Source organism: Phycodurus eques, chromosome 10, assembly GCF_024500275.1.
Source record: "Phycodurus eques isolate BA_2022a chromosome 10, UOR_Pequ_1.1, whole genome shotgun sequence".
Classification (NCBI taxonomy): Eukaryota; Metazoa; Chordata; class Actinopteri; order Syngnathiformes; family Syngnathidae; genus Phycodurus; species Phycodurus eques.
Genome location: NC_084534.1, coordinates 3,290,077 through 3,576,970, shown reverse-complemented (window position 1 = coordinate 3,576,970; position 286,894 = coordinate 3,290,077). Strand labels below are relative to the sequence as shown.

At 42.3% G+C, this 286,894-nt stretch overlaps 5 protein-coding genes across 14 annotated transcripts in view; 2 read left to right on the top strand and 3 right to left on the bottom strand.

Annotated features, from left to right (window-relative positions):
• Positions 1 to 5,425, bottom strand: part of snrpe (small nuclear ribonucleoprotein polypeptide E) — an 11,688-nt gene extending 6,263 nt beyond the window's left edge. Inside the window, exons 1-3 of the mRNA XM_061687638.1 lie at positions 5,257 to 5,425; positions 1,109 to 1,135; positions 961 to 1,023 (exon numbers count right to left, since the gene is read on the bottom strand). Coding sequence (XP_061543622.1) covers positions 961 to 1,023; positions 1,109 to 1,135; positions 5,257 to 5,310 — 144 coding nt within the window. The 5' untranslated portion in view covers positions 5,311 to 5,425. The remainder of the gene's footprint in view (positions 1 to 960; positions 1,024 to 1,108; positions 1,136 to 5,256) is intronic.
• A 55,537-nt stretch (positions 5,426 to 60,962) lies between these two features.
• On the top strand, positions 60,963 to 127,735 carry LOC133408984 (transcription factor SOX-13-like). Of its 5 annotated transcripts, none has more exons than XM_061688436.1 (14): positions 60,963 to 61,028; positions 93,075 to 93,295; positions 93,988 to 94,084; positions 109,495 to 109,667; positions 112,048 to 112,116; positions 112,311 to 112,347; positions 117,559 to 117,623; positions 118,112 to 118,277; positions 118,939 to 119,057; positions 121,745 to 121,850; positions 122,636 to 122,743; positions 124,527 to 124,691; positions 125,482 to 125,698; positions 126,960 to 127,735. In XM_061688436.1, the coding sequence occupies exons 2-14, from the start codon at positions 93,077 to 93,079 to the stop codon at positions 127,240 to 127,242; spliced, it is 1,824 nt and encodes a 607-aa protein (XP_061544420.1). In that variant the 5' UTR covers positions 60,963 to 61,028; positions 93,075 to 93,076; the 3' UTR covers positions 127,243 to 127,735. The 5 variants fall into 5 exon arrangements, with proteins under 5 accessions (XP_061544420.1, XP_061544419.1, XP_061544418.1 ...); XM_061688435.1 differs by having other exon boundaries at positions 112,236 to 112,347; XM_061688434.1 differs by having other exon boundaries at positions 112,233 to 112,347.
• Positions 127,736 to 138,688: 10,953 nt separating this feature from the next.
• Positions 138,689 to 167,944, bottom strand: etnk2 (ethanolamine kinase 2). 3 transcript variants are annotated; one of them, XM_061688448.1, is made up of 10 exons: positions 167,748 to 167,944; positions 167,583 to 167,665; positions 160,089 to 160,226; positions 159,864 to 159,985; positions 159,044 to 159,184; positions 155,924 to 156,066; positions 154,800 to 154,883; positions 146,449 to 146,609; positions 146,281 to 146,354; positions 138,689 to 140,742 (listed from the first exon to the last, which is right to left on the bottom strand). In XM_061688448.1, exons 2-10 carry the CDS (start codon positions 167,637 to 167,639, stop codon positions 140,670 to 140,672), a joined length of 993 nt encoding a protein of 330 aa, XP_061544432.1. In that variant the 5' UTR covers positions 167,640 to 167,665; positions 167,748 to 167,944; the 3' UTR covers positions 138,689 to 140,669. The 3 variants fall into 3 exon arrangements, 2 of the variants coding, with proteins under 2 accessions (XP_061544432.1, XP_061544431.1); XM_061688447.1 differs by having other exon boundaries at positions 167,583 to 167,944; XR_009769354.1 differs by lacking the exons at positions 138,689 to 140,742; positions 146,281 to 146,354 and adding an exon at positions 151,259 to 151,482 and having other exon boundaries at positions 146,533 to 146,609; positions 167,583 to 167,944.
• Positions 167,945 to 183,424: 15,480 nt separating this feature from the next.
• Positions 183,425 to 197,806, top strand: si:ch211-112f3.4 (EF-hand and coiled-coil domain-containing protein 1). Of its 2 annotated transcripts, XM_061687814.1 has the most exons (9): positions 183,425 to 184,134; positions 186,783 to 187,209; positions 187,292 to 187,426; positions 189,601 to 189,659; positions 190,668 to 190,812; positions 190,935 to 191,085; positions 197,149 to 197,265; positions 197,427 to 197,493; positions 197,579 to 197,806. In XM_061687814.1, the coding sequence occupies exons 1-9, from the start codon at positions 183,576 to 183,578 to the stop codon at positions 197,746 to 197,748; spliced, it is 1,830 nt and encodes a 609-aa protein (XP_061543798.1). In that variant the 5' UTR covers positions 183,425 to 183,575; the 3' UTR covers positions 197,749 to 197,806. The 2 variants fall into 2 exon arrangements, with proteins under 2 accessions (XP_061543798.1, XP_061543799.1); XM_061687815.1 differs by lacking the exons at positions 197,149 to 197,265; positions 197,427 to 197,493; positions 197,579 to 197,806 and adding an exon at positions 191,168 to 191,831.
• A 2,929-nt stretch (positions 197,807 to 200,735) lies between these two features.
• slc41a1 (solute carrier family 41 member 1) lies at positions 200,736 to 265,476 on the bottom strand. 3 transcript variants are annotated; one of them, XM_061687429.1, is made up of 13 exons: positions 265,197 to 265,476; positions 264,066 to 264,134; positions 263,170 to 263,286; positions 262,134 to 262,912; positions 235,613 to 235,720; positions 224,079 to 224,150; positions 211,623 to 211,767; positions 210,554 to 210,700; positions 206,606 to 206,753; positions 205,998 to 206,077; positions 204,926 to 205,066; positions 204,658 to 204,806; positions 200,736 to 203,576 (listed from the first exon to the last, which is right to left on the bottom strand). In XM_061687429.1, exons 4-13 carry the CDS (start codon positions 262,614 to 262,616, stop codon positions 203,391 to 203,393), a joined length of 1,659 nt encoding a protein of 552 aa, XP_061543413.1. In that variant the 5' UTR covers positions 262,617 to 262,912; positions 263,170 to 263,286; positions 264,066 to 264,134; positions 265,197 to 265,476; the 3' UTR covers positions 200,736 to 203,390. The 3 variants fall into 3 exon arrangements, with proteins under 3 accessions (XP_061543413.1, XP_061543412.1, XP_061543414.1); XM_061687428.1 differs by lacking the exon at positions 264,066 to 264,134; XM_061687430.1 differs by lacking the exons at positions 263,170 to 263,286; positions 264,066 to 264,134; positions 265,197 to 265,476 and adding an exon at positions 262,978 to 263,081.
• Between the last annotated feature and the right edge of the window lie 21,418 nt (positions 265,477 to 286,894).

Sequence of the window (286,894 nt, the reverse complement as noted above, 5' to 3'; positions counted from 1 at the left end):
TTTGTTCCAAAACTTTTGTGGCTGATCTCTGTACTTTACAAAATCCAATCTGGCCTTCCGATTGTTTTGGCTGATGAGCGGTTTGCATTTTGTGGTATGACCTCTATATTTCTTCTCTCAAAGTCTTCTTCAAACAGTGGATTATGATACCTTCACCCCTGCCCTGTGGAGGTTGGCAAACCATTTGTCTGGCAATTTAAAGAAAAATGCATCCAAACTAATCAGGACAAGCTTCATCATGTAACAAGACAATGACCCAAAACACACTACCAAAACAACAAAGGACTTCTTCAGGGGGAAAAGGTGGAAGTTCTTAGACTGGCCAAGTCAATCACCAGACCTTAACCCAACAGAGCCTGCATTTTACCTCCTGAAGAGGAGAAACCCCCAGAAAGAAACAAGAACGGAAAGAGGCTGCAGTCAAGGCCTGGAAAAGCATTTCAAATGAAGAATGCAACAGTCTCGTTAAGTCAATGGGTCACAGGCTTGATGCAATTATTGTAAGTAAGGATTATGCCACCAATATATTAAATGTTATTCACTTTAAGCTAAATTAATGTCTAATTTAATGTCTGTGCTAATGATATTAGCATGTCCAAACAGGTCCCTCTGCTGGTCACTTTATTAAAGTACACCAACATCGCAGCGGACCCCGCGATGTGACTATTACGCACACGTACATCGCGATGACGATGCTCAAACAATATATCGTGCAGTCCTAGTACCCGTGCTTTACATGACCAGTGTAAGCACTATACTGTATCAAATGTACCATAGCGAAAAATCTGAATACGGTAACACCTTTAGTATCGTTCATATGACTACGATGACTGTGATTAAATACAAATAGCATTTTAACTTTCTCTGAATTATTATTTGGGGTTCAATTCTCCTCCAGGTAAAAGAGCCACAATAGAATAAAGTGCTACAGTTGAAGTTGAAAGTTTGAGTGTGACTTACAATGATACAACCCTCTATTCTGATGTTGACCTGTTCATACAACCACACTTGGATCCTTGAGCGCTGTGAATAAATGAAAGATATTTAAAATTGTAATCACACAAAACAAACGATAAGCAGAGGAGAAAGACAAATCTTAAATACTTACATTTTGGAGGTATCTGAAGATTAGGTTCTGATTACTGTGGTCAAAGAAATTATGTACAAGTACAGTGCTAAAAATGAACACAGAAATATTACATATATTCAGAACATTTTAGTTTTAGCTGCAATCCATCTACTTCTCTGTGAAGTCCCAGTTAATGCACTGTGTAAAGTTTGAGCTATTTCACCTCACCATGTACATGATTTTGCACATATTAAATTTTGATTGATACAAATGGAATAATTGTAAGTTCCATGTTTTTTGTCACTAGGAGTGGGCTCCAATGTTGGTTTCGATAGTCGGACCTAGATGTGACTGGAGACATTCTTTCTGTGTGTGTGTTACTCGCCATCATACTCGCCATCTCGTTCTTTCGGTCACGACCCACAGCTCGTGACCATAGGTGAGGGTAGGAACGTAGATCGACCGGTAAATTGAGAGCTTCGCCTTTCGGCTTAGCTCCTTCTTTACCACAACGGATTAATACAAATTCCGCATCACTGCAGACGCTGCACCGATCCGCCTGTCGATCTCCATTCTTCCCTCACTTGTGAACAAGACCCCAAGATACTTGAACTATTCCACTTTGGGGAGGATCTCATCCCCGACCTGGAGAGGGCACGCCACCCTTTTCCGACTGAGGACCATGGTCTCAGATTTGGAGGTGCTGATTCTCATCCCAACCGCTTAACACTCGGCTGCGAACTGCTCCAGTGAGAGTTGGAGGTCACGGCTTGATGAAGCCAACAGAACCACATCATCTGCAAAAAGCAGAGATACAATACTGAGGCCACCAAACCGGATCTTCTCTACGCCTCGGCTGCGTCTTGAAATTCTGTCCATAAAAGTTATGAACAGAATCGGTGACAAAGGGCAGCCTTGGCAGAGTCCAACCCTCACCGGGAACGAGTCCGACTTACTGCCGGATATGCGGACCAAACTCTGACTCCGGTTGTACAGGGGACCGAACAGGCCGTATCAGGGGGTTTAGTACCCCATACTCCCGAAGCACCCTCCACAGGACTCCCCGAGGGACACAGTCAAACGCCTTCTCCAAGTCCACAAAACACATGTAGACTGGTTGGGGAAACTCCCATGCACCCCCGAGTACCCTGCCGAGGGTGTAGAGCTGGTCCACTGTTCCACGGCCAGGACGAAAACTACACTACTGCTCCTCCTGAATCTGAGATTCGCCTTTCTCCACGGCCTCACCGAACTCCTCCCATTCCAGAGTTTTTGCTTCAGCGACCACCAGAGCTGCATTCCACTTGGCCAGCCGGTACCAATCAGCTGCCTCGGGAGTCCCACAAGCCAAAAAGTCCCGATAGGACTACTCCTTCAGCTTGACGGCATCCCTCACCGTTGGTCCACCAACGGGTTCGGGGTCCGACTACACGACCACAACGTCAAATCATCGAAGTGCGACCTATGGTGTCCTGGTGCCAAGTGCACGTGTGGACACACTTATGCTTGAACATGATGTTCGTTATGGACAATCCGCGATGAGCACAGAAGTCCAATAACAGAACACCGCTCGGGTTCGGATCAGGGGGGCCGTTCCTCCCAATCACGCCCTTCCAGGTCTCACTGTCATTGCCCACGTGAGCATTGAAGTCCCCGAGCAGAACGATGCAGTCCCCAGCGAGAGCGCTTTCCAGCACCCCCTCCAAGGACTCCAAAAAGGGTGGGTACTCTGAACTGCTGTTTGGTGCATAGGCACAAACAACAGTCAGGACCCGTCCCCCCACCCGAAGGCGGAGGGAGGCTACCCTCTCATCCACCGGGGTGAACCCCAACGTACGGGCGCCGAGCCGGGGAGCAATAAGTATACCCACACTTGCTCGGCGCCTCTCACCGTGGGCAACACCAGAGTGGAAGAGAGTCCAACCCCTCTCGAGAGGACTGGTACCAGAGCCCAAGCTGTGTGTGGAGGCGAGTCCGAGTAGATCTAGTCGGAACTTCTCAACCACACACCAGCTCGGGCTCCTTCCCTGCCAGAGAGGTGACATTCCACCTCCCTCGAGCCAGCTTCTGTAGCCGGGGATCAGATCGCCAAGGTCCCCGCCTTCGGCCACCGCCCAGCTCACACTGCACCCGACCCCAATGGCCCGTCCCACAGGTGGTGAGCCAATGGGAAGGGACACACACGTTACCCTTTCGGGCTGTGCCCAGCCGGGCCCCATGGGTGCAGGCCCGGCCACCAGGCGCTCGCCTTCGTGCCCCACCACCAGGCCTGGCTCCAGTGGGGGGCCCCAGTGACCCGCGTCCGAGCAAGGGAAAACAGAGTCCGTTGTTTGTCGTCATCATCATAAGGGGTCTTTGAGCCGTGCTCTGGCTACCATAGCATACCATTTGAATTTAATATTTAGAAACCGTTAGGCTTGATTTAAGCGGCCTCACATCACAGTTTGCGAGTTAAAATTTAGTATTTTCCACCTTAAAAAAAACATTGAAAAGCAAAACTGTGTATCACAGTTTCACCGCGGAGACAGCTGACACAACATGCTTACATCACCGATGCGTGGGAAGTGGGATGCAGAAGATATGGTTTTTTTTTGGGCCGATCGCCGAGTTTAAAAAAACAATAACCGATCCGATCACAAGATGGAGGAGTATGTCTATTTCAATGACCAGTTCATTTACTGTATATACTTGTGCACTTAATTGCTCAAAAAAATATTTACAATAATAATGTATCTTTGTGCCTCTATTTATGCCAGTGAGGCATAGTGACAGACAGAACAAATGGTCTTCTATTAGATGGTAGGAAGTAAATACAGTAATGTATCCACTTTTTGTGACATTTTTGTTTGTTAGTGTGCCGTGAGATTTTTCAATTGTAAAATATGTTCCTTGCCTCCATAAAGGTTGGAAATCACTGCTCTTGTCAGATTGTGTTTTGTAATCAGTCAGGTCAAACCAACATTACATGGCAGAAATAATGGGTGCTAATTTACTGTAATTACTTCACCCACACCAAAACTTTAGAGCATGATTCGACAGAACGGCGGCATGTTTACATCCAACCGTTCGTGCTACTGCTAGCTTGCTAGGCGACATAACATTTTATTGCCTGCTTGTGAGCCATATCGTATTAAAAGTATGTGACCATACCTGAAGCAAGCCTTAAACGAACGTCCTCTCCTGTCCTGAGCACCGGTGACCACAAACACATGTTTTTGCCCATCTCTTTGTCTTTATAATACCGTCGGATCGCTCCACTCTTGTTGTTCTCGCCAATTATATTGTACACAATCAGATAAGCTAAGCTCATAAATGCACAGCAATGCACCTAATGTATTAATACATTTAACGTCACAAAATGTTAAAATGCTAGCTGCTTAAGTGAAGATTCAAAACGGCTATTTTTCTTTTTAAAGTATTTTATTCACAATGTAAATGTAAGAAATAATAATAAGAATCACCTTTTATTGTCATGAACATGCATGCATGCACACGAAATTTGTTCGAATAAAAATTGCTCTTTAGCCAAGCAAAGATATAGTTATTCCAAATATTCGATTGTTTGATTTGTGTTAAATAAAACCCTTGCTTCGGGTCCCTGTGAGATTAACCTGCAACCAATTGCTTCTAAAAATTATACAGTTGCTCCTCAAATGTAGAAATGTAATCATGAATTAATTGAGGCGTAAAACTGATACTCAAATAAAATCAAAATATTTAGGATATTTTTTATTTTATTTTAATCTTTAAGCAGTTTTGTACTTTCGATGCTAATGAAACGTGTCGTCACGCCGCGTTGCATCAATTTTAGTTGTCTCCAATCCGACCATCTGCATGGTGTCGTTTTCCTGTATTGCAACAGTAGCTACAAATAATAACAAACGTAGAAATATAAAATGTATCGTTTCGCATATTTTATCTTTACCATTGCACTCAATGGTCGTGTGCCACCGCACGTCCACAGAACGCGCCTCTAATTGGAACAGCCACTGATATGGACCATCAACCACATTCCAATAGTAGATGTATGTTTCAACAACATTAATACAGACTCGAAGACACCCGCCTTTATTATACATCAAAATTGAATGTCTCACATTCGCTACGTTCCGCGAAACAGTTAGCTTAACCGCTAAAGCTAAATGAAGGAGTTCCGTGTCGTTCCTCGACACGAAAAAAAAGGATACAATGGGCTGAACCATAACCTTCTGAACCTTCTGGCCTTGCCCTCGGTACGCCATCCTTCCAAAGCGCTCCCAGTCGTAGACGGACGACGAATCTTTGACTTGCTGCTTAAACAGACAACACAATCACGAACCACACGCGTTCGCGTCAATGGATGGCGGGCTTCCGCTTGCTTGCGGTGGAGCTAAAGCAATCTCGGTTTTTACAACAGTGCCACCTCTGGTAGGAGGTCATTACTACATGTAATTCAATTTCCATGCACGTATGGCAATGAGAATAAATGTCTGTATCAAAGTATCCGCTTCATATATTTTCAATATTATTAGGCTGTCGTATATTAATATGTGGTTGATTATAACTGTAATTATACCCCTCCTGGAAGCCGTCACCTTATCGTGGTGGAGGGGTTTGTGTGACACAATGATCCTAGGAGCTAAGTTGTCTGGGGCTTCACGCCCCTGGTAGGGTCACCCATGGCAAACAGGTCCTAGGTGAGGGACCAGACAAAGCACCGCTCCCAAGACCCCTATGAAGAATACATTAAATGGATCTAGGTTTCCCTTGCCCGGACGCGGGTCACCAGGGCGCCCCTCTGGAGCCGGGTTTGGAGGTGGGGGTCGAGGGCGAGCGCCTGGTGGCCGGGCCTGCACCCATGGGGCCCGGCCGGGCACAGCCCAAAAGGGTAACATGGGTCCCCCATCCCATGGGCTCACCACGTGTAGGAGGGGTCATAGTGTCATGAACGGAACAAAGGATCTGCCTTGGTTTGGCTGGTCACCGAGTTTCGTCCTCCAAGTGCGCGGTGACGCAGCCCTCTGCCGATCTCCATCCAGCTTGCGATCCAAAAGACTCTTATCGATTTTTACGGCGAGAGCGATGAGAGTGTCCAAGTTGGTCGGCAGGTCTAGCGGGACAAAATGATCCTTGACGGCGGGGGATAGTCGTTGAAAAAAGGCATCGAGTAGCGCCCGATTATTCCAATGACACTCAGCTGCTAGAATGCGAAACTCAATCACGTAATCTGACACCCTGCGCTTGCCTTGTTGTAAGGTGACAAGGGAGCGAGCTGCCTCACGATCTGGAGTGGAAAATTGAAAAATTTGCTCCATCGTCTTTACGAAAAAAGCCCATGAATGACACGCGGCGGAATTGCGGCTCCATTCAGCAGTAGCCCACACCTCCGCACGACCAGTCAGGTGGGAAATGTCGAAAGGCAGCTGCCTGCAGCTCAAAGTGGAGTTCGCACTGCGTGATGAACGGCTTAATATTCCCAGAATCTCCAGAGAACCTCTCCGGTCGAGAGAGCTGTGGGCAGACAGCAGCGGAGGTGGCAGGTGGCTGCATGGTGACTGCTTCACATGGAAATACCGTGGTGATATTGGGTGTGGTGCCAACTGGTTCCTTCTCTTGAATAATTTTCATAAGAAGTTCAAACTGCGAGGCCACCTGTCTCATCATATTGTCCTGATGCCTTGATAGTCCCTCTAGATGAAGGTGGAGGGCAGCAATCTGCTCATCCTGCTTCGAGAGGCGTTGACCCTGCGCTTGAAGGGCTTTGCGCACCGGGTCTGAGTCTGCTGGGTCCATGTTATGGCTAGTTCGTTCTGTCATGAACGGAACAGAGGATAGGACCCAAAAATGCACGACTCCAAAACAAATGGACAGTTTCCAAAAAGAGAGGTTTAATAGACGGGCATAGGGCGGTACACGGGCAGGCAATCCAAGAAAGGCAACAGTATCCAAAAACATGAGGCAAAGAGGCAAGGTCGATAATCGGAACAGGGTCAAATCTTACTGTGAGTCTGTGACGTGGAAACAAGGAATGCTGGAACGCGACGACAAAGTACAACGAACTGGCAACAAGAGGGAATGAGACACGAGGTTAAATACAATAGGTAATTAGGGTGAACGAGGCACAGGTGGTGAAGATGCTCACAGGAGCAGGTGTGTGTGAAACAGGGGGGAAGACAAAACCCGGAACACACAGACATGACACATAGGGGTCGGGTGCAGTGCGAGCTGGGAGGTGGCCGAAGGCAGGGACTTTGGCGATCTGATCTCCGGCTACAGAAGCTGGCTCTCGGGACGTGGAATGTCACTTCTCTGGCAGGGAAGGAGCCTGAGCTGGTGTGTGAGGTCGATAAGTTCCGACTAGATATAGTCGGACTCGCCTCCACACACAGCTTGGGCTCTTGTACCAGTCTTCTCAAGATGGGCTCTTCCACTCTGGAGTTGCCCATGGAGAGAGGCTCCGAGCAGGTGTGGTTATACTTATTGCCCCCCGGCTCGGCGCCCGTACATTGGGGTTCACCCCGGTGGACGAGAGGGTAGCCTTCCTCCGCCTTCGGGTGGGTGGACGGGTCCTGGCTGTTGTTTGTGCCTATGCACAAAACAGCAGTTCCGAGTACCCACCCTTTTTGGAGTCCTTGGAGGGGGTGCTGGAAAGCGCTCCCACTGGGGACTTCATCGGGGACTTCAATGCTCACGTGGGAAATGACAGTGAGACCTGGAAGGGCGTGATTGGGAGGAACGGCCCCCCCGATCAGAACCAGGGCGGTGTTCTGTTATTGGACTTCTGTGCTCATCATGGATTGTCAATAACGAACACCATGTTCAAGCATAAGGGTGTCCACACGTGCACTTGGCACCAGGACACCCTTGGTCGCAGTTCAATGATCGACTTTGTGGTCGTGTCAGCATACTTGGGGCCGCATGTCTTGGACACTCGGGTGAAGAGAGGGGCAGAGCTGTCAACTGATCACCACCTGATGATGAGTTGGCTCCGATGGTGGGGGAAGATGCCGGTCCAACCTGGCAGGCCCAAACGTATTGTGAGGGTCTGCTGGTAACGTCTGGCACAATCCCCTGTCAGAAGGAGTTTCAACTCCCACCTCCGACAGAACTTTGGTCATGTTCCGGGGGAGGCGGGGGACATCGAGTCCGAGTGGACCATGTTCCGCGCCTCCATTGCTGAGGCGGCCGACCGGAGCTGCGGCCATAAGGTGGTCGGTGCCTGTCGTGGCGGCAACCCCCGAACCCAATGCCGTCAAGCTGAAGAAGGAGTCCTATCGGGCCTTTTTGGCCTGTGGGACTCCTGAGGGAGCTGATGGGTACCGGCTGGCCAAGCGGAATGCAGCTTTGGTGGTTGCTGAAGCAAAAATGGGAGGAGTTTGGTGAGGCCATGGAGAAAGATGATGTGGTTCTGTTGGCTTCATCAAGCCGTGAACTCCAACTCTCACTGGAGCAGTTCGCAGCTTAGTGTGAAGCGGCTGGGATGAGAATCCGCACCTCCAAATTTGAGACCATGGTCCTCAGTCGGAAAGGGGTGACGTGCCCTCTCCAGGTCGGGGATGAGATCCTGCCCAAAGTGGAGTAGTTCAAGTATCTTGGGGTCTTGTTCACAAGTGAGGGAAGAATGGAGATCGGCAGGCGGATCGGTGCAGCGTCTGCAGTGATGCGGAATTTGTATTAATCCGTTGTGGTAAAGAAGGAGCTAAACCGAAAGGCGAAGCTCTGGATTTACCGGTCGATCTACGTTCCTACCCTCACCTATGGTCACGAGCTGTGGGTCGTGACCGAAAGAACGAGATCCCGGATACAAGCGGCCGAAATGGGTTTCCTCCGCAGGGTGTCCGGGCTCTCCCTTAGAGATAGGGTGAGAAGCTCAGTCATCCGGGAGGGGCTCACAGTAGAGCCAGATGAGGTGGCTGGGGTATCTGATTCGGATGCCTCCCGTACGCCTCCCGTTCGTTCTGGGCACGTCCCACCGGGAGGAGACCACGGGGACGACCCATGACACGCTGGAGAGACTACGTCCTTCGGCTGGCCTGGGAACACCTCGGGATCCCCCCGGAAGAGCTCGAGGAAGTGGCTGGGGAGAGGGAAGTCTGGGCATCGCTGCTAAAGCTACTGCCCCCGCGACCCGACCTCGGATAAGCGGTAGAAAATTGATGGATGGATGGATGATTATAACTGAATGAATATTTTAGAGCAGCAGATATCAAACATTTTACAGCAAGGACAACCTAAAAATACAAGCTATCTAAGTACCACCATAATGACACTAAAATACAGTAGTGTAGTAGGCCGTGGTGTTCATAAAAAAGTACATTACATATTATAAGCAACTGAAACATTATGCACAGGAAAATAAAAATAAAAACTACAAAATAATGATGAGATAAAAATGTATAGCAAATAAAAGTTAAATAAAATTTTACATAAATAACTTTAAAAACAAACGGTCCTTAAAGATTAAATGCAAATGTATTGTTCTAAAAAGTAAAATACAATTGAAGTGTATTGGCAGCTGATTATTTGGCGTACCACCAGAGGGAGCCTGCGTTCCCTTAGTGGTTCCAGTCCCACACTTGGAACATTTGTATTTTTTACATTCATTGTATCGGTATCGTGGTGGTATCTTTCACCTTTGAAATAAATAAAATTTTTGTAACTTGTTTTTTTTATTAAGAAAAATAGCACTCTGCAGTATTGTACGTCTGAACATACAGTAATACCGTCATACCAATTCAATATAATGTAAACAATTCAACTGTTTGTGCATCATGTACGCCTTTGGCCACCAGGAGGCAGTACAGATTCAGTGGTTCTCCATTTTTGTCACCCTGGGATCCTATTGATGCATAGTCGTGACCCACTTTCATGGAAGTTAAGAACAATAAACATTTGTTTTGTTTAAAAATAGCCTTTATATTATATTATATTTTTAAATGCCGTTACAAATGAGTTTGCTGTCTGCCCTGATGTCCGCCAGCCAAAGGCTGATCTGCACTGTATTTGTTTAAAGAGTAAACTAGTACCTCGAGTGCAAGGAAGTAATATTTCTTGTCACTTTCCTATTATGTTCTATGTGGGAATTTGGTACGGCTCTGAACTGTACCAAAAAATCAATCAGAATACGAATATAGATAGACCAGTACGGGGTGTAGTCGGGCTTTCCTTGTCCCCGACAAAGAACAGGATAAATGATATTGAGAACGGATGGATGGATGGATGGAATATATAGCATTATATTATATGATTACAACATTCTTATATCATCGCTATCCAAATTGGGTCCTGCGACTGACCAGTTGAGAATCGCTGGATTAGATAAATGGTCCCCAATCCCCGGGCCCCGGTTGGTAATAATCAAATTCCAGGGCAAAATAATTACATTTATGGTATATTAATTGCTGTTAAATGTCAAAACAATCAAATGTGACCTGTACCATATGTGAGGGTTTTATGAGTAATTTATTTCTGCGTTTTTATTTCATTCCATTTCAAGATCTACGTCTTAGAATCTCCACTTCTTTAACTTTATTTATTTAATAATCGATCTAGACTTGCTTTCGGACCATAGCTTCTTAAAATCCCAGCTACAATTATTTTCATTGCTACATCCATTAGTTAATTGTGCATTCATGCTGACATTGTTGTTTTTCATAGAAAACTGTTCTTCTCATTTATGTTAAACTTTATGGGAAAGTCCAGCCGCTCAACAGTGGTCGAAACCTACTGACAGAAAATCCCCTACTCCCAAAAGAAATGCCAAACTGTATAACTGTGAAGTTAAATAAGGTGCTTAGGCTAATTATTATTCTTACTATTATGAGGATGATGATGCATACTTAAATCTCAATATGAAGTGTGCAAATGTTTGTATAAATACGAGTTTACTTTCATTTATAAATTGAGTACAAGAAACCATTCAGCTTCTAAATGGTGATGTTGTACATCACTTGACAACAGGCACTGCTGGACATGTAGCATTATTGACTGCAAAGGTCAGGGAGAGATCTAAGAAGATGATTCGCTGTGGCAAACCCTGAATGGGGTTAAGATGAGAGGGAAAGAAGACTGCATGACGAGTGCCAGTTCAAAAGGAAGTTCTGCATACTTATGGGAAGTTTGACATCTGTGAACTCATACTGATTTCGCAATAATCGATTTATAATCTTTTTTTGTTGTCCTCTCTCTTGTTTATTTATATATATTGCTCAATGGGCAAGCAGGACAGAGAGTCTTTCATAAACCACGAACCCAGTTAGGGTAGTTAATGTTAATAAGGGGTCTGTTATTATGCCAATAAAATCCAATACAGAGCTAAATAACATTTTCCCATTTATTAATACTTTATGTATTCTGCTCAATATCATAGAGGTGTTTTTTTTTTTTTTTTCACCAAGTACCACCTCAAAAAATGCCTGAGATTCCAAGTACTACCAGAATGACAAAGACTAAAATAGAGTAATGTAGCAAGCCCAAGTTTCCACCCAAAAAATAAAAAATATATTCCTTATAGCAAGCCACTGTAACATTACGCATAGTTTAAATATTAACTTTGCTCTTAAATATAGGAAAATATATTTAAAAAACGAATAATAATGATTCACTTAAAATATATTGCTCGTATAAGTTCAACTAAAATTGTACTTGAATGAATAAAAAACAAAACAAAACACTTCTTAAAAATTAAATGCAAATGTAAATGCTTTAAAGTTAAATCCTTCTGAACTGGACTTAAAAATTTACTCTACTTGAAAAGTAAAAATTGTCCTGTGCTGGATTGAAATTTGTTTTTATAAATAGGCTCCATACATAGTTTGATTGTATTTCATGTATTAAATGTTGAGTTTGCCTTTAAATCAGCGATTATTTCACACAGAATCCACTAGAGAGAGCCTGCGTACCATTGTTGGTACTCGTACTACACCTCCAGAATCACTGTCATAGAGCATTATATTTTGCCTTCTGCATATATTACTTTGCAATGTTACTTACTTAGTAAAGTTATTCCTCATTTTTAAACCTCCATTGAAGTAAATGATTGCATGAAAATATCTTGACTTCACACATGTACCCCGCCGTACACCCTGAACTGGTCGGCATCCTGAACTGGTCGCCGGCCAATCGCAGGGCTCATGTAAAACAAACAACCTTTCACACCTACGGGCAAGTTAGAGTCTTCAATTAATGTACCACACATGTTTTTGGAAGGTGGGAGGAAACTGGAGTACCCAGAGAAAACCCACGCAGGCACGGGGAGAAGATGCAAACACCACACAGGCCAGGCTGGATTTGAACCCGGGACCTCAGAACTGTGAGGCAGATGTGCTAACTAGTTGTGCACTGTGCTGCCATAACTGGTTAGGTGAAACAAAACTTTTTGTGGTGTCAGCAGTCAACAAATTTGCACCTCTTCCAGTGTGAAAGCCAACCACAGGAGTATAGGGCAGGATTGTTCTCTTTTTCATAAATATATTTTAAATGTATCTATGGCCTAGAAGTTTTTTCATACAAGTATGAAACCTGAGGACTTCCTGAATGCATTTTCATCATGTAGTCATCATATCAGTTTTATCAAAACTTCCACAGAACTAAGAGAAGGCGAAGTGAATCACATGCTCGATTGCAACTTTCATCGACAGGCTTTTACATCCATGTACTGTTGAAAACCGGGGTCTTTGCGTGATATGGACCATTTTGGAGTCGGGATGTACCATCCCATGAAGACCGAGGTCATGGACTCACTGAAGAAAGAGGCTAGGATAACTGATATTGTTTTGACTGAAGTTTTGTCCGAATATTGTTTAATGCATGTAACAGTTGGATTTTGGTTTGAGTTCTATTTTTTTTTATTAGCAGGATTTATGTTAATGGCGCGAGTACTGCTCTTTTCCTGGTATGTAGCCAACGAAAAACACTTCTGTTGACCAATACAAAGATTGCACAACTGAATAAAGAATGTTGCTTTCATGCTCGTTCAATGGTTACAAATAACACGATGAACTGAGTCAGAGAGGCTCGCCACGAGTGTGTGGTTAACAATAGCATTGACAACAACAACTCACGCCTGTCCCCCACCCTTCTCAAACGCAACATTGTGATGGAAATTAGCTACCGAGGACAGACATGAGTCTGCAAGTGCGAAGAAAGAAAAGAAGTGAGGAGCCTCAGCGGCACAGCCCTTGCTGTCTCCTTTCAGGCCAGACAGCCCTCTGCTGCAGCTTACGGAAGCACACGTCCCTCATCGGTCAGCGTCAAGCACCAGATGCTTGGCTTTGTGCTACAAGGGGTTGGTATCGACGGCGGCTGACTCTCAATGCCACAGAACCAGCTCACATTCTCAAGGAAGACTCAGAGAAGGCTACACAGTCGCCCTGGAGTCAAAATAATGAGGAAACAGGTGTTAACATGCACAGGGTGGTGCCTTTACATCCATCATGACGGTTAATCATCATCATTACGGGCATAATTGACAATAATTTCATCAAAGAGAAATGTGGTACTAATTGCCCTACCCCAAAAAGGGATCAAATCTGAAGCTTAAAACAATTTGGACTTCATAATTATCCTTGCCATTATCTTTCCTTCTTTATTTCCCCCTCAAAACAACCTCACAATTGAATGGGATCAAGTCATAATTTCCGGGTTGATCCTTGCCAAACAAACGTTACCCACATGACCGGTCCTCTACGATCTGTCTTGTACTGTCTTGCTTAAATGATGTGTCACAAATTGAAAAGTTAACTTTCCCAAGAACACAAACACAATACAGCCTGACTTCTCAGCTTGTGGCTGTCAATAGTCAGCATGACTGCCTTTTAAAATAAAACTTTGATACATGGATTTACCGAATCACAACTTATTTGCGCTGTATGATTTGCCTGGTTCAGATGCCTCAATACCAAACAAAATTAATGTTAACATATATTATACAGCACTTCCACATGTCCTACTGCAAAATGTAATAAAATCCAATCCATTAAAAGCAGTACAGAGGTCTGAAACTGCACTGCATCATACTAAAAGTTGTCTTTTGTAAAGCACAAAACTAAAGTAATTTGTGCATCGTTTTAAAATATATAATCTATAGCTTAATGTACTTATGGTTTTTGTTTATAAGACAAGACTGGTAAAAAAAAAAAAAAAAAAAGAATGCTTAGTATCACTTTTATAATAACATGAAATCTTCCCCTTAATTTGTTGCAAGAGGAATAGAACATACATGTTCATGGAATGTTCTAAACCTAGACACTCAAAGGATATCTTGTTTTAAATTTCTTGCAATATCCACACCTGTCGTTCCTACCTTTATTTCCTTCATCTGACCCGGCCCCAGTTTGCTGAACCTCCTTTCTGCATCACTTCCTGTTCCTGTTGGTGATTGTTTTGTCAAAAGGAGAAGGCAGACGGGATGGGGAAAGGGGGGTTGGGTGGGGGCTATATTCTTTGTTCTCCTGTCTGGCTCACCTGCTTGACCTTCACCTGACAAACTCAACCCTTGCCGGCCTGCCAGACCCAGCCAGACTACCCAGTGGCTGCCTGTTTCCTGTCCTATTGACGGACAGGATATTCATTGCATAGTTAAATGGCTGGCCTATGCCAATATTGTTCCAACTTCTAAAAAAAAAAAAAAAAAAAAAAAAAAAAAAAAAAAAAAAAAAAAAAAAAGATTTAAAACGCACAAAACAAAGTACAGTGGAAGTTGTGCAGGATCAGAAAGCCAAGACAAATTTCTGTACTCTGCATATAAAAACCCTTGTGGTGGTTTATGGCAGATGTGTGAAGCTTCTTTTAAATATTGAGCTTATGTTACAGTGCTCTCTTAATGTACCATGAATGTGCGAGTGCTATGGAGACTCTCCCTTGGTGTGCTGAAACCATTTTTTTTTTTTTTTTTGTCAGTTTGTCAATAGTGACTTGTCTTTATCTCTGGAGGGTCAAGGTTTGAATCCTGCTGTGGACGAAAATAAATTTGCTTTCCGACAAATGTCATGGTGCCCTTGAGCAAGGCACTGAACCCTTACCCCATCCTCCATCTCTGTTTGGTTGCATGAAAGCATGTGTGCTATGGTTTAGTGTGTGGCTGAAAAATGCAACACAATATACAATAAAGCACAATAAAAACAGAACTGGCTTTTGGGAATAAAATGTACATTTTCAAATTATTTGCTGTTTACAGTACTGGGCAAACGTTTTGACACATTTTCCCATTCAACAACATGAATAGCCAAACTTTTAATTATATTACTGCATATTGTATAGTCTTAATGTACAAGCTACCAAATCTATATCAATAAAGCTCTGAGCATGGAATTGACTGATAATGACACACATTTTCATAATTCACGAGTTAGTAGTGTAATATTGTGATGTAAAATGATTCAGCCTTTGAATTCTTGACCTATTTGTCATTTTTGGTGTGACACACAGCTCAGCAGTTGTGGTGTTGTGTCCTGAATGTGATATCAAGCAGCTAGTAGTAAGGGCATTGCCAAGTTTTAAACAAACATATTTAGTTACTTTATTCAAAGTAGACAGTCTGACAAGCCACAGTGTAACTCATTATTGAACTAACCTATGCTGGAGGAAACGAACCAGTTATAGAAACATACATAGTTGCAGTTAATATATAAGTTTCTGTTACTTCACCAAAATGGACATACAGTATCGTACATGAAGAATGAAGCCTATCTTTCAAGAAATGCTTTCAATTATTTGCCTATTTCTATTAGTAAGTGCAAAACCAAATTGGTGCCCTGTGATTGGCTGTCAACCAGTCTAGGGTGGATTACTCCAAATCTTTCCCAAAGTCAGCAAGGATTAGCTCCAGCTTCCCTGCAACCCTAGTGAGGATAAGCAGTATAGAAAATGGATGAAAGGATTGATAAATTTATATATCAATAAATTATAGTTATGAGTATTTAACACGTCATAATTTTTCTCACTAAATACCAAAGGTGATATTGACATGAAATTTTCACCAGATGTTGGGAACAACCCAAGTAATACAAACATGGAAAGAAAGTAGAATAAATGAAACCAGAAATTAATTGTGTGTAATAATGTGAAATGACACAGGGAAAAAGTACTGAACACATGAAGAAAGGGAGGTGCAAAAAGGCATGGAAAGCCAAGATAACACCTAAAATCTATCAATCATCAAATAGCAATGCAGCCCCTTGTCACTGCAAATAAATATCAGCTGGCTCAGTCCTGATTGATGGCCTATAAAAAGGTCTCATTGCCAGGGTGTGAGTCAAGACACGTCATGATGGGTAAGATTAAAGAGCTGTCACAAGATCATCGCAAACTAATTGTTGCAAAACATAACAATGGCATTGGTTACAGGCGCATATCTACGGATCTGAATGTTCCAGTGAGCATGGTTTGGGCCATAATACGTAAGTGGAAAGCCAATCATGCCACCATAAATTTTCCTCGATCAGGTTGCTCCTCACAAGATTTCTGACAGAGGAGTGCAAAGAATAATCAGAAGAGTTGTCCAAGAGCCAAGGACAACCTGTGGAGAGCTTCAAAAAGACCTGGAATTAGCAGATACTGTTGTCACTAGGCGGCACGGTGGTTGATTGGTTAGCACAGGTTTGTTGAATAACATTTGGACAAGCCAGTTAAATACTGGGAGAATATAGCCTGGTCTGATGAGCGCAAAATTGAACTCTTTGGATCCCATAATGCACACCACGTTTTGGAGGAGAAATGGCCATCGGCGCCCTGTGCTCTTTACGGATGAGAGCAGGTTCATATTGAGCACATGTGACAGATGTGACCAAGTCTGGTGACACCGTGGAGAACATTCTGCTGCCTGCAACATACTTCAACATGACCAGTTTGGTGGTGGGTTAGTGATGGTCTGCGGAGGCATTTCTTTGGAAGGCCGCAAAGCCCTCTATGTGCTAGCCAGAGGTACCCCAACTGCCATTAGGTACCGGGAAGAGATCCACAGACCCATTGTGAGAGCATATGCTAGTGCAGTGTGTGCCGGTTTCCTTCTGATGCATGACAATGCTAGGCCTCATGTAGCTGGAGTACGTCAGTAGTTCCTGCATGACGAAGGCAGTGATGTTATGGACTGGCCTGCCCGTTCCCCAGACCTGAATCCAATCTGAGATATGATGGACAGCATGTTTGGTTCCATCCACCAACGCCAGATCGCACCATAGACTGTTCAGGTGTTGACTGATGCTCTGAACCAGGCCTGCGAGGAGATCCCTCAGGAGAACATGCGTCGTCTCGTCAGGAGCATGCCCAGACATTGTAGGGAGTGGATACAGGCATAGGGAGGCAACACACGCCACTGAGGGACATTTTGACTCATCTTGAAGGATTTACACCGAAGTTGGATCAGTCTGTGGTCTGATTTTGCACTTTGAGTATGATGCTAAATGAGGATATTGATTTATATTAATTATTTTGTTCTCAATGCATTTCACTATGTAATGAATAAACATTTGTAACTGGAATATCTCATTCATTGAGCTCTAGGATGTGTTCCCTCTATTTTTTTAAGCAGTTGTAAAATATCTCATTAGAAGTATACTGTTGGTTGATGATTAAGCCGGATGAATCAAATTATTGTATCTGATGTTTTTTTTTCTCTTGAAAACATAACAAAAGAATTATAAAATAAATAGTCAGTTTTTCTGCGATTGGCTGGTGACCTGCCCGGGGTGTACCGTCCCTCTCGCCCGATTACCTGGGATAAGCTCCAGCACAACTGCGACTGTAGTGAAGATGCATAGAAGATGGAGAAATAGTCAATTTTTCAAAATTACAGGGATTTCCAAAACAAATCTATTCATACTCTAATAATATAGCCAATTCTCGCTCAAACTCTCTCAAATGTTAATGTGTAGAAAGATTAAAGTTAAACTTAAATTTAATGTTATTTTAATGTATGGCTTTATTGCTTGGTGCACTGCATTACACATTGCATGTCATAATACATTGTTGTTAAATGCAGTACACAGAAGCTATGAGGAACACTGAAAACATTAAGCTAAACAATAGAGCAAAAAAAATGAACATAATGTTTGGGAAAATAGCTGAATAATATTTGAGGACGGTGATGTAGTCACAGAGCTGTACCTCCTGTCCTTCCTCTCCACACAGGCCTCGGCTCACTGACCCCCCTACCCTCTTGGAACAGCCTTGGCTGACATGTTGATCAGATCATCGTGTTAGAGCAAAACAAACTCACAATGAAAAATGCCTCCACATTTCCTTAGTTTCACAAACACTATTTGAAACAAAAAGCTCTTATCAGACCTGTGTATTATGGAACGTGTTAATTGGACAAAAAAAAAAATGCACGTATTGTGCATCTCGCCGCTGCTGTTAAAACAAGATAAGAACTTGCATGAGCAAATCTCAGAAAGAGGCCATTGAATGAATTGTTTAATAAAGAAAGTGTGAACAAATTTATTTTTCTATTTTTTCTTGTGCTAAATCATACCATTGCTGACGTGACAAAACCGATAACCCCAAGGTAGATGTCAGTTATCAGTCATTACTGTTTTTTTTTTTTTTTTTAAATGTTCTGTTTACCAACTTTGTCGCGCAGTATAAGTGATCTCTGTGCTTTATTGAGCCAGAATTGATTTTTTTGTGCAATAGGTGGGTCTATGCCACCGGCAGTACATGGTTTGAAAGGCGAAAGACAAAAGGAGAACAAATAGCAATAACACCAAGGACAACAGCAACATTTGCTAATACAATATGATATAGTTTTGTAGTGGCCAGACAGAAAGAAAAGAAAGAACAAAAAGCAATAACAAAAGACAATAATAGGCACAGCACAAATGACAACAACAGCAACAACACCCCCAGCTAATCGGTGGTTTTGGAGGAGGCAGACAGAACAAAAATAGAGCACAAAAAGCAGTAACAAAAGGCAACAATTGGAACGACATTAGCAGATGTCATTTTGCTGCAGAGCTGACACCTTTGTTAGTCGCATTTACAGTGAGCACCTTTATTTAGTTCGATCGGTTTGTGTAAAGTTTGGCAATGGACGTCTGATGGGTTTCTTGATCTTCTTCCAATAATAACTTATATCAAATCATATGAGGTGTGTCAGAAACGTTCCAGGACTGATGTCACAAAAGATTGAGTTCAAATCCAAAGTTTTCCCCTTTGGAGTAATCCTGGAGTAGGGCACATTTTCGCAGCCTTCTCTGCCATGCCTTTATTCACTTCTTGAAGGATTTTTCCAGGATCCTTCAAAAAGGGTTCCCTTGATGACCCCCTTGAGCTTGGGAAAGAGGGGGAAAAAAATAATCACACGGAGCCAGGTCGGGTGAGGAGGGAGGTTGCTTCAGTACAGTGATGATGTTCTCAGCCAGGAACTCTCAGATGTTCAGGTCATTGTGATCAGGTGTGTCATGGTGAAGCAGCCATGAGTTGTCCTTGTGCTGGTTGATCGTCTGGCTCAGTGGCAAGAACTCACATTGGACAATGCCCCTCACGTTGAAGAATGCAATTAACATGGCTTTGACTTTGGACCTTAACTGTCTTGCTGTGTTTGGCCTCAGCAACGTTTGACTCTCCCAATGAAGGTGCTGGCGTTTGGCCTACGGGTCGTGCTCGAAGATTCATGATTCATCACCGGTGATGACTCTGCCTATTGCTCTTCTCTGGTCTCATTGGTCTCATCGTCTTTCACTCTGTGCTTGACGACTTGACACAGAGGATATGTACTCTATATAAAAGCATGAGGGAAAAAGTTCAATGGCTGCAGAGATCTGAGGTCACTATATATAGAATAATACCATATACTCCAGGGCGATAAAAGTGAAGGGGAAAATTCATTGTTTGCTGTTTGCGTTAAATTATATATATATATATATATATATATATATATATATATATATAGTCCTGGAACCCTTCTGACAAACCGTAGATTAAATTCAAACAACAATGCATTGTAAAAAATACGAGACAATAGTTCTGAAACAAAAGATGCAGGTGCTTATGTCAGTGCATACATGACAAAAATAGTCGAATGTCGTTCTGGTATGACTCATTGACTTCTGAAATTCATGTGCAGCAGAGGGCAAACATTCTGAAAAATCAGCATCCTCTGAAATATAATTTATTCAGAACATTTAGCAAGTTTCAGTGTCAAACTAAATAACAAAACATGTTTCCAGATGAAGAATTAAGATTATCTCTGTGAGGCAGACATGCTAACCACATTGACCATTGTGCCAACTCCAGATTGATTAATTAACTGATTAAGAATTGTGTATGGATACTTTTGTCAATATAGTTTATCTAGGATAGGCTCGTGTTGCCCCAGGGCTGCACGGATAGATCGTATCAACACATGTTTTACGGGTTGCGGACAATAGCGAAAAGCACAATAAGTCTGCTTTAATAATACAGTTGACAAGCCCAAACATGGTTCTGTGCATTAGCTAAAGTCCATTCTGACATAAAATGAAGCAAGAATAACTATTTGTTTAACTGCTTAATTATCGAGAATTTTCCGGCAAGTGAAGCTTTAATGTGAGGGTGTGCCAACTGGTCAAATATTTATAGTATGTAGAGTGCTGCTTTTGGTCTTGCAACTCTCATGTTTCACTTTGTACACTCACAAATTATGATATTTACCACTTTCTGTGGCTTCAGAGCATTTCATATTTCACTCCACATATTTTTTTCACAAATCAATACTATTGGTCAATCCCCATGTGGCTCTGTTATTTTTCCAAATGGTTGACCAATCTAAAGCGTTGAAAATGGCTTACTCTCTTTGACGATGCATTGTTAATGGCTTAACAAATGTCATTTTTCTTTTTGTTTCCTGAAAAGTAATGGTTTGGAGAAGTGAGGATACCGCCTGATGCCAGCTATATACAAAATAAGCATTGAAATCATTTTGTCAATTTGTCATATAATCATGACATATAATATGTGTTTTGGAACCCTACCAGGTCACCCAACACATGACTTTACTTGTTTGTCTTTTGTACCTCAGAACTTCATATATTATTTAACTCTTGAATGAAAAGAATGTCCCAGAATTTGACCTTGTTTTTTTTTTTTTTTTTTTTTTAAATTGGACATGCTACATACAGAACATACAGGGCATATTATGATCATTTTGTTCGGAAGAAGGGACAGACCTGCACATGAACGACAGCCACAAGCAGTTGGAGATTCAGTGCCTTTCTCAAGAGCAACTAACCACAATTCAACAAATTGCCATCTGGGTATGTTTTCTGATTCTTATTTCAGTTGTCAGCTAGCATATCTGTCAATTTTGCAATTCACATTCTGGTACCAAAGCCAAGGCCGAGGAGGGTTAGACACTACTAAATTCAATAATTTAGTTTGAATTATTCCTGTTTTTTTTTTGTGCTGTATTAATTTCACGTCCTTTAATTTGTAGTTACTAATTCAGATGTTTCTTCTGTGAGCACCTTAAGTGCCTATAAAAAATCAGCTGAACCAATGTCTCCTTACCTCAATTGTTTGTGTAATAACCTTTATTCATCTACCAGAAGAAAAAACAAATGCAGACATAACTGGTTTATTGAAAATCCATTTTTTTGTGTGGAAAATCTCCTGTTTACATATATCCCCCATTGTGACCACACAATGTGAAGTTCAAGGTTGTTGCATTGTATTAATTTATTTGTTGTTGCAGCTTTTGCTTCTTATTCACGCTGAGAGCAACAGTAGACACACCAGGCGAACCTGACGCCATCATATGTTGTGAGAACTGAGTCATTAACTTCAGGTGAAGCACAATAAATGGAGAGAGACATTCCACGAGAGTGGGACAGCACCTCCGCTTATGGTTTGTGGGGTTACATGTACACTCACCAATCGCACTGATGTTGTTGTATTGTTGACGTTCTTTAAGTGCAGGGTAAAGGGTGGACTCAACTCATCTTTGACTCCTTTCTCGTCACTTGCGACACCTGCACAAACACCACGACCGTCTTATGCTTTTAATTTGGCTTTGGGGTGTTTTTAGATATTTTTTTCTTATAAAATAAATACATTAGATTTTTTTAATTTTGTAATTTGTGAAGCAAACACGGGGCAAACAAGGAGTAATCGCCCATTTCGTGTTAATCACGGCATTCGTCAATGTTAAAAAGCACGATGCATAATTCTTCCACTGCACTTCCCAATAAGCAAGGTGGCAGAGTACACGGTTTCAAGTTTCATTATACAGCAGTTAAATTGTATGACAGTAAAGAATGTCAAAATGTTACTTAAGTATAAACCTGTGCTAGTTTTATGATGGCAACATTTTGAAATGGATTAATTCAATTTCCATTATTTCTCCCCACCCTCCTATAAATAAATAAATAAATAAGGAGATCAACCAGTGTCTCTAAATGATTTGTGTTCAACCTTGGTTGAATCTACTGTATCCCATCTAAAAAAACCAAAACTATTTTCCCCGTTTCATATAGCTATAAACCTGTAAGAAATATTGCCTCTTAGTATTATGTAGTGTAGTTCTACAGGACTGTAAATTGCAACACTGGACTATAAATTGCAACCATGTTAAACAAAAGCATGTGCGCAGTTGTACAACGTAGTTCGTTCTTGCCGTTGGTCATGGATCACGGCTGCAAATAGCGAGACGATGATCTCCGTAGGATGGAGGCCTCCAATAGCCGAGCCTGAGGAGATGCATGGATGCTCTGCATGGCAGAATAAATGGGACAGCGTGGAAGATGACGAGAGCTAGCCAGAAGGCCAGCTAGCTAGCCAGAAGGCCAGCTAGCTAGCTAAGGAGGCAGCTGGTCCCAACCAGTGAGGATTTACTGCACCGTAAAGTAAGCCATTTTAAAGTAAAAAGAAAAACTTTTCAAGAGGGAGAAGCAGCAGCCAAAATGCGCCAGCATACTCTTTTGCTGAAATAAATTGGATTTTTCACTTGTTGGACAAGGACATGTCTTTTTCGGAATAGTACAAGGAGTAACGATTCGATTCTGATTTCAGATGCCATTCTTTACTGCCAACACGAATAACGAAATTGGGATTTAGAGGGTGAGTCCGAGCGCTAGTACAGAAACTATGCCGGTACCAAACGTCCTAATATCGATGCATTCGATACATTCCATTTAGTGCATTCTTCTGCCAGTTTAATACTTTCAACTCAGCTAATTAAGAAACATACTTTAACAAACAAGAAAGACAGAAATGAACAGCAGCCAAGAAAGCCAGTTGGGCAAAATGGTCCTTGGAAATAATCGTATGGGTCCCAAAGAATCGAATGGGTCAGAAAGAAAGTGGTCACATGCCCAAACAATTCTATCTGTAGTCAATCTACAGATAATGTAGTTCAGAATCTGATCTAATCAGACACATTGGTTGTTAGTGATTCATCATCGACTGTACTTTGTCTGTCACTTATCTGTGTCATTGTCTGGCGTACCGTAATTTTCAGTAAGGGCAAAACTGTCAACGTCCCTGCACACAATGGTAGTTCACAGTATCTCTTCTTTATCACTTCTTTCAGAGTTCAGTGAAACAAAAGAGCCACCTTTCATATTTCCAAAATCAAGTGCCATCAATGGATAAAAATCCGTCCTTGTCTCGTCCACCGTGACGCCTACAATGTCTTTAATTCATCTCAGAGAACCATTTGGTCTTGTTTCCTGTTTTTATCTTCTTCTGAAACTGACACCTGCTCAGACACTCTCAAGCGGACACACACATCGGCAGCAGGTCCAAATGAAGTACCTAAATATGGTGAACAAAAGGTCTGATGGGGAGTGAAAGGAGAAGCGGAACCCCAAAAAAACAAAAAAAAAACAAGTAATGAAATTATAACAATACAGAGAGAGGGGGGATCAAGAGACAAAGCATGAGAGTACGGTTGCCACAATGGGTAGGAACAATCATGCCGCGTCAATGGAAAAAAAGGAGGTGGGGGGAGAGAGGGCTATCTGGACAATGGAGCTGGTGACAGGAGCACAATGGCTTCAGTGTTTTCAATTAGACATTATCTGATAGACAGAGTGGCAGGTCTCATTGTGAGAGGGGGCTATTTCAGGGCTGCCTTTGTGTGGGGCAGTGCCAGACTTCCCCGCCCCTTCTCGATCCTCAACTCTATGAATCCCTCTCCATCGTACACTCGCCCCCGCAGAGGCCTCTGTTATCCTGAGAGTGTTTCTGCATGTATGTGTGTTTCCAAAAACAGGTCTTTTGTGTGCCTCGATATTTGCTTTCTGTTACTGAAGGGCAAAGTGTAACAAGCCTGCGTGAGCAGAGTTGCAGAGAGAAAGGGGGAGTTCAGAAGATGATGGCTGTCTATTTGCTAGCTGAACTAGCTGAGCCGATCCCAGAGATGGAGGGACTTGAGTCAAGTCGAGTCGACTCGACTTGCCAGTTTTATGACTTGTGACTTGTTTGCCAAATACTTCAGAAAGACTTAACTTTAGACTTGGTAGCCAAGATACTTGGCATGACTTTGACTTGAACTACATGACTTGACAAGTCATCTCGTTTAGAGTTGGAAATCTGCATTTTATTTGAGACAGTTTGCTTTTTTTATCGCGCCAACCTGGCAACACAGTCTGTGTTGTTGCGCGCATGCCAGTGTGACGTAACCACCTGCATGAACAATGATGGAAGGAGCTCCAAAGATAATACAATTTGGATTCAAGCCTTATGTTGTCAATGAAGTCTGCAAAAAGAGGATGGCAACCTGCATGCTTTGCAACTCACGCATTAAAGACACAAGAACGACGTCTAACTTAATCAGTCACTCCAAAACTCACAAAGACAGGTAAGCTAAGTTAACAGTTCAGCTTAGTTTTAGTACAGCTAAGTAATGTAACTTGGGGTGTATATTTGATGATAATTGTCCGAACCTTTCGTGTCGGTTGATAGGCAGACAAAAGTCTCTCTCTCTTTTTCTCTCTCTCTCTCATGCACTCTAGAACAGTAAGTAGCGTCTAAAATATAATGCCAACCACAGAATGCAGAAGTGAAGCGGCGTTGCTAGCGTTGTGGAGATAAAAAAAAAAAAAAAAAAAAAAAAAAAAACCAATAATAATAATAAGAAAAAAACAAAAGACGTTTGCGGGCATAATGAAAGAGTCGGCGCTAGAAGATGCCAGGTGGTTATAGATCTGCTGTATGGGATCCCGTTGCATTACAATCGAAAATGTTGACAAAAGTGCGTTCCACTATTAGTCAGTACGGTACATGTTGTGAGTAGCTACGTGTGAATATAATGTTCATACTACTATGTGTTTTTTGAGGTTTCAGATTTGCCCATGAGCTTGTGTTTGCCCATACTGATCAGAACACAGACCATCTAGGCACTTTCTGCACAACATTTTGGACATTGCAATCAGCTCAGTTTATTGCGGTCACCGCATCGCTATAGGGTGATGTTTTTTGAAAAAAGAAAATTTCTTGCTTTGGGGCAAAAATGCTTCCGTTGTGGGTCTGAATAAAAGGCACTGCAGCGTGCTGGCTTCTGAGAAATAATATGAACTTTTCTTATCGTAGAAGAGCATCTGACATTGACACACAAAACATTTATCTGACACACAGTGTCATTGAGTCACCTTTGTGCGGTTTGCAATGTGTCGGCGGGTGGATGTTAACTTTTTGCATGTTGGTTAAGAAATCTTTGCTCTAAATACACACATAAGCAGATTGCAATGATAATGGGTGATGGCTAAGCAGGTAAATCGTTTAAGGTTTTTGACACTGATGGTGTTTCTGTGGTTTATCTCACACAGTTGTCAGTGTACAAGGGACAATGTAAATTTAAGGTTAAATGTCAGTGGTCATATTGTTGAAGTGATACACTAATTTTGAAACATTAGTTGTCAATACTCACCAACCATTTAAAAATGTATCCATGCTACTATCATTCTCCAATGTTTTTATTCTTGTGTTTGGTCTAGTAATAATAATAAGAACATTGCAATACAGATTTTTTTTTTCTCATTTGTACTATGAGGAAGGCACTTTATTTTAATCTATCCCTCATTAGGCTCATGGGCAATGAATGCGTTAAAGCACATCTGGGAAGGAGGCATTTGGTCAGCGCAGAGGCACATTCTGCCACTCAATAAATGTGCGCACGCACAAACACAACATACCTGGCGGGCATTGATTGAGTAAATTAAACACATGGCTTAGTCTTGGAAGAGCTGAACTAGCAAGTCAGGACAATTTTCTAGTCAGGTCCATAGATATTGGGACGTTGACACAATTCTCTTCTTTATGGCTCTAAACACCATCACAATGGATTTGAAATTCAATTTAAGATGTGCTTTAACTGCAGACTTGGATCTTTAATTTGAGGTTATTCCCATCCAAATCAGGTGAACGGTGTAGGAATCACAACAGTGTGTATGTTCTGTATGCCTCCCAGTTTTTAAGGACCCAAAGTAATGAGACACATTAACAATCATAATTCAAGCCTTCACTTTTTAATACTTTATTATTAATACCTATACTTTATAAATTACAGTCTGAAGTCAGGAACGCAGACATCACCAGACACTGGATTTCATCCCTGGTGATGCTCTGCTATACTGCAACTGTCTTCAGTTCCTATTTGTTCTTGGGGCATTTTCCCTTCAATTTACTCCTTGGCAAATGAAATGTATGCTCAATTGAATTCAGGTCAGGTGTTTGACTTGGCCATTGCATAACATTCTACTTATTTGCCTTAAAAAAAGTCCTTGGTTGCTTTTGCAGTATGCTTCCGGTCATTGTCCATCTGCAATGTGAGTCCAATGAGTTCTGAAGCATTTGGCTGAATATGAGCATATAATATAGCCTGACACTTCAGAATTCATCATGCTGCTTTTGTCGGCAGTCACATCATCAAGAAAATAAAAGGCAACCATAGCAAAACATGCCCACGCTATGGCACTACCATTTAGTTTGGTCTATTTGCATATTTTTGGGGGAACCTACTGTATATTCAGTTATTCACTGAAAAACTCACCTATTTGCTGGTTTTGTGTTTAGGCCAAAGCCATGTCTAATATAAAAAATATTGCTTTGTCACCATTTTGTGGCATCTTGGTGACAAGGACCTATGTTGAACTGAGTTGAGTTGCTTCATTTATTTAGGCCATAGCCTGATCTTGTAAAAAATTGACATCAGCCTAGCAAAACTACAGTCAGTAGTCTAAGATCCCTTCACTTGGTGACTTACAGTTAAGGCTGGTGTATGCCTCACGAAGGAGAAGCAGGAGAGCCAGTGGAAAGAGAAGAGGACCCACAGCTGTGTGAGACTTCAGTCTGCCCCTGCCAACCCCACTTATAAGTACACTTGCAGCAAGTGCCAGCGGACCTGCAGCTCCCACATCCGGCCCTTCAGCCACAGCAAGCACGACAACTCAACCGTGACCTGACACAGACTCCATTGTCTCCCGAGACAGACGGAAGCCAAATGTACACTCTAGATTCTTAGCAGTAGATTTAATATTCCAGTGAAGTTGGCCAATAAACTGAGTAGCAGCAGTGACAAAGATATCTGGACCAATTCGAAGAACTTCACTTTTGTCAGCATTCAGATGGAGAACATTTTGAGTCACATTTTTTGGTTCCAGCTAGAAACTCAAGGAGGTCTGTGAGATGATTAAAGTTATTGGATTTAGCAGAGAAATAGATCTGGATATCATCAGCATAACAATGGTATGATATTTCCTGAAAGTGGTTGAACAACTGACTGAGAGGGAGCATGTATATTGAAAACAGTATTATGTATGGACCAAGGACGGAGCCCTGAGGGACACCGAAGTGGAGGGGAGCTAGGGATAAGCTGTGATTGTTGAGACGGACACTAAAAAATCCATTTGTTAAATAAGAGTTAAACCAGTTAACGCTATACCTGAAATACCCGCCCAGTTCTGCAGTCAATCAAGTAGGATGGAATGGTCAATGGTCTCAAATGCAGCAGTTAGATCAAGTCGAATAAGAATGGAGTGTTCCCTTTGTCACTATGCATGTGGATGCCATTTGTTACTCTCAAAGGTGCTGTCTCAGTACTGTGTTTGCGACAAAAACCGGATTGAAATTTGTTGAAAGTATTATGATCATCAACCGGGGTCAGTAATTGGTCAATGACTTTTTTTTCGAGGATTTTTTTTTTTTATAGAAACAGAAGTCTGGAAATTGGTTTATAATTATCTAACTCGGTTGGGTGGAGGGAGGGTTTTAAACTTGATTCTGAAACAAAAGGGGAGCCAATGCATTGATCTTAAAACCGGTGTTGTCACAATTTTGTTTTGTTGCTGCTCTGCTTTTTTTTTCTTTTTTCTTTTCTGTTGCAGTCGCCATGTAGAGTGGTGGGCAGAATCTCCTGCGTCACACCTGGTGGCGATTTGTCATCAGCAGGTTATTTAGACGCAGGAGAAACAGAAGGTAGACACCACGTTTTTGTTTCTTGCTAATCTCCATTGACTCAGCATTTTGGTACTCTCATGCTTGTTCTGCGCCCGTCTTGTTTTTCTGCCAGTTTGTGTGTCAGTATTACTGTGATTTTCTGTTACCTACTGTATTTGCTCCTTGTGTAGCTTTTCTGGTTAGTGTTTTAGTTTGTATCAGTGTCTTCCTTCTGTGGCTGTCCATCCACACCCTTTTGTTTAATTTGATTATTAAGTAATTTCACGTCGACCTTTTGTTATGTCATTTGTTGTTATTTGCATTTCCCTCATGCTTGCGTGATCTTTGTTTTTAAATAAAGTCTGTAAAATCTGCTCTATTGAGTGTGTTTGGTATCCACCATCAGCGCTTACTCACAGAATAACACGGCCAATCAATGGATTCTGCAAGCACTGAGCAGGTGTTGCAGGCTTTGTCTAGCCAGAAAGAACTCATTAGCTAGCATGACCCCTCACTCTGTGAGATCATGGCAGCTATTAATGTTCTTACTAATAACCTAAGTTCATTGGATTCACAGTCTTGATCTGGCTTGCACTCATTTCTCCTCTGCACAAATGCGTGTAGTGATGGATTTGGGTCAGACTCTTCCCACGCTCATTTCATTTTCTTGCAATGCCTTACCTTGTGAGCCAACCATTCCACATCCGGTGGGTTATTCAAGGGAACGTGGCTCATGTGGACAGTTTTTATATCAATGCTCTTTTGGTTTTTGACCAACAACCAGTTCCAGTGATCGCTCAAATGTTGCATTTATCAACTTACTGGACCTCCTGCATGCCATTGTGAAAGGAGCACACGGATCTTCTTCCTATAGAACAAAATTTGTGCCAAAAAGAATCACACAAAACTTTTTAAATCGCAAACAAAAAACAAGACTATCAAACAAAACTTCTTGAATTGCAATAAAAACAAGACATTGAGAGATATAATCTAACTCAAGCAAAAAAAATTAAGTTATTACTTGCAATGAAAATATTTTTTTGCTTGCGATGACTATATTCGCGTGTGCACTCCCAGACTTTTTGCTCACGTTCCAATCTCTGCATGTGTGCTCCCTGACTTTTTGCATTTTCGTTTTGGCACAAACCTCTCAGGTGGGTGGGCTTTATGAGGAATGCTTATTTGCTAATTCATTTTGAGTTACAGCTAATGTCCCCCCAGATGTTCTTTTCAGAATCAGAATCAGAATCATCTTTATTTGCCAAGTATGTCCAAAACACACAAGGAATTTGTCTCTGGTAGTTGGAGCCGCTCTAGTACAACAGTTTACAGAACACTTTGGGGACATAAAGACATTGACAAAAAACAATTGTCCAAAAAGATGCAGAGTCCTCTAGCACTTAGAGCAGTTCGAATGACTAATATTGCAATAGTCCGGTGCAATGACCATTGTGCAAAGGGCGCTGAGACTTCAAGGAGTGTGTGCTTTTTAAAGTGACGAGTAGTGCGATCATCTGGGACAATGTTGGTTGTGCAAATGTTACAGATACTCCTCAATCAGTGTGCAAATGGAGCAGATGCTACTCTGGCATGAGTGGCCAGTATATGCAAATAGTCCAGCATGGCGAGACAACTACAGTGAGTGCACGAGTAATACATAATTGACCCCACAGAAATGTGACAACGAACTCAAGTCAAAAAATTTCCAGCTTGTTGTAATGGAATTATAGGTTAGGTGTTTAAGAAGTTGATCACAAGAGGGAAGAAGCTGTTGGAATGTCTACTAGTTCTAGTTTGCGTTGATCGGTAGCGCCTACCTGAGGGAAGGAGCTGGAAGAGCTGGTGACCGGGGTGCAGACGGTCCGAGAGGATTTTGCACGCCCTTGTCTTAGTTCTGGCAGCGTGCAAGTCCTCAATGGTGGGTAGGGCGGTACCGACAATCCTTTCAGCAGTTTTGATTGTCCGTTGCAGTCGGAGTTTGTCCTTTTTTGTAGCAGCACCAAACCAGACTGTGATGGAAGAACACAGGACTGATTCGATGACCGCTGTGTGGAACTGTCTCAGCAGCTCCGGTGGCAGGCCGTGCTTTCTCAGAAGCCGCAGGAAGTACATCCTCTGCTGGGCCTTTTTTGAGTCGATGTTGGTCGCTCACTTCAGGTCCTGAGAGATTGTAATTCCCAGGAACTTGAAGGTCTCGACGGTTGACACAAGGCAGCTGGACAACGTGAGGGGCAGCTGTGGCGAAGGATGCCTCCTGAAGTCCACAATCATCTCTACAGTCTTGAGCGTGTTCAGCTCCAGGTTGTGTCGGCCGCACCACAGCTCCAGCCGCTCCGCTTCCTGTCGATATGCAGACTCGTCACCGTCCTTGATGAGGCCGATGACAGTGGTGTCATCTGCTTGATTGAAAGGAGTTCAGGGATGATAATGTGTTGAACGCTGAGCTGAAGTCCACGAACAGGATCCTCGCGTAGGTCCCTGCACTGTCGAGGTGTTCTAGGATGAAGTGCAGTCCCATGTTGACTGCATCATCCGCAGACCTGTTCGCTTGGTAGGCAAACTGCAGGGGGTCCAGCAGGGGACCTGTGACACTCTTGAGGTGGTCCAGCACGAGACGTTCAAAGGACTTCATGACCACAGATGTCAAAGCGACAGGCCTGTAGTCATTCAGACCAGAGATTGCAGGTTTCTTGGGGACTGGAATGATGGTGGAGCGTTTGAAGCAGGATGGAACTTCGCACATTTCCAAAGATCTGTTGATCTGTTGAAGATCTGAGTTTTGTGTTTCGTGTCACGCTGAGGAGAACCAGCGACAAGAATTCAAGATTCAATTTGCAATCACTAAGAAAGATGAGTATATATATGTTGTCAATTCTGTACGAGGACATAGTGATGCTGTAACATTATGGTAGTAACATGTTAGAAGCGACAATTTAGCAGCTAATACCCGTTAGCTGGATTGCTAACATTAGCTACCATACTGATTTGTCCTTACTGTATACTAGATGGACATTGGCCACATTTCTTTCTTACAATGACCTGAGAATTACATTACTGAATAAAATTAAACATTGATAACCGGTACAGCTTAAAGACAGAATTAGCATAAAAGGGAAGCACAAATCCTAAATAACTTGTAGGATTTTAATAACAGCTTGATTATATACAATATCTCCTTTTAAATTAGCCAGTCTTTCTCACTAGGTGTTGACAAACAATTATAGAAAAATTTAATTTGAACCCAGGTCTTCAGAACTATGAGGCAGATGTCTGTCATCAAAAGTGGCGCTGGACCGGACCATCACAAAAAATAAGAGTTGCCGACGCGACCTCACTCATTGAGCGATTGACTGTATGGATGCCCTGAAAAGCGAACCTGTGTAGGAGTTTGATGCTGTATAGACAGTATATTGTACTTTATTACATTTCTTAAACCATAACAAGATAGAATAATAGTTAAGGAAGAGGACTAAAAATAGTGGATGTGACGGGAATAAAAGCGTGAGTGTGGCTATTTTAAAGGGGTTTCGCTGACTCCATTCATTTGAACATACCCAGTGAGATGCGTGTCGTTCGTGTACATTTTGGTCACAAGTTTCGCTTTTTCATCCACAAGCACATTATACATTATCAATATAGTTAAGAATTGATGTAAAAAATTATATTTGATGCGTCATACACCAATTATTTGGCTTGGGGCGGTGCGGCAGCCATCCGGTGACTCGCGTGGGTAAAAACCTGGAAATGTATTTTCAGTGTGAGTGAAAGCTGATGTTCATTTTGATTGGCTGTAAGCTGCGACTGTGTGCGCCGTGTGCAAAAACAATGGCCAACTGATCAGCCACTCATAAAAACATTTACCAAACCATGCAAACTGTGTGACAGTTCAGTCAGGTTCGGCCCCGTCGCTCTGTGTGCGGCAGCCTTAAGATTCTGAAATGAACCTGGACTCAGATTTGACAGTCACATCACATATAGAATGTAAAATTCAACACTGACCATCCAAACTTGTTTGAAAGGTTTGATAGTAAATGTGAATGTTCAAATCCTGGCCCCACCTGTATTGAGTTTGCATCTTCTCCTCGTGCCTGCGTGGGTTTTCTCCGGTCCTCCGGTTTCCTCCCACATCCAAAAAACATGCGGGGTAGGTTAATTGAATATTCTAAATTGCCCGTAGGTGTGAATGTGAGTGCGAATGGTTGTATGTGCTCTGCGATTGGCTGGCGACCAGTTCAGGGTCTACCCCGCCTCTCGCCCGGAGATAGCTGGAATAGGCTCCAGCACACCTAGTGAGGATAAGCGGAATGGAAGATGAATGAACTCTTAATTGCCCGTAGGTGTGAATGTGAGTGTGAATGGTTGTTTGTTTGTATGTGCGCTGCGATTGGCTGGCAACCAGTTCAGGGTGTACCCCGCCTCCTGCCCGATGATAGCTGGGATAGGCTCCAGCACGCCCGCGACCCTACTGAGGATAAGTTGCTCAGAAAATGGATGGCTGGATGGAAGGCGAATGAATGGTACACAGGAAGTGGGTGACTGACACAAGGATAGAGTTATGTTACATGTGGATTAAATTGGGGTGCCTACAGTAACTGTTAATGGTATGTTACGGTATAGTATGGTATGGTACAGTATGATATGGTAGCAATCTGTCATCGAACAGCGCTTTTGGTGCCCCAATGTTAGAAGGGATGTTATCAATTATGTCAATGCTTGCCAGGTATGCTCTGCTAACAAGCCCTCTCGTCAATATACTTCTGGGGAGTTGTGACTCTTGCCAATACCTCAACGTCCTTTTTCAGACATTTCCATCGACTTTGTGACTGGATTACCGCCCTCTAAAGTGAATGCCACTTTTCTCACTGTTGTTGACAGGTTCTCTGAGATGGCACACTAAACTCCCCTCGGTAAAAGAAACTGCCAAGGTGATGATAAACAATGTGTTCAAGAATGTGGAATCAGATAGGGGGCCCCCAATTCATTTCACAATTTTGGAAGGAGTTCTGCAGTTTAATAGGTGCTACCGTCAGTCTGTCATCTGGGTTTCATCCCGAAACAAACGGAGAGGCCGAACCAGGACCTGGAGACTGGGCTTTGATGTCTCTCTTCACAGGAGCCACAATCCTGGACTCAGAAGTTGGTTTGGGTCGAGTACTCTCACAATTCTCTCCCCTCTGCATCCACTGGTCTCACCTTTTCACATCGTGCATGGTTACCAACCATCTCGGTTTCCCCCCATAGCTACCGAGTCCACGGTTCCATCTGCATTGACCTGGGTGAGACGCTGCAGGAGGACCTTGGAGCGAGGACAGTCCTACAAGACTGCAGCTGACCGTAAGAGGGTACTGGCCCTGAACTACAAGGTGGGTCAGCGGGTTTGGCTCTCCACCAAGCATCTTCCACTCCGGGTGGAGTCCCGTAAGCTCACTCCCTGGTTTGTTGGGCCCTTCCCCATCACGAAGGTCATCAACCCGGTCACCATGAAGCTTAGGCTCCCGAGTTCGATGAGGGTCCACCCCACATTTCACGTCAGCCTGCCCAGGAGTCCCCTCTGGTCCCGCCTTCCAGGCCCCCTTCCCCCCCCCCTTCACGGTCAGGCGGCTGTTGTCGTCTCGTCGGGGGGGGGGGTTGCAATATCTGGTGGACTGGGAGGGATATGGGCCTGAGGAACGTTCATGGGTGCCTTCTAGATTTGTCGTTGACTACTCTCTCATTCGGGACTTCCACATTGCGCATCCTGAGGCTCCGGGGCCGTCTGGAGCCGGCCGTTTAGGGGGGTGTACTGTCATCGGTATGTGTTATGGTTGTTGTCTTCCCCCTGCCTTGTACACACCTGCACCTGTTGGCATCTTCCCCACCTGTGCCTCGTTTACCCTAATTACCCTATGCATTCAGGGGGACAAGTGCGCATCGCGCCACTGTGCCCACCTATGGCGTACACGTCAGCGGCCACAGCAGCAAGTTATCCTGCTGAATTTTAAAGGAGGGAAAATTGTCCGGTAGCACAGCGACCAACTGGTTAACACATTTGCCTCACAGTTCTGAGGTCCCAGAAAAAAAACATACATGGTAGGTTAAACAAAGAGTATAAATTGGGGTGAATGTGAGTGTGAATGATTGTTTGTTTAAATGTACCCTGCGATTGGCTGTCAACCAGTTCAACCTCTCGCCCGAAGTCAGATGGGATAGCCTCCAGCATACTGGGGACCCTAGTGAGGATAAGCAGAGTAGAAAATGGATGCATGGAAAATTGTCCTGGCGGCATGGCTTATGGTCATTATGCCGGCTCAGATGCTGCTTCTCTGGAGCCCAGGAGACTGCAATCTCTGTTGCTGGAGACTCTCATCTCCCCGCTGAGGAGCCATGAAAGAAGGCACATATTTGATTGACAGCTGAAAGTTCCGGGGAGGTGAAAATTTGAGAGCACTTGTAGATGTTGTAATTAGTGGGATGCCGGCACTGTTTTTCTTTAACAAGCCGCCCAGTCTCATCTTGTGCTCCATAGCATAGTGTGTTGGGAGGGTTATTGTCACGGTCTATAACCATAAGATATTGGACTGTACCCAAAAGCAGCCGGAGGCGGAGGAAGTAGATAGAAATGGTTTATTGAGGGATGTCTCGGAGGCAGGATATTCGAAGAGTGAGGGTGGTTGGCCGGAGCAGGGAACATGCAGGAAGTGGGAGCTTGGGAAAGAGAAGGAGCTTGGCGACGTGGCTGGAACAGACGGCGAGGCAGGTGATATGGAAGGAGCACTGGAGGTGGAGAAGAACACAATGGGGTAAGCACAATCGCTGGGAGTCGAGTGACTTACAAGAGTAATAGTGAGAGTTGTACATCAATACTCTGGCGCCGGATTCCAGGATCTGGCAGGCTTAAATGCAGGCAGTGATGACCGCTGATAGGGAACACGTGCGCAGGTAAGTGGGTGGTGGTGACTGGGTAGAGAGGGAGAGGAAGGCAAGACACAAAGTGTCACCAAAGTTCCAAAAAAGGAACAGCAGGTGACAGACTGACAGTTACTTTAAAAATATATTCCTATACAGTTACCTGTTAAAAAATTTAGTCAGTACCATAATCCATCTATCCATTTTCTACACCACTTATCCTCACTAGGGTCGCGGATATGCTGGAGCCAATCCCAGCTAACTGCGGGCAGGAGGCGAGGTAGACCCTAAACTGGTTGCCAGCCAATCACAGAGCACATATAAACAAACAACCATTCGCACTCACATTCAAACCGACAGACAATTTAGTCTTACTCTAAACCTACTGTGCATGTTTTAGGAATGTGGCAGGAAACCTGGCGAAAACCCATGCAGGCATGGGGAGAGCATGCAAACTCCACACAGGCAAGGCCAGATTTGAACCCGGGTCCTCAGAACTGTGAGGCGGATGTGCTAACCAGTCCTTCACCGTGCTGCGCAGTACCATGATTTTAGAAGTTATTATTAATTACATTCAATTACTTTTGGACCACTCCAACCCCAAATATGACAAAAGATGTTGAATATCAAAAATATATATATTGACATATTTTGTCTTGTTCTGTAATATGCATATTTTTGGAATGCAGGAGCGGGAGCAACACAGAGGACCCGGGATTCAAATTCAAAACCTCACAACTGTGAGACAGATGTGCTAACCTCACTGTATTGCCTAGCTTCATAAGTTTCTAAAACCTATGCACATGACTCGTGAGTGTCTGTGTGTTATGTCAAGTGAAATGGAAAAAAGACTAATTAAATTTATGAAGGCAACATTTGCAGTTTGAGGTAGTTTGACCCCGTCCCCTCACTGACACATGCGCGCAAACACACACACACACACACACCTCCCACCTTATGATACAGTTATGTGCTGCTCACTCTGGAAAAGGTTGGGGCGCAAGATCAACAACTGACCTTTCCCCTCATTAAAATTGTAATCCTGCAAAATAATCCCAATTTTTAATAAATGTACCTGTAATCTAATTGTTTTTGTTTTTACTGTAATGGAATGCAGTTACCTTTTTTGTATTCTGATTGTTACATGTATTCCATTGTTACTCCTCAACCCTGCGAGCTGTAAGACGGGACATCGTGCCCAGGCTCCCAAAAAAAATCAAGCATTTCTGTTTCAATTTCTCTTTTGCTTTTATTGTATTTGAGGATGGACTTTCATATTTTCTAAGTGACTATTCTAGCAGGCTCATTTGTGTTCAGATATTTCCACAGGCTTATGACAGTGCAAGTGTTACGACATAGTGTTTTAATGTTGGTTGGTGCGTGTTATGATATGAATAAAGTACTCGATACCACACAGTTGTTGACCGCCCATTATTGGACATAACATTTAGGTGACAAAGATGGAGCTTTACTTGGCGCCACTGCCCTTGTTCCTTGCTGCTAGTCCCGAGGTCTCGCTGGTATGAGTACAGATTTAAGACTAGCGGTGCTCATAATAACCGAAGCTAGCAAGGCTAACCACTATTCTCATCCACGAACATCTTATTTTCGTATTCTCACACACACGCTGGTCCAAACTGGTTATAGTACAGCGACAGATGGGAAAATCATAGGTCTTCTGTACATTGGCCAACTGGAAGCAAAGATTCCAAAAACCTAAGATTAGCGGTTAGCTGACTTTAAGCTTGAAACGCCAATGCGGAGTACCAAAGTCGACTCAACCCCTACTATGTTAATTCCACTATAAATGATCAATTCTTCAGGAAACCTTACCTGAATAATTCTAGGTATCTTAGTTATACTGTACATATATTAAAACAAGTTAAACTAATGAAGCATGGATTTACTTTACTTATTTCATAACAATATTATTGAACCACTCCAACAGCAACAGTACTTAGCCCCGCTTAAAGCTCCACATTTTCTCCCTCTGTACCTAGATAGTGCCGCCTGGAGCACTGAAGAAATTACACTGCTCTCCTTTTGTATCTGTGACTCCGACTCTTCATAAATGTCCTGTGTTCTGTGTTGCGAGTTGATCTGAAGTCTGTTTTTATTTTTCTCTTGAATATATTTCCAGTCTTGGCATCAACACTATACTGTACTGGATAAACATGCAGACAAAAAGATTTAAGATTTGTTGATTTCCATCTCGACTCTAAATTGCCCGTAGGCATGACTGTGAGTGCGAATGGTTGTTTGTTTCTATGTGCCCTGCGATTGGCTGGCAACCAGTTCAGGGTGTACCCCGCCTCCTGCCCGATGACAGCTGGGATAGGCTCCAGCATGCCCGCGACCCTAGTGAGGAGAAGCGGCTCAGAAAATGGATGGATGGATGGATTTCCATCTCAGCCGTTTCCACTGACCTGTGAACCACACTGTTCAGAAATGAAGCTCATGGCCAGATGAAGCCAATAGAATCACATCACCAGTAAAAAGCAGCAATGCAGAAAGATATATATTTTGAAGTTAATACAATTGATGTGTACAATGTTGGTTGGATTGTAATAGGCTGTAGCAGAGTATTATGCCAGCCACAATGTATTGGTATAATTTCTTACATGATCATGACATATGGTGGCACGGTGGACGACTGATTAGCACAACTGCATCACAGTTCTAAAAACCCGCGTTCAAATCCAGCCTTGCCAGTGTGGAGTTTGCATGTTCTTCCCGTGCCTGTGTCTGTTTTCTCCAGGTACTCCGGTTTCCTCCCACAATCCAAAAACATGCATGGTAGGTTAACTGAAAACTCTATATTGCCCGTAGGTGAGAATGTTAGTGCAAATGGTTATTTGGTTATATGTGTCATGTGATTGGCTGGTGACCAGTGCAGGGTGTACACCGCCTCTCGCCCAGAGTCAGCTGGGATAGGCTCCAGCATCCCCACGACCCTAGTGAAGATAAGCGGTATGGAAAATGGATGGATGTATAATGAAATACTGTATATCTGTGTAGATTCTCAGTCATCCAGGTCATGGTAATCCGCAAATGTTTGTTCAGATGTTAGGTCAAGCAGAAAGGAAGATCTGTATCCCTTTTATGCCGGAACAGTTTTACTCTGTCACAGTGGACTTTGTAAGCTGCCACTATGGTCTCTTTGTATTCTTATTTATTGAGAATTACAGTCGTTCAGTCGAACAGAACAAAGTTTTTAAAGGGGAGTGACAGAAGAAACAGAGGGCCGAGAGTGAAAAGGTGTCTAAATATAAGAAGACAACAAAAGACAAAGCACTAGCTGTAAACAAGATGAGGAAAGTAAAGCATTATGTACCGAGTACAATGACACATTGGATTTGAGTGTTGTATGGGTCAGTAGTGCTACACCCTGTGAGGGAAGGACAGGAAAATATAGGACAGGACTGGACAGGACAGGGACAGGAGGGGAAGCATGCAGCACAGGGGTCGTGGACCTTACTGTACAACTTAAGTGTGGTGGGAGTGGCTATGTAAATAATAAGTAAGTGTAAGTGAGGGGGATACCCAAGAAATTCGCATCGTTACAAATTATTTGTCGCAATGAGTGAGTGGCCCCAGACCCAGCAAATAAGTCCCAGGGGTGTGTGTTTGCAGACACATGCAAGTGAATTGACACATTCGCGTGCACAATAACCGTCAGAAGTGTCCTGTAATTGCTGTGCCTGCACTAGGGCTGAGGACCCCACCCCACCCAAATGAGAGGCGGGGTTGGGCCCAGGAGTCCACCCTACAGCGACCCGGTGGACTGGAAACCTCCCACACAGAGGGATCCAGGGCGGTCAACCTGCCCACCAAGGTGACCCGAAAACCAGCCATCCGAAGGAGGCCGCAGGGATCCCACGCTACCTACCCCCACCCCCCCAGTCAACCCCCACCCCGCCACTCCCCCATCCCCAGGAGATCAAGACGCCCCCCACCAACCCGCTAGACCCACAATGTAGCCAGTTCCTGGCTAGCCTGAAGGCGAGACTCTGTCCCTGTTTGGTGGAAAGGAGGGCGGATAGGAGTGCCTGACAAGGGAATAATAAGGGGGTCAACCCGGAGAGGAGCCACGGGGTATGAGAGGGGAGCCCCCACGCCAAGCAGCCATCCGGCCAGAGGGGCCTGGCCCCAGGAACACCATCATGAGCCAAGTGAGAACCCACTTCCACCCCGTTACCAGGCAACTAGGGAACTGGACTGTTCTTGTTTGTTGAAGACAAAGATACATCTTCAAAAAACAAGAACAGTCCAGTTGCCTTGATTAAACCTTTGCGGATGATAATGGAATATTGATGATATAGTGACTGGCTCGTGTTCTCCTTCAAAGTGAATGGAGCTCTGAATGCCATTATGCCTCCAAAGACACCTACAAAATTTGAAGGAGCTGGTCAACTTCTCTTTTGGAAAAGCTTTTCACAACAGTCTGGACTTGAGATCAGATACTGATGCTGTGGAAGTGATGTTCACCGTAATGCAGCATGAAGATCTCTGCGTACATTTCCATTTTGAGGACCGTGATTAAACTACAGTGCCACCAGAAACTATTCACACCCCTTCACGCTTTCCACATTTTGCTATCTTACAGACTTATTCTAAAGCTGTTTTGAGTATAGTTTTCAGGAAAAAAAACAAAGCTACATAAAATATCCCTGCCCTGCGATTGGCTGGCGACCAGTTCAGGGTATACCTCACCTCCCGCCTGCAGATAGCTGGGATAGGCTCCAGCACCCCCGCGACCCTAGTGTGGATAAGCGGTAAAGGAAATGGATGGATGGATGGATAAAATGTGCACTTTCCACACTTTGCTATCTTACAGACTTATTCTAAAGCTGTTTTCAGTAGTTTTCAGTAAAAAAAAAAAATATAATAAAAAATCTACATAAAATATCCCTGCCCTGTGATTGGCTGGCGACCAGTTCAGGGTGTACCTGGCCTCCTGCCCGCAGAAAGCTGGGATAGGCTCCAGCACCCCTGCGACCCTAGTGTGGATAACCGGTAAAGGAAATGGATGGATGGATAAAATATCCCATAATGACAAAGTAAAAACATATTTTCAGACATTTGTGTAAATTTATAAAAAAAATTAAACATTCAAACATAATGGGTACATAAGTATTCACACCCATTGCTATGACACTCAAATTGAAGATCAGGTGCATCTGATTCCCACTGATCATCCTTGGGATACTTCTACAAGTTGAATGGAGTCCACCTGTGGTAAATTCAGTTGATTGAACATCATTTGGAATGGCACACACGTCTCTATAAGGTCTCATAGTTGGCAGTGCATATCAGAGCAGAAACCAAGCAATGAAGTCTAAGTAATTGTCTGCAGACCTCCGAGACCGGATTGTGTCAAGGCAAAAATCTAGGGAAGGATATAAAAAAGAATTTCAGCAGCATTGAAGGTCCCGAAAAGCACTGTGGTCTCGATTATTCGGAAATGGAAGAAGTTTGGAGCAGCACGGTGGACGACTGGTTAGAGCGTCGGCCTCACAGTTCTGAGGACCGGGGTTCAATCCCCGGCCCCGCCTGTGTGGAGTTTGCATGTTCTCCCCGTAGCTGCTTGGGTTTTCTCCAGGCACTCCGGTTTCCTCCCATATCCCAAAAACATGCATTAATTGGAGACTTTAAATTGCCCGAAGGTGTGACTGTGAGTGCGAATGGTTGTTTGTTTGTATGTGTACCCCGCCTCCTGTATGTGTACCCCGCCTCCTGCCCGATGATAGCTGGGATAGGCTCCAGCATGCCCGCGACCCGCGTGAGGAGAAGCGGCTCAGAAAATGGATGGATGGTAGGTTATTTGACAACTTTAAATTGCCCGTACGTGTGAATGTGAGTGCAAATGGTTGTTTGTTTATATGTGCCCTGCAATTGGCTGGCAACCAGTTCAGGGTGTACCCCGCCTCCTGCTCGATGATAGCTGGGATAGGCTCCAGCACGCCCGCGACCCTAGTGAGGAGAAGCGGCTCAGAACATGGATGGATGGATGGATGAAACCAAAATATAACTTTTTTACCCGAATTGCAAGAGTCATATCTGGGGAAGAAGAGACACTGCTCATCACCTGGCTAGCACCATCGCTACTATGAAGCATGGTGGTGGCAGTATTATGATGTGCGGCTGTTTTTCTGCTGCAAGAACTGGGCGACTAATCCGGGTAAGAGGGTAAGATGACAGCTGCCAAATATAAATTCTTCAAGAGAACTTGCTCCAGAGTGCTCTGGAACTCAGACTAGGGCATCGATTCACCTTCCAACATGATAATGACACAAAGCACATAGCCAAGATAACAAGGGAGTGGCTTCAGGAGCAGTCTGTGAATGTCCTTGAGTGGCCCAGCCAGGCCCGGACTTGAATCCAATCGAACATCTCTGGAAAGACCTAAAAATGGCTGTCCACCGACGCTACCTATCCAACCTGACTGACCTTGAGAGGCTCTACAGAGAAGAATGGGACAAAATGCCCCAAAACAGGTGTGCGAAGCTCATAGAGACATACGCAAGAAGACTCGAGGCTGTAATTGCTGCCAAAGGTGCTTCAACAAAATGTTATGGCAAAGGTGTGAATACTTAAGTTTAAATGTTTACATTTTCAATAAATTTGCACAACTGTCTATAAATACATTTTTAATTTGTCATTATATGATATTTTATGGATTTATTTTTTAAAGAAAACTAGACTCAAATCAGTTTTACAGTAAGTCTGTAATATGGCAAAATGTGGAAAATGTGAAGGGGTGTGAATACTTTCTGATGGCACTGTAAGTGTAGAGCTGTCAGGGAGAGAAAGACAGACATTGGTTTGGAAACAGAAGATAAAAGAAAGGGTACAGGGAAGGGGAAAGAAAAAAACGAGGTGATGAACTGGGTTTTATAATCGCCGTATGGTGGTGTTGTGCCGTCTCTATGGTGACTGGCACAAAGGCTCATGGTTGGCCATTGATGGCCAATTGTATTCTTCACAGCTCTTTTGTTAATTGTTGTCTGCCCAGCTCCCACTTCCTGCTGGGCCCCAGCACAAAGCAAGAAACAGGAGGGATTAGAAATGGCACATCAACTATCCCCAAGCACAATCAACCTCTCTCTACCTTGTTCTCGTTTCAATCTCTCCTCTTTTCTCCCTCTCTCTGTCCCCATTGAGCTGCATCCCTTTTTATTTTATCATCACCATACGCACTCCCATGACCTGACTCATTTTTTGTCTTTCTTCCTTGCTATGAGGTCTTCACTACTTTTCACTCTGCTCTGAAAGCGTGTTTTTCTTCTATTCCTACCCTTACTGCCGGCTATTCCCTCAAATGAGTGGCTGTTCAAACAGTCCATACAAAGAGAGGCATGTTTTTGAAATGCATTTTTCACCACTGATGATTTCTGCTTTTAAAGGGGACAAAGGGGACACAAATTGTTTGGTCTCTGGGGTGCCTGCCCTCCCATTAAGAAGTGAAATTAAACAAGACTGTAATCTTTTATCTATACCTCTCTCAAAAAAATTTGTCTATGAGAGATCAGTACTGAAATACGACAGATTTACATAACTAAGATACCAGAATCGCCATTGTCCAGCAACTGACGGAGTCCTGATGTCGGACTGCATGGAAGTGCTATCATGTCAAAACCAAAGGGTAAAGGGCGCTGCAGTCTTTGGACAGTTAAGCATTAGCTAACAGTATGGCAATTGTTTGCTTCGAATAACAGGCAAATACAGTACTCAAACTTTTGGCTAGCTTGTCAACGCAGGTATGAGTTTGGTGTAGAGGCTCATACTGTATATGAAGGGCAAAATAAGAAAGTTATTAGTATGAATGTTACATTTCATTGATTATTAGCCCCATTTAGCAACATTTAGTATTGATAAAAGCTATATATATATATATATATATATATATATATATATAATACTCGACATTGTAGTATAGAGGCAATGTCCGGTGAATTTATATCCTTTGTTGTTCAGCGTTCCCAAGACAAGAGCATGGCTATTGGTGACCTCAGCCAACTACGACCCCTGGTCAAGTACGTCTCTGGGAGGTATGCTATGGACTGTACAATAGTCACATGATTTGTACACACGCATTTACAGACAAACATATTTAGAAACAGAATCACAGATGAAAGCAAATTGTATCAACTACCATGATTCTTGCTAAAAATTCTACCAAAACCTCAAATTGTCATATGTAAAAAAGGTTCAGCTGTCGCAAAAGCATTTTCTTTGTTACCAACCCCATTTTTACAGTAACTTGAAAAATAGCTGAATAGAGTATTATCGTTGACTTCTGCTTTCAAAACAAGTTATCCATCAATGTGGCCCATGGCAAAAATTTGTTTTAACACCCCTGCATGTAAATGTATAAACGGCTTTTATATGTGGACATAATAAAGAATCGATGCAATATTTATAACAATAGAAAACCATCCATCCATCCATTTTCTGAGCCGCTTCTCCTCATAAGGGTCGCGGGGGTGCTGGAGCCTATCCCAGCTGTCATCGGGCGGGAGGCGGGGTACACCCTGAACTGGTTGTCAGCCAATCGCAGGGCACATAGGAACAAACAACCATTCGCACGCACAGTCATGCCTACGGGCAATTTAGAGTCTCCAATTCATGCATGTTTTTGGGATGTGGGAGGAAACCGGAGTGCCCGGAGAAAACCCACGCAGGCACGGGGAGAACATGCAAACTCCACACAGGCGGGGCCGGGGATTGAACCCGGGTCCTCAGAACTGTGAGGCTGACGCTCTAACCAGTCGTACACCGTGCCACCCAATAGAAAACCAATTTTAATAAATGTTTTGCATTCCAGGAGAGAGCTGACAGACTGAGTTTAGAGTAATCACGTCTTGTGATCAAGAAATTTCTGCGACATGACCCCAGCTCCATGACGTCCGCCACGAGACATCTGGGGAAGTTCTGCCGACTCTTTAGCCCCTGATCAACGGATTGGTGTCTGCTATAACTGCAGACACATGACAAACTTCATGGACACCATCTTGAACGAGGGAATTTTACGCAGAGCCAGACGACTGTAGAATAATGTTGTTTTGTCCGCGAATGTTTTGTTCAAAAGAATTAATCTTTTTAGTGAACGTACTGAACTGAAACAGTTTATGAAATGATTCGTTGTTTGGGGGGGGGGGTGAACTCCACAAAACGTACTGTCATGTGATTTGTGATTTGCCTGAGGGACAAGCTGAATGTACTACTGAAGTGACTGTACTACTGAACGGAATGTACTGATGAACTGAAAGTGAACTGTTAGCCACGAGTGATTCGTTCGTTGAACTTCGTTAGCGATCCGTTAGCCACGAGTGATTCATTCGTTGAACTTCTTCGTTAGCGATCCGTTAGCCACGAGTGATTCATTCGTTGAACTTCTTTGTTCGCGATCCGTTAGCCATGAGTGAGTCATTCGTTGAACTTCTTCATTCGCGATCCGCTCAGGAGCGATGTACTAGTACGTATGCAGTGATTCATGCAGAAATTAATTGCAAACAAGTACGATGAGTGATTCGTTTGCGCAAGGAACGACGTACTACGCAGTGAATGTACTCCTGAGTGATTTTAACCGTTCGTCCTGACGTCGTCACAGGGATAGCGTTCACTGGCAAGTTAAATGTTAATGTTGAGTCAGTCAAGCGCATGAAAACAAGCACACACACGGGGCGTGGATCAGATGGTGCCTCCATAATCCTAACAGACTACACAAAGTCATGGGAGGACAGGAGACAGACATGCGAGTTAGATTCGCCACTGCAAGGCAAGGGGGGAGATTTATTTGGAAAGATTAAGAAATTGAAAATAAAATGTATATATTTACATTTATATATTATCCTCTGTCTACTACAATTGGTATTGTTTAGTATTATCACAGTAATACTGATTTGCAATTAAATTATACTTTTATATCAAAACTTGTTTGTCGAGTGTTGTTTTCTTATTGTTTGCATTTCGGTGCAACAAAACTCATTTAACAACCAGACATTTACACTTACACTTTATTTGTTGATTTGACAGACATGCGTGTTCAAGGTCGATCAGCCCTACAAAGGAATACATCATATTATATTAATAGTATATAATTGTATGTATAAATACTATACACAAACAAGGAAATGGTTCACACACAGTGGGATTTTATTTTATTTTTTCAGCTGAACTCAGCTGCACCAAAGGAGAACTGCAGCGTACTGTCACTCATTCTGAATTTTCTGCGAATGACCAATGAGCACCCAGCATTTTCACGAGCATCAATTTCTCGAAGCTAACGGCGAATGTTGAGTCAGTCAAGCACATGAAAACATCCATCCATCCGTTTTCTGAGCCGCTTCTCCTCACTAGGGTTGCGGGCATGCTGGAGCCTATCCCAGCTATCATCAGGCACCCTGAATTGGTTGCCAGCCGATGGTAGGGCACATACAAACAAACAACCATTCGCACTCACATTCACACCTACGGGCAATTTAGAGTTGTCAATTAACGTACCATGCATGTTTTTGGGATGTGGGAGGAAACCGGAGTGCCCGGAGAAAACCCACACAGGCACGGGGAGAACATGCAAACTCCACACAGGCGGGGCCGGGGATTGAACCCCGGTCCTCAGAACTGTGAGTCAGACGCTCTAACCAGTCGTCCACCGTGTCGCCACATGAAAACAAGCACACATATTTAAAATAAATGTAAATTAATAATAAACGTACAGTGGGGCAAAAAAGTATTTAGTCTGCCACCAATCGTGCAAGTTCTCCCGGGCAAAATTAGAAAAAAAAAATCCAGAAAATCACATTGTAAAAGTGGAAACATGAACCACATTGAAGTTTGTCATTCCAAACTTTATGGACTCAAGTGTCACTTTGGGGAAATCTGTCTTTCTTAATAGAAATCTGTCTTTCTTAATGCCCGTATACCTTTATCTCAATTAAGCACTTTGAGAGAGATTCTTATACATTCTAGTATATATTCAGCGAATGTGAGTTTTTTTGAGTGGGAAGGGGGGGGGTTTACTTAATCCCAGTAAGATGATGACTGCTGAGATCTTTTCCACAAAATACTCTTTGCAAGTAAAGGAAAAACAGGAGAGGCCAAACCTTTGGCCTAATTCATTAATACATACCTTCCGTTTTGTACCGCTGATCCTGTCCAGGGTGTAGGCTGGAGCCTATCCCTGTCCAATTCAGACTTTGGACTCATAACCTGTCAATCACAGGGCACATATTTATTTCATCCATCCATCCATTTTCTGAGCCGCTTCTCCTCACTAGGGTCGTGGGCGTGCTGGAGCCTATCCCAGCTGTCATCGGGCAGGAGGCGGGGTACACCCTGGCGGGCCTATCCCAGCTGTCATCGGGCAGGAGGCGGGGTACACATCTGCTTTCACTGCAGATCACAATGTCATCTGCAAACATCATGGTCCACGGGGATTCCAGTCTAACCTCATCTGTCTGCCTATCCAGCACCACTGCAACCAGGAAGGGGCTCAGGGCTGATCCCTGATGCAGTCCCACCCCACCTCCACCTTAAATTCGTCTGTCACACCTGCAGCACACCTCACCACTGTTCTGCTGCCCTCGTACATGTCCTGTATTATTCTAACATAATTCTCTGCCACTCCAGACTTCCGCATGCAGTACCACAGTTCCTCTCTGGGTACTCTGTCATTGGCTTTCTCTTGATCTACAAAGACACAATGAAACTCCTTCTGACCTTCTCTGTACTTTTCCATCAACATCCTCAAGGCAAATAATGCATCTGTGGTACCCTTTCTAGGCATGAAACCATACTGTTGCTTGAAAATACTCACTTCTGTCCTGAGTCTAGCCTCCACTACTCTTTCGCATAACTTCATTGTGTGGCTCCTTCAACTTTATTCGTCCATAGTTCCCACAGCTCTGCACATCACCCTTGTTCTTAAAAATGGGCACCAGCACACTTTTCCTCCATTTCTCAGGCATCTTCTCACGCGCTAGAATTCTATTGAACAAGCTGGTCAAAAACTCCATAGCCACCTCTCCTAGATGCTTCCATTCCTCCACAGGAATGTCATCAGGACTAACTGCCTTTCCATTTTTCATCCTCTTTAATGCCTTTCTAACTTCCTCCATACTAATCATTGCCACTTCCTGGTCCACCACACTTGTCTCTTCTACTCTCCATTCTCTCTCATTTTCCTCATTCATCAACTCTTCGAAATATCCTTTCCCTCTACCAAGCACACTACTGGCACCAGTCAACATATTTCCATCTCTATCCTTAATCACCCTAACCTGCTGCACATCCTTCCCATCTCTATCCATCTGTCTGGCCATCCTGTATAGATCCTTTTCTCTCCTTCTTTAGTGTCCAATCTGGCATACATGTCATAATGTCCCTCTTGTTTGGCCTTTGCCACCTCTACCTGTGCCCTATGTCACATCTCAATGTATTCCTTTCGTCTCTCCTCGGTCCTCTCAGTGTCCCACTTCTTCTTAGCTAACCTTTTTCCTTGTATGATTTCTTGTCATCACTCGATCTGATACTCTTTTCACCTCCAAGACATTCTTAGCAAACTCTTCTTTTAGAATAACCCCGACTCCATTTGTCTTCCCATCTACACCATGGTAAAATAATTTAAACCCTGCCCCTAAACTTCTAGCCTTACTGCCTTTCCACCTGGTCCTCTGGACACACAATATATCAACCTTTCTCCTCATCATCATGTCAACCAACTCCTGAGATTTTCCTGTCATTGTCCCAACATTCAAAGTCCCCACATTCAGTTCTAGGCTCTGTGCTTTCCTCTTCTCTTTCTGTCGAACCCGCTTTCCACCTCTTCTTCTTCGACTTCGACCCACAGTAGCTGAATTTTCACCGGCGCCCTGCAGGTTGAGGGCGCTGGTGGTGGACGTTGTTAACCCGGGCAACGACCGATCCGGTATGGAACGCTTATATTTGTTTGGCAAAGTTTTGGATGCCCTTCCTGACGCAGCCCTCTGCATTTATCCGGGCTTGGATGCCTTACAGCCCGGTACCCGTCCGCGGACCGGTGGTTGGGGACCACAACCAAGGATTGTCATGGGTGTGTGTCCCGGTTGTTGTCTTCCCCCTGTCTCGTACACACCTGCTCCTGAGAGCATCTTCACCACCTGTGCCTCGTTCACCCTAATTACCCCTTGCATTTAACCTCGTGTCTCATTCTTTCTAGTCGCCAGTTCGTTGTACCTTGTCGTCATGTTCCAGCATTCCTTGTTTCCACATCACAGACTCACAGTAAGACTAGACCCTGTTCTGATTATCGACCGTGCCTTTTTGCCTCACGCTTTTGGATACTGTTACCTTTTTTGGATTGCCTGCCTGTGTACCGACCTCTGCCCGTATATTAAACCTCTCTCTTTTGAAACTGTCAATTTGTTTTGGAGTCGTGCATTTTTGGGTCCTATCCTCTGTTCCGTTCATGACAAGGATGTCATAAATCATAACGCTATACACATTATATTGTACATTTACTTTCTTACCTTACCTATTGTGTAGAGATGTGGGGGTGAACACCTATAAAACCAATACTCACTTTGTTTTCAAGCAACAAAAAGAGCTGTACATATTATTAATCCCTCAAATTATATAAAACCAATCCACTATTTATCAAATTAAATCCTCTCAAATTCTATGATCTAGTTGAATTCAAAACAGCACAGATAATTTACAAAGCCCAAGCTTTGCCATAGTACTCAGAAGCTGTTTGAAATCAGACAGTTGTAATGATTTGAGCGGTACAAGTGTCTTCAAAAAAATCCAAGACAAGAAAAAATATAAAGCAAAGCTGTCTCTCATAGATGTGTTTATTTATGGAACAATTATATAACCGAGTTGAAGATTTGTACATCACATGCTGTGTTAAAAAAGAGGTTTAAAAATAACATTAAAAAATTATATACAGTGCCATGAAAAAGTAAAAAACTTCTCAAATTGTTATATTTTTGCAGTTTATGTATAGCTATACAAAAAATGTAAATATCAGACAAATATAACCCAAGTGAACTTAAAATGCTGTTTTTAAATGGTGATTTCACTTATTAAGGCAAAAAAAAAAAAAACTATTCAAAGTTACCTTGTCCTGCGTGAAAAAGTAATGGCCCCCTAAGCCTAATAATTGTTTGGGCCCCAGGAGTCAAACCAAGAGAAATGTGAAGACCCACCACCCTGTTATTATGGTTACCAGGTCCCCAACTGGCAACCATTATCCCGATTTTGTGATCGCTTGTGGTGGGGTGCTGTGCATTAAAATTGGGAGAATGGCGGGGCTGGGGCAAAACGGTCATTGGGCAATGATGACTTGCCACCGTCACCCACACCAAGGGCAACCAGCTCCCCAAAGGATGTGCGAATGTGTGTGGCGCATTAAAAATCAGTGGGGGAAAGGCATGGCGGGCCAGAGAGCAGGCCGGAGTGTCGGAACACCTGGCAGGGCAGAGAAAGGGGGCGACCAGGAAGAGGCCCCCGAAGTAGGGCCACCTCCCTGGCACACAGGGAACAAGGGAGCAGCCCATTTTTTATTTTTAATAGCCCATTTTATGCATACTATATTGCGTAATGTGTGATCTATGGAGCTGGGTTAGCTGTAAATTACTCTTTTTTTTTTTTTGTCATTGAGAATTTATTTCTGCATATTTGCGCCCTGTATTCATCGTCAGTAGACACTGAGAGGTCTTTTCCCCATTTTGCGATTGGTAAGTGTATTGAATTAGTACTTGAGATTAATTTGTATACTTTTGAAATGAGTTTCGTTTTGTTTTGTGGGAGTAGTTACACTATTTTCTGAACAAAAATTGGTAGTTCCAAAGTATTCATGTGTATTGAGAATCTTTTTAGGATTGTTGTTCTTACTTTATATAATTGAAGGAATTTACCCACCTCTAATTGGAAATTTCTGTTGTAGTCGGTCAATTCCACTTTGTTCCCATGAGCTGAAGTAAAGGGCTATTTTGTTAACCTCAAAATTGCAATTTTGCCAGATTGAGGAGGAATAATATGGTGCTGACTGAGATTGTGTGGGTTCTACAGTTTTCCACCATTATGATAAAGTGGCTGCGAATATCGGATTCCTAAAACAATTGTGGCGTTTGGGACTTGTGCTGATAAATGTGAGGTCTGAAAGTTTGGCGCTATTGCAATCTATCTTTTCTAGTTCCAGCAAAGATTGTTGTTCAACATTTAGATGTAACCATTTAATGAGGTACTGAATTTGAGTGGCTAAGTAATAGCGATTTCAAGTTGGGTGCGTCAAGTCCCCCTTCTTTTTTTACCTTTCTGAGGGGTAGATAGACTCATTAAATTGCTCTTATCTTTAGAGTAAAATATTTAAATGGCAGAGTCCAGCTTTTGGAACCACTTTCCGAGCCCAAGCAGGGTGGCTCGGAGTGCTTGCAGGAAGCGTCAGTCGGGGATCGTCCAATGTGTCCTTGTCACCTCGGTGAGGTGGGCGCCCTGCCTGGCGCGGTCGTCGGCGAATTGGTCGGAGTGACCGAAAAGACTTGTGCACCAAGACTCCAAAAACTTCTTAACTTCTCCCAGCTCCGGCCCCTTTTATGGCCAGAGCGGATCAAACGGGGGGTTTACCCCCCTCTCTACCACTGTCGCGAACACCGAAGGGCTGGACCGTTATTTTTTCCATTATAGGATTATTTTGTGGTTTAAAACCAGTGGAATAAAATATTAATTATTGGGTTTAAGATAACGAGACCATGTTCCTCAACCTGCATTGGTCCATGCTCATCCTCTTTCATACCCATAATGAATGTTTCAAATGTTATGTGGTGTGGTGAACATCACTATTTTCATGTGAGATTTGTGGCGCGGGGTGAGACATTCCATCTGGTTCAGTTAACAACAGATTTGACGTTAGACATTAAAGTTTGCAGCAATACAGTCACTAGTGGCGTTCATGTAAAGTTCTTAAAATCACTCACTGAACTGTTAAATAAATGTTTGATAGAGGAAGAGGTACCAGAAGAATAGAGAAAAGGTGTCATCGTTAAGTTGCCGAAGAAAGGAAACCTGACTGAGTGCACAACCTGGCGAGGAGTGGCTTTCCGGTCAGTGGCTGGGAAGGTGTTTACAACTGTCCTATTGCAGAGACTCGAGGAAGCTATGGACCAAAAGCTACGTAAAGAACAGGCGGGATTCAGGCAACATAGTTCCTGTGCTGAACAAATCTTCACGCTCAGAACCAATAATGGTCTATTTTATGGACTTTAAAAAAGCCTTCAACTCCGTTCACAGACTTCGTTATGGAACATTTCCAACCAGTATGGAAAACCAGACAAATTAATCAACACTCTCAAAAACATCAAAAAGGACTCACGTTGTTGTGTGAAAACAAAGACAAGACAGACTTCTTCAACGTTGTTACTGGAGTGGCTGTATCCTGTCACCACTGCTGTTTCTACAAATAGTTGACTACGTGATGAAGAAGACACTGAGTGGAACAGAGCTGGGCATCAAATGGAAGAAGGAAGAAGACTGGCTGACATGGACTTCACAGATGACATTGCACTGGTGACCAAGAGCCAAGCAAAGCTGCAAGAGTTAACAAATAGGCTGAGTGAAGCAGCGGGCAAAGTAGGAATGAAGATAAGCTGTGAAAAAACCCAAAATAAATGACAATAGCGGGACAACAACAGGTAACAGATCGGCAGATAGATTGATAATTTAGAGGGCCACATACATACAGTATGTATGTACAAGACCCAATTCCAGTGAAGATGGGACGTTGTGTTAAACAAATAAAAACAGAATACAATGATTTGCAAATCATGTATTAATTGAATACTCTACAAAGACAAGATATTTAATGTTCAAACTCATAAACATTTTTGTTTTTAGCAAATAATCATTAACTTAGAATTTTATGGCTGAAACACGTTCCAAAAAAGCTGGGACAGGTGGCAAAAAAGACTGATAAAGTTGAGGAATGCTCAACAAACACCTGTTTGGCACATCCCACAGGTGAACAAGCTAATTGGGAACAGGTGGGTGCCATGATTAGGGATAAAAGGAGATTCCCTGAATTGCTCAGTCATTCACAAGCAAAGATGGGGCGAGGTTCACCTCTTTGTGAACAAGTGCGTGAGAAAATACTCAAAACAGTTTAAGGACAATGTTCCTCAACGTACAATTGCAAGGAATTTAGGGATTTCATCATCTACGGTCCATAATATCCTATCATATCAAGGTTCAGAGAATCTGGAGAAATCACTGCATGTAAGCGGCAAGGCCGAAAACCAACATTGAATGCCCGTGACCTTCGATCGCTCAGGCGGCACTGGATCAAAAACCGACATCAATGTGTAAAGGATATCACCACATGGGCTCAGGAACACTTCAGAAAACCAGTGTCAGTAAATACAGTTCGGCGCTACATCCGTAAGTGCAACTTGAAAGTCTACGATGCAAAGCAAAAGCCATTTATCAAAAACACCCAGAAACGGCTTCTCTGGGCCCGAGCTCATCTAAGATGGACTGATGAAAAGTGTTCTGTGGTCAGACGAGTCCACATTTCAAATTGTTTTGGGAATTTGTGGACGTCGTGTCCTCCAGGCTAAAGAGGAAAAGAACCATCCGGACTGTTATGGACGCAAAGTTCAAAAGCCAGCATCTGTGATGGTATGGGGCTGTGTTAGTGCCAATGGCATGGGTAACTTACACATCTGTGAAGGCACAATTAATGCTGAAAGTTACATACAGGTTTTGGAGAAACATATGCTGCCATCCAAGCAACGTCTTTTTCATGGACACCCCTGCTTATTTCAGCAAGACAATGCCAAACCCTTTCTGTACGTGTTCCAACAGCGTGGCTTTGTAGTAAAAGAGTACTAGACTGGCCTGCCTGCAGTCCAGACCTGTCTCCCATTGTGTGGCGCATTATGAAGCGTAAAATACGACAATGGAGACCCCGGACTGTTGAACAGCTGAAGCAGTACATCAACCAAGAATGGGAAAGAATTCCACCAACAAAGCTTCAACAATTAGTGTCCTCAGTTCCGAAGCGTTTATTGAATGTTGTTAAAAGAAAAGGTAATGTAACACAGTGGCAAACATGACCCTGTCCCAGCTTTTTTGGAACATGTTGCAGCCATAAAATTCTAAGTTAATGTTCATTTGCTAAAAACAATAAAGTTGATCAGTTTGAACAATAAATATATTGTCTTTATCGTGTATTCAATTAAATATAGGTTGAACATGATTTGCAAATCATTGTATTCTGTTTTTATTTATTTAACACAACGTCCCAACTTCATTGGAATTGGGCTTGTATTTATTTTATCCATACTCCGAAAGGCCAGACTGTAACATGCACCCCATAACACCCCCTTACACTACAGGAGCTTTATACCTTTTTTAAAAGGAGCTTTTGAGCTTCTCCAGGCTTTAGATCTCCCACTTTGTGTGATTTGATCATGCCAAGTTGGACCTCACATAGCATCCATCTACTGGTGGGCTGCACAGAGTGAGAGTGGGGTCCGCCAGTTCCCCATGCCTGGTCCAGACATGGAGAATACTTATGGGAATTGCACAACTAGTATTTGCCAAAGAAATCCTGCATTCTGGAGGCTGCTTGGCAGTCTACCTAACCAATTTTTGTCTCATCGCTTCAACATTACTACTTTGTAGCAATTTTACATGTTGCTGATGTAACGCTATTATCAGTAAAATCCTACCAAGCCATCTGAACATTATTTTGTGTTAGTCAAAGTCACTTTGATTGATGCCAGCAGATCAATGTCATCAAAAAGGCTCTGAAGGAACAAAGTATGAGTTACAGTATTTGTTTTCGGATGTGCCAGTTTTTTTCATCGTATTATACCATCCATCTGTCCATTCTCAATACCGCTTATCCTGTTCAGTGTCGCGGGGGGTTGAAGCGTTTCCCAGCTGACTTCGGGCGAAAGTACAACACCCTGAACTGGTTGCCAGTCAGCGCAAGGCACATATACAGTAGACACGGACAACCACTCGCACTCACATTCACACCGTCAGTGAGAGGGAATTGAACCCACGCTGCATGCTCCGAAATTGGGCAAATATACCACTACACCATCAGTGACTAGCGTATTATACCATTTTTCCCTTTTTTATATTCATTGTCAGCGAAGCCGCCAGATCTGGTGTTGGTAATTTCGTGAACCACCGCACCCCAGCAATCTAAAAGATGGACGTCTGCGCTGCTGTGGGAGTGATCACTCTAATCCTGTCCAATCAAAGCGGTTCCTCTAATTCCCTTTAAATGTATTTTTGACATGGGGGAAGAAGTCAGAGTCTGGGAGGTCGAAGCACGCAAAGTACGTTTATACGGAACTATAAGCAGACCTCCACGGGCAGATGATGTAACATTGGCTTGGGAGGAGATCACAGATCTGCGCCGTCAAGATTCAGAGGGTTTGATGCTCGCTAATCACATATTTATTCATGGATTATGTCTGACATCCACCACACATGGCTGCGGATCACACAATGTGTTTGCCTATGCCCCAATCAAATTCATCAAAGTCACGTTAGACCAGCGGTCTATCGACTGTGCCGGATTTAGACGTGGTCTCAGCAGGTGTCGGTTTAGACCAACTTTCTGCCACCAAATTGTCGTTCCGCCGGTCAAAGGACACAGCCTCGTTGCGCCAAGCTTGGTGTATGAAGACTGTTCTGCCAAATTCACAAACACGTGCAGCGAGACTTGCGCTTGTACAAAAATCAGGACACACCAGTTTTTTGTGCTCCGCTGCAGATACGCCGTATACAAAAATAGAGCCAAACAGAAAACCTCTTGTACAGACAAACAACCATTCATACAGTATACGAGTTCAATCACTTGGTCGATTTTTTGTTTTGTGATGTGAGCCAAACTTTGATTTATGAGCAAGCTTTGAGGGATTCATACTTGAGGAGGCTGGCAGAAATATTAAGCGAGCACCATGTGAGAGCATATTTTTAAAATGTATTTTACCATGTATTATAATTATTTATTATGTTGTAACTTAGCGATTGCTACACGGCAACCTTCACTACTTGATGTAATGTAAAACGCTAATAAAACTCTCGGTATAGCAGGTACTGGCTATAGTTAACTAGACACTTGCATATTTGTACTTGTAGTCACTACTCACTTGTCATTGACGCACAGCGCTGAATTAATTGATAATCATATACACACACACACTATCTTCCACTGACTTCATCGCAAGTTTCGCTCCTCCAGCCACTGTGACGTTACTACCCATGCACAGATTACATGAACCGAGCCGCTTAAATAACACTAATACACAAATGAATACAAAAAATAATAATTCAGGCACCTAAATTTGATAGATTATCTCGTTATAGGGCACGAATGAAAATTTCAACACAAGAGTGTTGTAGGAGCATATAACATGATAATTTTACTTCTGCAACATTTTATTTATTAATTTTTTATTTTCATGTAGAAAATCCTGTTAAAAAAACTGACCATATATGGTTCCTTGAGCGTTAGTGGGGAATAACAAAAACAAAGAAACATTCCCATCATCATCATTCCAACATAATCATAACATTGTCCCATTGTTTTCAGCAGGCTGAACCCTGGTATCCAAAAGTCCACCAATGTTCTCCTGACGGGCACTCATCAATCACCATAAAAACGAGCATGGTCACAAAAGGTTGTTATTATACTATCATTGGTTATAAAAGTGGTGTTGGTTTTTTTGGGGTTTTTTTTAGTGACAATTTTGCTTGGCTATATGCTGGATGGGTTCTGGGTTTGAGTACCTCTTGAAGTAGTCCACAGCAGGGTTTATGCTCTTCCTCTTGGCAGAGGGACCCCTGACACTTGTGCTGGCAATGTACAGGTTGTGGTCTGGTGGGACAACGTCTGGGTCCGCCACATCATCAACTTCCTCCTCGTCATCTTTGCTGATGGCAGGGTGGGCTGGCACAACCACAGTCCTCCACCTCTGATAAACAATTAGATTAGATTAGGTTAAACCTCATCGTACTTTATTGGACTCTTTCACTGGGTGTGGGGTCACGCACTTACTGCGACAAATAACTAATGAACATGCAAATCGCTTGTGTATCCCCTCACTTATACTCTTGTCCTGTAGGCTTTTATAATTCACATTATTAATGCGACCACACTTCAGTTGTACAGTCGGGTTCACGACCCTTGTCCTGCATGCTGCTTCTCCTGTCCTTGACCTGTTCTATCTTGTCCTGTCCTTTCCTCACAAGGTGTACCACTACAGCCACATGCAACACTAGTATTTAATGTTTCATTGTTGTAGATAATGTAATGATTTACTTCTCTCATCCTGTTTACAATGAGTGCTTTGTCATTTGTTTCTCTCTCCTTTCTAGAAACTGTTCTGTTTGACTGATCAAGTCTGATTTTCAATAAAGCTCAATTATAATACCACAGCGGAATCTTGAAAACTCCACTGTGACACAGTAAAACTGTTCCGGCATGAAAGGGTTACAGCTTTTGCATTCTGCTTAGCCTAACAGCCGAACAGGACAAAAAATAAAATAAAAGAAAAACTTTAACTTGTAAACAATTCTAAATAAATAACCAGGCTATGAACTGGCTGCGATGAAGATAACCAAAACGTAAAGCCCACGCAATAAAACCTAAAAAAAAAAAGTAAAAATAAAATTTGTTTTATTCATTTATTTGTACAAAAACCGTCTAAGTAATGAATCGGGGGTATGTCTACAAATGGACATTTCTCGTCTCTCTTGCATGAGGGCGTCTGCATTTTTCTTTGTGCAATTTCACAACTTTTAACTACGCCAATGCAAACAACAAATCATCACTTAGCGTAACTATTCTTTATAAAATATGTTGATTGTCAACTTTCCGTTGTTTATTCAACAGGTCAAAAAGTCATACACTCAAATACAAAATGAGAATTTTCACGAGGAACTGCTGTCACGTCACAAGTCACATTCAGACGCTCACATGCACACTAACCATACCAACGAATTCAACCCGACAAATTTTGTAAATCAAGGCACCTTTGTACTTGCATTCACACCGACGCACAATTTGGAGTCTTCAATTATGATCCCATCCATTTTCTATACCACTTGCCCTCATCAGGGTTGTGGCTGAGCTGGAGTCTATACTAGCTGACTTTGGGTGAGAGGCAGCACACACCCACATGCCAGTCAACCACAGGGCACACATCGTCAAATAACCATTCACACTCCTATTAACTCCCATGGACAACAGATTCAAACGCAGAACCACTTGAACGTAAGGCAGACATGCTAACTACTTTACCACCAACCTGCCCATTTAAGAGTGACAGTAAAATACTTTGAGTAATAAAACAATACTGTGAGTATTAAAAATATCACTGTGTAATTATGTAAGGGCCTCGTGATTGGCGGTTGTGATGTCATCAAACATTAAGGAGGAAAGGTAAAAGGAACAGTTAAGATGAAAGTGCAAAAGGACATTTCAGTTTGAACGTCGGCTCAGATTAGGCAGTCTGGGCATGGAGTGCTTGGGGTGAATTGTAGCCGATAGCAACTCTTGTATCAATGCGCACTCTTGTTACCGCTTGAGGAAATAAAGCGACTGAAATGCATCAGCGACCATGTCATTCTTGACCATAAACACGGGCATTACAATACAATAGTATATATCAAATACAGTTCCCCATAATGATGAATTGTAGCAGTTATAAGTCACATGAGCTGAAATAAATATTTTTTTTCAAGGTATTATTTATGTTATTTTAATAATAACATAGTGCTGTTGCTGTCCAAGACATTGATATTGCAGTGATAGTAAGAGGCATGATTATCCAAAGATTGTATAATTAAAGGTCCCATCCCATCCATCCATTTTCTGTACAGCTTATGCTCACTAGGGTCGCGTGCCCAGCTCTCTTCGGGCAAGATGCGGCGGAAACCGCGAACTGGTCGCCAGCCAATCGCAGGGCACATATAAACAAACAATCATCTGCACTCACATTCACACCTATGGGCAATTTAGAGTTTTCAATTAACCTACCATGCATGTTTTTGAGCTGTGGGAGGAAACCGGAGTACCCGAAGAAAACCCACGCAGGCACGGGGAGAACATACAGACACACACAGGTGTGGACAGGTGGGATTTGATCCCCGGTCCTCAGAACTGTGAGGCAGATGTGCTAACCAGTCGTCCACTGTGCCACCACAATTTAAGGTCCCATGCCATTAAAATGTAATTTTTTCTACTGTTTTTATGCATAACAGAGGTCAAAAGCATATGCATTGAAATTGATGATTTAGTGACATAGTTTAATTAATAGTTCAGTCAATATTCAAGCACCAGGGTGGCTGTGGATCAGTAGGTAGAGCGGGTTGTCCAGTGACCGAAGGGTAACTGGTTCAAATCCCGGCTCTGACTGTCCGCATGACGAAGTGTCCTTGGGCAAGACACTGAACCCTATTTTGCTCCCAGTGGGCCTGGCAGCGCCCTGCATGGCCGCAGCCGCCCATTGGTATGGGTGAATGTGAGGCTTTGTAAAGCACTTTGGGCACTGTAATAGTGTAGATAAGTGCTATATACAGAAAGTGCAGTCCATTTACCTGCACACTTTGTGGTGAGTACCCACCCACTCAAATCAGCTGAACGGAAACATGGCATTTCCAGGTTTTAAGCAAGCAAGTCTCAACCGCTGCCAAGCCATACAAATATGTTCAATAAAGTATAGATATGTTGTGTTTTACAACAATACTCCACTATATTTTTCATTTAGAATGAGGTCATTGTCGCCAAAATGTACACGAGCGAGGAATGTACCATAACGGATATGTTGAAGTGAATGGGAGCAGAGGACAAGCCTAACATCAAGATATCTCCATCACTTTATATTTTCCCCCACGTCCCCTTTCAGCTCACGTTCTCTATTAGTGGGGCAACATTCCAACGCTTGGTGAATTTTGCTTCCCAATGATAGTCACATCGAAGGATCCAAACGCGACATCACCATGAACACTTGGCCGCCACAAGACGCCATGACATCGCCAAGGACAAGTCAGAGCAAAGCTGTTTTCCCTATATAAATTACAAATCACAGCGATCCAATCAGAGCACAGCCTTTTTTGCATATCAAATATTAATGAGAAATCCAATTACTAGGCGTAGAAGATCCTCAAATACCAGGTGTAAAAGACACACTAGAATAGCTTGAAAAGGGAATCCTGGGCATTTAAGACTCAAATCTTCTTACAAACACGATGAAATGACAGCAAAGATTATGAAAAATATTTTTTAAACAATTGATGGCATGGGAGCTTTAAGTATTCATTCATACTCCAATAGTATCCATCCATTGAGGTTGAACGCAAGTGAATTAGCTTTGATGTAGCTTAGCTTTCTTATATTTTCCAAGTAACATTCTCAACACTGGGTTTATGTACAGGGCGGGGCAGAAAGGACAGATGTTTTTGAAAAACTTACGAAATAAGAAATGGCAGCTGCAAACAAATTTTATTGACATCAATGTGTTCGTAGTGAAATAGCATTTGACACAATCAAGTGTAGAAAACAACATTAATCATGTGGTGTCCATTTCATTGATGCGTTTCTGAAGGCGTTGATGGAAGTTGGCTTCCACTCTCTCCAACATGGGCGACTTTCACGCAAATGGCTTCCTTCAACCGGTCCATTGCACAGGGACTATGCACATACACACGTGCCTACATGGACAAATCGGGGGACCGAGGGGGCCGAGGAGTATCAACAAACCTGGAAATGAGGTGTTCGCCGAAAAGTGGACGGAGAATGGCCATCGATGCTCTGGCTGTGTGGGCTGTCGCCCCATCCCACTGAAATCACACACGTCGGATAGTGTTTTCCACACTTGATTGTGCCAATTGCTATTTCAATACGAACACATTGATGTCAGTAACATTTGTTTGCAGCTTCCATTTTTTCTTTTGTTAATTTGTCCAAAAAATCCGTCTTTTCTGCGCCAGCCTGTACGTACGTACCGTAAGGTAGCTGGCATCTGTTCCACACAAGCATGCACACGCACGCACACAAATGCAAATATTTGTTCTTAAATTTGTCCAATTTGTTTCTGAAATGTGCTCCTGCGCTATGTTCGTTCACAACCTGTGCTTCACCTGGGGGGCTTGGCCCCCTCTGTCTATAAAATCTAGTGATGCCTCTGGAGGGCACCGTTAATTGTACAACAGTAAATGGAAATGGTGGAGTGCTGCCATATTGAATTGAATGGATTGAAAGGAAATGACGATAGGCATCAAATCATCAGTAGTTAAGGACAGATGGTTCAAGTCCTGTGTGTAAATGTGACCAGAAGCCATTGACGTGTTTTAGCCTCACCTCGGTCTTTCTCTCCTCCCGCCACTCGGGTCGTCCCCACAGCCTCAACCTGGAGTCACAGTCTCGCCCTTTAAGTGGGAGGTGAGCTGTGGGCCGCCGCTTGGCTGCGATTGAGAGGAGGACGGCGCCGTATTTTCCGCCAACATTCACGGTGTGACACTGTGAGCTCAACAAGCGGCGACTGGCAGAAGAACTGGAGCACAGCGAACAGGGACTGAACAACTCGCCGCGTCTCAGAACCGATGCGGTTTTGCTAGCTTGGCACCGACCGAATAGAGAGGAAGAGGAGGTCGACGGAAGTTGTTTTTTTTTTTTTTTTTTTTTTTTTTTTTTTTTTTGCGTTTCTTGAGGAGTTAAGAAACGCACCGGCACTGCCTGGTGAGTGTCACTTTGATCACTACTCCACGCTTTAATTCAGCGACTTTAAACACCAATTGAAACTCATTATTTAGTGTTTAGGTGTTTGGTTTTTAGATGGGTTTCGTGACGTTTTAACACGGTCGAGCAAATGTTGTTCACGAATAAGGTAGTGCTTAAACGTGCGTGCAACATGTAACTTTCTTGTCGCGTCTTTATTTCGGCTTCTGCTCCTGGCTTTCTGCCAAAAATACGAGGCTGCCAATTCACCCCCGAAGTAGTGTTTTGGATGATGACGATGATGATGATGATGATGATGTTGTTGTTTTAGTTGACAGACGCAAATGAGTGACTTCAGTCCGCTAAAATAAAGTTCTATTTTAAAAGGCTTTTCTATTTTGATTCCTTTAGTTGTTTGTCGAATTTCGGGGTAACTGATAGGTAGTCTTATGATCAGTTCAATGCGTTGTTATAGCTCTTGAAACTTTCTTCGGCTGCATATAGTCCTTGTATGTCAGGAGTACCAGGCTCAGGGGCGTAGCACCAAATTCTGGACCTTCGTACACAAGTCCACCACTCCCGCGAGCTCCCCCCATACACAGACTGTAGTCTATCCTCATTTTTTAAATTTTTTTTATTTGTTTTATTTTTGTTGTTATTATCAGCATCAAAAATGCATTTGAGTGTGAATGGTTGGTTGTCTATATGTGCCCTCCGATTGGCTGGCAAACAGTCCAGGGTGTACCCTGCCTCTCGCCCAAAGTCGGCTGTCATAGTTTCCAGCACACCCGGGACCCTAGTGAGGATCAGCGGTACAGAGAATGCATGGAGAAATTCTTTCTATCTCTATCTGAATTTGTCCATGTGAGATTATCTCAGTGATACACATATTATTACTCCAAGATGAACTCATGCAGCTATTTGTTGAAGCATTTATTTATTTTGTTACTTATCTCATAACTTTAGTCATTTGAACAATCGAACAACAATGCTTCGCACCACTTAAAGCTCCACATTTTCTCCATCTGTAACTGGATCGTGTATACTTGTAGCACCAAGGGAACTACACTGTGCTTTGCTCTTCTGTCTACGATTCTGCCTCATCATAAATGCTTTGGATTCTGTGTTGTGGTTTAACCTTCGGTGTTTCATTTGGTTCGTTGTGTTGCCACAACTCTTTACCGTTTTTCCACAAACGTCACAAAACGCGTCTGAAATACCTCCACACATTACTCAGTTTATGGTCTGTCATTGTGTCTATGTCTGAGACTGAGTGACCGACTTTATTAAGCAGCGTAGCATGCCTTATGCATTTACCCCAAAATGTAGTTCCCACCAACCGCGTATCATTTAGAGCAGGTGCGTCCAAAGTGAGGGCCATTTACTGCCCACTGCACATTTTTCATTGGCTTGCCGCGCATTCAAATAATAAACCAAAAACACGGCCCGCATCAACAGGTTATGAGAAAAAGTTAAAATGTTGAAAGATAGCACACTTTTCAGTTTTAATTATTGATAAAATGAAATGAAAATTCATCGCATTATTTAAAATAAAAAAGAAAATAAATGTTAATATCTAACCCTAACCTAAACCATTTTTTTCAAAGTTGAATTATAAATATTTGTTTTTTTGTTAAAATAACTGAAACAAAAATTTAATGGTGTGTTACATCACACTATTTATTTTTATTTTTTGTAAAAAGAAATGTTGTCACATTTTCTAATTTGAAAATTATAAAAAGAAAGTTACACTATTTTTCAATGTACTAAAAAGTTACAAGATACTGGCTTTTCTTTAAATAAATGAAAATAAAAAATTGAAAAGTTCATTAATTCCCAATGAGACATTCAACAAAAGAGGTCCACATAATTCCAATTCCACATTCATAACATTCAGCTCATTCAGAACTTAAAAACAAATTCCCACGTTCCCCACATTCCGACACTACCATTCCATTTTTCAACCAAATTTCACATTCTTCCCGCATTAAAATGCCAACATCGTGTGTGGTGTTCCGCAGAGAGTAAGAGTACGCCCTGCAATCAAGAGGGCTGCTGGCTCGTATCTCCGCCCGAGCTGTAGGTGTAGAATGGCAGCCAAGCTTCTGTCAGACTGCCCCAGCGGAGCTGTGGCTACACAAGTAGCTAAACACCACCAGGCTGTGAATGAGGAATGCGTAAAATTGTAAAGCACCTTTGACTGCCCAGAAAAGTGCTATTTTAGTGTAATGTATTACCATTTTCCCACATTAAGACTTATTCTACATTATTTCCTCCTCCTTTAACATTTCTTGACTGATCCAAATTCCACAATTTTCACCCACATTTCCCCATGTTAAAATACCCACAATTTCCCACATTCTGGTGTATTCTACCTTATTCCCTCGTTCTGCAATATTTCTCGACCAATTCAAACCATTCCATCCATCCATTTTCTGAGCCGGTCATCCTCACAAAGGTTGTGGGAGTGCTGGAGCCTAACCCAGCTATCATCGGGCAGGAGGCGGGGTACACCCTGTACTGGTTGCCAGCCAATCGCAGGGCACATACAAACAAACAACCATTCACACTCACATTCACACCTACGGGCAATTTAGAGTCTTCAATTAACCTACCATGCATGTTTTTGGGATGTGGGAGGAAACCGGAGAACCCGAAGAAAACCCACGCAGGCACAGGAGAACATGCAAACTCCACACAGGCGGGGCCAGGGATTGAACCCCGGTCCTCAGAACTGTGAGGCAGATGCTCTAACCAGTTGTCCACCATGCCGCTCAAACCATTCAAACGACCAAATATTTTCCAAAAGCCTGAAATTAAATATTTGTGCATTGTTAAGTCCAGCTTCCTTATTTCTTGACCGAGTCAAACTGTTCCAATTTCAATGTGTTCAGCTCATTCACTTTATCCCATGAACTATTTATAATTGCTAAAATTCTATAGATTTTCAACATAAAGAGCCTGATATTAAAAAATGTTTACGTAATTACTTCCAGTTTGCTGATTTCTCAACCGATTCAAACTGTTCAAACTTCAACGTGCTCAGCGCATTCAAGTCATCCAATGAACTATTCCGATCCCCACAATGAACAGAAAGTGCTCCCAAAATGAACAGGAAGTACCCCAAATGGACAGAAAGTGACCTGGAAGTACCCCAAATTGAACAGGAAGTGACCTGGAAGTGCGCCAAAATGAACAGGAAGTGCCCCAGAAGTGCCCCAAAATGAACATTAAGTGACCCAAAAGGAATAGGAAGTGCCCCAAAGTAAACAGGAAGTGCCCCAAAATGACCCAATTTAAACCAGAAGTAAATTGTTCAGCACATACCCATTCCATATTTGGGGCAGAATTTCAAAAGTGACCTGTAAGTACCCCAAATTGAACAGGAAGTGACCTGGAAGTGCGCCAAAATGAACAGGAAGTGCCCCAGAAGTGCCCCAAAATGAACATTAAGTGACCCAAAAGAAATAGGAAGTGCCCCAAAGTAAACAGGAAGTGCCCCAAAATGAACCCAATTTAAACCAGAAGTAAATTGTTCAGCACATACCCATTCCATATTTGGGGCAGAATTTCAAAATAGATCCAGAAATTGAAATTCTGTTGGATTTCCCTCTCGTTTACACATTTCTTGAACGTTTCAAACTGTTCCAACTTCAACCTGTTCAGCTTTTATTCCACGTCATTCCATATCATTCTTACTCATTCGGTATCTTTTAATATCATTCTTGTTAGTGACATATAGACCATTAAGACCCCATACATCCCTTAACAAAGAACATAGGGATGTACAGTAAAATCAGTCCAATTCATTGCAGTTACTTATTGTCTTCATTATCAGTGAGGAATAGTTTTACTCAACAATGTGCTGTTGAACGTAACCACTGTGAAACAATTATTAAATAATGTATTATTGATTTAATTCACCGCTTCCTCTTTTTATTCACTCTCTCACAGTGTAGTTGTAGTACTGTATTCCCACAGTTAACGGACTCTGTCGAAGAGCAAAGCAGAGTGCCACAAGAATTGACAGCAAACAGAAGCTAATATTGGGTGCTCCTCACCACACACACACACACACACCACTTTACATTTCACCACTTCTCCCAGGTGCAATGAACCACTTTGTACTTTTCCAATGTGGCTTTTGGTAGTCTCAGATGGTGTTAATTTGATTAAAGCAACCTTATTTTATCTTAATCATTTTAATGTCTGTTTTTAAAAATGACGTTTGAATAAAATAAAATAATCTAAAAACTACAAAAGCCCAGAAACCCCCTCATCCTTGAGGCCCTGGTACGCCATTCAAATCCCCCCACGAAGCCCTGCGCAGACTGATAAGGTAATGGGGTGGATTTCAGGAGCACATACATTGATTTTTTTTTATTTGTGTGTGTGTGTGTTGTAGCTGACTTTATACGAAGCTCGGGAGTTCCTGACCTTTCATTTTGTCAATTTCATTTTGACAGTTTTTTGTTCTTTACTACCGTCTAAGTAAGTTAGTAAGTTTACAACTGAAGTAGATAACTAAAGCGCTCTACATATTAATTCATGCTTCAATTGTCTTTCCATCTATTCATTTTCCGTACCGCTTATCCTCACTAGGGTTGCGGGCGTGCTGGAACCTATCCCAGCTGACTCTGGGCGAGAGGCAGGGTACACCCTGAACTGGTCGTCAGCCATAATAATGATAATTCAGATTGTTTTTTTTAATTGCAGATTAATTTATTGCTTGTTTTTTGAAAAATAATCACATAAATTGTGAGGAGTAAAATCGCAATTACTGGTAGTTTATTTTCCCAAATCATTCAGCACTTTGTGACCACTTTTTATTTTTCTTTCTTTCTTTCTTTCTTTCTCTCTTTCTTTCTTTCTTTCTTTCTCTCTCTCTTTCTTTCTTTCTTTCTTTCACTGAAAGCAAATGCTGTGTAAAATGTCGGACAGGCTGTCTATCAGCGCCCCACATGCACGCACACGCTAAATGCGCACATGCCCCCAAACTCACACAAGATAACCTAAGGAGTGGTAGGTATTTCACCCTTGACCTCTGCCCTCATAACCTCCCTCCTACCCCATTCTTTGTTGTGAAGTTTTGTCTTTCCAGGTGAACGGGTTCATGCGGGTTGAAAGGTAACCGACTAATTGCCCCCCCGCCTCCGTGCCACCCAGACAAGCCCATTGTTTGCATGAGTGAAAATATGGTTAACTTAGTTGAAATCTTCTGTTTATATTTTTATCACATATTATCAGCGTAATAGAATAACTGCTTGAGTCATTTTTAAACATGTTTGGAAAGCAAGAACAAACAAAGAAATTCAACAAGTCCAGTTGTTTCAATTAAACCTTTGTGGATTACCATGACCTTGATGAATGATAATCGACACAAAGAAAAAAACACACATTTTAGTAAGCAAATTGATGTTTTCTTAAATTGATCTTGTGACAGTAAGTTATTAATGAATGAGGCAATTATGCTATTTGGCTAACAATAACCATGCCCTTCGTTAAATCATTTACAACTGTGTTGAGAATCCTCAAATTATAGCATGAATATAAAAAAAATGTCACATAAGGTCACACAGATGTGACACACTCATTAATGCTCTTAATTTTTGTATGATAATATCATTTTATTATTACTTAATCTTTCGTTGTGTCATATAGGAAGTTATTTGCGTTCATTTCCAAAACTTGTGTGGATATCAACATGCTAGTTTGGCATTTTGTGTGCGTGTGTGTGTGTGTGTGGGGGGGGGGGGGGGGGGGGGGGGTAGTGCAGTGCAGTGCAGTGTAGTGTACGTACCATTTGTGATGCACTGAACACCTCCATGTGGGCAGTAGAGCAGACAAAGCTTTTTTTCCCCCTCATCTCTTGTCCTGACCTCCTATATCCTTTGGACATTGTTCTCTGAATGCTATTGAACCAGGAGTCCACAGAGAACACCACAATGGAGTATAATTGTGTGTGTGTGTGCGTGCGTGTGTGTGTGTGTGTCTCCTTTAGTCCTTTTGCACAGTGTGAGGCCAAGCCAATCAAACAGAACAATGCCTTGTTCTCAGAAGCCTTGTGATCTCTTTAAATAAAACCCTCTGACTGCATTGGCTCTTTGAAAGCATCACAAGAAATGTTAAGGTTACAAACTCATGTGGTTGACTGAGTGATCAGTGCAGTGACATTTGACAACTTTATCCACGTCACATCTCTGACTAATGTCCTAGTACCACGGAGTCGGAGCGTGAATCATTCATTTGGTACCTCACATTTAAAACGATATTTCAGAATATTTATTTGTGACAACCTCTTTTTAAATCTCCGCCAAGCGAGAAGTTTCTTTTTACCCACAAAGAAGCAAAAGAAGAAGAAGATGGAGGGTTAAAATAGGGTTAAAATGTTGGTGCATCAATATAGAGTATATGTGGATAGATTATTTTTTTCCTTTTTTTCTCAATGCAGCAATATGTGTTTTAAAAGTTAATAAAATACATGTCAAATAATAATAATTCATTAATAATTAGTGGTGAACAATCAATATATGAATATACATAAACTAACAATTACAAATATCACATATTTTCGACAATAGCACGGTTTTGATGCAGCATTTCATATTGTATGCTTTGATGTTTAAGTTTTATGTTTCAGTTTTATTTAGCTTGTGATAGGTCTCTTTCCCTGCACTTGAGCCATTCTAATTTGTGCTGGATGTTGTGGTTCCTCGTGTCAAGATGCACTCATTCCCTTTCGGAGAAGCGACACTGTTGAATGTCAAGGAACAAGCTGTTTGTTTCTTTTTGAAGAAACACTCCTCTTCAATGTGTCTTTTGATTCCTGTTGCTTCGTTTTAACATTTTATTCTTCACAAGAGTTTTTTTGTTTTGTTTTGTTTGTTGCTGGGGTGAAGGAAGAGAAACAAGACAGTAGGAAAGTCACAAGAAGTGCTCACACAAACAAACATTTACACTTTGTACATGTTTGTCGAACTTATATAATATGATCAACTATTAGTGTTGCTCCAAGTACCGATACCAATACCATACCGAGGTATTGGGATGTCAAAAATGGCACGGTGCCAGTTTGTTTTAGTACTGGTAGTTTAAAAAAAAAAAACTTGCGCAACAGTGCTCAATTCATAGGGTGTCTTAAAGGCCAGTACCCAAAAAGCTGACAGTCAGCCAATGACGAACTGTCTTTTGACAAGTTGTGTGTGTGTGTGACTGTGTGGGAGCCGGGAAAATGAAATGACTTCAAACTGCCAACAAGCTCCTGCCTCCTGCAAACATGTTAGCACGCGTGACATACTGTCACCTCAGAGTCTACAGCTCAGGAGGCTATGCGAGCAAAGCCAGTGTTATATGCAGTGGATTCTCCTGTGCTGCTAGGGAAACTCTGCATTCGATGCACACGAGTCAGTGTTACCAACAGGAGATCGATAGCATCAATAGCATGAGACGACTTACCACGGGTGTGCGCCGCACGGAAGCCCAGCTTGAAGCGCTCCAGCACGGATACAAGGAAAACCACTTATTATCCAAGTGGAGCAATAAGGTCCACTTTTTGATAGACTTTACACCAATCTGATCAGCTTGATGGGTATCGGCTGATAATTAGCATTTTATGTTGATATGCTTTAACGTCATAATTCGCCGATGAATGAACAAGTCATTTAAATAGACACAATGCTCCATCTGTTGATCGGATCGGTGATCAGTTATCGGTTTTGTAAACTCGCTGATCGTGAAAAGCCTACTTTTTTAGTGTCGTGGCTCCGTACGCAATAAAAAACAGCATTGCACTAAGTGGGTGCAATGTATTGTTTGCAATGGGAGAAATCAAATGCAGGTAAAATACAATAATACTGCACAGTAAAAGCTTCAATAAAAATTTTGGAATCTTGAAATACACAGTATTAAGTATGAGTATGTATAATATAGAACTCATACATGCAAATCAGTCACCTTTCGGCGAAATTCACCGTTTTGAAGTCAAAATAGGCCATTTATGTTAATCGTATAGATCCGATGAGTTTTTCCTGGGGGTTGCTGTTGCCATCGCTGTCATCATAGGCTGTTTGCCTAGTGATACCAGGTATTATAATGGACAAGAAATTGAAGAAACAAGGGTAGTGTAGTATTTTATTTCCATGGCTGTATATATCATACATATACTGTATCTTGATGTACAATTTTATATCAATACAAACACACACATATTCATCATATGATTAATGCAGGCATTGGTCTAATTATTTAAAAAATGACATGTTAAGAATGGGCTAGTTCCATTATTACATAATTTTTGATCATAGTGTTTTTAATTAATAAAAATAAATATAAAAGTATTTGAAGTTCTTTTGTCAGTTGTCATTCCACTGCTTTTACTGATGTTTTACATTTTTGCCGTGGTATCATTTCAGCACTGGTATCGAGGTACTTTATGCAGGTATAGTATCGAAGTCAGAATTTCGGTATCGTGACACCACCACAATTAGCTACAGTATGTTCAAAAACTAGTAACAGCAGTACAAAGCAAACATTAACAAACTAGTAATCAACAATACACATAAACACAGCACTGTCAGCAACACAAGGCATACTCAAGATTCTTTTTTACAAAGGACATTTAACAGTCTTCTTTTATGTTTGCTAGGTTTCTATGCCTCACTGCTCACGAGGTTGAATATCTTTCTCCTGCTCTCCCTCATGTTTGTTTCAATAGACAAGGCACTGTTCAAGCATTTCATTAGTAGTGTGTGTGAGTGTGTGTGTGTGTTTGCGTTCGCCCGTGTGAGCAAGGATAAATATTTTCACAGCAAAATCTTCAAAAATCCTTTCTGTCTCATTACATTTAGATACAATACCTTGCTGCATTTACCTGAGACTCAATACCTGGGAGTAAAATCTTTTAAATTTGAAAAATAACAATAATAAACTGTTCTTTATAGAGAAACAATATTTTTTTTATTTTAATGAAGTACTTTAAAGGGGCTCTAAGCAGGTATCAGTTTTGTTTCTAAATATATTAAATGTGAGGATAAGCGGTAAAGAAAATGAAGGGATGTTTGAAGTGCTGAAAACATATGCAAAGACATAACAATATAGTGCTCAATTGTTGAGATATACTGTACTTTAAGCATCTTTGTCAGCATTTAAATTTTCCTGATTTTGTGGGCAGGGGTAACATACAGCCCCGTGACATCAAGGGGCTGGGGCATATACTTCCTAGCGCGAGTTCCCTCCCCCACAATATAAGTACAAAGTTCGTTTGGCTGCTCAGTTGTGTGTTAGCTGTGGTTAGCGTCCATAGCAAGCCCCATTTACCACCCCAGCTTGCAGTTAGCAAGCTAACAATGGCTACACCCTGAACATGCGTTTTTGCTGGATGCCTCAATTTTTAGAACAGCTCGGTGACTTTTTTTTTTTAAGCTCCCAAAAAACGAGGAAATAAAAAAGCGATGGATTTTTTTTAGAAATGTATTTATTTATAGATTTTTTATTTTTTTTATTTATTTTTAAAGACGATGGCGAGCTGAACATCAACACCACCACCAACTCTACAGTGCCCATTTTACGACGGATAGTTTTGTAAACTGGGGCGACATGATGCCGACTGGTTAGCACGTCTGCCTCACAGTTTCGAAGGTCCCGGGTTCAAATTTGGCCTCGCCTGTGTGGAGTTTGCATGTTCTCGCCGTGCTTACGTGAGTTTTCTCTGGGTTTCATCCCACATCCTAAAAACATGCACGGTAGGTTATTGAAGACTCAAAATTGCCCGTAGGTGTGAATGTAAGTGCGAATGGTTGTTTGTTTATAAGTGCCCTGCGGTTGGCTGGCGACCAGTTCAGGGTATACCCCGCCTCTCGCTTGCAGATAGCTGGGATAGGCTCCAGTACGCCCGCAACCCTAGTGAGGAGAAGCAGTACGGAAGATGAATGAATGAATGAGTTTTGTAAACTTTCACCAGAGACAACATGGCTTTGTGGGTAACTTGATACTAGTAAATGGGGCAGTGCCGACTGTCTAACTACCTGGGCTTCCTTCCGTCGTCATCAGGTGCCATGTTCGGCTGTGACATTATGTCACCAATAACGAGGGTAAGTCGACTTGTGTGCTTATTTTTATGATTATAGTCCACAATAAGCATTCAATTTTGAAGTCGAGCCTCCTAATGCGAGTTTACATCGTATAAGCTATGAACCCCTCAGTATGTTTGATTCCTTTTGGCGCATCCATTCGACACGCCCACGGCGTCTGAGAGCTGAGAGGTGGCCCTTATTATTCAAGTTTTAAAACCTGATTTGATATACTTAACGATTTGTTTTATTCATTCAAATTTGGCAGGCTTGTTAACGGTACTCTTCTCTGGGGGGGGCCTGCTTAGTGCCAGTGCTGACCGTCACTGGTCAGCTTCTTCAGAAACGCAGCCAAAGACAGGCCAAACTTATGATAAATGCTGTCATATATTCAAATTTAGCTGGCATAGGTTTTCCGTCACGATGTGGTTGACCAAATTAAATACGAGTTCATGAGACTGGCAAGAGGCGCCACGAGAAGGAGCTGCATACACGCCTCTGCCTATGTGAAATCGCTCCCTTTCAGCACAAAATCATTGTTAGCGGAGGCTGACATACTGCTGCTTTGCTCTTAGACATATTGTGGCTTGACCGTATACATGTATTTACTTGTCTTTTGCAATGTTGTGACATTATGCTTTTGTCGTTCCGTCAGCATTGTTATTTAATAATCCATGATTAAATTGTACTAAAATTCGATTAAGTCTTCCAAACCTAGACCTATGCTACCATCATAGGGTCAATAAAGCTCCAAATAGAGCAACAAACAATATTTATCAAAAGCTGTAAATCTGTTTAGAAGTGTAAAGAATGGAAGCATTTTTTCATACTGCCCTGATTTTTTCATCTCACCGTTTGAATGTGTTTTACTCCATTGAAAAAGCAGCAACTAATTTTGGTCTTTGCATGATTGGATTGAATGTTCATGTGAGCGTGAAGGTGTGCATCCTCAAAATACAAGCTTCTACAGGACTAAGGTGTGTTTCATTAAACCAGCGTTGAAAGGAAAACTTTTGTTGGGAAGTATTTTGTGGTTGCTGTTGTTTGTATATGAAGCTTAACTGCGTTCTCTTTTTACACTGTTCCCATAATGCTCATCACTTTCATTATTTATATGATAGACATGTTTTTGCAGATGTACACTATGTGCTTTAAACACACAGTGGCCACTGCATTAGGTACACCTGCATCCTTTACAAGGATAACAATGCTCAGTTTTGATGCAGCTCGTATTGAGCATTATGGTGTTGAGAAAAACATGTATTTTTTTTATATATTAAGTGTACCTCGTTAATTGTTTGTTAATCATATATTCTTTTAAATGCCACTCAATTAAATAATAATCACATGCTTGAGAAGTGTTTCAAAATAGCTGCAGCAGAATGTAGGTTTGGTAAGTAATCTAATTTGTGGTATCGTCCAATGGTCTATGATGCTGGTTCCCTCTCGTTGGTGCACTGGTTTGCCCACTTTACAGCTCACAGTAGTTCCTCTGGAAGCAGATATGGATTTCTCTCCATGTCTGATGTATAGTATGTATTTTCATTGTCAATCTAATTTAATTGAAGCACATTGTCAAGCTGTCTCTCCTAAAAACAAAGACCTTTCCAATGAACTGCCATGAACAGTCACTCCTCCACGTTAAAGTCAACTTCTTAATCATATTAGATGCATTATTGAAACTTACTTCAGGTGTGTGCGTGCGTGCGTGCCTCTGTGTGTGCGTGTGTGTGTGTCTATGCGCGTGTGTAAGAGTACCATGTCTGTGGGCAGGGCGTGTGTGCAAAGCAGGGAGTGTGTGATTAAGGTGGTCAGCAAGCAACTTCAGACATGATCTCTGTCTTATTAGAGCTGGTTAAGACCTGTGGCACAAAGTTGTTTGTGGCATACGTAGTTATATAAACCCACACACAAAGACTAATGGTCTCCTGTAGCTTCTCACTGTGGAGATTAACAGGCCCCCAGTAGAATCACCTGTTGTGCTCAAAGGCGTTTCCATAGTAACACCTCAGAGCACTGGCCCCTTGCTCTATAAGACCCTCAACAAACACAAACCCCCTCCACTCTTATTTGGAGCGCCATAAAACACACACATGCACACACATACACATGCGCGCATGCATACACATGCACACAGGCGCACATACACACACACACACACACACACACACACACTTTGTGCATACATGTTTGCTCTTCAGAAGAACCAGTGAATGTACTGAGGATATAAAGTGTGCCGGGCTAAAGGGGGGAGCACATTGTGAGAGTCAGGCCCCCTTTGTCTGTGCTACCCTCAAGGAGCCGAGCGTGGAAAGGGTGGGGGGTGAGAGCGCTTTGTGTAGTAAGTAAAAAAAAAAAAAGTGGCCTTCATACGCATCCTTTCTTCCCTTTCTCTTGTTCTGTCTCTTTATTGGGTGTGTTTTGTCTTCTCCCCACTTCCTCTTCCAACCCATCTCCTATAAATGCCACTGTAGCTTCTCGCTAGCTATCACAATAGACAATCTGTTTCATAGAAGGGGAGTGACAGAGGAATTAGTCTCAGGCATGGAGAGAAAGATGGCTGCATTTTTAACCTGTACTTCTAAAATGAAGGCTGGGTAGCCATGCCCATGTCCTGATGAGGAGCCTCAAGCTATCAGCCTATTTATACATGTCGTCTTTTGAGGGAAAGATGCCTCTTGGCTCTCTTTTTTTGTTTCTATACAGCATCTTATGGAAATGTATTGACATCAATCTGGCATTCTAATGTTGAAATTCTCCAAGCATTTAAACCCAGTTATCAACTGTGTGTCATGTTTAACCATGTCATCCATCCATCGATTTCCGTACTGCTTATCCTCACTAGGGTTGCGGCGGTGCTGGAGCCTATCCCAGCTGACTCTGGGCGAAAGGCGGGGTACACCCTGAACTAGCCGAGAGCCAATCACAGGGCACATAGAGACAAGCAACCATTTGCACTCACATTCACACCTACGGGGAATTTAGACTCTTCAATCAACCTACCATGCATGTTTTTGGGATGTGGGAGAAAACCGGAATACCCGGAGAGAACTCACACAGTCACGGGGAGAACATTTGAACCCAGGTCCTCAGAACTGTGAGGTAGATGTGCTAACCAGTCGGCCACCGTGCCGCCCGTAACTGTGTCATATAGAATAACATGATTTCATATTGAATAAATTAAAATAAATAAATATAATATTTTTTTTTCTCCAAATATACAACTCTTATTAGACCATTTTATTACAAGAAACATATAACTGAGACTATCTGAGTCCTAGGGTGCACATGTATGGAAACAACAGTCCCAGCCCTGGAACAAGGAGTCACTGCAATTTATCATCACAGAGTTTAGATACAGCAATCCTCCAGTATAGGACTATTGTTGCTTTGCTGTCCCGCTATATTCCAGATTATTTGTACAATTTAATAATTTAACTTAATTTAATATAAATGGTGGTACGGTGGACAACTGCTGAGCACATCTGCCTCACAGTTCTGAGGACCAGGGTTCAAATCCGGCCTCGCCTGTGTGGAGTTTGCATGTTCTCCCTGTGCTTGCTTTGCTTTTCTCCGGGTACTCCGGTTTCCTCCCACATCCCAAAAACGTGCATGGTAGGTTAATTGAAGACTCTAAATTCTCTGTAGGTCTGAATGTGAGTGTGAATGGTTGTTTGTTTATATGTGCCCTGCAATTGGCTGGCGACCAGTTCAGGGTGTAATTTCTGCTGCCTGTATAATTTCTTCTGACTCCATCCATCCATCCATTTTCTACCGCTTATCCGAGGTCGGGTCACGGGGGCAGTAACTTTAGCAGGGACGCCCAGACTTCCCTCGCCCCAGCCACTTCATCCAGCTCTTCCAGGGGGATCCCGAGGCGTTCCCAGGCCAGCTGGAGGACGTAGTCTCTCCAGCGCGTCCTGGGTCGTCCCCGGGGTCTCCTCCCGGTGGGACGTGCCCGGAACACCTCACCAGGGAGGTGTCTGGGAAGCATCCAAATCAGATTCCCCAGCCACCTCATCTGGCTCCTCTCGATGTGGAGGAGCAGCGACTCTACTCTGAGATCCTCCCGGATGACCGAGCTTCTCACCCTGTCTCTAAGGGAGAGCCCGGACACCCTGCGGAGGAAACTCATTTCGGCCGCTTGTATCCGGGATCTTGTTCTTTCGGTCACGACCCACAGCTTGTGACCATAGGTGAGGGTAGGAATGTAGATCAACCAGTAAATTGAGAGCTTCGCCTTTCGGCTTAGCTACTTCTTTACCACAACGGACCGATACAAAGTCTGCATCACTGCAGACGCTGCACCGATCTGCCTGTCGATCTCCCGTTCCATTCTTCAATCACTCGTGAACAAGACCCCAAGATACTTGAACTCCTCCACTTGGGGCAGGATCTCATCCCCGACCTGGAGAGGGCACGCCACCCTTTTCCAACTGAGGACCATGGTCTCAGATTTGGAGGTGCTGACTCCCATCCCAGCCGCTTCACACTCTGCTGCGAACTGCTCCAGTGAGAGTTGGAGGTCACGGCTTGATGAAGCCAACAGAACCACATCATCTGCAAAAAGCAGAGATGCAATACTGTGACAAAGGGTAGCCTTGGCGGAGTCCAACCCTCACCGGAAACGAGTCCGACTTACTGCCGGATATGCGGACCAAACTCTGACTCCGGTCGTACAGGGATCGAACAGCCCGTATCAGGGGGTTCGGTACCCCATACTCCCGAAGCACCCTACACAGGACTCCCCAAGGGGCACGGTCGAACGCCTTCTCCAAGTCCACAAAACACATGTAGACTGGTTGGGCGAACTCCCATGCACCCTCGAGGACCCTGCCGAGGGTGTAGAGCTCGTCCACTGTTCCACGGCCAGGACGAAAACCACACTGCTCCTCTTGAATCTGAAATTCGACTTCCCGACGGAACGTCCTCTCCAGCACTCCTGAATAGACCTTACCAGGGAGGCTGAGGAGTGTGATCCCCCTGTAGTTGGAACACACCCTCCGGTCCCCCTTCTTAAAAAGGGGGACCACCACCCCAGTCTGCCAATCCAGAGGCACTGTCCCCGATGTCCACGCGATGTTGCAGAGGTGTGTCAGCCAGGACAGCCCCATAACATCCAGAGCCTTTAGGAACTCCGGGCGAATCTCATCCACCCCCGGGGCCTTGCCCCCGAGGAGCTTTTTGTAACCACCTCGGTGACCTCAAACCCAGAGATAGGAGAGCCCGCCTCAGAGAACCCAGACTGTGCTCCCTCATGGGAAGGCGTGTCGGTGGAATTGAGGAGGTCTTCGAAGTATTATCCCCACCGACTCACAACGTCCCAAGTCGAGATCAGCAGCGCCCCATCCCCACTATACACAGTGTTGGTGGTGCACTGCTTTCCTCTCTTCAGACGGCGGGTGGTGGACCATAATTTCCTCAAAGCCATCTAGACGTTTTTCTCCATGGCCTCACCGAACTCCTCCCATACCAGAGTTTTTGCTTCAGCGACCACCAAAGCTGCATTCCGCTTGGCCAGCCGGTACCCATCAGCTGCCTCTGGAGTCCCACTGGCCAAAAAAGCCAGATAGGACTCCTTCTTCAGTTTGACGGCATCCCTCAACGTTGGTGTCCACCAACGGGTTTGGGGATTGACGCCACGACAGGCACCGACCACTTACGGCCACTGCTGCGGTCGGCCGCCTCAGCCATGGAGGCGCGGAACATGGTCCACTCGGACTCGATGTCCCCCGCCTCCCCCGGAACATGAGCAAAGTTCTGTTGGAGGTGGGAGTTGAAACTCCTTCTGACAGGGGTCTTCTGACTCTTGGCTTTTAAAAAAGAGATTTTGGCAATCAATAACATTTCCCCCCTGTTCAATAAAGGATTAATAAAATGTAAAATAAGGCCCACCCTCAAGCTTCTGGACTGTGATGTGAGACCATTACCTGTCAATCCAATGGCAGTCAATGATGGTGAAAACGAGTTTGCTGAAGTCAACTATTGCCTGAATATTGATAAAGTGTGCTGCTGTTAAGGTTTATAAACCGTTAACTTTCCCTTGCGTGTGTGTGTGTGTGTGTGTGTGTGTGTGTGTGTGAGTGTGGGTGTGAATGTGTGCGTGCATATGTGTGTTACATACACAACTCCGAGCGCTGACGTTTTAACTATGTCGCTGCAGTCGAGTGAGCGTTTTATCTCATTAGCTTGTCGGCTAGCGAATGTAATCAGCAGTTAACTATCCCTTAAGTGTCCCAGTTGTGTCCATCTACGGAGCAAATGCCATTCCGCCAGCGGCTCGCTGCGTCGTGAGCGGCGCGCCGGGTGTTACCACAACAATGAAAATTCCAGTGCAGAAAAAACCATGTCCATTGTAGTATGAAACGATAACTTGCCCTACTCTGCCGTTGATTGGCTATATGATTCGCTGTGTGTTGGAAGCGCTTCACCAACACACACACGCACACACATGCATACATAATAAGTAAGGCGGGTTTCTTAAACCATGCGACGCAGAATGAATATGCTTCATGCGTCCCTGGTGATTTTTGTGCATCTCAGACACGGGACGCACATCAAACGAGATCCCTGCACAACCATCAATGTATGTTAGATTGTTAGCAGTAAGGGAGATTGTCTCCTGACACTATGGATTGTCTTCAAAACAGTTAATGTGATTTACAAGTATGTGTTTTAAAGTTCTGGCAGTGAATGGAGACAACATGTTTTCATTGTATGTTTAATTGCACAGTTTCTATCGTGGATGTAATACTGAGAATGTCATAACGTTTACATATGAAGGCATTCTCAAAAGTAGTCATATCAGAGTATGATGGATTATATAATCCACGCACATGATAGACAGACAGACAGTTCCATTATCACCACTAAATACTACAGTGATGAACATGACTGCTGCATCTCACTGTGCATATGGTCTTGTAATGTTGATTGTACAGTAAGGGCCTTATCCTTCTATATGTGAAAGAGGGAAAAGGCATGCAGTCGCGCATTTTAGATTCTAGCACTTAAGTCTATCATTTTTCGCACCGTCATCCAGATATACCCTCTCGGTCGAGCAATACTAAAATGTGGGCCTTCCATGGAAAATCTTGCCTTGTGTGCATTCTCCCATTGCCTTAAGGACTTTTCCTCTTGCGCGCTTCAGAGTCTGTAGTCCAACGCCCTGGGAAGGTGAAACACTTTATATTGCAGTTGAAGTTTCTGTGACATAGAAATCTATGCGGTTTCAATACACTGTATACCATACATATTAATAATAGTGTCAACAAAACCTCCAGAAAGCTGTCAAATGTATTTAAACTGCAACTGTCACAAAGTTTCTTTTCTTTCTTATTTTTCTTTCCTTTTACCGCAATCTGATGCAGTATGCAAATCAGTGCTTACGACATAATCTATTGTTGAGCAGGGGTCGTGAACCACCTTGTGTGTCCGCAAAGACAGACTTAACAAAACCCATTTTATTACCATTCATTACAGCATTTTAGCTGTGATATTAATTGGTGAGGAATATTTGTTTTCACCATTTGTGATGCTCACCTACAGAGAGTCATTCTGCTGAAAGACATGCCTTTGGAGTGTTTTATTTGGAACTGGCTTGTTGAAGAGAATGAGCACAGGGCACCCACTAATTATAACAGTTAATTATAACTAAATTCTTCTCAATGGTGTAATGGTGAGTTCTGTACAGCATTGAGTCATTTGTTTTTATTTGTTTCTATGCCTGTCCATCAAAATATGACCACCGTATTTTCACGACCATAGGGCGCACCGTATTAAAAGGCGTGGTCTCAGTTACGGGGCCTATTTCTGTATTTAACATACATAAGACGCACCGTATTATTGGGCGCAGGCATGGTAAAACATACGCTAGCTTAAAACATACAGTAGCATGCATGCTAAAACAATGGTTTTAAAAAGGCAGTGGGAGCAAAACTCAGTTAAGTTGTACTTTATTGAAGTATTTAACAATGTACTCACGTTATTTTTTGATCAATCCTCATCCACAAATCCATCAAATTCCTCATCTTCTGTATCCAAAATGAACAGCTGGGCAAGTTCTCCATCAAACACGCCAGATTCGAGTCAGTCTCGTTGCCGTGCGAAAGCTCGAACAACAGTGCAAGTAGACACGTTAGCCCCAGTATCCACAATCCATTCACAAATTGTGGCGTAACTCGCCCAGCGGTGCCTCCTAGCCTTACTAAAGCTGTGTTCGTCATCTGCCATCCATGGCTCCCACGCCACTTACTTCACTTTGAACGCCCTGTTTACACGGATGTCCAGCGGTTTGTCAAGCCTCCCGGAATGATGGCAAGCCCCGAGTTATTGCACTCAGTTGAATGGTAACTGTAGAGACGCTTCTCCCGGCTATTCTTTGCTCATTAATCCATTGCTCGAGTTGGTTTTCTAACTCCGGCCACCTTACCTTGTTTCCGCGTTTTGTTTTTCTTTTTTTTCCCGCAGAAACTCAGGTTTGTCTTCTTGACTTGGCGAAGCTCGTTTTCCTGCTTCCTCCACTTGCGAACCATGGATTTGTTGATCTTGAATTTTCTCGCAGCTGCTCGATTCCCATATTCCTCCGCGTAACTGATAGCTTGCAGTTTAAACTGTGCTTCGTAAGCGTGTCTCTTCGTAGGTGCCATTTTCGGGGGTCCTTAGCCAAACCGATGTTGTTTTGCACAAAGCACACGCTCCCAGTCAGTCAAGCGGTGTAAAAAAAACCCCCCAAAAAACACCCCGGCGCTATATACCTACTGGGGGCGTGGCTTTAGCGTCCTACTTCACGCAGCCTTCCCCTGTCCTCAACCACATCCGCTTTTCCTTTGTGTAAGCAGCGTGTCGGCAGGATATGCTTAAAAAAAAAAAAAGTCAAGCGGAGCGCTCATCACGCATCACGCGCCTTATGTGTGTACTCGGTACACACATAAGGCGCGCCGCATTTATAAGCCGCCCCGTCCATTTTGGAGAAAATTTAAGACTTTTAAGCGCGCCTTATGGTCGTGAAAATACGGTAAATGAAACTGATCTGTGACTTAAAAACTATCATGGTAGGCACACCCCTCTTATTTATTTATTTATTTATTTTTAATAAATTGTTGGACTTCCAAGGATGCATTCCACAACAAGCACCGTATTTTGATGAATTTAATTTATTAGATTAGATACAGAATAAAAAAAATACATGTCCTTTTTCTAAGTGTAAGTGCACACAAAAGCGATCTGCATGTCCCGACTGGCTGACTACAAATCTGCTTCATAAAATCTTTTCAAATTGAAAGTGTGCTTTATCTTTTGTTTCACACATTTAAATGATATTCGCAAGTCTCAGGAAAGATCCATGTTTCTGTGATTTCAAGCCAGCCTCAGCTGTCACTGACTCGCACCTCTTTGGTGTTTCCGCATACATTCCCAGTTTTCAAATAGTGGGCATGTCAGAAGTCTGGACGGGAGATTACACGTAGATGAAAAGTAGGCAAGCCCAGGTGTGCTAAAAAGGACTTACCCGTGATAAGTGTAAGTATAAGTATGTATTTAAGAAAAAAGATAAGAAGAATAAGATAAGATATAAGGATACGTGTCAATTAGTGTTTAATGCCATTCAATACTTTATTTTATGAACAATTATCCATTAGTCTTTGACCACCTTAAACTATGAACATGCACCCTAATTAGGACATTTTCACATAGGCACACACATATGCCCGTTGGCACTTCAGTATTTTAGTGCGTTATCAAGAGCGACCACTGTAGTTGTCTTGGTAGGTAGCCTTGATGGCCCACACTTTTTGCAAATAAAAATGCCATGTTAACTGAAGTTCAAATTTAACTTCAGCTGAAATTCCTGAGCTCAAGAGGCACAACGTGCCCGTTCACACTGACATCTCTCTTTGCATTTTTGTGTGATCTGGTTCTCTCTGTGGTGTGCAACACAAAAGTGGTGTTTTCTCTGTGGTGTGCAACACAAAAGTGGTGTTTTAAGTTGAATTTCCCTTTGGATTATAAACAAGTAAAATAATTCAAATTGAAATGAAGGTAAATTAAATGGTCTTTGGAGTTAAAACGCTCCCTTGGTTATGTCCTTCCCACTTTTCAAATCTGGAGGTACTCTGTGTGAAATGCCCTTAACTAAATGGTCAATGTCATATTTTTGCGAGACCTCTTAAATTAAGACAAAAAGTCCACAACGCAGTCACACCTTGATCATTATTTCAAATGGGTACAGGCCCTGAACCCAATGAGGAAAGTTCTTAGCACTGCTCTTTGTGTGATCCACTGAGCAGAGAGCACACCTGATAGAGTTTTAGTGTTTTCTCCACACACACACACATGAGCAAAATTGGTGAAAGAACATTTGGATTGTGAGTGTCTATCCTTGATGAGTTGATTCTTTGGACTATGCACAATGTTTCAGTACCCTTGACATCAAAAGGCCAGGAGAACAGAGGAAGAGAGGGAATGGAAGGGAGAAGAGAGTGGGGCTTTTGTGTCTCCAGCCCGGATAGACCATTCTCTAAAGAGGCCCAGGCAGTAACGCAAGAAGACTTTGTTGAAACTGTGTGTGTGTGTGTGTGCGTTTGGGTGTGTGCGTGTGTGTGCGTAGGGGTGTGTGCGTGTGTGTTTGTGCGTACGCGTGTGTGCATGTGTGTGTTTTGGACCATTATCCAAGGACTTTAGAAAAATCACAATTTAAAACAGATTTTTATAATTGTCATAATGACTGAAAAATGTTCTGTTTCTATTATCAAGTGTAACTGTCTTGAGTTAGGTCTACCTGAAACATCATCAGCCTAACAATACAAAATAAGACTATGTTCCTTCTATCCACTAATACCCACAAGTTTGAATTTTTCTTCTTTAAAAGTCTTTTAAATCTATAAAATTATTTCATTTTTCTAAGATAAATGAATTATATTCCGTTATCGGAGCTGAATTCTTACATCTCTCAATAGTCCTAAATAGAAGATGAGATGTGTGAGTTCAGATTAGCCGCTGGGGAATTTGAAAAGAAATGTCAAGGTGATATGTGGTTCCTTTCAGTGAAGTTTTTATTTTTTTAATTTTTTTTTATTTTATTTTTTTTATTTTTTTTCTCCCCCCTTCTTTTCTTTTCTAGCTCTTGACTGGAATTGGCATAAGACAGGCTGTTGTGGTCAGACAGGCACTAAAAAACAGTTTTTAATGTTTTGAAACATTTGTTATAACACAGGTTTGAATTTGTCTAACATGACAGTGCTGGGTCCCTGCCATGAAACTCCTAGCTGCAAAAATGTGTAAATGCTGCTGTGTAAAAAGTATCCAGAGTTCACCATGACACCAACAGATACTGAAAATATGAAGTCGGTGCCCCATTTACTGGTATAAATGTTTTCCAGACTACTGGAAGACTTTCGACATTCTATAACATTTTGGAGTGTGACTGTGGAAGTTTTTGTCCATTCTGTAATCTGCTGTAATTTTGTGTGTGTTTGTTTACTACCAAGTAAACTGCTTTAGAGTAAAAATACAGCATCAACCGTTGATTCTGGCACTTGGATCTCTCTCGCTTTCCATTGCGCTTTTCTGCCTCAGCCCCTTAAAGGAGACAATATAATTCCAACAAGTTACATTGCTGGGTGGGGAAAAAAAAAAAAACACTCACATAAAGATGTGAAAGTTAAACAAAGGAAGGACAACTGAAGAGCGTTCCATGATACCCAGGGCGTAAACTGTTAGGTTTGACGTGTTACAACTTGTACCTTGTAAAAGTGTTTCTTGTAACACAAGAAAGGATGGTTTCAATGTTCAAAGAAATTGACTCATTTCTATCTACGGTATGTTCATTCCATCCCCAGTTCATCTGTAGCATAAACGCACAACAAGCTTCATAAATCTAGTGCTGGGCAATATATCGACAAGCTCGATTCCTTTTATAGTTTATTAATGCTCGATATGGAAAAAGGATCATCGATTTTATTTTCTATACTTCTCGCCACTCTGCGAGACTTCCACCAACATGTAGAAGAAGTTGCTAGCGACTAGCAAGCCATAAAGAAGAAACATTTAGAAACAACCGTAGTCTGAAAAATGTTTTAAAAAGATGTTACGCCGTTATAGATGAATATTTCTTCTTTTATTCGCTTTATTTACAGATCAACACATTGTATTTGGTCCACAAAACATCATGTTTCTTCTTCGTGTCTTCGTCTTCTTCTTGATTTCTGGCAGACTGGGCATGTTTAAGTGGATTGCTGCCACCTAATGGTTAAGTGATGAACACCTACAACAGAGCCAAACCCAAAGAAATATATTTAAATAACAAATATCCATCCATCCATTTTCTGAGCCGCTTCTCCTCACGAGGTTCGCGGGAGTGCTGGAGCCTATCCCAGCTATCTTCGGGCAGGAGGCGGGGTACACCCTGAACTGGTTGCCAGCCAATCGCAAGGCACATACAAACAAACAACCATTCGCACTCACATTCACACCTACGGGCAATTTAGAGTTGCCAATTCACCTAACACGCATGTTTTTGGGATGTGGGAGGTAACCGAAGGGCCCGGAGAAAACCCACGCGGGCACAGGGAGAACATGCAAACTCCACACAGGCGGGGCCGGGGATTGAACCCCGGACCTCAGAACTGTGAGGCAGACGCTCTAACCAAATATTGAAGCCATAATATATTAACAGTTACAACTAATGACGATGTTGCGCAATTGAACAGTATGCAGAATTATTTATTATCCTATTACATAATGTACTGCAATAACTGTCCCACGGTAATATTCTTGACATAATATTTTTTTCCCGGTGTTGGGCCTTGGGTTTCTCATTGTATTTATATATATATATATATATATACATATATATATATATATATAATATATATATATACATATATACATATTGTTTTCAGATTTTTTTTTTTCTTGGCATACTATGAAAACAATGTAAAAATAAGTGTTAATTAACCAGTCACAAGGGCAAAAGGTGTTGATATAGGATATGCTCTATCATATACTATGGTATTTTCAAAAGGTAGCCATGACCCAAATAAGCTCTCTTTATTGACACTAGACACATATTCTCCTCAGACACAAACGTTGACATCTAATCAGTGCTTGCCTCTCTTAGAGCGAGGTTCCTCTGCAATATGCTATATGTGGGACGTCACGTGACCAAACCTGGAAAACGAAATAGATGACTTCCTGTCATGAACGGAACAGAGGATAGGACCCAAAAATGCACGACTCCAAAACAAATGGACAGTTTCCAAAAAGAGAGGTTTAATATACGGGCATAGGTCGGGACACAGGCAGGCAATCCAAGAAAGGCAACAGTATCCAAAAACATGAGGCAAAGAGGCGAGGTCGATAATCGGAACAGGGTCAAGTCTTACTGTGAGTCTGTGACGTGGAAACAAGGAATGCTGGAACGCGACGACAAGGTACAACGAACTGGCGACGAGACGGAATGAGACACGAGGTTAAATACAAGGGGTAATTAGGGTGAACGAGGCACAGGTGGTGAAGATGCTCACAGGAGCAGGTGTGTGTGAAACAGGGGGAAGACAAAAACCGGAACACACACCCATGACAGTACACCCCCCCCCCCTTAACGGCCGGCCCCAGACGGCCCCGGGGCCCCTGGATGTGCAACGTGGAAGTCCCGAATGAGCGAGTCATCCATGATAAACGCAGATGGCACCCATGAACGTTCCTCAGGCCCGTAGCCCTCCCAGTCCACACCAGATATTGAAACCCCCCCCCCCCTCCGACGAGACGACAACAGCCGCTTCACAGAGAAGACAGGGCCCCCATCCACAAACCGGGGGGGAGGAGGGGGCCTGGAAGGCGGGACCAGAGGGGACTCCTGGGCTGGCTTGAGTAGGCTGACGTGTAAAGCAGGGTGGACCTGCATCGACCTTGGGAGCCTAAGCTTCATGGTGACAGGGTTGATGATCTTTGTGATGGGGAAGGGCCCAATGAACCTGGGAGCGAGCTTCTTGGACTCCACCCGGAGTGGAATATGTTTGGTCGAGAGCCAAACTCGCTGACCCACTTTGTAGTTCGGGGCCGGTGTCCTCAGACGGTCAGCAGCGGCTTTGTAGGACCGTCCCTGGCGCAGCAGCATCTGGCGGGCTCGCTCCCAGGTCCTCCTGCAGCGTCTCACCAAGGTCAATGGCGCTGGAACTGTGGACTCTGGGGCTATGGCAGGAAACAGAGATGGTTGGTAACCATGCACAATGTGAAAAGGCGATAGACCAGTGGATGCAGAGGGGAGGGAATTGTGGGAGAATTCGACCCAAACCAGTTTCTGAGACCAGGATCGCGGCTCCTGTGAAGCGAGACATTGGAGCCCAGTCTCCAGGTCCTGGTTCAGCCTCTCAGTTTGGCCGTTGGTTTCAGGGTGAAACCCAGATGACAGACTGACGGTAGCACCTATGAGATTGCAAAACTCCTTCCAAAATTGCGAAATTAATTGGGGACACATTCTTGGAGAAAACATGGAATTTGAATATGTGATTGATCATTAACTCTGCAGTATCTTTAGCAGAGGGGAATTTTGGGAGTGCAATGAAGTGAGCCATTTTAGAGAACCTGTCAACAACGGTGAGAATTGTGGTATTTCCTTTCGAGGCCGGTAATCCTGTCACAAAGTCTACGGAAATGTCTGATCAGGGACGTTGTGGTATTGGCAGGGGTCGCAACTCCCCAGAAGGACGTTGACGAGAGGGCTTGTTAGCAGCACATACCTGGCAAGCATTGACGTAATCGATAACACCCCTCCTAACATTAGGCCACCAAAAGCGCTGTTCGACCACTGATTGCGTTTTGGCAATGCCTGGGTGACATACAGTACGGTTCGTGTGAGCCCAGTGGATGACTCCTCCCCTTAAGGTCGGAACCACATAAAGCCTGTTTTCAAGGCAATCTTCAGGGCTAATAGTGTTTTTCAGAGCTTCTTTAACCGCAGTTTCAACGTCCCAAACAAAAGCGGAAATGAAACATGACTTGGGCAAAATAGTCTTAGGGTCGGACAAAGAATTCCCTTCGCAAATAATACGTGACAAAGCATCTGTCTTATCATTTTTAGAACCAGGTCGGTAGGATAACATGAAATTTAATCCAGTAAAGAACAGAGCCCATCTAGCTTGCCTCGCATTTAGTCTTTTAGCAGATTTAATATACTCCTCGCATTTAGTCTTTTAGCAGATTTAATATACTCAAGGTTCTTGTGATCTGTCCATACTAAAAACGGAGTCTGTGCCCCCTCTATAGCCAGTGCCTCCACTCCATCAAAGCCACCTTGACTGCCAGCAATTCACGGTCACCAATGTCATAATTTCTCTCAGATGGGGTCAGTTTTTTGGATAGAAAAGCACAAGGATGTAATTTACCATCCTTGAGAGATTTCTGGGAGAGCACTGCTCCTATTCCGGCATCAGACGCATCGACTTCTACCACAAACTGCTGTTTGAGATCTGGCAAAGTAAGGATGGGAGCGGAGGTAAAGCTCGATTTAAGTTTCTGAAAAGCTGCCTGACAAAGCAGGATCCATACAAAAGGTCTGCGTGGCGAGGTAAGATCATGCAAAGGAGAGGCTATTGAACTGAAAATTCTGATAAATTGTCTGTAGAAGTTCACGAACCCTAAGAACCTTTGTACATCTTTGCGTGACGTGGGAGTAGGCCAATTAATAACTGCATCGACTTTGCAAGGGTCCATTTTGACTTCACCTTGAACCAGGACGAAACCCAGAAAAGAAACGGACGCCTTGTGGAACTCACATTTCTCAGCCTTGACAAATAGTTGATTCTGCAGTAACCGCTGCAATACAGAGCGGACATGAATAATGTGAGTCTCCTCATCCGGGGAGAATATCAAAATGTCATCCAAATAAACAAAAACATACACATTCAACATGTCACGCAGAACATCATTGACAAGGTTTTGGAAAACAGCTGGAGCGTTAGTAAGTCCAACAGGCATTACCAAATACTCATAATGTCCCGTTGGTGTGTTGAATGCTGTTTTCCATTCATCCCCCTCCCTTATCCTGACTAGATGATATGCATTTCTTAAGTCTAGTTTGGTGAAAATCTTGTCTCCCTCCAGGAACTCAAAGGCGGTTGAGATGAGAGGAAGAGGGTACCTGTTTTTTACAGTTATCTCGTTGAGACCCCGGTAATCGATACAGGGTCGCAGGGTCTTGTCCTTTTTGTCCACAAAGAAAAATCCTGCTCCCGCAGGGGATGAAGATGGGCGAATGATCCCGGCTGCTAGTGATTCTTCCACGTACTCCTTCATGGCCTTGTGTTCCAGCCCTGAAAGAGAGAACAACCTCCCTCGTGGGGGTGTGGTTCCAGGCAGCAAGTCAACAGCACAGTCATAGGTTCTGTGGGGTGGAAGGGATTTGGCCTTGGACTTGGAAAAAACGTCTTTGATGTCATGGTAACAGGTGGGCACTTGAGACAAGTCAGGTTAAGAGTCAATAAACACAGGTGTCTGAATTTCTTGATCCGGAGAGCATAGTGTCACTTTAGGAAGAACCCGGGTAGGGTCTTCCTTAATGAAATTTAGACTCACCTCTCCCATGCCCTTGCTACCGGCACTGGCAACTTTGACGTGACAGTTGCTCACGGAATGACCAAACTGACCGCAGTAGAAGCACCTCCCTTCCCTCAGCCAGCGTTGACGTTCCTCAGGGGAGAGACGGAACCTGCCCAGTTGCATGGGTTCATCCGTGGGGACACCCATGACACTTCCTGTGTATGCTACAGGAACAAGAATGACTACGGTTTGATTACATGATTGTTTGAAGCCAAACTTTTGTTTTCTTTATGGCTGGTGTCATGAAACAAAAGTTAAATGCATGTATATAATTTATTTATGCAAAATCATATAAGTAAACACTAACAGCCTAAACATTGAATATTGTCATCTTTGGTGGCTTTGTGGTGACAGCTTGTGTTAAAAACAGACATTGTATACCTTTAACGTCCCGACGGTTGCTTTGTCACGGCCCCCTTCGCCATTCACCCGAACTACGAGGAAGCGCTTCGACCCGTTTCGCTGAATGTGCAAGTCGGTTGCGCATATACCAGATTGGTGGAGTTGCATAGTAGGAAAGGGAACACTGTAAATCCATGACACACAAATACATGACAGTCTTAATTTCACAGTTCTAACAGGCCTTTAGTTAAAAAAAAACAAAAAAAAAACAAACAAACAAACAAAAAGAAAACATTGCAGGCTTCCTCATGCTGTCATCTGCAATGAAAGCAAACCTGTTCAGGCAGTTCATTGTCAATGGACTTGAGTGTAATTTACTTTTAGATACTCTATTCTGTCTTTCTTTATTGTAGGACAATGCTTCCAGTAGTCTTTAGAAGTAGTGTTTATGTTCTTGTGTGTGTTTTATTTTTAAAAAAAATATTTTTTTTTTGGGCTCCACAGCTCTTTCTTGTGACCTTTCTGCCTGTGGTGATGCTCTGTGAAACCTGAAAAACACTGTAGGTGGTCAACAAATCAGGTTGAATAAAATGTAAGGAATAAGATGACAAGGCTATTCATATATTACCACACACACTGTCTTACATTGTTACAGTTGGAGGCCTTGTTTAAAACACATTCACCTTGACACAGTCCTCGCTGTCAACAACTCAATAGGTCACTGAAATTCTGTGCATACCATTGCATTGGGTGACACACAGGCGCAGTCACTCAGGGAGCGTGTGAACACCACCTGTGATCGCTGTACTCTTCGGCCATTGTGAAACTTGGGTGGGAGACCCAGGAATAACTTCCAGCGTGGGACAAAACACACTGTGTATTATCACTTCCAAGTACTTCCCCACACCTCTCACAATCAATATCTCACCTCAAGCGCTAAAGGCTGATGTGAATGTCTTGGCTCAACAGTATTTTGGTTTCTCACCACTTTATTGTCTTTTTTTTTTTTTACTTCCTAGCGATCCGTAATAGGAAACACACCAGACTGGAAAATAGCAACATAAATTTTTAATGGAGACCAAGACCAATTATCAGACACACTGAATAACTGAGTGGTATCATGCTTTCAATGACAGTTGACAGGCAAGTGTATCAATCATGTTAAAGTGCTGTAGTTTGTTCAACCTGCAGCTGGAGCTTTGTCGCCTTTTGTTGCTTGAATGTTTTTATGGTTCAGTTTCAGAACACACAGAATGGAATGTAAAGGTTTGGAACAATTGTATGAAGCAACTTTTTGAAGAAATGCAGTAAGACATAATCTTAATTTGGTCCATGAGAGGACCTCAGTTAGCCACCCTCTGAGTGATCCATAAGCCAAGAGGGGTGTGGGGGGGTCTGTCAAAGCATGTGCTGGAAGGTCAAAATGTCACATTTATAGCTTTGTCGTCTTCTGTTGGTTCAAACGATTTAATGATACCTAACAGAATGAAATTGAAACAATAAAACGTGGTAATGGGTTATAATTGCAGTGATTCCAGTTCATCCAGCTATTTCTGCAAATATTCCAGCAAACCTTTATTTTTTTCATTTTTTATATATACGTGGCTGTGTGCTTTAAAAGAAATAATTTAATAGACTAGATAGAATAAGCCTTTATGAAATTGAAGTTCTGTTTTTACAACAGCAACGTTAATGTAGCAGCACACAAAAGCATACATATATACATGTTTATACAATACATACAAATAATCACAAACCTGGCTAATAACTCATTGTAAATATTCCTTGAAAGGCACTTTTGGGCAGAACACATACAGGGTTTGCTGGGGGGCTAGTACTTTGCATGGGAATGTGGGTGGTGGACAAGATTGCAGTACAATTGAGTATTGTTCCCTGTTGTGCTCTTCTGTCCTGCCTATCCTCCAGTTTTACGGCTTTACACACACCAATCGTATGGGGTTGGGCTGGCGAGGGCCTAAGTTTCCGCAAGGCTCAGTTGGTCTTCATGCTGTGGACCCTTGCCTCTCTCAAGCACACTCCACCTTATCTCCCACATGCTCTAAGGTGTCAACTGGTTTGGTTCAAGGGAAATGTATGGTGGGGAAGGTTGCAGGTCAGCAGTGTATTGAAGCCTTCCCTCCTCAGTCCCAATAAATTTAATGCACTGAGGACTGCATTTGCACAGTGCTAGGACAGTGATTGCCAGTCAGGGATCTGATAATCATAGTAATACTGTATGTGGAACACACACATGCAATTGGTTGCATATGCAGCGGTGTAAAGCGTAACAATGTTGATCATTTGAGTTTAATCTAATTCCACTTGAAACATGAATGTGTTGCCATAATAGTTCTGCTGCGAACATGATTGATGTGTGGCACGTCAATGATTTGATGTCATCTTTCATTGATGTCTCCATGAAATGACGACCTCAAGTAAATAAGAGGGCTGGAGAAATGGAGAAAAGCATAATAATTGCGGTGTCCCACTATCCCGAACTTTGGGCCAACAGTAAAATGATGTCCCGTGACATCTCTGCGGGAGGCTTTCAAGCTCCCTTTCAAAGGTCCCTGCTTAGCCTGAAATACACCTCAAAGCGCGCTTCCTGGAACTAAAAGCTCATGAATGAATTTAAACTCTAAAATGCTCTCGCCTTTTTTTCCCTCTTTTTTTTCCTTTTTTTTTTCCTTCTCGCTGCTGCGTCACTTCCTCCTCCTTTAAACAAGTAAAGTTAGGGCTTTCTTTTTCAACAATGACAAATACATATTGCCGAGTTGCATCCACTCAGCAGGGAAAGCCTCCCGACTTCCTTCTAGGCTCGTATGTCACCATTTCCAAATATGGGATGGCCGCACCCCCGTTGCAGTCTTCGTCCTTTCACACTGAACAAGTGCAGTGTGAAAAGGCTAAGCGACATGCCTATGTGGTGGCTACGTTGGTGGGGGCAACGTTCCTATCAAAGGCAAGGCATTAAAAATAAATCATAACTTGCTCATATTGCATGCAATCTTCATGCGTTTGTCAACATCAAAATGTGCCATTACTACAGAACATTTGGGAGGGCGGGGGGGTTATTCCCAGTTCCCTTGTTGTTATTGTATGTGGTGTGTGCAAGCTTATGCAGCACAATTTGCAGATATCCTTGTTACGGTATTTTGGGTTTCTAGCCATCCACAAACATGCGGCAACAATTTGGCGCCGCTAGTGTTGGTCTTTCTGTTAGTTATATTGAAACACGTTTATTTTTTTATTTTATGGTGGCCATGTGCTCCCATATTACTGTACAGTACAAAATTATTGGTTTCTCCTTTTTCATGGCCTAAAACGCCCAGTACAGTTTTCGTAAATATAAAAAAGCTTGAAAATATTTTAAAAGTTTAAGATTTTATCCAAACTTACCACGCTGGGGTGCTTGTTGTCGTAGTGACCAGTGGCAAGTTGAGGCGGGTCGCTTTCATGAGACACAAGGAATTGGTGTGCTTCTTATTTCTAAAATCGATTAAGATTAGATGCCATAGACGAACGGCTTGACAAAAATACTGTTACTGTACCAAAAATAGCATGTTCCAGACTCCAGAGACATGTCGTATTCTTCTTAAACACAGTCGCCATGCACGCTCTTTCTACACAGAGCTCTATGCTACAATAGATAAAACTTTTCCCATCCTGGCTGCCACGTCAGTGTATTGTTGAATGTCGGCACATTCAACATGGCGACCACATCGGCACTGGCTACTCTGTTGGCTAGACCGAGTAATACTGTATATCTGTGACCCGAAAATACATATGTCCCATTCTCTGCCTGTATTACGCCATGGCGCCAGTAAACAACAACAATGCAGGCAATTCTGGAACCAACAGACTGTCAACAGCAGTTTAAGTGACAACTGGAAACTATTTTTGGACACATTGTTCGGTCCCGACGGTCCGTTACATCCAATATCCGTTATATTGGCGTCCGTTATATCGAAGTTCCACTGTACAAGTACTTCGTTGTTTCCCAACTGTGCTTTCAAGAAAAAATGGCAACCTTAATTTAAAGTTTCCATCAATACAAGGTCAAATGACACAACTCAGAGTAATTTACAGCTGATATACTATTTATGCTGGTTTAATTGTGTTTTTCATAGGGAATAGTTAGTATATTTATACCAGATTGAAATACATACTTACCTACACGCATGCAAGCATCTACACACACACACACACACACGCTCATTCACACGCTCATTCACAGACATACACGTTCACGCACAGACTCACACACAGGTGTGTAACCTTGGACTGTGGCAGACAGGTGGCTTTGTTCAAAATCACAGTGGTGGTTCAGTGAAGGAGGAGCTCTAATCATCATTATGCTTTAGACAGAATGGTGGAGTTTCACATTCTTTTTTTTTTAGCTCTGTTCCCGAGTTGGTCGGCACATTCCACTGGCATTGTTATCCAGCCTGTTTCCGAGGGCCGGCGGCTTTTGTCAGTCTCTCCCCCATTGTCCTTGCTTCCTTTGTTCCCCAGCTCCAACAATGGCTTTTTTCTGCCTCTTTATATATATGTGCACTTTTTGACACTGTGTGTTCTGTTTGTTTTGTTCTGCTGTCTGGTCTCTTTTTCTTTCTCCCGGTTGCAGAACTGGGAAATATAAATATATAGACACAAACACACACTTTCTCAGTCACTGTGGTTTCTCACTCAATCGCTGGCTGCAACCCCCCACACTGAGGTGTGTTCTTTTCTGTTTTGTTTCTTATTACTCACACATTCAAACAATAGGCTTTCAGGTTTTTGTAACAAAACCGTCAATTAACCCTCAACCTTGACTTCATCAGTGAGGTCAAATTGTGGTGTACATACACACACATGCTTCAGGTAGCTTGTCTGTCAGTAGGTCTGACACTGATATAGAAATTAACTCAATCACCTTCGTCAGCTCGTAAAACCCTCCTATGTGTAAACTGTATTTGTCATGATGTTATCAAGTGACTTTGAAGACATCAAGCATCTAAGCATAAATGAATCATAAACAAGTTCACGCCCGGTGACAGATAATTGTGTTGTCTCAAAGGAATGGTTGAGCCTAGCTCTCCAGCGATGCACCTCCTCTCCAATGTGGAAGGCAGCCTGACATGTGTTGGTGTCAAAGTAGAACAGGAGGATATCAGTAAAGGGACTGGACTCATCACCAACACCGAACCTACTCTGAAGATGTCCCCCTCTCGTGACTGGGTTGGGAATCAGCCACTGATGGCTCGTCAACTGACACCACCACTCTCCTGTTCACCTTTAGTAAGTATGACTATTTGGTATTGCAGAGCACTCCAAACAAAAACTAGACTGTATTTGGTGTTTTGTATCAGCCATATAGCTGACATATGTAAACATTATGTAACAACATTTGTAGGCATAGCGTATAGGTGTATCTGAGTGTATCAAAGTGTTAAATTAATGGCGCGTGTTTATAAAAGTTAATTTTGGGGTTTGTTCGTGTGCTTTCTTTATTTCTAGTGTCTCTTTATGTAGCAGTGTTGTAAATTTAACAACTGAATCATTTACATTCATTCATTTTGATTTGATAATACTTGAAACACTAAAACAAAATGTTCACTGATGAGCAGACATGTGGACAGAATTGATTGTTTACCTAATAACGTCACATGTACAAAAAAAACAACCACTTGTTGCTAGGCAGAATTTGTGGAACACAATCATTTGTACTACATACCATACAAATGGTACATGTCAGTCACACCCACTAGTGCTCGCCTGTTCAAAAGACACATTTGGAGCTATTTATACTTTACCGCTGGACAAAGCACCACCAGGAACAGGAAATCTGACTAACACGCTCGTGAAATTATTTAAAAACAGCTCCATCTGGATTTTGAGACTTGAACTTTATTTATACACAATTATTTAGCTATATTGCAATGGGTCTGTATTAAAAATGTTTTGTTTAAGATGTGTATGTTTCTTGTCAGGAGGATTCTCCAGGTAAAGAGTTGCCACACATACAAGCCCAAGTAACACTCAAGGAGACAAAGCTCCGGGATCCACCAAAAGGACAGTCCAAGGAAGGTCGGTTTGAACTCTTCAAAGGGTTTTTAATTCTCTTTATACAAAGTTAGTTCCGACCAAGCAATTTGGGTAGACAAGAGTCATTCCATGAGTGATGCTATACGGTACATCAGCACATTGGACTTTTAACTTTACGTCACTCCGCCTCATGCGTGTTCTTAAACAGTTCATTTGGCCTACATCGAAACACAGTCAATAGATATCTAACATTGCTGTGGGTTGCTAAAAGCTTAGCGTCACAAAGATGTTAGATGTAATGATAGTTCAAGCAATAACATTTAATTTAAAGTCTGTATTGATCGTCAGATGAGGACAAAGGCAAGGAGAGAAGGCCGGAGATGTCACTGAACCCTCCAGTGTGCTCATGTGATTTAATGACACCTTACAAACAGAAGTGGATAATCGGCCAACATGCTAACACGGCTAATGAGTGCCCAGTTGTCATGTTGTCTTTATTCTGTATTTCTGCAGTACTTTCTGTAACTTTTGCTGTTGTGGAGCCCCCACTGAAAGAAGTCATCGTGTTACGCGACTTGATGTGAAGTGGGCTAATTATGCCAAGCCCTCTTAACATTTAACAGCTAGACTGGATATCTGTTGTAGATATCTGAAATTCAGTTTTGCCTTGTCAAAAAGAATGTTTCAGATATCTGTAACTCCATTCTTCCTATCCACAAGTGGCATTTCAAATATCTGCAACGGCATTTCGCCTCGGACAAGTGACGTCAGTTTTGGCATACGTGTGTATGGGGTTTATCTTTCCTGATATTTACAATTCGGCTGCAGACATCTGGTATGTGAATTACGGACATCTGCAACGGAATCGTAGGTATCTGTAACTCCAGTTTAAGGTATTGGAGATAGTTATAAATAAGCTTGAAATAGATCTATAAATATGTAGACTTCCAAACCATCTACAATAGAGCAATCAGAAATGCAAGGCAAACACATTTTCCCAAAGTAATAAAAAATAACCCAGAATTTCTTTTCTCTACCATTTACAATTTGACCATCCCCGCTTTTAACGTTCCCAGCAGGGTATCTGATGCAAACTGTGAGGAATTTGCAACCCACCTCAGCAACAAAATAAAAACAGTAAGGGCAGCATTTATTTCACCACAATCTAACAGTGTTAATGCAGCTTTTGTTTTTTATTGCCAGTTTTGTCCTGGTTGATGCGGGAACGCTGGAGAAGGTTGTGTCCAAGTTAAAGCCAATAACCTGCCTTTTAGATCAAATCCCGACACCATTTTTTAAATCGGTTTTCGACTTTCTGGCAAAGGACGTCCCAGACATTTTATATTGTTCTCTTCAGACAGAGGTCTTTCCAAATGGCAATTGTCAGGCCCCTTCTGAAGAAAAACAATTTAGACCCTGCAGAGCTGACGAATTACAGACCAGTGACCAAACTGCCTTTTTTTAAAGTAAAATTTTAGAGAAAATAGTTTTTAACCAGTTAAATGATTTTTTGAATACCAACGGACTGCACAAAACTTTTCAGTCACCGTTGTGAACAAATCACTGAACCAAGATAGCATTTATCAAAGTTTTTAATGATATTAGAATCAAAACGGACATTAGAAAACTCTCTGTCCTTGTCTTACTGGATCTGAGTGCAGCCTTTGATACAGTAGACCACAGTATTGTTTTAAACAGGTCGCACAATACGATCAGCCTCTGCGGTCTCACTTTTTTATGTCACCATGGGCAAAGTCTCCTTGTCAGGAGGTCACAGGTTGGATTTCGGTGTTCCCCAAGGTTACATTTTAGGTCCAACCCTTTCAATGTACTATATATATGTTGGCACTTGGAGGACTCATCAGGAGACACGGAATTAGTTTTCATTGCTCTGCTGATGACGCTTAGCTTTACATTTCCGTTTCTCCTGATGACCACAGCCTGATTCATACTCTTTTTAACTGTATTTTAGAAATTAAGTCATGACTGGCTGAAAACTCAGAGAGATAAACTAACGTTAAAATTACAAAAACTTTCTTTTACTCCATCACAGGCGGCACGGTGGCCGACTGGCTAGAGCGTCAGCCTCACAGTTCTGAGGACCGGGGTTCAATCCCCGGCGCCGCCTGTGTGGAGTTTGCATGTTCTCCCCATGCCTGCACTCCGGTTTCCTCCCACATCCCAAAAACATGCATGAATTGGAGACTCTAAATTGACCGTAGGTGTGGATGTGAGTGCGACTGGTTGTTTGTTTGTATGTGCCCTGCGATTGGCTGGCAACCAGTTCAGGGTGTACCCCGCCTCCTGCCCGATGATAGCTGGGGTAGGCTCCAGCACACCCGCGACCCTAGTGAGGTGAAGCGGCTCAGAAAATGGATGGATAGATGGATACCCCATCACACAAATTTAAAAATCTGGGCATTATCTTTGACACTGACCAAACCTTTATTCCACCTGTCAATAAAAAAGTGAAAACTGGATTTTATCACTTAAAAACCATTTCCAGAGTCCACCCATTTCTGCTCTCTGAGCTGGTCTCCCTAAAAAAAAACATTCATAACTTGCAACTACTGTAGAATTCAGCAGCCCGTCTGCTGACGTGGACTAGATAGAGAGAGCACATTACTCCGGTTTTAGAGGCCCTGCATGGGCTCTCTGTGTCTTTCAGGGTCGAGTCTAAGGTTCTTTTATTAATTTATAAAACGCTTCATGGTCTTAGCCCCTCTTATCTAGAAGATCTCCTTTGATCGTATCAACCCTCGAGGACCCCCAGGTCCTCCGGTACTGGCCTTTTAGTAGTACCCAGAATCAGTTCTAAGACCCATGGCGAGGCGATGTTCCAAGTCTACGGCCCTCGTCGGTGGAACAGCCTACCGGAGGAGGTCAGAGCCGCAGAGAGCGTTGATATTTTTAAGAGGAGGCTCAAGACCCACCTTTTTAGTCCGGCTTTTGACTGATTATGAGTCACTTGTTTTATATCTAATATTTATCTGTAATTTTATACCACATTTTATGTACTTTTCGGTTACCAAAGTTGTATTGGTCACTTCTTATCTGCCAGTACATTTTATTTATTTTACACTATTTTATTATTGTTATGGTATGCTATTAATTTTTTCATTTATGTATTTTTGTATTTATTTATTTTAGCATTTCTATGTCGTATGCTGTAGTCTGAGTTATTTTATTTTATTTTAGTTTGTTCTTTTATTTATTTTAATTTTCCAGTGTTTCCTCACTGGGAGGGGCGTCAGCCCGCAGCTTCTGTTGCTGACGACCCACCATGATGGCGCTTCTTCATAGGGATGTCCCAATCCAACATTTTCACTTCTGATCAGATACCGATATTGCAGCCTTGAGTTTTGGCTGATACCGATATCGGTCCGATCCGATTTCAGCAATAATCATACATAATTTACTTTTTTTTGTAGTATGGAATGTTAGAAAAGGCTTGATCAAGTGATATGACTCAAACAGAGAACAATAATCAGCAGCAGTAGGTATGAGGAAAAACTGACCAATTTATTATTAACCAATGGGTTACATTAATGGCTGTGCAAGTCTTGACCTTTGAGAGGCAGTGTGGTGCACGTAATGAGATACACACTTGGAGTAAAAAAGAAAGTAGAAGTCACGATCGACTATTGTTATTATAACTAATTTTTCACAGAGTTTGAAGAATATATGCCAGATAATATTGTTATATTGCCTGTTTGTATGTGTTTTATACAGTGTTTGTGAACCATTATTCATTATTTTGTGAGATATAAGTGCCGCCAGTTTGATGCAAATTTCCGTTAGGTCGTCTGTGGTCTTTTTCATTCATTGTGTGTTAGCTTTGAGTCAGCAATTTTTGTAAACAAAATAGAAGAAAGAAACTAAGTCTGTGATGTATTTGAACATTCAATAGATATAATTATTTTGTTATTTGTTTTAGTTTTACAGTGAACTTCAACTGAAGTGTCCATAACTTTAAGAAAGCAACATTCACTCTTACTCCTTGCTCCTATGTTAGCACCTGAGCAACCTGTTGTTGTGATCACATGGGCTCTGCATGCCAACTTGGCGCTGCTGGATAGAAGTGCTGGAGTGCAGCATGAAATGGACTAGATCCAGTACAATCCAATCCGATCCTTGTTTTTGCTGACATCGGACCGATTTCCGATCTCAAAGATCGGTTCGGGACACCCCTACTTCTACACTCCACTCTGTGCTCATCCATCTCTCAATAGCTATGTTATGTATTTAATCATCTTTTTTATTGTAACTACTTTTACTCATATTGGGTGTTGCAGAGACTGCGGGTGGGTGGGAGGCTTGTGTTTGTGTCTTTTATCATTTCTTGTGAAGGACTTTGTGTTGCTTTTCAAGTATGAAAGGTGCTATAGAAATAAAGGTGTGTTTGTTTCATTGATTGATTGATATCTACAATTCATAATCTGATAATTGTACATCATAATTCGAGATATTTTAAATTCACCTCAATGCAAGGTATCTACATGTCCCTTTTCAAATGTCTTAAATATGGTCTTTGTTACAAAGGATTGTTTTTATGAAGTCTCTATAGTACTTCAATCCAGGCATAATAATTGATGTCTTACAAAATAGAGACTTTTTTATATTAGGTGTTTGATATTTTTATATGTTTATTGAAAATACAACCCCCTATTTTTGCTGTAGACTGAAAACAATCAGACATAAGATCAACATATTTATTTCCAGGTTTGTGGCTCTCATACATATATATTTTGTATATTATATATTATATATTTTATTTATATATTTTAGGTGAGGGTGAGTATTGACGAAAGTAAGTACAGTAATACTTAATATTGACTTAGAACCAGTTGGTCTTACCTAACATTTGCATTTGTGTGTTGACATGGTAATAGAGTTTTTGCTGGGTGGCTTCAGATGTAGTATCATTTTGCTGATTTGTGCTGATATTTAACATGATGGATTGTATTTTTTCTAGAGTTTTTGCTGGGTGGCTTCAGATGTAGTATCATTTTGCTGATTTGTGCTGATATTTAACATGATGGATTGTATTTTTTCACCAAACTAACAAGCAAATTCATTGCATTTATCTGCTGTTAGGAATTCTGGAGCTATCTGATTCAGGGAGGGGGGGGGTGGATTCTGAGCTTGTCAACCACAGCAAACAGAGTGCGAGTATTGTTGAGTTCTTACTGATGATTTCAGAAAAGTGTTGCTCTCTAGCCCTGACTAACTCTTGGTTAAAATTACAAAGACTTTGTCTGTAGAGGTCGTAGTGAATTTGGAGTTTAGTTTTTCTCCACTTACGTTCTGCTTTCCTACACTTTGTCCACGGTGTTCTAGGTCACCTCAAGATTGTCTTAGTTTTAATAGGAGCGACAGCATTCATGACATTTGAGATATTCCAGGTGAAATTATCCAAAACGTCATCAACTGTCTCAGCATTCAGTTTGTGGCACAGCTCTGGTCTCCATAAACTTAGTGGCGGTACTCTTATTTACAATATGCAATATGTACCTTTTCTTAATAGACATTGAGGTTGTCTGAACTTTTGGAAGAATCTGTAATTAAAAAAATACACAAAAGCAGTCAGAAATAGCCATATCCTTTATGTCAGTTGATAAAATTCAACATCCTTAAAGATGACCAGGTCTAAGATGTGACCTTGAGTGTGGGTTGGACTTGTGACTATGTTGAGAGAGGTCACATGTGTCTAGTATAGCAGAGAGTGTTTTTAGATTTTTGTTTCTATGTTATTGTCAACATGAATGTTAAAGTCTCCTGTTATGACAAAATAGTTACATATAGTACTAGTACATACTAAAATAGTTACATATAGTAGTAGTAGTAGTAGTAGTACATACTGACAGCAGTTCTGAAAAATCCTCCAAAAATTTTCCATTGTATCTTGGAGGTCTATAAATTATTAAAACAATAACCTTTGGGTCACCTTTAACTAAAAAACAGATCTAACTAACGAATTAAAAGTACCCAGTATAATTTCTTTACACTGAAATAATGAATCAAAAAGAACAGCAATACCACCGCCTTTTTTCCCTATTTGACACTTGTTCATAAAATAAAAATTTGCTGGTGTTGCCTCATTTAAAATGGTATTACAGCTCCTTTCTGTTAACAGTGCGAAGCATGTATGCCGTTACCCTCAATTTCCAGTTAATTCCCATAACTTCCCATAATTCCCGTGGAAAGTTTCCATTTGAGAATATTTCCCAAATTCACAAATTTAAATTCCCATGGAAAGGTACTTAAAATTTTAACTACTTTTTAACTGCAATTAGGATAAAAATAAAATTAATGTATAATTTAATTTACCAAGAATAAATTAAGCAACAAAGATTTTCCAAACTGTGTTTATCAAATACATTTTTTTAATGACTTTATTTGTGGCATGGTGGGCGACTGGTTAGCACGTCTGCTTCACAGTTCTGGGGTTCAAATCTCAGCCCCGCCTATGTGGAGTTTGCATGTTCTCCCCGTGCCTGGGTGGGTTTTCTCCGGGCACTTGGGTTTCCTCCCACATCCCATGCGTGGTAGGTTGATTGAGGACTCTAAATTGCCCATAGGTGTGAATGTAAGTGCGAATGGCTGTTTGTTTCCATGTGCCCTGCGATTGGCTGGCGACCGGTTCAGGGTGTACTCCACCTCCCACCCGAAGATAGCTGGGATAGGCTCCAGCGGCCCTAGTGAGGATAAGCAGTAAAGAAAATGGATGGATGGACTTTATTTGTGTGTTTGAAGCGTGCCGTATTTTGTCACAATATAAAACATGGATGTTGTTTTGTTATTGCTTGTTATGTTGTTGGTCCATTCATTAAATAAGGATTAATATTAGTTGGGCTCAGACTCACCCTCTAAATTCCTATTAGTTATTCATGTTGACAGTAACGAATGACTTCCGAATTAGAATTGAACAGAATAATACTATTCTGAAATAAAGAATAGTCATAGTCCAACAAACAAAAAATCACATTGTTATTATTTGAAAGCTATCTATTGAACCGTAAGAAGTGTACAGGGGCGCGTTTGGCTGCTGTTTTTTCCTCTGGAAAAGTTTTTCTTTTTCGTTTAAAACTGCTTACTTTAACCAGGATCCCTCGCCATACCTTGGCCCAAAGTAGAACCTGGGTTGGTTTTGCACCTGTCGGTGCCGTAAATCCTTACTAGCGGTGAACAGGTGCAACCATTTTAACTATCTGGCTAGCTTTCTGGCTAATTCTCGTCATCTGCCACACTGTGTTGGATCAACTTTCTCCCATTCATTCTGCTGTTGTCACCTGTGATGGCTCCTTTCCAGCTACTATTGACGCTGCCATGAATATCCGTGCATCTCCTCGGGTTTGGCTATCGGACACCTAATTCCGCAGAGATCATTGTCGTGGTCGAGAGCTATAGACTTCATTGTTGTCCCCACTGTGGCCACGGATGTTAATTTTGCACACGCACAGTAAGTCAGAATGCCGCCTATAAACATAGACTAAAAATCGTGAACTATTTTGTACTTTTTTGGATAAATGGGGCATAACATAACAGAATAAATTAAGTAGTATGATATTCTAGAATTCGTTCTTATTTCAGTCTGAAAATTCTCATTGGCTGATCACTTTTCCACCCCGCTCGAATCACAATTCGAGTCACCACCGATTTGTTTATAGCCCTAAATATTAGTCTTCAGCTGATTGAAACTGTTTCTACCAAGTCTCAATCAGTCTTTTACAAGTCTACACTAATCTACACTGTCATGACACTTTCGCTACTTGGCTCACTGTTATTCCCCACCAATATTGATCTTTTGACATACTTCTCACTAGGGATGTACTGATGCCACCTTTTTTTAGACCGAGTACGAGTACAAGTACTTACATTTAAGTACTCACCGATGCCGAGTACTGATACTTGATAATGCCATAACATATTGCAATTGTGATGAAAATTTTCATTTTAACCAAGTATTGTTCAAAAGCACAAAACTTGAACTTTTATTGAACAAGACATACGTTTCACTAAACTATAACACTTTTTAAAGTAACAACTTGTCATGACTGACATTTTAACATCGAACAGCATGTTTTTCCCAGTCGTGCCAGGCATTTCAGTTACAATATGTGGCATCTTAGTCTGGATACAAGGGGGCACTCCTGTATGTAAAAGGAGTGCATAGATGAGAGTGGATATACAGCATAGATGGGGGACTCAAGTCAAATGATTTGACTGAAGTTGACTTGAGTTGCCAGTTTTATGGTTTGCGACTTGCTTCCCAAATACATAAAGGTCAGATGACAAAGATGTTATGGGGTCAGTTAAAATTCATATTTGCATTGTTTATATGTTATGTAATACACGGACGTCACTTCCAGCAAGTTTTCAACCATAGTTTAGCTAAAAATAAGGTTTTTATGACGCATATTGAGCCCTGCCCAAACATAACCCGAAGCTCAAGACACCGGGGTGTGGTTACTCTATCCACCACAAGGGCTACCAGAAGTGACGTTGCATTTGACAAACACAGCACGCTACACTCTATACGCAATGGCGAGCAATGTGTTGGAATATGAGGAGGATTTCTACGTACAGGAGCACCCAACTGAACTTGGGATCGTCAAACCGTGCATGTTTGAGCCGATCAAGAGGTCGGAACAGTGACGACGACGAGCAGCCAAGTACCAGGTGTACAACAAAAAGAGAGTGGCCACTGGCTCGATCTGAAGGTATGTCAAAAGCATGTCTTTTTATACAGTCATGGCTTGAAATAGGGGTGCCAATATTGTTTTAGGACGACGTACGTCTTATATATTCATATATGTTTCAGAGACACGGCACACACATAGTACGCAGTAGTCCTATATATTGTGTGCCCCTTGCTCGAGTTGCATTATAACACGCCCCACAGAAAGTCTTTGCCGTGTCTGTTGGCTTGTCATATCGGCAAAAGTACAGACGACAGTACTGAAAAGTACTGCGTGGGTCTTTTTTTTCCCTACTTCCCAGCCCATAGTAACCATAATAGAGTCGTAGATATATACAAGGAAATCCTCACCGCTTGTCTGCACCGCTTCACTGCGGCACCGTGGCGGCTGCTAGATTAAGTTCTCTTGCTGGCGGTTGAGGTCCCGATGGTCGTAGGAAAAATACTAGTTGGCACCGCAGCTGGGTTCAGCCTCTGCCTCTGTATCCAATGCTTTCTGCTAAGTCTTTCTCAAAACACGCCGGTTCGAAGTGATCAGCACTGTTTGGTATGCTTGCTAGGCACGCATAGCTGACCACATTTCTTCCCCTGTCGAGTGACCTTCCCTATACACTGGTCACGTATTCCTTTTTCACTTGGAAACCAAAAAAAACTCTTGCCACTGCCTGAACCATTTGTACCACCAAATGCCACACAATAAACCATCGTGGCATCATTAAATCATACAACAACAAATATACAGGGACGGGAACAACAGCATGGAACAATAGCGCACAATGGCGAATGAACAGGCTGTTTGGCTCGTGTGACATCACAGTGCCGGATGGCGCCAAAGACCGGAAGGCGCTGGATGCAAAAAGCAGAAGGCGCATTCTGCATCACATTTATCAATTTAACTGCTGTATATCTGCTATATAATCACTTCGTTATGCCAGATGTGGTTTGTAAAGGGGTTCTAGAGTTATCAAGAAAAAAGTTTGAATCTTTGTCCTCTGACCTTTAAGACGTGACTTAACTTTAGACTTCAACTACATGACTTGACAAGGCATCTCGTTGAGAGTTGCAAATCTGAATTTTAATTAAGACAGTTTGCCTTTTTTTGAAAGAAAGAGAGACAAAAACATTTGGGGGTCATTCGCGCCAACATGGCAACACAGTGTGCATTGTTGCACACTTTCCAGTATGAAGTAGCCACTTGCATGGACAACAATGGAAGGAGCTCCAAAGATTAAAAAAAAAATGTAAAATCAAGGATTATGTTGTCGAAGAAGTCTGCAAAAAGAGGATGGCAACCTGCATGGTTTGCAACTCGCACATTAAAGACACAGCAACGTCCAGCTTCAGCCATCACTAAAAAACTCACAAAGACAAGTAAGCTGATTTAACAGTTTAGCTACCTGATTAAACATTACGTTTCATAAACTGGTTTGGGATGATTAAAAATAAAAATTACGTGATTGTGAACATGTTAGTACGGCTAAGTAACATAACTAGGAGTGGGACGGTTTATGATAATTGTCAGAAGCTTTCCTTTCGGTTCATAGGAATGCAAAACTTGTTTATTTCTCTCGCTCTCATTTACTAATGAAGCAAAGCGTTGTGCACTCGAGAGCAGAAAGTAGCGCCTCAAATAAAATATCAACCGCTGAATGCAGAAAAAGTGAAGCGGCGTTGCTCGTGGTCAGTTGTGGAAAAAAATGGTCTGCTGACTCAGATCACTTTGCATTACGATCACGGCAATAACAAGGTTGTTGATGAAAATGTGTTCCACATGAGTAAGTACAGTACAAATGGTGAATAGCTACGTTTGAATATAATTTTAATATTAAACGTGTTTATTGAAGTGTCACCATTAAGTCATCTTTTGTGTCGGCTCTGTGATAAAGCGGTCTGCACTCTGTTTTTAAAATTGAGAGCGCAGCATATGAAACATTACCTGTAATCGAATGACAATTGTCTCATCAGTGCTTCTAAATAAATAAAGCCCGACAATGATTTCATCAAAGTAGAGGACACAGGAGGAATGCAGATTTTGTTCACATTACTTTTTTTTTGGAAGGATGGCAACATTTTAATGTCACTGTATGTCTTTCATCCTCCATTAGCCCATTAGCTACAGATCTACAACCCCAATTCCGATGAAGTTGAGACGTTGTGTTAAACAAAAATAAAAACAGAATACAATTATTTGCAAATCATGTTCAACCTATATTTTATCGAATACGCTACAAAGACAAGATATTTAATGTTCAAACTGATAAAACTTTATTGTTTTTAGCAAAAAATTATTAACCTAGAATTTTATGGCTGCAACACGTTCCAAAAAAGCTGGGACAGGTGGCAAAAAAGACTGAGAAAGTTGAGGAATGCTCATTCAAACACCTATTTGGAACAACCCACAGGTGAACAGGCTAATTGGGAACAGCTGGGTGCCATGATTGGGTATGAAAGGAGCTTCCCTGAATTGCTCAGTCATTCACAAGCAAAGATGGGGCGAGGTTCACCTCTTTGTGAACAAGTGCCTGAGAAAATAGTTATATATAATAAACAAAAAAAATAATAAAATAGTTCCTCAACGTACAATTGCAAGGAATTTAGGGATTTCGTCATCTACGCACCATAATATCATCAAAAGTTTCAGAGAATCTGGAGAAATCACTGCATGTAAGCGGCAAGGCCGAACACCAACATTGAATGCCCGTGACCTTTGATCCCTCAGGCGGCACTGCATCAAAAACCAACAACAATGTGTAAAGGATATCACCACATGGGCTCAGGAACACTTCAGAAAACCAATGTCAGTAAATACAGTTCTGCGCTACAGCTGTAAGTGCAACTTGAAACTCTACTATGCAAAGCAAAAGCCATTTATCAACAACAGCCAGAATCGCCGCCGGCTTCTCTGGGCCCGAGCTCATCTAAGATGGACTGATGAAAAGTGGAAAAGTGTTCTGTGGTCCGACGAGTCCACATTTCAAATTGGTTTTGGAAATTGTGGACGTCGTGTCCTCCGGGCCTAAGAGGAAAAGAACCATCCGGACTGTTATGGATGCAAATTTAAAAAGCCAGCATCTGTGCATGGTATGAGGCTATGTTAGTGCCAATGGCATGGGTAACTTACACATCTGTGAAGGCACCATTAATGCTGAAAGGTACATACAGGTTTTGGAGAAACATATGCTGTCATCCAAGCAATGTCTTTTTCATGTACGCCCCTGCTTATTTCAGTAAGACAATGCCAAACCACATTCTGCACGTGTTACAACAGCGTGGCTTCGTAGTAAAAGAGTGTGGGTACTAGACTGGCCTGCCTGCAGCCCAGACCTGTCTCCCATTGAAAATGTGTGGCGCATTAAGAAGCGTAAAATACGACAACGGAGACCCCGGACTGTTGAACAGCTGAAGCAAGAATCCAGCAAGAATGGGAAACAATTCCACCTACAAAGCTTCAACAATTAGTGTCATCAGTTCCCAAACATTTATTGAATGTTGTTAAAAGAAAAGGTGCTGTAACACAGTGGTAAACATGACCCTGTCCCAGCTTTTTTGGAACATGTTGCAGCCATAAAATTCTAAGTTCATGATTATTTGCTAAAAACAATAGTTTATCAGTTTGAACATTAAATATCTTGTCTTTGTAGTGTATTCAATTAAATATAGGTTGAACATGATTTGCAAATCATTGTATTCTGATTTTATTTATGTTTAACACAACATCCCAACTTCATTGGAATTGGGGTTGTAGATGTGTACCTAATGGGCTAATGGAGAATGAAAGACAAACATAACATATGGGTACTTTACAGACATACAATACCGGCGCCTCCCTACTTCTCACAAACAACCTCTGATCTGCTATACAAAAATGTTTTCTTCACCACTTTCATTATATTTTGAAGACTAAGCGGCTACAAGTGTAGTTTGCTGTCGGATGCATTCCACTTGACTGGCTACATTTCCTTGTACCAAACAGTGCAACCCATTGTGTTCTATATTTGTTGAGCTCAAATGTTGACAACACCATGAGGGGTGAGACATTTGTACGTTATTATCAACTCTTTCCTTCTCTTTTACCAAACAATGCCTTTCTTTTATTCTGATGACATAATCAGTGTGGCACATTTTGCCATTATATCTGTTGCTTGTTTTGTTTCCTAATCTATACAGTACCAGAATATAATAATTATACGGTTTTATGTTTTTTTGTTGTTGTCATTGACTCAGATTTTGTGTTTCGCTAACTTCAGCATTCAACCACTATGTTAATATATATATATATATATATATATATATATATATATATATATATATATATATTTTACCATTAACTCATTGACTGCCAGCCATTTCCTGAGCAGGGAACCCCTAGACTGCCAGGCCTTTTCGGGAGATTTCACTCATTTTTCAAGCCCCACAGAATATTGTGTACTATGACTATGTAAACACCAAAACCACCAAAAGAAAGATCACATTCTCTTTTTTCATCAGTAAAAAGAAAAAAGTTTGTCTCCTGCTTATACCGTTCTTTAGTAATCAGCAGTCAAATATAGGCTACTTTCAGCCAGATCTGTTTCTGAAGGGAAAAAACTGAGAAAACAGCCTTTTTTTTAAAGCAGACAGATCAAGCAGAACAATGACTTTGACACGAATATTTTTTTCTTTAGTGAAAATCTCAAACATCTGAACATAAAACGACACTGAGAAAGTACTTTAACAGAAACATTATTTATTTACAAGTACAGACCCTCGTCCAAAAATTGGAATATCATGAAAAAGTTTATTTATTTCCATAATTACATTCAAAAAGTGAAACAGTCATAGATTATAGATTCAGGGCCCACAATTTAAACAATTTCAAGTATTTATTTGCTTATTTTTACTTAATTTGGGCTTCCATCTTATAAAACCCACGAAATCAGGAATTCAAAAAATTCGAATACTGTGAAGAAATCAGCCCTACTTATGCTCGAAGCACAACCTGTGCAGTTTAGTAATAAAACTATTACTATAAAAATACATTGTTGAAATTGCTGTTGTGGGACCAGGAGGGAAAAAAAAGCTTTCAATTGCCTTTTTTGTTTGCCTGCATACTGTAATGGGATTCGAACGTCTGCTGGATGCATAACCTGTAAATTGAATAAATAAATAAATAAAACGAGTACGAGAGAATAATTTTTATTGATGACGTGTCTTGAAAGGGTAAAGAAAAAACATTACTTTGTCGCAATCCTTAAAGACGTTTGACTCGGGTGTTGAATTACTGGAAGATGGACCAGCTGGAAATGGAAAATTCAAATCAGTAATGGCAAGAGATGTTGCATTATAATGTGAACTGGTAGGACTATATTGTGTTCATTTAACAAGGATTGAAGGAGCGTGTTTGCTGCTAAATGTAGCTAACGCGAGCTGCAAACGAGTTACCCTCATCTCAATTATCATCCTGCGAAAGCTCAGGATGAAGCTCGGCTTCTTCCAGGCAATCCAGAGGGAGTTCACTCATCACGATTCCAGATCCCATTTACTGAAATCCTGGTCGGCAGAGGATCAGCTGGCAAGCGGCCAAGAGCATCTCGCCATATGGCCTGGGATTTTGGGCGATAGCTTTGCAACAAAGCGATTGGCTCAGAGCGTCATCCTTTATTCCCTTCCATGATCTAAGGCGTCATTCCTGTCGGTCGCGGGAATATTTGTTTTGTCTTGACGTAATAAATTTCGAGTACCGAAAGCTTATTTTTAGAATTTTTTTCATTTTGTCTACTCTCTTTTCCGCCATTATCCTTGCCTCTTCGCATTGTCTCCTCCTCCCCTTCTCCTCCTTCTTCTTTGTCTTCTTCAATCTGAGGGAGAGACATTCACCTCCAGGCATTGTTGCCCTCTACATCTTACAATTCCTCATTGCAGTTAACCGGAGGGTTGACAAGCACACAAACTGCACAGGACCGTCCCACACCCATCCCCATTAAAAAAACACCATTGAAGTCTTTAGATGGCATTGGCTGGGAATAGCTCAATTCTGAATGATGTCTTTGGATGGCATTGGCAGGGAATGAGTTAATAGTATATATTGGCAATTCTTCAGAATTTCTGCAATCTACTCAGGCATACCAAATGTGTTTTTGAAACACCAAATCTGAGTCAATGCCAAAATCTTTGGCACGCACACAACTCGATGGTAACATTAGAACGCTAATGCTAAAATAATTTACAAGTACTGTATGTCGGGTTTATCAAATAATTTTAACATTTTTTGACAGATTATATTCTCAGTGTATTGTATTTGTATTTCTGGTTAACTCCAGTTAGACCACATATGGAGTATTTCACACACACAATTCTTGTATTTACTTCCAATGGGCAGTTAAGTGGTGCACTTGCTAGCAATGTTTGTCTGATTTTTAGAGATAAAGTTTTGGATCTGAGTTTGAATCTCAGCTCAAGGCCCTTATGTGTGGGGTGGGGCATGTTCACCCTGTGCTTATGTGGGTTCTTTTATCCGACTTTCTGCAAAAGTCCAAAACATGTACTGCATATTAGGGTAATGGGAAGATCTATTTCTATGTCAGTCCTGTGCTTGACTAATGATTATTTCTAGATGTACCCTGCCTCTCACCAATTCAGCTGCAATCAACAGTAGTTTCTCTATGACCCTAAACAAAACCAAGCAGTGCAGAAAAATGAAAATATGTTGTGGATGGATTTGCTTGCAGTGTATAATTTACTTCATTTTTTTTTCTCTTAAATCAATGACCAGGAAACCCAGAATCTCTCGCGGAGAAGGAGCTCCAGTTGTTGATGATGATCAACCAACTGAGTGGACTAAGGGAGCAGCTCCTGGGTGCCCACTCTGAGCAGAGGAACATGGCTGCCTTGCTTCTGGAAAAACAGCAACAGCAAATGGAGCTAGCCCGGCAGCAGCAAGAACAGGTAGCATACCACTCAGACCTATGGATCGTCACTGGTGTCGGCTCTGTGGCTGAGCGCAGACGTGAGAATGAAGACAACACTTGTCAGTCACATGTTCCAATACTTTTTGCTGTCATGAAAAAAGGTTGGGGTCAAACAAAAGGTACTATTATCTTAAAGGTCAGAGGACAAAGATGTTAAGAATTTTCTTGATAACTATAGAACCCCTTTACAAACCACATCTGCCATTTCGAAAGTGATTATATAGCAGATATACAGCAGTTAAATCGATAAATATGATTCAGAATGCGCCTTCTGCTTTTTGCATCTAGCACCTTCCGAAGGTCTTTGGCTCTATCCGGCGCTGTGACGTCACACGAGCCAAACACTCTGTTCATTTGGCGTTGTGTGCTGTTGTTCCATGCTGTTGTTCCATGCTGTTGTTCTTGTATATTTGTTGTCGTATGATTTAGCGATGTCACAATGGTTTATTGTGTGGAATTTGGTTGCACAAATGGTTCAGGCAGTAGCAACAGTTTTTGTGGCATTTCAAGTAAAAAGGAATACGTGAGCAATGGATAGGGTAAGTCAATCGACAGGTGATCAGCTATGGGTGCCTAGCAAGCATTCCAAACTCTGTGCTGATCTCTTCGAACTGGCGTGTTTTGAGAAAGAAAGCATTGGATACAGAGGTAGAGGCTGAAACCAGGTGCGGTGCCAACAATTTTTCCTAAGGCCATCGGAACCTCAACCGCCAGCAAGAGAACTAAATCTCGGGGAGGATTTCCTTGTATATACCTACGACTCTATTATGGTTACTATGCACTGGGGAGTAGGAAAAAAACTATTCAGTACTGTCGTCTGTACTTTTGCCTACAGACGTCGAAATCCTCCTCCTCCTCATATTCCAACACGTTGCTCACCATTGCGTATAGAGTGTAGGGTGCTGTGTTTTTCAATTGCAACGTCACTTCTGGTAGCCCTTGTGGTGGATAGAGTAACCACACCTTGTATATACACCTACGACTCTATTATGGTTACTATGCAATGGGCAAAAAAAAAAGACCCACGCAGTACTATTCAGTACTGTCGTCTGTACTTTTGCCTATATGACAAGCCAATGATGAGGGTTGGACTCCGCTAAGGCTGCCCTTTGTCACCGATTCTGTTCATAACTTTTATGGACAGAATTTCAAGGCGTAGAGGGGGTCCGATTTGGTGGCCTCAGTATTGCATCTCTGGTTTTTGCAGATGATGTGGTTCTGTTGGCTTCATCAAACCGTGATCTCCAACTCTCACTGGAGGAGTTCGCAGCCGAGTGTGAAGTGGCTGGGATGAGAATCAATACCTCCAAGAAGAGGGAAGTCTGGGCGTCCCTGCTAAAGCTACTGCCCCCGCGACCCGACCTCGGATAAGCGGTAGAAAATGGATGGATGGATGGACAAGAAATAGACACAGCAAAGACTTTGTGCGGTGTGTTATAACGCTGGGGCATACAATATATAGAAATACTGCATACTATGTAAAAGCTTGCGCCGTGTCACTGAAACATATATGAATATACAATACATGTAGTCGTGCTAAAGAATATTGGCACCCTGCCATTATTTCAATCCATGACTGTATAAAAAGAAATGCTTTTGACATACTGTCACATCGACCAAGTGGCCACTCTCTTTTTCTGTTGTACAAGCTGCTACTTGGCTGCTTGTCGTCGTCACCGTCAGGTTCCAACCTCCTGATCGGCTCAAACATGTACCGTTTGACGATGCCAAGTTCAGTTGGATGGTCCTGTACGTCGAAATCCTCCTCCTCGTCATATTCAAACACGTTGCGCTAATTGCGTATAGTGTGTAGCGCACTGTGTTTGTCAATTGCAACGTCACTTCCGTTAACCCTTGCGGTGGATAGAGTAACCACACCCGGTGTCTTGAGCTTCGGGTATGTTCGGAGAGTGCTCAATACGCGTAATAAATACCTAATTTTTAGCTAAACTATAGTTGAAAACTTGCTGGACCTTACGTGCATGTAATACATAACATAAACAATGCAAATAAGAATTTTAACTGACCCCATAACATCTTTGTCAACTGACCTGTAAGTTGGGCATCAGATTCATATTTAAATACCTGGAAATTAAAGCGGAATCATTAATCCCTTGTTTGAGAGTAATCTTTTGATGCCAAACCCAAATGTTTTCAGTATTCAGCCAAAAGAAAAAGAAAAAAAGTTTTAATTGTCCCAATACTTTTGGATGTGAGTGTATGTATGGCAGCGTAAGTGCTTGCCACAGTTTGAGCACCTGATTAAGATTCTGATCCTACTCACACTGTGCACACTAGTCACTGTGTGAAACATACAATGCGATATGTGTGTATGTAACAATCACGTCTTGTCTAAGATTGCTAAACAACAACAGCAGCTGATCCAGCAGCAGCACAAGATCAACCTTCTTCAGCAGCAGATTCAGGTCAGCTAGAACACACAGACACACACACGCACACAAACATACACAGATGCACAATGTTTCTACATAAAAAAATCAAGGCCTGTCATGTAAGTTAGACTTGTCCTACCTCGTCCCAGCAGGTAAACATGCCCTACGTGATGATCCCTGCTTTCCACCCCAACGCCCAGTCTCTTTCAGTCCCCTCTGACCCACAGATAAACTTGCCATTGCAGCCAATCCCATACAAGCCAGGTGAGTCAGCCATCTAAGTGAGGGGTGTCAATGCTGTGTTCATGTTACAATGCTGAAATATAACAGACTAAGTGGTGATATGTACTTAAATGTCTATCAGTTTGTTCAATTAATTAATCAAGGTAATACACATCACAGAAGATTTGCTGAAATGAGCAGTTTATTATTTTTAATCCCCTACAAGTCTATGGATGCCTGAGCGAATTGCAAAAGTTCGAAGAGGAAAGTCAGTATTTGCAATATCGACCTTTCTTATAAAAGTCTTCCGACTCATAAAATACTTATTGTCTTTGACTGGATAATAATCGAAACGAACACAAATTCTTTTAAAATTCTGAAATGGTTCAATGACTGGTTTTACTGTGGACAAAAGTAACTGGAGAAAATATGCATTTAAATAATTTCGATAAAATGTATTAATGCCCAAAATAAAGCAAAGTTAAAATATCCATCCATCTTCCATACCGCTTCTCCTCACAATTGGCAGAGGAATGCTGGACCCTGTCCCAGCTGACTTTGGATGAGAGGCAGGGTATACCCTGGACTGGTCACCAGCCATTCGCAGGACACATATAGAAAAACAACCAATCTCACGCACACGTAAGGACAATTTAGAGTCATCAATAAACCTACCATGCGTGTTTTCGGCAAGTGGGAAGAAACGGGAGTATCTGGAGAAAGCCCAGGGAAGCATGGGAAGAACATGCATACTCCACATGGGAAGGCCAAAGCCCAGATTCAAACCTCCACCCTCAGAAATGTGAGGCAGATGTGCTATCCATTCTTTCACCATGCTGCATAGTTAAAAGAGTTAATTAAAATAAGATGTAAACCTTTTTGGTATTTTATGATGTGGCATTTGCATTAGGTGAGTTTAGTGTCTTTGATTACTGCGGTGACCCAGTTTAATTGAGGAGCCTGTTCACGTTTCCTTTTGTAATGTAATGTAACACAATCACTCATGCCCAAGCTGGCAAGAGTGATTTGTGTTACATTTCAGATTTGAAAACAAGCTTTGCTCAACTTTATAAGACCTAATAAAATAACACTGTCAAGTTCTATGTGTTAGTAATGAAAGTACATTTGTCAGCTTGGCTTCCCCCCCCTTATTTATTAGTTGTTAGCAAATGCACTTTTACTGCTGTTGATTTGTTTTCATTGCACTTCAACTGTGGTGGAGTCTGGGAGTAAAATATGCTCTGCTTTGTGCTTGTGTGACACGGGAAAAAAAAAATCTTGGCCCTTTCTTACAACTCTCCTTCGTGGAAGGATTATTGCTGTCAGTCCAGAGCTGTCAATTGTCAATGTCCATGGAACATCTTCAAGTATTTTTACAGCAGATAAGATCGAAACTGAGGTTTAATGTTTGAAAGGCATATTTGTGTACTTCACCTCAAGGTCTTTTTCATGGAAAAAAATAAAGGCATCTTTTTAACTCTATATAGATAAGATATTTGTCTCTCACATTTCTGTTTGTACAGTTAGGAGGTAACACAAATTTGTTTAGCTGCACTTGAGAATGACCTTTTCGTCTCAGTCTTTTCATACCTAAAGAAAGAAACGGTCACACTGAAAAACAAATTGTAGAATAGCTATGCGCTGACTTTCTTTATTTCAAAAATATGTGTGAATTGGCTACAACACATTGAAAAGACTATAAAGTATGTGTTTTGTGTAGAACAGTTCAGAGTAGTAGCCTTTTAAATGTGTCTCCGTTTTTCTCGGTCGCTTTGGTACATTTCTCAGATCAGATTGAAATTCTCAAAACTACTTGTTCAATCTTCACATCAATGTGGTGTCATTTGTGCACATCATAAAAGCAATGATAAAAGCAATGTCTCATTTCTTTGAACAAGTTGCAAATGCTTTGTGACATCCATGCAAATGACAATTCTCTGCTGTTTCCTTCATGATCAATTGCTTATGTCATGTTGATCAACATTTTTTATTGTGTACTCTGAATAGTCCACCCCCCACAACAATTAGGCATTACTTCATCATATACAGTGGGTATGAAAAGTATTCAGACCCCTTTAATTTTTTTCACTCTTTGTTATATTGCAGCCATTTGCAAAAATCATTGAAGTTCATTTGTTTCCTCATTATTGTACACATAGCACCCCATATTGACAGCAAAAAACAGAATTGTTGAAATTTTGGCAGATTTATTAAAAAAGAAAAACTGAAATATCACACAGCCATAAGTATTCAGACCCTTTGCTCAGTATTTAGTAGAAGCACCCTTTTGTGCTAATACAGCGATGAGTCTTCTTGGGAATGATGCAACAAGTTTTCCTCCGCCGATTCCTCCTTGTAGAGCCTCTCCAGTTCTGTCAGGTTGGATAGTGAATGTTGGTGGACAGCCACTTTCTGGTCTCTCCGGAGATGCTCAATTAGCTTTAAGTCAGGGCTCTGGCTGGGCCATTCAAGAACAGTCACAGAGTTGTTCTCAACCCACTCCTTCGTTATTTTAGCTGTGTGATTAGGGTCATTGTCTTGTTAGAAGGTGAACCTTTTGGCCCAGTCTGAGGTCCTGAGCACTCTGAAGAAGGTTTTCGTCCAGGATATCCCTGTAATTGGCCACATTCATAGTTCCTTCGATTGCAACCAGTCGTCCTGTCCCTGCGGCTGAAAAACACCCCCACAGCATGATGCTGCCACCACCACGCTTCACTCTTGGGACTGTATTGGACAGGTGATGAGCAGTGCCTGGTTTTCTCCACACATACCGCTTACAACTAAGGCCAAAAAGTTCTATCTTGGTCTCATCAGACCAGAGAATCTTATTTCTCACCACCTTGGAGTCCTTCAGGTGTTTTGAAGCAAACTCCCTGCAGGCTTTCATGTGTCTTGCACTGAGGAGAGGCTTCCGTCGGGCCACTCTGCCATAAAGCCCCAATTGGTGGAGGGCTCCAGTGATGGTTGATTTTCTAGAACTTTCTCCCATCTCCCCACTACATCTCTGGAGTTCAGCCACAATGATCTTTGGGTTCTTCTTTACCTCTCACCGAGGCTCTTCTCCCCCAATTGCTCAGTTTGGCCGGACGGCCAGCTGTAGGTAGGGTTCTGGTCATCCCAAACGTCTCCCATTAAAGGATTATGGAAGCCACTGTGCTCTTAGGAACCTTAAGTGCACCAGAATTTATTTTGTAACCTTTGCCAGATCTGTGCCTTGCCACAATTCTGTCAATGAGCTCTTCAGGCAGTTGCTTTGACCTCATGATTCTCATTTGCTCTGACATGCACTGTGAGCAGTAAGGTCCTATATAGACAGGTGTGTAGTTTACCGAATCAAGTCCAATCAGTATAATCAAACACAGCTGGACTCCATTCAAGGATGATCAGAAGAAATGGAAAGAACCCGAGTAAATACAGTAAATCTTGACATCCAAACGCTGCATCAAGGTGGGCGTTTGTTCTTTTTTAAACGTATCTTTATTTAACAACATTTCAACGATACACTTGGGTTGATAACATTGCTGTGGCGTCAGACAGCGCTCCCAATAATAAAAAGAGAGCCCCCCAAAAGTCTACTCTTACCTATGAACCCTTTTCGAGGATTGTAGAAAGGATTGGCAACAGAAAAATGCACATTCACTTACAGTAACTTTTCATTGAATTAATTTTTTAGTTTTTTGTGTGAAATTAATGTTTTGTTCTTTTAACAATTATTTTGTTTGCAACTGATGCATGGTTCATTTTGTGCATGACCAGGCTGAATCTGCACAGACTATAAAATATACCTGTTTTGAATTTGAAAAACCCTATTTTATTTTTCTAATTAGGAAGGGTTCTGTGAACTCCAGATGAAACTTGCGGGGTTCTGTACCTCCATCAAGGTTAATAACCACTGATTTAGACGAACAAAAACAAAAGTTTTCATGTATTGTAGTATTTGTCTGGCACTGTCTGCCCAAACGTGGATATTTCAGCTCACTTATAACTTGACAAAATACCATGCAGTAAATCGCAAATGTTTTGACTGTGCATACACACACGCCATCGTCAAAGTTTATCTGCTTCCTAGTGATATGAGGACTGGCTAAGTGTGGCTCAAGGTTTAGCAACATAAACACACGTGTGGCTAGGAGATTATTTTCTGTTTAGCCATATAGACGAAGAGGTTTCATGACCCAGTACCAACCCTGTTTATGCAACTCAATGATAATCATTATTTGAAAGTAACACAATTAGCAAGTTATAGGGTTGGGAATCACAGTGACTGACACAAACCTTTGCATATGTTGCCAACAATAACAATATTATAAATATACTGTGATTGTGCAAAAAATATATATATTTGGGTAGTAATTTATAGCGATACATAATGTCTGTCAATAAAGAACAAGTTTTTAGCATATTTAACGAAGGAAGTGAAACTATGTAATTTAACAATACATTTGTCTCTTATATTTCCATATTAGTCTGATGAAAGGCTTAAATGTTTTTTTTTTCCCCAAGACCAACAGCTGTCATAAAGACACGCCATGAACAGCTGATAAGATTTAGTACCAGAAATCGAAATATCTTTTCACATTTATCACTGTACATTTATTAAATGTTATAATGTTTAAAGATGTTAAAACAGACTTGCATTTCACAAAACTGGGTAACCCCCCCCCCCCCCTCCCACCCCCCACACACACACACACTTTGAAAAATAAATAATACAAAGTTGAAGCAGATCACAATCCCTGTTAGTCAGTCTATATTGGTGAATTTACACATCAACACATGACTTTTACCTATGTACATCAATCAATCATCATCAATCATCAGTTCAAAAGATGACATACATTATTCAACAAGCAATTATCATTTGATGCTATTTACATCACATCCCTTAAGTTAATGTCCCCACTTTTATTATCTTGCCCAATATTTTCTGGGAAAAGAACCAGAAACCAAAACAGTGCAAAGGTAATCGATGGTTTAGAAAATGAATTGATGAATGGATAACAATGGTGTATATAATAATACGTCTATGTACAAAAACATGGACACAATATACAAACATATCTAAAGATCACTTTCTTTTGACAAATAATGTCTGCAGTTATCCAGCACACTTAACTATTTTGCTAAATAAGCAAATTACATGGTTTGGATGCAATGGGTAAAAAAGTTCTGTTTACTATTCTGTTGACTGAATGTAAATGTTTCTTTTTTGCTATTTTTTTTTTCATTTATAAATCTAAATATCTTTTCCAGCTCTGGATTATCCCATGCAGCTACTGTCCACGCCTGTCAAGAGGAGCGGTGGTTCCATCCGACAGGTATTGTCTCCCAATTGCTGCTCTTTCTGTTCCTTTTAATGAATCTTGTCATTATTTAAGCACACCCATTTAAATTGTTTTGTAAATACTTAACCTTTATACACTCATAAATGTAACAAATGTTCAAACTGCAAAGATCATTGAGGGAGCTATGAATAATAGTGTTTGTGTACAGTTAAACATCAGTGTTATTATACTGTACATCCAGACCAAGTGATCCTCCTATTCAGGATACAACAAGAATAGAAATTCTCAAACAGAACACACCCTGTTTTCAAAGGCCTGTGTCTTTTGTGCGGGTTGTGTATATGCGTGTGTGGGGATGGGAGTTTCTCCAGATAGAGACCAATTACCAAAGCTCAATTAAACAAAAGGGTAGAGAAATAACCCAAGAGAGAGAGGAGAAAAAAAAGAGATGCTTTGAAGGGTGCGACAGATACGCTGTGACACGCCTGATTGACACACAGCCGCTCTCACTCTGGCTTTAGGAAGCAGGTCAGCCTTTGAATCTGACGTCCAAACCTAAAGGACTGGAGCTGGGTAAAGCCCACAGTCCAAAATGCATGGAGCTGGGATCGCTGGGGGTGCAGGGCACCTACATACACAGAGATATGCCAAAGGACGCATCAAACAGCCCACCACGATCTGCCCTCAGTGAGTTATGACTTGCATCACTCACTTTGCTGTGACACAAAGCCAACCATCAAACACTCAGTCAGGCCTCCTTTTAAAATACACTCAACTTAGGGCATCATTTGGCATTTTAATCATTAGTGAAATTAATTGGTATATATAGTAAACTAAATGTGTGTAGTGCTCTTGTCAGTTTGACTAATACGTTGGAGATGGTGTCATTTTTCTAGCTGTGATATTCATAACCATGTTTATTCATCAAACGTGTACAGCTCCTTAATAGAGTACTACCTATTACTAAGTACCTTTACTGGGCACGATGACCTTAAAAACTTTGAATCATAAAAGGTGAGAAACAACACCGTGACTTGTTTCGTCTTATGAATCGAATAACAAACACTTGGTTCTATTGGTGGACTTGTTTTCTCGCAAACTGTAAAAACATTGTAACGGCAATTTGAGACAAAGCAACAACGCTGAGAGGCAATAATTTAGTCATGCACTAGTATTTATGTGAGAGAAACGATGTTACAATGCAGGAAGAAATTCTGAAATGTTATATTCAATTAACTTATATTCACAGAATATTAAAAAAAAAAAAAAATTTAGAACAGCTAAGTATATTGAAGCTTTTTTTTCTCCAAACTAAACATCCTCTCTCTATCGCTGTTTTGTGCCAAAGCTTTACTCAGAGACAGTGATGTAGTCACCCAGGCCATCCATGATGCCCAGCAGCTACTGAGGAGTCACAATGCCGGAGGCCGAGAGAGAGAAACCGACAGAGAAACCAGCAGAAAATTGGTCAGCAAACCTCCAAATGAAAGACTCTATTACTCTTTCTCTCTTAGTCTTGACGGCTTCTGGACCTGTCCAGTTTTCGCTGGGGTTTCAGGCTTCAAATTATCTATAGGTGTGAATGTGAGTGTCCATGGTTTTATGTCAATACTGTATGTGCTGTGCGATTGACTGGCGACCAGTCCAGGGTGCTCCTCTCGCCCAAAGTCAGTTGGGATAAGCTCCCCGCTTACACTGTGGCTAAATCTCATTTCTTTATTTGCAATCTCCTCTGTCCTCAATCCCTCACTCCTCCCATGTTGGCATGAAACAAAATGGCACGCTAGTTGTTGCATACTTTTATTGCGTAGTAACCATGAGCCAGTGTAATTAAGTAATTTCAGTATTTATTATTGCTCAAACTAAAATTGGGGTAAAAACAAAATCTAATTTAACAACTTTTTTATGTCTTGCTTTTACATGGTTAAATGTCTCCTAAGCCATGGTTAAATGTCTCCTAAGCCACGCTTAAAGTTCTATTTTCAAAAAGTTGTTGATGATTTAAAAATATAGGCATTCATAGTAAAGGCAATCCTTATTAACAGAGCAAATTGTGGTGGCCCATTGAAAAACACTTTATAATGGTAAAGACAAAAGAGCATAACGGTAAAGACATAAACAGCTTTATAAAAATCGTGTGAGTGACATCATTTACGTGTTGCCATTCAAACGGATACAAGTACAGAAACGATCCTAACTACTCATTAAACCCATTACACTGGTGTGTTTATACAATTGTAATAACTGTAAAGTCATGCAAAACTTCTGACACTTTCACAAATTCATACATATTCATCCATATCTCAGAAGTAATACCAATTATTTTGCTGTCTGCCATTGTGTGAATGCCAAATGGCTGCCTTATCCTGGGACTTCAGCTCATTGATCCCTCTGGTGTATTGCAACAACATAATGAGGCTCACCCCAGTGGCATTAATGGTAAAGACAGCTTGAGTGACAAAGAAGGAGCGTTTGTAAAAGAACCAAAAAAAAAAGAAACTCTCAAGACACTATGATGCGTTTGTGTTTGTTTTCATGGAAAAGGCATATTAAGCAAAAGGAGAAAATTGCTATATATCCAAAAATGTAATTAGCATCCTCAGAGCATGTTGCAAATGATACAACTTCATTTGGGGCACCTAACGGTAAAGACATTTTGCATTAAAGGTTTGAAAAATATTATTTTAAAATATTGTTTTCATCAAAAGAGAATTATGACCTTTTGATGGATAACAACTGCCAATAATTCAAATACTCGTATCAGTCAAATTAATTGATTTTCAAGAGGAAATTCATGTCTTTACCGTTATTGATCAAATTAAATGGAAATGACCCATAAGCAGTATCGAAAATGGACGGACGGATACTCAAGGACTGACAAAAACAAAAGACAAACTCATTTTAAGTCTGGCTCTGTTAATGATCCAGCTGGGACACACCCATTTGGATACGTCATTATCAAGAGACATCAGGGAAGCATTTTTTCTCGATTATAATTTTTTTTGTGAAACCTTTTCGAAGTTCGATCCTTGCTTTTTGATGTGCACTTAAGACAATTAAGATGCTTCTCACGTGGGCGGCTTGAGAAGAACTTCCAGGTCACGGTTGAAACATCGAAGAGCAGTGTGCTAGAAACGTTGCCATTAAAGGGGTACTAAATCCTTTTATTTATTTATTTTTTATGTTATTTTTTTGCAACAATACTTATGTCCTAGCGCTAGTCAAAACACGGTGTTCCAGTTAATATTGCGTTTGTGGAATTAGAATTAAAAAGAATAATTCATCAATCTTGATTCCTCTCAAGGGGCCGCCATGTTGGGCAATATCACCCTCTGCTGTCGACTGAAATTAACATCACAGCAACTCTTGCGCGTTGCTTCCATAGTCTTAATGTCACTCTTGGTTTTTAAAGTTTAGTTTGAGTGTTTATTTTATTTATTTTCTTAACAAACTCATTCAGTCTCTAATCATTCCCTTTTGCATGCACCAAACCACTGTTCCAAGCCTACATGCCACGTGTGTTTTGTGCAAAATTCTATTCTTTGGTGTTCATTTCTTGAGGTGGCATTGGTCTCAGTCTGGCACTAAAGCCACAGCTGTTGCGGCCACACAATACTACAAAGGCCTCAATGTGGCATTGACGTAGCCACCTGTCTACCTCTTTGTGTACTTTAACATTGTAGTGTTTTCGTCTCCTCCCCCTCTTCCTCTAAATGATCCTGCTCAACCACGCCTCTATACGGCTGCAAGCACTTTCCTCTTTTTGGTATCCCCTGCTATCGGAATAAAATATTATTAACAAGTTCTTCAATGATAGATAGCATATCATGAGCAGCTTTTCCAATTCAGACTGTTGCATTCCTGACTGCTTTGTCTCCTTCACCTCTTCTCCCTCAGACAATAAACGCAATTTCTTTGTCCTCTCTTGTGGAGTCATTTTCTTTCTTCGCATTTACAGCTCTCATTTTAAACTTTTAAACAGCAGCTGATGTAGCTCGTGTGCCAGGTCTGTACTTTCTGTACTCCAAAATAGCGCGCCGTGTAACACCTTGAGCACGCCCTTGGAGAACATCTAACCTATTGCTTGTAATTAAAATTCTAGTCATAACTTCTTCAGAGTACAAAGCACGTGTGACTTGTTTTTTTTTCTTTAGGACTGCAAATATCTTCCTTGTGGTGAGAGAATTGTGCACTCCGAGCAAGGTGACGACCGACACACATTGCTGTCCACTGATGACCACCTCAGCAGTGACTCTGAGAGTAAGTGGACCCAAACCAGCACGACTCAAACGCTAGTAGAAGGCATCTTTTAGTGTGGAAGATCAAGAATGGTCATATACTGATCATATACTGTAGGATTGATTTCAGTTGCTAATAGTTTAGTTCAGTTCTCAAACGAAAGATAACTAAAGATACCCATTCACCAAAATAACACTGCCAAGACATGGCTAGCTGTGATAGGCTCCAGCATGCCCGCTATATATACACACACACAACAGCTGAAATAAGTATTTAACGCTTCACCATTTTTCTCACAAAATATATTTCCAAAGGTGCAATTGACATGAAATTTTCACCAGATGTTGGGAACACCCCAAGTAATCCACACATCCAAAGAAAGTAGAATAAATAAGATCAGAAATTAAGTTGTGTGTCATAATGTGAAATGACATAGGGAAAAAGTATTGAACACATGAAGACAGGGAGGCGCAAAAAGGCATGGAAAGCCAAGACAACACCTAAAATCTATCAGTAATCAAACAGCAATAAAACCCCTTGTCAGTGCAAGTGAATATCAGCTGGTTCGGTCCTAATTGATGGCCTACAAAAAGGTCTCATTACCAATTTGCGAGTCAAGACACATCTCATGATGGGTAAGAGCAGAGTGCTGTCACAAGACCATCGCAAACTAATTGTTGCAAAACATAACGATGGCATTGGTTACAGGCGCATATCTAAGTTTCTGAATGTTCCAGTGCGCACGGTTGGGGCCATAATACACAAGTGGAAAGCCAATCATACAACCATAAATTTGCCTCGATCAGGTGTTCCTCGCAAGATTTCGGACAGAGGAGTGCAAAGAATAATCAGAAGAGTTGTCCAAGAGCCAAAGATCACTTGTGGAGAGCTTCAAAAAGACCTGGAATTAGCAGGTACTGTTGTCACAAGGAAAACAGTGAGTAATGCACTCCGCCGCCATGGCCTATATACACGCTCACCCATGCAAGACCCCATTGCTGGGGGAAAAAAAGCATGCCAGACCTCGTTTAAACTTTGCTGAACAACATTTGGAGAAGCCAGTTAAAAACTGGGAGAATATATTCTGGTCGGATGAGAGCAAAACTGAACTGTTTGGATGCCATAATGCACAGAAATGGTACTTGGACATCACCCTAAAAACACCATACCAACAGTGAAGTTCGGAGGTGGGAACATGTTGGTGTGGGCTGCTTTTCAGAAAATGGTACTTGTAAACTTCGCATTATTGAAGGAAGGGTGAATGGGCAAACGTACCGAGACATTCTTGACAAAAATGATGAAAATAAAACGAGGGTGGACATTTCAGCAGGATAATGATCCAAAACATACTGCCAAGGAAACTCAATTGGTTTGAAAAAAATAAAGCTGCTAGAATGGCCCAGCCAATCACCTGACTTGAATCCAATCGAAATCTATGGAAAGAACTGAAACTCAAGGTCCATAAAAGAAGCCCACGGAACCTTCAAGATTTGAAGACTGCTTGTGTGGAAAAATGGGTCAAAATCACACCAGAGCAATGCATGTGACTAGTTTCTCCGTACAGGAGGCATCTTGAAGCTCTCATTGCAAACAAAGGCTTTTATACAAAGTATTAAATGAATTCCAGTTGGCGTGTTCAATACTTTTTCCCTGTCATTTCACATTACTACACATAACTTAATTTCTGAGTTTATTTGTTGTACTTTCTTCATATGTATGGATTACCGTAATTTCTTGTGTAAAATACGCACCCCCAAAGTTAACTTAAAAATTCTGAAAAACCCTTCTACCTATGTGTAAAGCATTTTTACAAAGCATGATTTTACTTCAACCCATATGATCAAAACATGAAGCATTAACTGTATTTTGTTAGTTTTTTCAAATAATTATTCTGAGGATAAGCACTTTATTTGAACACATAATACTTTATTTTTATTTAATTGCTCTTATTTTGAAATTCACAGCCCTGTATGTTTGATTACCGAGGCAAAATTTCTAAAATGGGTACAATTCTTTAAAGAAAACATGGCGGGCCAGGCGAAACACGTTTAATTGTATTTTAATGGGATTCAAATTAAATTGTCAAGCATTTCAGAAAAGTATTATCATTCAACAAAACATAACCATAAAGAAATTGATGATGGTTGTTGTTCAGTCATCAGAAAAAAAAAATCAGATCAAAAAATCAAAAATCAAAATCAGATCAAAAAATCAGATCAAAAAAATCACAAATTCAGCCAGGGTATGAAAACGTATGAGCACAACTGTACATATATGCAGTCATATGTATGTCATATTGGAATGAAAGTGTAGGCTACACCTTTTCATAACCTAGGTGGCTTTGGCATCGTAGAATGAAAGTGTACACCTTTCTCATAACCTCGGTGACGGTGGCATTTTGGAATTAAAGTGTACAGCTTTTTCATAACCTCTAGATGGTGGCATACATTTATAAAATGTGAAAGTTTTTTTTTTCACTTTCCCCTATACCTATGTATAATGCCCACTATTGACTTTTTATAATTTTTTTGGGGGGGAAGAATGCACATTATACACGAGACATTACAGTACTTGGGTTGTTTCCAACATCTGGTGAAGTTTTCATGTCAATAGCACCTTTGGAAATATACAGTATTTCATGAGAAAAATGTTGATATGTTAAAAACGTACTTCTTTTTACTTCTCTGTGCCCTGTAGGTACCCTGCAGGTCCCAGGCAGCTACTCTGAGGCCCGCCCCCCTCCGTCTTCAGGCCACATCAAGAGACCTATGAATGCCTTCATGGTTTGGGCCAAGGATGAGCGCAGGAGAATCCTGCAGGCCTTTCCTGATATGCACAACTCCTCCATCAGCAAAATCCTGGGTGAGCCAAGCAGGGGGTAGGAGTGGGTTGCACTGTGTGCCTCTATTCTGAGACACATCCTTGCTAATACATGCGGCGGTATCAACAGCCACTTGCTCCTTATACCGCATGCACGTACGCACGCACCCACGATACCACACACACTTATTTAAAGCAAAATTTAGCACAAAATATTTTTATTTTTTTTATGGGAATTGGAAACATTCCTTTCTATTGCTAAATGTAATCAAATCTTTATTACAAATATTCATTAAAAATTGAACATTGACTGACTCACTACAAACCATAGAATAAATAAACGGCGGTCACAAAAGCTACCTTTTTTTTAAAAATTCTACCTCACTGAGAAATCATGTATGGTAAGTTTGGATACATGCCCCACGAAAGGTTATGAATTAATGTGAGGTGCCCCAGGGCTCAATTTTAAGACCGTGTATTATTTAATTTGTATGCTCCCTCTTGCAGTGTCATCAGGAGGCATGGAGTGAAGCAGTTGTACATCTCTGTGTCACCTGATAACACCAGTCCAGTGGATGATTTTTACAGGAATATTTACATTCAACTGAAGTCCGGATTCCTGTAAAAGTTCATGTCTAATCTCGCTATTGTGTTCCAAGTCAAAACATATTTCAAAACATATTTACAGATTTATAGTTGTTCATATTGCATGCGCTTAAAAGTAAAACTGAATTTCATTAGATCTGTCAATTTTAGATGGAACTGTAGATTCAATCTGATCCTCACCATCACTCACTCTCTTTCCCCATTATTGATGTCTGTTTGCTATTAGGCTCCAGGTGGAAGTCCATGTCCAACCAGGAGAAACAGCCTTACTATGAAGAGCAGGCCAGACTGAGCAGGCAGCACCTGGAACGCTACCCAGACTACAAGTACAAACCCCGGCCCAAACGCACCTGTATCGTGGAGGGACGGAGGCTGAGGGTGGGCGAATACAAAGCCATGATGAAGAGCCGCCGACAGGAACAGAGGACACCATACACCAGGAGGTCTAAATACCACACACGCTTAATGAATTCAGTTGTGGTATTCATTATCAAATAGTAGTATCAATTTGTCACTATGGCTGTTTGGTTCTGACGACTTTAGTCACACCATTTCCTTAAAGTATCCAGTTACAGTTGCACAGTAGGCTCTTGAGCTCTGTTCTTGAAGTCATGTGAAAGTACACTCATTTTCAATTCTTGAGGTTTTTGGCACTGGGAGATAACATGCATGGTAGGTTAATTGAAGACTCTAAATTTTAATTTTAAGTTTAATTATTTTATATAGAAAAAAGGAAGCTCGTGTCCAACTATTTGTATTTATTGATTTAAACAAAACCATAGTAATATAGAGCCAAGTAATGTTTAAAATTGATATAACACATGGTGATCCATCGTGAAATAGAATCATTGGCATCTATGCAAGCATTGCATAGATTTTATGGCATAGAAAAAGCATAACATGTTTGTGGATTTGTTTATCCTTTCGACACACACTAAAGCAGGGTGCACATTGATTTTTAACATTTTAACAGATTTTTTTTTTTTTTTATGTGAGAGACTATACATGACGGGGGAAATAAGTTGCTTGAATGTGCTTACTGCCTTTTTATAGTATGTGTTAAACTGTTTAAATCAACACAACACACCACACACATAACAATAGCTCCACCAACAATTGCGAGTTTCCTCTCCCAAGCGTTTGAACTGTAATTTGTGGTGTGGATTTGGGCGGGTGCTAACACAATGCCAAGGAGGAAAGGCATTTGCAATGACCTTAGGAGAAACATTCACTGCCGCTCATCAATGAGGGAATTAGTTACAGTGCAGTTTCTAAATTTGCAATCTGTCACGCCACAAGACAAATTGTTGGCCCATGCAAAATGCTGTTTGGTTTGTCAAGATATAATGTCCTTCTCTCTAAAAAGAACATTGGCCCACGTCAGAATGCGTACTTTGTTTTCTCTGTAACCTTTGTTTTGTTTGTGCAAAAAATTCCTGATCCCAATACATTTGTTCAAAATGCACGAATGAGGGACAATTTAAATGCCCGCCAAAATCTGTTTGGATGCCACCACTGCCCAACTCTTTGTTGGCCTAAACACTATCAGAAGCTACATTTGCAATTTATATTCCAATATTTGTTCCTCGAAATTGTATAAATTCATTCCCAACAGTTCTCTTGGCAGTTCTTACATTTTATTTTATTATTTATGTATTTGTTTTTTTGCTTTTTAACCAAGAAATCATTTTCTTGTCTATTTAGTCCAACAGAACCACAGTCCATCCACTACTCTCACAATGACGCCTTGTACCCGGTTGGTGGCGGCAGCGGCGGCTCTGTCTCCATGGGATCCATGTCCTTTCACTCCTCCGTTCTGGAGCACTACCTGCCGCAGCCTCCGCCGATGTCGGGCCCGGCCACGCCTGCCCCTCTGCCCCGGGTGAGGCAGACGGACACAGAGCTAGAGCAGGCACCGTATAGCGAAGGAGAGGAAAGTGACAGAGGGGAGAGAAGTGAGGGGGAACTTGTGCTCCTCACAGATTGAAAAGAATACATCAGAATTACCTGGAAATGAAAGAAGGGATTTGGTTGTCACTGAATTTTAGGAAGCCCCATTCGCTTGTAAATTATCCCCAGTGACACACACCCAATGCACATAAAGGCGAGCTCTTATCTCACTCATTGCATGTTAAAAGTCAATAAGGACGTCCATTTAGAACCGGGCAATTTCAAGTTATAATACAGTATATCAGGTTACAGTCTTTTCTTGCTCCAATGTTGTTGGTCAAGAAGGCTATGGATTCTACATAGAAAGGATTAGCAATTCATCTTCTATTTGGGACATATTTGGCTTATTCATACGCCTGCACTGCCTCCTGCAGATGAAGTTAGATTGTCACAACATAGACAAACCTTTATATTTGCTCATGGTCCTTTAAAATGACCTTATTTTGAAGGTTTGATCTGTTGCATCATGCATGGTGGGCCAAACCTCTGGCCTTTTTATATACATATACACTACATATACATATACACATATACACACATATATATATATATATATATATATACACACACACACACACATATATGTATATATGTATGTATATATACGTGTATATATATGTATGTATATATGTATGTATATATATGTATATATATATAATATACATATATATATATTATATACATATATACATATATATAATATACACATATATATATATCTACATAGATATATATATATGTATATATCTATATATATATGTATATATAGATATATATATATGTATATATCTATATATATATATATATATATATATATATATATATGTATGTATACATATATGTATATATGTGTATATATATATATATATATATACATATATGTATATATGTGTGTGTATATATACTAATGTGTGTGTGTATATATATATATATATATATATACATATATATATATATGTATATATATGACTGTTTTGTTTGCACCTTTGCTGTGTATCCAGGTGCCTGTTTTCTTTGTTCAGATACTTTTTTTTTTTTTACTGCACAAAATCTGCATATATAATGTATGTATATACAGAATATACATTTTTTTAATGACCTCCTACAGTGCACTTATGGTATTGTGGTGATCAGCAATTTTTGAGTCTGTGCTGGAAAAGAGTTTACAATTGAAAGTTATGTTCAGTGATTGCTAACTCAGTCTTACTTGTGTGTGGTTCCTTTTTGATAGAATTACATATTGGCCTTTTTTATCACCTTTTATTGCATTCTTCCATTGACATCAATCAAAACAACAACAATCAAGTTATGGTTATGAAATGAGTCAGTGGTTAGGACGTCTGGCCCACAGCTCTGAGGTGATGGGTTTGAATCTTAGCTCGGACTACTTCTGTGGAGTGTGCATGGTCTCCATGTCCTCCAGCTTCCTCTTGCATTCTAAAAACATTCATGTTAGGTTAATTGAAAACTCTAAATTGTCCATGGGTGTGATTGTGAGACTGAATGGTTCTTTGTCAATGTGTGCCCTGTGATTGGCTGGCGACCAGTCCAGGGTGTACCCTGCCTCCCGCCCCAAAGTCAACTGGGATAGGCTCCAGCTCACTGGTGACCCAAATGACTACAAGCTGTATAGAAAATGGATGGTTGGTTATGGAATGTTTTTGGATCGTGTGTGTGAATGAACGTATCAGTGTGTATGTTTGGGGATCATTCATGCCATACTCAGTCCTCACCTTGCAGAGCGAAATGTGGAGTTATACTGTCACCGATTTATGCTTGAAACCAAATCTGGACTTTGTATATTCATGCAATTTATATGTATGCTGTATTCTTTGCTGTAAGAGTTTTTCAACTGAAAAAGTGAATTTCTAGTTGTCCGTAAGAAGTTTAGGTGAATGTGATAGAAAACATCCAGAAAACAAACATTTTTAAATGCAGTGCAAATCAAGGTCGTGCTGGATATGATTTTGAATATTCCAGTCACTCTTAATACCTAACATCAGAACACTGGGTTTAATTCCCCTTCGGCTAATTCCAAGGTTAACCAGTCAAAAAGGGGAAACCTCAGGGTTGATGCTGCAATGAAAAGAAATGGGCACCAGAGGAAAATCCACAATATTGTTTTACTGGAGACATCCTGCTGTGGCACTGGTCTTTACTCCTACTGATGTAAATATAGAAAGATACTTTATTTTGTTTTATAAGAGCTTGTGTAATTTAAAAGTGTACATTCTGTTTTGTTGGGTTTATTTTCGTGAAAAATAAAAAATACATTTTGCTCTAAGTGTGTGTGTGTGTGTGTGTGTGTGTGTGTGTGCGTGTGTGTACACACTGTATATAGGACGACTGCGGGGGGTGTCCAACTCATTTTAGTTCCGGGGCCACATTAACCCCAATTTGATCTCAAGTTGGCTCGACCAGTATATTCGTAGCTTTATAAGCTACAAATAACGACTATTCCAAATTTTCCCCATTGTTGTGGTGCAAATAATTACAAGTACAATCAGAAAATATTCACATTTATTATCTTGTTCCAAACTTTGTTGCAAATCAGAAGAGCAATGTGAAATTTGAAATTAAAATGAGTGCAGTTTCAACTGTCTTATGAATCATTTTTTTCATTTACACATGTGCAGCATGGCGATGAATGTGGATCTACAAATACAGTATGTATTTTTTATTAAAACAACTTAATATCTAGAAATTATTTTAAATTTACAGAAATTACATCCATAATGGAAAACTTGACAACCGGAAAAGACACTAAACAAACTAAAGTGGTAGCTATTCAGGAAGACTGCAGTTATCTGCCTGCCTTGTAAATTAATGTCAAAAAGTATTTACACAAGTTGCGTAAGTGCATTAAAAAAAAAAAAAAAAAAAAAAAAAGGGTTTGAGTGACATTTTGCAATAATCAAGTCTTCAAATATTTCTCCTCTTGGTATTAATTTTACAGAAATGTATTCACAGCGCAAAGGTAGCACAGAATTGTATACAAAGTAGGGTTTACTTTGCTCCTGAAACATTTAGCCTTGACGAGTGCATCACTATCAGGTGTCAAATCCTGAGTAGCAGCCAGTTTCAGAATATCATCTTACGTGCTTGTCAGCGCGATCCCTAGTGGGCAAAATGATCAGCAATAGTTTTACTGAAAAATTGCAGTTAAATGTGTTCTCTATCCCCATAGGCTGGATCGGACCTCCTGATGGGCCGGTTCTAGCCCGCGGCCCGTACATTTGACCGCCCTGACCTACAGTACTGCATGTGGCACCAAGCACATTGGCCTCACAGTTGGGCGTTCGAATGGCTGGTGACCAGTCCAGGGTGGTACCTCTATAGCTGCGATATGCTCCAGCACACAGCGAGAGAGCAGTGAACCACTAAATTTCCTATCCACCATCTTCTACCCTAGTTAAAATAAGCATCATAGATGGATCGATGGATAGATGTACTGCGCGTGTGCAGTGGCTTTATTTGCGCAACAGTATTGGGTTTTACGCCAACGACGTAAACCGAAATTTTGCAACGTAGTCTCCCTACGCTAGAGACGTGAAGAATTAATGCCAGTAAATATTTGCATTAAAAACACCTCTAGATCCGTACAGTGGTGGGAAATCACGAATTACATACTTCGTTACAATACATAAGTATATTTTTCAGGTATCTGTACCTTTTGAGTATTTATTTTTCTGACGACTTTTCACTTTTAATCTCCACATTTGAAAACAGATATTTTTACTTTGTACTCCTTAAGAAGTCCTCGAAGAGTAAAGTCTATAGAAATCTCGTCTTGTGCCGTGAATCGTACGTAGACATTTCTGCAACATTTGGTATGGCAAGCGAAAGAATGGGGCATTATAACATCATGGTATGGCATGGTAGAGTTAGAACTTGCATTTGCAGATGAAGCGAAAAACTCTGTTAACTGACAATGGTTTTCAGAAGGTCACTGATGGTGTTGTGGTAAACTCGCCTGACTTTGGTGAATGTGAGTGCGAATGGTTGTCCGTGTCTATACGTGCCCTGTGACTGACTGGCGACCAGTTCAGGGTGGAGTCCGCCTTTCGGCCGAAGTCAGCTGGGATAGGCTCCAGCGTCCCGCGACCCTAACCAGGATAAGCGGTGTTGAAAATGGATGGATGGTTTTCAGAAGTGTTCCTGAGCCCATGTGGCAATATCCTTTCCACAATGATGCCGGTTTTTAACGCAGGGGTCGAAGGGCACGGGCATTCAGTGTTGCTTTTCGGCCTTGCCGCTTACGTGCAGAGATTTCTTCAGATTCTATAAATCTTTTGATGATATTATGGACCCTAGATGATGAAATCCCGAACGCCCCCCCCCCCCCCCCAAAAAAAAAAACAACAACATTAATTTACTTGGAACATTAAATATCTTGTCTTTGTAGTGTATTCAATTGAATATAGGCTGAAAAGCATTTGTAAATCATTGTATTCTGTTTTAATTTCAATTTTACACAACGTCCCAATAAACATTTGAACTGTTTTTTTTTTTTTTAAATCACCGAATACAAAAATCATTAATCAAAATGACTTAAATATAGATGTTGGTGCTCTTCCTTCAGAAAACCCACATCACATCTAGCCTAGATATAACATAACACTAAAACTGAAACACTCCACTGAAATGCAGTCTCCTAGGTAATCTAGGCCAGTGAACCAGGTTGTCATGGCACCCAAGTGTGCCATGAGAAATCATGAGGTAAAGCATCCAATTTCAGTTGTCCAGAAAATATATCTACAGTGAATTGAAAAAGTATGCATACCCTTGAAACATTTGTCATTTTGTGACCTTACAAAAACAAACTTTAATGTATTTTTTTTGTTGAGATTTTATGTAAAAAAAAAAAAAAAATGTTGAAAACAACAACACAAAGCAGCACATAATTGTGAAGTGGAATGAAAATTATATAAAAATGAAAGAAATCTTAAAAGTAGGGCTGCACAATATATCATTTGAGTATCATCATCGCAATGTACCTCTGCGCAATAGTATCATCGCAGGGTCCTGTGCAATGGTGGTGTATGGATATGTAGTTAATCAACTGTAATATTAATAAGTGACCAGCAGACGCACTGGGTTGCACATGCTAATAAGATTAGCACCAATGTTAAAGTAAATTATAAGCAATCAAACAACACAGAGCAGCCCAGAGTGTTTTTACTGTTATTTTTCTGCATGATAACTATTAATGAGGACAAATGCATGTCGCAACAGATTGAGGGGGGAGAGCCACGGCATTATTGAAGAGACAAACTTCAGGTGTACACAACAACGTATTTTGCTTAAACTAGTGCACTCAAAACTAGAAATACTAATGTATATGTTAAAACTAAGTCTGTCAAAATTAACGTGTTAACGCATATGGTTAATTACAAAAAAAAAAACATCACATTAATCATGTATTGACACTGATTAACCACACAATTTATTTTGACCGCACACTCCTTTACCTTAGCCACGGATGGTCTGAAAGGGGGCGCAGGTTGCTATGAGGTCAGTGCTTACGCCAGTGCAAAGAGGAGTGAGAAGATGCCAACAGGTGTGCTCGGCGGCAAATTTCACTTCAAAAGTCACCCCAATGGCACTTAAGCTAAAACAAAGGTAATTTGCATATATTGCAGCACAAAATTGTATTTTCATCAAAGCAGATCAAGTTTGAAATTACATCTCAAAGCAAGACACGTTTGAGGCAGCTGCTACCAAAAACGCTACCAACATCGGCAACAAGCACAGGACGACAAACAATGCTGGAAGATTGTACCCGTGGCAATGTTGTCAGCAAAAAATACCCAGGATAAATTAAGCAACACTTTTGCAAAATGGATAGCCACATCATGTCGGCCAATTAACATCGTTGCAGACCCAGAGCTACACAATATTATGTATATTGCCACAAGTGACCTGTCATACAAACTACCTTCGAGAGGGACAGAAACAACAAGGATAAAAGAACACTGCACAAATTAACTGCTCATCTAATCGATGACAAATGTTTGTGTGTTTAATACATTACCTATTGGTGTTCATCAGCACTTAATTTGCAATATCATTGCATTGTTCAAAATGTCCACTTAGTTTTCACTCGGCTGTTACCAATCCATCCATTTTATTTTCCGCTTCTCCTTTTCAGGGTCAATGAGAGCAGGAGCCTATCAGTCAGCCAGTCAGTCAGTCACAGGGCAGGAGGTTACCATGGTTTGAGCAAATAAATTGCACGTATTCAAATAAAACATGATCTCGTATGACATTTTGACCCCATAAAATTTATTTGTGTCAAAATATTGGGGTCTTTTTTAAAGTTACTTCAAATTCTGCAAGCAAGTAATTAGCGTAATTTCTCGTGTATAATGCAATTTTTTTCCTCGCAGAAAAATTGTCAAAATTCGATAGTGCGCATTATATATAGGTATAGGGGAAAATGAAAAAGCTTTTACATATTATAAATGTATGCCGCCATCTAGAGGTTTTGAAAAAGCTGTACACTTTCATTCCAACGTCACCGCCACCTAGAGGTTATGAAAAAGGTGTAGCCTACATTTTCATTCCAATATGACAGAGGTGCGTATGACTGCATATACTGTATGTACAGTTGTGCTCATAAGTTAACATACCCTGGCAGAATTTGAGAAATATATATATATATATAAAAAAAAATGTTAAATATGACTGAACAACAACCATCATTCATTCGTTTATAATTATGTTTTGTTTAATGATAATGCTTTTCTGAAATGCCTGAAAGTTTAATTTGAATCCCATTAAAATAAAATTAAATGTGTTTCACCTAGTCCTTCATGTTTTCTTTAAAGAATTGTACCCATCTTGGAAATTCTGCCTGGGTAATCTAACATATGAGCACAACTGTCAAAATTTAAAAGTGTGACTCATCTGATTGACAGGCCTGGTTAAAACAGGTGTAAAATAAATTGATTAAAACAAATGAATAGTGTATAGTGAATGTGCTGATGACTACCGTAAACTGTAACTATGCATGAAAATTATTTTAACTTCATGCCTGACTGGACTATTGCTCAATATTACACTGCATTTAAATACAGGTAGACTTCATCGAAATAACTAATTTTGTGCTCGACTCTGCATAATTTGCTGTGCTAGTTTTCACGTTACATGTATGTTATCCTGTATTTTTTTTTTTTTTTGCATTGTCATTTTTTTTCCCCCAATATCGTGCAGCCCTACTTAAAAGTGTGGTGTGCATTTGTACTCAGCCCCCTGTACTCTGATACACCTAAATACAATGCAATGCAATCAATTGCCTTCAGCAGTCACCTAATTCGTAAAGCAGGAGTGCCCAACCAGTCAATTGAGGTCTACTGGCGGACCGTGGACTGATGCCAAGTCGACCGCAAGGCTATCATCACAGTCAGTAGCAGTTAAAATAAGACAAATATAAGCCTTCAACAAGACAAAAAAAGGTTAGGGTTAAAGATCCAAACATTGAAAAATCTTGTAGTTAATACCAATATGCGTTTTTAATGTGAATAAATGCACACAATATTTACTAAAAATGAATCATGAATACATTAGTGGCACATACTGTATCACAGTTCCTGGCCAGGGTATTCTATGGGAAGTCACATAAACAAATGAAAAGCAGATCTGATTAATTCGGTAACATACAGTATCATGATTCAAGGTGAACACAAGAAGGGTTAAAGGTCAAAATATTCACCGAGGCCTGGATGGCGAGTCGCTGTCACCGAATTAATCCAAAATGTCTCTCTTTGTTTGAGCCCTTTAATTTTGTCTCCATACCAGGCATCTAGGCAAATAGCTGTCAATACCCAACACTCGTAAGGTTGAATCCACCCCATGTTTTCCATATTAATAATGTTTTGCCATAGTATAATTCATGTTTCCCGTTCTAATAGCATACAGATTGTGTTGCAATTGATGAAACTGTTGACATTACTATAAAGGACATCTACAAATGTGTTGTTCTTAACCATACTCTCACAATAATTGTAGTTTCCACAAGGAAAATTGCTTTTAGGTTGGTGAAGCCATGTTTTAGATTTAGGAGCAGGGAGCTACTGTAGCTCTTTCTGGTCTTTAGTCTTTAATCATAGGGGCCCTCCAAAAGCTCATAACAGGCGGTTCACGAAATATTTCCTTTTTGTCGGAACTGTTGCTGCATGTTCATAGACTAATTTAGAAAATCCTGATCTGAGTCACAGATGCGTCTCTTTACCCACAGGTGGTGAGCCCATGGGTTCCCACCCACATTGCCTGTACCCGCCTGTGCCCCATGTGTTCAGGCCTGGCTAAAAAGTGAAACTGTGGCAAAAGTCATGATTGTACCTCAAATACACTGTATTGCCAAAAGTATTTGCTCACCTGCTTTGACTCAGAAATGAATTTAAGTGGCATCCCATTCTGAAGCCATAGAGTTTAATATGAGATCTGTCCACCCGCTGCAATTATAGCATTTTAAACTCTTCTGGAAAGGCTTTCCACAAGATTTAGGAGTGTGTTTATGGGAATTCATGATCATTTTTCCAGAAGTGCATGTGTGAGGTTACACACTGATGTTGGACGAGAAGACCTGGCTCTCAGTCTCTGATCTAATTCATCCAAAAGTGTTCTATACGGTTGAGGTCAGAATTGTGCAAGCCAGTCAAGTTCATCCACATCAAACTCTCTCATCCGTGTCTTTCTGAACCTTGATTTGTGCACTGATGCACAGTCATGTTGGAACATCTCCAAACTGTTACCACAAGGGATTTTGGACAGTCAAACTCTTTGGGGATCAACCCCCACCCCACCTTTCTATTCCAACATGCATGTCTGTGCTCAAACCAAGGTCTGTAAAGACATGGATGCGAGAATTTGATATGGATGAGCTTGACTGGCCTGCAACAGAGTCCTCCCCTCAACCCGATAGAACACCTTTGGGTTGATTTCGAGTGGACAGTGAGCCAGGGCTTCTCCTCCAACAACAATGTGTGACCTCACACATATGCTCCTGGAAGAATGGGCAAAAATTACCATAAACTCACTCCTAAACCTTATTGAAAGCCTTCCCACAAGAGTTGAAGCTGTTATAGCTGCCAAGGGTAGACCGGCATCATATTAAACATACAGTGGGTACAGAAAGATTTCAGACCCCCTTAAAGTTTTTAGTCTTTGTTATAGTGCAGCCATTTGTTAAAATCAAATTAAGTTCATTTTTTTCCTCATTAATGTACACACAGCACCCCATACTGACAAAAAAAAAAAAAACGTAATTGTTGAAACTTTTGCAGATTTATTAAAAAGGAAAAACTGAAATATCACACCGCCATAAGTATTCAGACCCTTTGTTGTGACACTCATACAGCTGGGTTTGATTATACTGATTTGACTTGATTAGGAAAACCACCCGGCTGTCTATATAAGACCTTGCAGCTCACGTCAGAGCAAATGAGAATCACAAGGTCAAAGGAACTGCCTGAAGAGCTCAGAGACAGAATTGTGGCAAGGCACATATCTGGCCAAGGTCACAAAACAAATTCTGGTGCACTTAAGGTTCCTACGATCAGAGTGGCCTTCGTAATCCTTAAATGGAAGACATTTGGGACCACCAGAACCCTTCCTAGAGCTGGCCATCCGGCCAAACTGAGCAATCGGGGGAGAACAGCCTTGGTGAGAGAGGTAGAGAAGAACCCAAAGATCACTGTGGCTGACTTCCAGAGATGCAGTCAGGAGATGGGCGAAAGTTTTAGAAAGTCAACCATCACTGCAGCCCTCCACCAGTCAGGGCTTTATGGCAGAGTGGCCCGATGGAAGCCTCTCCTCAGTGCGAGACACCAGCATGGAGTTTACTAAAAAAACACCTGAAGGACTCAAAGATGGTGAGAAATAAGATTCTCTGGTCTGATGAGACCAATATATAAATTGTTGGCCTTAATTCTAAGTGGCATGTGTGGAGAAAACCACACACTGCTCATCACCCGTCCAATACAGTCCCAACAGTTAATCATGGTGGTGGCAGCATCATTCTGTGGGGGTGTTTTTCAGCTGCAGGGACAGGACGACTGGTTGCAATCGAAGGAAAGGTGAATGCGGCCAAGTACAGGGCTATTCTGGGCAAAAACCACCTCAAGAGTACTCAGAACCTCAGACTGGGCCAAAGGTTCACCTTCAAAAAAGACAATGACCCTAAGGACACAGCTAAAATACCAAGAGTGGCTTCAGAACAACTCCGTGACTGTTTTTGAATGGCCCAGCCAGAGCCCTGACTTTAACCCAATTGAGCATCTCTGCTCAAATTGGGTTTTTGCTTCAACTAAATACTGAGGAAAGGTTCTGAATACTTCTGGCTGTGTGATATTTCAGTTTTTCTTTTTTCATAAATCTTCAAAAATTTCAACAACTCCGGTTTTTTTTCTGTCAACATGGGGTCCTTTGTGTACATTAATGTGGAAAAAAATGAACTCAAATGATTTTAGCAAATGGCTGCAATATAAGGAAAAAAAAAAGAGTGAAACATTTAAGGGGGTCTGAATACTTTCCGTACCCACTGTATGTGAGTCAAGCAGAGGTGGGTAGGAACGTGCTACATTTACTCCGTTACATTTACTCAAGTAATGTTTTGGATAAATTCTACTTGTCAGAGTAGTTTTAATGAAGCCTGCTTTTTAGTTTTACTCATGTATTTATCTCAAGAAGACATGGTACTTTTACTCCATTACATTAATCCGCATGCTGTTCACTACTTTCACTCATCAATAATTGTGTGCGCGATCTATTTTTAGACGTTCCTTTTCGACTTCCGCATCGGGTACTGATCGAAGCGATCACGCTTGATAAAATGTCACCAGATAGGTTTTCTGCTTCCTTCCTTCGCGAGACTGGGGAAACATTCAGGTAGCAGAGGGACAGGAACAAACAACAAGTGTACTGTGAGGGTGGTGAAAGTGGTAATCAAACAATAAATAAACATGTATTTTTATTGTATTCATTTTAATAACAGGCTAGTTAATACAAGTTAAATACATCTTATACATCAAGTCCCACAAAGGTGTAAAGAATCAATGTACAGAAACATTTTACAGACTATTTACACCCTTCATCTTTGTGCATCTTTCAGCAGTCAATGAGTATATTTATCATGTACATAACTGCACGCATCACTGGCTTTATCGCTCATCTATGACAAGGCAAAGCATTTACAAATTTTAAATATACAAAGGAAAAATAATCCTTTATAAGATAAATAATAATAATGAATCACTACCATGAATGAAGATCTTCAATCATATCAAGACCAATCATGTCCAAATCTCCAATGAAACGCAAGCAATGCAAGCAAACCGAGCGTTTCAGTCAGATTTTAACAAAGTCAAAGATAATTTTGGAGTCACTCAATAAATGAGACAAATCAAATGCAAAGTTACAGTATTTAACTTGTCTTGCTGAATTTGTCACCTGACCCAGCACTCAGAAAAGAGCTCAATTGATTTTGCTTTTTTTTTTTTTTTTATGTCAGGCTGTTCCACACAAATGCATTCTGCTAATTTAGATAAGCTGATCCACTTGGTTTGTGGGGTGTTGCGCAAACAAATAGTTGTATAGAACAGCTTGACATTTAAAAACAAAAAGCTTCCGTTAATATTTTTTTGGGTGTGTCGGAAGCAAAGCCATATCGAAACCCAAAAATAAAGACTAAACATCCATATCAGTGCAAAAACCTCAACCGCAATTGGGCAAATTTCCATTATATCAGCAGACACCCAATTAAGCACATACACTGACAATGCAGTAGTTCATTTATATTTTAATTAAAAAAAAAAAAAAAAAAAAAGATACCAACAAACATTACCAGATCCAGGTTTAAAATAATGGTTCACACAAAGTCCCTATACTGCATTCAACAATTAAACTGTAGGTCCCTCGCTTGCCGCGTATGTAGGTGAGTGTGTGTGGTCCCATTACAGATATGGTAGTGCAACAGTAATGTCTTGAAAAAGTCTGCAGAATTGGCAGTGATATTGTGCCTTTAACTGCTGCTTCTGTTAAAATAAAGCTGAAACTGCTCCCATTGAAGCATTAAAGATGATTTTTCAGATTAACAAACCATGCGTTTCTCACATTGAAAGCCTGATTAAGGGCAGCAATTATTTATTTTTAGTTGAAATAATTTGCAGCTCCTTTAAGAGTATGCCACAATGTTCTTAACGTCCCCTTCTTCACAGGAAACCAATGCAAGCAGATAAGAGCCCACAACCTCCTGCAAATTTAACAAATGAGGTCCACTCAGAGTGTTTACATTTATAAAATGAACAGAGAAAGTTACTTGGTACTTGTGGAGCCTGGATTTCAACCAGAGTATTTAGCAAGCTCTCACATTAGGTCGTCGTCAGCAAATTTACCAAGCAGATTGACCCTATGGGTTAAATCACTATTCTAAATGCACCAATCAAGACAGTCACAGAAATGTCTTTTCCAATCTCGTTTCTCCACTTGTATTATTTTCCAGACCACAATTTTTACAAAATTATTACATAAATCAGACCGTCTGATAAAATTGGTCTGCAACAATGTAGGAATATTTTGTGGAAAGCATTTTTAGAGGTTGTTTAAATGGAAAGGCTCTGAAAGCAAAGTGAGGAGAAGGACGCATTCTGAGCTCAGTGTTCGAGGTGGTGATTTTCCATGAGGTCTGGTCAGTTCAGCTGGAAAGTTCAACAAAGCGGCACATTGCAACAATAAAAGTCAAGATGGGGGAAAAATGCAGTTTAAGGTCACATCCCATCTAACTTCATACGGGAGCGTCACTGCACCGTCGATGTGGTTGCTTCACCTGAGATCTTGAACGAGTCTTCCAATAAATGAACAAATAGGCATACACTGCTTTTCCCGATGGTTGCTACAAGGCGTTGAAAAGGTTTTCCATTTTGCAGATCTCCAAACATCGCAGGTCGTTATCAGAGAAAACCTACAATGTTGGGCACACAGACTTGTGTCTACTACAGCTCTTATTAATGGCTGCTGAGGCACTAATTCAGAGCACTGAGCAGTGAAAGGCGCTACAGTGCAGACATGACAAATATTACTTTTGTGTCATTTTCAATGGCGAGAAGAGCCTTGTTGAGCAGAGGAGGAACCTGGCGATGGAACACAGGCGTTCCACAGAGCAGCCTCTCTTGTGACTTCCACTACCAGGAAGTGACAAACTCTGTGTAGCCAGTGAGCTCTCTCAAACTCGCAAGACTATTTGAGGGCTCATCTGCCTGGAAGCAGGACACCCAGTGTTGTAAGACAAACAAGACACAGTCATAAACAAGCAAGCGCTCACGCAAACATCAGTTCTGTGACAAATATTGAGCTTGGGAGGAATGAAGAAAGTGTTTAGGGTTTGCTGCAGAGCAAAGTACCCTCAAGAACAAGCAGCGGTCCAAAATTGAGAACTCCCATGGCTGGACGTCTGTCCGTCTCCTGTCATTCTGGAATCTTCAAGGCCATCACTGTGGGCTTGATCTTGAAGTATTGGTTGAAACGCAACACAGCGTACCTGTGAGACACAAACACCACACGGGCACAGAGAAACAAAGTAAAGCTCCAAGTTCCAATAAAAAGGTTCGCAACCGTTCTTATTGCTGGACTGAGTCATTTGCTTTTCTCATAGACACGTATACCAGTTACAAAAAAATCATTTTGCATGGTGAGGAATGACGAGATAACATACATGAATGATATTGAAAAACAACAATTAGATGAGCACGCTTCTGTTAATGAAAGAAAAACCCGCAATGAAAAGAACATTTAGCAAACAGTTAAATTCCTGACAAAGGTTTCCTGAAAATTAACCTCTGATTTTGAATTGTGGTTCAGAGTCATGGCAAAAAAACAAACTAATAAAACAGGCCTGGACGAAAATGATGGCATCTTCAAAATTGATGTTGTCTTCAACCTCATAATCGGTCAGTTTGAATATATTAAGAGTGACAAGTCGTCACTGTGGCTTTTGGTGATATGGTGTGTACTACACTGAACATGGACCACAGATAGCAAAGGAGAGCGTCGTCTCAGGAGATTAAAAAGACAATAATAGACACAAGCATGCTAAAGGTGGAGGCGATAAGTTTCTCTCCAAGCAGCTTCAAGTTCCCGTGACTACAGTTGCACATATTCAGAAGTTGAAGGTCCACAGGATCGGAAGCCAACCTCCCTGGACACGGGCGCAAGAGGAAAATGGATGACAAATTGAAGAGGGTGATATTACGAATGGTATTCAAAGAGCCCAGAACAACCTCCAAGGAAATTAAAAGGTGAACGCCAAGATCAACCTATATTACTGTCCTATCACATCATCTGTTCTTGTTGTTTGAGCCAAGGTTGACTTCACGCGAGATGACCAATTAGGACACCGCGGTAGAAAGTAGGGGTGGTGTAACGATTCATTCATTAAAGCGATGTATCGAGTTATACTCTGTCCTCAGCTACTTAGCCTTCTGAACAAAAATATATTCAATTCAATAGTTTTAAAAGGTAATCCATCGATACGAGGAATAATGCATTGGATTTAAACACGTCAGACTTTACATGAATGTGTGTGGGTTTTAGCACTTTTAATGATAAAGATGTTAAACATTACTGATGTTTTCCTGTCTGTGACGTCGCAGGGGATCACAGGCCGAGCAAAGACCGTTGTCGTTTTTTTTTTTTTTTCTGGCGCTATTGAGTGGGCTGGTCTGAGAAACAAACCACATTTCCCATTAACCCCTCAAAAGTGTGCAGTGGATCATGGGAGATGTGCATGCGCAGTGCAGGAAATGCCACTTTGAGCAGAGCGCTAAATTCAACTAGTGGCTTGAAGCAACTAAGTTAATGTACAATCACCAGGAACCAAGAAGCAAGTGAGGCAACCATCAATTTGTGAGACATTTCAAGCAGGTTTTCCCTCACGGCAGCACAAGAGCTAAAATGTTGGTGAACATAATTGAGCCAAGGTATAAAATTCAATCATGGAAATCTTTCAGCAAAACGCTAACACGACAGATAGTAGTTGCACATCACAATCTACTCAGAGCTACGTAACCACTACTGGGTAGTAATAAATAGATTGGAACATTTGAGTTTTGTGTTTAATTACAGCAAGCGTGTTTATTCTCAACATTTGGATTATTTCTGTGTTGACAAACAGCACCAGAAGTAGCAGGTAAACCTACTGTTAATCCAACCTGAAGAGACGTTCGTTGCAACTTTAGTCAAATAAAGTGTGAATGCATTTGCCATTAATGGTTGTTTGTTGTATGTCTGTAATTAATTTGACCTGATACCTTTACAAGAAAGAAGAAAGAATTTAGGAAATGTCACCTGCACTGTCCAGTATGGAGGTATGCATTTCCCAGTCACACTGGTTGAATTTCTGGCTAAAATTTTGGATCGTATCATTCTAGATCAGGGGCGTCAAACTCAAATTCACGGTGGGCCAAAAATAAAAACTGGGACGTCGCGGGCCAAACTCAATATTTAATGAAAAATCACTGCGATGTGCATGTTTCCCTTCTGTGCAGAAATGTAGCGTTAAAAGTTTATCATATGACAACAAACTTCAATTTTGCGTATACACAATCTGGAATAAACACACTTTAATATTATTAACACATGAGAAATCTAATTTGCGATAAAAGACAGTGGTATTTGTTTGTTGTTTTGCATTTAAATAGATAACATGAATTCTTCAGTCTCTCTACCTTCTATTTTATCCATCTCCAACTACCTTTCTTTTTGATGTAAATCTTTTTTCAAAGGCCAACAACAAAACAACCCTAAAAAATAAAAATGTCCTTCAATAAAAAGCCAAAGTTCAAACTCTTTACAGTCCCTGCCTAGGAGTTGATAAAGGGCATTTAAAAAAAAAATAAAACAATTCAATCATGTTATATTCTTTGTTACAGCCACGTTGCTCCGCACACGACAAACAGGTCTGTCTTTTACTTTAGTGAACAGATAATCTGGCTCCCACCTGTCTTGGAAGTTAACGGTTTTCAATCTTTCGTTTGGCCATTTTTGGGAAGGGGAAGTGTAAATTTGCCCGAGGAGACTGGTAGCATAGTTGCTAACGACAGCAACAGAAAGGGAAGGGGCGCTCGCCGGTCTGGACTGATGGGCCAACACACTAGCAAAGCATTCTGGGATTTGCAATATTAGTGGGACGTGCTATATACTGGCGGGCCAGCTCTAATACACATTTGATATGGTTCTTGCGGGCAAAATATAATTACATCGTGGGCCAAATTTGGCCCCCGGGCCTGAGTTTGACGTGTATGTTCTAGAAGAACAATGATCGTCCTTGAATCGAGTCAGCAACCATGAATCGTGATACGAATTTAATTGTTAAAACAAATGGTTCCACCCCTTGTAGATTGCAAATCATGAAAAAAAGCAAGACTGGTACTTCCCACAATCGACAAGCCACAAAGCTTCTGAGAGATTGTCATTTAGCCTCAGAGAGAAAACTGGAGCTTTTTGGCAATCCACGTCAACGAAGTACACAGACGCAAAAATGAAGCATACGAAGAAAAGAACACTGTTGCTACTGTGAAATATGGGGAGGCTCGGTTATGATCTGGCTGCATCTGGAACAGGGTGTCTTGAACCTGTGTAGCATAAAATTAAATCTCCATTCTGTCAAGGCATTCCGGAGAGAAATCTGCTCCCTTGTGTCAGAAACCATGCTTTCAGTCTTGCAACAAGATAACGGTCCAAAACACACACACCTAAAGACACCCAAGAATGACTAAGAGCAAAACATTGAACTAATCTGAAGGGGCCTTCTATGAGTCCTGATAGAAAATCCTTTCGAACATCTGTGGAAGAATCTGAAACATGCAACCTGGAGAAGGCACACCTCAAACCTGAGACAACTGGAACAGTTTGCTCTTGAGGAGTGGGTCAAAATTCCCATGGATAGGTGCAAAAGTATGAACAACAGTTGCAGGAATCATTTAATTGCAGTGATCTCTTCAAAGGGTTGTCTAACAAAATATTAAGAGGACCAACATTTTTTCCCAGCCCTGTTTCATTATTATCTTTTTTTTTTTTTTTTTAAGGTTTCTGCTAAACCACAATTCAAAACCAATATCTGATTTTCACAGGGTGATTGAAGTAAGGCGGCACGGCACACAACTGGTTAGCACATCTGCTTAGCACATCTGCCTCACAGTTCTGAGGACAGAGGGTTCAAATCCGGCCTCGCCTGTGTTGAGTTTGCATGTTCTCAACGTCCTTGCGTGGGTTTTCTCCAGGGTACTCCCGTTTCGTCCCACATTCCAAAAGAATGCACGGTAGGTTGGTTGAAGAGTCTAAATTGTCCGTAGTTGTGAATGGCTGTTTGTCTGTATGTGCCCTGCGATTGGCTGGCGACCAGTTGAAGGTGTACCCCGCCTCTCGCCCAGAGTCAGCTGGGATAGGCTCCAGCACGTCCGCGACCAGTAGTGAGGATAAACGGTACAGAAAATGGATGGATGGATCACTTCAGAAATTTCTTTTGTATTACTACTTTTGTCAGTTTGGATATTTCAGTGACCATTGTGGTTTTTCATTAACAGACAGGAGTCAACAATTTTATCCCCGTATGTATGTGTGTATATAAAGTGGTACCTTGACTTATAAGTGCCACAACTTACGAGATATGAGCTGTCGCTCGGTCAATTTTTTGCTTTGTGTTATGATCGAAAATAATTACTTAGACGTGAACTTGTTTTTACACTGTACACTACCATAGAATAGGGATACCTCGATACTTATTTTTTCAGACAGAGTACGAGTAGGCCTATATGTACTTACATTTCAGTGCTCCACAATACCAGGCACCCATGCTCTGACTAGTGGGAAAGACAACAGAACCAAGTAATGATCGAAAAAGGAGGAGCTTCCCTGACCATATGGAGCATCCAAATGGCATCTCGACAAAAGTGGCATGGTCAGGCAAAACAAAGATCTGAACTATTAGACCAAAGCAAGAATATGTTTGGATCAGTCTAGGTAAGGCTTTCAAACCAAAGCATACAATACCAACTGTCAAGCAAGGTGGTGGTAGCATCATTCTCTGATGCTGTTTAAATGCCAGATGGAATAATGGAGGTCAACCTCCAAATTCACCTGAAATCAATGGCTCAACTTGGACAACATTGGGTGTTCCTACAGGACAGTGATCCCAAAACACACATCACAAATGAATTAAATAGGCTAATATGAAGCTTCTGGAATGGGCTTCTAATATATTTGAGCCTGATTGTATGATTTTGTCCCTGTGTGAAATACAGAAAATCCTAAATGAACTCAAACTTGAGCACCTAATTGTTGTTTTGCACCATGGAAATAGAACAGTTCAAATAAAATCATTAAAAACCCAGAATAAATAGGACTTCCGTGGGAACATACAGATTACTGGTTCTTGTCGTGAAATAAGAGCATGTCACCATGAACGCTGTCTGGATACAGTCAGTCCCGCAAAAGTAAACACAGTTGAAGTAACACAGAGATAATGACGTGTGAACATCCCATGACTTTGTGCTAACTTGGCTAAGGCTAGCCTGGGTAAACTGACTAATCACTTTTCATCAGTGTGCAGGGTTGCAAGTAACTAAGGTTATTATGCCTCCGAGTGTGCATGTTTTGAAGTATGACATTTTAGATGACCGCATTGAGCTATAGACAGCTTTGTTTTTGTCTCTTGGCTGACTACCAACTTGTTATAGGATTGTAATCATTAAAACAGATAATGTCACTACGTTTTTCTACCAAGATGCAATACTGTCCTTCGTCATTGGGATAACAGCAACTCATAACACAGTATAGTTAGAAGGACTAAGACTATAATACACTATTTCAGTTAAGATTTAAATCTCAAATTAACGCATTCACTGCCATTGACGGCTTTAGAAGTCAAATATCCATGTTAACTGCGAAGGCTGGCAGTAAATGAGTTAAGCTCTACATTGTGTGCATGACATAAAGGGGGACTCTACCAAGCAGGTTAGGCAGGTTGGGTTCCTTTTGGTTCTGTATATTTTCTGACACACACAAGTACACTGTCACTTACCCAAGAAAGTTAAAGTCAATGGAGGAGTATTTAGCCTGAATGAGGGCCCAGAAACCCCAAAAGAAGTGAGAAGCCTTCAAAGAGACAAAACAGATTTCAGTTCAGTGACATCACAGTCTTTTAATGGATGGAACAGATTTGTGTTTAAGCAAAAGTAGGCTTCCTTACCAGAGCAAACTTATTGACCTGCACATAGAGTGTCTCTAGTTCTTTAGCGCTGACCTCTTCTGTTTTCTTGCTGAAAAGTTTATAAGCTTGCAGGTAGAATCTGAGCCAGTCCATCTGCATCTCCCGACTTGGGTACAGCCCATAGTCCAGCTCTGCCATGCCTAGTTACAAAATTAGATCAGAGTCTGTCATGCATATATCGTACCATCGGAATCATTATCACAATTGAGAATTGCAATCCTTCCTTTATTCAGGGTATCTGCAGGTATAAGGACCCCACATTTTAGGATTCAAATCCAAGAGAGTATTTTTTTCCTCCAATAAATAAAACCGTAAATTGCAAAATACATTTTAGATTTAATTAGTTTGTCTTTGTGCGATATTACAACTGGTTTGATGACCTCAACCATTTAAGGGTGATAAATGGCACTGTACCTCTTCTATAACAAACCTTCTATTGACTTGCTATATTGAGTTAGCAGGTTTGATGCATTTGGACAACAATGTGGCATTTTTAAGACCTGAATAGTAGACTTAAGAATTAAGTGTAACTTTGAAATAATTAACGCTTTCATTGTGGAAAATCTAATTTAAGGATCTGGGGACATTGGAGTCTCTATACGCCTTTTTAGTTAAATGAACTTCAGGGTGGGAAAATGTGAAGCAAATAACATTTAATTGATAAACGCTAATAATAAGGCTCAATAATGCACAATTTTTGTATTGTCACTACAATTGTACATGGGAAATTTACCTCTGTAAATATACAAAGTACAGTGGAACCTTATTTCTGAGTCTCCGTTTGTGAGCCCAAGCAATTTTTGCCATTAAAATTCATGGAAATAGGACGTGCCCGAGTGCGGATGAGCAGTATGCACTGCAGCTGTGGTGGCAGCCGCATCATGTGCCCAGCCCTGCCAGTAAGACCTCAACATAACTGCGACAGGAGCGGAGTGAATGATGGTCACGTTGTGCGTTCATGAACAAGGGCATTCATGAACCAAGGTTCCACTGTACCACTTAAACTTCTAAGACATTTTAGCAGCTGTAACAGGGCTCTGGACTGCCGTTTGCACCGATAACACTGGTGCCACCAATTCCACATGATTTGGTCGCACCCTTTTTTGAGGAGTTACAGCAGCATGACCACCAGGGCATACCATAGTTTAGATTACAAAAAAAATTAAAAATTATTTCCATTTACATCCTTTTATTCAACAATAGGACATTTAAAATTGGCAATACAGAAAAGTGCATAAAATGGTTGCTGCGTGAACATCCCATAGCTCTTAAAGTAAAGAATTATTTCCAAAAAATCAAAAACTAAATGTTGAGGTCAAATAGCTTTACAATGGGGCAAAAAAGTAGTCAGCCACCAATTGTGCAAGTTCTCCCACTTAAAAAGATGAAAGAGGCCTGTAATTTTCATCATAGGTATACCTCACCTATGACACAAAATGAGGGGGAAAAAACGATCCAGAAAATCACATTGTTTGATATTTAAATAATTTATTAACAAATTATGGTGGAAAATAAGTATTTGGTCAATAACAAAAGTTCATGTCAATACTTTGTTATACCCTTTTTTTGCAAAGACAGGGGTCAAACGTTTTCTCTAAGTCTTCACACACTGTTGCTGGTATTTTGGCCCATTCCTCCATGGAGATCTCCTCGAGAGCAGTGATGTTTTGGGGCTTTCGCTGGTCAACACAGTCTTTCAAATCCCTCCAAAGATTTTCAATGGGGTTGAAATTTGGAGACTGGCTAGGCCACTCCAGGACCTTGAAATGCTTTTTACAAAACCACTCCTTCGTTGCCCGGGCGGCGTGTTTGGGATCATTGTCATGGTGAAAGACCCAGTCACGTTTCATCTTCAATTTCCTAGCTGATGGAAGGAGGTTTTCACTCAACATCTCACGAAACGTGGCCCCATTCATTCTTTCCTTTACACGCATCAGTCGTCTGGGCCCCTTCGCAGAAAAACAAACCAAAGCATATTGTTTCCACCCCCATACTTCACAGTAGGTATGGTGTTCTGATGCAACTCAGAATTCTTTCTCCTCCAAACACGACTAGTTGAGTTTTTACCAAAAAGTTCTATTTTGGTTTTATCTGACCATATGACATTCTCCCAATCCTCTTCTGGATCATCCAAATGCTCTCTAGCAAACTACAGACGGGCCTGGATATGTACTGGCTTAAGCAGGGGGACATGTCTGGCACTGCAGGATTTGAGTCCCTGGCGGTGTTACTGATGGTAGCCTTTGTTACTTTGGTGTTACTGATGGTAGCCTTTGTTACTTTGGTCCCAGCTCTCACCTGGTCCCCGCCGTGTAGTTCTGGGATTTTTGTTCACCGTTCTTGTGATCATTTTGAGCCCACGGGGTGAAATCTTGAGTGGAGCCCCAGATCGAGAGTGATTATCAGTGGTCTTGTACGTCTTCCATTTTCTAATAATTGCTCCCACAGTTGATTTCTTCACACCAAGCTGCTTACCTATTGCAGATTCAGTCTTCCCAGCCCTGGTGCAGGTCTACAATTTTGTTTCTGGTGTCCTTTGACAGCTCTTTGGTCTTGGCCATAGTAGAGTTTGGAGTGTGACTGTTTGAGGTTGTGGAGAGGTGTCTTTTATACTGATAACGAGTTCAAACAGGTTCCATTAATACAGGTAACGAGTGGAGGACAGAGGAGCCGCTTAAAGAAGAAGTTACAGGTCTTTGGGAGCCAGAAATCTTGCTTGTTTGTAGGTCACCAAATACTTATTTTCCACCATAATTTGCTAATAAATTCTTTAAAAAATTAGACAATGAGGGGAGGAAATCCAGAAAATCTCACTTTGTCTCTCATAGGTGAGGTATACCATCCATCCATCCATTTCCTGAGCCTCTTCTCCTCACTAGGGTTTTTTTGGATGTGGGAGGAAACCGGCGTGCCCGGAGAAAACCCACGCAGGCACGGGGAGAACATGCAAACTCCACACAGGCGGGGTCGGGGATTGAACCCCGCTCCTCAGAACTGTGAGGCCGACGCTCTAACCAGTCGACCAACGTGCCGCCGGTGAGGTATACCTATGATGAAAATTACAGGCCTCTCTCACCTTTTTAAGTGGGATTACTTGCACAATTGGTGGCTGACTAAATATTTTTTTGCCCCACTATATATTACCTGTCTGTACGTGTTGCTATGGCGATTGTGTGTGAATATTTGTTACTTGAAGGTAAATCCCTCCCGTGACCAAATGCTACTATTAGCTAGCCCGTCAATAGGGGTTTCTATTGACTGGTAGCATTAAGATGGTGATGTGTGTCTTGCATTTAAATATAAAATGACTGTGACTATGACCAGGCCAACTGGGGTGTCAGTAAACAGTTTAAAGCACACTCAGGGAGGACAGAATAACATTCTACCGGGTGCAAAGTACGAGCTGCTGGATGAGGGTAGCAGTGTGAGCTCTGTTTCGGCTATGCGTGCCCGTTTATCCAGACAGGCGGTGCTTTTCGTGGTTTCTCCTTGCATCATCACAACATCCTTTCTTGGCCGGGATGTTTGGGCAATAAAAGAATTTCAGATAGACACTAAAAATTCAATTTTGGGCCATTTTCCGCGACTTAGAAATTTGTACTTTGGCTAGTGTCTATACGAGTTGGTTGCCCGACACAGCGGCGTCGTGGCCCCGGGTCACCGTTAATGTCGGACACTGGTGATGTATATTCAAAATAACTTTGAATATTGTCACTTGTCAGACTTAAAGTTCCCATATTTTACCAAAGCAACTTTTTTTCTAGTATTTGGGAGCTATATGGGCTCAATGGTGCCTCAGTAAACATTAAGTATTAATTAAATTCCTCCACGCATTTCGGAGTTCCAGACGTTTTTCTGCCAAGAGGCCTGAAATCAGGTCATTCGAATTCTTCTTCACAGAGGGAACCAATCAAGCTCATAGTGAGGCATTCAAACCCTCTTCCCCTGGGAAAACCACTCAAATTTAAGCATTACCACACCACCCATGTGATCTTCATATACACATTTTAAAATGATTGCATGTCTTTATTGCATGTGCCATAAATGAAATTGTACCACCACTAGGGCTGCACGATTATGGCCAAAATAACAACCATAATTATTTTGATTATGGGTGGCACGGTGTACAAATGGTTAGCACATCTGCCTCTCAGTTCTGAGGACCCAGTTTCAAATCCGGCCTCGCCTGTGCGGAGATTGCATGTTCTCCCCGTGCCTGCGTGGGTTTTCTCTGGGTACTCCAGTTTCCTCCCACATTCCACAAACATACATGGTAGGTTAATTGACAACTCTAATTTGCCCATAAGTGTGAATGTGACTGTGAATGATTGTCTGTCTATAATGTGCCCTGAGATTGACTGGCGACCAGTTCAGGGTGTAGCCTGCCTCTCGCCCGGAGTCAGCTGAGATAGATTGTGATGACGTAAGGAGAAACTTTGACCATCACCGCGTGACTGGATAACCGGGCAAGCATTAGTGATGGGCACGGCAGTTCTTTTGAGTTTACTGACTCATTCGAATCAGTTCTTTAAAAAGATTTGTTCAAAAGAGTCATTCACCGACTCGTTCAGTTCTTTTTCTCAAAATCATTCAAGCGCTTCCTCATTCAGTTAAGGACCCATCTCTGAGGTTCACGGTCACTCAACACGTTCACCGAAGGACTAGGTGTTGTTGTTGTCATGTAAGCTAGGAAAGGCGGGGAGATTTATAAAAAAAAAAAAAAAAAAAAGTAAAAAAACAACAACAAAAATACAAAAATTAAAAAACCTTCAGCTAAATTATCACCTACCTATCTCTCTCTCAGCAACCTCTCGAACACCTGGCTTCGGTTATGACTCGTGAATGTGTGTGCAGGGAGCTCAGCTACCGACCATCCTTCTGCGTCCCCTTACATCCAACTAGGCTTTCGCCGGCCGGCAAGACTTTGCAGCATTCCACCGCGGTGAACAGCGTCGCTGACACCTGCATCTGCCACCTGGGCTTCCTGCTCACTCACCTTACTGGTATTGTCATCTGATCAGTGCAAAGAGTCTTTGAGTGTCTTGAGAAGCGCTATGTACGTCTAATGTATTATTAGTATTATTAAATAAAAAGCTTTAATAATCGCACTAGAGACACAGAGGGAATGATATGCATGTGTACGTATATACTTTTCTTATTAAATTACATTTATTTTAAATGTGTACTTGTTTTCATGTGGTTGACTGACTCAACATCAGCCGTTAGCTTGAAGAAACGGCTGCTAGTGGAAGCTATCCCCACGAGGACGTCAGGACTTGCGGTTAAAATCACTCATGAGTCCGTTCACTGCATAGAACGCCGTTCCTTGCGCAAACGAATCACTTATCGTACTTGTACATTGCTCCTTAGCCGATCACAAACGAATAAGTTCCACGAACGAATCACTCGTCTATCGGATCGCGACCTATAAGTACAACGAACGAATCACTCGTCTAACGGATCGCGACTGATAAGTTCAACGAACGAATCACTCTTCAGTTCTCCAGTACATTCAGTTCACTTAAGTCCCCCCCACGGCGCTGCCTGACGCTGGCTGCTCATTGGTCATTTGCCGAAGTGAGTGACAATGGTGCCGAATCGTAAATAACATGGCAGTACGTTTAATGAAGTCCTGACCACGCCTGCACACCGGCTACTCATTGGTTATTAGCCGAAGATTCAGAACTGAGTGACAGGACGCTTCAGCAATTCCGTTTCTGCACCCAGCCGACTCGTTCGCCTCACGGTGCCGGGCGGCGGCCAAGCTCAAAGAATGAATCATTTCATAAAATGATTCAGTTCAGTTTGTTTACTAAAAAGATTCGTTCTTCTGAACAAAACACTCGCGAACGAAACCAGCATGCGTTCAGGTTAGCCTCAAGACGATAGCCGAAGCTAACGCTGCTAGCCACATACAGCAGCTCGTACTTTGCAGCCTGTAGAATGCTAAATCTGCCCTCCCTGAGCGTGCTTTAAGATGTTGACTGACTCCCTCCCCTCCCCCAGTTGGGGTTTACTGTAAGACTAAGCACACAACAAAAAATGATTACCCTCATTTTATATTTAAATACAAGACACACCTCGTTTTAGAAATCGCCAGATAAATCCTAACAGTCAATGAAAAACTGGAAATGGACGGGCGAGCTAATATTAGCATGTGGTGATGAGAGGGATTACCTTCAAACAACGAATATTCACAAACGCGTTAGTAACACATACAAACAGGTAATATAACACTCATGGGCATATATTCTTAATTTTAAAAACAAGTAAATTCACGTTATATCTTTCTTCTTCTGCACTTTAGTTTACAGAAAATGAGTAGCTCCGTGCATGCATTGCACTGCACAGTCCCTAAGAGGCTAAGGTGCACCCAGCAGGAAAAGCCGATACAGTCGTATAAAAAGACTTCCTGACTTTGACATGAACTCAGACAAAACGTTCCCTATTTTAGGTCAATTAGCATTACCAAAATTATTTGTATTTGGTAAATGCCAGAATAAGGAGAGGTTTTTGTAGACAACTATAATAGACAATACAGTCATGGCTAAAAGCATTGGCACATTTTTATGTATTTATTTTTCTGGTTTTTTTTCCCAATTTCAATTATTTTAATGTATTCTTGTTTTACATGTTACTAATCTATTTTCTGTTATGTTTTATTTTAAGTTGAGTTTTGGTCGTGGAATGAATACAATTTTTTTTTTTAAATAAATGAATTTATGTAAGCGGCACGTTGAGCGATTGGTTAGCACATCCGCCTCACAGTTCTGAGGACCAGGGTTCAAATTCGAGTTCAAACTCTGTGGAGTTTGCATGTTCTCCCTGTGTCTGCGTGGATTTTCTCCGGGTACCCCGGTTCCCTCCCACATCTCAAAAACATGGAAGGTAGGTTAATTGAGGACTCTAAATTGCCCGTAGGTGTGAATGTGAGTGCGAATGGTTGTTTGTTTATATGTGCCCTGCGATTGGCTGGCGACCAGTTCAGGGTGTACCCCCCACCTCTCGCCCGAAGATAGCTGGGATAGGCTCCAGCATGCCGCGACACTAGTGAGGATAAAGGGTACGGAAAATGAATGAATGAATGAATTTTTGTTTATTCATCATGATTTCAATATCAATCAAAATGATAATGATTATTGTTTTTCCCAAATTCACACAGCCCTAGTGTAGCGTCCCCTTCATACTGCGCAGGTGCGCAATAACTACGAAGCAAACCCAAACAAACATGTCAGATCACATAGACAATAGTCGTCACCATAAATACATTTTAAAATTTACAGCTAATCCATATGATCGGTATCGGCAGTGATGGGCGATCTCACGCACTGATTTGAATCGGCAGTATAAAACACTGATCGGAGCACCGGTAAATATACATAGTGTGCACAACATCAAGACAAAGCATTGTTGGAATGTCAGTGCCAAGAAAATATTTTAATAATTTTTATATTGATTATTTATTCTTTTAAGCATTATTATTAATTTGTGCAATTGCAATGCCTTGATTTTAGTAAGGTCAGTACAGAGTCAATGCCATGAATGCAATTGAACTAATAATTTCTTAAAGTGGCTGCAATAATACAGTATAAATAAATCCATGAAATAATCACTCACATTTAACACATTATATTGTTAATATACAGGGCCAGTACAAGTTCTGACAGGGCCACCACAACTTGGCTCACGGGCCACCACTCAAAAAGGCTTAACGTGGGACTCTGGTGAATAAATATGCTATCACAAAGTGCAATCATAAATTGCAACTTCATGGAAGCAAAAACAGTTAATGCATAAAACGCAATAACATTAGGCTGTAAGCACCAACTTTTCATTTGAAAATCCCCGTCACTATAGTGAATTGTCAATGACGGGTACGTCTCAGTTGTTCTGCTTGACCATTGGTCAGTCGTGCACGGACACAAACTGCCAAGAACTCGACAGTTGTGATTTCCCTCTCTATTTACTCCCGGTGTTTTTTTTAATTGCGATTAGGCAAGCCTAAAAGTTGAAGTCAAGGCAAATTAAAAAAAAAAATCACCTTTAAAGATTAATAAATTGGACATCAATGTCATTTTAGTCTTTTATTTGAGGTTGGCCCCAGAGTGTGGTGCCAGCCCTTAATGAAGCCTTGAGCATACGTTCGCCCCCTGGTGGCTGGCTGGCTTGGTTGCAGGCACTGTATTATAAAAATGCCCAGGGGAAAAAATAAGAATAAAAAAATAAATGATCAGGCTCATTTAATTGCGATCAAAATCGCGATCACGATTAAAATAGACAGATGTCAGATAAGGTCTGTCCATTGAATCTGGATAGAAATTGTCACAAACCTGCAAATTCGTTGAAGTGGTTGCCAATGTCGAAAGCCTGGTAGTTGTAACTGGAGTATTCATAGTCTATGAAGCGAACATGAGCTGAAAGACAACACAAGGAGGCGGTCAGTGCATTTTGATTGTACCTGCAAACTCATTGGAGTTCAGGGGCATAACAGCCTAATGTGATGTCAAGGGGGTTCAGACCAGTATTCATGGCATCATTAATGTACAGCAAATAACATGTTGGTTTGTTTTTCCCTTTGCTTTAATGCAAAGCAATACAGTATAAGGAAAACCTTTATATTTAATACACTATCCTTTTACAAAACATTAAGAACAATGGATTCAGTATGGTGCAAATAGACAGAGCAGAAGGAAAACTGAGCCTTTTCACAGAGGGCAACTCCAGAGAGGAAGAGCCCTCTCTAGAGGATTGGTTCCAAAGCCCAAGCTGTGTGTTGAGGCAAGCCCAAATATCTAGCCAAAACCTCTCGACCTAAACCTTGCCAACCAGAACAAGAACTCCTTAGAAAGTATTGTGCGAGTGGCGTCTAAGTAACTGGGGTGTAATTCAGGTCTCTGGATGAGATTTTCAACATCCAGGTGCTTAAAAGAGCAAAGTCTATCTTTATGGCTACTTCTCATCCTCTCAATCCGGAATACAAATTGCTTCCTTCTTGTGTCTTTATCAGAGTTTGAACATTAAATATATTGTCTTTGTGGTGTATTCAATTAAATATAGCTTGAACATGATTTGCAAATAATTGTATTCTGTTTTTATGTTTAATACAATGTCCCAACTTCATTGGAATTGGGGTTGTATTTGCATTTGAACTATTAGCTTTTACCATTATTTTAGGTTGCATATCAATTTTATGTCTTACTTTGCACTTGGAACTATTTATTGTCACTAATTATGCACTTTATTGCTGTACTTTTGCTGCCCACATCTTGTATGTTTTATCATGTGTGTCTTAAGTTGTCCAAATGTGTCTGCTGCAAATCAAATTGTCCTTCAAGGGAGATTTAATAGAGTGACTTGACCCGCTGTAATATATTATGCAAATCTTGAATATCCCAGAAATGTTTAAGTAGTAGTTGTCAAAAAACACATATACACAGTAATGAAACGTATATACCCTCTTTGTTGTTGTGTATTATGTTCTTGCAGAGCAGGTCATTATGGCAGAGAACCACAGGCGAACCCAGCGTGGAAAGATGCTCCTTCATCCATACCATCTCCTGCTCCAGCACCTCCTTGCTCGGCACTTCCTTCTGGATTCTAAATTGAAGACAAGGAGCAAAATGTGAAGAACGAGTTGGAGTCGGTCAGTTTTTTATGTTGAGCTACTATTCAAATCGTGTGGCAAATATTATCAGGTGTACTGTATACAGTATCTGTCATCACAGCAAACTACCAAAGACAAATTAACAGATTCACTTTAAGAGTAGAGGGGGTCCTCAGTTTACACCGGAGTGGTGTTTCTATGACGACATAACCTAAACCTGTATGTAAATGGTATTGTGCCATAGTCTATCCCTACGCTATGCTAACTCTGTAGTAAAGTCATAACAGTAAACATTTGTATGACAAACACTTTTGTAGGCCATAACAACCAAATGAAAAACAGTAAGTGTGGCAGTAATTGAGTACAGCTTTTTGTGCAGTGTGACAACATACAGTATTATGTCGCTGTGCAAGCGAGTTCATTGCGCATGACAAGGTTCCTACACATTCATTTCAAGTTGCACATGAATAGTTTAAGTACTGTACCGTCTTCATCTCTCAAACCACTAGTGCAGTGGTGTCAAACATACGGCCCGTGGGTCAGAACCGGCCCGTCCGGGGATGGAGAACACATTCCCTGCCATTTTTCAATAAAAGTAACTTTTGTTGCTAATTTTGTCCACTGGGGGGTGCACTGACAACACTTAAATGACTTTGATGCACTCATGAAGGCCAAACAATGCCAAGTTTCAGGAGCACACGAATATAAAATGGTGTGGAATGTTCACATTACAATTCTGTGAAAATAAATACCATGCGCTGCCACAACTTAAATCTGGAGGAATACAGATTTACAAAGGATGCATAACCGAATTGTGCACACTTACTGATTCATATTAATGTTGAAATAATTTTTGTTTAAAAATTTCAGACTGAGCGGCACTTTGAGCAACTGGTTAGCACATCTGGCTCACAGTTCTGAGGACCCGGGTTCAAATCCGGCCTTGCTAGTGTGGAGTTTGCATGTTCTCCCCGTGCCTGCGTGGGTTTTCTCCGGGTACTACAGTTTCCTCCCACATCCTAAAAAGCATGTGTGGTACATTAATTGAAGACTCTATATTAGCCTTAGGTGTGAATGTGAGTGGGAATGGTTGTTTATATGTGCCCTGCCATTTCACGTTGATTTAGGGTTAGGGTTACAGTCGTTGGCGAGTTAATTTAAATCTTACGGAGATTTATGCCTCTTCTATCGCTTCATTTTTTCCTCAATTCCTCAGCAGCATCCCAGTCATCAAAGGGGTTTAACCATCAAAAAAAGGAAATGATTAAATCACTCATTGTTTAAAATTTGCTAATATTTGTCCAAAGAGTACTTCACGTCAAGTTGCTGTGTTTGCTCGTATAATCTAACGGCTAAGGGGGCTGCGCTTTAATTTGGAACAATGTAATGATTTTTTTCGACAGGAATTACTTGAGATGCTCGAAGGGTGTACATTTTCAGCTGATACTGTAACACTGAGGAACAATTTTTTTGTTGAGTTAGGTCTGACAACTGTTTTTAACTCGTTTTTGGGTGCGGAATCCAAAACTGATCTCAGTTTTTCTCTATCACGTCAATTTTTGAACAAAGTGGAACAAAGGAAATATCTACTTATATAAATAAAACACTAAGACGGAATAGTTACAAGCTTTGAAAACTTAAAAATCAGCATAAAACAAAATTTTATGCTGTTTTTTTTTCTCAATTGTGACTGCACAAAGAAGTTGCCACGTAGCTGTAGATGAGTCCAATCTTTATCAGCTACCAAGTCATACTACAGCTAATCAGAGGAATTTTGCTTATCTAGAGGGTAAGCTGTGGAGAAAAAAATATGACTTCAATTTTGGAATCAGCATGCCAATTTTAGTTAGCATAAATTTTTTTTTAAAAACTAACGGAATTTTTTCCCAAATTGTTTCCCAGTGGAATGGAATTTTCTGAGCCAATCAGAATCAAGTTGTCTCCAAGTCCATCGTATAATAAGGTTTGCTCTCACACAAACATAGCTGTTTAATAAAATAAATATAAAAAACACAGATAAATCTCTCTCTCTCTATCTATATATATATATATATATCTATATATATATATATATATATATATATATATATATATATATATATATATATATATATATATATATATATATTTTTTTTTTTTATATTCCTAATGTTTTGTTCTACCAAAAAGAGCTGTTGTAACAGTCTTGGAAACATGAATAGTTTTCCATACAATGGTTTTCATTTTCCATACTTTTCCAGACCTACAAATTTATTAAATCAAACTCCATATTTTTCCATACTTTCGTAGGAACCCTGGCATCATTTGCTACCCAGAACAACGTATGTTGGGACTTGGGAACATTGCAAAGGGAGGACTAGTGGCTAGTGTGCAAAGGGTTTAGAAATTCAGCCCAAGAAATTTGTGTGTTGAGGAGAGACTTGTAAAGGGATAAATGTAATGGGATTATGGGAAGTAATCATACAGTCAGCCTTGGCGCTTCCTGCCATGCACGTTGTTTCTTCTCATCTGTGGTGAGCTCCAAGAGGGACTGAACACTCAAGTGTTTAACATATGCCTTGATTAGTAAGCACAAGGTATGCCTGTAAGGGCTATATTTTCCTTTTCATCTGCACTGTGTGCATCTATCCGGGAAACAAGCTGTGCCTCGTTACTACGGAAAACAATAAAGTTGACTTGAACACCGAGCTAAGCAAACAACTGCACTTCTGTCCTATGCAGTCGCGTTTGATTGTTAGTTACATAAGCATCATGCTGGATATAATGTAAGGCCCATTAACATGACAATAAAGACATCAGACCTGCAGTCACAGCAGTAAAGATTACGACATTTCAACATCCACCACTGACTCTGGACCATTAAACAAATTGACTGAATTAAATTGGAGTGTAGTGGTGAAGATTGTGAAACAATCTTCAAGCAAAAACCTTGATGAATCCCAGAACAGCAGTTGAGAAACAACATCTCACCTGATGTTGGAAGCTTGTTCTGTGAACTCTGTGGCCACAAGGGAGAAGTATTTTTGCATCTTAATCCAGAGGTTGGGTTTCGGGATGCATCCGTTATGCGCGTGGATGGCATGGATACGAGCCATCTCTCCGGCTATCAGTCTGTGGGAACACACGCACACGCAAATATCAGTATTTCTATTAAGCGTGAGGTCATTCTTTATCCTTTGTGTATTTTCCCCTAAGAAAGTCACTGATTAACTATTTACATTTTTGTGAAAAAAATATTAAACTCCTTTAATATCTTGCAGCGGTCTCAAAGTTATGCACAGTACAGCAGTTCTACACCATATTCTGTCAAAACCATACCCATCTTACATTTTATATATTGCTCTTTATTGTAATGTAATTACTCAAAATTGTCTTACTGTGGGACCCATATTTCACCATTGTCGTGGCCCAAATGTATTTTTCAAAAAGTCTTCAAACCAAAAGTCATCTTTTTAAACCACAAGCGACATATCACAAATATTGATCTATCCGTGCGCGTCTGAAAAATCCACATTTTAAATACCAATGGTCATATTTACAGCATCTTGCCTTCTAACATCAACACAAACTATCGACGCATTCTTTTTCTAATTAACTTTGACTTAACAGGCCCCACTCCTGACGCCTCAGTTGAGAATCACTTATATTCCTGGCTTGTTCAGCATTCGGTGCAACTGTCTTTGTTTTACATATGTGTTTTCATTGGATTTCTCAGAAGTAAATCTTGCCTGTGAGTTGTCAGAGACTGTAAATATTGTAGGTTTTCTAGGTGGTGTTTGCAGTTCCCAACCTGAGTAAAGAAGGATCCCTGACGTCTTGTGTCCCAAGAGCATCCCCTTGCATGTATTCGTAACAGATGCCATTTTGAAAAGTGCAGTAAAGACGAGGAGCACAACCATTGGCATGCAGCACCTGGAAGAGAAAAATAAATAGTATTTACTTCAGTAAGTGGAACAATACTGACGGAAACAGCTTACCAGTTTGACACCTTTATAGCATTAAACATTTAATGTACCTGAAAGCTTTTAAGCTCATTGTCTCTATCCACAATTAGCTCCGTCTTGTTCCCATAAACCCGTACCAAGACCACATCTTCTGGACTATCCTCCACATAACAACCCACCAGTTTGTTGGTTGTCCCATCGGTGAAGAACTGAAGGAAGAACGAAAGAAAATACAATCTTTTTGTAGATTGAAACTTGAGCAACAGACAAGAAGGTTTTGAAAGGCCAAGTGGCAAATGACAGGCATGCAAAATTCAAAAAACTTAAAACAACGCTGGAAGATTTGAAATAATTTCTGTTGAACAATTCCAAGAACAAAATTGTTATTTTGTATCTAAAATTGCATTATTCTGCATCTAGAACATGCAGAATTTGTAAAGTTAATAGGTTTTTAGCATATCAATGCTCAAGCCCTATTAAAACACTGGTACAAAAGTTTCAAGAAGACTAGTGGACAGTTTCAATGACTATTTAATATTCTTTTTGGAGGTCATCACACAATCAAAATTGAAGTGCTCTAAAAAAATTAAACAAGTGGGAACCCGTGGGCAAGTAACTCCAACTGAAGTCAACACAACAACAATGACATGTCCTGTACATGCCATCTCAGGCGCTCACTCACACATACAGTTTCTGGCATTCCACGCATGGCCAACCACAAAGGTGGGCGTGTAGCCATCCTTGTTATGACTATCAACACACTGGCAAAAACACCGTTGTCTACATCATGACTGATCCCCTCCACCTGCCACACAATACACTGCTAAAACCGGCGACCAATACATCAATAGACAGCAACTTTGGACCCAGACAGACGTAAACATTCAGCCAAGGTTCATGTCGGGGTGAGGAGGGTGTTTGAGCTCTCCTGATTGCAGTAACATCATGTATCTAGGGGTTGCTAAACATGCGCATTTATCTGTTTATTAAATCATTTAAAAAAAACTGACCTGGAGGGAAATGCATTTCATTAGAGTTCAATTTCCTGGAATTTGAGGATCCTTAAATACATCAACATTGAAACTTTTAAAGTAGAACACAATCCGATTAGCAAACTTTTAAAACAAAATTTCAGTTCGAGAATAATTAAACAGGGGGACCTGAGTTTATGATAGTCTCCAACTACAATATTTCATGGCTACAAATGGTGTGTTATGAACTACCTTTGTCCCTTACCAATTGCAAGCCAACTACAGGAGTTTTTTCATGAAATGATTTTCCATTCATGGCCTAGAAGTGTTGTTCATATTAATATGGTGATTATGACTTAAGTACTGCATTAGCACAGGTTAATAGGGACTACGGTGTGTTCCGACGTGCTTACAAAATCGGGTTTTGTCAGTGACGACTGATGAAGAAACAGAACTCCATCGTAGACCAAGCATGTCCCCCCCTGTATTTGTAATTATTGTTCCAGAGTCAAAACTGTCACCATTATGAAACTGTTAAAAAATAAATAAATACATTATGGGGCGAGATGTGGTACATCCTAGACCAGTCAATTTCAGGTATGTTAAAAAAATAAAAAAACATTCTACCTTTTGATCACATGTGACAAGATTATGGTTATTCTTTTTCAGGTCACAAACAAATGAAATTGAATTTACCAGGACAGCAAATAAGAAATTATGCACATCCCTAACCAAGTCCATTCAGTGTTTCCATATTTTTGCAAAAATAAAGTCCAACTTTGGCCGAGCTCGAGTATCTGCTGTGACCTGACTAAGAAACACATTGCCAGTCATCAAGCAAAGCAACTACAACAAGCTCTGCCAGACAAAGGCCTCCAGTGGACAAAAACCTTGTCTGGGTGGTGGCCATTCAGGACAGCTCCGCATGTCTGACCTGACAAAAGTTAGGGATGGTTTTGGAATTGATAAATCGTTTAAAGATTCAGCTTGGTTGTATGGAAGTGACTGTTGAATAATCACGTCTTGAAGTAACTAAGACAAAGTGTAGTGTACGACGACAACCAAAAGAGCTGTGAGTTTATATACTGGAGCAGAAACAGCAGCTGCTGTAACTGTCACACAATAATAAATAGGCTTTACACGATCAGGATTTTTTTGGGCCGATCACCGATCAGTGAGTTGGGAAAAAAACAAAACGATAACCGATCACAAGATGGAGCAACGAGTCTATTTAAATGACTTGTTCATTTACTGTATATGCTTGTGTCCTAAATTGCTCAAAAAGTTATATTTACAATAAATGTATCTTTGTTCATCTATTTATGCCAGTGAGGCATAGTGACAGACAGAACAAAGGAATTGTCTTCTTTTAGATAGCAGGAAGTATATACAGTAATTAATGTATCCACTTTTTGTGACATTTATGTTTGTTGGTGTGCTGTGAGGTGTTTCAATTGTAAAATATGTTCTTTTGCTCCATAAAGGTTAGAAATCACTGCGCCAGTCAGATCGTCTATTCTAATCAATCAGGTCAAACCAACAGCACAGCATGACAGAAATAATGGGTGCCAACTTACTGTAATTAAATTACACACACCAAACCTTTAGAGCATGATTCGACAGAACGCCTGAATGTTCGATTATAACAGTTAGTGCTAGCACTAGCTTGCTAGGCGACATAACATTTTGTTACCTGCTTGCAAGCCATATCGTATTAAAAGCACGAGAACATACCTCAAGTAATCCTTGAATAAAAGTCCTCTCCCGAGCGCGGGTGACCACCAACACGTTTTTCCCCATTTTGGTCTAATAAACACATGGCGTGGTCCATTATTGTTGTCGTCACCATGGTAACAAGGGTGTCCGGTCGCGTTTGAGTTGACAAGATAAAGCCCAATGATCGTAAAAAACGGGATGCGGAGGTATCGGAATACAAGATTTTATTGCAGTAGTCTGACATAGGACGGGCATGGTGAAGGAGTGGTTGGCACATCTGCCTCACAGTTCTGAGGACCGGGGTTCAAATCCCGGCCCCGCCTGTGTGGAGTTTGCATGCTCTCCCGTGTCTGCATAGTTTTTCTCCGGGGACTCTGGTTTCCTCACACATCCCAAAAACATGCATGGTAGGTTGATTGAAGACTAAAAATGTCCCTTAGGTGTGAATGTGTGCGCGAATGGTTGTTTGTTTATATGTGCCCTGCAATTGGCTGGCGCCACTTCGGGGTGTAACCCGCCTCTCGCCCGAAGATAGCTGGGGTAGGCTCCAGCACGCCCGCGACTCTTGTGAGGATGAATCGGTGCAGAAAAGTCTGACATAGTGCAATCGTGAAACACCAAATTTGTCTTGTGGTCTGATCCGGGCATTACGTGTTGTCTGTCCCACACCGCCGACATGTTATCTTTTTTTTTTTTTTATAAATAACTTTATCGGTGGTCAGATATTTACAGTACAATGTCAAAAGACACACGACAAGGCTAAAAATAAACTAGCTTTGGGATTAAAATATACTGTACACAATGGCGACGTGGAGTAAATGTCTTTTGCGGAGCCGATCAGGCAAATTTTGACATTAAAGCTGATCAGCATAAAATGCTAATGATCAGCCGATGCAGATCAGATCGGTGTAGTCTAATAATAAAGGTTTATATAAAACTGTTCTAGATGTCAGAAGACCTTTTAACCGGAGATATTTTTAATATTTTATCAGAAACTAGGTTTTACTCACCAAAACTCACTATCCTTGTGTTAGTTGGGTGACCAGGGTGTGTGGACTAACACACTGCAGTGTGCACTTTTGGCTTGTTTTTATTTGATTGAGTTTTTTTTTTTTTTGGTTTCATACTCCACAGCAACAGATTTAAACAGTCAAGATGTGATTAAACTGTAGACGTCAAGCCTTAAATTACGGTTTACAAAAGCATGGCATTTAACATTTAGAAATGACAGCCCCCTTAATGCACTCAGTTCAAACTATTACCATAACTTTTAACACTTAATGCGCAGCACCATATTCTGAGTTTCCCCTGGACATACTTTGTTAGGGCTTCAATACAGACAAATTCTATTGCTGCCTGTTTGCAGGTTTTGCTGCCTTCACGTTCTTCAGTGAAAACCGTGCTCTATTGGGTTGAGATCAAGATCACGTCACTGACTTGGCGATTGAAAAATAGTCGTATTCTTTGCCCTCACACAGGTTGCAGATTGCCGTCTGCCCACAGGATCCAAGAACTTTGGTAACCATTAATTTTTTAAAGTCCAGTGTGTCTCATTCACTCAGTAGTTGGCAGTTTGTGGTTTTATTTTATTGATTATTTTGCCTTTCAAATAAAGTATTTTTATATCCTGCATTTGTTTTATGTTATTTGTTCGATAGTTGACCTATCTACTGATATACTGTACAGCACTTTGGTAAACTCTGTTTTTAAATTTGCTTTATAAATGAATTGGATTGCATTGGAATTACCTCCCTGAGCTCCATCAGCGGTGAAGTGTTTTTAAAATGGGGTTGCAAAGATGCGGAGGATTTCAGCTAAATTTCCAGAAAGCTCCATGTACTACCCCAATTCCAATGAAGTTGGGACGTTGTGTTAAACATATATTTAAACAGAATACAATGCATTGCAAATCATGTTCAACCTATATTAAATTCAATACACTACAAAGACAAGATATTTAATGTTAAAACTGATCAACTTTATTGTTTTTAGCAAATAATAATTAACTTAGAATTTTATGGCTGCAACACAAAAAACCTGGGACAGGTGGCAAAAAAGACTGAGAAAGTTGAGGAATTCTCATCAAACACCTGTTTGGAACATCCCACAGGTGAACAGGCTAATTGGGAACAGGTGGGTGCCATGGTTGGGTATAAAAGGAGCTTCCCTGAATTGCTCAGTCATTCACAAGCAAAGATTGGGCGAGATTCACCTCTTTGTGAGCAACTGCGTGAGAAAATAGTCGAATAGTATAAGGACAATGTTCCTCAACGTACAATTGCAAGGAATGTAGGGATTTCATCATCTACGGTCCATATCATCATCAAACGGTTCAGAGAATCTGGAGAAATCATTGCATGTAAGCGGCAAGGCCCAAAACCAACATTGAATGCCTGTGACCTTCGATCTCTAAGGCGGCACTGCATCAAAAACCGACATCAATGTGTAAAGGATATCACCACATGGGCTCAGGAACACTTCAGAAAACCAATGTCAGTAAGAATAGTTTGGCGCTACATCCGTAAGTGCAACTTGAAACTCTACTATGCAAAGCAAAAGCCATTTATCAACAACACCCAGAAACGCCGCCGGCTTCTCTGGGCCCGAACTCATCGAAGATAGACTGATGCAAAGTGGAAAAGTGTTCTGTGGTCCCACCGGTCCACATTTCAAATTGTTTTTGGAAATTGTGGACGTCGTGTCCTCCGGGCCAAAGAGGAAAAGAACCATCCGGACTGTTATGGACGCAAATTTCAAAAGCCAGCATCTGTGATGGTATGAGGCTGTGTTAGTGCCAATGGCATGGGTAACTTACACATCTGTGAAGACACCATTAAAGCTGAAGGGTACATACAGGTTTTGGAGAAACATATGCTGCCATCCAAGCAACTGCTTATTTCAGCAAGACAATGCCAAACCACATTCTGCACGTTACAACAGCGTGGCTTCGTAGTAAAAGAGTGCAGGCACTGGACTGGCCTGCTTGCAGTCCAGACCAGTCTCCCATTGAAAATGTGCGGCGCATTATGAAGCGTAAAATACGACAACGGTGACCCCGGACTGTTGAACAGCTGAAGCTGTACATCGTGCAAGAATGGGAAAGAATTCCACCTACAAAGCTTCAACAATTAGTGTCCCGAGTTCCCAAACGTTTACTGAATGTTGTTAAAAGAAAAGGTGATGTAACACAGTGGTTATCATTGTATTCTGTTTTTATTTATTTTTTATTTATGTTTAACACAACGTCCCAACTTCATTGGAATTGGAGTTTTAAATTTCCATGGGATGTTAAAATGGGGGACTTTTAGAAATAATAAGTATGAATGGGAACATTTTCTTTTTTCCAAAAAACATCCACGCAAAATAATCCTTGGCAATCCGATCCCCGGGTACAGAAACTGGCTCTAGGGACGTGGAATGTCACCTCTCTGGCAGCGAAGGAGTGTGATATTCCAACTGGATATAGTCGGGCTCGCCTCCACACATGGCTTGGGCTCTGGTACCAGTCCTCTTGAGAGGGCTTGGACTCTCTTCCACTCTAGAGTTGCCAACGGTGGGAGGCACAGAGCAGTTGTGGGTATACTTATTGCCCCCCGGCTTGGCGCCTGTACATAGTGGTTCACCCCGGTGGACGAAAGGGTAGCCTCCCTCCGCCTTCGGGTGGGGGGACGGGTCCTGACTGTTGTTTGTGCCTATGCACCAAACAGCAGTTCAGAGTACGCACCCTTTTTGGAGTCCTTGGAGGGGGTGCTGGAGAGCGCTCCCGCTGGGGAGTCCATCGTTCTGCTGGGCGACTTCAATGCTCACGTGGGCAATGACAGTGAGACATGGAAGGGCGTGATTGGGAGAAATGGACCCGCCGGGTAAGAACCCGAGCTGTGTTCTGTTATTGGACTTCTGTGCTCGCCACGGTTTGTCCATAACTCAGAAGGGTGTCCATATGTGTACTTGGCACCGGGACACCCCAGGCCGCAGCTCTATGATCTACTTTGTGGTCGTGTCGTCGGACTTCTGGCCGCATGTCTTGGACACTCAGGTAGGGAGAGGGGCGGAGCTGTCAACCGATCACTACCTGGTGGTGAGTTGGCTCCGATGGTGGGGGAAGATGCCGGTCCGACCTGGCAGGCACAAACGTATTGTGAGGTTCTGCTGGGAACGTCTGACAGAATCCCCTGTCAGAAGGAGTTTCAACTCCCACCTCCGACAGAACTTTTCTCATGGATGGATGGCTTTTATTTTCAAGTTGACCCTCTCCCAGCATGGCACGGTGAGACTAGACTTTACGCAGATCTGATCGGTATCGGCCAATAATTAACATTTTATGCTGATCAGCTTTCATGTCATGATTTGCCGATCCGATCGATGATGTCAGTGATCGGCTCCGCACAAGTCATGCATATATATCAAGCATGAACGGGAAAGAATTCTGTCCTCAGTTCCCAAACGTTTATTGAATGTTGTTAAAAGAAAATGTGATGCAACACAGTGATAAACATGACCCTGTCCCAGCTTTTTTGGAACGTTTTGCAGCCATAAAATTCTAAATTCATGATTATTTTCTAAAAAAAATAAAGTTTATCAGTTTGAACATTAAATATCTTGTCTTTGTAGTGTATTCAATTAAATATAGGTTGAACATGATTTGCAAATCATTGTATTCTGTTTTGATTTATGTTTAACACAACGTCCCAACTTTGAATGGGAATGGTATAAGACAAGGAAAAGTATTGATGGTGTAGTTAAAAAGATGAATTTGCTGGTTTCCTGGACCTCCCTCCTGCTGACTGTCTGGTCTTGCCTTGTGATGCTGCATCGCATTACACAGGACTCCCAATGTTCGTTTAGCCTAGCATACAGCTAGCTTCGCAGCTGACATACCTTCGTCTTGAGATAGTTCACGTCCCACTCCGGTCTCAGCTCTTTCATGATCTTCATTGCTCCTTCCGTCACGTTGTGCTCGTCTACAAAAATGGCAATCTTTCGTATGAGCGGCGAGCCGACAGGCACATGGATCTGCGTTTCCATGATCCCACCGTCTTTTACCCGTTAATATCCGTGGCTCTTCTACGATATTTGTAGTAACTGTGTAGCATACAAGAGTCGGCTCGATAGCAAGGAAACTCGTTTCAAGATATCTTTTCAGAATGTGGCGGTGGCTCAGAAACAACGTGTAATGGACGCGGAACTGAAGTGTCTGCAATGCCAGGAAAGATACTCGCCGCCGGCAGGTCGCACTTCCTACAGGCTGCCGGCGAGCCAACTGTTACCGCTTCCTCCGACTTGGCTCCGCCCATCCGGGATCATCCGATTGTGCCACCATTTGAGACCACGCAGCCGAGCACGCCCATGATTTCCGAGTTTGGACGAAGGGGCCCGACGTCTGGCGAATTGGTTTCATTTCATTTTCAAAGCTACCGTGTTGTCCTCCACTTTTCCGCTTTGTATCAAGGTCTCAACACAAATCACCGTCATGGATTAATTGTGATCCTAAAGTAAACACTGATTGAAAGATTGTCATTTTACCACAGATTGCTCTTGTTTTGATTCCGACTATTGAGATATATCTCAATATCCATCCATCCATCCATCCATCCATTTTCTGAGCCGCTTCTCCTCACTAGGGTCGCGGGTGTGCTGGAGCCTATCCCAGCTCTAATGTCACTGATGGTGTAGTGGTACACTCGCCTGACTTTGGTGCAGGCAGCGTGGGTTCAGTTCCCACTCAGTGACGGTGTGAATGTGAGTGCGAATGGTTGTCTGTGTCTGTATGTGCCCTGCGACTGACTGGCGACCAGTTCAGGGTGTAGTCTGCCTTTCGCCCGAAGTCAGCTGGGATAGGCTCCAGCGTCCCGCGACCCTAACCACGATAAGCGGTGTTGAAAATGGATGGATGGATAATCTAATCTAAATATGTGTCATGCACGACCTATAGTAGCCTCCTGAACCCAACTATAGTAGCACCAAAGTGCCCACTAGCAGCCTACTTTTACCTCACTTGTGAATTTTAACAGGAAGTTGTCCTCCTAGTATGCCGAAGTTGTCAATGTTATGCAAGTGTCGTCGTTATTGTCTTAAATAAACATTCCGACTTTCAATAGAGATGACGATTTGCCGCATGGCTTGCGTCTGCAGAACAAAGAAATAGGCAAGAGTTTTACAACACTTCTCAGACATTAGCATTAGTATTTTCAGGTTTAACAAAAGGCATCTGATTTTATCCCCCTGTAAATTCAAAATTCTTCTAAAAAAAAAAATACAAATATAATTTTGTGTTTAAATTTGTGGTTTGTCATACATGCACTTGGCACCAGGACATGCTTTGATCGACTTTTTGGTTATGTCATCCATCTTGCGGCTCCATGTCTTGGACACTCAGGTGAAGAGGGGGGGGGGGGGGGGGGGAAGTGGTCAACAGATCACCACCTGGTGGTGTGTTTGCTCCGATGTTGGGGGAAGATGCAGGTTCGACCTGGCAGACCCAAAGATACTGTGAGGGTCTACTGGGAACGTCTGGCAAAGTCCCTTGTCAGAAGGAGCTTCAACTCCCACCTCCAGCAGAACTTTGAGCACATCCCCGGGGAGGCGGGGGAGATTGTGTCAGAGTGGACGCTGTCTGCAGTAAATTAGGATTTGTTTCCAGTGAGGGGTGGACTCCACTAAGGCTGCCCTTTGTTATCGATTCTGTTCATTACCTTTATGGACAGAATTTCTCGGTGCAGCCAAGGCATTGAGTGGGTCCGTATTAGTGACCTCAGTATTGCGTCCCTGCTTTGCAGATGATGTGCTCCATCAAGCTGAGATCTTGAATTCTCACTGGAGCGGTTCCCTGCCGAGTGTGAAACGGCTAGGATGAAAATCAGCACCTCCAAATCCGAGGCCATGGTCCTCAGTTGGAAAAGGGAGGATCTCCACATTGAGAGGAGCCAGATGAGGTGGCTAGGGCATCTGATTAGGATACCTCCCGGACGCCTTCCTGGTGAGTTGTCCCACTGGGAGGAGACCCCGGTGACGACCCAGGACACGCTGGAGAGACTACGTCTTTCGGCTGGCCTGGGAACGCCTCATGATCCCCCCGGAAGAGCTGAATGAAGTGGTTGGTGAGAGGGAAGTCTGGGCTTCCCTGCTTAAAGCTACTGCCTCCGCGACCCGACCTCGGATAAGCGGAAGAAAATGGATGGATCTGCTCTTTTGTCACTCTGAATTCACTCCACTGCCATCTCTTTTTTTGGGGGGATGCGCAGAGACGCTGCCGCCCAAAATGAAAAATGCTCAAAGACAGGTGTCCACCTCATGCACCACACTAGCCCAGTAGGGTAAAACCCACTGACCAGCGCAAAACTCTTAAGGCATCGAGGTAGTTTTACTTTGCATTGCTAAGCGAGCTGTCATCCATTACATACACTAGTTCGTGGACTTTAAGTTGCGTATCAAGGATGTCAAATAAATGCTCAAACAGCTTCATAGGAGAGCGCATATATGAACTGCTAATGCTATTTTGTCTGAACTGGAATAAAATGTCACATTTTTAAAAAGCAAATGATGTTGAGTAATTGAATGCATTATCAAAAATAATTTGTTGCTGACGTGTAAGACCGATAATTACTGTGTTGTTTTTTTTTCAATGTTAATAATCATATCACAATTGCTACACTAACAAAAAATTGTCATGACTCCTCACCCCAAAGTGCTAAGTCGACAACTGCAGTTGACGATTGGTTAGCACATTCACCTCATGTTTCTGAGGTTTGGGGTTCGAATCGGGCTCTGGCCTTCCTGTGTGGAGTTTGCATGTTCTCCCTGTGCTTGTGTGAGTTTTCTCTACCTACTTCTTTTTCTTCCAACGTTCCAAAAACATGCACATTCGGTTCACTGAAGACTCTAAATTGTCCTTAGATTTGAATGCGAGAGTGATTGGTTGTTTGGCTGGCTTAATTTCTCCTCTCTGAAACTCATCCGAAAAGGTTAAGTTGCTGGTCAGTTTGCACCGGATACAACTGCGGGGGCGGGTGGGGATCAAGGGAGGGAAGTGACATGGGCTCCCACATTGTACCTCCAACTGTCAACCAGATGATGGCAGTAAAGTAATATCATAAGTGTTTTATTACTTTCAGGCCAAAATTCATTCCTGTGATTCCCCCAAATTACTGGTAACAGAATAAAAAATTCAAAAATAGTTAAACTAATTAGAGTTAGTAATTGGCTGACTGTGAAATGGATATTTGCATTGTTTTGTTATGCACACTCATATTGGTATTGACTTAAAAGAAGCGGATGCTTTAGTGCTACTACATACTGTAAGAAGTAAAATTCCTAGAATATTGCCAATAAGACTTTTAGTGCTGACACACACAGAGACCATGAACTCAAATGTTTATTGGTTATACAGTAATAAAATCATGACCAATCATTATCATTTCAAAAACAAATTGAAAGTGAGGATTTGTATGAAAACTATCAATTCACAATTGAGTGCAACAATAGCCGTGTTGTAACTTTCTGCGTCATTGCAGTCACAGTGAGCATTTATGGTAGTACTGCAGTATTTCAGTTTCAATGGGCCTCCTCTCCTGTATGTGATAGCTCGGGGCTCAAGTCTTTGTGCTGGAGTTGTTGATTTTGTGATTGTGTGTGAAGAAAGACACATTGTAACTCATGTTACTCAGCAGGTTGTCAAGGAGTCAGCTGAAGCTTTTGGGGGCCCAGTGCCCCCCATATTCCTGTTTTCACTGGTTTGCACAGCTTTATTTATGCAAGTAGGGTGCCAGGTGCTGCTTTGTCCAAGCAGTCAAACTCAGTCTAGAATAAGGATCAACATGTTTACACAAAATGTATTCACTGTACTTAATAATATTTATATTTAACATGCATATTATGTTTTTATTTGTTAGAGGTTTTATTTTATAAAACCATTGTATTCCTTCTAACTGGTTGCTAAACAGGACAATATCACCCCCCCCCCCACACACAGATTTTAACATATTTAATTAATTAGAAAAATTCAACAAATGCCTGTTAATATCAATTTACAACTTCAGTTATTGAGACATCTCTAAGGAGTCTTGGTGTAATCTGACCTTCAGATAACCTTATTCCAGTCCAGGGGTCACTGTAGGTTATGAACTTTAGCTTAGGTCGTAATCACAATGTCAGGTTAACTGTACATTGAAATAGACAAATTAATCATCAACCCTCAACCATCAAATATTCTTGATAAAATAGCACAATTAAAGAAAGCGAATAGTGGAATGTGTTGATTACAAAGATATTTAAAAAAAACAACAACAACAAAAAAACATTGAATTAGCCACACATTAAAAGGACACCTTCAAAATGAACCTTCTACCAATACAATCTCTCTCCTCTGAATGTATCCAACCATCGAAGTCTGCTCTCTCTAACTTTTTTCTCCAAAACATCGAACCTTGGCTGTCCCTCTGATGAGCTCATTTCTAATTTTATCCAACCTGGTCACTCCGAGAGCGAACCTCAACATCTTCATTTCCGCCTCCTCCAGCTCTGCTTCTTGTTGTCTCTTCAGTGCCACTGTCTCTAATCCGTACATCATGGCTGGCCACCACTGTTTTATAAACTTTGCCCTTCATCCTAGCAGAGACTCTTCTGTCACAAAACACACCTGACACCTTCCTCCACCCGTTCCAACCTGCTTGGACCCGTTTCTTCATTTCCTGACCACACTTACCATTGCTCTGGACTGTTGACCCCAAGTATATAAAGTCCTCCAACCTCGCTATCTCTTATTCCTCTCGCCTCACTCTTCACACTCATCCCTCTCATTCATGCACATACTGTATGTTCTGTCTTACTTTGGTTGATCTTCATTCCTCTCCTTTCTAGTGCATGCCTCCACCTTTTTAAATGATCTTCCACCTGCTCCCTGCTTTCACTGCAGATCACACTTTTCCTCCATTCCTCAGGCATCTTCTCACACGCTAGAATTCTATCGAACCGTACGTCCACAGGAATGCCATCAGGACCAACTGCCTTTCCATTTTTCATCCTCTTTAAAGCCTTTGTAACTTCCCCCTTACTAATCACTGTCTTACGGTTTGCGGTGCAGGAGAGGACCCAAGAGCAGATACGGAATGGCAGGTCAGAATTCAGACAGTTTATTTAGTTCATTGAGTGGTTGGAGGGTTAGGAGACTGGGACTCTGGCAGGGGGCAATGTCTTGCGGTGCGAGCTCTGGGTCAGGAGTGCAGGCAAAGAAGCAGTCGTGGAGATTCCGGACAGGAGTACATTCATGGAGATTCTGGACAGGAGTTCAGGCAACGAAGGTTCCGGACAGGAAACAAAAGACTGATTAGGATACTGCATACAGTAGTAGTGATCCGAGCGAGAAGCGACTGACAGCGTGACTGCTAAAGTCGATCTGGCAACAAGGTGGAGTTCGGAACTGGCTTAAGTACACTGCTGAAGATGATGCGGCGCAGCTGGTCCAACTCGTCTCCTCCCACCTGCACAGACACACACCAAACACAAGGCGTAGTTCAGGGTGTCGAGGTAGCAGCCCTGACACACTGCTACCTGCTAGTCCACCACACTCTTCTCGAAAAGAAGCACAACACTTCTTCTTTCTCAGCTTCCACCACATGGTTCTGTGGACTGTCAGTCTTCTTAATCTCTCTCCCCACCACCGGAATCACTTTACACACAACCAACCTCTGCTGTCTAGCTACACCACCTTACAGTCAGTAACCTCCTTCAGATTACATACCTCTGCTCTTGTAGGTCACCCTATGTTCCTGCTTCATCAGGAAGAAAGTGTTCACTACATCCATTTCCATTCTTTTTGCAAAGTCTTCCACCATGTCTCCCTCCAAGTTCCTTTCCTGGATCCTGAATTTGGCCATCACTTCTTCATCACCCTTGTTTCCTTCACCAACATGTCCATTACAATCTGCACCAATCACGACTCTCTCTCAGTCTGGGATGCTCTCAACTACTTCGTCTAGCTCCTTCCAGAATTTTTCTTTCACCTCGAGGTCACATCCTACCTGTGGGACATAGCCACTAATCACATTACACATAACACCCACAATTTCAAGTTTCAGCCTCATCACTCGATCTGACACTCTTTTCACTTCCAAGACATTCTTAGCTCACTCTTCCTTTAAAATAATCCCTACTCCATTTTGCTTCCCATCTGCACCATAGTAAGATCATTTTAACCGTGCCCCTAAACCTCGACCCGTACTGCCTTTCCACCTGCTCTCCTGGACACACGATATATCAACCTGTCTGCTAATCATCATGTCAACCAACTCCCAAGCTTTTCATGTCATAGTCCCAACGTTCAAAGTCCCCACAATAAGTTCATGGCTATTTCATTTCTTCCCATCTCTCCTTTGTCTTCGACCCACAGTAACTGAATTTCCACCGGTGCCCTGTAGGTTAACGGTGCCAGTGGCAGCGTTGTTCACCCAGACCACGACCGATCCAGTATGGAATTCTTTGGATGAACGCTCATATTTGGTTGGCAAAGTTTTAAGCCAGATGCCCTCTCTGATGCAACCCCCTGCATTTATCTGGGCTTGGGACTGGCCTACAGTTTGCACTGGCTTGTGCCCCCATTGCGCTGCATTGCACTGCAATGGCAATGTAAACATACAAATCTGAGCTGTCACTCTGTGTGAAATGTAAGACTAACATTACTATCCATGAAGACAAAAGAACTGTAAACACATTCATTCATTCATGCATCTTCCATATCCCTTTATCCTCACACGGGTCGCGGGCGTGCTGCAGCCTATCCCAGCAATCTTCGGGCGAGAGGTGCGGTACACCCTGAACTGGTCACCAGCCGATCGCAGGGCACATACAAACAAACAACCATTCGCACACACATTCACACCTATGGGCAATTTAGAGTCGCCAATCAACCTACCCTGCATATCTTTGGGATGTGTGAGGAAACCGGAGTGCCCGGAGAAAACCCACGCAGGCACGAGGAGAACATGCAAACTCCACACAGGCTGGGCCGGGGATTGAACCCCGGTCCTCAGAACTGTGAGGCAGACGCTCTAACTAGTCGGCCACCGTGCCACCTGTATATCATACATTTACACAAATATTATATAATATAATTACAGTATGTGAACATGAATGAAGCCTAAATATCAAATATTGTGATAAACATCTTGCGATAAAAGACATTTGACATGATCAAATATTTTGCAGGTAAAGTCCGCAAGTCCACGACTTCACGTCACTAGGCCTCCCTGTCGTGAAATGACGTACGTTAGGAAAAGGGGAGTCGAATTCATTTGAAACAGTGCTGACCTTTCCTATGTTTGAAAGGGGCCACCTTTTCATGTTCCCTAGACCTCATAACGTATTCTAGCAAAGGGTAAGGAAAGGTGGCATAAAGGTTAGGATATTAAAGAATCCGAAGATTCCTATTCCTATTCGAACAACCTTTCCTACAAGTACTTCCGGGTCACTTTGCTCTGACAGTTCCAAAGCAAAAAAACTGAATCTGTAGAGGCCCTAAGTGTTGATCTTAAACTTTATCTATCTGATTATATAGTTGAAATATCTGAAACAATGACCAGGTTTTTATATTGATTACGATTATTATTATTAAATGAAATCATGTGTACTGCACTGATTCAGATTTGCTTTGGAAAAAAAATAAAACAATGTGGAGCCTCTCGACCTGGAAAACACAATGTGCCAAGAGAAACGTGGAAGGAATAACAAATTGACAACCCAAACTGGAACAGCCAAACAATTATATTTGCAACTAATGCCAGCACTGTAATTGTAGGGCATTTAAATATTGTATAATCATATAAACATGGAAGGACATAGGGAGATGTATTAATATTCAGTCACACCCAGGCTCTGTTGTTTCAATGTCAATGTGGCAGCTCAGTATTGCGGCGCTACATGTAGCCACATGCCTCATCTGCTCTCCATAAACTTCATCCCGTCTCTTCGCTGACTCTAAGGAACGTAATTGCGAGTCCTATGAGTATTACTTATTGTGTAAGAGGGGAAGTAAGTTTGTGTTGCTTCTATCTCTTTTGTATTTCAGGAATGAGGAAATTAACATTGTCTTTACTACAAAAGAGCGCCTGGTCGCCCCCCCCCGCCCCCCCCCCCCCCACCCTCCCACACACAAGACCATAAATCCCATTTCCGTTAAAGGAATAAACTCTGAGCCTACTCCCAGTCTAATCTAATTCCTCATGTCAAAGCTCATGTTGACACACTCCTCATCCATCACTGATTGCACGATTAGTGTTTGGGAAGAGGGACTTTAACACGTGAAGAGTGATTATTTTCACACACACCTTTGTGAAATTTTACACACACTATTAGGATGTTGTTGTGTTTCCAAGTAGACAGATGTCCTGTGAGTGCCTGAACAATGCACAAAGTTTATGATCAACTATATAAATAAATCATTGAAGGTTATTCAAGGAAATGTGACCATCTGGACCAAAGACTTTAGTGTTTGTCTGCTTTAATTTCCTTACGGTTTAGTCGTTTGCTACCATTGTCCATGAGTGTCAATTTTTAAATGTCTTCATTAATTACGATTTGTAATCAAATAATGTTTATTGGCTTTTTAAGGCTGTTTTTTTTCTCTATCAAATATCATGAATGTCCCCTCCCTTTTCCTTTCTGTTGCCTCTTTTCCTTGACAACAGTATAATTTATGGTCTTCCGTCTTATGCTTTTAATGTCAGATATTATTTTACTTTATATTCTTTAGGAAGACACATCTTCCAAAACAGATGTCAAATTTACCATAGTGATGATAGTTGGGAGATGTGATAGCTTTTGAATTTCCTACACCAAATGATAATTAGTACCCATACCCAAACTGGTCACCACCAGTCCATTAATTTAGCACAGGAGTCACCAACACTTCTGAGATTAATAATGTATGCATTTAACAGCATACGAAACATTATATATTACTCTTAATTATTATGGACTCCTCAAAATCATTATCAGTGACTTTCATATAAGACTTCATATAAGAAAAGATGCAGAGTTGAGTATTTAATTATGGTTACTGGTATTTGTATTTCTCTCTCTATTGTACTCTTCTGTCCAAATATTTTGTACATGACAAAGACACTGCTGATTGTGTTATTTGATGAGCAACTAATGTCCGATTTTTTTATCCAAATGATCACAAAGTGTATACATATCCCTCCAAAAGTATTGGAAAAGCCAACTCCTTTATACAGTATTTGCAAACATTTGGTTTTGATAATGAATATGAAAACAACATTTCAGTTTTTATCTCTAGGTGTTTATGTTTGGATCTGATACCATTTGTTTGATTACACCCATTTTTCTTGTGAGCTGAAGTAGTGCAACATGCAATTGACAGGTATGTTTTTTTCTTTGCCCGTATATGCCCTCTAAATAACAATAAATCGTGCTGAATCTCTACTTCAGATTTAGATTTAGGTATTGCCTCTGAAGACACCTTTAACTAGTATTATTTATACTGAAGGTGTAACCAACATGAAAACCAGAGAAGTGTCCCCGGGTGAATAACAATCAATTGTGATCTCCGCTTTTATCGTTAAAATCAAACTAATTTGTCTCGTAAAGAGCACCACGTCACTTTTTAGATGTATAAAATTTAGGAGAAAGCGATGACAACCCTTTTATCAGTCTCTTAAGCTGAAGGTTGCTACATTTTATGAAATACGGGTTCTAGATGACAGAGGCTTACTTAAACTCAAAACGCACACATAACACAACTAGGAGTGGAAATATATAGAATATTTAATAAAATCTACGAGGGATCTACAGGGAACCACAAATAGCCTAACTACAGGAAGAAAAATAACATTAATACTGGTGAAATAAGAGAAAAATAGGCGTGTAAAAAGGGAAATGAGACATCGTGTGCTGCTGGGCTAAAGAGTCAGAGTGAGAGAGAGCAAAGTTGAGACTGAGTGAAACTTGTAATTTCCTCAAAATTAATAAAGCACCAATCTTGTACATCCTGACGATAACTGCAGCGTCCACAAACGAACGTAGATCAGCTGGTCGGTGGGATGGTCTCGGGAAACACGGAGACAGGTTTGCTTGAAGAAGAAAAAGATGCAAAAAAATAAAAACAAAAGAGGCGGGAGAAGAAAAACATTTGTTCGTCACGCCTCGTTGGGAGAATATATATATAATATCTGTCTCACCGCCTGTTTCTGGGATCCGTGAGCAAGTTCAGAGAACTCACGTTTGGCTGGGAGCGTATCTGGTAGATCAGCAGCAACTGTTCTGGAGGCTTAGCAGCGACGATCCATCCCCAAGGCCCGTGGTTACCGAGCGGAGGGGGGAGGGGTGGCCGAAGGCTGCCCCGTAGCTGGGGAGCTGATAACAAGAGCCAGGAAGCAAGACAAGCGCAAAGACCCAAGAGAGAGACAGAGGAGGGAGCCTCCGGTTAAATGCCCAGGGGGCGTGTTCAAAGAGGACCGAGGTCCAAACAAGACCACACGCATCAGCTTGAATCTAGTCTACAATTTTGACCCATAATATGGGTTTCAAATCATATATTAATACAAAATACTCCCAACTTTGTACTCTTTACTCATAGGTCAAGCATATAGAATGACTGTTTAAACTTTAGTCTTGGCAAATCAACTGCTTATGATTCAATCACATTTCATGCTGCTTGGGGTTTCAAATCAGGACAAACAGTTCTCAAAGTCTTGCAGCTGCACCGGTAAAGTGACACACTGACACAGACATCAAGGCATGCATTTGGAATATTTCTGCAGAGTTTGTGAAATATCAAAACGGACATTTTATTCTCAGTTAAACACAACTGAAATGAAGTTTAGGGGTTGCAGTACTCTCAAACGCCAGTGGGTGGCGCCTGGCGTGCACGTTTGAATATTAAGCAAATAGTTCGTTGCTGTATTTGCATTCCATCGTCGATCTGTCCCTTTTGGCTTCAGTTCAAACGAAGAAAAGGACTCTTTGATGACTGTAAACCAAGATTTCAAGGGGACCTGTTAATTAATTTAGGGTCTAGTAGGCGTCTTCTAGTGGTTGTCTCGAACAGCAGGGCCGCTTGGAAGAAAGCAATTTATCAAGCTGTGGGGGAGTCACTGTGACACCTCAGGTTGCGGGGAGCATGTCCACGACACAAGCTTTCACTCAAGCGGAAAATACACTTTCCAGTTTTACTTAACGGCCACCGTGCCTCCCATAGCCATATGATTGGTGTATATAAAATATTGTTCTACATCAATACTTCACTATATTCATAATGTATAATGTACTTGTGGATAAAAAAAAAAGTGAAGTTTGTGACCAAAATGTACGCAAACACCACAAACCTCGCTGGGTACGTTCAAATGAATGGAGTCAGTAAGATTCCTTCATAAAAGCCACACTCACGCTTTTATTCTCACCTGCGTCCACTCTCTTCAGCAACCCGCCTTTTCCTTAACTATGAATCTATCTTTATATGGTTTCAGAAATGTGATAATGTACAATTACTGTATAAATAGCATCAAATGAATATATAGGCTCGCTATTTGGGGCGTCCATGTATCTAATATCTCAATGTGCGGGAGTGCATCGGCAACTCTTATTTTAATGCAAAGGTCTGGTCCAATTGAGTTCGACTGCATCGCGCAGTGTGCGGCAGGCCATAGACACACCAGGGTGCATTGGTCCACGAAATTACCAACACCGGGGCTCACCCACCTCCATGCAAAGTTATGCTACCCGCTGCACTGGATTTACACCAGTCAAGAAAATAGAGCCCTTGATGTCAAACCCAAATGTTTTCAGTTGACAGAGAAATACAATTGACAAAAAAATGCACTCTCAACAGGAATATGAAATTGACACTGATGCCCTCTTTAGGACTCGGCGGAATTTCCACAAGGCTGTTTTTAAACACAAACGGATGGAAAAAGGTCGGAAAATGGAAGTGCATTGAGCATCCTGTTCAGCCTGTATATGCTAGCCTTGGGTCAAATTCTTCAGAACTTTAATTTTGACTATCATAGCTATGCAGATGACACACAGTTATATTTAGCAGTGTCTCGAGATGGCTGTCGTTCAATTGAGGTGTTGTGTCACTGTCTAAAACAGATAAATAACTGGATGTGCCAAAATTTTCTTCAATTAAAACAACAAAACTGAGATAATTGTTTTTGGCAATAAATAAAAGAGGATTGCTGTTAGTAAATACCTGGAGTCACTCTCTTTAAAAACTAAAGACCAAGTCTGAAACCTTGGTGTTCTGATAGATTCCGACCTGACTTTCAAAACTCATATCAAATCAATTACTAAAACTACCTTCTACCATCTGAAGAACATATCCAGAGTGAAGGCTTGCATGTGTCAAGCAGACCAGGAGAAGCTCATCCATGCTTTTTTTCTCAAGTAGACTTTTGACTATTGTAATGGTCTTCTGACTGGACTCCCTAAAAAGAGCATTAAACAGCTGCAGCTCATTCAGAATGCTGCAGCTCGGGTTCTGACCAGAACAAAGAGGTCAGAGCATATTACTCCAATTCTAAAGTATTTACACTGGCTTCCAGTCAGCTTTAGAATAGATTTTAAAATTCTGCTACTGGTCTATAAATCACTAAATGGTTTGTTGTGTGATGACTGATGCTTAACATAATGAGCTTGGAAGCATTATACTAAAAAAAAATAAAAAATAAAAATAAAAACAAACAAATACTACAACTAAAATGCTGACTTTGTTAAAGTAATTCTTTAATTAATTTCATCCAAAAAATATGCCAACAATATATCAGATATACAATGGGTTTAAAAAGTACTCAAAACAGAAGTATATTCACTGTATATTTTTGTGTCAGAACGCGAAGTTACTGTGAGATAACGCAAAGTTTTTCTTTTTCTTCCAAAAGTCAACAGACCCCTGTTCAAATGTCAGGGGATATAAAGAAAATGCGACCAAGAAAAATCATTTCAAAGCTTTTGCCACCATTAATGTCACCAATAACATGTACAGTTTATTTTATTTTATTTCCCACCGTCTTTAATCGAGGCAATGCTGACCTGACTGCAAAGAGCAGAGTAAAACATCCATCCATCCATCCATCCATTTTCTGAGCCGCTTCTCCTCACTAGGGTCGCGGGCGTGCTCGAGCCTATTCCAGCTAACATCGGGCAGGAGGCGGGGTACACCCTGAACCGGTTGCCAGTCAATCGCAGGGCACATACAAACAAACAACCATTCACACTCACATTCACACCTATGGGCAATTTAGAGTCGTCAATTAACCTAGCATGCATGGTTTTGGGATGTGGGAGGAAACCGGAGTGCCCGGAGAAAACCCACGCAGGCACGGGGAGAACAAGCAAACTCCACACAGGCGGGGCCGGGGATTGAACCCGGGTCCTCAGACCTGTGAGGCTGACGCTCTCACCAGTCGTCGACCGTGCCGCCACCTGTATTAATTGACTGTATTAATTGACTCTGGTTCTAACGCAAACTTACTTAACTCCCTCCTCGTTAAACGTATGCGCCTTAGAACCTTTCAAATAAAACCTCAGAACTGTGAGGCAGACGCTCTAACCAGTCGTCGACCTCGCCGCCCAGAGTAAAACAAGGCTAAATAAAAGCAAATACAAATAAAGACATATAGTGCAACAGACTGTACAATGTAATGTACACAGACTGTACACAAAACAAGATACAACAGACACCAAGCACAAAATAATAGTAAATTAAAAAAATTGAGAGGTGAAGTAAAATTAAAAAGTAAATAAGGTAATGTGATTCCACAAGTGTGCCCATCCACTTATATCTTATATCTGGAGATGTGGCATATCTTATGTTTGTATATCTGGATATGTGGCTGTGTTCTTCAATTCCTGTTAAATTTGAGTCAGCACAGATCTTCCACCATTTAATTGGCTGATCTATTCTCATAGATCTGTAGTGGGATAACTAGATTCCTGCAGGCTTAATAACGAATAAAACAGTATTTCTTCAAGGATACCTCATGGGAGACATTATTTTACTGTGTGTAAATTTATTCAAATGTCCCTCAGATATGCCCAAGCCACACATCAGTGATGATGTGGACACGAATAAATGTATAACTATCTGACTGTAGTTTGTAGTTTCCTAGAGTTCCTATATTTCGCGACTTTTCCAACTCCTCAAGCGACTATTTTTCCAAAAAGCGACGAGTGACATTTTTCAGGTTTCTTTGGAGCCATACTGAGGGCTAATTTAGAGCAACATTATCTGTGTGACGCAGTGCGAGACAGATGCCAATTGAACATGCATGCCAAGACCTTTCATGAAAAAAAGGCAACTTTTCTTTGGAATTGTTGTTTGTAAACTGAATTGTTTGTGAACTGAAGTTCCACGGTATAAACAACTGCTGTTTTAAAGCATTTTACTCAGAGAGGTCAGGAGAACAACGGCAGGACCGAGGGGACCGATGCTGAGCTTCTCACCGAACTGTTAATTCCCCCATAACACAAACACACAAACGCATTCGCTCTGTATTTCAACAAATTGCATTTTTCCTGACAAATGGAATGTGCTCCAGAAACTGGAATGCATGCGATCCAACTCGCATGGTGCGGTCTAGTCATGCCCAGGTGAGTGTATCCAAGAAAATGTTTGTTTTGGCTGTCAAACGAATGACAAGTGCTGATGTCAGGGTGGGGAGAGGTATTTCCACTAAGGGTTCAGACATATTTTCTTTGAAGGGGAGGTTACCTGGTGATTGCGACAGAGGTTTCTCTTCCACTCCTACCAGGCAAAGAACTGGCAGTAAGGGATTTCTTTTGGAGGTGTGTGTGTTTCTGCCAAATATAAGGGCATGAATAAAATTGAGATAGAATTCACAGTTTTCCAGCGACGTGCAGTACTTCGTCAAGAGGAAGTATGTGACGTGCTGGGTAAGACCTAAAGTCCCCCCTAAAAAGAAAATAAATGTCATCTCAATTTGACACAACAGAGAAGACGCTGTCAAATTTCAATGACTTCATGTTTGTCAAATGAGGCTTCAAAATGGTGAGAAATCAAGCCGTTGTCTCTGCTCTCGAACACTGTGGGTGTTTCTGCTGAATGTGCTGAAACCACGCCCCACTCAGCTGTCAACTGTCAATCAAATACCACTGCTATGACCTGAAAAATGGATGAACGATATGAACATAATTTTTGGTATCAGCATATGTTCATTAGGTTTTCCTCTGATTTTGCAATAGTTGGCATATGTTGTATATATTTGTATAGTTGGCTAGTAGTGCTACTAATGAAGCACTAGATGTTAATTTGTAGACTTTTATAAACTGGTAACACACAGTTATCATTGAGAGTTCGACAGTCCTAGGATGAAATAATATTCCAATAACCCCCGTGCAACATTATGGAAGAGTATCACATTCACTTGGATTCAAAAATACAAAAATAAATAAAAAAATCCTGTTTTTCTGAGTAATTATTTTTGAGGGCTTTGTTTTTCTCAGTATTCTTTTCCCCCGTTTTTCGGTTTTTCTGTCAAGACCCCCCACCCCCCTGTTTTATGACTATTACTCAGTTAACAGGAAAAACATTACTCAGAAAAACAGGAGTTTTTGTTTTTTCCCAAGTGAATGCAATACGTTTCCGTACAACATGGCCCACAGGCAACCTTTTTTTTTTTTTTTTTTCAATGGCGGCTGCACAGGCAGACTTCTGCAGTCAGAGTATTTGCATGAAAGGGTGGAGTCAAAGCTTGAATGGGATCGACTTTGTTTTCTCTGGTTGGGAAGGCTCAGATTGCGATTTGATGCACCGGGAAAGTGCAACGATTGATTTGGGAATCTTTTGCATGACGAATTTCTTTGCTGAGATTGCGGAGAAGAAGAACACGTCACTGCGCGACTATGGAGCGCACTGCATTATCTTTGAAGCACGTCCAGCCTTGGCCAAGAGCAGCGCGGAGGAGCGAGTGGCTCCGGAGCGCCTTGGCCCACCACCACAGCCCCGATCCCGGCGCGGACAACGAAATCGTCGTCCTGGCCACCGGGATAGACCAGTACTTGCAAGAGGTCTTCCACCATCTCGCTTATCCCAGCCGGGACGATAAAGTGTCGGCGGAGGACTTCCGCACCCTGTGCGCCGTGCTGGGTGTCACCGGAGCAGCTCACAAAGGGAAGAAGACGAGGAAAGGGAGTGACGACGAACCGGACGAAGAGTTCGCAGACGTATGCTCCGGGCTGCCTCGTCAGATGACTTTTCAGGACTTTCACTCGCGTCTGTGCGGCTACTTTCGTGTGCGTTGCGCGCAAAGCGTGTGGCGACTGCCCGTTACCGAGGAGACGGAGATGGTGGAGAGGCACATCAGGCTGCGCTGGCCTCGCGTCAGAAGGAGGAAATATGTTAGTTTGGAGCAATCGTCGAGAAATCACAACAGATCCACGGCTGCGGAGGACGCTTCTTCTGGTAGGCTTGTGGCATGTTGTTGCCATTTGGAAAGACAGCGCGCGTCACATTGAACTTTCTGCCAAGTACAGATTACTGTCTTATTATTATTATTTTTTATTAAACTGTCCATGATATAGTATACCCGGGGAACACAAAACAGTCTCCATCTTTTATAAACTTACATAGTGCTCATGCTGAGAAGAAAAAAAAATGGAGAAAAAAAACCCATCTGGACTAAACTAAACGAGAACTAAATTCCGACTGGTACAGATGTTGGTTTTCAAAAGTAGAAGGCGGTCAAAAAATTAAATACTCACATAAAGTACATACAGTATAACTGACAAATCTATTTAACTACAGAAACAAAGTATTTTTGTTTGTTTGTTTGTTTGTTATTTCCCATCACTGCTTATTACTTATTACTGGCAGACAAAACAAGAGCAATGACAAAAGGCCAAGTTAAAGTTCCAAACTACTGTCATTTGTACACCTGGCTATATTGGTGTAATGAGGGGGTATCCAACTCATTTTCATCACCGTGTACTTCACATAGGTTTCTCTCAGAAGGCTATGACTTTGAAAACCATTATACAGGAAATGTATGTCATTGTTTACAGGTAACAAAAACTGCCCCTGCATTTGATTCTTATACTTAAGTAGACAATTGTTCAATGACTTATTATCAAGAAGGATTTATTATTATATATAAATGTTGTTTTTTTTTAACAGAAAATGCTTGTAATATCTGTTAAAGGTGAAGATTCATTGCAAATCTGGTCCTGGTTATTTGGGCCAAAAGGAAAAGAACAAAATCCATTTGGCAAGGAACATTAATTAGACACACTTTATTTGATTTAGCGGGCCACATAAAAGGATGTGACGGGCAGCGTGGTGGAAATTGTGTTCAGCACATAAGTCTCAAAGCTTTGATTGACTGGAGACCACTCCAGGGTGTCGCCTACCCTATCTTTTGTCCAAAGTCAGTTGAGATCTTGAGGCTCCAGCTCACATGAGTACAAGATCTATAGAAATAAAAATAAATGGATGGATTGTATTACTACATGTGTATTTTGTAGTTGTGTAGAACTGCACTGCATCGTCCCGAGAACAAATCTTACATTATGGCCTTCTCATTAATAATACATTGTAGCAAAAGTATTAGATGAGACAGACAGGCAGACAGAAAGATGTATAACATGGATTTTTAAAAAAAGAAAAGATTTTAGTTTACTCCGCGACCCTAACCAGGATAAGCGGTGTTGAAAAGGGATGGATGGATGGATTTTTTACACCTCCACAAGTGATTTGAAATAAAACAATGAAGGTGTGATTGAAGTGTAGACTTTAAGGCGTTTCTTAAAATCAGGAAACCCTTAGACTGGCAGGCATTTTCATTTTCGAGCAATTTCACTCATTTTTCAAGCCCCACAGAATATTGACAATGTAAACACCAAAACCACCAAAAAATCAGACTCTCTTCTTTCATCAGGAAAAAAACTTTTGTCTCTAGCTTACACCGTTCTTTAGTAATCAGCAGGCTACTTTCAGCCAAATCTGTTTCGGGAGGAAAGAAACTGAGAAAACAGCCTTTCAATTACCTTTTTTTTTTTTTGTCTGCACTGCGTACTGGAATGGGAGTCAAAGGTCTGCTGCATGCATAACCTGTAAATCTTTATTGATGATTTGCAAGGGTAAAAAACAAGAACATTACTTCGCCGCAATCGTAAAGGACGTTCGACTTGCGGTTGTTGAATTCCTGCAAGATGGACGAAATGGAAAATTCACATCAGTACTGGCAACAGATGTTACATTGTAATGTGAACTAGTGGGACTTAATTATGTTTCTATGTAACAAGGATTGAAGGAGCGGGTTTGCTTGCTAAATATAGCTAATGCGAAGTGCAAACGAGTTCCCTTCGCCTCCATATCATCCGGAGGAAGCTCCAAATGAAGCTCGGCTGCTTCCAGGCGATCCAGATGCAGTTCACTCATCTGACGATTCCGGATCGCATTTACTCAAATCCTGGTCGGCAGACGATCAGCTGCCAAGCGGCCGAGGATGTCGCCATTTGGCCCGGCATTTTGCTCGATAGCTGTGCTACAAAGCGATCGCTCGGCGCGCATGATCTAAGGCGTCATTCCTGTCGGTCGCAGGAATATTTTTCTTGTCTTGGCGCAATAAATTTCTACTACCGAAAGTTTTTTTGTTAGATTTTTTTCATTTTGTCTTTTCTCTTTTCTGCCATTATGTTTGCCTTCTCTCATTGTCTCTTGGACCCCGCCAGTCCGCCCCCTCCTTCTTCCTCCTCTTCCTCTGAGGGAGTGACTTTACCTCAAGGCATTGTTGCCCTCTACAGGGTGCCAATCCTCATTGCAGTGATCTAGAGGCTCGACGATCACACATAAACTGCACAAGACCCTCGCCCACCCATCCCCGTTAAAAAACACCATTGACGTCTTTAGACGGCATTGGCAGGGAATAGATGGATTCTGAATGACGTCTTTGGACGGAATTGGCAGGGAATTAGTTAATTGATGGAGCAGTATATTTATGGTTATATTTGAACATGCCAACAAAACCAGAATATGAACATCATTTGTGGTACCAGCATATGTTTATGAAGTTTTCCGCCTCTCTTCAATCCTTTCATTCTTTCCATTCCCAGAAGAGTTAGGAGCTCTGAGGGAGCTGGTGGAGGACCTCCGATCAGCGCTGCAGGGTAGCGACGCTCGCTGTTTGGCCCTTGAAGTGGCTCTGAGACAAGAGAGGAGCTGCACGCAGTCAGCTCCCATCAGTGTTTCATCGCCCACAACTTCCATTTCCCTCATACAAGGCAAACTGGTGCCCACACGCCGGATTAAAGGGCTAAATATTGCTGGTGGAAGTGGTGGGAGAAGATTGGGGAGAAGATGGGACATGAGGGACCCCCTTTTAAGAGAGTTGCAGTTGATCCGTTCCTCGCGTGATGGACAGCTGGAGGAGGCCATCAAGTTCAATGAACGTCTGGAGGAGGAGTTGCGATGGGCATACCAGGAAGTGTGCAAGCTTCAGGGGGTGGAATCTGCCCTCAGGAGGGAGAACATCGTAATCAGGTTGGATTTTGGTTCCATCACAAATCATCAACTGATATAATACTGTATTATTAAGCGTGATCATGTTGATGAACTCCATCAGGAGACGAGCAGAGGAGGCCAGAGAGGCTTTGAGCTTGGGCCTCGAGAGGGTGCGACTGATTCAGGAACAAGCCGAATCTGTGCCACACCTTCAATCCAGGATCACCCAGCTGGAGAGTGAACTGCAGCAGTACAGGTATGTTTGTGTGAGTGAGCGTATGTGTTTGTTTATGCATCAAGTTACAAATCATTTGTATCTGTTAGACCAGTGTTGGTAAATTTGTTGACCGCCGCAGCCTGGCGGATCCGAGAGTGGCCGGGCTGCGCCTCTGTGGGTGTGTTCACAGCCCACTTCATTTGCCGCCAATCAAAGCATCTCCTTTCATTCCCTTTAAATGTGGCGCAATGGCAGTCTCAGTGGAGACATCTCTCTGCGGAGGAGGACGATGGGTAATCGTAGCGATCCGTGCGTGAGTGGAGCATTGTCGCTGCTATTGGCCGGTGTGGCAACACACGATGTGAGCGGGTACCCTTATTAAATACAGTGTCCTGCTGATAACCTCTGGCGACTTAAATATGTTTGAGGATCTCACTATCTGTCTGCCTTTGCCCCAATCAAACTCACCAAAATCAAGTTAGACCTTACCTTTGACCTTGTGCCAGTACTTAGGTGTGGTCTGAGCAGGTGTAAGTTTAGATTGACTTCCTGCCACACCGCTGGGCGCATCTCCAAGGACACACCCTTACTACGCCAGAACGCCCAGTTTTGGGGCAGCCCGGTCTGCCAAATTGGCAAACACGTGCAGCGAGCCTTGGGCTTGCACAAAAATCAGAATCCGCCGGCATTTGTGCCACACCGCACATGCACATGCATGTCTACAAAAATAGAGCCCCAAAGTTGGTTAGACTCAATCTTGATGAAAAAGTTTAACGTATATGAAATTTGCCGACCTGCCGCCCACAGTTGAAAAAGATATTTGAACAGGCATTCTCTCTTGAAAGCTGCACTGAGAGTTGCATTGAAAGTTGTAAAATTCATGTTCAATATCATAAATCAACCTTGTGTCAGACTGTATAGATCAGTGGTGTCAAACATACGGTCTGGGGGCCAGAAACGGCCCGTCAGGGGGTCCAATCCGGCCCGCGGGGATGAAGAACACATTCACTCGTTTTTTCAATAAAAATTACTTTTAGTGCTAGTTTTGTCCACTGGAGGGTGCACTGACAACACTTAAATGACATTGATGTACCTGTGAAGGCCAAACGATGGATCACACTCATATAAAATGGTGTGCCATGTTCACATGACAATTCTGTGAAAATAAATACCTCCTGTAGAAATGTTTTAAGACATTGAATATTACAACATTTCAGTCAAAAGCTTCACTTCAAAAGAGGTTGGTTTGTTGGAATCTTTTTTTTTTTTCTTCTTTTCCTCTCCACACACTGCCACAACTTTAAATTCATTTACAAAGGATGCATAACTGAATGATGCACGCTCACTGATTCATAAGACTGCTGAAATAATTTTTGGTTAAAAAAATTCAGACTGCTCATTATTTGCAGCAAAATTTGCAACAAGAAAATAATGAATAAATGTAAATATTTTCTGAAAGTACTTGTAATCATTTGTACAAAAACAATGGGGAAAATTCTTAATAGTTGTTATTAGTGGATTTTTAAGCCAAAAATATTGTGGTCCGGCCCGCTTGAGATCTTTTTGGGGTGAAAGTGGCCCATGAACTAAAATGAGTTCGACAGCCCTAGTATAGATGTTTTCAGCGCCCAAGGCCAAACCTCAAGATCAGGGCATTAATTAAACTAATAAATAAATTGACCTAACACATTTTTGGACAAACCACGGGCAACCATGCTCAAATGCATACTGTTGTTTATGTTATTCTTTGATGGGTTGCTACGTGTACTTATGATACTGATAAGCAACATATGGTCAGATTGACACCACCCAGAACAATAGAGAAGAGGAGTGAAAACATGTGATAAAAAGAAAAAAGGGGAATATTAAAGGCAGGCCAAAAAGTGGGGAGACATGTGCAGCCAGTGCCTCCCTGGTTCCGCCGCCTGTTTATAATGGTCTTCATAAAGTTTGTTCAAAGATAGTTATTTCCATTAACTTTTTCTTTCTTTTTTTTCTCTTCTCAGAAAACAAAATTGGCTGAACTTAAAAGAAGTAGTATCAAAGCCAAATCACAATAAATAACAACAAATAATCGTACCTAATCTGACATAAAAACAAAAACCTATATACTTTACCTGCAATGATAGCTATGTCATCATGCACATATTGTATATCCAGTGTGAAGGAGCATGAATACTGTTTATGATTTGAGGTATGTTCTCCTGCATCAGATCTGGCTGTGTATGTCTTCCTGAACCTTCCTCTACAAGTGGAGCATACTGTAAGACAGGTAAGGAACTGTCCATCCATCCATCCATTTTCTGAGCCGCTTATCCTCCTCACTAGGGTCATGGGCGTGCTGGAGCCTATCCCAGCTGTCATCGGGCAGGAGGCGGGGTACACCCTGAACTGGTTGCCAGCCAATCGCAGGGCACATACAAACAAACAACCATTCGCACTCACAGTCACACCTACGGGCAATTTAGAGTCTCCAATCAATGCATGTTTTTGGGATGTGGGAGGAAACCGGAGTGCCCGGAAAAAACCCGCGCAGTCACGGGGAGAACATGCAAACTCCACACAGGCGGGGCCGGGGATTGAACCCTGGTCCTCAGAACTGTGAGGCTGACGCTCTAACCAGTTTGCCACCGTGCCGCTGGTAAGGACCTAATGAATGATAAATAAGAATCAAATATCCCTCTTGCCCAAAGTCAGCTGGGATAGACTTCGGCTCACCCATGATCAATTAAAAATAGATGGAATCAATTATTTGTGCTCTCTAGTTTGAATTGACTGTATAGTGTTACCCCGCTATTCACGGGTTGGAGGCGCGAGCACAGCCGCGAACAGCCAAGTAATTGACGCCCTCCAATGTTTAGGATTACCTACAGATGCCACAGAATGGCCACAAAGCACTACGTGACGCACCTCAACTCACTTCAGCATAGTTCCTTGGCACCAAGATGCAACAAGATGGTGCCAAAGTAATACTTTAGTAATAGACAAGGCTTTGGCCTCAGCACAGAAACAGTGAATATATGAGTTTTTCGGCAATAGGTTCCCCCACCCAAAAAAATCAGCAAAAGGGTTAATCGACGAGAAGGAGACGTTACTTTGCTTTCAATGGTTTCGTGCAATGCATATTTGCTCCTTTGCAGCCTGCTGTTATTGCTTGTGATTTTTAAAAGGATTCACCTGCAATTAAAAAGTTATTGTTTCAACCCACATCTTTGTATATGTTGCTTTTAAAGTGTGACTGCCATCAACTCGTAAACGTAACGAATTTGTTTGTCTGCAGATGCTGATTGTCTGCAGAGAGCAGTGGAGGGAAGAGCCGCCTCTGACGAAGAGGAGGAAGGTGGCAGGGGCATGAGTGATGAAGAGCAATGCTGCCTTTTCAAGGTGAAGAAGCACATCAGTCAATCGCACGACTGGGCCAAAGGGTTAGCTCATTTTGAACATTCAATAAAATGCACAAAATCTATCGTTGCTATTTTTTCTAAGATGACATGCAGAAAACACCCCACTCCACTCTACTCCACTCCTCTTCTGCCTGGTCTTAAAGGTGTCAGAGTCACGTGATCCCTCAGTTCCTCTCGAAGGACGACCTGCACGACTGCCACCTCAGCAGCGATTCAAAGGGCAACAGGGGATGCTGCAGCTGGAAGCGACAAAAGCAAGAGCTCTCAGCAAGCAGAGAAGGTTGTGAGGAGAAGGTGGGTGAAGTTGACAAGGAAAAACACGATTTCAGTATTTTGCTCAGTATGAAAGTGGCAATTCCACAACCTGTCATTATAGATATCCTTCAATGAAGAAGAAGAAGAAGAAGAAGAAAACCTTTCGTTAGTTTTCCAAATGAGAACAGATAGAATAAATATTCATCTTTCAGTGGCAGGGCATCACACACAAATCAATCATGAGTCCAAATTTGAGCTTGCCTGAAGGCACTGCAGCATAGATCAACACAAGTTTTAATATGTTTTGCCTGGTTGCTCTGGTCTGCATGTCACATGTCCCTGTTTGTTCCCAGGAGTATGAGGTTAACGACCCAAACAAGAAAAAAAAGAGCCCCTGTCGGGTTTATTCATACACAATAATTTTCAACATTTTTTAAATTGAATAACTACTGTTGAGTTAATAAAATTATTCAATACATGAGGTGTATAAAAGAAAAATCTGCCCTTGCAAAAGTAATAATAATTGAGTTTTGCTTCATGAAGAGAGGTCTACTATCTTCGTTATTTTTTAGTGATGACAGGTACAAAATAATGTTCGATTAGGACTCATCGATACCAATACTATCTTTGTAAAGGCTGATATGTTACATAGTGAAGGGAGTGCTACATTATTTACAAGTGAATAAAAGTGTCAGCCCTCTGGTGACTCATTTTTGTCTTTGCCGAAGCCTGTTATTAGACATGTCAGTGCAAGTTTGTTTAAAACTGTCCTCTTATAAAGTTCTGCTTCCAATTCAGCACACATTGTCTTTTTTTCAATTGCAAAATGATTTGCTCCATAATTTTTTTTTAATTAGTCTTGCAATGAAAGGAAAAGGAAATACATAACACCACCGAATGCTGAACCTTCCGGTTTCTGTGAAAATGTCTTAGGAAGTATGAGCTTTGTTCTTTTATTGACTCTTTTCACAGCAATCATTTGGACATAGTAAAAGAGTAAATAATGGTACTGATTCAGTAAGAAGGATTATGCAAGAAACCCAAAAAAAAAAAAAAAAAAAAAAATCCATAAAGCTGTGAGCAGACCCTGGGCATTTTGCACAAATGTTGGTGAACCTTCATGTAAGATTAAACAACCATACACTTATTATTGTTTTGTACACTGTAACATAGTCTACAGGAACAATTATGGCGTGTCTATAATGATAATAAGTATAATATTGAAATAAAATTCACTGAATTAATTAATTATTTATTATTAATATTAATGTTCCAAACACATACAGCTCTCTGTTTTGTATTTAAGATTGAAGGGCATCACCTATAATTATTCGAGATTTTATAGATGATTCATTGATTTTATGCTTCATATCAAGCAATAATGATCATACCCCATGTTTAACTCATTCCCTGCCAATGCCGTCTGAAGACGTCAATGGCGTTTTTAAATGGGGATGGGTGGGGGAGGGCCTTGTGCAGTTTATGTGTGACCGTCAAGCCTCTGCATAACTGCAATGAGTAATGGCAACCTGGAGAGGTCAACAATGCCTTGAGGTGCACGTCCCTTCCTCAGATTGAAGAAGATGAACGAGGTTGCGGGTCGGCGGGGTGCAACAGACAATGAGAAGAGACAAATATAATGGCGGAAAAGAGAGAAGACAAAATGGAAAAAAAAAAAAAACATTTCGGTGCTAGAAATTTATTAGGCCAAGGCAAAAAAAATATTCCTGTGACCGACAGGAAAGACGCCTTAGATCATGCGGGGGAGTAAAGGATGACGCACCGAGCCGATCACGTTGTTGCAAAGCGATTGCGCAAAATGCCGGCCCATACATATGACGAGATGCTCTTGGCCGCTTGCCGGCTGATCGTCTGCAGACCCGGATTTGAATAAATGGGATCCGAAATCATCAGATGAGTGAACTCCCTTTTGGATAGCCAGCCGAGCTTCATCCCGAGCTTCCTCCGATGAAGATCAACAAAGTCAGACGAAGGTAACTCGTTTGCAGCTCGCGTTAGCTACATTTAGCGAGCAAAGACGCTACTTCAATCCTTGTTACATAAAAACATAATTTAGCCCCACTAGTTCACATTACAATTTAACATCTGTTGCCAGTACTGATGTGAATTTTCCATTTTTTCCAACACCCGCAAGTCGAACGTCTTTTACGCTTGCGATGAAGAAAAGTAATGTTTTTTTTACCCTTCCAAAACAACTCATCAATAAAAAGTATTCTCTAATAATCGTATGTATTTTTTAAAACTTACAGGTGAGGCATCCAGCAGACGTTCGACTCCCATTCCAGTACGCAGTGGAGACAAAAAAGGTATTTGAAAGCTTTTTTTTCTCCACGTCCCACGACAGCAATTTCAACAATGTATTTTTATAGTAATAGTTATATTTCTAAACTGCACAGGTTGTGCTTCGAGCAGAAGTAATGACTGGTTTCAAGGAGAATGACAACCACACAAGTTCCCCGTCATTGCCAACAGAAGAATAAAATCCATATGTGGATAAAATTTTGCTAGATTTTATGTGCAAGGTAATAAAAACCTGGACTATTGAGCAAACGGTAGAGGAGGAGAATTTGGAGGAAAAAAGTGCAAGTGTGGGAGGCCCATTTGTTCATGCATTTTTGCCTAATGTAAATTATGTACAGAGTTAAACTTGTAAATAAATATTTTTTATGTAAAAAGTACTTTCTCAGATTTTTACAAAAGAAAAAAAATATTGGTGTCAAAGTCATTGTTCTGCTTGATCTGCCTGCTTTCACAAAAAGGCTGTTTTCTGTTTTTTTTTTTTCTTCCAAAAACAGATTTGGCTGAAAGTAGCCTATATTTGACTACTGATTACTCAAGAACGGCATAAGCTCGAGACAAGCATTTTTTCTGATGAAAGAAGAGAGTCTGACCTTTCATTTGGTGGTTTTGATGTGTACATCGTCATAGTACATAATATTCTGTGGGGCTTGAAAAATCAGTGAAATTGCTCGAATATGCCTGGCAGTCTAGGGGTTCCCTGCTCAGGAAATGGCTGGCAGTGAATTAGTTAATTTTGATAAGGATGGTTTGAAAAAAAACAAACAAAATGAACTAAAACTAAACTATTTCAACACCGCTTATCCTGGTTAGGGTCGCGGGACGCCGGAGCCTATCCCAGCTGACTTCAGGCAAAAGGCGGACTACACCCTGAACTGGTCGCCAGTCAGTCGCAGGGCACATACAGACACAGACAACCATTCGCACTCACATTCACACCGTCATTGAGTGGGAACTGAACCCACGCTGCCTGCACCAAAGTCAGGCGAGTGTACCACGACACCATCAGTGACTGAACTCATCTCTTTTATCCTAATTATACTGAATGCCAGTTTAGGTTTCATTGTACTTTTTTACTGTTTTTTTTAATTTATGTATAATATTTTGAAATATAATAATCAATATAAACACTCATGACTCTAACATATATTTATATAAAATACATCATCATTGCCATGTCTCTGAACGAACTTTAAATGGTATTCAATAATGATCCTGTGAACAGAGAAAACCAGTAAAAAACTTTACAGCAGATATTTTGCGGGTGCTTCACATGGATGTAATATGATTCTGTCAATATCTCTTCCTGAAAAATGGATTTCATTGTGGGACATTATCAACTATTCTTAATAGATCCATGAGCTAATTCTTTTGGGTTGTTGTATCTATTTTAACCTATATTATTATATCTAATTGAATCAAACTTTAGACTGTTATTCAAGTTACCATGGACAAGGAAAATATAGGCATTTTACGGGTGCTTCATACAGACGCATGTTTATTTGTTTTTGACTTCATTAGTAAGATTGTTCAAATGTCCAAATAGATCACAGTCATGTCTTATTTATTGAATAAATATGTTATTTTCCCAACTTTTAATGTCCAATGACTAACGATTCGCTTCAAACACAAAGTTTGAAGTGAATCGTTAGCCGCGAACGCCATCTCGAGAGTTAACCACACTATTAAAATGTTAGCACACCCTGAGGTGTGTTAACTTTAACGTCAAGTTAACAGCCGGTTAAAGTTAACCAAGTTTTGGACAACATGATAACGGTGCCGCTAAAGTTAACGGTCGGTTAACTCTACTTAACCAGTGGTTGAAAAATAACCAAGTTTTAAACAACCGGGCCCAGATGGACAAACTCAAATTTGACACGGTGCAATTTTTTTTCCCACTTCTTAACAGTTCAACCAGTCGGGGCTTTACTAAATCAGCTCTATGAATTGTAGTTTTACATGGTTGTTATAACAAACAAAAAAATCTAATGGTGCCTAAGACTTTTAAGCAGGACAACTGTATATGCATGAAAAACATTTATAAGCCATAAATATAAAACAGTCCAATGAAAAACAATAACTATGGCCGGTTTCTGAGCCTAAGTGCCGCGCGATGCCATATTGTTATGCTGCAGCTCAAACTATTTCATTGCATGATGTTTGTAACCTAAAAACTGAGTATGGAGGGACCGTTATAATCCGAGAATCCCCTGTCATGTAGTTTATTTGTATTCAAGTCAAACTTTCATCAGCTGATCACATGATCATCATTGGAGCAAATGTAGCCATTAAAGATGGTAATTTCACTAAATTTCATTAGTTGACTAAATCCTCATAAAAAAATCCGCACAGCTCTGCGGCTTTCTCTCTGTGTGGATTTTCCTGTCCGCTTAAGTCTGCCATTTATGCACCTTCTTGCTGGAAACACACTCTGGGTGGTGAAAACTTAAAATGTGGGCGCGCCTTGTCAAATCTATTCGTGTGGGCATTTGCACGTCAACTTACGCACATTTCATTTTACACGCTCCTGAGGCTGTAGTAAATCCAGCGCCATGTGAAGGTGAACAGCCCTCTGGTAACTCAGGGCACATTTCTTGAAATTTGGATAAAATTACAACATACGTCACCACACATTGTAAGAAACTCTACAAAAGTAAGTAGAGAGACTGAACAAAATCCATTTTATTGAGCTGATCAGAGAGGTGCTGTGATTGGCTAATACAGCGTTTTAGTTGTAATTTTTATTTGTGAAGAACATCGGCGAGAGCAAACATTTTTAACCAAGAATTTCAAACATGGTGCCGGCGGCCGGTATTAAGTCTTTAGCGGTTTTTGAAGCGCAGGGCTCCCACTACACCTACCATAGTCATCATAATGGTGCAATGGTGAATTAACGATTCAGTCATTTGCTTTTATTTGTGTCTATGCTCGTCGTCAAAATATATCAACATGATGAAGTGACTCGTTCGGTCCGTGGTGCAAGAAAGCTGATCTATAGAATAGCAAGAGCAACCCTTTTTTTTGATGGACCTCCAAACATGCACTCAGTCATAAGCACAGTATTCAGATTATATTACTTTTATTGGATTTATTTCATACAGAATAATAATAATAATAATAACAATAATAATAAAACATGGTAACCTTCAAAGTGTTAGTGTTTTGAGCGGTGCACACGTCTGACTGAGGGATGACACATTTGCTTCGTGAGTTATTTTCAAATTTAAAATGTGCTAATTTTTTCTAATAGATTTCAATGACATTCACAAGGTGCAGGAAAACACCATGCTCAATGATTTAGGGCCAGCCTCAGAATTCAATGAATCGCACCTCTTTGTAGTTGGTGCACTCATTTCCAGTTTACGTGCGGTGGGTGTGTCAGATGTCTGGATGTGAGCATATACGTAGATGAAAAGTGTGCGAGCCCAGGCTTGGGGAAAAAAGACGGGACAATATAGTCTAATGTGCTCTTTGATTGACTGGTGACCAAGCCAGGATGTAGTTCGCCTTTCACTCTGAAGTCAGCTGGGATAGACTCCAGCTCCCAATGATCCACAAATGGATAAGAGATATAGAACATGGATGGATGGATTATTTGTTTATATGTAATGTAAATGACATTAAGTACAATATTCACATTAAATTACTTTTATTGGATTTATTTCATACAGTGTGTACCAATGTGTTTCCGAATTATACCGAAACACAAATACTGACAAAATGCCTTGACCTCACTCCAACTGTTTTTTCCCCCCTTTATTTCATAATTATTCCTCCTGTCAGAGGCCAGCGCAAGAGGAGGACAAGGCAAGTGAAGAAAAGAAAGAGAGGGAGAGGCTGTCTTTGATGGAGGGAAAGTTCAGAGATGCCCTCATGCTACTTCTGCACCTACGCAATAAGGTAACCCTTCCCCAAATCATTGGTGTCATGTCATGTTTATTCGTGCCTAACGTTAAAAAAAAACAAAAAAAAAACGTTTTTTATGACCAGTCGCTTTTTAAAAATATTTATTATTAATTGTTACAAAACTTAATCAAATGAACCTTTACTTGTCTCTGTAGAAGTTGTCCCGCAGGGAGCTGGGGAGCATCATGATGGACACGCTAGATATGTGCAGTAAAGGAGACGGTACACCAGCTCTGAATTTCTCAAATACTCAAATACGTTTTTGCTCAACTTTTTTGTTCTTTTTTTTCTTTTTTTCTCCGTGCAGGTCCATCCCAGGCACTGCAGGTGGCTGATGCCCTCTACGTGCAATTATCCTCCACTGTGCACATTAGAGAAGGAGGCGAGGCCAAAGGAGGTGAGAGGGAAGGCAAACGCCTGCTTCCACCATCAAGGCATCAAACAAGCAGCACCAGCTCTCTGGTCATCTCCTGTTAACTAAGCTAAAAAAAAATAATAATCTTTGAATTCTAATAATGTAACTTGTGTAGAACATAAATGTCATCAAATCTATACATTGCTCTATTTCCTTTTATTATTTAATTCAACAGAAATTATTTCACAGGGAGCAGACAAGCACCTTTGATTTGGGATGCTTTTTTCCTTCAGGAAACACATATTACTTTCGTAAGACGATTAACTTCCTAACCACTTTAACCCTAAATTAAAAATCCTTTTGCTACTTTGATTTGAGATACATCCCCAATCAGTTACATGCCTACAAGGCAAATGTGTGTGTCCATTTTTCTAGCAGTATGTAATGCGTAACAGTACAGAAGAGGGTGACAGAATGGGGTTTTCAAACACTGCTGTATTTGTGGTACTGAATTAAATTATTTGTATCCTTGTACGTCCACAACATAAAATCACTGTGACTTATACATTTTTAATTGTATACAAAAGATGGAGAGTGGCCAAATCATACTGAATGCAACAGTAGGATGTATGGACATAACACAAAATGTGACGAATCATTTGAATTCCTACTAGCTACTTACTGCCATTGGTTATTGTGTCTGCATTCATTTCTCCAGATATGGGTCAAATTGTGTGTCAAACAATGACGCCATGCGTACAAACAATGACGCCATGCGTACATCCAAACCACCAACGAGACTTTTCACAAGGAGAATATTGAAACATTTAGAAAGGTTGAGCTGCGGCCCAGAAAACACAAATAAAAATCTGTGGGGTGAGCTGAAGAGGCCTGCGCACAAGAGATTCCCTTGCAGATGTTGCCAAGTCAAGGTGTGTCATGCCGCAGTCCTACCCAAAGTGTTAGCATTAGAGTATGTGCGCTGCTTGTTGTACATTTCCTGTTTCTTCTTCAGAAAAGCTGTTCAGGGTATAGGCCAAATTTCCACTGTGTACTGCATATACTGTACATTGCATGACAAGACAAGGTAACCAGCTGATGAGATTGACCCTGCAACAGGAAAGTGGCATAGTTTATTATCAGTTTTGCCACAGTTACCTTGAAAAAGTAACTTAGTTACTTTACTAATTACTTGAGCTTAAAAGTAACTTAGTTACTTCACTGATTGCTTGATTTCAAAAGTAACTGTTCTGCAGCTGCCAAGTGGCAGGAATATCACTTATCCACAGGACAATAAAAGCAACAGCGTAGCTGAACCCATTACTTGGTAATGTACAGTGCACAAGTTACAGAATGATGTCATCAACATGTAGCTATAACTTAAATATTAGTGTAGTTGAAGCCACATTAAATCAGCAACTTAGTGCAGTCTTGACCTGCAAACACAGTACAGTAAGTACCTAAACGTAAACAAGCACACCATTCTCAGTACACTGCCGATTGTGGTCCATGAAGCCAACTGTGTGTGCGCGTGCGTTTGTGCGTGCATGTACGTAAACGTGAAAGTGAGTCACACACACACACACCATTGCTCCCACCGCAGTAATTTTGATGCTTAGAGCGAGAAAACCTTTTCTTACTACGTGACTCCAGACGAAGTTGAGAGTTCTCACTTTTCATTATAAATATTATTAAAGCTAAATATCGTAAGTCCTTCAGTGAGTCGGTCCTTACCCTCCGTGACCGATTTATGACCGTGCACTTCGGTATGAATAATTGACCCACAATGCATTGCGCGTTTAACGTGCCAGTAAAACTGTATTCTTAATGTGTAAATACAAAACGAACAACAATCAAATACACTTTTTACTAAGGAAAATAACAAATTAGTGTGGCGACAGTGAAACCATGCATTTCTTCACTTTTATGGCACTGCACCGTCACTGTGCCTTGTGTAAGAAACAATCACTTCCCAATCGCTTGCTTCCATTTGTTGAAAAGAAGAATGAGCGTGGTTATGTGTTTCGGCACAGCTGTTCTAATTTGCTTTCAAATCACCTGCTACAAATTATCATGTGGTGAGAGACATTGGTGAGGACTGACAAAGAAGGACCCTTTGTAAAAGAACCTCCCTCATTAGCATCTTCAGCAAACATGTTGCAAATGATTAAACTGTATTTCGGACACCAGTGGTAAACAGCAATTATTACCTTTTGATGGATGACAACTTCCAATAATTCATATACTCCTATCAGTAAAATTTATTTTCAAAGGAAATTCAATGGGCTGTGACTTTACCGTTATTGATCAAATGATATGTAAATTAACTATACATATTAGAAAACACAAGATAGTACCACAGTTGACTGGTATCAAACAATAGTCCTTTATTCCCAGCAAATCAGGAAAGAACCCACAATCTTCAGCCCTGGTGAGACTATACATACTTTTTAAAATTATCATTATTATTTTGTTATTATTTTGCTTACTTAGCAGCAAATGTGATAGGAAATGGAGGTCACGGTTTAATGTGAATACTGATAGCCTGAGAGCCCATCTGGTTCCTTTTGAGTTCAAGGGGGCTGAAGCACTGAGGTTAAAAAGGCAGTACCCAAATAAAAAGGGGTTTTGGTTGGGTATTTTAGATTGCATAACAATCTAGAATTACATGTAACACTACACAGTTTCTTGTGTTTGACAGTTTTGTTTATGCTTATCTTTGTCCCAGGCAGTTGTACCCAAACTGCAGAGGTGTTTGCACATACTGTACATGTGAACTCAAGTGTGGAACCAAATCTCCCAGTCCTCCACCACAGCTACATCATACTAAGTTACAGTATTACATTACATTGCATAGCACAATCAAGGTATTGTAAATGATTTGTGAATCAGGGCTAATTTAAGGTGTTACCAAGCTGTTGATTGGTTACTCTGAGTTGAGCTTGGCTCTCATAGAGATTAAGGCCATGTCATTATTAGGCACTATGCAACAATTCACCACTATTGTGGCAAGCAGCAAACAAACAAAAAATTACTACTGGCCATTTGCAAAAAAAAAAGAAGAAGGAAACACCTTTGACACTGGGTGACAAAGTAACAGAGCCACAATGAATGGACACAATAAACAACCTTATATATAGAATAAATATTGTATGTACAAATTGCTTTGTGTGTTTCTAAAAATAAATAAACCATTATCTGCGCTCTTATAGAAGTATTCACAACTTTCCATTAATTTAGAGCAGAAGGCTGGCACCTGGTCAGTAAGGAGGTCGAGGAAAAAGAGAAATGAGTTAACAGATATATGGATATGACTTTTAACAAAGAAAAAAGCAATAAAAACCTTAAAAATAACAATAATACGACTCCCAAGGTGGTTTTGAACAAAGATAAACAAAACAAAAAAAGAAGACAACAAATAATCTCTCTAGCGCTCTCTAGTGTCAGTTTAGCAAATTACAGTAGTTTGCGTCGTGGCCCAGCTTTGAGAAGTTGCTTCTTTACAGGTTTCTTTTCGTGACAGAAATCACCAAGTGTTGAAACGATTAGGTAAAGGAAGGGGGGGGGGGGGGGGGAAATCTGAATTTTAACATAACTAAAACGTTCTCCAGAAAACCAGTCAAAACCCAAATAAAAGATTGACAGATGATATCTCTCTATACATACTAGGTATATTTTCACATTCATAGGATGTGCGCTGCACATTTATTCTTCTGGCCCCTTTGCGATAACACAGAAGTCCGACAAGTGGCAAATAATTCAAAAATCTCATGCAAGGTTTCTCGAAGACACCGCATATTTGGACTTATTTCAATTGGTCAAAATAGCTCTTTACTTTCTCATAAAGAAATTGCATTTCATCCTTCATTTGCCTTATACTCACTGTTACAAAAACAGTGAGATGAAAAGTAGGGGCAGTTATTGGGCATGTGTTTGTCGGGAAGATTTTGGTTCAGTTTGATTATTATTATTTTATTTTTTTTACTCCAAATGTTCCAGTTATGGGTCAGGATTTACATGAAGTCATGAGATGGATGGAATCCTTGAGTATCCCACTTCATGGCAAAGGGGAGTTAGTATGCAGTTGTGTGTCATAAACGAAGTTACACAGGAATTTGTGGTGATATTGTACGCAACCAATTAAATATTTAATGACACCACCATTTAACTTTAAGTGATTCACCAAATCCAAGCTCCTAAACATCTTTGCCTACACACTGTGTGTGGCAATACAACAGTTGTTGCACCACTTTATTCTTCACACATAAGCACTGCAGTTATTTTTTGGAGCTTGAGAAAATCTCAATGAGACTTTGTTTTCTTGTCATTTTGCGTAACCAGAGGACAAAGAAAAATATTAACAGTTAGACGAATTACAAAATAACTGACTTCATTGAAATGCTTTGCAACCATCCTGTGCTATTCTTGAAAAAAACCTCCTGACTTCATGTACTACAACATTTTTAAAGAATGCTCTGTGACAAAAAAAAAAAAGCAGGATATAAAACTTCAATTAAATATTATAGTTGAAATCAACATAAATTTTTTGTGTGGTTCTGTGTGAACTTCCTGGAACCAGTGATTTCAAATCAGCTCAATGAGGACTGAGGGTGAGTCTTTGGTGCTGTTTAATCTAATGGTTCCAGGTCCCAGTAATACAGAAGGCAGCTCTTACAAATGACACTTCTTACAGTCTGCGGGGACCCAAAATACAAAGTGCACACTAATGTTAAGTGAGCTAAACTCTGCAGGTTTCTTAAGCCTCTTGTTTATGGCTCAAGGTTGGACTTGCATAACATAACAAAACTAAAGTCTGCTTTAGTACAGAATTGGCAGATTGTTTTGCAAGCGGTACAGGACCCTAATGGCTGCCGGTATCTTTGTACAATACTTTGTCATTTCAGTGCGTTGTCCTTACATCACAGACTAATCGGAATCAAGCTCTATATTCATAATTTGTTTTGCGCATTTAGTCAGAAACAGGAAGTTTTGCAACGTCAGGACAAGGAGGGTTGAGGGACATGCTGTTTTGAGGACAGCCAATGAACAGGCTCAAACATTGTTACTGAGTGTGATCCTATGGACTGACCTTCCATTTCTTATAAACCAGAATTAAACCACGATTTCTTGTGTTGTGGAAGGAGCTTTCAATTGCTACATTTCTGGTTCCATCTCATGCTGAAAGCGCACCAGTCTGCTGTCATTAGATGAAGGTAAAACAGAGCTACAGCTTGCTCTATGTAGCCATATGCACTCTTCTAAAGCACTCTGATACATTTGCATTTCAATATCATAGAATTTCTAGACAAAGCACTTGGTGATTAAGTAACATACTATAGGCTTGTTAGGGTTTATTTTTTGCTTATTTTCTTGGATTTGTTGCAAGTTGATCACGTAAAAACTGATTTCTTGGCCAGTTTCCCCATTTAAAATAATGAGAAATAGCCTTTCAAAATAGAATTGATATAAATTTACATCAAATGGATTATTTACTGATAATAATAATCATTTACAATCGTACAATAATAACAGAGACAGGGGACTCTGTTATCAACAAAGACAATCTGTGGGGCTGAATAAGATACAAATAGTTTCCAATATTTCCACATTAAAACAGACTATAGTGCACCCAGTTATCATTGTAAACTAGAGCACTATATCTTCAATCAGAACCCTACAAGGGATTAGCCCTTTCATAGGAAACATCCAGTTATACAAAATCAGTGTCCATGTGTGCAAGAGAACTATTTGCTGACGCATGCAATCAGTTTCCCAAATTGGAGTCTCTGTCACCAATGAAAAAGCGCACATGGAAACAGAGGGCAAGGAAGCCGGTTCCCAGCAGGTCACCAAGAGCAGTCAGGTAGGGAATAGAGAAGTTGTCGGGGTCCATCCCTCTGCCCCACATCCAGTGGACCATCCAGTCCGCTAGGTAGAGCAGGATGATCACCTGGAAGACAACCAATGATATTCATTATGGAAAGGTAACTAAAACCTAGTTTCCTATACATATTATGGTTTCTCATCAGTTCTGTACTGTATGCACGGTTTCCATTTTCATTGTCAAAAATTAGAAAACCAATCTCATGTTTCAACACACTTTTGTTGGTTTTATCAACGTTTGCACTACACTGTATTTGTAGTGTAGTGCAAATATACTATGCCAGTGGTTCTCAAAAAATACTAAACTTTCCAAGTACCACCATCATGACCAAGATTAAAATAAAGTAGCATAGTAGTAAGCCTAATTCTCAAGGCATTGAATGGATTGCAACTGGACTGTTGTCTTAGAAGACGTTTCGTCTCTCATCCAAGCAGGCTTCATCGGTTCATGCAACAAGGCTTTGTTCGGACTCATCACTAGCCTGAGTTGGTGTGGAGAAACTCAAGGATTTACGCTCTGGGTTGCTTGAGTTTGAAAATTACTGCACTATACACTTTGCAAGCACAGAGAGAAAAATATAAATGGCAAAGAGGGTTTCAAATCAGCATTCTGAATCATGGATTTGGGTTAAAACTACCACTTAAACTCAATTCGAATTAGCTCCATGAATGCTCATGAGTGACACTGCCAACACACAGCAGGGGACAGCTTCTTGATAATAGATTAACTTTTACATTCTGGGACTTACCATTTAATCAGTGTGTGCGAATTAAACTGAATTGGCTTGTTCAGATAGACAAGAAACAATTTTACTGTCCAATTAAAGTACACTGCACATTGTCTGCTTCTCAGGGTTAAAAGACAAAGTTAGAAGAAAAATACCTTACTACTATGACATGGTTGAAATACACCCATGCCAATGGACAGCTGAAATGACAAGGTGGAACTGTGGCCTATTCATGTGCCGTCCAGAATAATGCGGCATGGCGTGGCCGAGATGAAAAAGAATGAAAAGAAAACCCACAGCACATTATAACGCCCCGCATACAGTATTTACGGATTGTGGTGTGCCCAACTGGATCCTCTCTGAAATAATCAATACTTTTTGTTGAGCTGGAAAACACACACTTGTGTTCCACATGTTCACCTGCAGCAGTGCAGCTCCCAGGTAGAAGGTGATGAAGACAGGGGTTAGTGTGGTGTGTCCCCCCCTCAATGAGTTGATGGTGTAGAGGAAGACAAGGTGACCCGGGGCCACCAGGAGGAAGAGCACACGCGCAGAACGGGAGTTCACAGCTACAAAGCGAGGAGTGTGCAGGGGTTAGCTTAAACTCACCATTGAAAACTAGAACCATATGACTTTATTGTACTTTAAACTATCATTGATATTTTTCTAATTAAATAACAGAACTTACTGGAGGTGAAGAAAGTGGAGCAGGGTGTGGGACACTTCCTGTTCCTCGGCATGGGGTTCGGATCCCCCATCGGTATCCCATTCATGTGCAGGTAGGTGGAGATTCGACTAGCCTGAACTGCAACCAGGTTACCACCCACACCTGAAAAACAGACACACAAATGAGGTTGTAAACATTTGGAGTCCTGTTCATTTTGTACTTGAAATAACCAAATTGACATTTTTTCTCAACTCTCCCAACAAGAAAGTAAACGTTCAAATTATTATTTATTTTTGTTACACACAAACACTAAATCCAAACACATCTGAAAATAGATTTGATCTGAAAGAGTGCTTGTGAGCGAACCAATTTGTATTTTGCGACATGTGTCATCACAAATCGGCTAATTTACAGAATAACTGCCCGCTCGAGTTTCCCCACCAATGATTTGGCAGCTAAGCCCCTAGATCCAACATTGTCAAGTGATGGCTGGAGTCCGATTGCCACATTTACCAGAAAGCACTAACATTTCAAAGTAATAAGGTCAGTAGAGCTAACAGTGTCACCAGAGTTTGCTTGCAATAACCAGGACATACTTGAATATTCAGAATGTATGGAGAGTATTTGAACTTGGCGATGTCATGCGCGACATTATTTGACAAGTGGAATTTGGAGTTTTACTGATGAAGTGCTGACTGACACCATGGCGCTCGCTTTATGGTGAAACTAGTCAGTGGTGGCTTTGAGCAAGAACCATTCATTTGCAGTCTGGACATGGAGGGGTAAATCTCCTGCAGTGAAGGGACTCCCAGAGTCTCTCGAAGCAACCAATAACACCACAAAAAGCCGCTAGACTGTTTACACTTTCTTGAAAAATAGTCGCTAGAGAGGTCGGAAAAGTTGCTAAATATACAAACAGTCACAAAGTAGGCAACACTGAGTGGCTGTTCACTTAATCGCATACCCTCGCTCCGCCCCAAGTCGTCATGGTAATGTACCGTAGCCGTACTCTGCTTCTGCATGGTACAGAATCCCTCTGTCCCTCGGAGATCTTTTATGAAGACATAATATGCAACAAGTGAAGACTGCTCACCATTGATGACTGGAGTGAAGACCGCCATGCCAGCAAAGTTTGGGTTGGTAACGGTCTTGTCAAGAATAAGACCACCGACACTGAAACAAGAAATACGTATAAGGACCATAGGTTTTGTATTTAGAATGAACATATTAACAGTGAAATCACATCAGCTATACTATAAACAAAATAAAAACTATAATAAACTACATATAGTAATCCCCGTGATATTGCGGCTCACACATTTTGTATTATTTTGTATTACAGTTTTTCGATTTTGTAAATATTGTTTGTACAATATTTTGTTATCCATTGTTCTTGCTCTCTCTCAATATATTATGTGTTTAAATGTGTTGGTTTGTATTGTTTTAAAAGTGTGTTTAAAGACCTTAAAACATGTAAATCCCATAAATGCTGTAAAAAAAAAAAAAAACAAGCCTAGGGTGTTTTTAAACAGGGCATTTTTATATTACAAATTTCATTTATTGCAGGGGTGGTTTGGAATGTAACCTCAGCGATTGAGGGTGGATTACTGTAAGAATATGTATTATGATTATTTGACATGTATTTACCGCATTGGCATAAAGTAAGACAATTACAGGCGGAAAGAACCTTAAGTTACATACCTGCTGATGGCCATTGCGATGATGACCGGCTCCCATCCAGAGTACAGGACTTCTCGAGTAGATGGGATCTTCCTGGCTATCAGCACCCATATTGGACATAATGCCACAAACACCGCACATACCAGAGGATTGGCATAGTTGTTGTCATCTGCACAGGAGGATCACATATGTGATTTACATCCAGGCACTTTTTAAATTACACTTCAAAGAATGTGCAACTATCGAATGTTACTTACAAAATGTGCAGTTAAAAGTTTTTAGATGGACATGTTCACCCTCTCCACTAGTTGCCATTGTAATTGGAAAGATTGTGTTAGAGTTTAGAGGTGTACATAAACCCGTCTCCTAGAGGCACATCAGGAAACAAGTGCTGCAATTCTTTGAAACCAGGATGTGTCTTTGAGCAAAAAATATGTTTGACTTATGTGTCACATTTAAAGTCAGAACATCTGTAAATAGATATGAGGCTATACCTCAGTCAGGTCACAGTGGTTTAGATTGTTCTAAAAGGTGTGCTGTGTTTGTCCATCTGTCCCTCAGCCTAGTTGATGGAACAGTGTATTGTGTGGTGAGGCTGGGTGTGGTGACTATACCAACAATGAAGGCAAATAGTTGAGGAATAATTTGCCCTGTTATTTCACGCATCATTCAACATTTCAGACACCTTTACTAAGCTACACAATTCAGCGCAACACTGTATTGTTTGGAAAGAAAAAATGTGACCGGGCTTGCCCTTCCCTTCAGCATGTGTGACATCATTCCAGTGCTACAATGGCGGGCCATTTACTGTAATTCAATAAAAACGAGTAACATGAGAGTCAACAGAGGGCAACGATTGAAGACATTGCAGTCTGTCATGTTCTCTTGACAGGTGACTTTTATTACGAGAGGGCAGGCTTTAAAAAAGTGCTTTGTGTTTTGAAAGTTTGACGTGACAGTTACCTGTCAGCTAATCAAGTGAGAAAATCTTGTATGAAATACATCATTCGGAACCCACAAGCTAGCAAAAATAAGTTAAAAACAAATTACTTTGGAGAGCTTCTTCGTAAAGCGGTAAATGCCCAATTATGAGACAGAAGAAAAAGAGCCCGCAACTTCCAAGGACAGCAAAGCTGCATTTAAAGGACAATATTAGTAGTCCAAAGTCCTACAGTACAGGTTTCTCACTGCAGGTGATTCTGACGCACCAAACCTAGATAATACGTAGGGACAGCCTGGCAAATCAGGCAATGTCATTGTCTCGATTGCCGGCTACAAGTCAGCCCATAGATCGCTCAGAAGCACAAAAATTGCATTGCTGAATAGACGATAAGTCACAATCATTTTTGTTGGGATTTCAAAAATTTTTACACGAGGGGTGCTCCCATCAGGGCTTTCATCCATGAGTGAGATCTGCTGATCACTGCCGATACCGTGCATATGGATTAGCTGTACATTTGTCAATGTAATTGTGGTGAGTGGGATTGGGGTGGAGTGTGAGCTGGGCGGTGGCCGAAGGCAGGGACCTTGGCTTGGGCTCTAGTACCAGTCCTCTTGAGAAGGGTTGGACTTGGGAACAGTGGCTCTGGACTGGCAGACTGGGGTGGTGGCCCCTCTTTTTTTTTAAGGAGGGGGACCGGAGGGGATGTGTTCCAGCTACAGGGGGATCACACTCCTCAGCCTCCATGGTAAGGTCTATTCAGGGATGCTGGAGAGGAGGGTCCATCGAGAAGTCGAATCTCAGATTCAGGAGGAGCAGTGTGGTTTTCGTCCTGGCCGTGGAACAGTGGACCAGGTCTACACCCTCTGCAGGCTCCTCGAGGGTGCATGGGAGTTCGCCCAACCATTCTACATGTGTTTTGTGGACTTGGAGAAGGCGTTCAACCGTGTCCCTCGGGGAGTCCTGTGTGGGGTGCTTCAGGAGTATGGGGTACTGAACCCCCTGATACGGGCTGTTCGGTCCCAGTACGACCAGTGTCAGGGTTTGGCCCACATTGCTGGCAGTAAGTCGGACTCATTTCCGGCGAGGGTTGGACTCCGCCAAGGCTTCTCTTTGTCACCGATTCTGTTCATTACTTTTATGGACACAATTTCTAGCCACAGCCGAGGTGTGGGTGGGGTCTGGTATGAAAATCAGCACCTCCAAATCTGAGACCATGGTCCTCAGTCGGAAAAGGGTGGCGTGCCCTCTTCAGGTCGGTGATGAGCTCTTGCCCCAAGTGGAGGATTTTGGAGTCTTGTTCACAAGTGAGGGAACGGGAGATCGACAGGCGCATCGGTTCAGTGTCTGCAAGCTGAAGCTTTTAATATACCGGTCGATCTACGTTCCTACCCTCACCTATGGTCACGAGCTGTGAGTCGTGACTGAAATAACAAGATCCCAGATACAAGCAGCCGAAATGATTTTCCTTTGCAGGGTGTCCGGGCTCTCCCTTAGAGATAGAGTGAGAAGCTCGGTCATCCGGGAGAGGCTCAGGGTAGAGCCGCTGCTCCTCCACATTGAGAGGAGCCAGATAAGGTGGCTGGGGCATCTGATTACGATGCCTCCCGGACGCCTCCCTGGTGAGTCCCACTGGGAGGAGACCCTGGGGATGACTCAGGACACGAGGGAGAGACTATGTCTCCCGGCTGGCCTCGGAACGCCTCGGGAACCCCCTGGAAGAGCTGGATGAAGTGGCTGGGGAGAGGGAAGTCTGGGCGTCCCTGTTAAAGCGACTGCTCCCGCGACACGACCTCGGATAAACGGAAGAAAATGGATGGCTGGATGGATGTACGATTATTTTGATCGATATTGAAATCATGATTAATTAACCTGATTATTCATTTATTTTACAACTTTGTAGTTATTTAACTATGATAACTAAACTTTAAGTAATACTTAAAAGAATAATCATGGCTGTATAGTCTATCAAAAAAAAGTGTATTTTTATGCAGTCAATGACGATCTACTGTCCCTGCTATGCGCGACTTGACCTCTTAGGGGCAGTGTGGTGCAGTGCACGCATGGAGCTATTCGTTTACTATAAGCTAAAAAAAGAGTAGAAGAAAGTTGCATTATTCAACTCGTTTTTCACTGATTAAGAAGAATATTTGGATTATTGTTATATTAACTGTCTGTATGTGTTACTACGGCGCTTGTGTGTAAATATTCAATATTTGAAGGTAAATCCCTCCCGTGAGAAAATGCTAATATTAGCTAGACCCTCAATAGGGTTTTCCATTACCTGTTAGCATAAGCTGACGATTTCTAAAATAATGTCTTGTATTGTGATATAAAATGAAGGTACCGTAATTTCTCGTGTATAATGCGCACCCATGTATGTAATACACACCCCCAATGCTGACCTCCAAATTCTGGAAAACGCTTCTACCTATGTATAATGCATTTTTACAATGCATGATTTTGCTTCTACCCATATGATCAAAACAAAGTATTATCGTTTTTCTTTTCCCCCAAAGAATTATGCTGAAGTTAAGCACTTTATTTGAACACATATTACTTTTTTCATTTACTTGCTCTTATTTTGAAATTCTCAGCCCTACTTTTATTTAATAAATTAGAAAACACACATGCTCATATGTTTGATTAGCCAGGCAGAATTTGTAAGATGGGTACAATTCTTTAAAGAAAACATGAAGGACCAGACCACATTTAATTTTATTTTAATGGGATTAATTAAACGCATTTCAGAAAACCATTATCATTAAACAAAACATAACCATAAATAAATGAATGATGGTTGTTGTTCAGCTATCAGTCTTTTTTAAAAAAAAAACAATATTTCACAAATTCTGCCAGGGTATGTAAACTTATGAGCACAACTGTACATATATATGCAGTCATACATACCCCTGTCATATTGGAATGACAGTGAAAAAATGACTCGACTGCCAGACCATGGACTCTAAATTCCATGATATAGGTCTTAATCTTGTTACTCAAGTATCTTAAAGATGTGGTTTTGTTACCGAGTTCCTTGTACAGCCCTGTTGAGATGCCGGCCAGTAGAGACAGGGTGATAAGGTCTCCTAGGCTAGCAGCAATAGGTGTGGCCACATTATCTGGGTTGATGCCAACTTTCCTAGACGCAATAATCACACCAATCATGATCAGTCCTGTGGGCCAAAGGAGGCAGACATTTACGGTCAGTTTCACTTGTGATTTATCATCAAAACTTTCCTCCAAAAGTATTTGAACAGCAAGCCAAATGCCTTTATATTTGCTGTAGAATGAAAACATTTGGGTTTGACATCAAAAGATGAATATGAAACAAGTGATTAACTTTTCAGTTTTCATTTACATGTATTCACAGTGGCAAATGATAACTGACTTTGAAGATTACAGCTGTATTTGCAACAGAATTTGTTTTTGATGATCAAATGTTTTGAAAGAGACATAATTAAAAGAGATTATTTGAGTAAATAATTGATATTGATATTATATTATTTTCCAGGCTTTTGCAGCACCTTCTTTAAGTTGTTGTTTGTTTTTGGGGAGAGACACTCTTTTCAGTATCCTCTTAAGAAGAAGAAACAATGAAAGTCTAAGTCCAGATATTGATACCTCCGATACGTTTGACTGGCAAAATCAACATCTGAAACTGAGTATGGACCTTCATCGCTATTTATTGTTTGATTAATCAATGTAATAGGACACACCTGGGCAACAAAACAAACCTGTCAGTCACATAGTCCAATATGTTTGCTCAAATGAAAAATGAGTGGGTTTAAACATGAGGCGATATCTTCTAAGTTGTGTATCCACTCCAGATATAAAGAACTGGGGAAAAAAATGATATGTAGACCTCTTGTCTCATATTTATCTTATGAACAGAAATCCAAATGTTTTCAGTCTACTACGAAAATAAAGGAAACTGCCTCACAGTTCCAATGCTTTTGGAGGGGACTGTATATTTAATGTTCATGAGGGCTCATTAACCCAAATGTTATTTGTAATGCTGAAAGAGTTCAATAAAACCTGATGAGTCAGTGTTTATACTGAATATCCGTGATATCGTGTGAGGTGGTAATTGTGTACCTAGTAGCAGAGAAGCAATAAAGGCAGTGGCTACACTGGAGGCACAAAGCAGCACTGCATGGCCCAGTCTGAAGTGCCCCTCTGGAATCCAACCGAAGATAACAGCAGCAATGGAGGCCAGGAACCCTACAACTGTGGCTTGGACCTGAACACATGCATGGAAACATCAAAATGTTTAACATACTGTAGCTACAGATAATTGTTTTGAGACTGTTGGACTCCATGGGCTCTATTTTCGTAGTCAGTGTATCTGTGGTGGCAACACAAATGCTGGCGGATTCTGATTCTTGTCCAAGAGCAATGCTCACTGCGTGTGTCTGCCAATTTGGCAGACCATCTGGTCCAAGATGGGCATTCCGGCGCAGCTAAGGTGTGCCCTTGGAGATTCGCCCGATGGAGTGACAAGTCCGTCTGAACTTACACCTGCTCAGCACATATCTAAATCTTGCCATAAGCTAGACCACGGGTCTAACATGCTGTTGGTCAGGGCACAAGTAGACAGACACTACTGCATTGTATTTGCTCACTTGCCTTGATTTGCATATGAATTTAAGTGAAATCCAATTCCCAATCCATAGGGTTCAATATGACATTGGTCCACCCTCTGCATTTATAGCAGCTTCAACACTTCTGGACATGCTGTCCATAAGGTTTAGGAGTATGTTTATGGTAACTTTTGACCAATTAAGGGGCCTACAAGAGTGGTTGCCTCAGTGACAAGCGCTCTAGTATTGTCCCTTATTCTGACTTTTTTTTTTTTACCTACACCAGGGAAGACTTCGGGAGCCTACTCCAAACGCTACCGTCGATTCACCTCGCAAATCTATGCTCTCGACCCAACAAAATAGACAGGCTTCATCTCATAAAGAAAAGGAAAGACTTTGCACGTTCTGCCGCCCTCTGCTTTACGGAGACTTGACTTTGTGAACGCATCCCCAACGGCGCCGTGCTGCTGTCCGGTTTCCAAGTACACTGAGCGGACCGCGACACGTAGCTATCGGGGAAAACGAAAGGTGACGGAATATGCTTTTACATGAACAAGAAAGCGTGCACTGACATCATGGAGCTCAGCACACACTGCAGCCCGGACTTGGGAGTCACTGTTTTTTAACTGTAAGTCATTCTACTCACTGCGTGAGTTTGCCTTATTCATACTCTTTGGTGTTTACACCCCCCTAGACTAACACGAACACCGTATTGCAAACGCTGACCAACCAAATAAACGAACTTGAAAAAAGGCACCCAGATTCACAGCTCATTATTCTTGGGGACTTTACCAAAGCAAAACTCTGTCATGAACGGAACAGAGGATAGGACCCAAAAATGCACGACTCCAAAACAAATGGACAGTTTAAAAAAAGAGAGGTTTAATATACGGGCATAGGTCGGTACACAGGCAGGCAATCCAAAAAAGGCAACAGTATCCAAAAACATGAGGCAAAAGGCGAGGTCGATAATCGGAACAGGGTCTAATCTTACTGTGAGTCTGTGACGTGGAAACAAGGAATGCTGGAACGCGACGACAAGGTACAACGAACTGGCGACGAGAGAGAATGTGACACGAGGTTAAATGAAAAGCTGCCTGACAAAGCGGGATCCATACAAAAGGTCTGCGTGGCGAGGTAAGATCATACAAAGGAGAGGCTATAGAACTGAAATTTCTGATGAATTTTCTGGAGAAGTTTGCGAACCCTAAGAACCTTTGTACATCTTTGCGTGACATGGGGGTAGGCCAATTAATAACGGCATCGACTTTGCAAGGGTCCATTTTGACTTCACCTTGAGCCAGGACGAAACCCAGAAAAGAAACGGACGCCTTGTGGAACTCACATTTCTCAGCCTTGACATATGGTTGATTCTGCAGTAACCGCTGCAATACAGAGCGGACATGAATAATGTGAGTCTCCTCATCCGGGGAGAATATCAAAATGTCGTCCAAATAGACAAAAACATAAACATTCATCATGTCACGCAGGACATCATTGACAAGGTTTTGGAAAACAGCTGGAGCGTTAGTAAGTCCAAAAGGCGTTACCAAATAATCATAATGTCCCGTTGGTGTCTTGAATGCTGTTTTCCATTCATCCCCCTCCCTAATCCTGACTCGATGATACGCATTTCTTAAGTCCAGTTTGGTGAAAATCTTGGCTCTCTCCAGGAACTCAAAGGCAGTGGAGATGAGAGGAAGAGGGTGCCTGTTTTTTACAGTTATCTCGTTGAAACCCCGGTAAATCGATACAGGGTCGGAGGGTCTTGTCCTTTTTGTCCACAAAGAAAAATCCTGCTCCCGCAGGGGATGAAGATGCGCGAATGATCCCGGCTGCCAGTGATTCTTCCACGTACTCCTTCATGGTCCACGTACTCCTTCATGGCCTTGTGTTCCGGCCCTGAAAGAGACACCCCCCTCCCTCGTGGGGGTGTGGTTCCAGGCAGCAAGTCAACAGCACAGTCATAAGGTCTGTGGGGTGGAAGGGATTTGGCCTTGGACTTGGACTTTAATATCCTGGTAACAGGTGGGCACTTGAGATAAATCAGGATCCCCAGATGGGGTCTGTGGATTGTCATTAGAAACATAGCCCTGAACATCACATGGCGACTTGAAACAGTTCCGGGCGCAATTGCTGCCCCATGACATAACCTGCCCAGAGGACCTGTCAACGTGGGGGTTATGTAATTTCAACCATGGGTTCCCCAAAATAAGGTCATGATTCATGTCGTCAAAAACATGAAAACTAATGCGTTCAGAGTGGGAATCAGGAAATGTCAATGTGAGTGTTTGGGTGCGGTGAATTATCTTGCCCATAAAACTGCCGTCTGCAGCATTGGTGTTGCGGTGGCGTTTTATTTGAAAGGTTCTAAGGCGCATACGTCTAACGAGGAGGGAGTTAAGTAAGTTTGCGTCAGAACCAGAGTCAATTAAAACAGGTGTATGAATTTCTTGATCAGGAGAGCATAGTGTCACTTTAGGAAGAACCCGTGTAGGGTCTGCCTTAATGAAATTCAGACTCACCTCTCCCGTGCCCTTGCTACCGGCACCGGCAACTTTGACGTGACAGTTGCTCACGGAATGACCCAACTGCCCGCAGTAGAAGCACCGCCCTTTCCTCAGCCGGCATTGACGTTCCTCAGGGGAGAGACGGAACCTGCCCAGTTGCATGGGTTCATCCGTGGGGACGCTAGCCAGTGGGTTGAGACCGGAAACGGGATCTGCCTTGGTTTGGCTGGTCACCGAGGCTCGTCCTCCAAGTGCGCAGGTGACACAGCCCTCCGCCGATCTCCATCCAGCTCGCGATCCAAAAGCCTCTTGTCGATTTTTACGGTGAGAGCGATGAGAGTGTCCAAGTCAGTCGGCAGGTCTAAGCGGGACTAAATTATCCTTGACGGCGGGGGATAGTCCTTGAAAAAAGGTATAGAGTAGCGCCCGATTATTCCACTGACTCTCAGCTGCTAGAATGCGAAACTCAATCGCGTAATCTGACACCCTGCGCTTGCCTTGTTGTAAGGTGACAAGGGAGCGAGCTGCCTCAAGATCTGGTGTGGAAAATTGACAAATTTGCTCCATAGTCTTTACGAAAAAAGCCCATGAATGACACGCGGCGGAATTGGGACTCCATTCAGCAGTAGCCCACGCCTCCGCACGACCAGTCAGGTGGGAAATGACGAAAGCGATTTTTGCCCGCTCGGTGGGGAAGGCAGCTGCCTGCAGCTCAAAATGGAGTTCACACTGCGTGATTAACGGCTTAATGTTCCCAGAATCTCCAGAGAACCTCTCCGGTCGAGAGAGCTGTGGGCAGACAGCAGCGGAGGTGGCTGCATGGTGACTGCTTCACATGGAAATGTTGGTACCATGGCGGTATCGGGTGTTGTGCCAACTAGTTCCTTCTTTTGAATCATTTTCATAAGAAGTTCAAACTGCGAGGCCACCTGTCTCATCATATTGTCCTGATGCCTTGACAGTCCCTCTAGATGAAGGTGGAGGGCAGCAAGCTGCTCATCCTGTTTCGAGCGGCGTTGACCCTGCGCTTGAAGGGCTTTGCGCACCGGGTCTGAGTCTGCTGGGTCCATGTTATGGCCAGTTCGTTCTGTCATGAACGGAACAGAGAATAGGACCCAAAAATGCACAACTCCAAAACAAATGGACAGTTTCCAAAAAGAGAGGTTTAATATACGGGCGATAGGTCGGTACACAGGCAGGCAATCCAAAAAAGGCAACAGTATCCAAAAGGCAAAAGGTGAGGTCGATAATCGGAACAGGGTCTAATCTTACTGTGAGTCTGTGACGTGGAAACAAGGAATGCTGGAACGCGACGACAAGGTACAACGAACTGGCGACGAGAGAGAATGTGACACGAGGTTAAATACAAGGGGTAATTAGGGTGAACGAGGCACAGGTGGTGAAGATGCTCTCAGGAGCAGGTGTGTGTGAAACAGGGGGAAGACAAAAACCGGAACACACACCCATGACAAACTCAACCACAATCTCAGTAAATACAAGCGGCACATTGGCTGTAAAACCAGGGAAAACAACATTCTAGACCACCGCTATACCACGCTAAAGGACTCGTACCGTGCTATTCCCCGTGCAGTTTTGGGCTCGTCTGATCACTGTTTAATTCACTTAATACCAAGATACAGGCACAAACGTAAATGGGGAAAGCCTGTGGCGAAAACAGTGAAGAAGTGGACTAATGAAGCTAAGATGGAACTTCCAAGACTGTGTAGACTCTACAGATTGGATTGTCTTTGAAGCTTCAACTAGCAGTCTGGATGAATATACAGTGGGTACGGAAAGTATTAAAACCCCTTAAATTTTTCACTCTTTGTTATATTGCAGCTATTTGCTAAAGTCATTTAAGTTAAATTTTTCCTCATTAATGTACACACAGCACCCTATATTGACAGAAAAAAACGGAATTGTTGAACTTTTTGCAGATTTATTAAAAAAGAAAAAAAATGAAATATCACACAGCCATAAGTATTCAGACCCTCTGCTCAGTATTTAGTAAAAGCACCCTTTTGAGCTAATGAGTCTTTTTGGGAATGACCTGGATTTGGGGATCCTCTGCCATTCCTCCTTCCAGATCCTCTCCAGTTCTGTCAGGTTGGATGGTGAACATTGGTGGACAGCCATTTTCAGGTCTCTCCAGAGATGCTCAATTGGGTTTAAGTCAGGGCTCTGGCAGGACCATTCAAGAGCAGTCACTAAGTTCTTCTGAAGACATTCCTTTGTTATATTAGCTGTGTGCTTAGGGTTATTGTCTTGTTGGAAGGTGAACCTGCGACCCAGTCTGAGATCCTGAGCACTCTGGAGAAGGTTTTCGTCCAGGATATTCCTGTGCTTGGCCATATTCATCTTTCTTCGATTGCACCCATGTTGTCCTGTCCCTGCAGCTGAAAAACACACACACAGCATGATGCTGCCACCACCATGCTTCACTGTTGGGACTGTATTGGACAGGTGATAAGCAGTAACTGGTTTTCTCCACACATACCGCTTAGAATTAAGGCCAAAAAGTTCTATCTTGGTCTCATTAGACCAGAAAATCTTATTTCTTACCATCTTGGAGTCCTTCAGGTTTTTTTTTTTTTTTTTTTTTTTAGTAAACTCCATGCGGGCTTTCATGTGTCTTGCACTGAGGAGAGGTGTCTATCGGGCCACTGCCATAAAGCCCCAACTGGTGGAGGGCTGCAGTGATGGTTGACTTTCGAGAACTTTCTCCCATCTCCCGACTTCATCTCTGGGGCTCAGCCACAGTGATGTTTGGGTTCTTCTTTACCTCTCTCACCAAGGCTCTTCTCACCCGATTGCTCAGTTTGGCCGGATGGCCTGCTCTAGGAAGGGTCCTGGTCAACCCAAACGTCTTCCATATAAGTATTATGGAGGCCACTGTGCTCTTAGGAACCTTTAGTGCAGCAGACTTTTTTTTTTTGTAACCTTGGCCAGATCTGTGCCTTGCCACAATTCTGTCTCTGAGCTCTTCAGGCAGTTTGTTTGCCCTCATGATTCTCATTTGCTCTGAGATGCAGTGTGAGCTGTAAGGTCTTATATAGACAGGGGTGTGGCTTTCCTAATCAAGTCCAATCAGTATAATCAAACACAGCTGGACCCCAATGAAGGAGTAGAACCATCTCAAGGATGATCAGAAGAAATGGACAGTACCGAGTTAAATATATGAGTGTCACAGCAAAGGGTCTGAATACTTATGGTTGTGTGATATTTTAGTTTTTCTTTTTCAATAAATCTGCAAACATTTCAGCAATTCAATTTTGTTCTGTCAATATGGGGTGCTGTGTGTACATTTATAAGGAAAAAAACAAACTTAAATGATTTTAGCAAATGGCTGCAATATAAGAAACAGCGAAAAATTTAAGGGGGTCTGAATATTTTCCGTATCCACTGTATGGACACGGTTACATCCTACATCAGCTTCTGTGAACACGTGTGTGTACCAACTAAGACATTTTGCACGTTCAATAACAATAAGCCGTGGCTCAATGCCAAACTTTGCCAATTCTGCCATGCTACAGAGGACGCCTATTGGAGTGGGGACTGAGCCCTGTACAATCAGGCCAGAAATCAGCTGACAAAATAAATCAGCATTGCAAAAAGAACCTATGCAGAAAAGCTGAGAAACTGATAGGCTGCGAAAGACTCTAAGTCAGTCTTGCGTGGATTACAATCGCGAACCAGCAACTGTACAAGCGATCACCCCCCCCAAGCAGAGAACAACAAAGGATTCGCTGATGACTTGAGTACCTTCTACTGCAGATTTGAAAAGGACACTGTCACAACCCTCACCCATCCAGTTGCACCACCGACGACCACCATCACAACTCGGAGGCGCAGGGACATACATGAGGATCCTGTTCATTGACTTCAGCTCTGCGTTCAACACCATCATCCCCAAACGACTGTCCTCCAAGCTTCTTCAGCTCAGTGTCTCGCCTGCCATCTGCCTGTGGATTTACAGCTTTCTGATGGGCAGGACACAGCAAGCGAGGCTGGGGGACACCACCTCATCTACATGCACAAACAGCACCGGCGCCCTCCAAGGATGTGTCCTCTCTCCGCCACTCTTCTCTCTCTACACGAACGACTACACCTCAACGCACCCGACATTCAAACACCTGAAGTTTGCAGACGACACCACAGTCATCGGCCTCATCAAAGACTGGTGACGAGTCTGCATATGGACAGGAGGTGTACCGGCTGGAGCTTCGGTGTGGCCAACACAACCTGGAGCTGAACATGTTCAAGATGGTAGAGATGATTGTGGACTTCAGGAATCATCCTTTGCCACCGCTGCCACTCATATTATCCAACTGCCCTGTGTCAACTGTCGAGACCTTCAAGTTTCTGGGAATGACAGTCTCTCAGGACCTGAAGAGGGAGACAAACATCAACTATATAGCATGTAATTCCTGTGCCTTCTGAGGAAGCATGGCCTGCCACAGGAGCTGTTGAAGCAGTTCTACACAGCAGTCATTGAATTGGTTATGTGTTCATCCATCAGCGTCTGGTTTGGTGTTGCCACAAAGAAGGACAAAATCAGACTGCAACAGACAGTCAAGGCTGCCCAAAAAAATTATCAGACCCCAACTACCCACTCTTGAGGACTTGCACACTGCCAGGACTCAGACAAAGGCATGCAAAATCCTCTTGGACCCTCCACATCATGGTCACCACCTATTCCAGCTCCTTCCCTCAGGTAGGCACTATCAAACAATGCAAACTAAAACCAGCAGGCATTCCAACAGCTTCTTGCCTTTTGCCATCAACTTCAGTTGACTTACAATTTCTTTGTAACATGCTGCCAATTGTAACATGCTGCCAACATGCTCTGTTGGGACTTATGTGTTTGAGAACTCTCTGCACCATTTGCACAATCGTGACTATACCATATACTAGTAATCACTTTATATTGCTCTAAATTGCTTGAGGACTGCATCATTTGCACAATGCTATTATATCAGCATCACACTTGTGGTACACTTTCATTGCGTAATGACTCTCCATACTCTCCATTTTTCATGTCGCACATGTATATTGTCATAGTGGTTGTTTGTTGTCATACTAGAGTGGCTCCAACTACTAGAGACACATTCCTTGTGTGTCTTGTTATATACTTGGCCAATAAAGCTGATTCTGATTAACACCGGACGCGTTTTGGACGTTTCACGAGCAGTGATTACATATAAAGTCAATGCAGTTAGCGTGAATAGCCGTGCCGGTCAATGCATATAACGCGTTTGACGCGGCGCGAGTGGGCATGGAATGCAAAAATTCACCTCCTTTGCCCGTTCGCTCGAGTTGGGAGATTTGAACTTCAAGCGACTTTCGCATCGTGACAGCCAATCAGTGTCGACAATGGACTATGTCACACAGTATCCTGTACACTGTTGTTGAGTAGAGAAAATGGAGGAAAAGGTCATTGTTGCAGTCTGTGGGCACACTCAGCTGTATGACACGACATGTTATCAGTACGACACTCTATCAGTTATCAGTACCTGGACTGAACAAGAAAGAAGCAGGATTGGAAAGTTGTGAGCAAGGAAGTTGGCATACCTGCTAAGTGTATTAATTTACTTGTTTACAGCTGTCGAACTGTGAACCAAGATAGCATTGGCCTAAGTTTTAGCACAACCACTGGTCACCTAATTACATGTGTAAGGTGACCTTAAGTGACAGGAAAGGTGCCGAAAATAAAATGCATTAATGATAAAATTAACAAATATAAACTTTATAAACTGCTTTGTGCCCTGCGATTGGCTGGCGACCCGTTCAGGGTGTATCCCGCCTCACGCCCGAAGATAGCTGCGATAGGCTTCAGCACGCCCACGACCCGCGTGAGGATAAGCGGAAAAGAAATTGGATGGATAAACTGCTTTGTATCACAAAATGTTGTTTCCATTTCATACAAGAAAGAGAAAATGTAAATGGAGTGGAGGAACTGAGGAGCATCTTCTTAATCTCCTTGAGGAGCATACAAGCATTGCTCCACTCCAGCCCCCACTCCTCTGCAAGAATACAGTATGCTGTTCATGACAAGCATGATTCCTTCTTTGAAATGATTGCCACTAGAGCGGAAGTAATATATCCATCCATCCATTTTCTACATCGCTTATCATCACTAGGGTCGCGGGTGTCCGGCGTCTATCCCAGCTGACCCTGGGCGAGAGGCGGAGTACGCCCTGAACTGGTCGCTAGCCAATCGCAGGGTACATATAAACAAACAACCATTCGCACTCACATTCACGCCTAAGGGCAATTTAGAGTCCTCAATTAACCTACCATCCATGCTTTTGGGATGTGGGAGGAAACCGGAGTACCCGGAGAAAACCCACGCAGGCACAGGGAGAACATGCAAACTCCACACAGGCGAGGCCAGATGTGAACCCAGGTCCCCAGAACTGTGAGGCAGACGTGCTAACGAGTCGGCCACTGTTTTACATTTTTCAGACAAAAATACAGTTATTATCTACATAAAACTACCTTATGTGCATTACCTTATGTCATGATGTCACGTCTGTGTAGGGTTTATTTCAGTGTTTTTCTAGCGTGTACAAAGTATTTTTTTTGTTTGATTACCTGCTAAATGCAGTCCATACATTTTACAGTGTTGTTATTCCAAAAGTGATGCTTTATTGCCCTACGATATAATACAATCAATAAAATTCAATACATCTTGGATAAAATAAAAAAGCAGACACAATATTCATTATGATATGCATATGAATTGTTGATGTACTGTAAATTGTAGAACTGGGATCCGGAGTTGGCAGGGGCTTCCCATCCAGTGCTCCACAGCAGAGAGGAAAGTCCCACCGCTTCTCAAACATCTCAGCAATTTTCCTCCACTCCTCTGGCGTGAGCACAGTTATGAACTCATCCACGAGTGAGTTCCAAATCGGTGTTGCCACATCAGGGATAATCATGGAGACCGTAGAGACCCCAACACGGCAAAAGCATCTGCAACATCCATCCATCCATTTTCTGAGCCGCTTCTCCTCACTAGGGTCGCGGGCGTGCTGGAGCCTATCCCAGCTATCATCGGGCAGGAGGCGGGGTACACCCTGAACTGGTTGCCAGCCAATCGCAGGGCACATACAAACTAACAACCATTCGCACTCACATTCACACCAATGGGCAATTTAGAGTTCTCAATTGACCTACCATGCATGTTTTTGGGATGTGGGAGGAAACCGGAGTGCCCGGAGGAAACCCAAACAGGCACGGGGAGAACATGCAAACTCCACACAGGCGGGGCCGGGGATTGAACCCCGCTCCTCAGAACTGTGAGGCTGACGCTCTAACCAGTTGTCCACCGTGCCGCCACCATCTGCAACATATAAAACGTTAAATTTACCAGCACTATATTGAAGATGCTGTACTAGTCTACATACATAACATGTAATAATAATAATAATAATAATAATAATAATATACAGTCATGGCTAAAAACTGGCAGGGACCATGACTGTATTGTGTATGATATATATTTACCTAAAAAAATAACATCATATCCTCATTATTCTGGCATTTAGCAAATAGAAATAATTTCGTTAATCCCAATTGAGCTAAAACAGGAACAGGTGATTCTAATTTCATGTCAGACAGTCAGGATTCAGGGAAAAAAATCAAATGGCTGTCTTTGTTATAGAGTCAAAATGATGTGGAAATAACTACATCATGAACATATATCGAATACAGTACATCAAACAAATACATAAAACGCGTTGCTGGTGGTTGTACTATTTTATTGATATGGATATATAGCTGATTTCCAAAATAATAAACAGCATACATTCCAGTAACCTTATATAATGTTAAAGTTGTGCACAGTACATACTGTAGATGTGTACGACTGTTAATAGAGCAGACAATCTGATTGATCCGAACTCCATTCATGCCATTCCTTTCATCAATCCATTCCTTTTTACAATTAGACAGCATGAGGTAGTTATTTCAACATCATTTTGATACTTTTATTAAGTGCTGTAGTAAACCTGTCAATTGTCACTTAGTAGATAAAGTGAATATTAATTCCTTGTGACGCACCAATTAATAATGACACAAAACAGCCACTCACCGGAGACAAATGGACAGGTAGCTGTAGTTTAGAAGTTTGTAAGCAAATCCTGGGACCGAGTGGTACCGTCGTTAAACTGGGGACAGGTCAGCTTCATGTATCACTGGAAGCGGCAGTCATCCAGAAGCAGGTCCTGAAGAAGGCGGTGAAATTCACCAAGGTGCGTGCACCTCTGGATGGTGTTGTGGAGACATGAACGACGGCGTTTGGCATTCCGACGACATTTGGAGTTCCACAACAAGTACAGAGCCACAATACAGGTGAAATTGCTGCTCCATTGCTGCTCCATTGTTGCTCACGTATGGCAGGAGGAAATGTTGTCTTTGTCTCCTGGAGGAGAAGTCACTCCTCTTCAGCGTTTGTGACGGAAATGAAGCAAATGAGCATTCAATGACTCCTGTGATCAAACTCAAGCGGTGGACGCGAGGCGAAGTGAACTTTCACGTCCGGTGTGAACGTAGCATAAGACTGCAAATTAGCACATATTCATATTTTTAAAGGCAACAAAGAGCAGTAGAGAGGAATATATACTTTTCAGCAACATAGTAGGTCTATATACAGTAAAGAACATTTATTATAATGGGCTACTGTTTTGGGCTTGCTTGGTTTTGTGTTGTAGAAGAGGTTAATTATTGATAGCTAGAAACATGCAATTAACTCCAGCTGACATTAATGCCTGGTCTGACAGTCTACTATTATAATTCATGAAGTTGGCTAACAACCATTTTTGGCCACAAGTATTTCCTTTATATCTTGTAATACTGTAATTGTTTATTGGTTCTGATTGCCTCTTGCCAGGTGGATGGTAACTTTGTGCTGGGGTTTTCAACAAAACACACTCAAGATTCTACTAGAATATTGAACTTGAGCGAAACACATTAGTTCCGCCTTTTCCGTTGGTGCAATATCACAATTTTAATATTTACAGTACGAACTGCAGCGCCGGGAGAAGTGGACGCAGCCTAGCGACATGTTCTACACATGGTAATTATGCGTAAAGTCGTAATGTTGAAAGTTTTTATGCGTCAATCGTAATGTTAGAAGTTTTTTTGTGTTTTCCCATCATAATAATTGTCTGTGTGTTTTACTCACCTGTTGGTTTTCATTTTTGTTGTGCTGTTGTACTGTAAGTGTAGGTTGTGGTCTGTGTAGTGGCTCCTTGCTCGTTTTTACTGTACGGCAAGTGCATACAGTAGTTAGTGTGGATGAGCTGCCAATGCTGCTGTCTTACTAGAGTACTTTTTAGTAACCGTATGAAGGGGGGACACAGAGGGGTCCAGTCACAGTGTTAGGGGGGCATTGACCCCTACTGCCCCCAAACCATCACTGCTTAATTGAAGTGTGCACCTATTGATGTTTTCTATACCTGGATGAGAGCCAAGTTCCCCATGATCATGTTCCACATGTCCTTGGTTGTGTCCATCAGACCAATATTAGCCTGAAAGACAAAGCACAACACAGCAAATTAGTTATCACTTGCATGTGAATGTGTTTGTGCATGGTGTTGCTTCTTGGCCCCATCAGAACAACAAGTGATCAGTTTTCTAAACAAAGATGCTCTGATCTCTGATCCCTACCCAGGCCGACTCCACTTATCTCATCTCCGCTCTTTCACCAAACACACACACACGCGCACACACACACGCACGCACACGCACACACAGACACACACACACACACACACACACACGCATACACGTACACGCGCAGACGTTCTCAAGCATCAAAGGGTTGTGGTCAGTGGTAACAGTAGTCCTCTGTGTAAAGCCTAACTGCCAGAGGCAGTCAGGATTTTTCATTGCAGGCCCATCTGCTGGATTTGGTGAGCCCGGTGGGTCACCCAGTTTTTACAAGTTTACCCCAATCTTGCACTTCCATCTGTCTCTCTGACATCACTGCTCTGACCTTTAAACTGTTGTGTAATCCATCAGAAAACAAAGGATTGGTTCTTTCCTGCTTTATACACTTGATAAATGAATTAAAAATACAAAGCAAGGAAACTAACTCTGTGGCACAACCTAGTTGATGGTTTGTGCTGTTTGAGATCTGATTCCATAACAGTCAGCTTTTTAAAAAAAGGCAGACTGCGCTTATTATGCAAATTGATCTCTCTAACGTTTATGCAAAAGATATGAGCGGATACAAACAATCACACTAAATCGTAGCTGTTTAAAAATATTAAAATGTATTTAAACATTTTTTTTTCTATATTACTAATGGAACCAGGTAGTCTTCCAGAGGTCATAAAACCTTGCATCAAAAGATCACATTTTTAATATCACCACAATCAAATAGAAATCTTAATTAACACCATGTTTAAAGTAGTCCCCCTTTTGTCTTGCATTTACACCTCACAATCAATTAACAAGTTACCTGTCTTTATCGTAATGATTCATTCAACGGAACAAAACGCAAAACTAAACAGGGATAAAACATACTTGTCAGACTGGATTATTGCTGGGCTGTTCAGTAATGCATTACTAAATGGAATTTGAATGGAGACATCCTGTTAGATTGTCATATGTGGAGGGGGCAGCTATTCCAAAGCTTGAAGGCACAACAGAGGAGACCCCGGCCTGTTGAACAGTTGGAACTGTACATCAAGCAAGAATGGGAAATAATTCCACCTACAAAGCTTCAACAATTAGTGTCCTCAGTTCCCAAACGTTTATTGAATGTTGTTAAAAGAAAAGATGATGTATCACAGTGGTAAACATGACCCTTTCCCAGCTTTTTTGGAACGTTTTGCAGCCATAAAATTCTAAGTTAATGATTATTTGCAAAAAACAATAAAGTTTATCAGTTTGAAAATTAAATATCTTGTCTCTGTTGTGTGTTCAATTAAATATAGGGTGAACATGATTTCCAAATCATTGTATTCTGTTTTTATTTATGTTTAACACAACGTCCCAACTTCATTGGAATTGTGGTTGTAGTTTTGGTTAATCCGGTTCCATCACACTGCAACAACTTGCCCGTTTGTTAATTGCAGGCTTTATTCAGTGTACTGTAGATTCAAAGGTTGTTTTTTTTTGTTGTTTCAAAATTTAATCCATGTTTTGTGAGCCCGAAAACAATAATTTCTCAAACCAGGTGGATTGCTCTTAAAAGAATGTCCTCCTGTTTCCATGTGTGCAACACATGTCCATCTTTCGTGAAACAACGACACGGTTGTCCCAGTATCACATGACAATGCACGAACATCGCCAACAATAAAACAATAATTGTGGATCAGCGTGTTGGATGTTCTTTACCTTGGCTTTAAGCTTGGCTTTCGTTCCAAAGTGGAAATTCTACCTCGTTGTCAGTCCACATAATGTCTCCTTTATTGCCCGCTTTGCATTGGCCACCATTGTTGGGAGTATGTTTGCATTGCACAGGCTTTTTGGTGACTTCCTATGGAAGGGTTACAGTGCCACTTCAAGGCTGGCATATATAATATGTCAGTGTGGGCACAGACATTTGTTGAAACGATTCCATGTTCACAGGAAACATTTTAAAAACGAATAAGAAAAAGATTGGCTCATTTTCTGTGTTGATGGAACTGTTGATAGGTGTGAATGTGAATTACTGAATGTTTTGTTTTGTTTTTTGTCTATATGTGCCATACCACATGAGCCACACTTTGATATGCAATCTGACAGACAAAAGTAGCTGAGCATTTGAGAAACTGGATTAGATATTGTTCATTCATCTAGATCATCATTTGTCACTGGGCAAACGGACATAGAGAGACACATATTTATAGCATACGGCTATTTTAGAGTTTGACCAACCTGTAAAAACTTGCATGTTTTTGGTCTGTGGGAGAACGAGAGAGAACCCATGCAGGCATATCGAGAACATGTAAACTCCAGTCTGAAAGGCCCCAGCGGGCAGGTTTGAACCCAAAACTTTCCTGCTGTGAGGTGACAGTACTAACCATCGCACCACTATGGCAACAGACAGGAGTAGAAAAGAAGAAAATGTGTGTTAGCTTTTTTTAATAGGAGCAGCTTGAAAGGAACAGTCCTCGTGTTATGTCAAAGAAGAAAATGCATCCCAATGCTGCTGTTAAATTAAAGTGAATACATGCTACTAAAACTGCAACTGGACTTTAACAAACTCAGCATGCATTTCCAGGATTTGAGAGAAAGAAATCTGAAGGTTAAAATATCTAAAATTATTTTTCAGACAATTGACAAATACTATACCTACTAAACACTAAATACCTACTTGATAGAACTCTGAAAGGCCTCAGTGACATCCCAATGTCTCCCTGTGTGTCAAACTGTATGTGAGTTTAACTTGTAGAAAAAGTATCTGAGCATGCAAGGCTATCAGGGCCATGTAAACACGGATGTGGATAGAAGCCTCCTGTTGTAACGTCATACGGCTGTTCAAAGAGAGCAAACCTCCATGCATGTTGATAAGAAAGTTTATGTGGGGTTGAAAACAAATAGTCATACAGTATATCGACATCGAGAGCATCATAGACTTCCAAAGAACTTTAAATACGAAGAGACAGACAGAACATTTTATTTTGTACCGTTATATTGTTTTCCGATTCATGGATTCACATCAGATTGACTATTCTATTTAATAAAGCTTAATGAATAATCTTTTTGAGTTTTTTCCATCACAAAATGCAAATTGAGTCACAGATGCTCTCCAAAATCCACATCACTGTAGATCATACAGGACAGGTCGAGATAGAATGAAGATATATAAAAATATACAGTATATACTGTATTGTTTCATTGAAACAATTAGAAAGGAATTTAATGCAATATTAGTCTCTATATCAGATCAGATGAAGATCAGTAAAGAGGAAGGAAAAGGAAACATGCAAAAGAAATGAAAACTCAGCCGGCTGACACCCACTAAGGGCTATATTATGTTTTAACATGATAAGCGCATCGAGGAAACTTTAATCTCCTAATTAGCAGCGACATGGAAAGTAACATGTTCCAGCTAGAGCCAACCAATAAAGAGCTGACAGTAATCACTCAAGACATGCTCTGGCCCAGTTTGTGAGGACTGATGGTAGATCATTTTATGCTTACACCTTTGGGCAATGATAACAGGTTTCGGGCAAAACCAAGAGCAAAGTAATATTCGGATTTAGATTTCATGCACCTGATGTCATGTAGTTTTTGTTATTTTTCTGTCTTCTTGGTTTTTGTTTTGCATAAGGAAGCTGATTATGGTTTGAACTTCAAGCCTGACCGTAAACAACAGCTGTAAATATGCATTATATTATATTTATCCTACTTGCACACGTTCACATTTATTTTCCTGGGCAAATGTTTGATTAATAGCTTTACCATAGCAGCTAGAAACATTGGCTTACTTACCGATCACACTACAAGGATAAAAGCCAACATGTTGACACTGTTATATTCACATTTTCATAGGAGACTTGAAATCTAGTTTTGTTAGAATGGATTACTTGTGAAGTAGGAGTCATTTGAGCCAGGTCAGTTGGGCCCAGTGCTAATCAGCGTTGTCACTTGTTTCCCACACACGAGTGGAAAGAATGTGAGGATTGGTCTGCTTAGCTGCATTTCTTGCCTAATTCTCTTATGTCTCTAAGTATGTGGAGTGTGGAGTACAATACTGGAAGGTCAGCATTTAAAATGGACAATCATTTTCTGTGCTCCCGGTTCTAAGACTTGTCTTGGTCACGAGATTACTGTTGCTATAAACTATAGTTGAATATACACAAATACTGTACCAGAAATGGTATCTTCTCTTTATTGGACAAAGGAAGGTGGCTTCACATTGGCACCCTTTAGTCCATTTTAATGGAACTTGATTAATTTTCTTTTCTTTTTCTTTTCACCCCACTGTTGTGGTTCAATAGGACATGTATGAACGTATCAAGCAAACTCATGGTATGGACTAAATCATGATGCCATTTTTCTTCTATGCAGGTAAAACATCCAACCATTTTCTGTACCGTTTATCTTCACTAGGGTCGCTGGCGTACTGGAGCCTAACCCAGCTATCTTCGGGCGAGAGGTGGGATACACGCTGAACTGGTCACCAGCCAATTGCAGGGCACATAGAAACAAACAAACACTCACACTCACATTCACACCGACGGGCAATTTAAGGTCTTCAATCAACCTACCACGCAATGTTTTTGGGATGTGGGAAGAAACTGGAGTACCCGGAGAAAACCCACGCAGACATGGGGAGACCATGCAAACTCCACACAGGCGAGGCCGGGATTTGAAGCCCGGTCCTCAGAACTGTGAGGCAGATGTGCTAACCAGTCGTCCACCGTGCCGCTGCAGGTAAACCAAACTTGGTTAAATTGTGACTGAAGTGGCACAACAGCGCTGTCTCTGGCACAGAGGAGCATGTGCAGGTTGTTGCAGAAAACACACAGAGGTATGAGGAATGTGCACTGTGGCATAGGGCTGGCCCATATTGGAAAAAAATGACATTGCGATTTTTTGTTAATCTGCGTTATATATTGCGATATGAAACAATACAGGATCTGTGCTGGGAAAGTTTGTTTTCTACGTGAACAAGTTAAAAGTTCAATTCACCATTCCAAAAATGAACTAGTTCAATTCACCATTCCAAAAATGAACGAGTTCAGTTCCATCCATCCATCCATTTTCTACCGCTTATCCGAGGTTGGGTCGCGGGGGCAGTAGCTTCAGCAGGGAAGCCCAGACTTCCCTCTCCACAGCCACTTCCTCCAACTATTTCGAGGGGATACGGAGGCGTTCCCAGGCAAGCCGAGAGACGTAGTCTCTCCACCGTGAACCGGGGCGTCCCCGGGGTCTCCTCCCGGTGGGACGTGCTCGGAACACTTCACCAGGGAGGCGTCCGGGAGGCATCCTAAACAGATGCCCGAGACACCTCATCAATGCGGAAGAGCAGCGGTTCTACTCTGAGCCCCTCCCGGATGACCGAGCTTCTCACCCTATCTCTAAGGGAAAGCCCGGACACCCTGCGGAGGAAACTAATTTCGGCCACTTGTATCCGGGATCTTGTTATTTCGGTCACGACCCCCAGCTCGTGACCGTAGGTGAGTGTAGGAACGGAGATTGACCAGTAAATCGAGAGCTTCGCCTTTCGGCTTAGCTCCTTCTTCACCACAACGGATCGATACAAAGTCCACGTCACTGTAGACGCTGGACCGATCGGCCTGTTGCTCTAGCGTTCCATTCCTCCCTCACTTGTGAACAAGACCCCAAGATATTTGAACTCCTCCACTTGGGGAAGGATCTCATCCCCGACCCAGAGAGGGCACTCCACCCTTTTCCGACTAAGGACCATGGTCTCAGATTTAGAGGTGCTGATTCTCATCCCAGCCGCTTCACATTCGGCTGCAAACCGCTCCAGTGAGAGTTGGAGATCACGGCTTGAAGAAGCCAACAGAACCACATCATGTGCAAAAACCAAAGATGCTATACTGAGGCCACCAAACGCCCTCTACACCTCGGCTGCACCTAGAAATTCTGTCCATAAGTTATCAACCGAATTGGTGACAAAGGGCAGCCTTGGTGGAGTCCAACCCTCACTGGAAACGAGTCTGACTTACTGCCAGCAATGCAGACCAAACTGGCACCGGTCGTACAGGGACCGAACAGCCTGTATCAGGGGGTTCAGTACCCCATACTCCCGAAGCACCCCCCACAGGACTCTACGAGGGGCACGGTCGAACGCCTTCTCCGAGTCCACAAAACACATGTAGACTGGTTGTAGACTCCCATGCACCCTCGAGGACCCTGCCGAGGGTGAAGAACTGTTCCACTGCTCCTCGGCCAGGATTAAAACCACACTGCTCCTCCTGAATCTGAGATTCGACTTCCCGACGGACCCTCCTCTCTAGCACCCCTGAATAGACCTTACCAGGGAGGCTGAGGAGTGTGATCCCCCTGTAGGTGGAACACACCCTCCGGTCCCCCTTCTTAAAAAGGGGGACCACCACCCCAGTCTGCCAATCCAGAGGCACTGTCCCCGATGTCCACGCGATGTTGCAGAGGCGTGTCAACCAGGACAGCCCTACAACATCCAGAGCCTTTAGGAACTTCGGGCGAATCTCATCCACCCTTGCCACCGAGGAGTTTTTTAACCACCTCGGTGACCTCAACCCCAGAGATAGGAGAGCCCGCTTCAGAGACCCCGGACTCTGCTTCCTTATGGGAAGGCGTGTCGGTGGAATTGAGGAGGTCTTCGAAGTATTCTCCCCACCGACTCACAACGTCCAGAGTTGAGGTCAGCAGCACCCCATCCCCACTATAAACAGGGTTGATGGTGCACTGCTTCCCCCTCCTGAGACGCCGGCACAAATAACAGTCAGGACCCGTCCCCCCACCCGTAGGCGTAGGGAGGCTACCTTCTCGTCGACCGGGGTGAACCCCAATGTACAGGTGCCGAGCCGGGGGCAATAAGTATACCCACACCTGCTCGACGCCTCTCACCCTGGGCAATTCCAGAGTGGAAAAGAGTCCAACCCCTCTCAAGAGGACTGGTACCAGAGCCCAAGCCATGTGTGGAGGTGAGGCCGACTATATCTAGTCTGAACTTCTCAACCTCACACACCAGCTCGGGCTCCTTCCCTGCCAGAGAGGTGACATTCCACGTCCCTAGAGCCAGTTTCTGTAGCCGGGGATCGGATCGCCAAGGAACCCGCCTTCGGCCACCGCCCAGCTCACACTGCACCCAACCCCTATGGCCCCTCCCACAGGTGGTGAGCTCATGGGAAGGGGGACCCACGTTACCCTTTTGGGCTGTGCCTGGCCAGGCCCCATGGGTGCAGGCCACCAGGCGCTCGCCTTCGAGCCCCACCTCCAGCCTGGCTCCAGAGGGGGGCCCCGGTGACATCGCAACGATGTGGGAACATTTTGGATTCAAGCCAGATGAACGCGGGCGCCCCGCTAACACCAACGACCTGGTATGTCGAATTTGTATGAAGTCACAACAAAGACAACACAACTTAAAACCTCAAAGACAAAATCCATTTTAAACACAACCATCCCACCCAATTTCTTCAGCTGGGAACATAAAAACACGATGGTACATTTCCCATTTCCCGTCAGCTTGCAATTTTCTTTTTTTTGCCCAAACAATGCAAATACAAACGTGACAACATACAGTATGGTCACATTGTCAGAGATGGAACCATTGAACATATTGACAAAGCAGATTTTTAAAAAAGGCTTCAGACTTTTGAATAGTACAAATCTTGAATCAAAACATGTTGCTTTGATCTACTTGTGCTGTTATTAATGTTGCTATTTGTGCACTTTTTCTTAACCAACTGGAAACTTGATTGGCAGCATATTTCCTGATAGGGGATTAATGACTGTTTATACCTACGTGCCAAATGCTTAATATTTGTTCAGTGCAATTTTTGTGAACAGAGGCGGAGTGTGTTCAATTTGTTTTTAATTATCCAAAATGTTTAATTTATTGTACTATCTTACAATGCTAATGTTTAATATATTATTTGGATTAATTGTTCTTAAAAAGGATGTACTTGAATTATTTGGCTCTATGCTCCCAACCTTCTTTGCACCGCGGACTGGTTAGGAGTCGGCATTTTTCTCACGGACCGGCTGTGGTGGCGTGCATGTATAAACACACACACGCTCGCTTCTGCTTCCTCCTTCGCCGTTCGTGGTGCGTCCACTGTAGGTGCGATGCAGGAGTGGGGGTCGGAGTTATTGTAGGCAGCCAGACAAGACTGCAGTTCCGTAGCTCCTCAATGAGTAGACTTTTAACTCCGTAATGTAGTATTGCCTGTGTCGAGCAGCAACCTACGACTGTATCTGTATCAGAGCGGACATGGTCCGTGAGAGTTAACTGTTGCGATAAACCCGTATTTTAAGTAGGACTCCTGATATAGTGTTGTTTCGTTCGCAAACGTTTCGTTCAAAAGAAAAATCTTTTCAGGAAACGTCCATCCATCCATCCATCCATCCATTTTCTGAGCCGCTTCTCCTCACTAGGGTCGTGGGCGTGCTGGAGCCTATCCCAGCTGTCATCGGGCAGGAGGCGGGGTACACCCTGACCTGGTTGCCAGCCAATCGCAGGGCACATATAAACAAACAACCATTCGCACTCACATTCACACCTATGGGCAATTTAGAATTTTCAATTAACCTACCATGCATGTTTTTGGAATGTGGGAGGAAACCGGAGTACCCAGAGAAAACCCATGCAGGCACGGGGAGAAATTGCAAACTCCACACAGGCGGGGCCGGGGATTGAACCCGGTCCTCAGAACTGTGAGGCTGACGCTCTAACCAGTTGTCCACCGTGCCGCCTTTTCAGTAAACGTAATGAACTTAATTAGTTTATGAAATGATTATGTTCTTTGAGCTCTGCCACCGTTAGCCAGCCCGCTCGGACCGGAAACAGAAGCGTTCGAGTCTTGACGTGTCAAATGAGACGACAGCAATGGCAGGTCCCACTCCTCTTTCCACCATTGTCGTGGGTTGTTTTTCAGGGGCAAAGTCTCACAATCTCTGTACCTCTTAGCTTCATCACTGGCCTGGTCAATCATAGATCTAGCTGCTGTGCTCCTCACTTCAAAGTCTTCTTCAAACAGCTGGTCCAGAGCTGCTATTTTCTTCTTTTTGCAAGGAGGGTTATGAGCTGGAAAATGCAATAGGGACATATAATGAAGCCTCACATAGTTCCACTACAAATTTGAGAACAATAAATCTGATCAAAAGTGATCTGCAGGATTCTGTTGCACAATTTATTTAGGTATGTCATCTCAATAAATTATAAATATATTGTAATTTATAAATTACAATAAATATATTGTAATTTATTGAGATGTATTGTACACACACACACACACACACACACACACAAACCTGTTGATATATCATGGGTCTGGGGTGATATCAGTGGTGATGTCTTGGTCTTCATTGTGCAGGGTGAGTCTGACATGGATGTGTCTGCACTGAACCCTTCTCAGCTGGATGACCTGCTGCCTAGAAATAAAGAATATATCATCCTACAGTCAGTGTATGGCTAAATGTAGTGTCCTGTAACAGTAACAGTAAGTCAGAGCAAATCTTGTAACAGCAACAAAGCACAGCAGACTGACATAATAGAATCAGAATGTATTCCAATGTACTTTGAGTAAATGACAGTTTGTTGAGTGTTGACTTGAAGTACTTACATTTTCATTCAAGGATGTTGCGTCTGCTGAGATGCTTGTGAATATCCTCTCAGCATCATTGTCACTCAGAAAGGGCAGAGCCTTAAACCGGGGGTCCAGAGCTGCTGCAGTGTAAAAGAGATCATCGAGGCCTGTGTAGCATTTCTCCAAGTCATTCGTGAATGCCTGCTTCATCGCTCTGATTACCACTGTCTTTATCTGATGCTTCAAAGTTATTTGCTTTGACTGGGGAAATCATTGAAAGTGTGGGCTGCTTGTCTTCAGACATGGTCATGGTCACAAGTTTGACCGTTGCCATCAGCTTGACAATGTCTTCACAATTGCAAAAATCTTTGTCCTTTAGAGTGTTGACATCTCCTCCATTTCTGAGATCCCTGGACAGGAGTGCAGCAGAAATAGCAGGTTGTTGCTCCAAAAAGTGTTCAAGCATGTCATAGGAGCTGTTCCAATGGGTTGTCACATCTTGTGGGAAAGCAAGGCCAGCAGTTTTTGTTTCTCCTGTAGAATTTCTGCTGCCTTAAAACTGTGGTGAAAAAAAACAACCACTCTCCTCACTTTTCCCAGCAACCTTGCTACCGTGTTCACTCTGAAGGCTTTCTGTGTGGCAAAATGAATGGTGTGTGCAAAGCACATGAGGTGAGGGCTCATCTCTGCTTCCTCCCCAGCTAACACCATATTACTGGCATTGTCCAAACCAGGGCTAGATTCTTATCAACAAGGTTCCAGTCAATGCATGCCTGTTTCAGCAAAGTACCTATATTCTTCCCAGTGTGCGACCCTTTAAACACCCTTGTCTGTAAAACATGACACTTTAGCTGCCAATTTGAAATAATATGGTGGGCTTTCATGGTCACATATGACTCTGTTGCACATGACGTCCAAGCATCAGTTGTTACTCTATGTTGTTAAGGAGCATGCGCGATGGTCGTTAGGTGTGCTCTCGCGTTGTTTTTAAGAGAAAAACACTAACCTCAAGCAACCGGTTCCTAGTCTCGCGACAACCGATCCACAGCTCGACATTCGATTGATCTAATGCTTCCCAGCGGAGAAAATAAATTACACCAGAGCAATGCATGTGACTAGTTTCTCCAGAAAGGAGGCATTGTGAAGCTGTCATTGCAAACAAAGGCTTTTGTACAATGTATTAAAAACATACCAGTTGGCGTGTTCAATACTTTTCCCCTGTGTCATTTCACATTATTACACACAACTTAATTTCTGATCTTATTTTTCTACTTTCTTTGTATATATGGATTACTAATTACTTGTTCCCAACATTTGGTAAAAATTTCATGTCAATAAGCACCTTTGGAAATATATTTAATGAGAAAAATAGTGACGTCCTAAATACTTATTTCAATCGCTGTGTGTGTGTTGGTGTGTGTGTGTGTGTGTGTAAATATATTTATATCAGATAAAAATAAATTTTAGCTGTCACATATACATGTAGGGTGAGTACACATTTGAGATGAAAAAAACTAAACAAAAACAATGTGAATTGGTCGAACAAGTTGGGGTGAAACATTCAGTCAAGTGGGTTTCGAGGAATGTTGCTATCAGTTGGTCTAAAACTGCAGGTACCTTTGTCAATATGACCTGTGACCCCATGAACAATTTGTCCTAATGATTGTCACAGTTTGATGATTGCCAAGAAATGGAATTGGGCAACTCTTGACAAAAAAAACGCTAAATAGCCACAGAATCAAAGTTGGGGAATTCAATAGCAAAATAAATCCAAAGAGGCAAACATTACTTACCGCTGTGGAAAGTCTAGACGCCAGCGTCATCTCCAGGTTCCCTTTGAGCCCCAGTAGTGCGGGAACAAGGATGAACACCTCTGAGACCTCCGTAAACACAGTCCAGTGCTGAAACGATCACAATGTACATATACTATCAACATAGCATAGTTAACCGCAGATTAAACAACCCAGGCGCATTTATGCTGATAAATTCGTCTTTAAATTTCCCGTTTTTTGTCACAACTTTGTACTTTGACATTAAGTCACTTGTGAGGTCCTTAAAGTCTTTCTTTAAACTTAATCAGTGGCAGAGCCAGGGATTTTTCAGTGGGTTGGCCAGAAATTTTGCGGGGTGGCCACAAAATCAAATGTTAGCTAATAGGAGCTCATGTCTACATTTGCAGATACACGCTTGCATAATGACGCAATTTAGACCTGGTACACACAAAAAGATTTTTTCCACTCATAAATGATTTTTTATCTGCTACATACCCCACACATAAAGATAGAAAATCGGGGGTTCAACAGTTTTGGTTGCCGTGTGTGGTGTGCTCCGAGAATCTCAACACTGCTGACGACACGCATAAAGATTCTATTGCACCGCCGATCTCGAAATCTCGCGTGATTACATGTAATCTCAGAAAACCAAAGAAGAAACACTTCTGGATACGCGCCAATGTCTCCCAAGTGTTCCTGAAGGTTGCCAGGGCCAAGAGCCTTGTAAAATGGCGACGTTCTCAAAAAATGCTTTGGAAAATACTTCTTCCTGTGTGGGGAACACACTTTTACACATAAAACGACATCGGGTAAGGCATTTTTGATTTCATTTAGGGTACCTTCCGTGTTCGTCAGTCTTGGGTGCTTCTTTGATTGGCTCCACTCTTTTTCACGTCACCAATCTCTGCGTCATGACTCAGGAGAAGTCTGACTTCCCCACACACATGAAAAGTTTTGGTCGTAAATATTGAACACGTTCATTATTTAAGACTGTCGGCCCGACCTGTTTCAGACACTAAAATGGGGATGAAACATCAGACCTAAGGACAATCATCCATCCATCCATCCATCCATCCATTTTCTACCGCTTAGATCGGGTCGCGGGGGCAGTAGCTTTAGCAGGGACGCCCAGACTTCCCTCTTCCCAGCCACTTCCTCCATCTCTTCCGGGGGGATCCCGAGGCGTTCCCAGGGCAGCCGAAGGATGTAGTCTCTCCAGCGTGTCCTGGGTCGTCACCGGGGTCTCCTCCCGGTGGGACGTGCCCGGAACACCTCACCAGGGAGGCGTTCGGGAGGCATACGAATCAGATGCTCCAGCCACCTCATCTGGCTCCTCTCGATGTGGAGGAGCAGCGGCTCTACTCTGAGATCCTCCCGGATGACCGAGCTTCTCACCCTATCTCTAAGGGAGGAAACTGCAGAGGGAACTCAATTTCGGCCGCTTGTATCCGGGATCTTGTTCTTTCGGTCACGACCCACAGCTCGTGACCATAGGTGAGGGTAGGAACGTAGATCGACCAGTAAATCGAGAGCTTCGCCTTTTCGGCTTAGCTCCTTCTTTACCACAACAGATCGATACAAAGTCCGCATCACTGCAGACGCTGCACCGATCCGCCTGTCGATCTCACGTTCCATTCTTCCCTCACTCGTGAAAAAGACCCCAAGATACTTGAACTCCTCCACTTGGGGCAGGATCTCATCCCCGACCTGGAGAGGGCACGCCACCCTTTTCCGACAGAGGATCATGGTCTCAGATTTGTAGGTGCTGATTCTCATCCCAGCCGCTTCACACTCGGCTGCGAACTGCTCCAGTGAGAGTTGGAAGTCACGGCTTGACGAAGCCAACAGTACCACATCATCTGCAAAAAGCAGAGATGCAATACTGAGGCCACCAAACCGGACCCCCTCTACGCCTGTGCCTAGAAATTCTGTCCATAAAAGTTATGAACAGAATTGGTAACAAAGGGAAGCCTTGGTGGAGTCCAACCTTCACCAGAAATGAGTCCGACTTACTGCGGGATATGCGGACCAAACTCTGACTCCGGTCGTACAAGGACCGAACAGCCCGTATCAGGGGGTTCGGTACCCCATCCTCCCGAATCACCCCCCACAGGACCCCTCGAGGGACACGGTCGAACGCCTTCTCCAAGTCCACAAAACACATGTAGACTGGTTGGGCGAAGTCCCATGCACACTCGAGGATCCTGCCAAGGGTGTAGAGCTGGTCCACTGTTCCACGGCCAGGACGAAAACCACACTGCTCCTCCTGAATCTGAGATTCAACTTCCCGACGGACCCTCCTCTCCAGCACCCCTGAATAGACCATACCAGGGAGTCTGAGGAGTGCGATCCCCCTGTAGTTGGAACACACCCTCCGGTCCCCCTTCTTAAAAAGGGGGACCACCACCCCAGTCTGACAATCCAGAGGCACTGTCCCCGATGTCCACGCAATGTTGCATAGGCGTGTCAACCAGGACAGCCCTACAACATCCAGAGCCTTGAGGAACTCCGGGCGAATCTCATCCACCCCCAGGGCCCTGCCATCAAGGAGCTTTTTAACCACCTCAGTGACCTCAACCCCAGAGATAGGAGAGCCCGCCTCAGAGAACCCAGACTCTGCTTCCTCATGGGAAGGTGTGTCGGTGGAATTGAGGAGGTATTCGAAGTATTCTCCCCACCGGCTCTCAACGTCCCGAGTCGAGGTCAGCAGCGCTCTCTCCCCACTATACACAGTGTTGATGGTGCACTGCTTCCCCCTCCTGAGACGCCGGATGGTGGACCAGAATTTCCTCGAAGCCGTCCGGAAGTCTTTCTCCATGGCCTCAACGAACTCCTCCCATGCCCGAGTTTTTGCTTCAGCGACCACCAAAGCTGCATTCCGCTTGGCCATCAGCTGCCTCAGGAGTCCCACAGGCCAAAAAGGCCCAATAGGACTCCTTCTTCAGCTTGACGGCATCCCTCACCGTTGGTCCTCAGGACAATCTTAGAGGATAATCTTAAAAGACATAAGATTGTCTGGCGTTTGATGTGTTTGGTCGGGAAGGGCCACAAACAGGCCAATTGTCTGTTTGCGCGTACCGGGTTTACCCGTGACTAGTCCATATTGTTATTTTGAAAACTAAAATCTCGCTGCGTGAGTAGAGAGGTTGCGTGCGCATGAACGGTGAAGTGTGGTGGTGTCTCCACACTGCATCCGTACCCATCTCGATTGGTTGATGTCGGGTGAAAAAAACGTTTGCGTGTTCACACGATGGTAGCATGTTTAATCTATACTCACTGATCAAGCACAACGGTAGACTATAGTCATGGCTATCATAGTGGAGGAGCAGAGAAACTTGAAAACCCTGGAACCTGCATCATATAAGTCGCATCATAGGCTGCCCAACAACTGCTTTTCATTGCAACACCAGCACCTTGCTGCACAATCCAACAGGGCAGCGGGGTTAAGCTATTGGGGTGTTTATTGCTTAAAAACATGAGGCCATACTCTGTTGTGCAAAACACGTTATGAAATCCTGTCATGCACACTCTTCAGTGAGACGATCAAGCCAAGTCTTTATGAGTAGGAAAAGAAGAATATTGGGTATCGTCTGTTGTGCTCTCCACAGATGGGTGGACTTCCAGGGCAACGAAAAGCTATTACTACGACTGCTCCAGACATCAGAATCAGCTGCATTGGTCAAGTATGTTACATACAAGACACACAAGGAATTTGTGCCCCCTCTGTGAGAGTCACACAGGCATAGGTAGCCTCCTGACAGAAGCAGTGACTTAGTTGAAGATAGAGAGACCCAATACTAATATCCCAGTCACCACAGATAATGCAAAAAATATAAACTGAGGTATGCTTTGCTTTCTTAAACTTCTTCTTTTTCAATGATGTGGCTTGGCTAGTGTTTAATTCACTATCCATTTTTAAATCAGAAAATTTATTTATTGTCCATATCTTCTTTATCTGATGCAGGTTAATTAAATCTACGAGTATTTATTCTTAAAAAAATACTTTTAAAACACCATTTTCACATCATTCCATGTGCAAAAGTCAGGGGAATGTGATGTCACACCATCCCTCCTTCGGGCGAAAGGGAGTAAGTAACATCACAGGTAATATAGCTACTAGCTAGTGCGATCCTTTACATTTGAGCAAGCCTACTTTGTTAAAAATGGATCGGTAGGAACTGAAACCGTGTCAGGCTGTCAGCATCAAAGGTAAGTGTGCACCTTCATTTTCACCTCTTAAACTGCCTCAGAAAAATAGTCCCCCAGCTTTCGCGAGCCTACTGAGCACTTGGGTACCTAGCTGTTAGCCGCTAATGCTGGCGAGCTAGCGCTGTTGTTCTACCATTAATCAATGACAGCGTAATACATTTAGCGCATTAAATTAGCCATGAACACGATTTCGGGATGGTGTTGTGCTGATGTTGGTGGCAACAGTATATGATGGTAAATACAAACTGCAGTCAGGGCAGCTTTCAGTCAAAGAGTTGAGGTCGGCCAGTGGGGCTAATATGCCCGTAGCATTGTTCCTGCCCGAAGCCTTAATGAGGTGGGGAGGCCGACTTCAAAATAAAAGCTAAAATAAATAAATAAATTCTCGGGCATTGAATCGATCGCAACTGGATTGTTCTGTTTTTCTAACCCTATATGACATGTTTGGATGAATGCGAGATGAGACTGAGAGCCTGGCCTTCTCGTCCAACATCAGTGTGTAAGAAAAATGGTCATAAATTCCAATAAACACACTCCTAAACCTTGTGGAAATCCTTTCCAGAAGAGTTTAAGATGCAGAGGGTGGATTGATGTCATATGAAACTTTATGGATTAAGGGATTCAGAATGGGATGTCACTTAAATTTATATCAGTCAATGCAGATGAGTGAATACTTTTGGCTCCACACACACACACACACACACACACACACATACACGTATATATGTACATATATACGTATATATATATAGATGTGCACCCATATATATATATATATATATATATATATATATATATATATATTTTATATATATATATATATATATATATATATTTACATATATAGATGTGGACACACACACACACACGTATATATATACATATATATATACACACACACACATATATATATATATATATATATGTATATATATATATATATATATATATATATATATATATATATATATATATACATATACATATATATGTATATATGTATACATACACTATTTATATGTATATATATTTAAACATACATACAAATACAGACCCTTTGAATTTGAATATCATGGAAAGGTTTATTAATTTCCATAACTCCATTCAAAAAGTTAAACTTTCATTGGTTATAGATTCAGGGCCCACAATTTAAACAATTTCAAGTATTCATCCATCCATCCATTTTCTGAGCCGCTGAGTTGCAGCAAAATGTCTTCGCCTGCATGCTATTTTTGTATTTCCTCTATCCAGCATGCTGCTAAAAAGATTCAAGTTTCCCAATTGTGGGATTAATAAATGTTACCTTGGCTTCCATCCATCCATCCATTTTCTGAGCCGCTTCTCCTCACTAGGGTCGCGGGCGCCTATCCCAGCTGTCATCGGGCAGGAGGCGGGTTACACCCTGAACTGGTTGCCAGCCAATCGCAGGGCACATAGAAACAAACAACCATTTGCACTCACAGTCATGCCTACGGGCAATTTAGAGTCTCCAATTAATGCATGTTTTTGGGATGTGGGAGGAAACCGGAGTGCCCGGAGAAAACCCACGCAGGCACGGGGAGAACATGCAAACTCCACACAGGCGGGGCCGGGGATTGAAGCTGGGTCCTCAGAACTGTGAGGCTGACGCTCTAACCAGTTTGCCACCGTGCCGCAATTTCAAGTTTGTTTATTTGTACATAATTTGTACATTATTTGTTTATTTGTACATAATTTGGGCTAAACCCACAAAATCAGGAATTCAAAAAATTAGAAAACTGTAAATAAATCAGACCAAATTTTGCAGGGCATAAATGTTTCCACCTGAGTGTCACACACTAATCATCTACTAATCTCAAAGCACCTGCATAGGTTTCCCCAGGTGTCATTAAATTGCTTCAATTTGGTTAATTTTCCTCCGTTGGGTTCAATATGGGGAAGACTGCAGACCTGACAACAGGCCAGAAGACCATCATTGATACCCTCCATAGGATGAGTAAGTTCGTAGCTAAGGAGGCTGGCTGTTCACAGAATGCTGTGTCCAACCATATCAATGTGTCCAACCATAGCAATGGAAAGTCTAGTCGAAGGACAAAATGTGGCAGAAGAAGATGCACCAGCAAAAGAGATGACAATGGGCTTCAGCGGATTATCAAACAGAGAAGATTCAAGAATCTAGCAGATATCCAGGAAGAGTGGAATGAGGCGGGAGTCACAACTTCAAAAACCACCACATTCCGACGCATCCGGGAGAGAGGCTACAACTGTCGGGTTCCACGGGTCAAACCACTTGTGAGCCTGAGCCAACGTAGGAAGCGTCTCAACTGGGCCAAGCAGAAGAAGGACTGGACTCTTGGCCAGTGGTCCATGGTCCTCTTTTCCAATGAAAGTAAAGTGTCCCTTTCATTCAGGAATCAAGGTCCAAGGGTTGGAGGAAGACGGGTGAAGAACAGAACCCAAGCTGTTTGAGGTCCAGTGTGAAATATGCACAGTCAGTCAGGATTTGGGGTGCAATGTCCAGTGCAGGTGTTGGTAAACTCTGCTCTCTTAAATCCCAGGTCACCACAGCAGTCTACCAGAATGTTGAGAGGACTTCATGATTCCTTCTGCTGAGGATCTGTACGGAGATGCAGACTTCATCTTCCAGCAGGACCTGGCCCCTGCCCATAGCGCCAGAAGCAAATCCTGGTGTGATGCCCATGCCATCACAGTGCTTGACTGGCCAGCCAACTCGCCTGGATCTAAACCCCATTGAGAATCTACAGGGTATCATCAAGAGGTAAATGAGGGGCACCAGACCCAAAAAAAATGAGAACTGACAGCAAGCATCAAGGAAATTTGGGCTTCTATAACTCCCAGGATATGCGACAGGCCGTTTGCCTCAATGCCACGGCACATCGAGGCAGTGATTAAAGCAAAGAGATTCCCAACCAAGTATTGAAGATTAACGTATCGTTTTGAAAGTACCATATTTGGATTGATTTAATGTGACCCGAATTTCTTTCTTTTTTTCTACAAAAACAGAGAAGTAAATGGTGATTTCTTCATAGTATTCTAATTTTTTGAATTCCTGATTTTGTGGGGTTTATGAGCTGGAAGCCCAAATTATGTAAAAATGACCAAATAAATACTTGAAATTGTTTAAATTGTAGGCCCTGAATCTATAATCTATGAAAGTTTAACTTTTTGAATGGAATTATGAAAATAAATGAACTTTTCCATGATATTAAACTTTTTTGGAAAGGGTCTGTACATACATCCACACATGCACACATGCACACTGGATCTTTAAAGGAGGCTTTACTTCAAAATTATGTGTGTACGTGTGTGTGTGTGTGTGTGTGTGCATGTTGTTTTATCAATCTGACCTTGACACAAAGGAGAAAAAGGAGCAATGCAAACTATGTGATGCACTAATTTAATTGTCTTCATTCATCAGGGAATTTTGAACATACGTTTTGTTGTTTTGTTATCTGTAAATAGTTTGACAGTTAACGTTGTTAATTTTAGTCAAAAATATTTGTGGCCCTTTAAAATTATCCTCACACCAAGCAACTGCTCCGCAATTCAAAAGACATCACCAACCACCCACAAAGAAATAAGCTATATGTCATGTTATTTTTAAAATATGTGGCTGGCTGGTATAAACTGAACAGTGGGCTGGATGGGGCCCAAAGCCCAGACTTTGGTCATGTCTGTCTGGCTTATACTCTTTGACTGCCAGATACATAGCTACTCAACAACTCACTTCAGTCATTAAATAGCTATTTTTGCAGTTACCTCTTGAGCAAATGAACAAAATTAATTGGGAATGTGAGCATATTAAATCTTTGTCTCAATAGGTTAGCACATTAGGAGGAGCAAATGGCAAGTTGGTGGTGTACAGTAACCAGGAACAATGTAGCCAGCTATTGCTAACATTGAGGCCATTGATCCATCTCCAATAAAAGTGCTTATCTTTGGAGCTAGTTCCATAGGCTCCTTGCATTTACAGTCCAGTCTACTCAGGGCTAAAGCAATGCGCCTAGAATTCTATGTCAGGGAACACTAAAAACAAAACGGATAGAGGAATGGAAGGCAAGGAAATGGACATTAAAGATGTCAGCTATGTTGATCCTACTGTCCCTGCAGATGTAGAGGACAGAAAAGAAGTGATATCAAAGCTCTGTGTTTCTGTTTGTGTATTCTTTAGGTGTGGCGTTTAAACACAAGTAGTTACAGTACTTGTGACTTTGCCTTTGCTGTCGTTAGGTCAAGCAGAGCTGCTTACAGCCAAGTCCCTTGACTTGGCTCACTGCCATCTGCCAAAGCAGCAGCCTTGAGAGCACCTCTGTGAGCACTCCTCTCCTCTTTCACAGCCACATGCTTTTAGAGCTTACTCTGTCTCACTCTACTTCTGTCTCACAAGCTAGCTCTTAGCCCCCCCTGTGGTGATATATGTTGTTGTCTCCACTGAAAACTGGCTTTTAGCCAAAGAAGCCCTCGCTCTTCATGGCCTCCTCTGTTCTAGGAACTTGACAGGATAACCCCTGTACCACTATGTGAAGACCTATAGGAGTTCTGGTATGCAATCTCTTCCAGGGTCAAGTAGCCCTCTTAAGTAACATGGCCGTATTTAATTTGTGATCACTTACTTGCTGTAGCAATTGAGCAGCTGAACCTCAAGGCATGCAATGTTGACGCAAATCGGCAGCGTCATAGAGCCCTCAGTAAGTCGTGTCTGTTTCAGTTTGCAACAGTTATGGATAATACAGTTTGGGTACAACCCCACTGAGGATTTATTAAGTTCATTACACAGTGCTTACACAAATGCAAAAAAAAACATGCTCACATGCTCTTTGCAAGATGAAATGTCAATCTTCTTACTAGCTTCATTACAGAGGTTGGGTTTTCTGTTAGTTTATTAATAATATTCATATATGAATAACATTATTTTGGTTGTAGTTTGAGATGGTGGACAACTGCACTGGAAAATATATAGAGAAGTGTTTAAAATGTGATCTCACTCATATACAGTAGTGACATAAATAAAGCCCCTTTTCCACTACACTGACTGTACCTATTCGTTTGTCACAGTTGTACAACCCCAATTCCAATGAAGTTGGGACGTTGTGTTAAACATAAATAAAAACAGAATACAATAACTTGCAAATCATGTTCAACTTATATTTAATTGAATACACTACAAAGAAACAATATTTAATGTTCAAACTGATAAACTTTATTGTTTTTAGCAAATAATCATTAACTTAGAATTTTATGGCTGCAACACGTTCCAAAAAAGCTGGGACAGGTGGCAAGAAAGACTGAGAAAGTTGAGGAATGCTCATCAACACCTATGTCGAACATCCCATGGGTGAAGAGGCTAATTGGGAACAGGTTGGTGCCATGATTGGGTATAAAAGAAGCTTCCCTGAATTGCTCAGTCATTCACAAGCAAAGATGGGGCGAGGTTCACCTCTTTGTGAACAAGTGCGTGAGAAAATAGTAGAACAGTTTAAGGACAATGTTCCTCAACGTACAATTGCAAGAAATTTAGGGATTTCATCATCTACGGTCCATAATATCATCAAAAGGTTCAGAGAATCTGGAAAAATCACTGCATGTAAGCGACAAGACCCAAAACCAACAATGAATGCCTGTGACCTTCGATCCCTCAGGCGGCACTGCATCAAAAACCGACATCAATGTGTAAAGGATATGGGCACCACATGGGCTCAGGGACACTTCAGAAAACCAATGTCAGTAAATATAGTTCGGCGCTACATCCGTTAAGTGAAACTTGAAAAAAGCAAAAGACATTTGTCAACAACACCCAAAAACGCCACCAGCTTCTCTGAGCCCGAGCTCCTCTAAGATGGACTGATAAAAAGTGGAAAAGTGTTCTATGGTCCGACGAGTCCACATTTCAAATTGTTTTTGGAAATTGTGGACGTCGTGTCCGCCGCGCCAAAGAGGAAAAGAACCATCCGGACTGTCATTGACGCAAAGTTCAAAAGCCAGCATCTGTGATGGTATGCGGATGTGTTAGTACCAATGGCATGGGTAACTTACACATCTGTGAAGTCAACATTAATGCTAATAGGTACATACAGGTTTTGGAGAAACATATGCTGCTATCCAAGCAACGTCTTTTTCATGGACGCCCCTGCTGATTTCAGCAAGACAATGCCAAACCACATTCTGCACGTGTTACAACAGCGTGGCTTCGTAGTAAAAGAGTGCGGGTACTAGACTGGCCTGCCTGCAGTCCAGACTTGTCTCCCATTGAAAATGTGTGGCACATTATGAAGCATAAAATACGACAACGCAGACCTCGGACTGTTGAACAGCTTAAGATGTACATGCAGCAGGAATGGGAAAGAATTCCACCTACAAAGCTTCAACAATTAGTGTCCTCAGTTCCCAAATGTTTAATGAATGTTGTTAAAAGAAAAGGTGATGTAACACAGTGGTAAAGATGACCCTGTCCCAGCTTGTTTGGAACGTGTTGCAGCCATAAAATTCTAAGTTAATGCTTATTTGCTAAAAACAATAAAGTTTATCAGTTTGAACTTTAAATATATTGTCTCTGTTGTGTATTCAATTAAATATAGGTTGAACATGATTTGCAAATCATTGTATTCTGTTTTTATTTGTTTAACACAACGTCCCAACTTCATTGGAATTGGGGTTGTACTGAGCCTCATTCAATCTTCATGAACCGATTTGTTCCTTTCCCAGTTCAGTCCGTCACTCACTGAATTATCGACAAATAACCAGCCAGCATGGTAGCGGGGAGGGACTGAACGTGAATTGTTATTTGTTCACTGTGAAATGACAACATGTATCACTCAGTGAATGACCACATCTACTGATTCTGCCCCGAGTGCCTCATTTGCTGCGAAAAGAACATGTCTCACCTCAGAGCTGTTTTGCCCTGATTGATTCTGTTTCCGGCGGCACGGTGGACGACTGGTTAGAGCGTCAGCCTCACAGTTCTGAGGACCCTGGTTCAATCCCCGGCCCCGCCTGTGTGGAGTTTGCATGTTCTCCCTCTGCCTGCGTGGGGTTTCTCCGGGCACTCTGGTTTCCTCCCACATCCCAAAAACATGCATTAATTGGAGACTCTAAATTGCCCGTAGGTGTGAATGTGAGTGCGGATGGTTGTTTCTTTGTATGTGCCCTACGATTGGCTGGCAACCAGTTCAGGGTGTACCCCGCCTCCTGCCCAATGATAGCTGGGATAGGCTCCAGCACGCCCGCGACCCTCGTGAGGAGAAGCGGCTCAGAAAATGGATGGATGGATGATTCTGTTTCCTCCTCACTTTAATACGCTTTCATTGGCATCCGTTTCCCCAAGCTAACGGCTAATGTTGAGTCAAGCCCCATGAAACTAAACACACACATATACACCCTGTTGCCATTGGGGAATGTGTCCCAATTATCTTCATGGACTTCATAGGAAGTAATAAAAGGAGAGGAGATGGGGGTAAGGGTAAATGGGAGTGTGTAAAGCTGGCCACAAGTTAGATTTTTAAAATTTTAAATACAATATTTAACATATTTATAAATCTATACTGCATTCATTATTATTATATTATTATTATTATTATTCATCTAAATAGTCATACATCCAACTACTGGCAAACTGCTCTGGTGCCACTGTGTGAAGATGCATTAAATGCAAAGGCAGAGAGAAGCACTAACAAGCAACAACAAAGGAGGGAAATTAATGTTCTTAACATAGACATGCAATTCAATTGTTGACAACTGTGTTATAACAAATGAAAAGCAACTTCTCTTGACTGCAATCACTGCACGAGATGCACAGAAAATAATTTATTAAGAGTAATGTAATAAAACACATTGATTGACAAGTGTGCTGTGTTGGTAGAAAGACGTAATCACGATTCAAAGAAGAACAAAAAGAAAAATGTGCAAACTGGATTGGAAGCACAGACTCTAAGTAGGAGCATGTCAAGTACTTAAAGTACTTTTGCCAAACCAACTGTTTCTAGTATTTGGGATGTAATATTGTCTCTATGAGCGGCACGGTGGACGACTGGTTAGTGCGTCTGCCTCACAGTTCAGAGGACCGGGGTTCAATCCCCGGTCCCGCCTGTGTGGAGTTTGCATATTCTCCCTGTGCCTGCGTGGATTTTCTCCGGGCACTCTGGTTTCCTCCCACATCCCAAAAACATGCATCAATTTTCTGAGCCGCTTCTCCTCACTAGGGTGCTGGAGCCTATCCCAGCAATCATCGGGCAGGAGGCGGGGTACACCCTGAACTGGTTGCCAGCCAATCGCAGGGAACATACAAACAAACAACCATTCGCACTCACATTCACACCCAGTCTCCAATTCATGCATGTTTTTGGGATGTAGGCGTAAACCGGAGTGCCCGGAGAAAACCCACACAAGCACAGGGAGAACATGCAAACTCCACACAGGCGGGGCCGGGGATTGAACCCCAATCCTCAGAACTGTGAGGCAGATGCTCTAAACAGTCCCCCACTGTGCCGCTCATAGAGACAATATTACATCCCAAATACTAGAAACAGTTGGCTTGGCAAAAGTACTTTCAGTACTGTAAGTACTTGACATGCTCCTACTTAGAGAGTCTGTGCTTCCAATCCAGTTTGCACATTTTTCTTTTTGTTCTTCTTTGAATCATGATTACGTCTTTCTACCAACATAGCACGGATGGAACCAATCAGCGGAAAGGGGGCGGTGTTAGCTAAATATGGACAAAGCGGATACAAAACGGTCAAACAGAAGTAGCTGTCAGAGAGGCCTTTTCTGGACACTCAAATGACAAAACCAAGGTGTTTTTTTAAATGAAATTGAAACTTTTATACTAAATTCATATAAGAGAGTCACCCTATGGAGGTCTAAATAGCCAAAATACAGGAACTTTAACTCACTAAGATAATAGCTCTTCTCACGGTAGGGTTCAATACATAAGTCAACGAGTCAACTTTTACTACTCTCAATCTTAGGTCGACTAATCGCTAATCACATTTTTAGCATCTTGTCTTTCAATCGGCCAATTTACAGTGGACTTTTCACTTGCCCATCTGGTGCCGTCACCTGTCTATAAAGACGCTGTGGAGCAGTAAAATGTCCGGCCAATTACGCGACACAGCCTTCATACATCCATGTGGGTCTGAGAATATGAAAATAAGCCGGTTGGGAATTAGCATAGCGGTTAGCTTCGCCAGCTTTGCCTATTCCGATCGATAGACCTAAAATATTTATACCAGCGGGACCACACGACTGCCGACGAGGAACAGGGGCAGTGGCGCAAAGTGAAGCTCCATCTTAAAAATGTTATGTCCAATGCCCAGAAAAAATATGTGTGCTAATGAGAATCCTCAACAGAAGTTGTGATACAATTCCTTCTTCTTCTTTCTACATTATTTATTCACTCAATGTTTTACCACGCAGCACGCCCGCGACCCTAGTGAGGATAAGCGTTGTAGAAAATGGATGAATGGATGAAATATTTATATTATAAGCCAAGGTAAGGTGGCACGGTGGACGACTGGTTAGAGCGTCAGCCTCACAGTTCTGAGGACCCGGGTTCAATCCCCGGCCCCGCCTGTGTGGAGTTTGCATGTTCTCCCCGTGCCTGCGTGGGTTTTCTCCGGGCACTCCGGTTTCCTCCCACATCCCAAAAACATGCATTAATTGGAGACTCTAAATTGCCCGTAGGCATGACTGTGAGTGCAAATGGTTGTTTGTTTCTATGTGCCCTGCGATTGGCTGGCAACCAGTTCAGGGTGTAACCCGCCTCCTGCCCGATGACAGCTGGGATAGGCTCCAGCACGCCCGCGACCCTAGTGAGGAGAAGCGGCTCAGAAAATGGATGGATGGATGGAAGCCAAGGTAACATTTATTAATCCCACAATTGGGAAACTTGAATCTTTTTAGCAGCATGCTGGATAGAGGAAATACAAAAATAGCATGCAGGCGAAGACATTTTGCTGCAACTCAGCACTCATTACAATATTGATGTAATAAATACATTAAAATAACACATTTTGAAATCATAATTCATTTTTATCTGATTACATAATATACTGCAACAGGGTCAGATTTATCCAGTATCGTGCATCGCCAAATGCAACGTAAAATGACGTCTTTGGCGATGCATTCTTCAATTTCCATTGCTACAATATGTGATGGATCTTTTTAAAGTTTACAGTAAGTAAAACCCTTCTCTGAGCGGTCATCAGTTCTTAAAACAAAGACTGATTTCTCCTAACTCAACAAAAAGAGCAATGATTGATAACAGAAATTAAAACTACATGCCAGGAAGAGGTAAACAGAAAGGCAATCGCTGATTGATAGATAGAGCTGTCAAATGTTAGGGAACGTCCATATTTTGTTATGGAAACCACGAAACGCTGATTAATTCCAGCCGTAACACTGGGTAAAAATTTCTTAAATTAATTTGATCAAATAAACTCTGTATTTTAGAATCAAACAAACGGCTTGTCGACATTGAACAGTCGCCCAACCTCCCTGCTTTCTGAGTACGACTGCCGGTGAATACTTGCACGATATTTTATTACGCCCCGCGGCTACCGAGCCTTGGAGGCGAAAGCTTTCTTTACGTCCAGTGTCAAGAAATTGTAAGTCACTTATCATCGCCTCCATTGCACCATGTTGGTATCACGAAGAGAGGACCACGGGGAAGAACATTAACTAGCGTGGTAGTCAACTGCCCTTTTCTCCAACGTCCACCCTCATGTCCCCCCGGACAATTAGAAACCACAGACTCATGAACAATATGCAGGGTTGCTACAATAGAATTTCTGCTTTTCCACGAGTCAAACATTCTCACAATGCATCGCATTACTTGTTCAAAAGGATCAAAAACATGCCTCTATATAGAGAGTAAATTGTTTTGCAATTTAGGAGAGAAATCATAAAATTAGACAGTGATTTAGTAGTTAGTGGAACTTTTATTCAAATTATTGCCCAAAACAGCATTTTGAAAAATTGCTACACAAATCTCAGCAATTGCGATTGTAACAAATATCGGCGACTCCCCAAAAAGGATAGCACTCCAAACCTCCCTTCAAAGGACACATAGAACTCCAAACCAGCCATCAGTAATACCGTCACGCCTCATCGTCCTTTCTCAAAACGAAGAGAAGTACCGTATTTTCACGACCATAAGGCGCACCATATTAAAAGGCGCAGTATCAGTTACGAGGCCTATTTCTGTATTTAACACATACATAAAGCGCACCATATTATTGGGCGCAGGCATGGTAAAACATACGCTAGCTTAAAACATAGGGTAGCATGTATGCACGCTAAAACATACGCTAGCATGCATGCTAGCGTATGTTTTTAAAAAGGCACCGGGAGCAAAACTGAGTTCGGTTTTACTTTTTTGAAGTACTTAACAATGTATCACATTATTTTTTGATCAATCCTCATCCACAAATCCATCAAAGTCCTCATCTTCTGTATCCGAAATGAACAGCTGGGCAAGTTCTCCATCAAAAATGCCTGGTGCCCTCTCGTCATTGTCGGAGTCAGTCTCATTGCCGGGGGGCTGTTCAGCAATGATGTTGGCTTTCGCGAAAGCTCGGACAACAGTCAAAGCAGATACCTTAGCCCAGGCATCCACAATCCATTTATATATGGTGGCGTAACTCGCCCGGCGTTGCCTCCTAGTCTTACTAAAGCTGTGTTTGCCATCTGTCATCCATCGTTCCCACTCTGTTCGCAACTTGACTTTGAACGCCCTCTTTACACCAATGTCCAGCGGTTGGAGTTCCTTCGTCAAGCCTCCCGGAATGATGGCAAGCTCAGAGTTCATTTGCTGCACTTGTTTTTTCACAGCGTCTGTGAGATGGGCACGCATGGAGTCACAGATCAACAGGGACGGTGACGCGTGGAAAATCTTTACATGCACCTCACTCATCCACTGTCTCATTTTCTCCTCGTCCATCCAGCCATGCTGTCCTCAGTCACGTCCACCTTTCCTCTATATAAGCAGCGTGTCGGCAGGAAATGCTCCCAGTCAGTCAAGCGGAGCGCTCATCAAAGTCACACAACAACATTTACAGATTTTGGAACTCGCTGTACACATAAGGTGTAACATGCTGGCATTCTGTCGATTCATGCTCTAAAGCTTCAGCAAACACTGGTTTGTGCATGTGAAGAAATGTTTACAACGGCGAGCAAGGAAGGCGATGCGCCGATTGCAATACGCAATCCTACTGGTCAACGTCAAGGCGGAAGGTTGTTGTTCATATGTCACACTACACGGAAGATTTCCCCAAAAATCTAAAATGCTAGACTTCATTTCTGCGTAGTAGGGATTATTGTTGGCCCAATTCGTTGGTTGTGGATTATGTCACACTACAAGAAGTTTTGTCGGGCCTGATCTGGGAAATCACACGCGATAGCAAATCGGGGTAGTAACAAAGCTAAAATCCTGTATTCCGATCCACGCATAAGGAAAACAACTATACAACGCTGTCTGGCCCTGTGTGAAAATATAATTCTCCCCCTTGTTAAATCATGAAATAACTGTGGCTAATCATATTTTTGGAACGTTAAATTCATATTCACTGACCACACCCAAGCCTGATTACCTCCAGACCTGTTCAATCAAGAAATCACTTAAACAGAACCTATCTGACAAAATAAAGTAATCAAAGATAACGAAGTGGCTGGCCTACAAAAATTACCCTAAGAGCACAGCGACAACTCATCCAGGAGGTCACAAAGGAACCCAGGACAACATCTAAGAACAACCCCAATTCCAATGAAGTTGGGATGTTGTGTTAAACATAAATAAAAACAGAATACAATGATTTGCAAATCATGTTCAACCTATATTTAATTGAATACACGACAAAGACAAGATATTTAATGTTCAAACTGATAAACTTTATTGTTTTTAGCAGATAATCATTAACTTAGAATTTTATGTCTGCAACACGTTCCAAAAAAGCTGGGACAGGTGGCAAAAAAGTTGAGGAATGCTCATCAAACAATTGTTTGGAACATCCCACAGGTGAACAGGCTAATTGGGAACAGGTGGGTGGCATGATTGCATATAAAAGGAGCTTCCCTGAATTGCTCAGTCATTCACAAGAAATGATGGGGCGAGGGTCACCTATTTGTGAACAAGTGCGTGAGAAAATAGTCGAACAGTTTAAGGACAATGTTCCTCAACGTACAATTGCAAGGAATTTAGGGATTTCATCATCTACGGTCCGTAATATCATCAAAAGGTTCAGAGAATCTGCATGTAAGCGGCAAGGCTGAAAACCAACATTGAAACCAACATTGAATGCACGTGACCTTCAATCCCTCAGGCGGCACTGCATCAAAAACCGACATCAATGTGCAAAGGATATCACCACATGTGCTCAGGAACACTTCAGAAAACCAATGTCAGTAAATACAATTCAGCGCTACATCCGTAAGTGCAACTTCAAACTCTATGCAAAGCAAAAGCCATTTATCAACAACACCCAGAAACGCCGCCGGCTTCTCTGGGCCCGAGCTCATCTAAGATGGACTGATGCAAAGTGGAAAAGAGTTCTGTGGTCCGACGAGTCCACATTTCAAATTGTTTTTGGAAATTGTGGACGTGTGTCCTCCGGGCCAAAGAGGAAAAGAACCATCCGGACTGTTATGGATGCAAAGTTCAAAAGCCAGCATCTGTGATGGTATGAGTCTGTGTTAGTGCCAATGGCATGGATAACGTACACCTCCGTGGAGGCACAATTAATGCTGAAAGGTGCATACAGGTTTTGGAGAAACATATTCTGCCATCCAAGTAACATCTTTTTCACGGACGCCCCTGCTTATTTCAGCAAGACAATGCCAAACCACATTCTGCACGTGTTACAACAGCGTGGCTTCGTAGTAAAAGAGTGGGGGTACTAGACTGGCCTGCCTGCAGTCCAGACCTGTCTCCCATTGAAAATGTGTGGTGCATTATGAAGAGTGAAATACGACAACAGAGACCACGGACTGTTGAACAGCTGAAGCTGTACATCAAGCAAAATGGGAACGAATTCCACCTACAAAGCTTCAACAATTAGTGTCCTCAGTTTATTGAACGTTGTTAACAGAAAAGGTGATGTACCACAGTGGTAAACATTACCCTGTCACAGCTTTTTTGGAACGTGTTGCAGCCATAAAATTTTAAGTTAATGATTATTTGCTAAAAACACTAAAGTTTATCAGTTTGAACATTAAATATCTTGTCTTTGTAGTGTAGTCAATTAAATATAGGTCGAACATGATTTGCAAATCATTGTATTCTGTTTTTATTTATGTTTAACACAACGTTCCAACTTCATTGGAATTGGGGTTGTAACTGCAGGCCTCCCTTGCTTCAGTTAAGGTTAGGATTAGTCACTGACATTGTTCATGACTCATCAATGAGGAAGAAACTGGGCAAAAATTGCATCCGTGGAAGAGCTCCAAGGCGAAAACCACTGTTGACCAAAAAGAACACAAAGGCTTGTCTTACGCTTGCAAAAAAGAACAAAAATAAAAACAGAATAATTATTTCTATATTCCATGGACTGATGAGACGAAAGTTAAAGTTATTGGAAGGTGTGTGTCCCGTTACATCTGGCCGAAATGTAACACAGTATTTCAGAAAAAGGAACATTATGCCAACAGTCAAACATAATGGTGGTAGTGATGGTCTGGGGCTGCTTATCCTTTTCAGGACCTGGACGACTTGCTGTGATTGATGTCGGCCATCAGTCCGTGACCTCAATCTGAACAGCATTTGGGTTCTGCAGCAGGACAATGATCCAGAACACACCAGCAAGTCAACTTCTGAATGATTCCTTGTGTGTTTTTTGGACATACTTGGCAAATAAAGATTCTGATTCTGATTTAAAAAAAAATATATTATATTTTGGAGTGGCGCAGTCAAAGACCGTACTTGAAGCCGATTGAAATGGTGCAGCATGACTTTAAAAAGGCTGTTCATCCTCAAAAACCATACAGTGTTCCTAAATTAAAACAATTCTGCAAGGAAGAGTGGGCCAAAATGTCTCCAAAGAGATGTGAAAGACTGATTGCCAGTTATAAAAAAACGCTTGATTTCAGTTTTTGCTGCTGAGGGTGGCCCAACCAGTTAATAGGTTTAGGGGGCTATTACTTTTTAGGGACAGGTAGCTTGGAATAGTTTTTTTCCTTAATAATTAAAATTTCGATTTTAAAACTGCATTGTATGTTTACTTGGATTATCTTTGTGTGATAATTCCATTTGTTTGACGATCTTAAACTTAAAGTGGAGAACTATTCAAAAAAATTATAATTTGAGGAGGAGAATACTTTTTCATGGCACTGTATTTTCTCCCTGTGCATCCACGTTTTCTCCAGTTACTCCAGCTTCCTCACAGATTCCAAAAACATGGTATGTTAATTAAGACTAACTGTTAATAGGTGTGAATGTAAGTGTTATTTCGCTACACCAGGCTGCTGCTGTCTATTTGTGGCCCCTGGACTGTTAAGGCCTTTTCATAGCACAGCGTGCTGTCGATCAATCCATTCATATTGTACTGTACTTTGCTGGAGCAACACATCAGCGCAGCACCGTGCAGCTGAGTCTGGCTGCGCACGAGGGGGGCAGTGCACCAGATAAGCGCTGCGAAAACCAAGTGCAGTGTCTAAGCGCCATTGTGGGTCAGCATGTGTAAACCAGGACTTGTCTCCATGCTAGCAATACAGAGACACTCCGTTACTGTCTCTCACAGTTCACTACTGCATAGAGCTGTGCCATATAATGATGTACATACATACTGTGTGTTGTAGTGTGATATAAAAACATCTACCGTACGACGTAAGCCTCTATCATATATTTGGTTATTTTGATGTGTGGGGTATTGGGGTGTCTCTTTTACGACACTAATGTGCCCAAGACGGTAACACAACAATTGTTACCTTTCTACAACGTGTGTGCCTCATTATCCGCGCAAGTTTTTTTAGGCGTGAGGTGATACCGTGTTCATGCCGTCTTTGTCTGGTCGTTGTGTCATTGTCTACAACTTGGTCTTGTCATTGCTGCTTTCCTGTGTCAGTCAATCAGCTCATTTGCCATTGTGTTCTGCTCACCGGTTTGTCAATTATTCTGTATGCATTTTGTTCCCTCTGTTGTGTTCATTCACTCTCTGAGGGGCAAGCAGGTTATGTGAAGAGTCGGAAGAAATTAATCCTGAGATGAGGGAAAATCTGCATTATCTGTTTCAAAGAGCACGGTAAGAGAAATTCCAACTGAGTCACTGTGGCAACAGGCCTAACCTGCTCGCTAGCAGGTTTTGTATGCTAAATCCTGACTTTCTACTCGTCTCCTCCCACCTGAACCAAACATAGCTTGTCTGTTTATCCTTGATATTTAGGCACAAAACATCTAAAATGATAAACTGGCATTCACAGATTAATTTCTTATCGAACAATATTGCTTTTCATCAAACTTAGTGCTGTAGCTTCATAACATTCTCCGGCTATATATCTCTAATCTCACACACCCGGGACTTGTGTTGACTGAGCAAATTTTGTGCACAGCAGAATTTATTATTATTTTTTGCTAATGGGAGTTTTGAGGCGGAAAGGTGGACGACTGGTTAGAGCATCTGCCTCACAGTTCTGATTCCCCGGCCCCCGCCTGTGTGGAGTTTGTATGTTCTCCCCGTGGTTTCTCTGGTTTCCCCACATCCCAAAAACATGCATGGTAGGTTAATTGACAACTCTAATTTGTCCGTAGGCGTGAATGTGAGTGCGAATGGTTGTTTGTTGGAAGGTGCCCTGCGATTGGCTGGCAACCAGTTCAGGCTGTACCCCGCCTCCTGCTCGATGATAGCTGGGTAGGCTCCAGCACGCCTGCGACCCTAGCGAGGAGAAGCGGCTCAGAAAATGGATGGATGGATGGATGGGAGTTTTGAGTTGATGCAAATCATACTGCGTAAACACAACGGTGTGTCCACTGATGAGAAAAGTCAACGTCACAGTTAAAACACTTGTTAGCTTTAATGTTGTAAGAAAAATAGTTCCATAGGATTCCAAGTGCCTCATGTAGAACTCTTTTATCGAAACTCATATTTTATGTTGTATTAAATTATGATAGACAAGCTGCTGCTCAAACTAGTCTAATTCACGGGTGGGCAAATAACAGGACCCTGGTCCGTTATTTAATTTGGCGCGACAAGCATTTATATTATCAAGAGTCACAAATATTTGCGAATGGGTTATTTACATGTATTTTTTTCCATTTCAGTTATTTTGTACTCATTCTATCATTAAATTAATGGTGGATTAGTCAAATATTAACATAATAAAATACATACACACTTAGAGAATGAGCGGCTCGGTGGACGACTGGTTAGCACGTCTGCTTCACAGTTCTGAGGACCCAGATTCAAATCTGGCATCGCCTGTTTGTTCTCCCCGTGCCTGAGTGGGTTTTCTCTGGGTACTCCAGTTTCCGCCCACATCCCAAAAACCTGCATGGTAGCTTAATTGAAGACTATAAATTGCCCGTAAGTGTGAATGTGAGTGCGAATGGTTGGTTGTCTATATGTGCCCTGCGATTGGCTAGCGACCAGTTCAGGGTGTACCCCGCCTCTCGCCCAGAGTCAGCTGGGACAGGCTCCAGCACGCCCATGACCCTAGTGAGGATAAGCGGTACGGAAGATGAATGAATTAATTAATTTACAGAATGAATGACTAAATTGCTGAATTACTGTACTGTAATAAAATTAGTAAAATACACTATTTTACATTTTTATTTACTTTCTGTTCATTTATCTTAATAAACAAATGGTTAATTGATGAATTGCAAATAAAATAAACAAGACTATGAAACATCCATCCATCCATTTTCTGAGCCGCTTTTCCTCGCTAGGGTCGCGGGCATGCTGGAGCCTATCCCAGCTGTCATCGGGCAGGAGGCGGGGTACACCCCGAACTGGTTGCCAGCCAATCGCAGAGCACATACAAACAAACAACCATTCGCACTCACAGTCACACCTACGGGCAATTTAGAGTCTCCAATTTATGCATGTTTTTGGGATGTGGGAGGAAACCGGAGTGCCCGGAGAAAACCCACGCAGACACGGGGAGAACATGCAAACGCCACACAGTCGGGGCCGGGGATTGAACCCGGGTCCTCAGAACTGTGAGGCTGACGCTCTGACCAGTCGTCCACCGTGCCGCAAGTATGAAACAAATTATCATTTTATTATTAGAGTAAACAATTTTTTTATACACTTTTTTTTTTTTTTTTCCTCATCTACAAATGACCTGCCTGTCCATTTAAAACATCAGGTTGCGCACAAAAGGTTTGCTCACCCCTAGTCTAATTAGATGTCGTTTTGGCTGACACATATCCCATCACTGCTTCTGCAGAAAACGTCCTTCTGTTAATAATACTAATAATATTTATTATTATTATATTCATCATCATCATCATCTTAATCATAATAATGGCTGGGTAGCTGAGTAGAAATCCAATGTTATTTTTTGTATATATACATTCATAAACTGTAGACTGATACATGTTGTGCAACAAATCAATGAAACAAAATGTGTAAATAAAACTGAAATAACGGTGTGAATATTAAATGTGTATTTAGTTTATTATTAAATGTCAGGAGGAGGAGGAGTTCAAGTATCTTGGGGTCTTGTTCACGAGTGAGGGAAGAATGGAACGGGAGATCAACAGGCGGATTGGTGCAGCGTCTGCAGTGATGCGGGCTTTGTAATGATCCGTTGTGGTAAAGAAGGAGCTAAGCCGAAAGGCGAAGCTCTCGATTTACCGGTCGATCTACGTTCCTACCCTCACCTATGGTCACGAGCTCTGGGTTGTGACCGAAAGAACAAGATCCCGGATACAAGCGGCTGAAATGAGTTTCCTCCGCAGGGTGTCCGGGCTCTCCCTTAGAGATAGGGTGAGAAGCTCGGTTATCCGGGAGGATCTCAGAGTAGAGCCGTTGCTCCTTCACATCGAGAGGAGCCAGATGAGGTGGCTGGGGCATCTGATTCGGATACCTCTCAGACGCCTCCCCGGTGAGGTGTTCCGGGCACGTCCCACCAGGAGGAGACCGCGGGGACGACCCAGGACACGCTGGAGAGACTACGTCTCTCGGCTGGCCTGGGAACACCTCGGGATCCCCCCGGAAGAGATGGATGAAGTGGCTGGGGAAAGAGAAGTCTGGGCGTCCCTGCTAAAGCTACTGCCCCCGCGACCCGACCTCGGATAAGCGGTAGAAAATGGATCGATGGATAACAAACTAATATTATATCCATCCATTTTCTGAGCCGAGTCTCCTCACTCGGGTCGCGGGCGTGCGGCAGGCAGTTTGTAAGTGAGGTTCAATCATTCATTCATTCATTCATTCATCTTCCGTACCGCTTATCCTCACGAGGGTCACGGTGGTGCTGGAGCCCATCCCAGCTATCTTCAGGCAAAAGGGCACATATAAACAAACAACCATTCGCAGTCACAGTCATACCTATGGGCAATTTAGAGTCTTCAATCAACCTACCACGCATGTTTTTGGAATGTGGGAGGAAACCGGAGTACCCGGAGAAAACCCAGGCAGGGACGGGGAGAACATGCAAACTCCACACAGGCAAGGCCTGGATTTGAATCCCGGTCCTCAGAACTGTGAGGCAGATGTGCTAACAAGTCGTATACCGTGCCGCCAGGTTCAATCATGACTGAGCAAAATATGCCTTGCCTGTCTGAATGATAGTTGTATAATTAGTTGAAGTGCTTCCAAGAGCACTTTTCAGACACCGGATTGCGAACACATGGAAATCTGATTTTGTTCAAAATATATTCCTATTTGCTGTGTATGGTTAAATGTTAGGCCAGTGCTTCAAATTGTAATGTGTTGAAAATCTGCATTCAGTCATGCATCAATTACTTCTCTTTCCTTTGCAGACTTTACGGGCGTCGTAAAGTCGAAAAGTCGTAGGTCGAGCATTGTAACTCGAGGACGTCCTGTACTGTATACGCCTGCAATAGGGCCTTTGATTCCAAGGTAGAATAACTAAATAACTTCATGTTTCTATTGGTTTCCATGGTGAATCAACATATCCATTGATAATGTCTGTTTGTTGTGGTCATGCATGAGATTCGTTCAAGGTGTGAGTCGTCAGACTTGACTGAAATAATTCAGACAAGCTGTTCTGGACCCGCCAGCACGGTGAACGACTGGTTAGAGCGTCCGCCACACAGTTCTGAGGACCGGGGTTCAATCCCCAGCCCCGCCTATGTGGAGTTTTCATGTTCTCCCCGTGCCTGTGTGGCTTTTCTCTGGTTACTCCAGTTTCCTCCCACATCCCAAAAACATGCATGAATTGGAGACTCTAAATTGCCCGTAGGTGAGAATGTGAGTGCGAATGGTTGTTTGTTTATGTGTGCCCTGCGATTGGCTGGCAACCACTCCCACAACCCTAATGAGGAGAAGCGGCTCAGAAAATGGATGGATGGATGTTCTGGACCCAAATAATTACAGTTTCCAAGTTCGGAGTAAGTCAACTCAGAAGTCAGGTTTAGATTAAGAGCATGTGAGCATGTAGAACTTGCTTGCTGCAATACCCCCGCGGTCATTGTCGTCTGTTGTTGTCATACATTGTGAGTCAGTTCCCCATGTTATTCGTCCTCCTAGTGTCTGGGTTATTTGGATTTTGAATCATAATATTTGATACTGGCTCCCCACCACAGTACCATTCCCAATTCCTGAGATGATTTGCACTGCACGACCTTTAAAACCCATATATAACCCTTTTATAACCTCCCCCTTCAGTTTCTGGCCATGGGAGTGAGAGACTGACGGTTTTAGGCCATTTGACTGCCAAGTCACTGACCATAGCTATGCAGACATCTCCAGACCAGTCTGGTCAGTCTTTTCTGGGCCAGCCTCGAGTGGGAATGACGCCAAAAACTCTGCATGTGTGTGTGTGTGCGTGTATGTGTGTGTGTGTGTATACAGTAGAAAATCAAAGTGACTAACATTAAAAGGTCACACTTCTAAGAGGCCTTTTAGAGGCTGCAGACTGGCACAGTCAGAATGTACTAGAATCAGTAAGAGCAGACAGAGCAAGTTAGAAATGCCCTCCTACAAGGACGTGTGGGATTAGCTGAGTTAGCATTTCACAGTGTCAGAGAGAGGAAATTACACAGCAAGATAACCCCAAGACACTCACTACAACAGGCTGTCAAGGTTATCATTGCCTCAAAACAAGTACTTCTGTGATGGCAGACAGAGGGGAAACAACCAGGCCTTAAGCAATGGTGCATCAAGCAAGTGTTTTGGAAAACAGACACCACAGCAGCATGGGGCCTAACATGGGACAGCGTGAAAAATGTTTGACCTCATACCTCAGAATTCCAGATTTGTCGGGATACCTCTGTAGTTTAGGCTTTCACGTTGCCACTTTGTTGTATTTTTCTTTTCTTTTACGATATATATATATATATATATATACTATAACGCTAGTATTCTAGGTGTTCAGAGAACATGCAGTAACATATGGTATCTTAAAGCTTGACCTTTCACCACATCACTTCTCTTACACTGACTAGTGGATTTGATGCCATGTTTGATTTTAGACTACAACCTAAATACTTCATTAACACAATGAAGATGTAATATACTAGTAGAACAACCAAATCTACAGTGATTTAACCAAAAAAAGTAAAACAATGGTGACATGTATGAAATAGAATCTTGCATGTGTGTTTGTACTACCAGTGCATCTAATTTAGTTTTTTATGTGAAAGTATTATTTTTTCCAAATTGAAGGTTGGTAGTACTTTTAAATGGACAGGCATTCTCAGAAGCATGTAGTTAACACAACGACATATCCCAAAAGGTACATGATTTTTACCACCAGTTTGTTGAAATGCTTGAGCGACAGGCCTATCCCATTGTGAGTTTCAGCATGCGTGGTCTGTCTGCAGAACCAGTTCAGTTTAGAGATTTAAATCTAAACTATGGTTACTTTAACTAAGAGGTATTGGAGAGTAAACTACACCGACAAAACATCTGTGACAGTAACAAATATATACAAAATAAATGAAGAACTTTTTATCACTTGCTTTTTGCTGCACTATTCTCCGGGACCCTTTACCAGGTCTATAGATAAATATTAGGGGGAAAAAATTACTATCACAGGGCTAGCCTACCCCAAATAAAAATAATAATTTCATATAAAAAATGGCATAATAGATACAGGTGTGTGGTGTATAAATAAGCCTTTCTCAACATTACCATAATTTGCTTTGGTATGAACAGAGATTGGGTTGTGAGTGTTACGTCTTCCTAATATGCTTATAATGCGTTGTTGTGTTGTAGCTCACCTGAACAATGTCGAGCACCATTCCTGCTGCCGCTGTCCCAAACCCAGCCAGCAGGAACGGGAAAACCACCTGCAGACCAATTGAGAAGGAGGTTTCTTTGAGGGGTGCCGGTGGTTCAGGGCTCTGGTCATTACTGGTGTCATCGCTCTCATTCTGGCTTGCATTCTCCAAGAGCGCATCCTCCTCACGCTGGCCTTTGGCATTAGCCCGACAGTCCATCACTGCAACAATCTCCAACCTTTCTTCATTCTCCGGGGTTTCATTGGCCATTTCTGTGAAAGATGTGACCTCTTTGAGCTCAAACTCACTTCCAGTATCTGGGCTCCCTTCCTCAGGCCCCTGAGTGAGGATCACCGGGTGGACAGTGGAGTTGGAGTTAAGGAAGGCCGGCGAAAGGGGCCCTCCATCTTTCTTCACCTCAATGGCCCCGGAGGACATGTTGATGTCGGGCAATTTCTCTTGTTCTTTCGACCAAAGTACCATACGGAAGCCTTTGAAAGACAATGGGCTTGAAAAGAAAATATAGACGAACTGTTATAAAGGAGTCACTGGATCACCTGACCTGGTTTTGATCCTGATCAGTCTAAGTCATTTATCCCATTAAAAATGTGGACAGGGGGTGACGACTATTACTGAAGAGCCAAATGGAAATTGCTCTATGGGGAAAAAAATTGCAACAAGGCACATGCATCCGTTTGTCTGCAAATCCCGTGTTCCTGTCGGTGTTTTGGGAGCAGGACCAGTATGTTCTCCATTCAATGCAAGGAGCTCTGTGTGGGCTGGCAAGAAAAAGAAGAGGGTATAGTTCATATTTCTAGTTCAATGACTTTTCGCGGGCACTCACCACAGAAACCCCCATTCGTATGTTCTCCAGAGTTTTTTTTGTTGTTGTTGTATTCTTCTGAACAGCATTGGTTTTAAGTTAAATGGGAACAGTCAGATGTCTGAAGTAGCTATATTGCAGTGCAGGCGAGTCCTGCTCGCAATCCACTGATCACAGTAGACTAGTTGGCATAACGGGCTGGCGATGGCTCACCTTACACCACGTGGCTGCTGGAAAGGTCTTTGCACTGAAGATATTTAAAGGTCTGCAGCACAAGGATTGAATTACCAGCCACAGAAAGGGTCTTCTCCAAACAGAGTGGACCATAAACTGGGAGAAGAACATATCAAATGATCATGTATGTATTCTCAATCAAGTTAAAAAGCTAACAGTCAAAGGCTGTGATAAATAGTAAGAATGATTTTCTTTTACGCATATATACACTATTTAAAAGTAGTGCCTCAGAGCCTGAATCTTAATATGCACATATGCAGAGGAACTACAATTTCTACATCTACAGTACACCATAGTGTTGGCATCCTACTTATACTAACATGAAAACAAATATACATACTGTGTATAACTATTAGAAAGACCGCTCAGTAAAATGGTCTATGTGAATTCTCGTAGTGAAAATAAGCAGTTCAGAAAATGGATGGATGGATGAATAATAAGTAACAAGAAACCTCATCTTTAAGCACAACGAGAATATGGCACTATTAAATGAGGTGCTACAATACATTAATTCTCCCTCTGAAAACACACAAATCTAATTTAAGATCAATGTTCCATTCATTGGAGTGTATAAAGCCCAGAGAACAAGTATGTGGCACTACTTTTGTGAAAATGTTCTTTCTATTACTATCGTTTATACGATAGTCTGCTAAATGCCAAATAAATAACCAACCCTCACAAACAAAATCACAAATCTCCCCCTATTAATCATTAGGACTATTAATGTTAGTGCTAATGTAGGAAATTAAATGTTTTAATCCAGTGGTGGTGGGTAATAAAGTACAAATAATGTTACTACACCTACAGTAAGTACATTTTTCAGATATCTGGACTGGAATGTTTCTTTTTCTGATGATATTACTTTTTCTCCTTACATTTGAAAGCAGATTAGCTGTACTTCTTACTCCTTACTTGTTACTTTTTTCAACTTCCGCGATGACGCACTGTGAAAAATAAAAAAAGGCATTGAGATGTAAAGACAGCCGCGGTTGAGATCTTGAGAAAATGACATCTTTGGGTCTTATAAAGCAGAATATACAAAGACAGCAGTGACATGAAGGAATGTGAAGCAGGGAGGCAACAGATTCAGAGAAGCATGGTATGCCCCATCCATGGCTTTATTTAAGACAATTGTTGGAGGTTGTCAACTCCAATAAAGATTCTTGGCCTAAAAACCAGCAGCTTTTGGCATTCAGACTCATCTGTAAAACACATACAGGTAAGAAGTATTTTTGTTGTTATCGTAAGCTAATTTAGCATTGTTGTTGTTGTTGTTACGAAATTCACAACAATAGCGAAGCTATGGGAACATGTTGTTTTGATAGCATAATGCTAGTTGTTTTAGTTTTGTAAGTACATGTCAGTATGTACCTTTTACATTGACTTAAGTACAGCAGTTGAATGAGAATTCTCCTTTTACCAGTATTTTTTTTTTAAAATACATGTAGCCTATTTGTACTCATACTTAAGCACTTTTGTCACCTGTAGTAACGCTAACAGGTGCCCGATACACCATACATCACTGTATTGCGCCGGGTGCACAAATATTTGAAATCGCTTGTCGTCTTCTTGTCGCCGACTGGACGCACGCGTGTTGCGACACAGTCTAAGATAGCGTTTATCCCTGCTGAAACAATCTTGTTTAGTAGTCAGGACCAACACCAGGCGAACCCAACATGGCAAAGGCGTAAATTAGTGCTCCCTCGTCAGGACTGAATAGACGAGCCCCCCAGTTCTATTCTTCGGCTCGTTTCGTCAAGGCCAGGAGGCTTTCTGTTCCAACCCCGGGTTGGGAGAGAAAGTCACTGCCACCGCATAAGCATGCCTATTTAACTAGTTAACGCGAGTACAAACATGGCACTGCCGTTGGAATACATCGCAAAAGGAAAGGCTGGGCTGAACAGTCACCAAGACATGATGAGACATTCCGCCACGGTTAAACATAAAAGGAAAAGCTCACATTGTCCAGCAGTCTGTTTTATAGGAGACGTCAGTGCCATGGTTACCTTTTAGTGGCCGTGCTCCGGCGAACGACCCGGGCAGAGGCTCCGCTGGAGTCCGGCGAGCTGGCTGCATGTATCCTCCACCCCGCTGGTTACGCGCTCGGCTGAGCCGCGGATGCCGGTGTTCACGCCTTAAGTATGGTGGTACCGACGGCGTACGGTTAATAGTTAAACTGTCTCAACTCCACTCTCCCCCGACCCCGTCCATTGGCCCAAGCCACCGGGCTGCTCGGATGTGCATCGAGAATACAGCCGTCCGATGCAGGGGGCCAGGAAGCCACAAGGCGAGCCCTCCCTCCGCACTTTGAGCCGACGGGACGGGCCGAGCAACCCTCCACGCGACTCCACCACCACCACTGTAGCCCCCCGTGTCCACTGCTCACATGCAGGCTGCTATGACCGGTCTCCCCCGGCACGCCGTTTGGCCATTTATTGCACACCATTGAAAGCCATACGCTCTCTGTCCTCATGCGCTTCTTGTATAAATTGTACTTTCTTGTATAAATCACCGTATCGTTGTCCTGTGACTGTTGTAAAAGTGTTTCCTAAATATTATTGAAAATACCAAGTAGCTTTTGAGCACCCCCCCCCCCCCAAAAAAAATAATTAAAAAATCCTCCTGTCCCTTCCTCTTGACCAAATTAGATATCAAATTCAACAGACAAAATAAATTTTAAACCAGCTCTTTTTGTATGGTTTTGTTAATACGGCTTCCTTCTAATTGTTGAAACATTTTGTTTTATCAGTGAAATATTTTTTAAATAGCTGTAATGATGTTCTTAGCAGAAATGACATCATCAAGCTAATTGCTAGGTAGACCGATCTTTTCTTTTTCAGATTTTGTAAATGTTTTTAGTAGTGAAGTGTATCGCACAAACTTTGATAAGAGTTCGAGACGTCCAAAGTTTTTTTTTTCTCAAATCCAAACACATACAACAATGCAGCTAGTGAATTTTATGGAAAATTTAATGATCGAACATTGGGGATTGACAGGGAAGAACACAGAAAAACACAACAACAACAAACAAATACCACTGATGTCTTTTATCGCAAATTTGATTTCTCGTGTTTATAATATTAGGAGGCGGCACGGTGGCCGACTGGTTAGAGCGTCGAACCTCACAGTTCTGAGGACGGGGGTTCAATCTGGGCACTCCGGCACTCCGGTTTCCTCCCACATCCCAAAAACATGTATGGTAGGTTAATTGACAACTCTAAATTGCCCGTATGTCATGGTCTGTGTTTTGGTTTGGGTTGTGTTTAGTTTTGTTCCATGTTTTCCTGTGTTCCATGCTTGTCGTGTGCTCATTAAGTTGTTGTGTCCACCTGTTCTCGTCTACTTTGTGTCGACCAATCAGCTCTCTCCAGCCACTCATGTCTTGTCCAGGTGTTCCTAGTTGTCTCGTCTATCTGTTTGTATTTAGTTCCCTGGTTTCTTTCAGTTCTTGTCGGTTCATTGTCGTTGTCACATGTCTTTGCCATGTCATAGTCGTCAGTTGTCTTTATCATTGTGGTATGTTATTGTCAGGTGTCATTCTCCCTTTCTATTCCACGTCTTACTCACAGGTCATAGTTTGTTTCCAGTTTTAGATATTCGAGTGTTTCTTTGTTACTTTGATTTGATTGGTATCTGTTGTGGGACTTTGTTTAGTTTTCCCTTTTTGAAGATTAATATTATTTTGAGACTCCCGCACTCCTGCCTTGCCTCCCTGCTTCCCTGCAATTGGGTCCACCATGTTCTTGCCTTGCATTACTCGCCTTCGCCCTAACCACGTACGTGACACCGTAAGTGTGAATGTGAGTGCGAATGGTTGTTTGTTTGTATGTGCCCTGCGATTGGCTGGCAACCAGTTCAGGGTGTATCCTGCCTCCTGCCCGATGATATCTGGGATAGGCTGCCTGCCGCACGCCCGCGACCCGAGTGAGGAGACTCGGCTCAGAAAATGGATGGATATAATATTAGTTTGTTATCCATCTATCCATTTTCTACCGCTTATCCGAGGTCGGGTCGCGGGGGCAGTAGCTTTAGCAGGGACGTCCAGACTTCCCTCTCCCCAGCCACTTCCTCCAGCTCTTCCGGGGGGATCCCGAGGCGTTCCCAGGCCAGCCGAGAAACATAGTCTCTCCAGCGTGTCCTGGGTCGTCCCAGGGGGCTCCTCCCGATGGAACGTGGCCGGAACACCTCACCAGTGACATCCGAATCAAATGCCCCAGCCACCTCATCTGGCTCCTCTCGATGTGGAGGAGCAGCGGCTCTACTCTGAGATCCTTCCGGATGACCAAGCTTCTCACCCTATCTCTAAGGGAGAGCCCGAACACCGTCCGGTGGAAACTCATTTCACCCGCTTGTATCCGGGATCTTGTTCTTTCGGTCACGACCCACAGCTCGTGACCATAGGTGAGGGTAGGAACGGAGATCGACCGGTAAATCGAGAGCTTCGCCTTTCGGCTTAGCTCCTTCTTTACCACAACGGACCGATAAAAAGTCTGCATCACTGCAGACGCTGCACCGATCCGGCTGTCGATCTCCCGTTCCATTCTTCCCTCACTCGTGAACAAGACCCCAAGGCACTTGAACTCCTCCACTTGGGACAGGATCTCATCCCCGGCCCGGAGAGGGCACGCCACCCTTTTCCGACTGAGGACCATGGGCTCAGATTTGTTTCTCATCCCAGCCACTTCACACTCGGCTGCAAACAGCTTGAGTGAGAATTGGTGATCACGGCTTGATGAAGGGAACAGAACCACATCATCTGCAAAAAGCAGAGATGTCATGAACGGAACTGAGGATAGGACCCAAAAATGCACGACTCCAAAACAAATGGACAGTTTCAAAAAGGGAGGTTTAATATACAGGCAGAGGTCAGTACACAGGCAGGCAATCCAAAAAAGGCAACAGTATCCAGGCAAAAAGGCGAGGTCGATAATCGGAACAGGGTCTAGTCTTACTGTGAATCTGTGACGTGGAAACATGGAATGCTAGAATGCGACGACAAGGTACAAAGAACTGGCGACGAGAAAGAATGAGACACGAGGTTAAATGTAAGGGGTAATTAGGGTGAACGAGGCACAGGTGTTGAAGATGCTCACAGGAGCAGGTGTGTGTGAAACGGGGAAGACAAAAACCGGAACACACACCCATGACAGTACCCCCCCCCCCCTTAACAGCCAGCGCCAGACGGCTCCAGAGCGCCTGGATGCGCAACGTGGAAGTCCCGAATGAGCGAGTCGTCCACAATAAACACAGAGGGCACCCATGAACGTTCCTCATGCGGTAGCACTCCCAGTCCACCAGATATTGAAACCCCCTCTGACGAGATGACAACAGCCGCCTCACAGTGAAGACAGGGCCCCCATCCACAATGTGAAAATGCGATAGACCAGTGGATGCAGAGGGGAGGGAATTGTGAGAGAACTCGATCCAAACCAGTTTCTGAGACCAGGATTGTCCTGTGAGGCGAGACATTGGAGCCCAGTCTCCAGGTCCTGGTTCAGCCTCTCGGTTTGTCCGTTGGTTTCAGGATGAAACCCAGATGACAGATTGATGGTAGCACCTATTAGACTGCAAAACTCCTTCCAAAATCGTGAAATGAATTGGGGGCCCCTATCAGATACCACATTCTTGGGAAAACCATGAAACTTGAATACCTGGTATCTCATCAACTTGGCAGTGTCTTTAGCTGAGGGGAGTTTCGGAAGTGCAATGAAGTGTGCCATCTTAGAGAACCTGTCAACAACTGTGAGAATGGTGGTATTACTTTTAGAGGCCGGTAATCTTGTCACAAAGCCTACGGAAATGTCTGACCAAGGACGTTGTGGTATTGGCAGGGGTCGCAACTCCCCAGAAGGACTTTGACGAGAGGGCTTGTTAGCAGCGCATACCTGGCAAGCATTGACGTAATCGATAACATCCCTCCTAACATTAGGCCACCAAAAGCGCTGTTCGAGCACAGATTGCGTTTTGGCAATGCCTGGGTGACATACGGTCCGGTTAGTGTGAGCCCAGTGGATGACTCTTCCCCTTAAGGTCAGAACCACATAAAGCCTTTTTTCAGGGCAATCTTCAGGGCTAAGAGTGTTTTTCAGAGCCTCTTTAACCGCAGTTTCAACATCCCAAACAAAAGCAGAAATGAAACATGACTTGGCCAAAATAGTCTGAGGGTCGGACAAAGAATTCTCTTCGCAGAAAATAAGTGATAAAGCATCTGGCTTACCATGCAACAGACAATCAAAACTGCTGAAAGGATTGTCGGTACCCCCCTACCGACCCTTGAGAACTTGCACGCTGCCAGAACTAAGACAAGAGCGTGCAAAATCCTCTCGGACCCTCCGCATCCCGGTCACCAGTTCTTCCAGCTCCTTCCCTCAGGTAGGCGCTACCGATCAATGCAAACTAGAACTAGCAGACATTTCAACAGCTTCTTCCCTCTTGCAATCTACTTCTTAAACACCAAACCTACAATTCCATTACAACATGCTGGCAATTTTTTGACTTGAGTTCGTTGTCACATTTCTATGGAGCCAATTATACATTACTCGTGCACTCACTGCACTATTTGCATATCTGTTGTTGACCAATACTGGCCACTCATGCCAGCGCAGCATCTGCTCCATTTGCACACTGATTGAGAAGTATCTTCAACATTTGCACAACCAACATTGTCCCAGATTATCGCACTAGTCGTCACTTTAAACCGCATACACTCCTGGAAGTCTCGGCCCCCTTTGCACAATGGTCATTGCACCGGACTATTGCAATATTAGTAATTCGAATTGCTCTAAGTGCTAGAGGACTCTGCATCTTTTTGCACAATTGTCAAAAAAAAAAAAGAATGGACCGGCATTACCAGATAACTAGCAACCCTTTACTGCTCATTTACTGTTTTATTTTTTTGTCAATGTCTTTATGTCTCAAAAGTGTTCTCTGTCAATTGACTGTCTGTTTTCGTACTAGAGCGGCTCCAACTACCGGCGACAAATTCCTTGTGTGTTTTTTGGACATACTTGGCAAATAAAGATGATTCTGATTCTAATTTTTAGAACCAGGTCGGAAGGATAACATGAAATTAAATCTAGTAAAGAACAGAGCCCATCTAGCCTGCCTCACATTTCATCTTTTAGCAGATTAATTATACTCAAGGTTCTTGTGATCTGTCCATACTAAAAACGGAGTCTGTGCCCCTTCTCGCCAGTGACTCCACTCCACCAAAGCCACCTTGACCGCCAGCAGTTCACGGTCACCTATTTCATAATTTCTCTTGGCTGGAGTCAGTTTTTTAGAGAGATAAGCACAAGGATGTAACTTACCATCCTTGAGACATTTCTGGGAGAGCACTGCTCCTATACCGGCATCAGACGCATCCACTTCTACCACAAACTGCTATTTGAGATCTGGCAAAGTGAGGATGGGAGCGGAGGTAAAGCTCGATTTTAGTTTCTGAAAAGCTGACTGACAAAACGGGTTCCACACAAAGGGTCTGTGTGGCGAGGTAAGATCATGCAAAGGCGAGGCTATTGAACTGAAATTTCTGATGAATTTTCTGTAGAAGTTTGTGAACCCGAAGAACCTTTGTACATCTTTGCGTGATGTGGGAGTAGGCCAATCAATCACGGCATCGACTTTGCAAGGGTCCATTTTGACTTCACCTTGAGCCAGCACGAAACCCAGAAAAGAAACGGACGCCTTGTGGAACTCACATTTCTCAGTCTTGACATTGCAGTAACCGCTGCAATACAGAGCGGACATAAATAATGTGAGTCTCCTCATCCGGGAAGAATATCAAAATATCGTCCAAATAGACAAAAACATACACATTCATTTTCAAGGTTTTGGAAAACAGCTGGAGCGTTAGTGAGTCCAAAAGGCATTACCAAATACTTATAATGTCCCGTTGGTGTGTTGAATGCTGTTTTCCATTCATCCCCCTCCCTTATCCTGACTAGATGATACGCATTTCTTTAGTCTAGTTTGGTGAAAACCTTGGCTCCCTCCAGGAACTCAAAGGCGGTGGAGATGAGAGGAAGAGGGTACCTGTTTTTTACAGTTATCTTGTTGAGACCCTGGTAATCGATACAGGGTCGCAGAGCCTTGTCCACAAAGAAAAATCCTGCTCCCGCAGGGGATGAAGATGGGCGAATCATCCGGGCTGCCAGTGATTCTTCCACATACTCCTTCATGGCCTTGTGTTCCAGCCCTGAGAGAGAGAGAACAACCTCCCCCAGGGAGGTGTGGTTTCAGGCAGCAAGTCAACTGCACAGTCATAAGGTCTGTGGGGTTGAAGGGATTTAGCTTTGGATTTGGAAAAAAACTTCTTTAATGTCATGGTAACAGGTGGGTACTTGAGACAAGTCAGGATCAGGATGTATGAATCTTTTGATCTGGAGAGCATAGTGCCAGTTTAGGAAGAACCTGGGTAGAGCAACTTTGACGTGACAGTTGCTCACGGAATGACCCAACTGCCCGCAGTAGAAGCACCGCCCTTCCCTCAGCCGGCATTGACGTTCCTCAGGGGAGAGAGGGAACCTGCCCAGTAGCATGGGTTCATCCGTGGTGACGCTAGCCAGTGCATTGAGACTGGCAAAAGGGGATCTGCCTTGGATGGCTGGTCACCGAGGCTCGTCCTCCAAGTGCGCGGTGATGCATCCCTCCGCCGATCTCCATCCAGCTCGTGATCCAAAATTCTTTCATCGATCTTTACGGCGAGAGCGATGAGAGTGTCCAAGTCGGTCGGCAGGTCTAGTGGGACCAAATGGTTCTTGACGGTGGGGGATAGTCCTTGAAAAAATGCATCAAGTAGTGCCCTGTTGTTCCACTGACTCTCAGCTGCTAGAATGCGAAACTCAATCGCGTAATCTGACACCCTGCGCTTGCCTTGTTGTAAGGTGACAAGGGAGCAAACTGCCTCACCATCTGGTGTGGAAAACTAAAAAATGTGCTCCTTAGTCTTTACAAAAATAGCCCACAAATGACAAGCGGCGGGATTGCGGCTCCATTCATCAGTAGCCCACGCCTCCGCACGACCAGCCAGATGGGAAATGACAAAAGCAATCTTTGCCCGCTCGGTGCAGAAGGCAGCTGCCTGCAGCTCAAAGTGGAGTTCGCACTGAGTGATAAATGGCTTAATCAGAATCAGAATCAGAATCATCTTTATTTGCCAAGTATGTCCAAAACACACAAGGAATTTGTCTCCGGTAGTTGGAGCCGCTTTAGTACAACAGACAGTCAATTTACAGAACACTTTGGAGACATAAAGACATTGACAAAAAACAATTGTGCAAAAAGATGCAGAGTCCTCTAGCACTTAGAGCAGTTCGAATGACTAATATTGTAATAGTCCGGTGCAATGACCATTGTGCAAAGGGCGCTGAGACTTCAAGGAGTGTATGCGGTTTAAAGTGACGAGTAGTGCGATCATCTGGGACAATGTTGGTTGTGCAAATGTTACAGATACTCCTCAATCAGTGTGCAAATGGAGCAGATGCTACTCTCGCATGAGTGGCCAGTATATGCAAATAGTGCAGCATGGACTCAACTACAGTGAGTGCACGAGTAATACATAATTGGCCCCACAGAAATGTGACAACGAACTCAAGTCAAAACATTGCCATCTTATTGTAATGGAATTATAGGTTAGGTATTTAAGAAGTTGATCGCAAGAGGGAGGAAGCTGTTGGAATGTCTACTAGTTCTAGTTTGCATTGATCGGTAGCGCCTACCTGAGGGAAGGAGCTGGAAGAGCTGGTGACCAGGGTACAGAGGGTCCAAGAGGATTTTGCATGCCCTTGTCTTAGTTCTGGCAGCGTGCAAGTCCTCAATGGTGGGTAGGGGGGTACCGACAATCCTTTCAGCAGTTTTGATTGTCCGTTGCAGTCGGAGTTTGTCCTTTTTTGTAGCAGCACCAAACCAGACTGTGATGGAAGAACACAGGACTGATTTGATGACCGCTGTGTAGAACTGTCTCAGCAGCTCCGGTGGCAGGCCGTGCTTTCTCAGAAGCTGCAGGAAGTACATCCTCTGCTGGGCCTTTTTGAGGACGGAGTTGATGTTGGTCGCCCACTTCAGGTCCTGAGAGATTGTAATTCCCAGGAACTTGAAGGTCTCGACGGTTGACACAAGGCAGCTGGACAATGTGATGGGCAGCTGTGGCGAAGGATGCCTCCTGAAGTCCACGATCATCTCTACAGTCTTGAGCGTGTTCAGCTCCAGGTTGTGTCGGCCGCACCACAGCTCCAGCCGCTCCGCTTCCTGTCGATATGCAGACTCGTCACCGTCCTTGATGAGGCCGATGACAGTGGTGTCATCTGCAAACTTCAGGAGTTTGACAGTCGGGTTCGCTGAGGTGCAGTCGTTCGTGTAGAGAGAGAAGAGCAGCGGAGAGAGGACACAACCTTGGGGCGCCCCAGTGCTGATACTGCGTGTGGATGAGGTGGCCTCCCCCAGCCTGACCTGCTGTGTCCTGCCCGTCAGAAAGCTGTAAATCCACTGGCAGATGGCAGGTGAGACGCTGAGCTGGAGAAGCTTGGTTGAAAGGAGTTCAGGGATGATAGTGTTGAACGCTGAGCTGAAGTCCACGAACAGGATCCTTGCGTAGGTCCCTGCACTGTCGAGGTGTTCTAGGATGAAGTGCAGTCCCATGTTGACTGCATCATCCGCAGACCTGTTCGCTTGGTAGGCAAACTGCAGGGGGTCCAGCAGGGGACCTGTGAAACTCTTGAGGTGGTCCAGCACGAGACGTTCAAAGGACTTCATGACCACAGATGTCAAAGCGACAGGCCTGTAGTCATTCAGACCAGAGATTGCAGGTTTCTTGGGGACTGGAATGATGGTGGAGTGTTTGAAACAGGATGGAACTTCGCACATTTCCAAAGATCTGTTGAAGATCTGAGTGAAGACTGGAGCGAGCTGGTCCGCGCAGACTTTGAGGCAGGATGGGGACACATGGTCCGGGCCTGCCGCTTTGTTAATCTTCTGTTGTTTGAAGATGCGTCTCACATCCTGTTCATGGATGGTTAACGCAGAAGTCAGAGGTGTGGTTGTGGTCGCGGGTGTGGCCGGGTGGGTGTGTGGTGTGAAACTGTCCTTTTCAAATCTGCAGTAGAAGGTATTCAAGTCGTTGGCCAGTGTGCTATTGTTCTCAGCTTGGGGGGATCGTCGCTTGTAATTAGTCAGCGATTGGAATGCATGCCAGATTGATTTAGAGTCGTTTGCGCAAAACTGTTTTTCCAACTTTGCTGCATGGTTCCTCTTTGCAATGTTAATTTATTTAGACAGCTGGTTTCTAGCTCGATTATACAGGGCCCTGTCCCCGCTCTGATATGCGTCCTCCTTAGCTTGGCGGAGCTGCTTAAGTTTAGCAGTGAACCACGGCTTGTTGTTGTTGAATGTGCGAAATGATTTTGTTGGTACACAAACCTCTTCACAGAAACAGTGTCCGTATATTCATCCCAGGCTGCCAGCTGAATTTTCAAAGACACTCCAGTCTGTGCAGTCTAAACAGCTTTGAAGTTCCATCTTGGCTTCATTGGTCCACTTTTTGACTGTTTTCACTGTAGGCTTCGCACATTTAAGTTCTTGCCTGTACGTTGGTATTAAGTGAATTAAGCAGTGATCAGAAGAGCCCAGGGCTGCATGAGGTATAGCACGGTATGCGGTTTTTACCGTAGTGTAGCAGTGGTCTAAAGTATTATTTTCCCTGGTAGGACAGTCAATGTGCTGCTTGTATTTAGGGAGTTCGTGGTTGTGTTTAGCTTTGCTAAAGTCCCCGAGAATAATGAGGGTTGAGTCCGGGTGTTTTTTTTCAATTTCGTTGACTTGTTCGGCGAGCGTTAGCAATGCGGCGTTCGTGTTAGCTTGAGGCGTAATATAGACTCCAGCTAGTATGAACGATGCAAACTCATGTGGCGAGTAGAATGGTTTACAGTTTAAGAATAGCGACTCCAAATGCGGGCTGCAGTGTGTGCTGAGCACCGTGACGTCCGTACACCATTTTCTGTTGATATGGAGGCATATCCCGCCGCCCTTTGTTTTCCCCGATGATTCCATGTCGCGGTCCGCTCGATGAATGTTGAAGCCGGGAAGCATGACGCCGCCATCGGGTACAGCGTGGCAAAGCCAGGTCTCCATGAAGCACATGGCCGCGGAACGTCCGAAGTCTTTACTGGTCTTTAACAGAAGATGAAGCTCGTCCATTTTGTTGGGTAGGGAGCATACATTCGGGAGGTGGATCGACGGGAACGCCAATCTGTGTCCTCTCTTGCGGAGTTTCACCTGAATGCCGGCTCGTTTCCCTCTGTGGCGCCGCTTCCGTCTCCATGCGCCGAAAACCGCGGACGCCGCTCCGGTGAGTAACTCGGGGAAAAAACTGAGCGGATATTCGAAAGTTGGTGACAGAAAGTCCGGAGTAGCCTCCTTGATGGTTAGCAGGTCTTCCCTTGTGTAAGTGAGTCGTGTAAGGTCTTCAAAGACGGACGAAAAATACAAAAGCAAAGACAATACCAGAGAACGCGTTACCGAGGCGACCACACTGGTAGGCGCCATCTTGAGTTCCCAGAATCTCCAGAAAACCTCTCCGGTCGAGAGAGCTGTGGGCAGACAGCAGCGGAGGTGACAGGTGGCTGCATGGTGACTGCTTCACCTGGAAACGGTGATACAGTGGCGGCATCGGGTGCTTTGCCAGCTGGTTCCTTCTTCTGAAGCATATTCATTAGCCCTTCAAACTGTGAGGCCACCTGTCTCATCATAGTGTCCTGATGCTCTGACAGTCCCTTTAGATGAAGGTGGAGGGCAGCAAAGCTGCTCATCCTGCTTCGAGATGCGTTGACCCTGCGCTTGAAGGGCTTTGCGCACCGGGTCTGAGTCTGCTGGGTCCATGTTATGGCCAGTTCGTTCTGTCATGAACGGAACTTAGGATAGGACCCAAAAATGCACGACTCCAAAACATGGACAGTTTCAAAAAGAGAGGTTTAATATACAGGCAGAGGTCGGTACACAGGCAGGTTATCCAAAAAAGGCAACAGTATCCAAAAACGTGAGGCAAAAAGGCGAGGTTGATACAGGGTTTAGTCTTACTGTGAGTCTGTTACGTGGAAACATGGAACGCTGGAACGCGATGACAAGGTACAACGAACTGGCGACGAGAAAGAATGAGACACGAGGTTAAATGCAAGGGGTAATTAGGGTGAACGAGGCACAGGTGGTGAAGATGCTCTCAGGAGCAGGTGTGTATCAAACAGGGGGAAGACATAAACCGGAACACACACCCATGACAAGAGATGCAATTCTGAGGCCACCAAACCAGACCCCCTCTATGCCTCGGCTCCGCCTAGAAATTCTGTCCATAAAAGTTATGCACAGACTCGATGACAAAGGGCAGCCTTGGCGGAGTCCAACCCTCACCGGAAACGAGTCCAACTTACTGCCGAAAATGCGGACCAAGCTCTGACACCGGTCGTACAGAGACCGACCGAACAGCCCATATCAGGGGGTTCGGTACCCCCGTATTCCCGAAGCACCCCCAAAGACACCCCGAGAGACACGGTCGAACGCCTTCTCCAAGTCCACAAAACACATGTAGACTGGTTGGGCGAACTCCCATGTACCCTCGAGGACCCTGCCAAGGGTGAAGAGCTGGTCCACTGTTCCACGGCCAGGACGAAAACCACACTGCTCCTCCGGAATCTGAGATTAGACTTCCCGATGGACCCTCCTCTCCAGCACCCCTGATTATTTTTTTTTGTCTGAGTTTGTTGTCACATTTCTGTCATTTTTCATCCCCACTATACACAGTGTTGGTAGTGCACTGCTTTCCCCTCCTGAGACGCCGGATGGTGGACCAGTATTTCCTCGAAGCCGTCCGGAAGTCTTTTTCCATGGCTTCACCGAACTCCTCCCACACCTGAGTTTTTGCCTCAGCGACCACCAAAGCTGCATTCCGCTTGGCCAGCCGGTACCCAACAGCTGCCTCAGGAGTCCCACAGGCCAAAAAGGCCCGATAGGACTTCTTCTTCAGTTTGACGGCATCCCTCACCATTGGTGTCCACCAACAGGTTCGGGGATTTCCGCCACGACAGGCAACGACTACCTTTTGGCCACAACTCCGGTCGGCCGCCTCTGCAATAGAGGCTCGGAACATGGTCGGACTCAATGTCCCCCGCCTCCCCAGAGACGCGGGTGAAGTTCTGCCGGAGATGGGAGTTGAAAATCCTACTGACAGGGGATTTGTTTGTTGTTTTGTATTATATATTTTGTATTGAGATAACATGAATTTGTCTGTCTCTCCATCTTCTATTTATCTATCTCCAACTACCTTTCTTTTTTATGTAAATCAAAACAACCCCAAAAAAATAAGAATGTCCTTCAATAAAAATCTAAATTTCAAACTATTAACAGTCCCTCCCTAGGAGGTGATAAAGGGCATTAAAAAAAAACATTAATTAAATTATGTTATATTCTTTGAAACAGCCACGTTGCTCCGCACACGACAATCAGGTCTGTCTTTTACTTTAATGAACAGATAATCTGGCTCCCACCTGTCTTGGAAGTTAACTGTTTACCATCTTTCGTTTGGCCATTTTTGGGAAGGGGAAGTATAAATTTGCTCGAGGAGACTGGTACCAGAGTTGCTAACGGCTGCAACAGAAAGGGAAGGAGCGCTCGCCGGTCTAGACTGATGGGCCAACACACTAGCAAAGCATTCTGGGATTTGTATTATTCGTGGTGCATGTGCGATATACTGGCGGGCCAGCTCTAATACACATTTGATATGGTCTTGCGGGCCAAATATAATTACCTCAAGGGCCAAATTTGCCCTGAGTTTGACCTATATGCCTTAGAGCAGTGTTCACCAACCTTCTTTGTACCGCGGACCGGTTAGGAGTCGGCATTTTTCTCACGGACCGGCTGTGGTGGCGCACGCGGGCGCACACACACACGCACACACACACACACAAACACACACACACGCTTGCTTCGCTTCTGCTTCCTCCTTCGTCGTTCGTGGTGCGTCCACTGTGGGCGCGATGCAGGAGTGGGGGTCGGAGCTCCTCAATGAGAGTAGACTTTGAACTCCGTAAAAGTAGTTCTGCCTGTGTCGAGCAGCAACCTACGACTGTATCTGTATCAGAGCGGGCTTGGTGCGTGAGAGTTAACTATTGCGATAAACCCGTATTTTGAGTAGGACTCCTGATATAGTGTTGTTTCGTTCGCGAACGTTTCATTCAAAAGAACAAATCTTTTCAGTAAACGTAATGAGCTGAATTAGTTTATGAAATTATTTCGTTCTTTGAGCTCTGCCGCCTTTAGCCAGCCCGCTCGGACTGGAAACAGAAGCGTTCCAGCCGGCTGAGACCGGAAACAGAAGTGTTCTGTGGAGTCAATTGAGACGCGCGGCTGCTGCGGCGGAGAAGATCTGGTCAATTTTCAAATAAAACACATTGACACGCAAATTGCAACACATCAGAAATTATACAAATTGGCAATTCTTTCACTGCAGCCCGTTAACAAATGCCTCGCGGCCCGGTACCGGTCTGCAGACCGGTGGTTGGGGACCACTGCCTTAGAGGGAACATTGGCTGTCAGTGCGTCCTCCAGTGGACAAAATTAGTTATTTTGATTGAAAACTAGCATCCATCCATCCATTTTCTGTACTGCTTATCCTCACTTGGGTCGCGAGCGTGCTGGAGCCTATCCCAGCGTGCTTCGGGCGAGAGACAGGGGTAGTCACCAGCCAATCGCAGGGCACATAGAAACAAACAACCATTCACACTCACATTCACACCTATGGGCAATTTAGAGTCTTCAATCAACCAAGGACGCATGTTTTTGGGAAGTGGGAGGAAACCGGAGTATCCATCCATCCATCCATCCATTTCCTGAGCCGCTTCTCCTCACTAAGGTCGCGGGCCTGCTGGATCCTATCCCACCTGTCATCGGGCAAGAGGCGGGGTACACCCTGAACTGGTTGCCAGCCAATCACAAACAAACAACCATTCGCACTCACAGTCACACCTACGGGCAATTTTAGAGTCTCCAATTAATGCATGTTTTTGGGATGTGGGAGGAAACCGTAGTAACCAGAGAAAACCCACGCAGGCACGGGTAGAACATGCAAACACCACACAGGCGAGGTTGGAGTTGAAACCCCCTCCTCAGACTCTGATGCAGATGTGCTAACCAGAAATTCACCGTGCCACCTGAAAAATAGCAGCAAATGTGTTATCCATCCCCATGTGCCATTTCATATCCCCTGTTGGGCCGGTTCTGGCCAGCGGACCGTACATTTGACACCCCTGGTTGAGACTGGCTTTGTTATTTATGGTAATGTTATTCACTATGCATGTGTGTGTGTTTGTTCAATGTGTGTGTTATCTAACAAACAAATTGTGTGTTTCCTCGTCATGTTGCTCCCAGCAGAACTCTAAATGTCCTCAGAGGATGTTTGTTGTGCTGTTGCTGTACAGCCACTCAGTTTAGCATTGTAGCCTCAGTATCACTCAGAGTGCGGAGGTCACAGTTTTATACAGCAGCCCCTCCCTTAACCCACTTCCACCCCAGTGAGTAGCGCACACAGCATAAACATCCCATTTTGACAGGGTAATTTGGAGGAGTCATTTTTATTTCCTTTAAAAATGAATAAAAAAAACAAAGGTGACTAAAGGTTTGAGGTAGTTGTATACATGTATGTATACATGTTAAATTTCCACACAGTTTTTTCATAATCTTCCTGCAGATTTTTGGGCCTAAATCTAAGGTTAAACTTGTGAAGTTTTGCTTCGAATCTTTTTTCTGACAAGTTTGTAGTTGATCAATAAAGCTGGGTTGCTCATCTGTTCATTGACTCTGCATTCTGGTTTACATATAACCGAACACACGGCCGAACACACGGCCGCACACAAACACCTAGACACGTACCATCATTAATCAATCATTCTTTGATTATGTAAGAGATTTTTTTTCCCTCTCAAATTTGCATTATTTTAGTCTTATAATTACAATATACTTTTACTTGAGGAGATTCAAAGAATAACTGCAGATTTAATTTCCTCCTGAATATATGTGTAACTAAATAAGGAAAGGGAACAGAGTTTTAGGGGATTGGGTCTATCAAATGATGCGGGAAAAATGGCATCTTACTGGTCTTTAATACATAACATCCAGCAGATGGTTGAAGAATTTTCCACTTCTGTGTCTACATGGTCTTGGTTTTGGCAAATGTTTGAGATCATTTAAATTAGTTGTTTCTAGGAATATACTATCTACAATGACAATTAATAATATGAATAAAAACGTTAAATAAACACATTTCTTTTACAAGTAAAAAGCATTAAAATGGGTACTTGTGAATTAGAATAATCACAAATGTCATCGGTGGACGACTGGTTAGAGCGTCAGCCTCACAGTTCTGAGGACCGGGGTTCAATCCCCGGCCCCGCCTGTGTGGAGATTGCATGTTCTCCCCGTGTCTGCGTCGGTTTTCTCCGGGCACTCCGGTTTCCTCCCACATCCCAAAAACATGCATGAATTGGAGACTCTAAATTGCCCGTAGGTATGAATGCGAGTGCAAATGGTTGTTTGTTTGTATGTGCCCTGCGATTGGCTGGCAACCAGTTCAGGGTGTACTCCGCCTACTGCCCGATGATAGCTGGGATAGGCTTCAGTACGCCCGCGACCCTAGTGAGGAGAAGCGGCTCAGAAAATGGATGGATGGATGATTTCCATCTGCTGATGTTTCCAGGTACACCAACCCAGGGCTTGGTAGTGGACAGTGGCAGGAGCCCTGGAGGAATGCAAGTAGAGAGAATGGAAACTCACGGGTTGTTCTTAAGAGGATTCAGGAGCTAAGAGGATTAATTCTCACCCTCAGGAAAGATGATCCCTATTTGATTGAATGACTATTAAGTAACAAGATTTGAGGATTGTCAGGTTTGTTACAATAGCAATTCTTACAAAACCAAACAATTATGAAACATCCATCCGACTATCCTTTTTCTATACCACTTATACTACTGAGGGTTGAGAAGAGCTGGACCCTACTGTATATCCCAACGAAAGGCACACTACATACTGGACTGGTCACCAATCACAGGGGACATGCAATATAGAGAGAGACAACCATTCACACTCACATTCTCACAGCGGCACTGAGTGGGAATTTAACCCATTCTGCTTGCACATAAGTCAGGTGAGTGCACCACTGTACTGTACTATCGGTAACTATCCTTCAGTCAATTTTCTAAACAGGAGCCCCTCCCAGCTGAAATTGGGTACACCCTGGACTGGTCGCCAGGCAACTGCAGGGCATATATACAGTAGACAAATAACCATTCAAACTCATATTCACACCTATGGACAATTTAGAAACTAACATGCTTTTGAATGAGGGAAGAAGCTGGATTACCCAGAGAAAACCCACACAAGCATGGGAAGAACTTGCAAACTGAAGGCCGGAGCTGAGATTCAAACCCTGAAACTCAATGAGCCATTGCTCACCCGGCCCCCCCCTCTACTGTTGGTCCAAAGACCAGCATGGCTCTCATTAACATGATGACTGGGAGCGGATCTAGGGTCATTGCTGGGCAGTTGCAGTATTTACATGCAATTTTTATACGTCATTGCTGTTTCTTATATATGTTAATCAAACGTTTAATGGTAATGATGAATACTTATTGTCACTTTGAAATTAGCTTGATCTTTATTCTTCATCTTTATTTGCCAACTATGTCAAAAACACAAAAGGAATTTGTCTCCGGTACTTGGAGCTGCTCGAGTACGACAACAGACAGCCACTGTGATGAAATATACTTTTAGGACATAAAAACACAAAATGGAGAGTCGTTGAACAACGAAAGGTTACTAGTAATGTGGTAATACTGATACAATGACAAATTGTGAAAATGAGCATGCAATTTAGAGCAGTTTGAGTGAGTTTGAGTGGGTAGTACGATAATCTGGTACAGTGACAATTGTGAGAATGGTGCAGATAGTTCTCAAGCACATGAGTGGCCAGTATTGGTCACCAACAGATATGCCAATAGTGCAGAGTGACAAGACTACTACAGTGAGTGCACAAATAATGTGGTAGTGTCTCAACAGAGATGTGCAAAATTAGCAACATGTTACAATTCCTTTGTAGTATAAGTCAACTGTTTAGGAAGTTGATGGCAAGAGGGAAGAAGCTGATGGAATGTCTGCTGGTTTTGGTTTGCATTGTTCGATCACACCTGCCTGAGGAAGGAGCTGGAAGAGGTGGTGACCGGGATGTGGAGGCTCCAAGAGGATTTTGCATGCTCTTGTCTTCTGGCAAGATGCCGGTCCGACGTGGCAGGCCCAAACGTATTGTGAGGGTCTTCTGGGAACGTCTGGCGGAATCCCCTGTCAGAAAGGGGTTTCAACTCCCACCTCCAACAGAACTTTGCTCATGTTCCGGGGGAGGCGGGGGAAATCGAGTCCATTGTTGAGGTGGTCGACCGGAGCTGTGGTCGTAAGGTGGTTGGTGCCTGTCGTGGCGACAATCCCCGAACCCAGTTGGTGGACACCAACGGTGAGGGATGGCGTCAAGCTGAAGAAGGAGTCCTATCGGGCCTTTTTGGCCTGTGGGACTCCTGAGGCAGCTGCTGGGTACCGCCTGGCCAAGCGGAATGCAGCTATGGTGGTCGGTGAAGCAAAACCTCGGGCATGGGAGGAGTTCGGTGAGGCCATGAAGAAAGACGGCTTCGAGGAAATTCTGGTCCACCATCCGACGTGTCAGGAGGGGGAACCAGTGCACCATCAACACTGTGTATAGTGTGGATGGGGCGTTGCTGACCTCGACTCGGGACGTTGTGAGCCGGTGGGGAGAATACTTCGAAGACCTCCTCAATTCCACCGACATGCCTTCCCATGAGGGAGCAGAGTCTGGGTTCTCTGAGGCGGGCTCTCCTATCTCTGGGGTTGAGGTCACTGAGGTGGTTAAAAAGCTCCTCGGTGGCAAGGCCCCGGGGGTGGATGAGATTTGCCCGGAGTTCCTCAAGGCTCTGGATGTTGTGGGGCTGTCCTGGTTAACACGCCTCTGCAACATCGCGTGGACATCGGGGACAGTGCCTCTGGATTGGCAGACTTGGGTGGTGGTCCCCCTTTTTAAGAAGGGGGACCGAAGTGTGTGTTCCAACTACAGGGGGATCACACTCCTCAGCTTCTGTGATAAGGTCTATTCAGGGGTGCTGGAGAGGAGGGTCCGTCGGGAAGTTGAATCTCAGATTCAGGAGGAGCAGTGTGGTTTTCGTCCTGGCCGTGGAACAGTGGACCAGCTCTACACCCTTGGCAGGGTCCTTGAGGGTGCATGGGAGTTCGCCCAACCAGTCTACATGTGTTTTGTGTTTTGTCCCTTGGGAGTCCTGTGGGGGATGCTTCGGGAGTATGGGGTACCGAACCCCCGGACACGGGCTGTTCGGTCCCTGTACGACTGCAGTCAGAGTTTGGTCCGCATATCCGGCAGTAAGTCGGACTCAGTTTCCGATGAGGGTTGGACTCCGCCAAGGCTGCCCTTTGTCCCCGATTCTGTTCATAACGTTTATGGACAGAATTTCTAGGCGCAGCCGAGGCGTAGAGGGGGGTCCGGTTTGGTGGCCTCAGTATTGCATCTCTGCTTTTTGCTGATGATGTGGTTCTGTTGGCTTCATCAAGCCGTATCTTGCGGTCTTGTTCACGAGTGAGGGAAGAATGGAACGGGAGATCAACAGGCAGATCAGTGCAGCGTCTGCACTGATGCGGACTTTGTATCGATCCGTTGTGGTAAAGAAGGAGCTAAGCCGAAAGGCGAAGCTCTTGATTTACCGGTCGATCTACGTTCCTACCCACTCCTATGGTCACGAGCTGTGGGTTGTGACTGAAAGAACAAGATCCCAGATACGAGCGGGCGAAATGACTTTTCTCCGCAGGGTGTCCGGGCTCTCTCAGATGGCTGGGGCATCTGATTCGGATGCCTCCCGAAAGCCTCACTGGTGAGGTGTTCCGGGCACGTCCACCGGAGACGGCCCAGGACACGCTGGAGAGACTACATCCTTCGGCTGGCCTGGGAACGCCTCGGGATCCCCCCGAAAGAGCTGGATGAAGTGGCTGGAGAGAGGGAAGTCTGGGCATCCCTGCTAAAGCTACTGCCCCCGCGACCCGACTGCAGATAAGTGGTAGAAAATGGATGGATGGATGGATTGATGGATGTCTTCTGGCAATTCTTTTTTTCGGTAGCCCTGACTGTCCGTTGCAGTCGGAGTTTGTCCTTTTTTGTAGCAGCACCAAACCAGACTGTGATGGAAGAACACAGGACTGATTCGATGACTGCTGTGTAGAACTGCTTCAACAGCTCCTGTGGCAGGCCGTGCTTCCTCAGAAGCCGCAGGAAGTTCATCCTCTGATGGGCCTTTTTGAGGATGGAGTTGATGTTGGTCTCTACTTCGGGGCCTGAAAGACTGAAATTCCCAGGAACTTGAAGGTCTCAACGATTGACACAGGACAGTTGGACAGCGTGAGGAGCAGCTATGGCGAAGGATCCTTCCTGAAGTCCACCATTATCTCTACAGTCTTGAGCGTGTTCAGTTCCAGGTTGATTTGGCTGCACAAAGCTCCAGCCGCTCCACTTCCTGTCAATACGCAAATTCGTCACCATCTTTGATGAGGCTGATGACTCTGGTGTCGTTTTTGCGCACTTCAGGAGTTTGACAGCTGGGTGCATTGAGGTGCAGTCGTTCGTGTAGAGAGAGAAGAGCAGCGGAGAAAGTACGCATCCTTAATAATAATAGTAACAATAATTATTTAATAATTTCCAGTAGTTTCTGAATTTAACTTTTTGACTCACTGGCTTAGATGAAAAAATCCCCCGACCAAGCATATTTTTACCGGCCAAAATCCATCCATCCATCCATTTTCAACACCGCTTATCCTGGTTAGGGTCACGGGACGCTGGAGCCTATCCCAGCTGACTTAGGGCGAAAGACGGACTACACCCTGAACTGGTCGCCAGTCAGTCGTAGGGCACATATAGACACGGACAACCATTTGCACTCACATTCACACCATCACTGAGTGGGAACTGAACCCACGCTGCCTGCACCAAAGTCAGGCGAGTGTACCACGACAACTGGCCAAAATATTAAATCGTTTTACATAGGGCTGCACAATATATTGAAGAAATATTGCCATCGTGATAATGGCGCGTGAAATATGTGTATGTGTGTAATATGTATGTGTAGCCTTAATTCTACACATATTTTTATAATAAGGTATTATGTTGAATGCAAACTGAGAGAAGTCACTGCAACATTAACAACAGCAATTACATCCATCCATCCATCCATTTTCTGAGCTGCTTCGCCTCACTAGGATCGCGGGCGTGCTGGAGCCTATCCCAGCTCTCATCGGGCAGGAGGCGGGGTACACCCTGAACTGGTTGCCAGCCAATCGCAGGGCACTTAGAAACAAACCACCATTCGCACTCACAGTCATGCCTACGGGCAATTTAGAGTCTCCAATTAATGCATGTTTTTTGGATGTGGGAGGAAACCTGAGTGCCCGGAGAAAACCCACGCAGGCACGGGGAGAACATGCAAACTCCACACAGGCGGGGCCGGGGATTGAACCCCGGTCCTCAGAACTGTGAGGCTGACGCTCTAACCAGTCGTCCACCGTGCCGCGCAATAACATTTATTTATTAATTTTCTTTCTTTCACATCCATAAAGTCTGGCCTTCTCCTCCTCCTGACACAGTCCTCGTGCCACAGAATTACAGCCTCTGTGGGATCATACTCCCCTGGTCTGTTTAATTTTTCATCATTGAACACTTAAAGGACGTTTAAGCAGCTTGGAGGCTAAAAAAAAATCAGGCTTTCTACGTTTAATTTAATTTAGTTTTAAAGAGTTTGGATTTTGCGTAGTAAAACGGCTGATTGTTTTATTATGAAATTATCTGATTAGCTTGTACTGTCAAAGCTGTTGTCGGGCTCTTCGATCTGGCAAAAGAAACGATCACTATTGATTGTTTTTCATATCGTCCAATGCTACTTGTGCTGGCAATAGAGAGTGATTTTTTTTTAAATAGCTCTCTACATAATTACTTGGGTGGTAGGTCTTCAAATAAATAAATGCAGGATTGTCCGTTTTTGAGGTCGCCGCCATACCTTACACATCTGCTAGTTATAATAGCATGGCTTCACGTTGCTTTGGATACGCCGTCACACAACCGGTGTCACCTCTGTGGCCGGGGTGGCAACAGAGCCAGCTGAGGAAGCGCGGCATCTATTTACTCCTGCGACTTGCAAACGGAAGTGGAGCAAGAAAAGGATGTCTCTGATTGGCTGTTGTTAAGCTCATTACCGTTATGTTAGATGGAGGAAATACGCACACAGCTGATAACCGAGACTGCCGTTATTAGGAATCCCACGCACTTTCCTGGCAGGACACGCCCTGCTCCAATATTACTGGCTCCACCACACGCGCTGCTGCACTATGATTGGTGCGTGTATGTTCGTGTACGTCGGTACAAACCGGGCACTTGCCACGTGGCAAGTAGCGCGCTGAAATTCACTTGCCAAACATATAATTTAGTCACATTTGGTGCCTGGCGAGTGTTAATTTCGGACCCTGATTTCCAGTCTTTGTGAGTTCAGTGGCCTATGCGGTATAAATATGGATCCAGTTTTGATACATTCTGTGTTTTGTTGAACATCAGGACTAG

Excerpts from the sequence above, each read along its gene's own strand:
- LOC133408984 (XM_061688434.1), top strand. The coding sequence starts at position 93,077 with ATGGTTGAGCCTAGCTCTCCAGCGATGCACCTCCTCTCCAATGTGGAA. Across the intron at positions 94,085-109,494 it reads AAAAGGACAGTCCAAGGAAG|GAAACCCAGAATCTCTCGCG; the intron begins GTCGGTTTGAAC and ends ATCAATGACCAG. Across the intron at positions 112,117-112,232 it reads TTCTTCAGCAGCAGATTCAG|CAGGTAAACATGCCCTACGT; the intron begins GTCAGCTAGAAC and ends ACCTCGTCCCAG.
- etnk2 (XM_061688447.1), bottom strand. The coding sequence starts at position 167,729 with ATGGAAACGCAGATCCATGTGCCTGTCGGCTCGCCGCTCATACGAAAG. Across the intron at positions 156,067-159,043 it reads GAACAAGCTTCCAACATCAG|AATCCAGAAGGAAGTGCCGA; the intron begins GTGAGATGTTGT and ends TCTTCAATTTAG. Across the intron at positions 146,610-154,799 it reads CCACTTCAACGAATTTGCAG|GCATGGCAGAGCTGGACTAT; the intron begins GTTTGTGACAAT and ends TTTTGTAACTAG.
- si:ch211-112f3.4 (XM_061687814.1), top strand. The coding sequence starts at position 183,576 with ATGGAGCGCACTGCATTATCTTTGAAGCACGTCCAGCCTTGGCCAAGA. Across the intron at positions 187,210-187,291 it reads AGGGAGAACATCGTAATCAG|GAGACGAGCAGAGGAGGCCA; the intron begins GTTGGATTTTGG and ends GAACTCCATCAG. Across the intron at positions 189,660-190,667 it reads TGGAGCATACTGTAAGACAG|ATGCTGATTGTCTGCAGAGA; the intron begins GTAAGGAACTGT and ends GTTTGTCTGCAG.
- slc41a1 (XM_061687429.1), bottom strand. The coding sequence starts at position 262,616 with ATGGTACTTTGGTCGAAAGAACAAGAGAAATTGCCCGACATCAACATG. Across the intron at positions 206,078-206,605 it reads ATCGCAATGGCCATCAGCAG|TGTCGGTGGTCTTATTCTTG; the intron begins GTATGTAACTTA and ends TTCTTGTTTCAG. Across the intron at positions 205,067-205,997 it reads CTTCACTCCAGTCATCAATG|GTGTGGGTGGTAACCTGGTT; the intron begins GTGAGCAGTCTT and ends TCTGTTTTTCAG.